General features: G+C 48.4%; 3 protein-coding genes across 5 annotated transcripts; 1 reads left to right on the forward strand and 2 right to left on the reverse strand.

Annotated features, from left to right (window-relative positions):
* The first annotated feature begins 11,819 nt into the window (after positions 1-11,819).
* On the forward strand, positions 11,820-21,047 carry AMZ1 (archaelysin family metallopeptidase 1). The gene is made up of 6 exons (XM_055340510.1): positions 11,820-12,267; positions 13,512-13,679; positions 15,885-16,013; positions 16,298-16,467; positions 16,897-17,073; positions 18,942-21,047. The coding sequence occupies exons 1-6, from the start codon at positions 11,964-11,966 to the stop codon at positions 19,500-19,502; spliced, it is 1,509 nt and encodes a 502-aa protein (XP_055196485.1). The 5' UTR covers positions 11,820-11,963; the 3' UTR covers positions 19,503-21,047.
* A 3,504-nt stretch (positions 21,048-24,551) lies between these two features.
* On the reverse strand, positions 24,552-134,163 carry GNA12 (G protein subunit alpha 12). Of its 3 annotated transcripts, XM_055340508.1 has the most exons (6): positions 133,744-134,163; positions 88,621-88,836; positions 33,061-33,111; positions 25,081-31,545; positions 24,755-24,941; positions 24,552-24,650 (listed from the first exon to the last, which is right to left on the reverse strand). In XM_055340508.1, the coding sequence occupies exons 1-4, from the start codon at positions 134,053-134,055 to the stop codon at positions 30,976-30,978; spliced, it is 1,149 nt and encodes a 382-aa protein (XP_055196483.1). In that variant the 5' UTR covers positions 134,056-134,163; the 3' UTR covers positions 24,552-24,650; positions 24,755-24,941; positions 25,081-30,975. The 3 variants fall into 3 exon arrangements, with proteins under 3 accessions (XP_055196483.1, XP_055196482.1, XP_055196484.1); XM_055340507.1 differs by having other exon boundaries at positions 24,552-24,941; XM_055340509.1 differs by lacking the exons at positions 24,552-24,650; positions 24,755-24,941 and having other exon boundaries at positions 25,918-25,934; positions 27,190-31,545.
* A 37,342-nt stretch (positions 134,164-171,505) lies between these two features.
* CARD11 (caspase recruitment domain family member 11) lies at positions 171,506-285,595 on the reverse strand. Its single transcript, XM_055340637.1, has 25 exons — positions 285,558-285,595; positions 215,112-215,245; positions 204,117-204,329; positions 202,371-202,508; positions 201,048-201,373; positions 198,222-198,401; positions 197,189-197,341; positions 196,630-196,755; positions 195,769-195,966; positions 193,803-193,979; positions 193,138-193,189; positions 191,388-191,470; positions 190,175-190,275; positions 189,261-189,313; positions 187,393-187,525; positions 186,623-186,824; positions 186,092-186,218; positions 183,746-183,986; positions 183,080-183,176; positions 182,649-182,744; positions 180,948-181,083; positions 179,699-179,878; positions 175,606-175,730; positions 173,928-174,043; positions 171,506-172,169 (listed from the first exon to the last, which is right to left on the reverse strand). Exons 2-25 carry the CDS (start codon positions 215,116-215,118, stop codon positions 171,965-171,967), a joined length of 3,465 nt encoding a protein of 1,154 aa, XP_055196612.1. The 5' UTR covers positions 215,119-215,245; positions 285,558-285,595; the 3' UTR covers positions 171,506-171,964.
* Positions 285,596-288,358: the final 2,763 nt, after the last annotated feature.

Below are 288,358 nucleotides of genomic sequence, written 5' to 3' on the forward strand. Positions count from 1 at the left end.
ACGTGTGCCACAGAGATGTGTGGAAATAAGATGAGTACATCAAATATCGAGGAAACTGGGAAAAAACAACATCCCAAACCAGGTGCACCAGCCATGAGACAACATACACAAGGTGGGGACGCCCATTCCCGGTTGTTGACGAGGATGGCGCTATGCAGGGCAGTCGCCCGCAGGACAGGATGTGGGGTGCAAACCCCTCCAAAGTATATTTAGACATGGAGCAAAAACATCATCTGGAGGATGTCTGGCAAAAAGTTGAGAGATGACCTCTCGATGGTCGCCTCACAGGGTTTCCTTTGTTTTCCTTTATTTTTCAGAAATTTCCAAACTTACTACAATGGACATTTGTTGTCACATCATTTCCTAGGGTTTAAGTGAGAAACTCCCTTGCATTGTTGGGGACCGTGATGACAAATCCCTCAGCCATCCCATCCGTGGGGGCACTTGTTTCTCCAGAGCGAGGCTGGGCAGACGGGTGGGCGGGTGGCCCGGGCGGGCCTGGGGGAGCTGGGCTCGGGAGCCCCCCTCCTAAAGGTTTCTGGACAGAGAAAGGACAGCTTGGGGAGAATTGGAGCCCGGAGCCGTAAGGCCGGCCTGCAGCTGAGGGCTCCTCCCTGGACTTGGCGCCCGCTCCCAGCTCGGGGCTGCGCACGGGACCAGGGAGCCACACCGGCCACTGGCTTGGGGGCCCCGGGGGAGCCGGGATGCCCTGGACGAGGGAGGAAGGGTGGCCTCGTGCCCAGAGTGTGCGTCTTAAGGACGGAGCCCGTCCCTCCCTCTGGCCAGCACCCCTGCCACCAGCCCCAGGCAGGAGCCTCGTGGAGACGGCAGGGGCCAGCCAGGCTGACCACCAGGGAGGAGCACCGCCTCCCAGAAGTGCGGGAGGGAGCTCCTGCCCCAACTACAGGGGCCAAGAGGAGGAGGCTCTTCCTGGCCACTCAAGCTACCTTTGGGAACCTGGGGGAGGCCCAGAGCCCAGTGCAGTCAGGACACAGAATAGGGGCCGCTGGAATTAATGGGTCTGTCGGGGTCCCACGGATGGGAGGACGGATTGCACTGGTCAGTTTGCCCTGCCTGGCCTGCTCTCCGTGCTCTCCTGCGTGGCGGCACGCCGATGGGCTCTTGCCCAGACTCAGGCCTGGGAGGTCAGTGCTGTCAGGAAGGAGGCCTGATAACCTGGCGCTGTGGGCTGGTGGAGGGCCGCCTGGGAGGAGCACCGAGGAGGGAGCACCGGGCTTCCTGGTCTCCTGGTTTGGAAAGCTCAGGGTACACCAGCCACATTCGCAGCCCAAAGAGGAGCAGGGTCCGGGTGCACTGGCCCTCTGGGGGCTCAGGGGTCCCCTGGAGCCAGAAGGGAACCTCCTGCGGGCCTCTGGCTCACCCTGTGGGAATGTCGTGCCAGGGCGATCCCTCCGGGTCCCTCCCCAGCTGTGCAGAGGACCCTGCCACACACCTTCCGTGTCCAGGCTGGGATGGGCTCTGAGGGCAAGTGCAGAGCTGCTTCCCTTGGGGCCCAGAAAGCTGTTTTCCCTCATCTTTAATGGGATGCCAGCGTTGCTGTGGGTTCTCTGTACAGTTAGGGGACCTTCACCAGGGGATGAGATCACCTCCACACCCCACAGCCCAGACTCTAGCTGTGGGCCCTCCCCCAACATCCTCCACAGTGCTCGTCCCTGGTCCTTCCTGGACACGTGGCTGCGTAGACAGAGGCCAGGAAGGGTGCAGGGTGAGGTTTCGGGGAGGTGCATGTCCACAGAATGCTGGCCTGGGGCCCAGACTCAGCGTCCCTCCCGCCGCCCCTCACTGTGGCAAAGGCATCCTGAACAAGTGTCAGACTTTGTACCCCTAGACCTCCAATTTACTTTCTCCCATTAGCAGTTCGGGCTGTGAGATCTGGCACATTTGCTGAGGAATAATGGGCCCCATCTCACTAATCTGCGTGCGGAGCGTGGCCCTGTGTGCAAGCACGGGGAAGCTCCCAGATTCCAGACCGGGCAGGGGTGCTGCTTCCTGCTTGCAGGAGCCCCGATGGGTGGGGCGCCAGGGGCCAGGCCGGAGCCCGGGAGGGGACAGGGTGATGCAGGGCCCAGTTCCCTTGCCTTGGAAGCTTCTGCTGCATACACCCAGCTATTCTGGGTCCCAGATATCCTAGGGCTCCCCAGCCCGACACTTCCAGGGCAGGTGGCCTAAGAGCCGCTGAGGGTCAGCCAGGTAACATGGCCTCAAAACATGGGCTGCATCTGTGTCATCAGCGTCCTAGGTTCCAGGGTCCCGACGGGTCTGGAGGCCTAGAGGCCTGGAGGCCTGAACTGGGTCTTCATCCCTCCCAGTCCTGGCTCAGTGGTGCCAACAGATGTTTGAGGGAATACATGACTGTAGTTTGGACACTAATGAGAGAGCTACAGTAGGTTACACTCTCATTTGGCAGCATGAAGTGTTTCCCCATCCGGCAAACACTTACTGAACACCTGCTATGTCCCAGGCCCTGATGCGGGTGCCAGGAACAGGCCGGTCTAGTCCCCGCGTGGATTTATGCCACAGAGGGAGGGACGGATGATGAGCACGGAAATGCAGGGAGACCGGGTTCAGCCTCACATAGCCGTATGAACTGTGACGCTGGACCAGGCTGAGCGGGGGAGATCGGGAGGGGGCCAAGGAGGCCTCTGCAGGGCAGCCTGAGCCACGGACCCGGTGCCAGGGCCACGCAGGGAGGAACGTTCCAGATGAGATAACACACCCAGGAGGAAGACTACAGTGACCACACTGGGTGGCGTCTGGAGCTGCGTGAGGTCAGGACAAGAATTGGAGTTTGGGACTAGACGATGCGATGTGTCTTTGGAGCCGCACAGACCTGGGTTTCGGTCTCAGGGACCATTTATAGGCTGTGCGACTGCAGCCCCCTGAACCTCCACTTCCCCATCTGTAAAATGGGATGCCAGTGCCTCCTTCCCTGCTGGGTTGGCACAAGCATTACCCGAGGTGACCGCAGCATCCAGCGCCTGGAGGACCTGCGCCCCTGAGCGGACACTCAGCGTGCCTCGTGCTGTGGCAGCGGTGCCCACACAGAGCACCATTTGACCGTCACAGAGGCCCCGTGTGGCCAGCGCTCTGCAGGCAACATTAGTGGAGTGAGGCCCCCACGCCCTGTTCTTCGGAGCCAGGACCGTTGGCGGCTCCGTCTTGCAGGTAAGGAAAGGGCTGAGGCGGGAAAGGACTTTCCCTGGCCTGGCAGCCCGAGTAGCAAGTCCAGACATTTGACCACTGGCGCCGTGCTCAGGACGTTCGTATGCCTCCCTGGGCTTGCTGGGAAGTCTTTACAAAATCCTCCAGATGGGACCTGTCCTCGGTCATAGCTCTTAGGGGGGGCAAATGGCAGAAGTGCCCTAGAGTGCACTCAGGGCCGCGGTGCCTCTCGCAGCTACCAGGGTGGCTCCGTGGAATCTAAACCATTCTCCGCTCTGTACGGGAGACCTGGGTCTGGGCCGCACAGGGGGAGCATGCAGGGGGTGCAGGAAAGGTGACGGGGCCTGTGGTGTGAGCTGCGTTCTCTCTCAGGAGTGGGGGCGACCCAGGTTGGGGTCCTGCGCCACTGTGGGTCCCCGTGCTGAGCTACAGATGAGAAGGAAGAGGGAACTGTTAGCAGTGGTCTGAGAAGCCTCCGTGGCCCCGGGAGCTTCCGTGCTGCATCTCATCGGCACCCCCCCCTCCCCTGGCAGCCCGGCGGGGTGGATGCTGCTCTAGAGACGAGCACTGAAGCTTAGGGCAAGGGACATCCAGCGACAGCTGAAGGGACCTCTCCCCCACCTGCATCAGGGCCTGCCCTGCCCCGTGGGAACGGCCGGGGCCATGGCCTCCAGGACGGGCATGCTGAAGCCCAGTAACCAAAGGGGAGCTGTGGTGAGCGACAGGGCTAGCAGACCCTGCGGCGTGGTGGCGGGACTGGTGGGATCCCAGTACTGAGGATGCCCTTCCCCTGGGGACCAGCCAGCACTGAGGCCAGGTCGCCCTCCAGCGTGAAGACCACCTGGGCTGCAGGCAGCAGGCTGGTATCCCGGGGTCATGGTGCTCACACTCCAGACATGAGTGCACAGTGCGTGCTGCTCCCCAGGCACCGCTCGGGCTGCACTGAGCTGGGCTCTGCCCTTGGGGGCTGTCACCGTCCCAGCCTCCTCTCAGTTTTTCATCTATAAAGTGGGGGTGCAAGGACTCAGGCTCATTAAGAGGTTGAAATGAGGGGATATGGGCAGAGCACTCCGTGTGCTGTGCCCAGCACAGAAAAGTCCTGAAAAATCATTACATTCGTATAGGCGGACTGCCAAACGATGGGGAAGTTCCAGGGGGCGTGATAACAGAACTGGACTGTGTGTCATATGCTGGTTGTACCCCCGCATTGCTGGCGTAACCCTGATGCCTGAGTGCTGGCTTACCTGTCCCACCTGGGGCCTTCCCCGGGGCGGTGCTGCTTACCTGCCCCACCACCCCACCTGGGGCCTTCCCTGGGCCATGTGGGGCTTACCTCTCTCACATGTTTAGTTTCAAGAGCTCAGGCTCCATCCTCCCCCCTCCCCTAGGTATTTCTGGGAGCTTCGGGGTGTCCCAGGTGTGCTCTGAAAGCACTCAGCAGAGGTCAGTAGCCATGTCTGGGGCCAGGGAGCCCCGGCCAGCTTTCTGCCCACTGGTGACCCCAGTGGCGGGTAAGACAGCTGCAAGAGGGGGTGTGGCGCCCTCGGTGGGAGCAGCCTCCAATCCCGCCTGGCAGCCCCATCACACTCCCCCCCCCCCCACCCCACCTCGGTGCCTGCCCCTGTGCTGACGTCATGCTGGGACCTCCTCGATTTTCAATTTTCGTGGCCCAGGACTAGTGCCCACGCTGCCCTAGGCTGCGCTGCTTGTGCTGATTCCCAAGGGCGCAGGGCTGCGAGGTAGGGATGGGGCTTGAAGGCCATGGGCAGCACATGGAGGGGGGTAGTGGGGGCATGAGGACCCAGAGGGAACCGGGAGGGGGGTCCCCCGCGGTGGGGAGGCCGGGGGCGGGACTGCCTTGCCGGGTGCCCTGCACCGCATCAGCACCGGAGCACAAGGCACAGTGTCGGGCTGGAATGTCCTGGCTGCGCTACAGCGCGGGTACAAGCACGCAAGCCCCGAGGACGCCCTGGCGGTGGTCTACCCTGCTTGGTCCGGGGGAGGAAAACCTGGGTCCCCCTGGGGTGGGAGGTGGGGAGTGTGGGGACTGCGCACCGGGAGGGTTTGGTGCAGGGCTGCGCTCTGTGGCCACCGCCAGGACGCCAGGACTGGACTTCCCGGCCCCTCAGGCCCCCCACAGAGGGGACACCCTGCCGCGCAGGGGATCTGGGGAGGGACGGGGCTCAGAGACCCCAGCAGGCCACCTGTGTCCCAGAACAGAGTGACCCTGCCATTGCTGCCCATCAGTGTTGGAAGCACACAGGCAGTAACGGAGCCCAGGGCGGGAGGCGGAAGCAGGGCACATAGCCTGCCCTGGGGTGGGAGGTACCCCGAGAACCTCTCCCCAGCCAGGGCTACTCCCTTACCTGCTCATCGGGAGGAACCTCGGGGACCACCCCTTACCACCAGGAGGCTCAGTTGGCTGTCCACCCCGCCCCCCGCCGCCCCCCAGGAAAACAGGGCAGCACGCTGGAGGCAAGAAGAGGGTGTAGGGTTACTTAGAGATGCTGAAGTTAACCGTCTGCTGGAATCTGGATGCGGGTCCTTCCCGGCCCTTGTCACAGGGAAGGGTGTCTGGAGTCCAGGTGTGGGCTTGCAGGTGCAGGTAGCGGCGGGAGGCCCGGGTCTGACACGGGGCCCCTGGACTAAGCCCCCGGTTCCCCTCTAGCAAGTGGAAGCCTTCAGAGAAGCCATCACATCTCGTTCCGCATGGGGCGGCTCTAGACACCTCGAAGGCTCGCCCCCAGCTCATGAATGGAGCGATGCAGCTGCTGGGATATTCTGCAGAGCGAATTCAGAATAACAAGAATCAGAGCCTGCTTTGTCACCCGGAGGCTGGGGCATCTGTCCAGTCAGACGGGGGGAGGTGGGGGCAAGAGCCCAGGGCTTTGGGGTTGGCAGCCTGCCCTCCATCACCTGGCCAAGGAGCCTGCTGTTGCTGCTGGCAGACGTCCCTGGGGGGGAAGTGGCTCGGACCAGGGTGCTGCCCCAGCAGAGGCTGGGAGAGGGGAACAGGGTGCGCCAGGGGCGGGGGAAGCGGCTGGAAAGGGTGGCCAAGGCCCCAGTGTTAACAGCTGCTGCGCAGAGTCATCACTGTCTTTGGGAGAGGGCAAGTCCGCCCCCCGCCTATGGTTGCCTCCCCTGCTTCTGAAACTCCTTCAGCACCTAAGGGTCCAGGCTCCGTCGTGAGACGTGGCTTTGAAACCGGGCTGCCTGCTGTCCAGCTGCGTGGCCCCGTGTGAGGCGCAGAGACCATCACAGCACCTGTGACATCCCGCCTTAGTGAGGCTCGGCTGGGAGGATGCAGGCGGAGTGCAGGTGCATCAGGCGCCCCTCGTGCTTAGCCGCCACCCTACCTGGTAAGCAGGAGCTGGTGGCAGAGGGTGGCAGAGCCAGATTCACAGCAGGGAGCCCAGTTGGGGAGGTTTCCCTTCTGGATCATTCATCACTGCCAGGAGCACGGGTTGGCAGTAGCAGAGGGCTGGGAAGCGCCTCCCCCCCGGCTGCAGCGCCCCCCCTCATGACATCCCTGCTGCCTAGGACCCCGGTGGGCCGGGGTCAGTGCAGCAATGAGCTGGCAGGACAGAAGTGTCAGGGGGCTTCTCTCAATGACCCAGGAAGATGAATGAGGGACTTAAAGATGCTTGTGCCTGAGCTGGAGGCTCGGGTCCCGAGGAACTGCCAGCCTGTGTTGGTCCACGTGGCCACCCCTCCCAGGCCCTTCGGGCCCCCGTGCCCGGTGGGCCAGGGGCCTGTGCAGGGCAGGGCTCATGGGGCTCCACCAACTGGCTCCAGGCCCATCTCCCCGTGGAGATGCTCGTGGGTGTGCAGGTGTCTCAGGGAAGAGGATTTGGGGAGAACCACCCAGCTGTTCTCAAAGTACATCCTGGGGACCGTACGCTGGACCTATGAGGTCAAAACTGTTTTCACAACAATGCTGAGCAGTAATTGGCTGTGTCCTCATGAGTGTAGGTGGCTTTCCCAGAGGTCACGTGATGCGACGCATGGGGGTGTGCTGGTGGCGGTGGCACGTTGTCCTGTTTCACACATTCCTCAGTTTTAAGCTCAGATGCAGTAAATGTTGACAGCTACAGCCCACGTGAGGCAAAGCTCCCGGGGTCCCTGTGGTCAGTCCGGGGTAGAGGCCCCAGGAGGGGGACACGGCTGCACGCCAGGCTGGCCAGCCTCCTTCCGAGCCGCCCACCGCATCTCCCGGAACTCTGGCGCATGGGCCTGTGCCCACGGCTCCCGTTCGCACGCCCTCTGGGCCCTTCCCGTGCCACGTGACTCAGTTCTGTGCGGGGTGGGGGGGGCGGCAGCTGAGATGAGCCTGAGATTCACAGTTTGGGTCAGAGTCACACCTGGGACAGCCATGGTGGCAAAGCCCTTGAACTTTTAGTACAAAGAAGGCATTCTTCATTTCCCGGGGCTGTGCCTGGGCTCGGGCGTGTGGGGGCAGAGGTGCCCAGAGTGGAGTGTGTGGGGGAGATGGGAGAGCGTGTTGCCAGAAAGGCCCCTTCAGGGTGGGAGGAGGTCCTGGGAGTGAGGCCCAGAGTCAGGGGCAGTGTAGTGGGGGGCAGGAGAACCTCATCTGAACCCTTGTAGCTGTGCGTCCCTGGGCTAGTGGCTTCCCCTCTCCGAGCCTCAATCTCCTTGGCTCCTCGGTGGGTGGATACTGGTGAATACTGGTAGCTATGTTTCAGGTAGTGGTGGGTTCAGATGAGATGTTGGGTGAAAAGGTGAGCTCGAGGTTTACAGGACGGAGGCCGTGGTTGGGGGGAGGGAATCCCGGGGGCTGGGACGGGGTACCATGAAAGCCATGACCCAGCCCCTCCCGAGTGCCTAGAAGAGCCCCGGGCTGCAGGCTCTTCCCCCAAAAAACTAGTTTATAGGCTGCTCTCAAGGACGGGACGATCCCAAGCAGCTGGGACAGCAAGAGAATGATTCAGGGGTACGTGCTGGAGGGAAGCCTCAGGTCTAGCTGGGTGCCCTGAAGGCGCTTGTGGATGGAAGGTCTGGGGAGAGGCAAGGGCGCTGGAGCAGGGTCATAGGACCCACATCCAGAAATAAGCCTGCGAGGTGCGCGTGGGGTCAGGTGCTCAAGGCAGCACTCAGCTTGGGGCGCCACCTCCCCCCGCCATGGGTCCAGCCTTGCGCCGGGCAAGGTGGATGGGTGTTGCCAAGCCTGCTGTCCACGGGGGCGCATTGAGGCACAATGGGGTTAAAGGTCAGAGGACCAGGTTCATTCCGGAGCGCCAGCTGACATTCAGGGCACTCCCTCATCCAGGGTCTCCTGAGTGCTCCCCTTGCCTGGCCCCCGGGGTCCGGGATGGCCAGTAGCTCACAGCCCACCTGGAAAGCTGCCCAGAGGGTCCGTGTCCACACAGCACGGTGCATGCTCCCCCTCTCGGAGGAGACTGAGAACACGCACATACAGCCTGCCCCCCTGCATCCCCCAGGGCCGGCCAGAGGTCTAGGCATAGCCTTATTTGAGCCCATCTCCTGGGCCCCCTCCCTCCACACCGGTCTCCCTGCTGCCCCTGAAGCCACCACAGGGCCTTTGCACCTCCTTCCCTTGGGACACTTGCCCCAGACCGTCTAGCGCCCCTTCTAGGCTGCCACTCGGACCTCACCTTCTCACCGGGCCCCCTGCCCTTCTGACCGCCCTGCCAGCTCTCTGCCCCTGACACCCCCTACGCAGTGTTCCCTCTTGCCTGGTACTGTCTGGCCCCCGAGGGGAGCTGGCCAAGCCCTACGGTGGGCAGGGGCTCACGGATTGTCCGTCCAGTGAACCAAGGAAGGAAGGAAGGAGACCAGGTGTGCCCAGTGCCGGGCCCTCCCTGCCGCCTCCGGGTCCTTCCGGCCGCGTGGACAGCCTGCCCGCTGGGGCCCTTCCCCAGCCCGTGCGATGGGGTCCGTGTGTTTGTGCATCTGATGTTTCTTCCTCGAGCCAGGTGTTCACCCCGGGGGGCAAATGGCTGTGCTGCGCTGGAGTCTGGCGGTGCGGACGGGGTGCTCCTGGGAAGGTGGGGCCCTGCCGCTCCGGGCCAGGGGACCGGTGCAGGTGCAGTCCTGCGCCTCTGATTCTTGCCACCTGTGGGCCTTTGGGGACAGTTAGTTTTAAACCTGCTGTGAGTCAGCTGCACCCTCTTGGAAATGCGGGTAGCAACTGTATCCACTGCCCTGAGGGCTCAGGTGGAGGAGCCCCGCCTGGAGCTTAGGGGTATTTGCTGTTGACCCCTTAGCACTTCAGGGCTGGAGGGCTTATGTGTTGGTGAGACCGTTTGAAAGCAGTTTGGCCACACAGATCAAGATCCCTTAAACACATGGCGTCTTCCTGTCTGGGAATTTCTCCTGAGGACATAGAAACTCAGACCTGGGTACCAACATGCTCATCACTGTGTTTTGGGGGCAGCCAGTTAAAAATAGCATTTATTATTATTATTTTTAAGTAGGCTCCATGCCCAGTGTGGTGCCCAACACGGAGCTCAAACTCATGACCCTGAGATGAAGAGTCGGACGCTTCACAACCTGAGCCAGTCAGGTGCCTCCTAAAATGGCATTAAAAAAATTTCTTTTGGATCCCTGGGTGGCGCAGCGGTTTAACGCCTGCCTTTGGCCCAGGGCGCGATCCTGGAGACCCAGGATCGAATCCCACGTCGGGCTCCTGGTACATGGGGCCTGCTTCTCCCTCTGCCTGTGTCTCTGCCTCTCTCTCTCATTCTGTGTGACTATCATAAATAAATAAAAATTTAAAAAAATTTTTTTCTTTTAAAAATTTTATTCATTCATGAGAGAGAGAGAGAGAGAGAGAGAGAGAATGGGGCAGAGACACAGGCAGAGGGAGAAGCAGGCTCCATGCAGGGAGCCGGATGTGGGACTCCATCCAGGGTCTCCAGGATCACGCCCTAGGCTGAAGGTGGCGCTAAACCGCTGAGCCACCCGGGCTGCCCTAAAATGGCATTTTCTTTCTTTCTTTCTTTTTTTTTTTTTTAAAGATTTATTTATTCAGAGAGAGCGCGAGAGAGGCAGAGACACAGGCAGATGGAGAAGCAGGCAGCATACAGAGAGCCTGATGTGGGACTCGATCCCGGGTCTCCAGGATCACACCCCGGGCTGTAGGCGGCGCTAAACCGCTGCGCCACCAGGGCTGCCCAAAATGGCATTTTCTAATAGAATGTCTGAGAACTTGGGAAAACACTCATCCTATATGAAGTCAAAAGGATGTGAAGCTGCACGTGCCTTGGGACCTTATGACTGTAAAACACACACACGGAAAGAAAACCGTGCTGCTGTCTGTGCTGGGCCCTCCGTGGGTGCTCCGTCCGGTGGGCTCCCACCTCGTGGGGACCCTGGAAGGTGGGTCGGTGTATATACAGCCATCCACTACGCAACATGTAATAACGGAAACTTACGGATGATACACATATCCGTATGTGACGTAGGTACACATACACGTGTGTATATGTGTGAGTGCGTAGCTAGAAATCTTTTCCAGGTGAACGTTTTAAGTTGGGGTGTTAGCCAAAGGGAGTCTGGGCTCATTTCTTCATTCTTCCCACAAAAACAAGGCCTGTTCCTGTCTTTGGGTTTTGCATCACCGGCTTGACTTTCTAACTGAAGGGTTGGCCAAGCGCCGTTCTTGCTGCGCTCGATCCCCCTCGTGCTCCGCCTATTACTTGTGTGTCTTTCTCTGGCTTCCTTCCTCGTCACCTCCCCCTGCCCTGCGGGGCTCCCCCTGCCAGTGGTGTGCGCCTCCGGACTGAGACAGGAGCCTGGCGTCCACTGGTAGCACGGTAGCTTTTCGGGGTGTACGTGGAGGGGAGGGGGTGTCGCCTCTGAGGAACACAGACAAGCCAGTCGGCGCCCTGACTCGGAAGGAAGACTCCAGACTGTGAACGCACTTTGTCCTGCTCTCCCGGCCCATCTGTCCCAGCATCTCCTCTCCCCGCCTGGCCTGTTCCAGCCCTTAAAGCGCTCTTTGTCGCTTGGCCACGTCTCCCTATTGACAGCTCTCCGTGGCTGGCACTCGTGCCTGTGCCCTGCATGTGCCGGGAGACCCCTGGGTCTGGGCGCTGCACAGCTGGGTCTCCCCCGCGTCCTCCTGGTGGCTTCTGGCTGGCCTGGCGACTCGGGGAGCAGGCTTCTGTCCCCAGGCATGCGGGACCTCACTGGGAAGGCCTGTCTGTAATTGGGACAAAGAGGTGGTGTGGGGCCCTGGGCGGTGGGGTGCACTTGGCCATCACAAAGGGGTAGGAATAGCTGGTTTCCTTCTTGGGGGGCGTCCTTGGGCTTTGCAGGGGCTGGTCATCCTTCCCAGGCTCCCCCTCCCATCTGAGGGGGAGTGGGCGCCAGGGCTCTGTGGACAGGCTCCCTGTTGTGGGGTGGCGGGTGCCCCTTCCCCAGGCTGGAGCCGGAGCCCAAGCACGGGGCCGGGCTGCTCCAGGAGGAGGACAGGCCGTCTTCCTGCCCCGGCTGGCTGCGAGGGCCACAACCCCTGCCCTGCAGGACGGAAGAGTCCCCGCGTGCTCATCACGGCCTGTCCCCCGTCCCCCGTCCCCAGGGTGCTGCTAGGCCTGGACACGTCCGTGCCCTGCTGCGGTGCTGCGGAGACCCGACGCCGGGCAGCGCCGGGAGTCACGGGCCCTCTGCCCAGCCTCTGTCGGAGGGAGCCTTCAGCCACTCCCATCGGCCTGCAGGAAGATTCTGGAAGAGCTCGTGGCCGTCCCCTGGGGGGTTCATGGGCAACAGCGGGGGCTCCCCGGAGCGGCCAGGGCGCCATGCTGCAGTGCAGGCCGGCCCAGGAGTTCAGCTTCGGCCCGCGGGCCCTGAGGGAGGCCCTGGTCTCGGCCGACCCGGCCCTGCGGCAGCTCTACACGTCCGCCTTCACCCCGGCGGAGCGGCTCTTCCTGGCCGAGGCCTACAACCCCCAGAGGACCCTCTTCTGCACGCTGCTCATCCGCACGGCCTTCGACTGGCTTCTCAGCCGCCCCGAGGCCCCTGAGGACTTCCAGGCCTTCCACGCCTCGCTGCTGCCCCGGAGGCAGAGCCCTGCCCGCAAGCACATCTACCTGCAGCCCATAGGTACCGGCCGCGGGCCCGGGGTGGGGTGGTAGGGGAGCCGGGCTCTGGATCTGAGCCCCAGGTCGGGTGTCTGTGCCCAGGCCCCAGGCGGGCCCTGACGTGAGGCGGGGTGGGACCCCGCCAGTGGGCTTGGTTTTGGGGGTGGCATGCAGGGCCCCCCTGGGTGCGGGCTCTCCATCCACCTTGACTCAGACACTGGTCAGACAGCCCAGGGCCGTGGGGCCTCTTGTGGCTCTATCACCAGCCGCCGCACACAGGGGTGGCCTCATCCAGGCACGGTGCTGGGGGCTTGTGTTAGGAGCAGCTCTGTCACAGGCAGGAAACAGGCCGGGAGAGGTCACTTGACCTGCCCAGGACGCAGAGCTGGCGATGGGTAGGGGTGGATGTGAGTGCTGGCCTGTGACCCCGGGGCCCTGCTGGGGAGGCCTGCTGGCCGGGTGCTGGGGAGGAGGCGGGGTGGCAGCCCCCGTGTGTCTGTGTGCTGAGGGTGGGGCCCCGGCCTGGCAGGGAGGGTACCTGGGGCAGGTGTGGTGCCTGGCTTTGCAGAGGAGGAGCAGGCCCGAGCTGGGGACCAGCGGTCTGCAGGCACCCCTCATGCTCCATGGCCCCGTGGCCCGTCTGCCGTCTGTGCTGGACGTGCTGCCTTCACACAGCTCCCAAACCATCCACTTTGTACCAGCGCTTCCCACGCCCTCATGAGCAGATGCACGGGCATCTCAGGTGGCCTGTGGCTCTGCATTTCCAACCAGCTGCCACCCAGGGACTCCCAGCCAGTCCCAGGCCATCCTGGCCTCTGCTCTCGGTCTGCTCCACTCTGTCCTCCTAAAATGCAGCCTGGTTGTAGCTCCCCCAGGGGTGCCTTGCCCGCCCGCTGAGCCTCATCTCACCTTCCCCAAATTCCACTCTGATCCTGCCAGGCTGGCTCTTTGCCCCATTAACCCCAAGGGGCCTCTGTGACCTGTCTCGGCTGCCCCTGGCCAGCCCCGGGGACTGTGGCCCCAGATGAGCCCCCACCCGCCCCCTGAGCTCTCCATCCTCCAGACTTGGGTCACCTGCATCTTTCTTCTGGGCATTGGCCTTTCCTTCCATCTCCCTCCTTTTATGTGTCCCTTTACAAATGTCTGTGTGCCCAACTCTGCGAAGGCAGGTCCAGTGGTCCGTGCTGGTGGGGGTTCTGGGGTGGGTGCTGGGGTGCTGGGTGCCGGCAGGGGGCCCAAGCGGCTGATGGGCTTCCCTGCCCCCAGATCTGAGCGAGGGGCCGGCGGGCGGTGCTCTGCTGGAGTACCTGAGGAACTGCACGGAGGCCTTCTTCTTGGGCTTGCAGGTCAGATGCCTGCCCTCGGTGGCCGCCGCGTCCATCCACTGCTCCTCACGTCCCAGCGGGGACTCGGACAGGCTCCAGCTGCACACAGGTGGGTGAGCGCAGTGGGGGCGGCTCTGGCCAGCATCGGCGCGAAGCTCTGCCACTTGGCACAGGGCCCTTTCTGGAACACAGAAGGTGGGAGGAAGATGCCCAGGAGAAAGAAGGAATCCCTTTCCCCCTTTTTTTATGTGGAAACCTCTATTTCCCAGCCTTGTGAAGGGGAGGGCTAAAACAAAGCTCACCTCCCCATCCGGCTGAGCGTCTGGAGACCTGACCACCAGCCTAGTGTCCATGGGAAGCCCCAGGGCGGGAAGAGCAGGTGAAGCAAGCCCTTTGGGGGCCACCTGCCACTTTACAAGATGTCACTCTAGCCTTTGGCCTTGTGTGTGCTCAGAAGACCCCTCCCTGCCCCGCCAGTCCCCGGGGTTACCGGCAGCTGGAGGGCAGCTGGGGGAGGGGCACAGATGGACTGGGGAGCTTTGGGATGTGTGGGACACCCAGACTCAAGTCTCAGGGGTCTCAGGACGGGGCTGGGACTCAGGCTGACACCGCATCTGGAGGCATCGGGTGGTTTATGGGCTGTAGGAAGCCCCCAGCCGGCTCCAAGCGGAGGTGTGTTAATCCTTCCGCCTCTCTCCTGTATCTTCCCTCTCCTTGTACCCCAGCCACGCTTCATTCCCTTGCAGCTAATCAATTCCGCAACTGCACCAAGTATCTGTGATGCCCGCACACCAGGTTCCTAACCTCAGTTATCCTACTTTGCATTTCTGTAGTTCCTAGGGGATTCTTTCTCAAATGAGTAGTGTCACTTTTTAAAAAATACCACTTGCCTGCTAAAATTTAAGCTCCGTATTCATACCCACGCACGTAGTTGCTGTGGTTTGTCTGATTCCACCGTCAGGAGCACGCTGGTCGTCTTGCTGCCTGCGTGTCATGTTATTTTTCATTGTTAGCTGGACATCTTAACTAGAAAGTTAACTTTTAGAAGAATTTGTGGCCTGGGATGATGTGATTTGCCCTAGGAAGGATTCTGGTTTTCCTCTGCCCAGCATGCGTGGCTGCTGCCTGAGATGAAGGTGTGCAGCTTTTCTGGAGGCCCGCAGCCCCGGGAGTCCAGCCCGCACCCCTCCCTCCTCCCAGGAGCAGCTCAGCCTTAGCTGCCTGCTGCAATCCTCTCCTGGATCTAATTTCCCATCAGGTCTCTGATTTTTTTTTTTTAAAGTCGTATTTGCTGAGGTACAATCCATGTATAATGAAACTCTCCCTCTTGTAACAGCTCTGTGACCTATGACCCAGTCGCCACGGTAATCAGATATAGAAAAACTTGCTTCGTGTCCCCCTACCCCATAATGTGCAGAGTGACCCCTGAGGCCGACTCTGCCCCCGCCTAGGATGCCTTCAGTTCTTATCTTGTATTTCACTCAGCTTGTCTGGTTATCTTCGGCAGGAGTGCAGGTCGCAATCCCTAGCACATGTTAGGGGAGAGGCTGGCATGGAGTTTTCAGGGGACTCTTGGTGGGGGCAGGTGCCATCCTAATGGTGGCAGGTTCTTTCCCGCATCCCAGGCTTTGGGGTTCGGCCACTAAGACCCTCTCCCGGTCCTAGACCCCTCTGTCTGGAGGACACAGCGCTGCTCCAGGGTTGGCTCCTGACTGCTGCATCTCTGTCCACACACCTCCAGTTCTGTCTGAGCCTCTGTCTCCCTTTCTAAGGACTCTAATGATTGCACTGGGCCCACCTGGATAATCCAGAATAACTTCTCATCTTAACGCCTTCAATTTAATCATGTCCATAAAGTCTCTCCCACCATGTGAGGCAGGACATTCACAGGCCCTGGGAACTAGGATGCAGGCGTCTCTGGGACCACTGCACTTTCCTGTGAACACTGGTCCCATTGGTCAAGAGGCCTTTCTGTCGTCCCCACTCGGATGACTCTGGGCCTCTCAACCACCATGACCAAACTACCTCTCCTGAGTTTTGGAGATGGAAACTCCGAGCTCTTACCCACATGACCCAGGCCTCCTGACCCTGAGGCTCAGGCCTGCAGCCCCTGCTCCACGTCGTGCGGTGTGGCTGCTTTGGCTTCTCTGCCTCAGCCTGCCTGCTTCTAGTGGAAGGTGGCTAGCCTGCCCCTGACTTTGGGAAGGCCTGGCTGCAGGCAGAGGAAGAGGGGATGATGGGATTTGCCTGCCCTGAGCCTTGGGCCGGGAGAGGGGGCCCCAGCCGCCTCCTTACCTTCCCTCTGCCCTCCTAGACGGCATCCTGTCTTTCCTGAAGAACAGCAAGCCAGGTGATGCGCTGTGTGTGCTGGGCCTCACGCTGTCCGACCTGTACCCCTGCGAGGCCTGGAGTTTCACCTTTGGCAAGTTCCTTCCAGGACATGGTGAGCTCAGCTTGCGCACCTGGGGCGCAGGTATGGGGCAGTGTGCATGTGTGAGCACCCCCCAATGCTGGGGAAGAGGGCACACTATCCTGAAACATGCATCCCCACAGCCTCCTCTTGGGCCAGGGCTATTCCTCAGGCTCCGGCTTCTGCCTCAGTGCGCCTTCGTGTGGGTGCGCCAGCAGGGCCAGGCCTTCAGGATCTGTGCGCATCCTGAGGACGGGGTGGCTTTGCTCCCAGGCTCCCCGGGTGAGGCTGCCCTGTGTCTCTCGCTTTCTCCCCAGAAGTGGGCGTCTGCAGCTTTGCCCGGTTCTCGGGGGAGCTCCTGCAGTCGGGGCCCAGCGCCTCTGATCCAGCCCTGGCGGAGGGGGCTGCAGATGGCCCTGAGACACACGTGCAGGATGGAGGCCAGACCCTGTGCTTCAGCGCCCTGGGGATGATCCAGTGCTGCAAGGTGGGCTGGCGGCCAGGGGGTGGGCTCGGGTGCTAAGAGATGGGACAGCAAGAGGATGGAAGGCCCGGGGCTCTGCTGATCCTGGGTATATGCTAAGGCCGCACCGTCAGCCGTGTCCAGTCCTCACGACTGGGCCAGGCTTTTGAGCATAGAAACCAGGGCCAGGCTCAGAGCTGCCAAGGCCTTTGCTGAGCTCCCTTGGCTTTTAAGTGGCAGGATTGGGATTTGAACCTGGGTTTGCTGCCCAAGCTCCCGGCAGGGTGGCCTCTGGGTGCCTCTGCACAGAGATACCAGTCTGTGCCCTGTGTAATCAGGAGCGGGGACCCAGTGCTCCCCGGCCATCGGGTGCCCCGGTGGGGCCGCCCGGGGACTTGGCCGGGGGTCGGGCTCATGGCTGTGAGGGCAGGGGTGCTGTGCCGTCTCCCTCAGGTCACGTGCCACGAGCTTTGCCACCTCCTGGGCCTGGGGAACTGCCGCTGGCTGCGCTGCCTCATGCAGGGGGCACTCAGCCTGGACGAGGCCCTGCGGCGGCCCCTGGACCTCTGTCCCATCTGCCTGCGGAAGCTGCAGCATGTCTTGGGCTTTAAGCTCGTCGAGAGGTACAAGGTGAGTGGCATCGGGGCAGCCAACCCCTGGACAGGGCAAGGGCAAGTCCCAGCTCCACCCCTCCCACCTGCTGCTCCCCTCCCATTGGGCCTGGCACATGGGCGTTGGAGGGCAGTGGGTGGCGTGCGGGGTCCTGTGCGAGAACCCGGGTAGAATGAACAGTCGCCTGGGCCAACTTCTTGGCATCCTGCTCAAGTTGGGTGGCACATCATGGCCCTAGCCGAGCGCCTGCCCCACGTCCACACCCAGCAATGGTGGCCGTTGCCATCAGGTTGTACCAGGACGGACAAGGGGCAGATGGCTTTTATCTCTCAGGCCACAAGAGTGAATACCAAGGAGCTCTGGGTGCTGGTCAGGTGCAGGGGGGCGGTGGGGGGCATCCTAGCGCTTCCTGTGACTGCTCAGGCCCCCTCTTGCATCACAAAGGGTCCCTCTGCTGCCCTGCACCTGCCCCGTCGCTTCTCCCTCCTCCACCCCCAGGGCTGGCCTCTCAGGAGGAGGAGGAGGAGGAGGAGGAGGAGGAGGAGGAGGAGGAGGAGGAGACCCAAGCTTTCTGGGAGGTCCCAGCCCAGCAGCCAGGCCAAACTGGCGGGGCGATGCTGCCCTCTGCTGTCGCCTCCAGGTGCTGCCCGGAGCAGGGTCCCCAGGCAGGCCCAGGGCCCAGGGCGATGGACCAGCGTCTGCCCCAGGGGAGGAACCCCATCCTAGGGGAAGAACCCCATCCTAGGGGAAGATGGCTTTGCAAAGGCAACCTTAATTCTGAGTTCAGAACCCAAAGGCAGGTGGTTGTTATTAAGGCCCATCAACCAAATTGCTTTGGCTTAATTTTAAAATCAAAACTTTTTGACCTGAAGTTGTGTTTGAAGTTCTGGGACACCCCCTCTTGGAGGCTGGCAGCCTGGGTAGCATGAGGTCGCTCTCTGGGGTCAGGTCACAGCACCAGGCTCCATAGGGGACAGGTTCTTGGGCACCGCTGGACGGGGAGGGCCTGCATTTCTCACGGGCTTCTGGGGTGCTGCTGGGCGGGAACCCCACTGTGAAGACAACCGAGCTAGGGGGCTGGGTGGTTCCAGGTCCCAGAGCTGCCTCCCCGTGTGGATCTTTTCTGAGTGACTCTGGGGAACGGCCAGCCCGACTGGAGAGGGGATCCCACCCTCAGCCCTGTGGAGGGCAGACGCCCAGGTGGCAGCGGGCTCAGGTGGGGCGGCTGAGGGCGGGCCCGAGGGTGCAGCTGGCATGGCTGCTATGCGTGTGAGGTGACAAAGCACTGGGACCCCACTTGTATCTTTCCTCGGGACTGTGTTCACCTGACATGGCTTTCATGGCTTTGTCCCTCTATCTTTCCACACACACCCCTGCCCAGGAAGAGCCTCACTCACGTGATCGTGGAGGTGACCTCATGGTGACAGAGGGCCTGGCCACGAGCAGTCCCTGCTGTCCCTCTGGACCAGTCAGCAGGGTGCTGGTCAACACCTGCTAGAGACCCAGCTGCGGTTTGTAGTGTAGGTGATGCTGGAGGCAGTGTTGGGAAGGGGCGTCCACCATGCAGACCCCAGGCAGGGAGATGAGCAGAGGTCGGAGCGAAGTCAAACCATGTAGAAAGGGAGGAATTTTGAGTACTTATTGCTCTTAATACAGTTTGAGTTAAATTATGTAGAGCTTACGACTAAATATTAAGGGTCAAGTTGAAGAACCAGTGTGCGCCGCTCCTGAGAGTTTGTGCATGGGCCCTGGCAGCAGAGGCCTGGGGGGACCCGGGCCAGCGGGGGGCCCTGGGGTCCCCCGGGAAGGGGTTGGACCTCCTGGCAGCGCTCTGGCTTGGCGGGTGACGGCACACAGAAACCCCAGCCTGCATCTCTCCCTCCCAGAGACTTTACGCCTGGACTCAGGCAGGAACTCGGCCGCGGCCCGGCCTGGATGCAGGGGTGCCATCGGTGGCGGAGGACACCCCGCCCTGCAGCGCTGACTCGGGCCTGAGCTGCGGAAGCGAGTCAGAGCCGGGCAGCAGCCTGTCGGAGCCTCTGACCCCCGACGCGTGGAGCCACAGCTTCTCGGTGGGGCCGGAGCTGGAATCTGAGGACGGGCTGGGCTCCCTGGCCATCCCGGAGAGCCCGCCGCAGCCCGGACCCCCGCGCGAGGCCATCGAGGAGCACGGGCGCTGGCTGGCGCTGTGCATCCAGGCCCTGGAGAGGGAGGTGACGGAGGAGGAACTGGCGCAGGTGGACGCAGCCGTGGACGCCCTGGCGGGGTGGGAGATGTTCACGGGGCACCTCCCAGCCCCCAGGCCGGACCTACCCTGTGGCCGAGACGGCACAGGCCTGCGCCGGGTCCTGGGGGGCACGTTCTCCTCCCTGAGGAGGAAGCTGAGCGCGCGCAAACTCTCCAAGACGGCATCATCCCCCTGTCGCTGGAGGGCGGAGGAGAATTAGTGCGAGAGTCTGTCTGTCCCTGGGGTGTCCTGCGCCATGCGCCCCCGGGGCCCAGGAGGGGAGCTCTCTAGGGAAGCGGAGGGAGATGAGCTGTAGCCCTTTGTCTGGGTCCCAGCAGAGGGTCATCAGGCCCAGCCTGGCCTGCACATCCCTCTGGTCCTCCAGAGCTGGAGCCCGTCTGTGCTCCCCAGGGGAACGAGGGGCCGTGGGGTAGGGCACTCAGGGCCCTCGGAGCCTCGGCTTCACACGGCATCCCCAGGACTGCCCTGGAGCCCTGGAGGCCGTGTCCGGGGAGGCCTGGCCTCTCCCCACAGCCGCTGCCAGGAAGGGTCTAGCTTATGGAGGTGTCCGAGACTGCCACCTGCTGCCACCTGCTGCCACCTGCAGTGGTGAAAACAGTGCGGTCTGCTGACAAAGGCGGCCTCCAGTGTCCGGTGCTTCAGAGTCTCTGGCTTCTTCACGGAATTTTCGGACTTTTTCCGACGAGGGCCGAGGCTGAGGCAGCCAGCCTGCCTGGGGGCTTCTGTGTCCCTTTGAGTCTGTAAAGCTGTGCTGCTTGTACTAGAAGCTCTGCGGTGCACGCACACTTGCTTGTCCTGTCCTCGTTCTCAAGTACCCCTGGTTGCTGCAGGGAGAGAAGCTTCCAGTTCCTAGGGCAGAGCTCCTGCAACATGAGGAGGGTGGGCACAGCTCCTTCTCCCTCCTGGAAAGAGGCAAGAATAGGGGTGGCTCATACACTTTGTGGGTAGCTTACAGTTTGGGGGCTTTTTAAGGAAAACAGTGCACAGTATGATACAGATTTAGGAGCCCCGCCCCCCCAAGCCCCCAGCAAGCAGGCCAGAAGCTTCCTTATAATCTGACGTCAGGCGGGAGTACAGGGTCCCACGCCTGCAGAGGGCTGGGTGCAGATGTGGTCTGCAGGTCTGGGTCTGGGCTGCTGAGAGCATCACAGTGACCAGGAGGTCACTGCTTGGAAGACGGGGGCCCATGTGGGGGGCAGGGGAGGTCCTGTCACTGCAAACACCTCACCCAACCTTAGTGCCTTAGAGTCCCAACCCTCTGCTTAGAGCTCAGGAGTTCGCCCTGTGGGCAGAGCCTGCAGGAAGGGAGGCCCCTGGCCTGATGGGAGCAGGACCGCAGAGCATTGCTTGCACCCCAGCGCCCCAGCACAGTCCTCAGCCAGGTTCACGGGGTGGTGCTCCGGGTCCCCCTTCAAGAGTGGTGATGGCGGCAAGTTCTGGTGGAGCAGGGGTGCTGCCTGGATTGGCCGTCATGTTTCCTCTATCATGTTAGCTAAGTCCCCGTTTGCTTCCATCTTCTGCAAAAGGTGAGTGAGTCTCCAGCCGGAAGTGGTGAAGCTAGGACACCCCGACTCAGAGGTTGGGAGGGGGCGCTCAGGGCCAAGCCTGCGCCCTGGGGGCACCTGCCTGGGAGGAAGGGCCCCAAAGCTGATGATTCCCATGTCACCAGCTGCAGACAGAGGGCAGTTTTAAGGACAGCTGCTGGGGGAGCATTTTGAGAATAAACTTTTAGGCACCGAGGTTCCTCTTGCATCAAACGGGTGGGGGGCGGGGGCGGGGTAGAGAGCAGTTTGGGACAGTCCCCAGGGGAGGCGGCTCTGGCGGCGGATGTAATGCAGGCCATCTGCTCCCGCACAGTCACGGTCACAGGCCTGGCGGCGGAGCACCTCACCCAAGCTGAACTGGAGTATCTACACCTCGTGGTTTCTGAGAACCCAGGGGCCCTGGCTTTTTTTTTTTTTTAAATAAACATACAAAGTGGACTGTATTGCCTTCAAGCTCCCCAACACATCCCCAAGACCGAAGGTGTGAATGGAACTAAAGATACTTGGGGGTCATGACATCATCTGTACGGCGGCTCCTGGGTGAGGCGGGGCCAGGAACCTACGCACCATCCAAAGTAGCTTCAACACACATCCCAACTGTTCTGATTAAGGTGGATGAGAAACACTGCCCGCCCTACGCCAAGGCAGCCCCCTCTCCATCCCTGCAGCGCCAGGACATGGGCCTGTTAATACAGTCTCATGGGACAGAGGATTCGGACCTTTCTGGGAGGAATGAAATCTCCAGAAGGGCTTAAAAATAACCCCCAAACATGCCATGTCTTAGCCAAGAAGCTAATGTTAAAGCTAAGAATCCAAATTTAGATCCCATCCAGTTCAAAAGAGCGGCCGCACCATTCCAAGGGTGTGCATGCGCACACAGGTCCAAGCGTGAGGCTTTGGACCCGACTGGCAGGGGCAGCAGCGAGACCCAAGTCCACCCGGGAGGGGACAGGCCAGTCTCCCTGCAAACAACCTGTCCCTTCCTACAAGTCCTTGTAGGCACCGGGGACTTCCCACGTCGGCGTCCTCAATCCTCCACTTCTCGCTCATCCCCGGGTCTGGGGAGTTGCCCGGGGCTGCAGGGCCGCAGGGCCGCAGGGCCTCCGTGCAGACGGGCCCCTCTGCCTTCAAGCTCTTTCCTAGGAAAGTGAGGAGGAAGTGACTTACATAGGTAAGTGAGGAGGAAGGGTCCTGAGGTTCCCGGAGGCTCTGGCAGCTGCAGGACGTTGTGTGCCCTCAGGTCCAGGGTGTGGCGTGGGTGGGGGGCTGGCACATTCTGGGGTGAAGGTGCCAGCTTACACACAGCCCGAGGCGCTGGGGCTTCGTGGATTGTTTGTCCAGAGAGGTCGAGTCCCCAGCTGAGCACGAGCACCCCCTGGGAAGGCCGGGGATCGGGTCAGGGCTTCACCGGGCAGCTGCTGGAGCAGAGGTGGGGCCGCCAGGCCGGGAGGACTCCAGGTCGGGGGGGGGGGGCAGTTATGCGCCGACAGGAACCTGGTTTCAAGGACGCCCAGGTAAATAGCCAACTTGTGGCCCTTGGAGAGACGGGAACGCCGCAGGGCAGCCTGGGAGCCAGGGCAGAGCGGCTGTCCAGAAGCCGGCTTGGGGAGCCACGGCCTCACGGCGCAGCCCTTCCCAGCACCGCCCGCAGCACCTGGATTCATGAGAACCCAGAGTAACCGCCGTTTATTTTTGAACTCGCTTCTTGGGCACAGGCACAAATGAAAACAAGCTAGTCCGGGATTTATTTAAAAAGGCAATTTCCAAGAAATGTCCTGGGGCACCGATGCGCTCAGTCCACCCCGCCCCGTGATGACCCGGACGACCAACGAGCGCCCTCACTGGAGACGCCTGAAGGCCGCAGCCTGCACCCAGCGCTGCCAGGGAAGTGCCGCAGTGGGGCCCTGCGACAGGCCTCCATCTCCTGCCTCAGAGATGACCCCAGGAGCTCAACAAGTTAACCAGGAACGCCATCCACCGGGTTCCCCGCGAGGCCACCCCAAGCGGTCGCTACCCGAGCATCTCACTCAACATTGTATTGAAACTGGGTGAGGCTTGGTGTCCCCTGTCCCCTCTCCTTCAGGGCTCCTGCACACAGGCCTGCTGCACGGCTGCTCTGGCGCCGTCCCTCCTTCCCGCAGCTCAATGTCAGCTCTCTCCGCGGCCAGCACGGCTTCCTTCTAGGTCCCATTGATGTGCCCAGCACCCTGTTGTGTTTGTCATGGCCTCGGCTTCCCTGTGCCTGTAAGTCTGTGTAGCGGATCTCTCACTGGCCTGGGATCCACTCACCAGCAGCCCCTGGCCTGCGTGGCACAGGTAGGCGCACACTCACCTGCCCCTGGAACAGAGGGCTTCCCAGCTGCAGGAGCCCGGCTGAGGCTGACATCACTTTATTTGCCCTCATTTGGACTTTTAGCAACAAAAGGTGATTCACTGTTTCCTGCCACACTGGCTAGCGGAAGAGCAGAGTGTCAGATGGAGTGTTCCTGACTGTTCTGCTTGGATGGGCCTTCCCCTGCAAGTCCTCAGGCTGGCGTGGGGCCTTCCTCCCTCTGTCCACCTGTGGGAACGCTCCTGGGGGCCACATGCGACAGGCAGGAGAGTCACAGAAGCCAGAGAGAGCTGGGTGCAGGGAGGGTCCCGGAAGCAGAGCAAGAGCGCCATGCAGAATCGGGCACCGGGGCCCCACTGGGCAGAAGGGGGCTTTTCTGAGAGAGGCCGCCTAGCATCATAGGACGGGCAGGAGCTCCGTCTGTTGCCCTAAGTGTGCAAGCAGGAGAGATACATGGAAGGATAAACATCCAAACGGCAGATCTTTCATCCAAATGGCATCAGGCCTCAGCCACATCCCACCACAACCCTTAAAAATGACCTGGGTGCTTCACCCGAACATGCCCCAGAGAGACGCTTCAGGGGAGGTGGGGACACTGGCGCCCTAACGGCACTACCTCGCCCTGCACCCCCTGCCTGGAGCCTGCCCTCCTCAGTTCTGGCTTCTCCCTACTGCTCCGTGGGGTGTGTAGCTCTGGTCAGCAGTATAACCAGCCCTCCCTGGCCCGAGCCCCGCAGCCCATGGCCCTGCCACCCCCCGGCCTTGCTCGGTGGCCCCTGCTTCATCCCGAGCACATGAGCTTCAGGCACAACTGGATCAAACTACTTGAGTGGCATTGTCCGTATTTTTAGAAGTCCTAAAGCTGAGGGGAAATTCACCCAAACCACAGGTATCTTAGTACCGAGATTTCTGAGGACCTCGATGTGCGGAGTAAATGCTGTGTGGTTCAGATTTCCCGGACGCTTATGTATTATATTTTTATTCTTAAAATTGATACATGCTATCAACTCGCATGAAGAAAAGCCTGGAGGGAAGAGGGTGAGCTGCTGGAAGTCCAGCTGCAAACAAGAGAATCCACCCTCTGAACTGAGTCGGCATCCATTCCCACTGGGAGGCAGGGTGCTGGGCTGGCAGGACCCGCTGGGCTGGCAGGTGCACACGGGGCCATGCAGCGTGGGGGGCTCTGGTCCGTGCACACAGCCATGTCTTCAGGACTGCTACGCTGATTCACTGCTGGGGAGGGGTTAGGAATCCTACTTATCACACCGCCTCATTTTTGTTTGTTTTTTGGTGGGGGTGGCTGTTATTTCCAGTTTTATATATACTACCTACGGCATCTTTCTGCCCCGAGGCTGGAGCTCCACATTCTCACCTGGCCGCTTGCTCATCTTCCTGTGAACGCTGCACATCTGCACTTGTCAGGATGTGTGGATAGCGTGCTGTGGAGCCACGCTGGCCATACAGGGTGCTCCTGCCAGGGGGACCCGCACGAGAGGATAACCGGCAAGCAGGTATGGGGTCATGGAGGCAGAGGACAGTGAGGGCCTAGATCCAAGGGTGCGAGCACCCACTCACCTCACTTTCACTGGTGGCCTTGACACATGTCAGGAGTGCCACATGCACAATGAAACCCACTGGGAGACCTTGGCTTCTGGAAAGGTACCTGCCCCGCGAAACACACACTCCAGGATCCATGCTCACATGTGGTCTTCCCTCCTAAAGATGTCATATGCTGCAGCTGCAGGGCAGCAGGACCTGGGGTCTGGTGGGATCCAACACGATGGGAAAACAAATGCATTTAAGGCAAATTTTAGTATGTTTATAAAAATCACATTCACAAAACATGGTACACCAAGCACCGTGGCTGTAGAGTTTTTACCCTTCGCGGTATGTATTCTCACCTGGTATGTGGTATTCATAAACGGAGGCCTACCCAGCAGCACCGGGGGCGGGCTTGGCTGTACACGAACTTCCAGGGTGGTGCCTGCAGCTGAGCAGGGGGCTGCTCCTCCTGGACTTCCCTTTAGTGGAGACCCCGGAAGGGCTCCGGGCTCTGTTTCCCTAGGGAACACTGAAGCCTCAATGTCAGCAGCCTGGCCCTTTGGCGGGGTCCTCCGTGCACACTCAGCACCAAGGCCATGCAGCGGGCAGGTAAGGTGAGCACAGGGCCAGCCAAGATGTGGCTGGGCATGGGACACCGCACCTGGGTCAGAGGATAACTTGCCAATTTTAGTGGTTTGAATGGAGTTAAGAAAAATGACCTTTGGAATGTTTTATATCAATCTGAAGATGTCCAAAGATGAATCTTTAAGATACTAGAGGTGGACAGCCTCCACAGAGATCTGTTTGAGATTCCTTCATAAGCAGGCTTGTTAAACAATCTAACAGGAGGCAGGAGGGCCTCCGTGTATGAGGCCAGTTCCTATGTGGGGTGTGGGCACGTGGGCATGTTGGGAGCACGTGTAGCCCCTAAATGCTCCTGGACCCTTGGCGGCAGGACAGACGGTCTCTGGCCTTGGCTGTGGGTCACAAAGTGGGGCCTCCTGGAAACCCTGCTCTCAATCTTCCTTCCTGGTGGTCACTGTGATGTCCCCTGGGAGAGGTGGCCAGAACCAGGGGAGGAGCGGTTCTGCTCTTCCCCAACATCAGGGCAGCCTTACCAGATGATGTGTGGTCCATGCTGGCCAGCCCTTGGGGAAGTGCTGTTCCCACAGGGAACTCCACCTTGGCTGTGGATAGCTTGGGAGCATGCTCACTGGGGAGAAATACATCAGCTTTTAAAAACACAAAACAAAGTGAATGCACGGTTAATAAAAAGGCTCTGAAGCGACAGGCCTGGAATAACAGCCCCGTTGTCATCACAGAACAGGACCTGCCGCATGGCCGGTCCTGTCCATCAGTGCGCCAGGTAGCCCGTCTCCTGGCCTGATAGGAAATTTGGGCTTGTTCAGCTGCTCCCCAGTAGCTGCTCTTGTGTTTCACTCTGGTTCTTGTTACGAAGACATAAAACAGAGAACCCTCTGAAAGGAAAAAGTGCCTAGAAGCAGCTGGAAAATCAAGAACCTAATTTTCCAGTTGAGCCACATGCACTGTCAGCCAGGTGCAGAGTCTCCAGGCCCCTCTTGCTAAGATGCCCACAATGACATTTTGATGCTCTGCTGCTGGATGGTAAGATCAGAGGGGGGTGAGCCGCCACAGGGCAGGGTCAGACCCCAGAGCACAGGCCCACCCCGTCCACCAGCCAGCTGGAAGAGCCTGCTGCCCTCTCCCGTGGGAGAAGCACACACCCAGCCCCTGCCACACAGGGAAACCAGTCCCTAGGTCCCTAGGAACCCGCGTGTACCCAACGGTGCCCTGCTTCTCCGTCCAATTAGGCAAAGCTCAGAGCTCACACAAGGCAGCTCTAACAACCCGGCAGCTCCAGGCCCAGCTCGGAGGCGTCACTACGATCAGGGTTGTCAGATCCACTGCAGGCACACACCCTCCTCCGAGGAGGGAAGCCAGGCAAGAGGAGGGGCCCGGGGAGCCACCTGTTAGGTTTTCACCTGAAGAGAACAGCAGCCGTGGGCAGATTAAATCCACCCACTTTAACACACCATCCGAACACCACAGGAGAAGCCGCTTCCAAGTCCAAGAGCCCTGAAGTCCTTCCCCAGCAGAGGGTGGGAGTCAGACCTCGCAGCGGGAGTGGGGAGGCAGCAGGGGCTTCTTTGCAGCCCAGGCCTCTCTCTACCCGCAGCCACCGCCCGAGGTTCAGCCGACACCTTTCCCTGAGTTTGGGCACCCACCAGCACACCGTGTGCCCCTAAGTGCTGACACGGCCCAGGGGCCAGCTGTTGAATCCTCTTTGTGAACCAAGGGAGCCTCCTTTCCTCGGGGGACCCACACCTTTCTTGTCAGGGCCCAGGAGTGCCTTGTGAATGGCACTCAAGCCCAGTGTCCCCACACCACCTCCCAACCAGGGCTGGCGGCCCTGGTGCCTCATCAGTGACACAAAGAACCACACATACCTGCTCCCTCCATTTCCGGGGACCGTTTCAGAACGAGGCTACCAAGGCCCATCCGACATGCCTTATGGAGAAGATGGGACCAAGAGACTGGAGATCCCCCCATGCTGGGGAAGGCTCGGCCAGAGCTCACCAGTGCGTTTCCTTGAGGCAGGCCACAGCGAGGGCCAGAGTTGGTGCCCGAGTGAGATCATGAAGCAGAATTCTCACCCAGCGAAGTGGAGGATCCAGCTTGGGAAAAATCCTCCAGGATCGTTGATCTGCTTCAGAGGCTCTCTGCCTGGCTGCACAAGATTACTGGGGGCTTGGGAATCCGCGTAGACCGTGCTCCTACTGCATAGGCCCTGCCTGGGTAGCTTAGCCCGCGGCCTCTGTGAAGTTCCTTGGGGGATCTGACCGTGGCGTCAGAGTGGAGAATCACTGTCTTGTCCCACGTTTATGAGTGTTGAAATTGGAACTCAAGGAGCTCAGCCCACAGCCTGGAGATAATGGAGAGCATGCAGCACGCTCCTCGCTGGCGTTTCTCTAGGAGTTTGTGCCTCCTCTCACGTAAACACCCATAGCAGCGTCCCACCAGGCCACGGCCGCTGGACATCACCTGCACGCCTCTTTCTGGAAAAGACCCCTGAAATGATGAACCATGCCCCCGGCTAGGAGGCCTTCATGCTACGGAGTGGCAGGTTTCTCCATCCTGTGGCTGGGAGAAGAGCCTCAGGGGCCAGGGCAGCAGAGTCCCCACCTGCCCCTCTCTCTGGCCACCTCCGGTAGTGGGGCTCATCTGCGTCAAGTGTCAATCACCAGCTCTCTCTCCTCGGGCTCCCGAACCTCAGAGCAGCGCTCGGGGCCTCGCTCACTCGCACTACGTGAGGGCAGCACACACGCACGCGCACACACACGTCTCTGTGTACAAGACGCTTTTATTGGCTTCTAAGCTGTGTTTCCTATGCTTTCACAGAAAGCAGTACTTGTGACAGTTCGGTGTGTGGGGCTCTGTTCAGCGCACTTTGAGAAATAAAAGCTGGTTACCAGAGAGAGAGACAGTGAACCTTCAGGGACAGTGGGGATTGGCGTTGTTGGGCTTTGAATTTTGGGGTTGGGTTTGAGAGCAGAGAGCAGATGTTAAGGAGCACCGGGAGAGCGGGGTGGTCGTCACCACAGCGGACCCTCCAGCCAGGGCGAGCAGGCAGTAAAATGTGAGCCGTGAGCCGTCCGTGCAGGCTGCGTGTCCCGGTGGGTGCCTTCATCCCAGAAGCCCTACCGAGTCCGTGTCTGCCTGGGACATCCCCAGAAAGCCCCAGTGAGGGAGTCCTCACTGATCATCTAGCGTTGAGGGTACTTTTGGATCTTGGAGTTAAAATAACCAGACTTATTTTTCTTTTATCCAAGAAGTAAAAAAAGCTACAAGAATATGAATACTGGAGATCTCGGCACATCACGACACTAAACACAAAGTCTTTTGAGACTACATCTCTACAAATGGTAAAGTATTTTGGGGAAAAGGGTTCACGCATCCTTCTACATAAACAGTATAACCATGAAGAAAGTTCTTATTTTGAGGAAGTTTATTGTTACATTTTGCAATAATAGATGAGGCACGACTAGCTCCTGCTTCTCCAACTCAATAAAAAAGACAAATAATCAAGGATAACAGTGAAATTAAAATTAAAAAATACAAAAGCCGAAAGTTTTGGAGACAAAAACAACTACAGTCTATGTGTGGGAAAGCTGTGAATGGTTTTAGTTGAGCCTTGCAAATAGTTTTCTTTCCCCATCCCAAAGAAGCCCAGGGCTCTGAGCTGGGGTCTTTACAGACCTTCCCCTCTGCCCGGTCCGGGAAGCCGGTTGTGGACCCAGGTGGTGCCTGCCCCGCTCTCTGGGCAGCTCAGTGCGCAGCCCCAGCCCTTCCCCTTGTGTACTCCCACTCCGTGGGTTAGAGAGGCTGGAGCAGTGTGGACGCAGCCAGCCGAGCAGCCAGCTAAGCCTGGCCCAAGATGCCCCGAGCAGCATGGCCAGCGGCCTGGGCCTGGGTGGTAGCGCTCCCGCTGGCAAGCAGCAGCTTGAGGCCCTGGCCATGACTCGCAGAAGGGCCACCACCCCATGCAGCAGGCTGTGGACCCCTGCAGCCGCGAGAAAGGACCCCAGACTGCCCCCAGGGAGCCCGCCAGGGGTGCTTTTTCTTTAAGCCATGGTCATCGGCACTGACCCTGGGTCACATCCTCTGGTTTATGAGAAGCCCCAGGAAGCAGTACAAAAACAGCAACGTTTTTTTCCCAGCCAAGAAAACCAAAACCCCAACAAACATGGACACAAAGCCTTGAGCACCAAGAGCGAAAGAGAATTTCATGTTGTCTCCTCATTAGGAACAATGATAACAAGATGACTCAGGGGCAGGCTGTGCTCCCTTCCCTTGTGGGTCAGCATCTGCCACAAGATGAATGTTTATCTTGCTCGCCGGAAAGGAGCCAGGAGGAAGACGTGGAAGGGACACAGGATCGGGACAGGGTGGCCTTGGGACACGCGTTACTCGGCCACAGTCACGCTCTGAGGCCGGCTGGAGGAAGCTTTTTTTTTGGTTCTCTTTTAAATGCTGGGGGAAATTCCACCACACGGGATAGACCTTCCTAGGAGACGAATGCACAGTGGGGCCAGCTTGGGATGCAGTGTATCTGACAGCCGGGGAAACCCCGCATGAAGGAAAGTGGGCAAGTGCACGGAAGGGAGACTCGTCTGCCCACGTCCACACCCACAGGCTTGGGCAGCTTCTCCCGGACAACAGATGTGCCGCGTAGTGTTTGCCTGTGATGCGTGTGCATTAGTGGAAGCAAGAGACCCTGGGAAGAATCAAGACTTGGAGCAGAGCCGAGAGCAGGGACTGGCTGTCCAAAGGCATCGGGGTGGTGGCAGTGTACAGAAGCTCTGAGAGTCTGGGCTTTCTGAAAAGTCAGCTGTGGCATTCACCAAGGCTCTACTAGGAATCCTGCCAGTTTTCAGAAGCCCCGAGAGGAAGAGGAAGCACTCTGCTACCTTCCAAAAGAAGGGAGTGCGGATGCAGCCAAGTGTAGGTGTCGGAAGAGGATGTACAGGACACAGCAGCCACCCGAAGGCTGGTGGGGAGGGAGGGCAGGTGCGTGTAACAGGCACCGAGTGCACCCACTGACAGTGTGCTGGCTGTAGGGCATTAAGGCAAACCCACTCCCATTCCCACCCTCTAAAGCTAGGGGCCCCTGGCCTCAGCCAGTGTGCCTGGACCAGGGTCTCTCAAGAAATTGGCACTAGGGTTTTACAAGGCAACGTGCTCGCTTTGGAGGTGGCGCGGAGACACCTGACCTCCTGCAAACCACCGTTAGGCTAAGCTCTCAGGTTCATCTGTCTCAACGGAAGACTCGCAAGTTAAGAGGAAAAAGCCATCTGCAAGGCCCGCTGGTTTGTGTTGTCATTACAGAGTGCGTGTGTGTGTGCACACACCTGCCACACGCACATGATCCTCGATTAAACTGTGTCAGAGAAGGAATACAGTTCTGTAAAGAGAGAGAAGGCTGTGCTACTAGGTATTACGAATTAATACCAAAGTGACCCCTTGGATTCTCAGTAGTTTGACTACGCCCCGGGTTCAGTAGCTCACATCCAGGTGTCCATGTCCCCGGGCCTGGGGCGTGGCGGTGTGGCCGGCGCGGTGGTACCCCTGAGCTGGGCGCTGGGGGCACGGATCCGAGAAGCCCACTCCAGGCCCAAGAGGTCTAAGCAGCAGCCACTGAGGCTGCTATGGGCAACAGTGAGGCACGCCCTCTCTCACTGCAGCATGATGTCCTTCAGATTCTCCTGCAGGATGGTGTCCTTCACAGCATGAAACACGAAGCGGATGTTCTCCGTGTCGATGGCGGTGGTGAAATGGTGGAACAGTGGCTTGCTGCGATTCCGTCTCTTGCGGTCGAAACATTGGACCAAGTAGCGCTGGACGTCCTCCAGCCTGTGGGGGTCACCTTTGAAGTCTGGGAAGTGCTTCTTGATGCTGACAGTCTTGACCTTTTCCACCAGGAGGTCCATCTTGTTGAGGAACAGGATGATGGACACGTTGAAGAACAGCTTGTTGTTGACGATCGTCTCAAAGATGTTCATGGACTCCACCAGCCGGTTGGTGCGCCTGTCCTCCATGAGCACCTGGTCGTACTCACTGGAGGACACCATGAACAGGATCGATGTGATTCCATCGAAGCACTGGAACCACTTCTGGCGCTGGGACCTCTGGCCACCCACGTCCACCATCTTAAAGGGGATTTTTTTAATAACGAAGTCATGTTCCACAATGCCCTTGGTGGCTTTCCGCGCCAGCAGGATGTCCTGCTTACTAGGAAAGTAATTCTGTAAAATATGGAAGAAGGGAAGAATTTTAGCAGGTGAAGAAGAACATGGGAAAATAAGGATCAAGAGTCTGATGGACTTGCGTGAGAAGTTAAACCAAACACCAAAAGCAAATTTCATTTGTAAAATCAGACGCTGGCTGCGGGATGGGAAGTGAAGGTACGAAGCAGCTTGTTTCAAATGAGCAGAGGCTTGCCAGGCAGAGGCCGGTTGTTGGAATCCCCACCATCAGCCCCAGCCAGAAACCTCACTCATGTTCGTATCCACAGGAGGCTGACCACTGGTTCTGTTTCTGCCCACAGCCCCCTTTTACTTTTCTGACTTCCAGGGTGTATGCGCTCCTGAACCCTACTGTGAACTAATTTAATCGAGGTTTTGTGATGCTGGTTAGATTAAGTCTGCAGTATACTTAATATGCCATCCTTGGGAGTCTTCAGCAACCGTGGTGCTGCCCGGTTAAAACCTCCATGACTGCTGGGCACAAGCACTCAGGCAGTGGCCCTGCCAGGAACCAAATAGGGACGACAAGGTCCCTTCAGAGGGGTGCAGGGGACAGAGAAGCAATAGCAATCTGCGTGAGAGGCCCCGATGCAAGAGGAATGACCCAGCTACTTCAACAAATAAATGGAAAAGAAGGCAAGACAGACGAGAGAGAGACCTACGGACTATCCCACATTTGAATAGTGTGGCCCAGTGGTGAAGGATGAATTCCAACCACACACTCAGGAAAACATGAGTGAGACCCCCAGGTAGACCCCCAACTGAGCTGGATGTGGGTTGATATCAGGGAATGTTGCCGATCCTTTTTTTTTTTTTTAAAAAGATTTTTATTTATTTATTCATGACAGAGAGAGAGAGAGAGAGAGAGGCAGAGACACAGGCAGAGGGAGAAGTCCCCGATGTGGGACTCGATGTGGAGACCTGGGATCACGCCCTGAGTCAAAGGCAGATGCTCAACCGCTGAGCCACCCAGGTGTCCCAATGTTGCCAATATCTTAGGAGCTATGACAGCATCATGGTCAGGACTCTGGAGCCCCATCTTTGGTGAAATCCCTCACCTGAGTTTGTTCTTTTTTTTTTTTTTTTTAAAGATTTTATTTATTTATTCATAGACACAGAGAGAGAGGGACAGAGACACAGACAGAGGGAGAAGCTGGCTCCATGCAGGGAGCCCGATGTGGGACTCGATCCCGGGTCTCCAGGATCACATCCCTGGCTGCAGGCGGCGCCAAACTGCTGCGCCACCGGGGCTGCCCCTGAGTTTGTTCTTGTGCTTGTCTGGGTTTCCCGAACAAGAAGTTCCAGGAAATCCTCTGTTCACTAAAGAGTCCCTGTGTCCTCTGTGGTAGTCAGGGCGGGAATGTGAGGAGGAGGACATGCCCATGCTGCACCCTGACACAGAGTCTGGAGTGGACAGGGACGTTGTGCACGCTCACGTCACAGGGGCTGCTCTAATCTCCACGCATGCGCTCCTTAACCCTGGCTCATGGTTCTCGGGGTGGCGTCTGTACTCACCAGCTGGCCAATCCGGTCCAAGTTATCCAGAAAGTACTTCACCGATTCACCCTGTCACAGAGGAAAAATATGCACAACTCAGTCTTGGTGGAGAACCCTGATCTGGCCACCAGCAGATCATAATAGAGTCGTATGAGTGGTATTTCACATCTGTATAAATGGGAAGGCAAAGGGACCACGAGCATCAGGAATTGTTAAAACTTAAAAACACAGTTGAGAGAATTTTTAAATGCAGTTTCTCTAGCTGTGGCCCCAAGATTCAAACTCAGACTGTTTTCAAAGCACCCCTGCATGACTCAGGTGACGGGCAGGGAGCTGGCCCCGCTGACCGGGCTGGCTGGCTCCAGAGCTGGAACGTTACATTGGGAGCCTCTGAGCAGTCCTGCTTGGACAGACGTGGCCCTGGGCTCCGCAGACGTGGTCTCTAAGGAGGGTGAATCTTCAAGAATAGGCATGTGACAAACACCTTCCAGTTTCTGGATGTGGGCCTAACATTCCACCATTACTGCCCACATTCCTAAGACCTGATTGGTAGGTAGCCTAGAATCAGGAGAAGCTTCAGTCGGGATTTTTTTTTTTTTTTAAGATTTTATTTATTCATGAGAGACACACACAGAGAGGCAGAGACACAGGCAGAGGGAGAAGCAGGCTCCATGCAGGGAGCCCGATGTGGGACTCGATCCCGGGACCCCGGGATCACACCCTGGGCCAAAGGCAGACGCTCGCTCAACTGCTGAGCCACCTGGGGATCCGGATTCAGTCGGGATTCTTGAGGCAGGAAAGCCAATTCTTCACCCCCCCGGACATTCTCTGCACCGAATGTTGATACAAGGCAGTTCTCCAGCACTTTGAGAAGCGTCTGGAGGGCGTTGAAACGCTCATGGGAGTGGGCTGAACAGAGGGTAAGCGTACGGGTGTGGCGGTCTTCCCTCCAGAAGCAGAACACAGACAATTTACCAGGACGCGCTGGGCCGCATGCGCTCCGTTACACAGCCCCAGGGACAGTCCCCTCGGACAAGCCCACATCTGGGGCAGGTGCCCGATGTGAGCCCTCCCCCAGGGGGTCTCCTACTCCAGGCCCAAAGGAAGAAACTAAGGAGTCAACTTCCTTCAGCGGAATCAGCCTTCCGTGTTACGATGATAGCTTCTGGAGGACTTAGAAGAGAGCATTTTTAAGGGTGACAGAGGCATTCCACACATTCTAGCACAGAGGAGAGTGAGGTTTCCTCTGGAACATCAGGGTGCGCTGGGTGTGCAGCCTGCCTTCTGCCCTGGGGACATCCGGGTGGGAGAGGTGGCACCCCAGTCTCTGCCACTCCGCCCCCTCTGACACCAGCCTGGGTGTGGGGATAGCCGTCTCTGCAGACAGTGAACCCACCTGACCCACCTGATTTGGGACTGCTCCTCCCCCATAACCCTGTCTCTCACCACCCCCCCCTCCCCCCGCTGCCTCCCACTCGGGGGCTCTGCAGGTGAAGGAGAGCCTATGAAGACTCCAGCAGGATCTGCCTACCTGCCACTGTGTCCATGCACCAGAGGCCAGTTGGTGGTGGCGAGGTGGCAGCCCGGGCCACCCTGGGCCACTCTGAGGCACATGGTGGTGGTACCAGGTAAAAAGAAACTGGAAAATGCTCCCCTACCAGGGGTCTCGGTTTGGCTGGGCATCAAGTCACGGCAAGGCAGATGCCCCAGCCAATGTTCTGTCCCCAAGGCATGACAACTGTCCTGGGGAGACACTGAGACATGAGTGCTTACCCCAATGGCACAGGTGTGAAAGGGAAAGTGCCCCTAGAGAATATAATAAGGATGAACGAAGTATAAGGTATGAAAAAGCAAGTCTGAATGGAAATACCCCCAGTGAGCCTGAAGTCAGGGTCACCCCAGCTGTGCTCTGAACACCACCATCCTTTCACTCCTTCAAAGCTACAAGGTTTATCTAAGACTCTCTGCCACTCCACACGACCGGTGGCCTGCGTGCTCTCTGAGCAGGGGGTGGTGGACGAGGAGGGTATGGTACCCAGTTTCATGCCAGGCCTGTCTCTTCTTCTGGGCGCTAACTCTCAGGTCCATGTGAGGGCTGCTTTGGAGCTGTCCATCCACAGAGCTCTCCATCATGGGGAGAAAGGGGAGGAGGGAAGAGAATCAGCGTGTTCAAACCAGCAAGGAGTCGCTGAGCTCCATGCTCCGTGGCCCCACCGGGCTGAGTGGGAACCATGGTCTGGACACTGGTTTAACCGCCAGGGACTGAAGTGTGCACCATCGGATTCCACACACAGCCTAGGGAACAATCATTTGCATGGGCTTCAAGGTTCCCAGGGCACCCACTCATTAAAACATCCATTCTGATAGATTTCCAACACTAGGGGGATGGAGTCATGTCTTCGGAGAGATGGCAAGGGGCAGGAGCTGATGTGCCACCGTGGAATTAACCACTTGGCACCTGCTACAGACAGACTGACTGTGCTTCCACCTTCCCATCATGTGCTGAAACCCAGCCCCCAGTGCCATGGCATTGGGCAGTGGGGCCCCATGAATGGGGTCAGTGCCCTTGTAAAAGAGACCCGGAGCACTGGCTCCTGCCGCTTGTCTCATGAGGACACAGTGAGAAGACACTGTTCGTGAACCAGGAGCCGGACTGAATCTGTGGGCACAGGGCTTTCCAACTTCCAGAACATTTCTCACAACCGCAGGCTAGGTATGTCGGTCAGCAGCCTAAATGGATCAAGACGGCACCTTTACAAAAAGAGTCTCATGTGTGACAGAACAGTCCCAGGGTCCTCTTGACGCCACTGCAGTCATGTGGTCTGATGAGAAAGAGTACACGAGGAATGGGCATTTTATAACACTCTTTGATCTGAAAATCTAAGTCACTTTTTTTTTTTAAAGATTTTATTGATCTATTCATGAGACACACACAGAGAGAGGCAGAGACATAGGCAGAGGGAGAAGCAGGCTCCACGCAGGGAGCCCGATGGGGGACTCAATCTTGGGTCTCTAGGATCAGGCCCTGGGCCAGAGGCAGATGCTCAACCATTGAGCCACCCAGATGTCCCTAAGTCACTTTGATAACACCAATGGATTCACGGAGTAGACAAGGCACAGATGTGCAAAGTTGTGCTCAGAGGCCACCAGGCACATCATTGACATCACACTGCCTCTCTGACCCAACTCCTAGCAAGATATGCATTTTTATTACCAGCAGCTGGATGTGTCTGGGGGGGTGCTGGTGATGGAGAAGGGGGGGTGGGCAGTTTCAAGCAGCAGCGGGTCTTTTTGGAGCACTTGCAGCTGTGTCACAGAGTGGCAAATGTGGCTGGAAGACATCACACCCACAGAGAATGAAGCTCATGGCAAGTGAACTCTATTCCTCACGACATCTTCCCTGGGAGCACCCATTACCCACCCCTGCCTCGGATGAATCACACGTAGTGGGCTTGCTGCTGCTTTGAAATTCCCGTCACCAAATCACCAGACATATCCCACCCCGTCTCTGCATCATGAACCAGCCCCGTCGGTGGACATGGGCTGACCATGTGCTCCTCATTCAGCTACTTCAAGACCGCCACAGAACAGACTGGGTTCTTTCAACAGTGCACAAAACCAAGCAGTCAAGATCAATGCTGCAGGGGGACTGGTCACACCTGCCTCCCTGCCAGCGGTGTGCCCCCATTCTCCTGCATCCTTGTTCAGTTGCTGGTATGTCCTGCCAGTGGCTCAGGTGGACGGGTGTTAGTGAGGTGAGTGCATGAGAAGCGCCTGCTGGGTAAGAACCACTGACAAAGCTGGCGTGCAGGTGGGGTCGGAGGCCATCAAGGGACGGTGGCTCCAAGGATCTCCACCTGGGGCCGTGCTTTTCAGTTTGAAATCCTGTGTGCACAGGAGCATTCTTATAGTTTCTGGACTTAGGGACACTGATTTTTATAATTTAAAATCTTAAAAAAGATTTTAAATTTATTTATTCATGAGAGACACACACATACACACACACACACACACACACACACAGAGAGAGAGAGAGAGAGAGAGAGAGAGAGAGAGAGAGAGAGAGACAGGCAGAAACACAGGCAGAGGGAGAAGCAGGCTCCATGCAGGGAGCCTGACATGGGACTCGATCCCAGGTCTCCAGGATTACACCCTGAGCTGAAAGCAGAAGCTTAACCACTGAGCCACCCAGGCGTCCCTGATTTTTATATTTTAAAATGCTGTCAGTTGTGCTGGGATGGAGACACAGGGCTGGTCAATGGTGAGCTACAGGACTTGGAAGTTTACTCGTTTAAACATAACAAATTACAAATACAAATTTTAAAACTGCTGTATATAAAAAACGACAACAAAGTATTCCAAAGGTCAAATTTTCATTTTCATTACTTACTATCAAATTTAGGACTTAACTTCGGCTTAATAGAGATGCTAACCAAACAACATGTTTGAATAGAGAACTACAAATACTTAAAAAAAAAAAAGATCTAATCCCCAAGAGGAGAAACCCTCATTGTGAATTCAGGCTTTGCCAATACCTAGGACATTTCACTGGGGTCTTGGGAGAATAAATGATATCAAAGCTCTGAGAGTGTTCTGGAAAAAGATAAAGCACCATATTAATACACATCATAGAAACAGAGATCCTCAAATTTTAATCTGGTGCCTATAAATCATCTGTTGCTAATTTATAACCCTAAAATATTAGGGACAAGGTTCAGTGTAGCACCTCTACCATATCAAAAGCCCCAGATGGGGACACCTGGGTGGCTCAGTGGTTTAAGCATCTGCCTTTGGCCCAGGGTATGATCCTGGGGTCCCGGGATCAAGTTCCACATTGAACTTCTGCAGGGAGCCCACTTCTCCCTCTGCCTGTGTCTGCCTTTCTCTCCCTGTGTCTTTCATGGATAAGTAAATAAAATCTTAAAAAAAAAAAAAAAAAGCCCCAGATGAACCCAACTGTCCACAGACAGAAGGAAGGCTGGATGGACCAAGCCCGTTATCTTCATGCTGGGAGTCACATGCAGCTGTGGAGAGTGGATGGCTGACACACAGCCATGTGAGAAAAGGCAGGTGCAAAATAGGAAGGCTCCTTGTGTGTAACTGGAATGGTGGGGAAATGAAGACAGTTACTATTTGCTTATATTTAAGAAAGGAGACAGAAAGATAAATCAGCAACAGATAGAAATGATGCAGGATAGGGGAAGGGAGAACAGGGCAGGAGGCACAAGAGCAGAAGCTAGACGTCTCTCAATGGATTTTGACTTTGGAACCATGTAGGTATCTTGCATAATTAAAAACAAAATTTATTTAAAATATCAACCCCTCAAAATGGAAACCAAACTACAACCAATGAACCTATCAGTGTGTCAAGGGTGGGTAGAGCTTTGGGACTTCTGCCCCAGAATATTCAAGTGCGGAGGAAGCTGGCCCAAGGCTTGCTCACAAGGACCACCTTGCTATACAGGTGTGCCCATGCTTGTGAAATCCCCATATCCCAGCTCTGAGTCCCTCACCCCAGTTCCCAGGGACAGCTGCCTCTTCCCATCCATGACTAAGACCTCAGGGAGGGCAGCCCCGGTGGCTCAGCGGTTCAGCGCCACCTTCAGCCCGGGTCATGATCCTGGAGACCTGGGATCGAGTCCTGCATTGGGCTCCCTGCAGGGAGCCTACTTCTCCCTCTGCCTGTGTCTCTGCCTCTCTCTCTCATGAATAAATAAATAAAATATTATAAAAAAAAGAAAAAAGACCTCAGGGAAAGGTCCAGAGTGGGCACTCTAGAGTGCCAAGTCCCCTCTCATCTAGGATTTTTCTTTTTCTTCAACGGAGGTAAAATTCACATAACAAAAAAATTAACCATTTTAAAGTATATATAGGGGTGTCTGGCTAGCTCAGTCAGCAGAGTATGAGACTCTTGATCTTGGGGTTGTGGTTCGAGCCCCTAATGGGTGTAGAGATTACTTAAATCAATAAAATATAGAAAAATAAAATCTTGAAGTATATAACACAGTGGCATGTAGTGTATTACAGGGATGTGCAACCACCAGCTTTACCTTGTTTGAAAACTGTTCACCCTGCTGTCACCCCCAAAGGCAATTATGCGCCCACCAGCTTTCAGTTTCCCTGGGTTTGCCTGTATCTTGCATGTTTCATATAAATGGTCTGGCTTAGTCCACTTGGCATCATGCTGTCAAGGTTCACCCATGTCGTGGCAGATGTGAGGGCTCTATTTCTTTCTATAGCTGAGTAATATCCCAATGCATGGATGCACCATACAGTGTTTATTCATTTGTCAGTGGATGGGCATCTGGACTGCCTCCAGCATTGGGCTACTGTTAGGAATATTCAAGCAAAAGTTTTCATTTGAACACCTGTTTTCAATCCTTTTGGGCATATAATACACCTAGTAGTGGAATTTCTGGGTCATATGGCAATTCTATATTTAATTTTCTGAGAAACCACCACATTGTGTTCCACAGTAACTACACCCATGTGCAACTACATCAGCAGAGATGAGAAGGTTTCCCGTCCCCACTGGCACTTGTAAACCCCTATGTGTTTAACTGTAGCCACACTAGTGGGTGTGAAGTGGCATCTCACTGGCATCTTGTCTGGGTTTTAAGGTGCTGCTGTCTGTACATCATGAACTTGTGGGTATAGGAATAGTTGTTAGGCTCATTCCTGAGACACTTCTGAAAGTTTAGTGGTAAAAATTCCAATTTCAGCCCTTATAATCACAGATTAAGATTCTTCAATTGTATCACAGAGACTACCACAGAAAAATGAGCTAGAAAGAAATTCCAGAGCATGATTTTAGACATTTTTCTCCTCCAGATAATCAAGGACCTACATCATAGGGGGAGGGGGGCATGGGTGGGGTGGGGAGGGAGAGGGCTCAGCCAGTTCCTAAAGGTATCCACCACAGAATCCCCCCTTCTTGGTCCCACACGTAAAGAACTTAATTAAAAGTTGTCACTCCAGTCCTCACAAGACAAAAGCTGAAGAAGTTGAAAACCAACAACCCTTCTTAGATCCATCTTTGATTTGATGTTACAGGGCCAACCACTGCCCCCACCTGAGAGAAGCAGGTGAATACAGAGACTTACAGTTTACTGGGGACAAAAGACGTGGCTGGAGCCAGCAATGGATGCATTATGCCGGACTTTCACCAGAAAATGACAATGCCCACTAAAAGGCAAAAATCATAGCCTGAAGAGATGAAGCAAGCATCAGAGCCAGACTCAGATATGGCAGAGGTTTTGGAATTAACAGATTGGTAATTTAAAATAATATGATTCATATGCTAAGGGTTCTAGTGCAGAAAGTGCACAACATGCAAGAACAGATGGGAAATGTAAGCAAGGAGAGGGAAACTCCATGTGTCACATGGAAATAATACTAGAAACCAAGAAAAAAAAATCACAAAGTACATTAGAAAATATTTGGGAGGCTCCTGGGTGGCTCAGTCAGTTAAGTGTCTACTTGGGATTCAGGTCATGATCTCAGAATCCTGGGACTGAGCCCCGAATCCAGCTCTGTGCTCAGTGGGGAGTCTGCTTGATTCTCTCTCCTTCTACCTCAGCCCCTCCCCCAGCTCCTGTCCACTCTCTCTCTCAAATAAATAAATAAAATCTTAAAAAATTTTTTTTCAGATGTGTTAATTAGGGAGAAATCTGTACTTCTAAATGTTTATATTGGTGATGTATGGAAGTGCTGAATCACAACATTGTACATCTGAAACTAAAATAACACTGTATGTTAACTATACTGCGATTAAAATTTAAAAATAAATGTTTATATTAGAAAAGAAAAATAATCCAAAATCATTGACTTAAGTTTCTTTCTCAAAGAGCTTAAAAAGAAAGAGCAAAGAAAACCCAAGGTGAGTAGAAGGAAGGAAGTAATAAAGACCACATATCACTGAAATAGGAAATGGACACATAATGAAAAAAATTAATGAGGCCAAACGTTAGTTCTCCAAAAAGGCCAACGAAATGTATGTCTTAGCCCCGTAAACCAGTAAGAACAAGGGGAATCATGAGCATCAGCAATGAAACAGGAGTTACACTATAGACCCTAAAGACATTACAGAGATATTAAGAGAACATTATGAACAACTTCATGCTAAGAAACTGGACTTCTTACATGAAATGGACAAAATGCCTTAAAATTTTTTATTTACTAACAGTGAAAATCTGACTAGAACTGTATTTACTTAAAAAAACCCTGAATTTGTTAAAAAACAAAGCTGAATTTGTTATAAAAAATGTTCCCCAAAAGAAAAACCTAAGCCCAATGGTTTCATTGGTGAATTCTTTCAAACACTCAAAAAAAGAAGTAACACTAATCTTATATAAACTTTTAAAGAAAACCAAAGAGGAAGAACACTTACTCATGCCTTTTATGAGGCCAGCAAAAACCTTTTTTTTTTTTTAAGACTTTATTTATTCATGAAACACACAGAGAGAGGCAGAGACAGAGGCAGAAGCAGGCTTCTCACAGGGAGCCCGATGAGGGACTTGATCTCAGGACCCTGGGATCACGCCCTGAGCCAAAGGCAGACACTCAACCACTGAGCCACCCAGGTGCCCCCCACCAGGCACAACCCTTGATACCAGAACTGACAAGCATTACCAAAAAAGCAAAACTACAGACCAAAGTCTTCTTGTATAGACACAGTATTCTTCACAAAACATCAGCAAGTTGTGGTATTGTGATTAATGATAAGAAATGTATATTTGGTCTTCATCTCCTGGCAGGCAGGGCTCCTAAAAGCCATGGGATTTTCCTAAGTGATAAAGAGATAAAAGTATCTTTTATAATTCATAACAAGCTTCTTTCAACCTCATCTGAGTTTATATTAATGAGGTGATTTTTGGAAAGCTCCTACAGTTAGGGGCTGGTCCCCAGAGGAACAAACCATGATTAGAACGTTGGAACTTTCAGCTTCACCCCTGACCACCAGGGAAATGGCAGAGGCTGGAGGTTGAATCAATTGCCAAATAGCCAATGATTAATCAATCATGCCTATGTAATGAAGCCTCCTATAAAAATCCCCAAACTACAGGGTTTAGAGAGCTTCTAGATTGTTCAACAAAAATGTATCCCTTTTTGGGAGGGCAGTGTACTCCAATTCCAAGGGACAAAAGCCTCTGTGCTTGGGACCCTTCAGGAATGGCACTACCCTATGCATCTCTTATTATTTTTTTGATTTTTAAAATTTATTTTTAAAAGATTTTATTTATCTATTGATGAGAGACACACAGAGAGAGGCAGAGATATAGGCAGAGGGAGAAACAGGCTCCCTGCAAGGAGCCTGATGTGAGATTTGATCCCGGATCCCGGGATCACACCCTGAGCCAAAGGCAGATGCTCAACTGCTGAACCACCCAGGGGTCCCGCCCTATGTATCTCTTTGGCTATTCGTTTGGATCTTTTTTTTTTAATATCTTATTTATTTATTTGACAGAGAGAGAGAGAGAGAGAGAGAGAGAGCGCGTGTGAGTGAATGCACAAAAACAGAGGGAGAAGAAGCAGGCTCCCTGGTGAGCAGGAAACCCAATGTGGGGCTCAATCCCAGGACCCTGAGACCACAATCTGAGCTGAAGGCAGAAGCTTAACCAACTGAGCCACCCAGGCACCCCCATTTGTATTCTTTAATAGCCTTTGTAATAAACCGGTAATCTAGTAAGTAAACTGTCTTCTTGAGTTCTGTGAACCACTCGAACAAATTAATCAAGCCCGAGGAGGGAGTTGTAGAAACTTCTGATTTATAGTTCATGTTAGGAGGCCTAGCCAGTACAAGAAAAGCAAAAAACCTAGTAAACAAATGAAGGCGTAAGATCAGAAAGCAAGAAATAAAACTGTGCAGATTGCATAGCTGGTTGCATATAAAATCCTAAGGAATCTATAAAAAAAGTAACAATAGAACCAATAAGTGAGTCTAGCAAATTTACAAGATACAAGGTCAATATACCAAAATCAAGTGTATTTTTAAATATTTGCAATAAACAACTGGAATATAAAATCTGAAGAAAGCAATTCTACTTAACACTAAGAAACATTACATATTTAGGAATAATTTGTTTTGCTACATATTTTGTATTTTGACATAATTTTGGATACACATAAAATTGCAAAAATAGTAGAGATCTGTGTACCTGTCACCCCATCTCCCTCAATGATTACATGCTATAGTACGATATCAAAACCAGGGAACTGACATTGGTACAGTGTGTGTGTTCAGTTCTATGCACTTTATCACATCCCTAAATTTGTGTCATTAGTGTCCCCTCCACAACAGGGGGAGAAGTGATCTGTGAACACAAAGATCTGCCCCCAGACATCCCTATAGTCACCTACCCTCTTTCCTGACATCGCTAATTCCCGGCAGCTGCTAACCTCCCTGCCACTCTATAGTCACAGACGCGTTTTCCATCACATAGTTTCATTTCAGAATGTACCCTGAATGGAATCATACACCAAGTGACCTTTTGAAGTTGTTTTTTTTCAGTCAGCAGAATGTCTTGAGGTCCAACCAGTTGTGTGTTATCAATAGTTTGTTCCTTTTTATTGCTGAGTAGTCTCCAATGAAAGAGATGCACCGTGGCTTCTTTGGCAACATTCACCCATCTGGAGACATCCTGGCTGTGGCCGTATTTTGGCTAGTACAGATAAAGCTCCCGTCAACATTTGTGTATGGGTTCTGGGCGGACAGTTTCCACTTCTCTGGGTAAGTGCACGGGAGTGGGCTGGCTGATCACATGGTTCAGTACATATTTAGGGTTTTGAAGAAACTCAGAGGCTATATAATCCAGGACGGTTGTGCCATTTTACATTCCTGCTAGTAATGTGGGAGAGACCGGATTTCTCTGCATCCTTCCCACCTTTGGTATGGCTCCCAGTTTTGCTTTTCTAACTTCTAATATGTATCTCCGCATGGTTTTGCATTTCCCCTAATTTGCATTGCCCCAGTGGCTAGTGATGTTGAGCATCATTCCACGTACTTATTACATGCCACATGCACATCCCTCTTGGGTGAGATCTCTTCATATCTTTTGCTTATTTTCTAGCTGGACTGTTTATTACTTTTGAGTCTCAGGAATTCTTTACGTATTCTAGAGAGGAGTCCTTGGTTAGATCTGGGGTTGGCAAATACTTCTGTCTGTAGCCTTTTAATGAGGTCTTTTTGCAGAGCAAAAGTTTTAATTTTGAGGAAATAAAAATTGACCTTTTTTTTTTTTTCAAAAATGATTTTTTTCTTTTATGGGTTTTGTATTTGGGGTCATATCTAAGAATACTTCATCCAGCCTTAGGTCCCAGAGTTGCTACAATGTTCTCAAAACTTCGTATCTTATGTTTAAATCTCTGCTCCAGTTTATGTTGTGCCTAAGGTCATGAGATTTAGTCACGGTTCTTTTCCTTTCTCTTTTGGTCTATGGATATCCAACTGCTCCAGCACCACACTTGAGAGGCTAGCCCTCTTTTATTGGACTGCTTTTGCAACTCTGCCAAAATTGGTTGGGCATACTTGTGTGGTGCTACCTTTGGTTGGTTCCCCTGACCCATGAGCCCCTCTCTCCGCCAAAACCACTGTGGTGATTGCTGCAGCCGCACACAAGGTCTCGACATGAGACACTGATTGTTTGTCGTTAGTCCTTTTTTTAAAAAAAATTTTTTTATTTAAGAGAAAGAGACAGAGATAGCGAGAGAGTAGGAGTGAGGAAGAGAGGGATAAACAGGAGCCCAACATGGGGCTTGATCCCAGGACCCCAGGATCATGACCTGAGCTGAAGGCACACAAGACATTTCACCCACTGAGCCACCCAGGAGCCCCTCATACTCTATTCTTCACTTTCAGAATGGTTTTGGTTATGTTCAAGCCTCTCCGTATAAATTTTGGAATAATAATATTTATATTTATAGAAGGTCTGGGTGAGGTTTTAGTAGGAACAGAAATCTGTATATAAATGTGGGTAGAATGGACACTGTTCCTCTGGTAAGTCCCCTAATCCAGGAGTGTGATTGGTCCTCTCCATCCATTCAGATCTTCTGACTTCTTTAAGGAATGTCCTGTCACTTTTATTCCTACAAGTCATGTATGTGTTTAGCTAAATTTACATAAAAGTATTTTCCCCTTTTGAGCATTTGTTGATAGTATTGGTTATTTTAAACTTCTGTTTCCATGTGCTCGTTGCTGGTACAAAGAAATAAAGTTCATTTTTTAAATATGTGGAGCTTGTCTCCTGTAACCTTGCTGAACTGACTTAGCTAGTTGACATTTTTTTTTTTTTTGGGGGGGGGGATTCCTTGGCACTTTCTGTCACTTGCCAATAGGAACTTTTTGGATTTGTGTGTTTCAGGCTTCCCGGTCTCCTTTCTTACATTTCCTGCCTTACTTTTGGTAAAAGCTACTTTTGGTAGCTAAAAACAGATTTTTTTAAAAAGGGTAAAAACCTCTTCTTTAGAAAGTGTAGAACAGGGATCCCTGGGTGGCGCAGCAGTTTGGCGCCTGCCTTTGGCCCAGGGCGCGATCCTGGAGACCCGGGATCGAATCCCACGTCGGGCTCCCGGCATGGAGCCTGCTTCTCCCTCTGCCTATGTCTCTGCCTCTCTCTCTTTCTCTCTATCATAAATAAATAAAAATTAAAAAAAAAAAAGAAAGTGTAGAACACAGGCATAAAAAATTTAAGACCTAAGTAACTGGAGAGAGGTGCTGTGTTCCTGGATTCCAGAAGCCTGAATATTGTTGAGATGCCAATTCTCCCCAAACTGATCTAAGATTTGGTACAATGCCAGGCAAAATCCCAGCAGGCTTTTTTTTTTTTTTTTTTTTTTTGGGCAGAAAATGACAAGCTCATTTTAAAAACATATTTTTAAAAAGTGATCTACAATAACTTAATTTTACCAAAGAAAAACGTCTTTACAATGTCTGATTTCGAGACATCCTATGAAATGGGAGTAAGAGTGGGATTGGTGAAAGAAAAGGCTTACAGACAACTGAGCAAAATGAGAGACTGGTAATAGGACGTCCCAGAAACGCAAGTGGGTTTTGCCAGTTGTCAAGTAACTCAAGTGGGGGAGAGGGACATTTTTCAAAAATATGGTGCTTCAAAAACTGGTGATCTGTATGGGGGTGGGGAGGAACACAGACCTTTATCCATATCATTCAGGAGAATTAGCTCAAAATGTGTCACAGACCTAAATGTAAAAACCAAAACTAAAACTGCAGACTTGAAAAAAACACATGACGATCTTTGTGCTCCTGGGTTAGGAAAAGATGTTTATGCTGGCAGACTTTTAAGATGAGCCTCAAGGACTGTGTCCGTGTACAGTCTCCTTCCCTTGAGCCAGGGCAGAGCTCCTTGACTCTTTGAGCAGTACTCTTTGAGTAGCTCCTTGGCTACTTTGAGTAGATCCAGGGAGGAGATCCGAGGTCGGCCTGATCTAATCAGATGAACCTTTCCCAAGAAGCACCAAGCTGTGATAGGAGGGGCCCCGTGACAGGGAACCCAGGGTAGCCCCTGGGACTCAGAGTGGTGGCTGGTTGACAGCCAGTAGGAAGATGAAATCTCTGCCACACAACTGCAAGGAGATGAGCTCTGCCGATGACAGGGGAGCTAGCTGCAAAGGCCATTAAGGTGAGGCCACAGCCAAACGGACCCCTTGATCTCAGCCTGGAGAGACCCTGAGAGTGGACCCAGTGAACTCCAGGCACCAGGACTCCTGACCTGCACACACTGGGGGACAGCTCACTGTGTGGTGGCTTCACCTGGCTACACTGCAACACGACCAGCAGAGGCACACGACCCAGAAAGGAAGGGTTAGCTTCACCTGCCAGCCCTCAGCTTCAACAGTGTCTTGGCACTTAGGTACTGAATGCTTGTCAGTGAGTGAAGACACCGCTTTTTTTTTTTTTTTTAAGATTTTATTTATTTATTCATGAGAGACAGAGAGAGAGAGAGAGAGGCAGAGACACAGGCAGAGGGAGAAGCAGGCTCCATGCAGGGAGCCGGACATGGGACTTGATCCTGGGTCTCCAGGATCAGGCCCTGGGCCAAACGCAGGCACTAAACCGCTGAGCCACCCAGGGATCCCGACACAGTTTTTTTCAAAGCAGACTCTCCTAGTGCTAGCTTAGACATTATTTTCTCAGATAACCTGGTGGATTCCTGACTTGTGTTTGCAGTCTAGGCCTTTTCTAGAGAAACTTGCCCCCACACTGGAATGGCAACAAGGAATGACTCCTCCTCCTCATGGATCTGCCTGATTTACATAAAACAGAAGCTCTCAGATCTAGTGTCTGAAAGATCTCTTACTTTGCATTAGTCATTAGTTAACTCAGAACAAAAGGGATTAGTCAGTCTTGTTTCTTCAGGTTCTTTATGGAAAGCCCCCCCGCACTTTTACTGACTTATTCAAGTTAAACAAAGGAAATCCTTCTCCCAAACTATCACTATTTACTGTATTAGAAATTAGAACCCTACAGAGTTTAAAAATACAGGAACAGACAAACATGAGTCCTGTTAGCCATCAGAGTGATGACATCATCACATGATGTCATGTGGCTTCTGGAAAAATCCACCATCTACTCTCAAATGTATGACAGTGAAAAAGACACATGATATCAGTATTATTCTGAAAGTCATGTTGATCTTGAGGGGCCCCTGATAGAGTCTCAGGACCCCCAGACCACACTCAGAACCACTGCACTCAGAACGCTCCCAGTGGCAGGATCATCAAAGTCAAAGCTGGAAAAACCCAAAGGGTACCCCAAGTCCAGTAGATAACTAACTGGCAGCATCCTCTAGAGGAGCCCATGAGAATGAGCAAGAGGGAACTATTAGCATATGCATCAACACGATGAATCTCAAAATATTATGGTGAATGAGAAAAACAAGTCACAGTGAAATACTGGCAGTATTCTTGATTCACATGATGCTTAAAAACTGGGAAAGCTAAACACAATAGTTATAGTAGCTAAATACACATATCATGTTTACTTTGTAAGTGCTTTACACTTATTAACTCAATTAATCCTCAAAACTATGCTTGTGGTACGAATTTCTGTTTCCATTTTACAGACGATAAAACTGAGGCACAGAGTGGTTAGAACCAAGCATGTTATAAAGGTTCCTTGTACTGCTTAGAGATACTTTGGTGGTAAAAATACAAATAAGAGGAAAGATGAACCCAGATCAGAAGAGCAGTTATGATGGGGCAGTGGCATACTGAACAGTCAGAGCATGCACGGTGGTGGGTGGTAAATTACCACAAGTTTCTTCTTCTGAGCAGCAGGTACAGATATGGGAATTGTTATATTTAAATTGTATATATGTTTTCAGATCCTCTTCTATACTCATGCAGGATATGAGAAATACATGTTTTACAATTTTAAAAAAGAAGAGAGGGATGCTTGGGTGGCTCAGCGGTTGAGTGTCTACCTTCAGCTCCGGGCGTGATCCCGGGATCCAGGATCGAGTCCCACATCAGGCTCCTTGCAAAGAACCTGTTTCTCCCTCTGCCTATGTCTCTGCCTCTCTCTCTGTGTCTTTCATGAATAGATATGTAAAATCTTAAAAAAAAAAAAAAAGAAGAAGAAGAAAGACAGACAGAAATGCAGTGAGGGCATCACAAAATCACCCCCTAGCCACCCCGCCCCAGCTGGCAACTCCCCTCTAGCCTTCTCTCAGGCAAGTGCACTGGTCTCACTGGAGACCCTTGGCCAGCACTTTCCCTAGATCCCTGGTGGAGGCTGCTTGCTTTCTATCCGCCCCCTCTCCTGCCACGAGGCTGCTTGGGCTGCGGCCACCAGTGGCTTTGTCACAGGACCATGAACACAGGAAAACAACATAATTTAAAAAGTACTACACAAAAAAGGCAGATGCCTGGCATCGCAGACTGAGGACCTTGAAGTTGAGCAGAAAGGCCTCTGGTGGCCATATGTGAAACAGGTGCTTGGGCAAGCAAGGAAACTAGTGCTGGGTGAGGCAGGGTGCATGCTCCTGACCAGCCATCCCCTCTGTCCTGTGCCTTGGGGACGAAGTAAAATGTTGACAGAGGACTAAAGAGGTAGTCATTAGGATTTACTCAGGATTTCCAAGTGGAGGAGAGATCACTTTTACCAAACCAATTACCCAGGCTTGCTTCTAGGCAGCCCTGCCTTTGAAAGAAACTGAGGCATGGACTCACAAACATTGTACCAGTCCTGGAACATGGAGTCGGCTCATCACTGGTCACAGGCCAATCCAAGTCCCAGACAGGGGGCAAGCAGACACCAGAGCCTGAAGTGCCCTTCTAGCCATCCAGACAACACTGAGGTTCTCCTCATCTCTGGGCATGGGGTGTGCTTCATCCCAAACCCCAGGACTCAGGCCCCCCCAGGATGCAGCCCACACCCCTTAGGACACAGGATCCACTGAGCTCCCAGGATGCCTCCCCAGAGCCTGTGCAGGTCTACCCAGGTACACTTCACACCCTGTGAGTCCCACCAGAACCACCTCTAAAAGCCTGTGGCTGTCCCTTTAAGCCTCTGCACCCCGCCCCCACATCCCCCTTCCCTTCCTTCTGCAGCAGCTCATCCAGGGAGCTAAGTTTAGCTCCTACCACTTCCAGTCTTCCCTCTAGGGACATCCTCTGCTGGTGGGGCCGCCCCAGCAGCACAGCTTTCCGAAGGCCCCAGACGCTTGCTTCACTGAAAGCACTGAGAGCCTGATGGAGAACAGCCCTCGGGTCCCGGGGAGGACAGAGGACCCCCCCGCCCCACAACAGTTCTGGGGGGCTGGAGTGGCATTCTTCTGCCTGGACTCTTCATCACTCCAAGGCCTCCTGTCCACCACAGTGGGGACAAGGGCAGCCGGGTCAATCCTCACAGTCTGTGACTCATTTGGGGCCAGCTTGTTTTGGGCCTGAAACAAGAAAATCTAAATGGAGCCACAATGTGACATGCACCTCTCAAACCCCAACCCGTTTCCTCTGCCACCTGGACCTCGGCTGTGGGAGTCCTTTCCTACTCAGGCTCATGGAAGAAAACCTGGTCTGTGCAGGAGTTCACGGGAGGTTCACGTCCCAGCCTGCTGCACCCTGTCCCCTCCACTCAGAACCAGAACCCTGATCCAGAGCTGTGTCCAGACCAGGATACAGGCACATGGGCTGGGGCTCCAATGGGAGCTGCCAGTTCTTAGATACCAGGCCTCTGACACACATATAGTTCCAAGGATGGCTGATTTGCAGACAGATTTTGAGAAACTATGGAGGGAAAATAAAAGTTAAGGAAAAGCCAGGAAACATATTTTTTTAAAGATTTTATTTTTAAGCAATCTCTACACCCTAACATAGGGCTTGAACTCACAACCCCAAGACCAAGGACTGCATGCTCCATGTCCTGAGTCTGCTGGGCGGCCCCCAAAAAAGAGGAGATTGAAAGAGCTCTTCTGTAGCCACTGGAATGGACTGTATCATCCTCCAGAACAACTGCTAGCTAATCTGTTTAATCTCTAAGGACAGAAAAAAAATCCCTACTTCACAGTGTACGTGTTTCCAAAACCAGCCTCTCAATCCTAAACTCAAACATATTTTCACTTGATGTACAATTTGGCAACTACTGGTCCTTCTTTCATATATGCTTGAATTTGCAAACAAAACAAAACAACCTCATGAATAGTTGCCAGAATAGGCTACTGAGAAACAAAAGACTTTGCCCGGCCGTGTTGCACTAAAAAAGATCGGCAACTACGAAGATTGTGTTGATACTTTCAGTTGTGGTTAGCGCCACACAGCTTTTTAGATCGCTACTTCGAATTCGGCTCCCAGCCACGCTGTCTCATCGGTCAGACCAACAAACATCAGAGCCTAACAACAACTCAGGCTGTCCAGCTGCCCAGCAGATGAACCATGACCAGAGCCTGCCCGTGACCCTTTCATACACATCACGAACACCACAGCTTCATCCTCATTCCTCCACAACTGCTGCCTCTCCTGTCAGTCTCCTAACACAAAATCTGACAGCAGAGAAATCTGTGAGACAAAATATGTCAAAAACCTTGACTCAAAACACCAAAAGCTCTGACTCTAGGGTTGAGGAGGGTGACACAGGTTTCATTGCTAGGAGGAGTTATAAGGGTCTAGCAGGTGCCCAGCTGGGAGATGCTGCACATACTCGATGTATGAAAGATTGCAGGTGGGGTATGTGGTTGGGTCACAACATCACTCACTTAGCTCTGCGGTGTCAGGCACGGTGCCATGTACTTGATGTGCATTATCCCATTTAATCCAGACACAGTCTAGTTATTCCCATTTTCCTACTTGAAGAAACCAAAGCTTAGAGGTTCACTGGCCCCATGGTTGAAACAGCTGCTCAGCCCCAAAGGCCAAGCTCTTAAGCAGCCCACATGCAGAGCTGGGTGTAACGTGCAAGCAGTGTAACTGACCACCAAGAACCACACGCTAAGCTCTCTATATAAGAGTTAAGTCCAAATGTGCTTCCGAAAAATTAAATTAAAAAATCGGAATGAGGACAGTAATCTTATTTGTCATATGACCTGTCAGGGAAACAGAACTCAGAGAGGCAAGACAATGAGAGGATAAATCATCTGGACTGGGCAGAGCTTTGAAGCCAACTGCTTCCCCCTCGACGGTGGAGGAGAGCCAAAGCCAAGGGGTCAGGGTGCTCTTCAGTGGGATGTTTACCCAGCCTTATCCTCCCCCCCACCTCGGGCTGAACAAAAGGGAAAGAGAAGTACTCAAAGCAGCCTTCTCTCTGCCAAAAACTGACTCATCCGCAATGCTTCAGCTTGGCTCTCTGGAGTAAAAGGCCAGCTCTGCTCGTGAAAGCAACCTGTGGCTGGCTGGGAGGAGAGGGCCAGGGGCAGGAAGCCAAAGGCAGGGATGCCCCAGACGCTGTGGCTGGTGAGCCAGGGCTCTGCTCCTCATAAAGAGCCCTTGTGCTTTATGCCCTCGCTACCAGGGCTTGTAGGCTAAGGGTTCCGGTGCTCTTGGACCACAGGACCACTGACTCAGCACCCACCCCTCCACAAATACTCTGAAGAGACTGACCACTGCCTCTGGAGTTCTCTCTCCTTCCAGAATCACTGAAAACTTCTCTGCTAACAACGTTTGCAGGATTTCATGAGACCCCACCCCCCACCACAAAAACCTAAGGAAGCACAGAATGGTACAAATGCCAAAGGTAACTCCCAGGAGAAAATGATGCCCCACAGCATGTGAGGTGAGTTCAGAGAGATCCAGACAGAATGACTTTATTGCAGTACGGATGTCAGCATGCACTTGGCACAGTTTATGTGCTTCATCTGGCAGAGAATGCTCAGAGCTCCAGCACAGGTAGCCTATAAAGGATTTCTTCCTTTGGCCTTGCCAGCTGTCTGAGTAAATACTTGGTCTGAAAAAGCTCCCTGAACTCCCTCACCCCGGCAACAGTGTAGTTCTGTTGAGTGGGATGAGGCTCTATACGTGTGCATGGACTCCTTTTTTGACTACATGGTCCTATGATCTAAAGCTAGCTGAAAACAAAAAAGAACTATCTCAAGGTCTAAAATAGCTGGAGAGAACCATGCAAAGATTTACACTTTCCAGATAAGCATCGCAAAGAAGAGTCTGGAAGTAGGCACCTACTGGTTACTGTGTTGTGTTTACTACTGGATTGTGCCACCATACTTAAACATATGGAACCTTCACTAACTGCTCTCAATTAGCCTAAAAAAAAAAAAATCACATTAGTGAACTTCTACCTTAAAAAAAGATTACCTTACAAAACAAAATGAGCAAATGATCTTTATTTAGGTTCTGCTTTGTCACCAAGACAAGCCTGTCCAAAACCACCTGTAAAAGTAACATTCAGGTTAGGGCAAAAGATGAAAGTTTATGTAATAACTTTTGTGAAACTGATTTGCTAAGCAATTTGGAGATCAGACCTCAGTGAATAGCTAAAAGTCCTGATCAATTCCCTGTCTTTTTTTCCTTCTCTGCAGTAGAAAATGAGATGTGAAATAAACACCCAGTCCCCTTTCTGCCGTCAAGAATCAGCGCCAGACAGAGCCAACTTAGAACTTGGACCTCAGGAGCAAAGTGCCACCTACAGGGGTGTGCTCTTCGTGGAACGCCCACGAATGTGCATAAACCCCAATTCAAGCTACTTTTGGGGTACCTCCTTAGAACAACATCAGGGATTTGTCCAGGAACAGAGCCAAAGGAAAGGTAAGCCACCCACAGCCTGAGCAGCAGCAACCTTCTGGACAAAGGGGACATTTGAAAGGTGTCAATAAATTGCTTCTCAAAGCAACATGTTTTCCACCTCAAACGGAGAATTTTGCTTGATATTTCCGAAAAATGTTTTTAAACTCAGTCAATAAAGGAGTGAATTGTAGGGTTATTTCACAAAATCTTGCTTCTTAATGCTCAGAGAAGACACATATTTTATCATATTCTGCACTGAAACTGGTAGATGAAATTCCTTTTAAGAACAGAACATTCATTGAGAAGACAAAGCACTAGATTTATTAACGGTGCCTCCCCCTGCCCCTCAGCCCAGCCAGAAACACGGTTCCTGGTGACCAGCTCGGCTGAGGCTGAAATGAGCACTAATGACGGGGTAAGGTCTGGTCCTGACCCCCACGCTCCACTGAGTTTACCTGGGAAGGCTAATTCACTCCTTTCTTTCACAAAAAGGATCAAACTTACCCTTCTTCAGAGATCCGGAATTCGTACTGTAAAAATCACCTCCAAAGAGCAAAGCTTCAGCTCTCTTGGGAGGCACCTTTAAATCAAGCCGTGTCCCTAGCCAGAGAATGGACAGCAGTTCACATGTCTATCGCACACAGCTGAATAGATCAAACGTGGCTTATCCACACAATGGAATACTAGTCAGGGATGAAAAGGAATAAAGCACTGACCCATGCTGCAGCAGGCACCAACCTCAGACACATCATGCGGAAGGAAGGCAGGCAGACACTAAAGGCCAAAAACTGCATGACTCCATTCACATAAACCATCTGGAAAACCAACAGAGCAGAGAAGGGATGAGGGGCTGCCTGGGGTTATGTGTACATGGGCATGAGGGGCCCACATTTATTGAGCCGTTTATGAGGACGGTTCAATTCGCTCAGAGTCACCAAATGGTACACTTAGAAAAAGCTGCTGAAAGAGAAAAAAAAGTTTCCATAAAACCAAGTTATTTATTCAAGAATGCTCCTGTTTTGCTCACACTGAGAATTAATCATCTCCATTTAATAACTTCTAAGTAGTTCGGGTTGGAGAACTATTTCAGAGGCTCAGAATTTTTGTGGCAGGTAAAGCTCCAATTATAAAGTTGGTTATGGGGCTGTTTTCATCTTTATTAAGTCACTGGTATTTAACAAAACAGCAGCAGGAAGTTACGCAGACCCTGAATATCAATGAAAAGGACCTCAAGTTGATAACTGTGCAGGGAGTGCCAGCCTCCTGCATGGTCCCCTCAAAGGGCCACGCCTGGCCCCGTATGTGGGGTGCAGAGACAGCAGGTGACAGGGGCTCTGCTACACTTTGCCAAGTCTCCCTACACTGATACAGAGCTTTGGCCTCTTAGAAGCCCCTAAAAAAGAAAGGCAGGAGCCAGTGCTTTCGTTTGGTCTAGCTGCCAGTCTGTGGAGTCACTCCCAGGGTGTATCTTCTCTGACAGCACTCACATTGGGGGTCTGGGTAGAAGCAACCACAGGTCCTCCACCCACAGGACAGGCGCTGACACATGCAGCCCAAGAAGCCTGTCAGGCTGCATTTTACATATTCTCCTCACATTTATTGACTGCCAAACTCCTTTTCCATGTGAGGCTAAAAAGTCTACTCTCTTTTAAATATCAGGGGGGAGGGGGAACCTTCTTTACAATGTATGTTTATGGGGGATCCCTGGGTGGCTCAGCTGTTTAGTGCCTGCCTTCGGTCCAGGGCGTGACCCTGGAGTCCTGGGATCGAGTCCCGCATCGGGCTCCCTGCATGGAGCCTGCTTCTCTCTCTGCCTGTGTCTCTGCCTCTCTGTGTCTCTCATGAATAAATAAATATAATCTTTAAAAAAAACCAACAATGTGTCTTTATGAAAAAAGGAAGGCAAAATCATTACCTTAATAATTTAACTAAAAAAATTTTGGTACCTGATTGGAACTATGTCAGGTAGAGACATAGCAAGGATTAAAAAAAAAGCATTCAGAAAAAAATTGTAAGATAAAGACTGAAACAGAAGGTGGGGGGAGAGAGGGGGTGAGGAGGGAGGAAGGGAGCTGTCCGCAACCCAATGAGCCACACAGGGGTTCTCAGAATGCCTCTTGTGACTTCTAGAAGTTCGACATGATCTCAAAAAAAAAAAAAAAAAAAAGAAAAAAAAAAAAGGAAAAAAAAAAGGCTAAAAAATTATAACCAGAGACTTTTTGTCTTTGTGAGAACAAGAGCAACAATGCTATTGGAGGAAGATGGTTAACAATACTTGAAAAAGCCAGCCAAGTAAATGCCTACTCAAAGTTTGTTTTAAGAAATTCTTTCACTGAGATAAAGGATGGGATGGTGCCCTGTCTGCAGAAGGGCTGCCTCCGGGACTCACAGGTGAAACAGATCGTCTGATATGAAGACACTGCAGGAAAAGGAGTCCAGAGCTCCCTTGCAAAGGTTGCTGTGCCTTTTCTAGAAGTCTTCCAAGGCTGTTGCCCTGGACTCTTCACCGGTTTATTATTCACTGAGATGTGCATCTTATGTTCCTGGGGTTTTGCTGACCAGATTACAGTTGAGATTCTGTATCAAGTTAATTTGTTCAATTATCTGAATTCTCCAAACCATGGTGGAGCTCGACTTTTAGACTTCAGGCTTCTCTCTGCTGCGCCTGGGTATCAGGTTTTACTTTGTTTCTACATATCAATTAGTTATTTTCTCTACCACAGTTTAGGGATCCAGAATCATGCTTTTACTTGACTTAATGCTAAAGAATTTTCTCTCATTCAAATATTTTGCTAAAATCATAACTTTAAAAAAAGATTCACAAATTCTGTAGGACTTTGGTTCTAATACTCTTAGTTGAGGGAAAGCAACCAAAAACATTTCTAACCCAGAACCTATCAGCTAATTTAATCAAAGCCAAGGTCTGTCCTCTGAGCTGTAGCTACAAACGAATGTGTCTGCATTTCTTGGCTTGTCTGCAAGCCTGAGGGGAGCTAAATACCACCCCTCCCCAGCAGTTTTCACCCCAGCTGGGTACTAGGCAGCATCTGAAGTACCTCTCATTTCTCACAGCACGTGCCAATGAATCCTGACCGGAATGCAGAGATTAATTACAGCTGGACTTGCTCTGCCCAATTCGTTTAGTGAATGGAGGCCCCAGAGATTTAAGGAAGCCTTAATTATTTAAAATGCTTCTGTTGAGGCTGAGTGCAGGACTGTTGAGGTAGGTCTATTTACTGCATTTTGTATGGTGACCAAGTAACAATCTGTACTGAAGAAAATGGGGATCCTTTCTAAAGGGAAAAGAAGCACAACCCCTGGAATCCCTATTAAGTTTTCCTAAAATTTTTGCCCTTGAGATTTATAATCATTTTTGTTTAAATTAAGGGTAAAGTAACAATCTTGCCAGGCTGATGGCAAAAGTCAAAGCAAGCAGATTTTGTCCAATGAATGAATGGGCAGGGAATAGTGGGGACTCTTTAAACTCCAGAACTCACTTCTGGATTTTGTGACTCATATATTCACCACTAACAAGCAGGGAGATCTGCATCTGGTGTTTATCACTAGCAGCATATCTTGTAGTATGTTGCCCATTATCACACAGACAACTACTTTTCTTAGAATTGTGGTGAAGACACATAAAATATACCATCTAAATCTTTTTAAATGTACAGTTCAGGAGTGTTAAGTATATTCACATAGTCATAAAACAGATCTCTAGAATTCCTTCATCTTGAAAAACCTGAAATTCTTTTAACTATTAAACAACATCTCCATCCCTTGCAGCTCCCCAGGCCTCTAGGGACCACTCTGCACTTTCTGGTTTTATGAATCTACCTTAGATACCTCATGTTAGTGTAATCATACAGTATTTATTTTTTGTGTGTCTAGCTGATTTATTTCACTTAACAAGATATTGTTAAGGTTCATCCATGCTGTAGCATGTGGCAGGACTTCCTTCTTTTTTAAGGCTGAATCATATTCTACTGTATGGATAGAGCACATTTTATTTATCCATCCATTTTATTTATCCATCCATTTGTGATGGACACTTGGGTTCCTTCCCCTTCTTGGCTGCTGTGAATCATGTTGCTACCAACATGAGGGTGCAAGCATCTGTTCTTTTTTTTTTTTTTAGATTTAATTTATTTATTCATGAGACAGAGAGAGAGAGAGAGAGAGAGAGAGAGAGAGAAAGAGAGAGAGAGGCAGAGACACAGGCAGAGGGAGAAGCAGGCTCCATGCAGGGACTCAATCCCAGGATCCCGGGATCATGCCCTGGGCCAAAGGCGGGCGCTAAACCGCTGGGCCACCCAAGCGTCCCGCACCTGTTCTTTTGTATGTTACGTGGGATTGCTGGATCATGTGGTAGTTCTACTTTAAATTTTTTGATGAACCTTGATGCTTTTTTTTTTGATGCTCTTTTTAAATAGCAGTCATACTGTTTTACAATCTCACCGACTGCATACAAGGGTTCTAATTTCTCCACATCCTCCCCAACACTGGTGTTGTCGGTATTTCCCAGTTTTTTTTGACAGTAGCCATTCTGATGGGTGTGAGGTGATATCTCAGTATAGTTTTGATTTATTATTTCTTTGTTGATTGCTGATGTTGAGCACCTTTTGTACAGTGTTGGCCATTTTTGTATATCATCTTTGGAGAAAGATCTATTCAAATCCTTTGTCCATTTTTTAAAAAGATTTTATTTATTCATGAGAAACACAGAGACAGAGGGGAGAAGCAGGCTTCTCACAGGGAGTCTGATGTAGGACTCGATCCCTGGATCTGGAATCATGCTCTGAGCTGAAGGCAGACACGCAACTGCTCAGCCACCCAGGTGTCCCTATTTTTTGTTGTTGAGTTGTAGTTTTTAAAAAATATATTCTGGTTATTAACTCCTCATGAGATATGTGACTCTCCCACTCCATAGGCTGCCTTTTCATTCTGTTGATTGTGTCCTCCAATGCACAAAGTTTTTAAAGTTTGAGGTCGCTCTCTTGGTCTATTCTTGTTTTGGCTGCATGTGCAGGTATACTATTCAAGAAATTACTGCCAGTGTCATAAGATTTCCCCCTAATTTTCTTCTAAGAGTTTTATAGTCCTAATCTTAGTGTTAGGTCTGTAATCCATTTGGAGTTAATTTTTGTATGTGGTTTAAGGGCCCATATTTTTTAAAATATAGCATTCAACTGAATAGATGTAATAAAAATTTGTTTGACCTTATCAATAGCCATTTGGCATATTTCCAGTGTTTTGCTATTGTGAACAGTGATGACACAAATATCTTTTACATAAGCCCCTCATATGAGAGCAAATATCTCCTCGTTTTTTAGGAATTAAAATTAACTTTTGGCCGGGTTGTTTCAAATTTCACGTTTTACTGATTCATGTGTATTGCAATCCCTTACCTTGAAACCCTCTAGACTAGGAAGGTATATTTTGGAATTCAGAAATTTTCAGATTTGGGGAAGTAATATGGTTCATATGCTATACATTACAAAATGTCCCTAGTTGGGACCTAGGGTAGTACCTTATAATCTATGCTAATACTTGTGTAGTAATATACATGTATATGTCACACACACACACACACACACACACACACACACACACAGAGTATTTACAATCAGTGGGGAGGTAGACTATAAATGCCCAAAGGTAAGTGAGGTTAGGCTTTGCCTACAAGCAAGTGCAGGTCAGGTCAGATTGAGTTTTGCTGCCAAATAAGCAAGTTTCCATCACCAAAATCCATACACAAAATTCACAGAAGTGTAAGGGCTGAGGAACTGCTAATTTGAATCTGTATCTTTCAGCTTCACCATCACCAAGTTTAACCTAATGAAGGTGAGGAACCTTCCGATCTAGGTCCTGCCCTACCACACCAACGCTTCCCCACTCTTTCTCTGGTGTAGGAAACTCAGTGAAACACTAGCTATGTTGAGGACTGCTCAGAATGGAAATATCCAAGAGTCCTCTGAGATCTGCCCTTAAAAAATCAAGGACAGAAGGCACAGGGAAAAAAAGATTAGAATGAAACCAAATGCTAATAGTGACCATTTCTCTTCCAAAATTGTTTTAATGCAACTATAGACATAAAAAAATCATTCATTTATAAAGCTAGGTAACCAATGAATACATACATGGGAAAAAATTTTAAAACCGAGATAAAAGCATTTGTACTCCCCCCACAACAGTTAGCCACTACTATCAATTTGGTACCCATTCTTCCAGACCTGTCTCTAAATTCCATGCACAGACATAGCTGTAGAAATTACTAGTTTTAGTATTTTTTTGGCCTTATATAAATGGGATCACATGCTGCATATCATTTTTCAACTTAGATTTTACCATGTCTTAGAGTTATGCGAATCTTCATTCCTTCTAACCACCATCCAGGATCCTGAAGGGTGACGCATGCGATGTACTTATGTAGGATTACTGGTGGGCATTTCTACAGTTACAATTTCTGCTACCACCATCGATGCCATAGTAACTGTCCTCATACATAATACCACTCCTGGGACATGCACGTCCGTAAGCTATGTTCCTACAAACAGAACTGCTGGCCCAAAGATTGTCCACATTTACATTTGTAATCACTCTGGCAAATTGCCTCGCCAAAAGGTTCTACCAATTATATCCCAAATAACAAAGGTTGAAGGATCTATTTTCCCATGGCCTCACCACAGGGCCGGATATTAGCAATCTAATCCTCTTCCCCCTGCCATTTGATAGGTGAAAAGTGGTCTTTCATTACTTTTTAAGTCTAGCCTCTTTCGGGGTAGCCCGGGTGGCTCAGCAGTTTAGCGCCACCTTCAGCCCAGGGTGTGGCCCTGGAGTCCTGGGATCGAGTCCTCTGTCGGGCTCCCTGCATGGAGCCTACTTCTCCCTCTGCCTGTGTCTCTGCCTCTCTCTCTCTCTGGATCTCTGATGAATAAATAAATAAAATCTTAAAAAAAAAAAGTCTAGGAGAAGAAGCGTTAAGGCAGCTTGCCTGTTAGACACATCTGGCAATATACATGTATATTACTACTACAAGAGCAGTTCCTCTTTCCTGACCACTGGAGGAGGGAGGATTAGGCACTTTTTTGTACTTATAAAAAGCAAAAACTTTATAATAATGATAAAAATAGATGACAGTAACATGTAAAGGTAAGATTCAGTTCCAACTATAGATGGGCTTAGCATTATGAGGAAAATAGACTCTGTGCTCAACATTGTTAGGATGCACAGATAGCCATGCATACATCTAAAATGCATGACTTTACTCAAGTTCACTGCCATTTATAAAGAGGATAACCATATGCCTCAGTTTGCTTTGGGCACCCTATTTCAAGCTTATGGTCCTGGTGAAATTATCAGCAGAGTTTTTTTCCCCCCACTAACAACATGCCCTGATTCGTGTTATCAAATTACATGCTCACACCGATTTTACATGTAGATACATGGTGGCTCAGTAGCCACTAGAACTCTAGCAGGTCAGAGAGTTCAGGGGTGACATCAGCAGCAAGGCTAGTGATATGGCAATGTGGCTCCCCTGGAATTGGCACCTCTTGTTAGTTTAAGACATCACGGTTTCTGAAAGCTAATAGGAAGTGTGCCTCTGACTTTGTTTCCCCATGCAGGATCGTTATAGATCAGAATTACAGCACCCACTTGTTCCTTGGCTGTTCCCTGCTTAAATGCCAAGCTGTTCTGTTGCATTCTGGCAGTGTTTTAAGATCGTATGAACATGGATCTTGTGAGCATTAGGCTCTGATGACTTCCTGGTGCAGCAATCACAGGAAGAATACAATTAGCAAATGAAATTATTACAATCAAAGAAAAGAGCCTAATGCATACGGAGTTCAGGAACCTCAACATGCACAGTGTTTCATTCAGCTTTCCAAAGAAAAAACAACATCCCATGTGTCTAGAGTTGCAAAACAATAACCAAACCTATTATGTATGGACAACGGATAAAATCAACTGCACAAGGTAGGGATACTGCTTTAAATCTACTGTTTCTGTCCCTCCCTTATCCTGTCATCTCTCCTAATAAAATATTTCTGCCTTCCATGTTTGGAAGACATAGTTTGTCTTTCTTTTCCATAAAAGGAGAAAAAAAAAAAGTCCAGATAATTAAATTTTTCTAATGGGTGCCAATAGTTTCAACTTCCACACCACACTTCCCACTGGAAGGACACAAGTCCTGTGGCAGTTATCACGATGCTACATCGGTCCAGGAGAAGAAGCGTTAAGGCAGCTTGCCTGGTAGACACATCTGGCAAACTCCGCTCATTGGCATGTTTCATATGACAGATGCAAACTCGGAAAGTACTAAGTAAATCCCGGTCTTCAGACAATTACACTTAAATATTTTATGTGAATCACAGTATAATGTAGCCACCTTCGGGGACCCACAGAGGAGAGCCCTCAGATGACTCTGACCCTGCAGTGAAGGGAAGGTAGCAACTTCTGGCCTGACAGCAGAGACCAAAGGAAGACTGCCTCGTCTTGGGAGCTCTGTAAGAAAGGCGGTCCTTTCCTTCCCCTCCCATCAAAGCAGAGAGATCCCAGGCCTTGCTGAGCTGACTATGTAAACAAAGACAGTGATGTTCAGAGAAGGCTCTCCTCAATGAGTTACTTTCGAAGGCACAGGAAAAGAATCCACTTAAAACCTGACCCAATGAACAAAGAGCATTATCTTTATTTTTTTAAAAAAAGATTTTATGTATTTATTCATGAGAGACACACACAGAGGCAGAGACACAGGCTGAGGGAGAAGCAGGCTCCATGTGGGGAGCCCGATGTGGGACTCTATCCCGGACACCGGGATCATGACCCGAGCCGAAGGTAGGCGCCCAACCGCTGAGCCACCCATGTGTCCCTGCTCATTTCTTTTTAGAGCTGCATAACATTCCACCATCTGGATGGACTAGAGTTTGTTTGTTTGTTTGTTTGTTTATTTATTTATTTATTTATTTATTTATTTTTAAAGATTTATTTTTTTATTTATTTATGATAGACAGAGGGGGGGCGGGAGGGAGGCAGAGACACAGGCAGAGGGAGAAGCAGGCTCCATGCTGGGAGCCCCATGCGGGACTAGATCCTGGGACTCCAGGATTGCGCCCTAGGCCAAAGGCAGGTGCCAAACCGCTGAGTCACCCAGGGATCCCCTGGACTAGAGTTTATGAATAAGTTCACCTACTGAAGGACATCTTGGTTGTTTGCAAGTTGTGGCACTTACCAAACAAAGCTGCCGCAAATAGTCACATGCAGGTTTTTGTGTTGATGTGCATTTTAAATTCCTTTGGGTAAATGCCTCAGAGCATGACTGCTGAATCACAGGTAAGAGTATGTTTAATTTTGTAAGAAACCACCAAGGTGTCTTCCAAAGTAGCTGTACCATTTTGCATTCCCAATAGCAAGGTTTAAGGATTTCTGCTGCTCCACATTTTTTTTTTTTTTTAAGGATTTTATTTATTTATTCTTGAGACAGATTGAGAGAGAGGCAGAGGCAGAGGGAGAAGCAAGTTCCATGCGGGGAGCCCGACATGAGACTCGATCCGAGTCTCCAGGATCACGCCCTGGACCGAAGGTGGCGCCAAACCGCTGAGCCATCAGGGCTGCCCTATTCCCTCTGCTTCTATTCTCTGAAAGGAATTGTGGAGAACTGGTAAATTTTTTCCTTGAATGTTTGGTAGAACTCACCAGTGAGCCATCTGGGCCTGGTGCTTTTTATTTGGAAAAGTTATTAATTACTGATTCAATTTCTTTAATAGATGTAAGCTGATGCAGATCACCCATTTCTTTATGTGTGAGTTTTGGCAGATTGTGTCTTTCAAGGAATTGGTTCATCTCATCTAGGTTATCAAACCTGTGGAAATAGATTGTAGAATTCCTTTATTATCCATTCAATTTCCATGGGATCTGTTGATCCTTGCTTCCATTTCTGGCATTAGTAACTGGTGTCCACTCTCTTTTTCTTAGATGGCCTGATTAAAGAATTATCAATTTTACTGATTTTTTCAAAGAGACAGTTTTTAGTTTTGTTGATTTTAATCTATCGATTTCCTATTTTGATTTCATTAATGTCTGCTGTAATTCTTCTCTTCTGATTACTCTGGACTTAGTTTTTCTAGTTTCTTTTTTTGTTTTTTAAAAAGATTTATTTATTTATTTATTCATGAGAATACACAGAGAGGAGAGCGAGAGAGAGAGAGAGGCAGAGACACAGGCAAGGGAGAAAGGCTCCATGCAGACTCCATCCGGGTCTCCAGGATCATGCCCTGGGCTGTAGGCAGCATTAAACCGCTGAGCCACCAGGGCTGCCCCTTTTCTAGTTTCTTAAGGTAGAAACTTAGACTACTGATTTTAGATCTTTTTTCTTTTCTAATATATGCATTCAATGCTATGAATTTCCCTATAAGCACTGCTTTTGCTACTGCATCTCACAAATTTTGGTAAGTTGTGTTTTCATTTAGTTCAAAATTTAAAAAACATTTCTCTTGAAATTTCTTCTTTGACTCGTGTTATTTAGAAATGTGTTAATCTCCAAATATTTTGGAATTTCTTTTTTTGTTTTAAGATTTTATTTATTCAGACACACACACACACACACAGAGAGAGAGAGAGGGAGAGAGAGAGAGAGAGACAGGCAGAGGGAGAAGTAGGCTCCTGCTGCGGAACTCAATCCCAGGACCCTGGGATCATGACCTGAGCTAAAGGCACTCAACCACTGAGCCACCCAGGCATCCTGAGCCACCCAGGCATCCCTATTTTGGGATTTCTTAACAATTTTTCTGTTATTGACTTCTAGTTTAATTTCATTGTGCTTTGAGAGCAGACATTGTATGATTTCTATTAAGTTTGCAATGGTGGCTTTATGGTCCAGAATGCAGTCTATCTTGGTTAATGTTCCGGGAGAGCTTGAGAAGAACGTGAATTCTGCTGGTGTTGGATAAGGTAGTCTTTGATGTCAATAATATCCAGCTGACAGTGTTAAGTTCAACTGTGTCCTTACTGATTTTATGCCAGCTGGATCTGTCCATTTTTGAGAGGGAGTATTGAAGTTTCCAACTATGATAATGGACTCATCTATTCTCCTTGCAGTTTTATCAGTTTTTTTTTTTAAAAGATTTTTATTTATTTATTCATGAGACAGAGAGAGAGAGGCAGAGACACAGGCAGAGGGAACAGGCTCCAACCTCATTCTTTTACATGCGGGTTTCCAGTTTTTCCAGCACCATTCATTGAAAAGACTGTCCTTTCCCCAATAAGTGTTACTGGTACCCTTGTCAAAAATCATTTGAACATAGCGCAAGGACTTACCTCTGAGTTTTCTACTGTATTCCAGTGATTGATAAGTCTGTCTTTATGCAAGTACTACACGATTTTGATTACTAGAACTTTGTAGCAAGTTTTTTTCTTTTGATAAGATTTTTAATTATTTATTTATGAGATACACAGAGAGAGAGGCAGAGACATAGGCAGATGGAGAAGCAGGCTCCCTGTGGGGAGCCCGATATGGGACTCGATCTCAGGACCCTGGGATCAGGCCCTGAGCTAAAGGCAGAGGCTCAACCACTGAGCCACCTAGGCATCCCTATTGCAAGTTTTGAAATCAGGATGTCTGAGTATTGTACTTTGTTCTTTTTTAAGATTATTTTAGCTATTTTGGGTCCCTTGAGATCTCATGTGAATTTCACAAGGAGTATTTATTATTATTATTATTTAAGTCCCTGGCTAACATGAGGTGGGCTTGAACTCATAACCCCAAGACTGAGTCCCATGCTCTACTAACTGATCCAGCTAGGTGTTCCCTGTCTTTTATTATTAATGGAAAAACATCATTAAGGTTTTGAAAGGGATTGTACTAAAACTGTAGATCACTGTGGATAATATTAACATCTTCATTTTTTAAAGGTTGTATTGGTTTGAGAGAGAGAGAGAGAAAGAGAAAGAAAAAGCATGGGGGGGGGGCAAAGGAAGAAAGAGAAGCAGACTCCTTCCTGAGCAGGGAGCTCACCGTGGGACTCCATCCCAGGACCTCCGGATCATGACCTAAGCCAAAGGCAGATGCTTAACTGACTGAGCCACCCAGGAACCCTGAATTGATATTTTAATATATTAAATTTTCCAATCCATGAACATGTTTTCATTTATTTATGTCTCCTTTAATTTCTTTCAGCATTATGTGTAATTTTCATTCACAAGTCTTTTACTTTCTTGGTTAATTCTAAGTATTCTTTTTAATGCTACTGTAAATAGAATTGTTTTCATAATTTCCTTTTCAGATTGTTCACTGTTAATGTATAAAAATGCAAATGATATTTGCATGTTCACTTTTTATCTTGGTACCTTGCTGAATTCATTAATTAGCTCCAACAGGATTTTTGTGGAATCTTTGGGCTTTCTACATTGTAATTATGTCATCTATGAACAGAACAGAGGTAATTTTACTACTTCTTTTCCAATTTGGATGCCTTTTCTTTTTCTTACCTACTGCTCTGGCTAGAACTTCTGGTACTTTGTTGAACAGAAGTGGTGAAAGTAGGCAGGCTTGTCTTGTTCCTGATCTTAGAGGAGCGGTTTTCAAGTCTCTCACCACTTAGTGTGATGTTAGCAGTGGGTTTTTCATACGGCTTTTATTGTGTGGAAGTAATTTCCATTCATTAATAATTTGTTGATTGTGTTTATCAAAGGGTATTGAATTTTGTCAAAAGTTTTTTTCTGCACTGAGAATACCATGTGTTCTTTCATCCTTCATTCTGTTAACATGGGGTATTAAAATGATTGATTTTCATATGTTGAACCACCCTTGCATTCCCAGAATAAACTGCACTTGGTCATTGTATACGATCCTCTTAATATGCCACAGAATTTAGTTTGCTAGTGATTTGTTGAGGATTTCTGCATTTATGGATATAAGGGATACAGTCTATAGTTTTCTCACAGTCTTTGGCTTTATTATCAGGATAATGATTGCTTCACAGAATCCCCTTCTCTCTCTCTCTCTTTTTTTTTTTTTGGGAAAAGTCTGAGAAAGATTGGTATTAGTTCTTTTTAAAATGTTTGTTAAAATTCCCCAGTGAAGGCATTGGTTCCAGGGCTTTTCTCTGTTGGGAGATTTCTGATTACTGATTCAATATCCTTACCACTCACAGGTCCATTCAGCTTTTCTATTTCTACCTAATTTAGTCTTAGGTTCTGTGTTTCTAGGAATTTGCCAACAAATTTGATAACCTAGATGAATTTGGACATACAGCTGTTCACAGTTCTGTCTTATAATCCTTTCTATTTCTATATAATCAGTTCTCATTTTCATTTCTGATTTTAGAACCTGAATCTTTTTCTCTTAGTTTATGTAGCTAAACATTTGTTGATTGTATTGCTCTTTTTGAAGAACCAACTTTTGCTTTTACTGATTTTCTTTATTGTTTTCTGTTCTCTATTTCATTTGTCTCTGCTCTCATCTTTTATTTCTCCCCTTCTGCTAGCTTCAGGTTTATTTGTTCTTTTTCTAGTTCCTTTCGTTGTAGAATTAGCTTGATTTGAGATCTTTCTTGTTTTTATAATATCAGCATGTATGGTCATAAATTCCCCTTTAGCCCTGCTTTTACTCCACCCTGTAAGTCTTGGTATGCTGTGATTTTGTTATTAATCCATTTCTAAGTATTTTCTAGTCTCCTATGTGATTTCTTCTTTGGGTTAAGAGGATGCTGTTTAATTTCCAGATTTGTGAATTTGTGAATTTTCCAGTTTCCAGAACCAACAGGAGAGTGCATATTAAATAGTGTTATGTTCATATAATAGTATCCTGCAAACCAATGAGAATGGAGGATTTACAACCCATGACACAATGTGGATGAATCTCAGGAAACATGATGCCAATGGAAAGAAACTAATAACAAAAGAGTAAAATATGTATGGTGCCATGTATATTAAGTACAAAAACAGGCAAGACTCCTCTATGCTGTTAAAGGTCAGGATTATTTCTGGAGAGTGGGAGAGAGTCATTCAAGAAAAGGGGTCTGGAGGTGCTGGTGATTTCATATCCTGATTTGGGTGCTGGTTAAATGGATGTGTTCAGTTTGTGAAAATAGAGTTAATATAGACATACTTCTTTTTATATGTAATGTATATACATAGATGTGTGTATATGCAAATGCATATATATACATGTGTACAAATTCTCCAACAAAAGTATTTTAAGAATGAAACAGGGAAAAGTAACAGGCAGCAGTGGGTGGGGTTGTGATGTCAATCAAGAAGGCCAGGGCAAACTTCACTAAGAAGGTAATATTTGAATCAACTTTTCTAAGATGTAGAAGAAGAGTATGCCAGGCAGAGAGAACAGCAAGTGCAAAGGCCCTGAGGCCAGAGACTGTGGTCAGAATGTTGAAAGGATCGCAAGAAGGCCTGTAAGGAGAGGAAGAGCAGATAGTGGGAGTGTCAGGAAACAGGACACATCATTAATTCATCAAACATCTTAATTATATAAGGTGCAGCTAAAGCACAAAGTTTAAGAACACCCGTTACTGAATACTCCTTTCAGACTTAGATTTATCTCCCTTTTTATACAAACCACTTTCAAAGATGAATAAAACCAAACAACTATAAGAACAAAAATATGAATAAAACCTTATCTATTAGTTGGTTCATTAACAACAATAAAAAGACAATGTTGCACGTATTTATGAAGCAAAATCTGTGTTTGAAGAGCCACTTTCTTACTTGGGGTTTGGTTTATGGTTCATGCATAGTGGCTGGCACAGTTAAGCACCCAATATATGCAAATCACTATTAATATCACAATCAATAATATTCTAAGAAGTGTGAACTGTATAATTCAGTTTACTGACATCTTTCTTTCAAGTTTTCTGGTAACAAACTTTCCTCATAGAACTTGAGCTTTTCACTACATTATGAATTACTTAACATTTTAAAATTAAAGCTTCTGAATAGATAATACACACATATAATACAAAATTCACAAAGTTTAAAAAAGACGGTGGCGGGGGGGGGGAGCCCTAGAGAAATAAGTCTCCCAGCTTCTAAGGTCTTAGGCTTAACCAAGTTATCCCTCTTCTGGAGTTGGTACACTACTTTTTCTTGATTTTACAACCTGTTTTGGGTTAAATACCATGATATAAGTTGGCTGGAATGAGCTATCAGCCTGCCAGAATGGTCTTGGGAGACTAGGATTTAAGTAAGAAGTTCTGGATGAAAAAGAGCAGGTCAAGAATAGCGAAAGAAGAAAAAATAACCAGGAAAGAGAGCCTGATTCCCACTCCCCTCGTCGTAGTCAGCAGAACTCAGGAGACTGCCATGCCCCATGTCTCAGAAAGAGCTGCAAGTTACAGCTCTCCACCAGTGCCATTAATAAATGCAGCAGAAAAGCAAAACAACCTTGAGTAATGAACACCTGTCTCTAATCAAACAGCCTCCTCTCAAGTGGTAGGGATCTTAGCAAAGGACTCCAACCATCAAATCCTGCCTGTGAATCACACAGAATGTACCAGGCTTTCAAATCACACCAGGAGGGGAAGGGGCCTCAGGTGAGGCGGCACTGACTGTGTGTCAAAATACGTAAGGAGCTTCCCACACAAAGAAGGCCTGGCCCCAGCTGTCCTGTTAATGAAGCCTGATGGCTGCTCACTTTTCTGGGCCAATACAACACCTGTAGGTCACTGATTCACACACCTTCCCTGCGATTCTTATTAGTGATAGCTCTCTTAAAGAAACTGAGTAAATATCATAACACCCCCATATCGCTTATGTGGCTTCAAAACTCCAAAACAGCAGAGGAAAAGCAGGCGCATGCACAAACACACACAGATTATAAAACTCACACATTCCTGCTCTATGCTTACATTATCTTGATTGTGGGCAGGGTCTTGTGGTGTATACATACTTACTTACCAAATCACACAATTTCCATATGTGTAGTTTATTATGTCAATTACACCTCAACAAAGCTGTTAAAATTCTTTTTAAAAATGAACATTCTACATTTAAAGGACAGGGAAGTAAGGGATAAATTTTGAAAAAGTTCCATCAAGAGGGGCATGAATAAGTGATTTTGGTGCTAAAATGCAGAAAATTCACTTAAGAAGAATCATGCCAATCGCTGGCAGTGCTGTTTAAATGCAGCAGCATCTTGGCAACAGCTCCATATGCCTTTCCTTTATGTGGGCCTTCTGCTTTCAGGGCGTGTCCACAGACATGGTCTCTTGACACAGCACACCTACAAGACAGGTAGTATAAATCCTCCTAGATGGATGAGGAACAAGGGCTCTGCGGGGCAGTCTGCAAGTGGCTAAAGTTAGTGGCAGAGAAGCCCAGGCCTCTGGCTTTGCTGCCCCCTCCCCACCTTCCCCCTGCCCCAGACAACACGTGTGGCAGTGCTGGCGACCTGTCAGCCTTTCTCTGGCTACAGAATCATTCTGCAATTCTGTAGTAACCATGACACCAGCAAAGGGAAGGGATAGGTCACCCATGGACTAAAGCGGGGCGTATAAGGCTATCCTGCAAGGGGAAATGCAGAAGGAGATACTTGAAATCTGAGAATCAGCATGAAAGGAGAGAGGAGAGAAAGGCTGCTGGCGATGAGCAAGTTGACAACAGAGCCTGGGTCAGACACCAGTACCCAACACTCACATCAGGAGCACAACCAGGTGGGAGAAGAGAGACCGTGGGGTTGTTGGCCCTTCAGGAACATAGGCTACTATGGAGTCACCGACCTCCTGCACTCAGGCAAAACCATGACTCCCACCAGAACTCCAAGGATGGTCACATCTGGTGTGAGACATGACGTGTCCCTTCATACTGCCTGGGAGATACAAACGCAGAAATGGGCTCTGGAGAATGTGCTAAAATGCTCCAGAATGATGCAAAACAGCTATGCAGTAGGTATTTTCCTTTCTCTCCCCGAATTCTGCTTTTCTCAAAATTCAGGGGGCTGCGGTCTCCTTTAAAATAAATATTTTAATGCAATTTAACACTGGGTTCAAAATTCTTGGAAAGGGAGGAGGACAATCCTATTTTAATTAGAAAGGCATCCTTTTTCCAGTGCGTAAAAATAACAACACAGATCTGGCTATGCAGCCAAACACATAAAACGTGTCTTCTTCAAGAAATGGAGAAACACAAAGGACTGAAGTGAGCCGAGTACGAGGTTGGTTAATTGCCTTTAGGAAAGGCAGGAGGGAAGAGAGAGTGAGGGCAGGGTCACTGCCGTGGGCTGAATGTCTGTGTGTCCCCCAGCCTGCCCCATTTCTTACGTTGAGGCCCCAGCCCAACGTGAGGGGCTGGGAGGTGGGGCTTTGGGGAGGTAAATGGATTTACAGGAGGCCTTGAAGGAGAAAGCCCCATGGTGGAATTAGTACTCTCCCTCCTAAGAGAAAAGAGTCCAGAGCTTGCTCTCTCCCACATGCCAAGATGAGGCCATGAGAGCCCAGAGAGAAGGCAGCTGCTGGCAAGCCAGGAAGGGGGCTGCCTCCAAGAGCCAAATCTGCAGGCACCCTAATTTTGGATCACCAGACTGCAGACCTGTGAGAAGAGATGCCTGCTACTTGTGCTGCCCCATCTATGTTCTGTTACAGCAGCTCGATCGAGCTCAGAGGGCTGTGGAACCTGCCTGCACAGTTCTGGAAGGCACACAGATAAAAGCCTTGCGTTTATTTCTAAGCTTTGAACTTACGAGGTGCTCCTGTGATCCCAGCAAAGGTGTTTTCCAGTATGAGAAGATGAGGGTCCCAACCAGTCTCCTGACCTATTTATTAGGTGGTCAGCTGTCCATACCCACAAGGAATCCCTGAGGAAATGCTTGCACACAAACTTTCCCAAGACTCGCTGGGATACACTTGCTCAGTTGTTAATACTGACCTGCTAGAAAGGCTTAGCGACTTAACAAAGCAAAGGCATGTTTTACCACAATTAAGAAAAAAGGCATAACAAGTTCATAAATCCACCATTTCATCTGGTTCTAATGCAAAATTCTCAGAAAAGTTCCCCTAAGGACAGCCTGAATAGGGCAATCCTTGCTTTTCTAGATGCCTCTTTCACTAGATATGACCCAGTTTTTCAGTTTGATGACCACTTATCAATCTTATCAACCTAGCAGTGGCCTCCATTCTCCTGTGTCCCATGTCCTTGAATGATGACTTTCATGAGAAGCCCATCTTGGTGAAGGGCTGTCTTCGTGACCGAGTCAGGCTTATGTGTTATGTGGACTTCTCCGCACACTGGCAGGTGCAGGTGCCTGCTGCCAGCACCTGAACCCTGGTGCACAGAGGAAGGAAGAAGAGAAGCCTGGGTCCACAGCCCATGGCCCAATGCTGAGTACAGGAGAAATTCTAACTCAGCAGACTGGTTTCCTGGGCAGACATGCCAGCATGATGCTGGGTGTTTTCACTGCTCTGAGTCGATCTGAAAGGAGGTGTGCTGCCCTTGGACACCTGAGGATAGAGGCTCCCATGACAAGCAGCAAAAGGGGCTCTGAGAGTCAAGGCTCTCTCAGCACTCACTGGAGTGGACTGCCTTCTTGAAATATGGTCAAAGGAGGGGAGGTGATACAGCCATCCTTTGAAACTTTCAGATTAACAGCACATTTAACTTAATTAGAATTACTCAGACTTTCAGCCTTCTTTCAGGAACAATGCAAAAGAGTCATTTATTTATTTATTTATTTATTGCAAAAGATTTATGAAATTGTTTTCTGCAGATGTTTTTACACATCATACTAAAATGTTTTCATGGCTTTTTCTGATTATAAAAATAATTTATTCTACCATGATTAAAAATAATTTTTAAAAAATATTTGAGAGAGAGAGAGAGAGCGCACACAAGCAGGGGGAGGAGCAGAGGATGAGGGAGAAGAAGACTCTCTGCTGAACAGGGAGCCTGACCTGGGGCTCGATCCCAGGACTGTGGGATCATGACCTGAGCTGAAGGCAGACACTTCACTGACTGACCCACCCAGGTGCCCCCAAAATAATTTTTAAAATACTCATTTTTTGCAATTTAGACATATATAAAATAAAAAGTAATTGGAGTAGTTCAGTGGACATATTCACTCCAGGTTTTAATTCTCTATGTTAGTATATATGCATATATAGTAATAAGTATGTATATATATGTGTGTGGTGTATTTTTCATATATACATACTGCTGCTTGATCAGTTTTCACTTGATATGTCAGGGACTTCTTTCTACGTCAGTGTACATGGCTCCCTTTTAGCTTCTCTAATAGCAATACAGCATCTGATCCATGGTCAGTAACCTAATTTGTGGTCTGCCAATCCCTACTGGAGAGTATTCGGGGTATCTCCTCTTTGTTTTAGCTTTTATGAGCAATACAATCGATATTCTTTACAAATAACCTTTGCATATTCATCTAAGTGTATTTTTCCTTTCAAATATCTATCATTATTACTGTAAGTTATAGCTTGACATAAGGCAAGCACATAAGAGATAAATATACAGCTGAACTGTAGAAACGGCAGCCACCAAGGTCAACAAGTGGACCACGCAGATCACTCGAGAAGTGCCTCATATACCGCCCACCCTGACTTGTAAAATTAACCACTGTCCCTGATGCTCGTGGTAACATTTCCTAACTCTTTTTTTTTTTTAAACAGATTTTATTAGGGATCCCTGGGTGGCGCAGCGGTTTGGCGCCTGCCTTTGGCCCAGGGCGCGATCCTGGAGACCCGGGATCGAATCCCACGTCGGGCTCCCGGTGCGGTGCATGGAGCCTGCTTCTCCCTCTGCCTCTCTCTCTCTCTGTATGACTATCGTAAATAAAATAAAAATAAATAAATAAAACAGATTTTATTTATTCATGAGAGATACACAAAGAAGAGAGAGAGAGAGAGAGAGAGAGACACGCGTGCAGAGACACAGGCAGAGGGAGAAGCAGGCTCCATGCAGGAAGCCCTATGTGGGACTCGATCCCAGGACTCCAGGATCACGCCTTGGGCTGAAGGCCTGTGCCAAACCACTGAGCCACCCAGGGATCCCCCATTTCCTAACTCTTCCCTGTAGTTTAATCACCTTTACAAGTACTCAGCAACATTGTTGCATTTTACTGTAATTGTGTGTACATCTGCTTTCATGACTGCCTTTGGTTCAACATCAGGATACTTGTTGACAGGAGCTGTCCTTTGTCCATTTTCCATGAAGGACTCAGGAATAAAAAACACTTTACTTATCCATTTGCTGAGAAACATGTTAGTTTTTCCAATTATAAATACTGCTGCCCTGCACATTTACACACACACTTTTCTATATACCCAGGACTGGAACCACTGAGCCACAGGGAATGCAGATCTTAAACTTGAGCAAAAAATACCAATTTGTTTTCTACACGGGGTGTACAATTTATACATTCACCAGCACCAGGGCTTCTGAGTTCCTATTACTCTTACTATCCCCTTGCCAATTCTCAGAATTGTTAAATGTTTTAATTTTGTAAAATCTGGTGAGCATATACTATCATTTCATTGTTTTAAAAATGTCTGCTAAGACTTTAACCCATTTTTCTATTGAATTGCCTATTTCTTGTGGATTTCTGGAAGTTCTTAAAACATTCTGGACACCTCTCCTTTGTCAGTCATAGATGATGAACATATTCTCCATTCCCACAGCTGGTGGGGTCTCTGGATAAACAGAAGTTCTTAATTTGATGGCAGTCAAATTAATCTTTTCTTTTGCATTTATTTGTATTTCTTTTCCTTCCTTCCTTCCCTCCCTTCCTCCCTTCCTCCCTCCCTCCCTCCCTCCCTTCCTTTGAAAGAGCATGCGTGTGAGCAGTGGGGGTGAAGGGACAGAGGGAGAGGGAGAGAGAGAATCTTAAGCAAGCTCCATGTTCAGCAGAGAGCCTGACGTGGGGCTCAATCTCATGACCCTGATATAACCTGAGCCGAAATCAAGTCAGACACTTGGGCAGCCCTGGTTGCGCAGCGGTTTGGGGCCACCTGCAGCCTGGGGTGTGATCCTGGAGACCTGGGATCGAGTCCCACATCAGGCTCCCTGCATGGAGCCTGCTTCTCCCTCTGCCTGTGTCTCTGTCTCTCTCTCTCTCTGTGTCTATGAATAAACAAATAAAATCTTAAAAAAAAAAAAAAGTCAGACACTTAACCAACTGAACCACCCAGACGCCCCTGCATTTGTACTTTTAGTCACTTAAATTCTTCCCTATATCAAGATCATACAGATTGCTCTATACTACCTCCTAAAAATGATGTAGTTTTGCTTTTCATATTTAGGCTGCTTATGCATTTGAAATTGAGTGTATATTATGGGGTGAATTTCATTGTTCTCCACATGGTTCCACCAATTACTTACCTTCTTCTGCTGCACCCATTCCCCAGTGTATTGGTTATTAAAGTTTTTTGGTTTTGTTTTTTTAAACAAATCTTAGTGTCAGATTTATTAGAGAAGGGGTTAGCAAACTTCTTTCCTGTAAAGGTCCAGATGGTAAATATTTGAGGCTTTGTGAACCACATATAGTCATCTTTTTTGCATATTCTTCTTTTCTGTGCTTTTAAAAATGTAAAAAACATTCTTAGCTGGGGGTCCAAACAAACACAAGCCACATGAAAGTTAGCCTGCAGGCCATAGTTTGCTGACCTTTATGAAGGCCAAGTCCCTCCTACTTTTGTTTTTCTTCAAAAGTAGCTTGACATAATTAGTCCTCAGGGGAATGCAAATCAAAACCACAATGAGAAAAATAAAAGAAAGCTGGAAGAAGTACACTTCCTAATTTCAAAACTTACTACAAAGCTATGGTAATCAAAATAGTGTGTTACAGGCATAGGATAAACATACAGACCAACAGAATAGTAAATAAACCCAACACGTATGACCAACTGACTTTCATCCAGGGAGCCAAGACCACTAAATGGGGAAAGGACAGATGTTCAACAAATGATGTCAGAACAACTAGATGTCCAGGCAAAAGAATGAAGTTGGACCCCTATCTCACTCCATATATAAAAATTAACTCAAAAATGGATCAACAATCAAAATGTAAGAGAACCACCTAAATATAAAAAGAAAACATAGGGGTAAATCTTCCTAATCTTGGATTTGGTAATGACTTCTTAGATTTGACACTAAAAGCATGTCCAACAAAAGAAAAAAAATAATAGATAAATTAATCTTTAATCTTTCTTGTTTCAAACCCTCCATCTGGAATCACTTGCATTTTTCCTTGAAGTGGAGTCTTTGGTATTGTAGATAATAAGCTCTTTCTGTGTCTCAAAGGTCTCTGTTCTGCCCTTCATTTTATAGAATTCTAGATTAGTGGTTATACTCTCTCATAGACACCACCACCTCAAAGCATCATTCACTCTTTATGGTTTCTGTTGTAGCTTTTGGGAAGAAAACTGCCAAACTGTCCCTCCTTGAAAGTTCATCTCTATCATATTCTGAAGCTGCTTTTAAGATTTTTCTGTCTTTGGCTTCTGTAGTTTTATTGGGATAGGTCTAGTTATAGATGTCTTTTTTTTTTTTTTTTTTTAATTAATCTTGCTTGGAACTCTTTGGGATTCTTGACCATGACCTAATGTTTTACCATTGACCACTATCTCTTCTGACAGTACCTCTGCTCCAGGCTTCGTTCTGTAACTCTTGCTTAAATGTACATTACACCTTCTCCCACCAAGCTCTGCACCTCTCAGCTTTCTTATTTTCAGTTTCTTTCTGTTCCACATTCTTGAAATTGAGTCTTGCATTTCTTCAACTTTACTAATATTCTCTTTTATTGGGCTCAAACTAACACATCCACTGAGTTTTAGTTTTGGTTTTTGTATTTTTTAATTCTAGAAGTTCTAGTTTATTCTTTGAAGATATGCTAAGTCATTTTAAATAGTTTCCACATTTTTCCCCTGAAGATATTTTCTAACTTTCATTTTCTTAAACATCTTAAGTATAGTTGTTTTACCTAATTTTTTTTTTTTTAAGTAGTCTTCACACCCTGCATGGAGACCAACATGGGGCTTGAATCACTGACCCTGAGATCAAGACCTGAGCTGAGATCAAAAGCCAGATGCTTCATGGACTGAACCAGTCAGGTGACCCAAACATAGTTATTTTCAAGTCTGAGTCTGGTAAGTCCAGTATCTAAACACCATGGGTCAGATTTTGCTGTCCTTTCTTCTGGTTCTAGACATTATGCCCTGTTTCCCTGTGATTCTGGCTATCTTTACAATGCTTCCCTGAAACTCATCTTTAAAAACATTTCTGGGGAATCTCCAAGGTTTAAATTGAAACGTCTTTCCCAGAGAGGTTTCCATTTGCTTCTACCAGGTACTTGGGCACACTACCTGTTTGGTGTCACTTTAAACTAAATGCACAGCACTGCGTTTTCTTTGACTGCTCTTATGAGGCCCAGCACTGAGTCTTCCAGGGAGCCTACCTCCACGTGGGTTTCCTTTTGCCTCTCCCCCCGCCCCCCCGCCGCCCTCGCTCTGCAGTCAGGCAATGCTCTCCACTCTCCCCACTTTGTGGGTTTACTTTTCGTTCATCCCCGCACCCCCATGAAGTCCCTGCTCTTCACAGGACTTTCCTATCAGAGTCCTCAACATTGGCATCTTATAGATCCTGAAAGGTCTATGAAACTCTGTAGTTCAGGATTGTGGTTTACATGACTGCACATCTCTGGGGAACAGCTGCCAGGGCTCTGTGTACCTCTGCAGGTCTCACGCTCTCAGGGGTTGCCCTGGTGAGTCTTTACCATCTTTTCTCGGCACTTAGATACTTTCATAAAGTTGTTTTCAACATTCTATCTAGCATTTTAGTTATCTTCAGCAAAAGTCTCTGGATTACTAGGCTGCTGTAATTAGAAGCCAGAAATCTTACAGTTACTCCTTCAGAGTAAATTCCTTGGAAGATGAATTACTGCCAGAGGATGTAACACTTTGTGTTTTGACACACACCGAGAAACTACATCACTTTACTCTCCTGCCGCCTATGGATGACAGTACCAGGTTCCCAGGACCTCAATCAACCCAAGCTGTTCTTTATAATCATGCCCAATCTAACCAACAAAAAGTTACTGCCTGAGTGGCTCCATCAGTTGAGCGTCCAGTGTTGGCTTTGGCTCAGGTCATGATCTCAGGGTCATGGGATCCAGCCCCCCTCTGGGCCCCATGCTCAGCAGGGAGTCTGCTTGAGGTTTTCTCTCCCTCTTCCTCTACCCCTCCCCCTGCACGCACTCTCTCTCTCTAAAATAAATAATCTGAAAAAAAGTCACTCATTTCTTTAATTTGCACTTCCACGGATAATAGTGAGGATGGTAATTTTACTTCTTTCACAGGGTCTTGTTCATAAGAGCTCTTCATGTTGCAGCTGTTTTATACATTCTCTCTCTCTCTATATATATATATAAAGCTTTGTTATATGTTGCAATTTTTTCCTAATTTGTCATTTCTCTTTTAACTTTCTTTATGCTGATGTTTGCCATACAAAAGTTAAAAATGTTTACTCAGTCAAATCTGTTATTCTTTCTCTTGAGGTGTCTGGTCTTGTTATCATGTAACATATTCCATCATTAATTCCACCACAGTCACAGGTCAAGAGACATTGCAGGTTGGGTTCCGGACCATTGTGATAAAGTGAACATTAGATAAAGCCAGTCAAATGAATTTTCTGGTTTCCCACTGCACATAGAAACTATGTTTAAACTATATTGTAGTCTATTGAGTGTGCAGTAGCATTATGTCTAGGAAAACAAGATACGTGCCTTAAGTATAAAAAAATGCTTTTGGCAAAGAAATGCTAACCATCCCCTGAGCTTTCGAGGAGTCGTACTCTATTTGCTGGTGGAGGGTCTTGCGCCTTGATGTTGATGGGTGCTGATCAATCAGGGTAGTGGTTGAAGGCTAGGGTGGCCATGCCAAGTTATTAAAATAAGAACATGAAGTTTGCTATACTGATGGACTCTTCCTTTCACGAAAGGTTCCTCTGTAGCATTTGATACTGCTTGATAGCATTTTACCAGAGAACTTTCAAAATTCAACTCTCCAACCCAGCTGCTGCTTTATCAACTAAGTTTATGCAATATTCTAAATCCTTTGTTGTCACTTCAACAATCCTCACAGCATCTTCACCAAGTATGGATCCCATCTCGAGAAACTACCATCTTTGCACATCCATAAGGAGCAACTCCTCATCCATTCAAGTTTGCTGCAGTTCAGTCCCACATTCAGGCTCCATTTCTGGGGCTCTCAATATTTCCACAATCCTTTAATGTGGGAAGAAGAATGATATCTGTGAAGTACAGAGAAATGAGGTATGCCTGCATATATAACATTTCTACCTGAATCATCATGTCACCAGCTTACAAGACCTCTGGAGGCAGAGCCTAAAATAACGTTATTCACAGGGATCTATGCTTAAATGCTTAACACTTCATATTTTTCCCCCTACAGGAGTAGATTTTAGAAGTCTGTAAGTATATAATCCTATTCATGATTAATGAAATGAAGGGGAAAGGGCAACATCATGAGCAGGAACACATAAGTTTCTCACCGGCCCCCGATCCAAGAATAGCACAGCTCTGCTTCCTGCTTCTGTGTCCTGAAGCAAGAGCCACCCAGCGGAGAGCTCAGCATGCCTCCCCAGCCAGAGGACAGCTCAGCATGCTCCCCACCCCCGACCCAGGCGAGCCTTCAAAGGCTTGGCCCACTCGGGGTTCCCTGAATCGTAATCCTGGCCAGACCGTTCATTAGCTGTGTCGTGGCAGGCAAATTTCTTCAACTTCTAGGCCAGGCCTCAAACCATCTTGGTATCAAACCGGAAGATTTAGTTAGAGAATTTCAAGTCCCTCTGATATGAACAGTTAGTTTTAAGAAGGCTGAGTTTTCCCCTACAAATCACATTGTGAAAGTTAACTTCGCTTGAAAGGTTAAACACACACACACACACACACACACACACACACACACGGTACCAAACTGAAACTAAAAAAAGTAATCTCTAGTCTTGTAGTCCTGAAATAGAACTCTATTTTCTTTAGAAATTATTCACTAATTCCTAACATTTCTGAGCTATTCTTTTAAGGTAAAAAAACTTGATGCCTTTTTTTGTATATATGTATATACATCTGTATCGTATCTGCATATTTAGCTACCTATGTAGTGAGACAGACAAACCATGGCACCTTCATACCAGGGAGTACTACTTAGACAGAAACAGGCATGCTATTGATACATGGAGACAAATGTCAGCCTCAGAAGGTCACACATTATATGATTCCATTCATGCAATCTGATAAATTTTAGGGATGGAGAACAAATCAGTGGTTGCCAGGAGCAAAGGGTGGGGGGAACGGTGGTGTGAGACTATGAAGGAGCAGCACTGGTAGGTATGGGGTGATGGAGTCCTGACTCCAGGGATGGTCACACGTGACCTGGAACCATACACACACATGCACACACTGATCCCAATTTCTCGGTTTTCTTATTATATTGGAGTCATGTGAGATTGACCTATGAGGGGAAATGGCTAAAGGATGCAGGGACCTCTCTGGGCTATCTTTGCAATTTCCTGTGAATTTATGATTATTTCAAAATACAAAGTTAAAAAAAAAAGTGTTAGGAACAATGAGCACCTGGTAATAGATTAGCATGTCAACAGAAATAAAGGGTATCACTGGCAACTCACAAAAGAAGAACTATAAATGGCTAATAAACTTAAGGAAAGAGCTAATAATCATGGAACTTTTCCACTTATCAGGTGGTAAAACATAAGGAAGAATAAAGTCAGTGTGGTTGGAGAATAAAAACAGGACAGCCGAGGGGATGGGAGGCCTGAGAAGGTGCACATGGTTGAGTATGAGGAGGAACTGCCTGTTGACCTCAGGGCTCACTGATTAAAGCCCAGGTCACTAACCCAACATCTGGGAACCCCCTCTGCAACCTGGCAGCACGGGGGGGGGGGGGGGGGGGGCTGACGCTTTACCTGGGTGTGTGTGGGTGTCTGAGCTGCTCAACACCCTCCTGGCACGGATTGTCTTGAAACCTGAAGCAAATGAAGGGTGACTGTCCTTCACAGAGAGGGGACATGAGGTCTGACATGGTGACCCTGGCAGAGCACGGATGGCGGGACGCGTTGGGACACCGACACCATGACCACAGGGTTTACTTCCATTGGTTCCAGGGGCTGCTCCAGGGGTAGGAGGCCCGGGAGTCACTTGCAAAGAGAAACGGACTCTGCAACAGTGTTCTCAATTTAGAATATAAAATAAAATACTGGGCTCAGTATCAGCCACAGGGCTGACGTGGAGGGGTCCCTAAGCTGGGTGGGCAGTGAGACCAGAGGACCTCCAAATTCCTCTCCAGTTCTAAGACACACAGACCTAACCACTTCTCATCATCTCCACCATGATCGTGCTGATCTGAGCCACCATCCTGTCACCTAGATTATTGCAAAAGTCTTCAAACAGGCCTCCCTGCTTCTATTATCAAAACAGCTGCCAAAACAACCCTGTTAAAATGTAAATCAAACCACACCACATCTCTGCCCAAAGCCCATGCCCTTCCAGTAACCCCTCAAAGCCCCCCAGAAGTCCCTCTGCTCTGGGAACTCATCCCCTCTTACCCTACCCTGGGCTCTGAACGCCAAGCTTGACCCCAACCCATAGCCTTTGCACTGGTCACTCTACCAGCTAGGACACTTCCCTCTTCCCCTTGACTCCTATGAGGCCTGCTCTCCCACCCTCAGGGCTTTCTCAAATGTCACTCAGGGAAGCTACAGGAGTTTGGGCTCCCAGAGAGCCCCAGGACAGATACAGAGGCTGCAACAATATGGCCCAGGTGCCTGTGCTATGCTCTGTATGTCACTTCCACTTGTGGGTTTGTGCTGACCGCCCAGGTTCTCAACACAGGTCAGGATTAGCCTATGTGGAGCAGGATGGGCTGGGCAGATATGTCCAGTAATTTTAAGAGCAAGACTCAGAACAGAGTCCCAAGGCTACACTCTAGATTACCATAGCAGAAGGAGACACAAACGTCAGGAGAACTGAAGCTATGCTAAAGAACCCCCACCCTGTGGTGCCCTATTTAACCAAGTAGGCCCCTCTCTCCACACACGACTACAGTTCCCTCGGGTTTTCCTCTAATAGACACCATACGTGCACTTGGGCACACACACACATGCCTACAAATTTATTGACTGTCTCCTCTTATCAGACAGTCAGCTCCATATGCTGTTTGTTTGCTGCTATTTCCCCAGGATGCAGGGAGGCTGTGCCACAAATATCTGCTGAAGGAATGAACTCCATAGAATGTAAAGGACACAGAAGACAGAAAGCAACTCACAAAAGTCACAGTCTCGAGGCATCCCTACTGGCCCAGAGATGGTACTTCAGGGTATTACATTATGTGCTATTATGACTGTCTTGGTCCTCAACACAGGAGAGTTAATATCACTCGGAGACCTCACACTAAGCACTAGCCCTGCCCCCAATCACCTTAGAGGCAAAAAGAACTCTGGCAGAGGCTGTTGGCTGCCACCCTGGGCCACACTGGGCCTCTGCCTCAGCAACACCAGTCGGCAGGGCCCACAGGCAGCGGCCTCCTCCATAGGCGTGGTGACGAGACTCAGGCTCCAAGGATGTGGGACTTGCAGGAAGTGGCCCTGAAAGGAAGAGGGTGGGACACTCCTCTGCACCCTCCTCCTGCTGTCTGGTGAGGGCACGAGTATAGGAAAGGGGTCCACAGAAGGACACTGGGAAGGACCTGGACGGAGGCCCACCTTCCCTCACTGGACTGGCTGTCCCAGAAAAATATGGTCCCTCCCATTTCGGTTTTTCTGCCACGTGCAACCAAATATTGCAGCAGTAGCAGACACGTAGAACACTTCCCAGCTGCTACAAACAGCAGGAGACCAGTACCGTTGGAAAGCAGAAAGATTCTCTGAAATGCCCCAAACTGCACTACAAGAAACTGCACTCACTGTACCTGCTGGGGTTTCCTGTCTTCCTCTAGCTTAAAACCTCTGATTACAGCATTTAAACAAGTCATGACAGTAGGGTATCTTGATAGCAGAGAGAAGGGGAGAGAGTTAAGAAATCCAGTGAATGGAAGGTGCCTGGGTAGAACTCAGGCAGGCAGAAACTTGGTGAGACCAGCCACAGGGCCTTCAAGACACAGTGGAAATGCCTATGTTCTCTCCACACAGCACGTGGACATAACCTGCCACCTGTCAGGCATGCTGCTACCTCCCGTCTCATTTCTAATCCACCAGCTACCAGGGGACTGTTTCTATGTGGCTGAAAGCAACAGCCAAGCCATCATGCAATACACTTGTTCCTAGAAGGATGGGGCTGGGTGTGTCAGTCCCTTTGTTTCACATACCCTCAGAGAAAGCTACAAAAAGTTACTGTAGGGATCCCTGGGTGGTGCAGTGGTTTGGCGCCTGTCTTTGGCCCGGGGCGCGATCCTGGAGACCCGGGATCGAATCCCACGTCAGGCTCCCGGTGCATGGAGCCTGCTTCTCCCTCTGCCTGTGTCTCTGCCTCTTTCTCTCTCTCTCTCTGTGACTGTCATAAATAAATAAAAAATTAAAAAAAAAATCTAAAAACTTCAAAAAGTTACTGTAGCTACAAATTGCCTCATCTTCAGCTTAGCATCGCTCTCTAACATCTCAGAGGTTTACTAAGTGAGCCCAGGTCCACGAACCTGTAGCATCCAGCTTTTTTGAAAAGGGACTGGTTCATTCTATACTAAAATGATGGAACCATCACCCGGCCCAACCGATGTCTGTTTCAGGAATGCTAAAGGGAATTTGGGGCACTACTTTATCCTGGAGCTTTATAAAGAGGCATTCCAAGGGGATCCCTGGGTGGCTCAGCGGTTTGGCGCCTGCCTTCAACCCAGGGCATGATCCTGGAGACCCAGGATCAAGTCCCACGTCGGGCTCCTTGCTTGGAGCCTGCTTCACCCTCTGCCTGTGTCCCTGCCCCTCTCTCTCTCATGAATAAATGAATAAAATCTTAAAAAGAGAGAGAGAGAGAGAGAGAGGGGGGGGGGCATTCCAAGCCTGAGAACTTGTAAACCATGATCCTATAGCCCTTAAAAAGCACATCTACTGGCATGGGGGGGCAGGAGGAGTAGGCGACCAAGCAAAGCCAACACAGACCCTGCCTAGCAGAGCTATGCAATCAACCCAGAGTAACTCTGAAGCCCCAGGCGCCACAAAATCTGAGTCTGACACATGTGGATTTTATGTCAGGCGCTAGGCTGGCAATTCCAGCGACTCTTTTTATAGTCAGCACGCTACTCCCTAAGCCACAGGGTAATTTCCCTCTGAAAACGTCACACTCAGTGAATTCTAAGGAGGAAGCATCCACATACATAATCGTGATGAATGACCTTCCTCTGCATCTAGAATTCAGCCTGAACACTCAGCCTCTTTCCCAGCAACCTCTGGTAATGTTACAGGGACTTGATTCCTTCAAATGGGACAGAAAACAAAAATCATTCTGTGTAATGAGCAGAATCGTTTGATTTCCAGAAATCAAGAAATCCTGTGCAGTCAACATAAATGTGCTCCTCTGAACTGAGCCTTTGGTCCCATCTTCCACAGCAAGAGAAGACATCCTCAAGAAAGCACAATGCCCTGCCACTTGGAAATAAGAACAGAAAGGATGTAAAAAGTAATTCACAATCCAGGATAACTGTCCTGTGTGTGCAGCGCCATCTGCACAAATGCTGGGCCACAGTCAGACAGTGGGAAGTCATGTGAGGAGTCCAACAGGAGGCACCAAACGCCCAGGATTGCTGTCCAGTCCTCCCAGCAGGAAAAAGGTTCACCTGGCCTAGAACAGCACCAAGTCATCAATGTAGCTGACCAGCCACAATGTCAAAAGCATGTGGTGAAAAGCAAAAACAGTCTAATTTATCCAGAGAGTTCAGCATCCAGTGATTTTCCTCACGGTTCACCCTGCGTCTTGGGGCTGGGGGAGTCCAACGATGAAGATGAAAATTAACGATATAACAAGCAAAGAGTTGTGCAAAAGGACACCCTCCCCCTCCCCCGCGTAGTGCTAAATTGGAAGCGGTGAGGCTGTGTATCACCCACTCTGTGCTGGTTCAAGTTCTCACTCTCTCACCATGCAAACAGATCGGTCATCTGCTTTGAACACCTCAATGGCTCTGCTGCCTACAGGTGACTCTGCGCTGCTCCACGTGGCCTGTGTGGCCACAGTGAACGTGCTGTAGCTGTGATCTTCACTGCTGTGAGGCCTGCCCCTTGTCCACAATGAGGAACAGGGTCGAGTGAACTCAGGCTGAACCAATCCCTGTGTGGTTCTTCCCTGGCCACCATGCCCAGTCTCCTCCTGGCTCCTGTAGTGGCCACGCTGGTGAGACCTCATTCTGCTGCCACCACCTCACAAGCCCAGGGGAAGCCAGAGCCGCACAGGCTGAGCACAGAGATGGGGGCAGAGCCAGGGAAGGCACAGGGCAGTCCCTGGAGCCCCCGAGGCCCCGCACCACTTCTGCTATGTTCCTTCTGCTGCCTCGCTCCCGACTGTCCCCAACGGTTCATTTTACCTAATCTTTACAAAACTCCTCCAAAACATCTCCTCTGGCCCCTACCTGCCTAGGCGGAATGGCCTACTTTCTCCCTTTATGCCTTATGTAGCCTGTCTATTCCCCAGTTATATTTCTTGGCACATTTTCCTGCTATTACTTGTTTGCAAAAGTGTCTGTCTTACCAGTTTTCAGAATAAATGGGACTTGACTTCTGCATAGTGCCTGGCATGCAGAAGGCACTGAAAGTCCACCTGCCCACACCCAGCGAGGAGGGCTCTGATGTGCAAACCCACAGTCCCTTTCAGGGTAGGAGTACCCTTCTGATGAACAAGACCGTAAATTCAAAAGTATAACAGAAAGCAAATTGTGGAAATATTATCCATATTCTGTATTACAAACACATTAACTAGTTCATAATTTGCCAGGAACATTTAAAACTCCAAAATTCTCTTTTATTAGAAAAAGGCTATAAAAGTAGATAATATTTGTGTTTGTTACACCTAAGAGAAAAACCTCTAGGCTTAGTGTCTTGCTAGGTCTTACATAAATGCATTTTGAAAGATAAGGCCTAAAATACTCAGTTATCTTTCTTTTTCCTGAGCTGCAGAGGTTGTATCAAACTCTGTGTATGAAATGGCAGTCGACATCGGCGTGCACATAAGGGCAAGACCCCCTCTGGAGCAGGAGAATCCCCTCCCCACACACCCATTCAACTCTCCACCAAGGAAAAAGGGCCCTCACAAGGCAGTCACCAGACTCGGCCTTTCTTCTTCTCCTTTTTGTTTCTGCCTCTGCCTGGAATGGCAAGTAAAACCCAGAGGGCAGAGGGAACAGGAAAAAATCCAACACCTGGCCGACAGCAATTCTCAGAGCTGCTGGATTTCTCAGCTTGTCAGCCAGGGAGGAGAGAAAAAGCTAAAAACAAGTTGGTGAAGCATCACCCTGAAAAGGTTTTGACATGAAGAAAAAGATCCACAGAGAAGAGAGACCAGGGTTGAGCTGCAGACGGGGGAGGGGAGGGCTGATCATACTGCATGATGATGCTCACACTCCTCACGGGCCGGACCGTACACCTCAGCAGTGAAGACTGTGAAGGCCTATTGTCTGCCTATTTTACGAAAATGCTCTAATTTTTAAAAATAAAAGCAAACACATAGAAAAGTACAAAGTATGGCAATAAGCACCCATATACCTACTACTCGATGAACCAAACCCACTGTCAATGCTGCCCATTAGGATAGTCCTGAAAAACACTTAGCTTCCTGGAACGGTATACCCCCCACCCCCAGGCACCGTGTCCTCAGAGATCCCAGCTGGTGGAGGGCACAAGACGCAAACAGGCCAATACTCATATTATGGCAGCCTCTTAGCTGAACCCCATGCGAAGTGAGGTCTAGATTAAAGGCTCTTGAGGACAGGCACATGGCTGGTCTCATCACTGCTGTATCCTCAGCATATTACACAGTATCCAGCATACAGGAGGTGCTCCATTAAATGCTGTGTGAGTGAATGAATGGAGAAACAAGCAGAATGACTTCTGAGGCCCAAGTACCTCATGGTGATCACTCACAAGACATAGCCTTGACTTACTCAGCAGGGAGGCCCCTTCTGCTTGAGGATGCTGCACACAACATAACACGGCAGACAGAAGTCTGGCAAAACCGCCCTACCACACGCCCCCCAGACGGAGCGCTTATTCAACAGGAGTTGTAAATAATCCGCTCTGGATGTTTATACTTGCTCCTTCGGTAAACTCTCAAATGGTTGTAGCGATTTCTGCCTTCTTTCCCAAAACATATCAGTTTATAGGGAAAAAGACCTGAATCCCAAATTCACACTTAGAGGTTGTTTTCCCTGGTTGTTTCTGATATTCCTGTCCCTTAGAAGATTAAGATTTCCTTCCCATGACAACAACACCCTCCAGTTCTTTTGACTCTTCTACCTGCATTTTTAAAGTTAACTTGAAAAAGAAAGTGAAAATGAGAAAGGGTTATGAAATGTCACCTGTAAGATCCACCAATGGACATTAATAGGAGTGGGCCAAAGCTTGTGGGGAAACAGGGTAACTGCATTGTCTCAAAGTATCCCCCCAAATATTTAATAGTAACAAGGAGAGTAACTTTACAGCAGAGAAACCTGGCAAGCACGGCCTTCCCTGAGTGCTGCAGGCTCATGTCACCAGGAACTGAACCTCTGAAATGAAGCACACCATCACTTCTGTGTTTTTCTTGCCAAAAAAAAATATGCATCATCTTATTCTAATGATGAGGAAATACCAGACAAACCCAAATAGTGACACTCCACAAAATATGTGACTAGTGCTCTTTAAGTGTTGAGGTCACAAAAACCAGGAAAAGACGTGGGACTGTCAGTGACCAGAGAATAAGGAGCATGACCACTAAGGCAGCGTGGGGACCGGAGCCAGAGCCTGGCACATAGCTAAGTCCCCTGTGGGAGGATGGCGGAATTAGAGTAAGGTCTGTAGCTCCATTCACAGTACAGCACAGCACCTATCTCCCAGCACTGACAGCCTCAGGGGAGACAGGGTCAAGAGCATATGGAAACTGTATGGAAAAAATGACCACGCAGACTGCCTGCACGACCTCTCCAGAAAGTGAGAGAAATACAAATCACTCGTTAGAAAAAACTGGCAAAAGCATGAATAGGCATGGCCCAGAAAACACATGTAGCCAAAAAACATTATCAGGGAAATTTCAATTAAACCGAAGGAGATACTATTACAATTTCTAAAGTTGGATAAATAATACTCAATATCAGCAAGGATGAGAGAGCAACAGAGAATCTCTTCTGCTGCTGGGAGAGGCAAGACTGCTATGGCCGCTCTGGAAAATGATCGGACATAACTTGTCTATTTGGAGGTCAACGTGCCCAATGACCGGGCAATCCTGCTCATATGGGACATGTCCCAAAGAAACCCCTGCACACGCGTCTCAGGACATACACACAACAAAGGCCACCACACACCTAGGAGAGAATGGATGGATCCTGATTTATTCCCACAGTAGAAAGGAGGGCTGCAGTGGAAATGAATCAACCATAGCCATGCCAGCAACACAGAACTGCGGGTTGCAGAAGCATATATACAGTATGAAACCATTTATATAACATTTGAGAATAGAGAAAACTTTTAAAGTACATATTATGGCAAAACTCTCAAGAAAGGAGGGGGCTGATGGCTCCAAACTCGGGGTCACAGCTCCCAGGGGCAGAGGGTGTGAGAGTCCCAGGTACTTGGAGCCCTGGGGTGTGGGCAGGGATGGTGTGGGGGTGTGGATGGGCAGGGACAGGCACAGCTGTGCCAGTGATAGGGCAAACAGATACTTACTTGGTCTACAGAGAATGAAGGATAGTTAGGAAAAAAACAAAATGCAAACAGGCATATCTTCTATGAATCTAAATGAGAGACAACCAGGCATTTCAAAACTGTCAGACTTTAAAATGGAAGGAAAGAATCCGAAAAGAACAACTAGGAAGGTTGAGATTAGCTCCCAAGGAGCCACACAGTACAAGCTCGAAAGTGGTTCTAAGGAGACAGTAATTTCCTGCTATGAACAAGCCCTAAACACTTTGAGCTTCGTAAGCTACACCACATTTTAGTATTTTAAGAGTCTTTTGTACTCCTTGAACAAAACATTGACTCAGCCAGCCTGAATTCATGCTGCCCCTCTTGAACCATTTAAAGATAGCTTGATTTGCCTCCCTTACATGTTTTTTGTTGAACATTAGGATTTACAGCAATCTGCAGCTTGCCTGTGCTCGGACAGTCTTCAAGGAACTTCTACTAAAGGTTAACATCAGCCACATCGAACACACTTGTGCCGCCCAGGCATGGCTCACTCACCAGCTGGAACTCACTCCTCCGGCTGAAAGCCTCCCTGATGCCGGAGTCCCTCCAGAGAGCGCTCAGAGCGGGGACGTAGAGCTGGAAGGTGGCGGGTTCCACCGGCAGCCCCGCTTTGTTCTCAAAGGCCAGGAGGAACATGCCGTGCTTCTCATTTTCTGAATACTGCCATGGAATGCCAAGCTTGTCTCTGGCATCGACAAGAACCCTTGAACCCTATGAGATAAAAGAGACAGAAAGGGCTTAATTGTGCTTCCAAGACGACCTCACAACAGAGAATCTCAGCACGGGCATCGACTGTCATCAAGCAGGAAACTCCCAGCTTGGGAACCAGAACCTGTCTTTTGGTTTCATCAAGGTGCCCAGGTCTTCACTCGCTGACGCCTGGCAGCTCCTTGACATCAGGAGGACACAACTGCCTGTTCCAGCTAAAAGCAAGTGGAGAGACACAGAAAGGTGACCAGCAATATGGAGATGGGACAAAACCAAAATGAACCACCAGCTGAGCAGCCTCCCCTCACATCCCCAAAACAGGGCTTTGGGGTTGCGGGGGGGGGTACATCCTAGATTTAATACCACCACTGCTAGTGATGATGCGAAACCGTTTTCAATATTTTGCTTACTTGCTCACTGTTAATGTATTTCTGGCCCCTCCCTTATCTCACAGATGGGCCAAAGGGATGGAGAAACTGCCTCAAATATAGGAGCCGAGGTGTCCAGGCCACAGGAGACATGGTCTTGGGGACAACAGCCCCATCGGGAAGCAGGTCCAGTTCATCATTCTTAGGGTAGTGTTTCCCAATTAGCAATACTGTACCCAAGCAAGTTTCTGAGTTCTGAGAGGACCCAGTGAACACTGCACACAGCAAAGAACGGCAGGGGGCCTGGCCTGTGCATTAAAGCCTTCTTGGACCCAGGGTGGTGTGGCAGGCCCAGCACAATTGGAGCAGTAACTCAGACCGTGGTGCAGAGAACACAGGACCTAACTGCCCACCTAGCACTTGCTTTGAAAAAACAAAAATAACTGCTTTATTGGATATAAGTCACATAACACACAATTCCCCCATTTAAAGTGTACACCTCAGTGGTTTGTAGTTGGCAGTTACCCTAAAAAGTTTCACTTCCAACACTCGAGTCAGGGCAGATTCATCAGTTCTGCCTTCCTTGTATCTCTGCTGTAGCGGTGGTTTGGTGCCTACACCTCCCATTTCTGCCTTGAACCACTGTGCTGAATGGTAATGGGGACCAGGGAGAGTAGCTGCCATCTTTCCTTTTCCATCTTTCCCAGCAGACCAGGACTGCTGGTGAGAGGCATTCCTGTGAGTTCCCTCCTTATAGCCCACACTCGTGTGCCATCAGGATCCAGACCCATTTCTACTGACCCACATGTTTGAGGCTTACTCAGGGTAAAGCACCTAGCTAGGCATGGCGGATAACACGTTTATGAAGCAGAGTCTGATCTCCAGAAACCTGGAATCTAGCTGGAGAGAAAGACCTATGAATTAAGAAAATTAACACCTATTCATGATAAGAAGGCTCAAGAACTAAGAATGCAGGAGAAACTTCCTTAATTTCACGAACACTGACAAAACCTACAGCTACTGCTGTAACTGATGGTGAAGGTGTGATTCCCTTCCTCTAAAATTGGAACAAGACAAGGATGCCCACGTTTAGCAGTGCCAATCAATATGTATTGGTAGTGCTAGCTAGTATGGTAAGGAAAAGAAATAGAAGGTATAAAGATGAGAGAGAAAGAGAAAAAAAAACTGAGCCTATTTTCATTTTTTTTAAAAGATTTTATTTGAGAGAGAGAAGACAGAGCAGGAGCAGGGGGAGAGGGAGAAGTAGGCTTGGACATGGGGCTGGATCCCAGGACCCTGGGATCATGACCTGAGCCCAAGGCAGATGCTTCACCAACCGAACCACCCATGCAACCCCCACACCCCTGTTACACACTATAAAACAGCTAACACAAACAAAATGAATGATGACACCAGATGGTGGTGAGGACACAGAGATTGCTGGTGGGGGTGTGAGATGGCACTGCCACTCTGGAAAAGCATTTTCCAGTTTTTCTTTTTCTTTTTAAAGATTTTATTTATTTATTCACGAGAGACACAGAGAGAGAAGCAGAGGCACAGGCAGAGGGAGAAGCAAGCTCGCTGCAAGGAGCCTGATGCGGGACTTGATCCTGGACCCCAGGATCACGCTCTGAGCTGAAGGCAGGTGCTCAACTGCTGAGCCACCCAGGCATCCCCATTTTCCAGTTTCTTAAAAAATTAAACATATACTTACCATACTCCAGCCATCTCACTCCTGGGAAATGAACCCAGAGAAATGGAAATGTATGCCCTCACAAAAACCTGTGCAAGAATGTCCAGAGTAGCTTTATTCCTAACAGCCGAGAACCAGAAACAACCCTAAAGTCCTTTTTTTTAAATTTATTTTTTATTTTTTTATTGGAGAACACTAAAGTCCTTAAAAAGAGAAATGGTCACATACCGTGAGAGCCTCTGCACCATGGAATGGGACTTGGCAGTAAGAGGAAACGAACACTTGATTCATGCAACAACCTGGATGGATCACAAGAAAATTATGCAGAGCCCTTTCACGAAGATAGCGCCGAAGGCGAAGAAGGAAGCCCCTGCTCCTCCCAAAGCCGAAGCCAAAGCAAAGGCTTCGAAAGCTAAGAAAGCGGTGTGGAAAGGCATGCACAGTCAGAAAAAAAAGAAGATCCACACGTCACCTACATTCCGACGACCCAAAACCCTGCGTCTCCGAAGGCAGCCCAAATATCCTCGAAAGAGCGCCCCCAGGAGAAACAAGCTTGATCACTATGCCATCATCAAGTTCCCCTTAACTACTGAGTCAGCCATGAAGAAAATAGAAGACAACACACACTTGTGTTCATTGTGGATGTCAAAGCCAATAAGCACCAGATCAAAGAGACTGTGAAGAAGCTCTATGACACTGATGTGGCCAAGGTCAACACCTTGATCAGGCCTGATGGAGAGAAGAAAGCATACATTCGACTGGCTCCTGACTATGATGCTTTGGATGTTGCCAACAAAATTAGGATCATCTAAACTGAGTCCAGCCGGCTATAAATCTAAATATAAATTTTTTCACCATTAAAAAAAAAAAGAAAATTATGCAAAGTAAGAAAAGGCAATCTCAAAAGGTCACTTATTATGTGATTCCGTTTATAGAGTATTCTTGAAGTGACAAAGTTATAAAGACAGAACACAAATGAGCAGCTGCTAGGGACTGGGGATGGCAGAGGAAGCAGGAGGGCGGGTGACTTGTGCCAGGGTAGCTGGAGGATCCTGGAGGTGAGGGAACTGAGATGGGCTGGTTACACAGACCCTCACAGGAGAAAGCATGTCACAGAATCTCTCTCTCTCTCTCTCTCTCTCTCTCTCTCTCTCTCTCTCACACACACACACACACACACACCAGCAGTGTCAATTTTCTGGTGGTACACTTGCACTGCAGTTCTATAAGATGTAACCACTGTGGGAAACTGTGTGATACCCCTCCCTGTTATCTTTGCAAGTTCCTGAGAACCTATAATCATTTCAAAATAAAAAGTTAAAAAAAAAAAAGTTAACCAGCAGCCATGACAATAAATGTTCCGATTTCATGGGTCTCAAAGTGAGCTTTTGAAGAGCAGGTTCACGTCAACAAGTGGCAACAGTGGATTAGAACCCACCCAGTGGGGAAAGAGGACTTGAATAAATCCTCAGCTCTCCTCCCTCTGGGTCCCAACCACCCCATTCCTGTCTCTGGGTCCTTCCCATCTCCTTACTGTTTCTGACAACGTCACACCAAACTCCCATCTGCCCAAAAGGACAATACTGAAAAGCTTCAAGAACCCAAGAAAACAAAGATGTTTCATATTCTCCACATTCTGTACAACAGAAAAATGTCTGCATACAGAGAAGGTAGAAGAGATCTCTCCGGTAAGATTCTTGTCTTAACAGGTCACAGCACCTTCATGTAAATCAGACAAAGCTCCCCACCATCCTGGCACATGAGGCCCCTCGACTGGCAAAAGTGCTGGGTCAGAACCTCGGCCCACCCCCACCCCCAGCCCCAAGTCTGGTAACCAACCCACCTACATTCCTGATGGTCCAACGCGCACAAATCACACACAGCAAATTCGGTCTGACACACCAGGTATCACTTCAGTGCTCTTTTTACAGATTAAAACAGTTCAGCTTCACAAGTAGCACATCTTCACTCAGAAGGGAAACGGAACCTCTGCTCCCTGGGGAGTTTCATTTTTATATGCCTGAGATGAAGGCCGGGAATCAAAATGGACTTAGAAGCCTGAGTGATCGTTTCCAAGACTGCTTTCAAAACGGCACAAACCAGGCCTTCCCTAATTATTGGGGTGAACACAGGTTTGGCTTAGAAAACCCTGGTCCATCCAAAAGCAGCCTGTGTTCCCACTGTACACTGCCACCCAGGCAAGCCTGGAACTGGTCCAAATTAACTTCACACAAACACCAAGAAAAGGCTCCTTATTTCTCTTTTTAAAAACCCAGGGAAATGACAAAACTGCTGATGAACTTTATGCCAGTTAGCTACGGTCTGTTTTCTATATCTTAGTCTCTTCAATTAGAGGGGGAAAAAGCAACAAGAAAAAAGAGGTCCCTCTTGCCTTTTAAAATTTATCCTAGTGAAAAACTACTCTCTGCCAACTTTGTTCTGAATACCAAAACTGAGATAAAGGAGAGGTTTCTACTTTGGGACATCTGCCTAAAATTGGAGCCTTCTTTTTCTTCCTTTTTCGAGAGAGCATAAAATCTTTGGAGAATTTCTATTTATTGTACTTTAGCAGAACTGATGGTTCTCATTATCATTATATAGAGCTGCTTATGTCACCATCATTATATAGAGCTGCTAATGTCTTGAAAGAAAGATACTACTGTACAGCGGATGTACTACAATAATAAAACACCTTGCCTCATTCTTTTGTAAGAAAAGACCTATTTCCTGAAATGTAAAGCCCAGAAAATCCATATACACTCAGAAGAAAAAGAAGAAAAGAATTAAGGCAGAAGACAACTTGCTTGTCTCATTGATAGCTTTAAGGAGAGCTATTCTTTCAGTAACAATGTTATGGAAGTATTAATTTTTTGAGAACCATACATTTTATTCAGTTATCCAAAGGTGAACAGATAAGTCTTAAGCAGTTTGGTGACCTCATCTTGATCCTATGTAACACTTGAAACTGTTCAAAGAGTACATTTTTAAGACAACTTATAAATCCAGCATTTTAAACTTTTTGTCAAAGAATAGATTCCCTGTCTGCTGGGGATGTAGATTTGGGGGGTTTTCAGTTTCACTGGACGGAGACCAAAACTTGCAAATCCTGTTATCTCATTTCAAAATAAATGTTGTTAGTTTAGCGCCTAATCAAACCAAATCTTCTCAGTCATTCCTTACTAAAATCTTCCCACAGTAAACACTAACGCCAAGATAGATCTAAAATGCTAGTGGATCAAATTAGCTTTTTCTACAGAATGAAACAGTGACATGAAGAACATGTGAAGGTCTAGAATGTTCACCCAATCAGATAATAGCATATCTACTTGGAAAGTTCTTTTAAAAAATATATTATTATTATTTTCTTAAACCCACTAGGGCCAAGTTGTTTGCCTTTGGCCACCGTCCAAATAAAAGAAATGCTGCCAGAAATGTAAACAGGATACATTTCTTTAAGTTAATGAGTCCAGCAAGCAAAGGCAGATGGCTCCTCTTCGTTGGTCTCTGAAGCTCAAGTGGATGAGAGCTTCTAATTGAGAGGGCAGAGAAAAAGTGAGAAAAGGAAACAGCAAGCAGACCGTCTGATCCTCAGAGTGCCACTACAGGACAGAGGCAACAGCCCTCTGGCCGGGTCCCCTGCCCTCTCCTGTCCCCCCTCCCCCCGCCCCCAGCTTCTGGGAACAAAGACACTGACAGGACAGGCTACTGCTCTGCTCTGGAATTGTACATGGAGACGTCCCTCATGCAAGGACAAGTACCAGGGAAGATGGGGGTCGGGGGCAAAAAGATGGTAAACACGTCGCCTGCCCTGAGAGCTTCCAGGACACAGCAGCAGCACAGAGCACTGGATGTGCAGCCAGAGAGGCATGCCACAATTAGAGGCAGGACAAAGGTGGTGGGATGGTTGGGAACAGCACCATCAGTGGGAGGGGGGTGGTTCTCAAAAAGCCAGGGGGCAGAGAAGTGGGGAGTTTACTCTGCAGGAGCAGCGAATAATCAATGATCGATCACAGGGTCTGGGAAGGAACAGCTGCCTGCACAATCAGCAGTGGGAGGGAGCCATGCAGGTGTGGCAGGGAACAGGCAGCAGGCCTCCCCACAGGAGATGAGAGCTGACAGCAAGAGAAAGAAGTCATCAGGGGTGGGAGGTGAGGGGGCAGCGGAGAGAGTGCATGACCAGACCATCAGCCAGCTCTCCCGAAATGAGTGAGGTGGGTCCAGAGGACGGTCTGGCTCCGGAGGGGTGAGATTTGGATAAGTTTAAGACAAATTAAATTTCATGGGACAGCAGGACATCTAAGGCCACACTTCCAGGAAACAGAACTGTAAGGAAAACTCTGGGTTTAGGAAGTGTGCGGGAGAAGCAAACTTTTGTCATGAGCTTTTTCTGGGGACCCTGGAAAGACTGGTGCTCCTAAAAGCTAAAAAATAAATAAATAAACAAGGAATTCCACATGAGTTCAGAATTCCTCAGATCTCCCCAAATGGAATGTGAAAATCCATGCTGAATGTCAGAACTCAAGAGCCAGCAGACTGCAGACTTCTAGAGTCACCTCCCGGAGCCTCGCAGAGAGCAACTTTTCCTATTCCCTTTCAAGTGGCAGGCTCTAAGCCCCGGAATCTCCTTGAACTAAACATCCATTAAAGGTTATAAAGACAAATACTGGTACAAGGCAGAATGAAGCCTTTCTGCCAAAGTACAGTAAATAATAAAGAGATTTGAGAATAAATACTATCATTCCCAGGGGGAAAATCCCATAAACACTACAAATAGGTAACACAGCTTTAATACACTCATTCAGTGTTTTCAAGATTCAAGTCAGGATCCACACAGTGAAATAATGTTTTGAGTTTTTAAAAAATGAAACAGAACGTAATGGTAAATATTTGAATGACTTGTAAATAGTTACCACAAGTGTTTCATAGAAATTCTGTTTTGGGGCACTTGGGTGGCTCAGTGGGTTGAGCACCCGACTCTCAGCTCAAGTCTCGATCTCATGGTCATAAGTTCAGGCATGGGGCTCCATGTTAGGTGTGGAGCCTACTTAAAAAAAAAATCTGTTTTAAAGCAAGATCTGTATACACAGGGAGAGATATATACACAGACGGATGTGTCTGTATATGTCCAGGCATCCACACCCACACCCACACTGGGTAAAGTGCATTTTCTACGGAGCACTGTACTCAGAGAGCCACCGGACAGACTCTCTCAGGGTCTGCTCTGGGGTGGGCCCTCTCTTGTGCCTCTAGCACTTCAAATCTAGGGAACTGAGCTGATCTCAGAACTCCCAACAGTAATGAGCTGGGTTTGGGGAAGGATGGATAACAGAGTGGAAAGAGGTTGAGGGAGGTGGTGTGAGAAAATCGTGACATCCCTGTCCTTTGGGAATAGTGCCACCAGACTGCATTTGAGGGAACACAATCCTGGCCAATCTGTCAGGGACATCTTGGACAGCAAGGTAAGGTCTGGCAATGCATCTCATGATATTTTCTACCCTGTAGACACTAATCAGGACAAGCAGTTAACATGCACTTTGGAAAGACCACTTTTTGACTTGTCCAAAGGTCAGATGTGTGACATGCACATCAGAAGCCAGTCCCTGAATAACTGTCACTGCTTCCAGCCTGATCCAGCTTGGGGCCTTGGCTTATTGTGGGAAACAACAGCACAGAGGTCACAAAAATGCTATCTTTGCACAAACCCTTCAAATTCTGATCAGGGTGTCCAATGAGCAGATGCAGACCTGCAATGTACATGCAGACATGTACAAAATTCATGCTCTTTCAGCAATCCAAAGGCTGTGTCAGGGATGCTACAGTAACACATTACCATTGCTCACACAACAGTACTTGCCACGTGAACAGTACTGTGGTAAGTGCTTAACATCCATTAGCTCATTTCTGCTTTATAATACTGCAAGGTGAGCAGCACTGTGCCCATTTTACAGATGAGAAAAACTGAAGCTCAATCACATAGCCAGTTAAGTGCAATTCTGTGATTCTAAAGCTGGTGTTTTTATTTATATTCTCCACCTCTGTGGATTTATCAGGCAAGTGAAGGTACAAAGAAAGGGGAGAAGTGGTCTGTCTGCCATCTGTCTTTCAACTGCTGACAGCAGGCCTGAGACTACAGCCAGATCTGAGTTAACCTTTGAGGACCTCACATTTCTGGTATTCTCTAGAAGATTTTTTTTTTAGAAGATTTTTTAAAAAATAGCGATTAAAATCTACAAGTATGGGATATGCTTATGCCTGGCTAAATTAGAGAAAATTTAGTGAGTTCAGATCATACTTTAATCTCCAAACAGAAAGAGTAAAAAGGATCCTGACTTTTGAAAACACTGAATTAGCACATTAAGCTTTGTTACCTGTTTGTAGCGTTTATGGGATTTTTTTCCCCTTTGGAATGATATTTAGTATTTATCCTCAAACTTCTTTATTATTTACTCATGTAAACTACCTTAGCTGCACAGAATTAGAACATTTGATGGCTGCTCTGTCCAACTGAGAGGTCCTTAGCCACGCATGGCTACTGGGCAATGGAAGAGTGGCCAGTCTGAATTGAGATGTGTTATAAATACATACTAGATCTCAAAAACTTAGTATGAAAAATAAAAACAATTATCCTTTAGTTTTTAATACTGATCACAGGTTGAAATGATAATGCTTTGATATTTTGGGTTATCAAAATATATTAATTTTCTTTGTTACCTTTCTTAGTGTGGCTAATTTAAAGTATGTGTGTGGCTTACATTACATTTTCTGTTGGACTGAATCACTCTATGGGAACATTTCTTAAGATGGAATTTGTTTCCTGATTGCAAAAATATTTTGAGCGTAGAAAACAGAGGAAACAGAAATGAATTGAGAAGAAAATTAAGTCCTCATGAATATTACTATTTAGAAATGACTTGTTAATGCAGAATGTTATTGGTCTTGTTCTTTACAGAATTCTTTGTGTATGCATAAACATCTTCTAAATCTTCAAAAACATTTCTAGCAATAGATCATAAACATTTCCCCATGTCGTTAACTATTTCAAAACTTCAGGATTTGTAACTGCTGCATAGTAATCCCACATATGGGGCGGGCTATAATTAAACTGATCCCCTGCTGCTGAATGTCTGAGTTGTTTCCAAAGCATGGAAAGTATGGACAACAAGGCCAGGAGCTCTCTGGATGGGCTTATCTGCACATATCTGACTACTGTCCCTGTGAGAGATTCCTTAAAGTTGCATGATGGAATTGTTGGGTCAAAAAGTATGCGCACATTTTTGAGGCTTTTTGATAAGTGTTACTGAAATGCTCTCCAGACACACTGTACCCATGTACACATTTATAGCTGGTAACTTTTCATTTTCCTAAAATTGTTTTTTTATTTGGTTTGGCTTTGCTAAAATTGTCCTACAATAATATTTAACCAGTCACATCCTCAAACCATAGCTCCAACAGAAATCCCAATCATTACCAACTGAAGATGAAGCAAATTGATGGGGTGCCTGAGTGGCTCAGTCGGTTAAGGATCTGGCTCTTGATTTTGGCTCAGGTTGTGATCTCAGGGTAGTGAGATCAAGCCCCATGTTGGGCTCTGTGCTGGGCACAGAGTCTGCTTGGGATTCTCTCTCTCCTTTTCCCTCTCCCTCTCCCCCCGCTCATGTCCTCTAACATAAATCTTAAAGAAAAAGGAAAAATGAAGCAAATTTAGAGTGTGTACACATACACACACACATATATTGACAACCCAAAGTCAGGAAAAAATAGAAAATCAATAGGCATTTGGCTTCTCTACTTCAAATAAGCTTTTATAGAAGCATTTTTCCCCCTCTAAGTCCTATTAATAATAAACCAAATAAATGAATAAAAGTGAGTTAATTAAAAATAGATAAAATCATGAAGTAACTTAATAAAAATGCTTGAATATCTAAAGTCTCTCGCTTCCAATTAGAGAATGAAGCTCAGCCACCAGTACTTCCAGTGAAGCATCTCACTTGAAGGCAGAGAGAAGATGTAAAATCTTTAGCCTGAGTTCTTAGATGTTTCCCAATCAGGAGAGCCTTGAATTTGATGGGAGAATTAATGCCAATTCTTATCTATACAGACAGAAATCCTTGAAATAGTGAGGCATTAAGATAAAGTGTAAGAGGCAGAAAAATTGCCCGGACAACACACCAGCCTGACGGTTCTCATTCCTCTCTCCGAAGCTATCCTTTAGGAAGTCTGAGGCTGACTACAGGACTAACTGGAGAAAAGTGAAAAGACAGTAAAGTTACTATGGCAGAACATAAATAGCACCAAAGATGCACGTGGCCATGTCAATACATCCACCATCAGTGTGAGGCAGACTCCACTCAACTGCTAAGACTCTTTTGGATTAAGTCTTGGGGTACTCACACCTGGGCAGAGGAGCAACAGGAGAGGCAGCTACTCATGCATCCAAGGGAGCTCCTGGAACATTGCAGACTGGCTTCCTGGCTCCATTGAGGAGCTGCATAGGTCAAAGCACCTACCAGCCCCAGTATTAGCTGGGCCCTTTTCTGCATTCTGGAGCTCCAAACTGCTACAAGGAGGCCCTGCTCTTGGGGTAGCTGGCTTTGCAGACCTGACCAGTAACAGTTTCAATGTTTGAGAATGAAAATCTCCATCTATGCTTAATTAGCACTTATAAAAGAGCAGAGAGCCTCCAGGATTTTCACTATGTGTTTCATGAATCTGTGCATGTGTTTCCTTGTGACTCATACACCATCACTTCCTTCTTTAAATACAGAAGCAGACCTAATATGCAGTGATTTCTAATACCGCACACAGAGCGGCACAGCTTAGCTGCAGGTTTGGCAGCTTTCTGCCACTGTTATGCCTACAGGAATGTTCCTCTCCAGGTCATGTCTGCATGCGTCCCCTCCAGTCCATCTTCAAAATTCAGTTCACGGCACTCCTTGCTCAATCTCTTTAAGAGTCCCTGTCTCATCAGAGTAAGAGCCCAGGTCCTTGAAAAGGCCCAGAAGGTCCCACATGACCTGACCTTGTTGTTTCTCTGACTTCATTTCCCCCTCATGTCTCCTGTAGGCTGCTCCACTATAGTCACATGGCCTCCCTGCTACTGCCTCAGGGCCTTTGTACTTCCAGTTCCTGAGGCTTGAGACCCTTTGGCTCCAGATATCCCTAGGTTGCTTTAGATAACACATTACCTCAGCTCCTTTGATTCTTTATTCAAAGATCAGCAAGGCCTTCCTTGGCCACCTTATCCATGACTGAGACCTTCTGCCACTCCAAGCCCACTTGTCCTACCTCTTCTCCACTTTATATCTCTCTTTAGCACTTACCACAAGCTGGCTAATGGATCTATGGTTTACTCATGCATCTTGTGTATTATCTTTCTCCTTCTACCGGACTGGTTGGCCCCTGGTGGAGTTTGGGGGGGGGGGGTCCTTGGTCTGTTTTGTTCACTCCCATATTCCTGGGGCCTGGCACACAGTAGGTGGTCTACTCACTGAGAGGATAAATGCCTGGATTTCAGGTTCCTTATCTGCTAATCAAGGATAACCACCCTTTCTACTGCTGAAGCTATAGTGAGGAACACTGCAAGTAACATATTTATATACTAACTACTAAATCTTATACCCAAACTGATCAAACAGCATACAAACAAATGTCATCAATCATTTCAATTTGCTTCTCACTGGAAACCTTATCTCACATGAGGAATCATTATTGAGATTAATAAATTAATATTGGCTCATATATCATTTGAGAGTAATTTAGTTGTATAATGGGTCTGGAAACTCCTCTAAAAACTATCTCCTTCCTATACGTCCAAGATAAAAAGCCAGTTTACAGGAAAAGTTCAACCAAAGAGATAGCTTAATATACTGTACCAAGTAAATTAAAACTGTAGCATGACAAAGTTTAAATCAAAGAAATGCCCCACATCTGTGTATTGCTTCTTTCCAAAATATACAAATGCTTTTATGATTAATAAGATACAAATAATTATTTAAAAGCATACTATGCTTGGAGCAGTCTTCTAATGTTAGACCTACTCCCAACCTGCAGACCCGGCCCAGCAGGTCCTGGGAAGGTGAAAAGAGCAAACAGGGAAGTAGGGCTGCAGGGAAGATACTGAGACCAGAGCTCGGCCCTTTCAGACAAGACACACAGAGGACCAGAAGCAATGAAGACTTTCCCATAATTAGGTGAGGAGACTTCCTCTTCCAACAGCAAGAAGAGTTCAGAATGTGGGCAAGAACACAGAGCTAGTGGAAGCCCCAGCCTGACATTCCCAAGCAGGGCATGTGGCAGGCTGGGGGCCAGGCAGTGATATCAGACATAGAAAGGAAGTCTCCATTCCTATTCCTATTTGTCACAGCTGCTGACCTGTCTCTGCACCCAGCAGAGCAGTGCTTTCCATCACAGCAGCCCCATGGCACCGTGACTATGCTCGGAGGCGCAGCTGCAGGTGTCAGGCCTGCTCACGTGTTAGACAAACATCAACAAAGCCACCAGAACTCTGGTCAATCCACAGTGGCCCAGGGAGCCCCAAGACAGAAGAAAACATCAGCATCTTTGAAAGGGACTGGAGAATACACATGCTGCTTATTACTCAGATCGATTTTATTAATGACCAGTAGAGTAATTCAGAGAAGAAACCTCAAAGTGAAATCAATGTACGTGGAAGTACACTGCCTATACTCACAAGATGGAAAGCAGTAAAGAAGGGCTGTAAAACGAGAATTATTTCTACTGAACAGTGAGTCCCCATGAGCAACACTTGATGCGATTCCATCAGGAAGCCCTAATGGAGGGCCTGCTGGGCCAACACCAACGTTGTGCTGGTTTCAGATGTCCCTGCAGGACACACGGGAAGGAGCAGCTACCTCCAAACAGGTTCTGCAGATGATGTCAACACAGCAAGCATCCATGTCTACTCCTTAAGAAGCACCTTCCAGGGGTGCCTGGGGGGCTCAGTTGGTTGAGTGTCTGACTCAGTCGTGATCTCAGGGTCATGGGATTGAGCCCCATCCCTGCATCAGGTTCTGTACTCAGAGGGTCTGTTTCCCTTTCCCTCTGCTCCCACTCCCTGGTTGCACTCTTTCTCTTTCTCTCAAATAAATAAATAAATAAATCTTAAAAAACAAAACAAAACACTCCAGAAAGAATCGGGTAAAAAGTCACATATTTCTTCCATATAAAACCAAAGGAAATCTGACATTTAGCCCAGAAAGTGTTAGTTACCTAGAGGTTGTAGGGAACCCCCCAAAAAGTCTCCCTAGTAATGCCACACTACCACTACAGAAGAGGTAGTCCAAAGGCTTTCAAGCGTTAAACACAATCAACATTTCAGACTGTTCTTCACCAGAAACCTGCAGACTAAGTTAATCCTCATGTTTCTAATTCCATGAAAAAAACCTATTTTTAGTTTTCAAGTAAGTAAGAATATCTCCTTAAGGACACACATCTGCTTTTCCTCAAAATTATGATAAATCATTTGGGCAGTGTTTTCCTTAGCTTTCTTTTTCTTTTAAAGCTGCTAAGACACGAGCACAGTCTTTAGACCTCTGTAACTTACTAAAACCGGGTGAGTTCAGGCTCCTGCTCAGATTCACTGAATTTCCTTGACTGCACTGCCAAAGCTGCTGAACGCACAGACACTCCTGGTGAACTTCCAAGTCCATGTGGGTACCATGCGGGGGGTTGGGTGGGGTGGGTAAGTACAGGAAAAGACATGCACCTACCACAAAACCTGTACTTTTAACTAAAGATAAAGCTGGTGAACAGTGACAGTTACTCAGCATTTGTAGGTAGATTGCAGGATGCACACAGTTGGCTCCCATACAAAGCAAGGGTTAGGGGTGCCGCCTCCATCCCTCTGCACAGTTGAGAATTCACGTTATCAACTTTTGACTCCCCCAAAACTTGACTACTAACAACCTACTGTCTGACCAAAAGCCTTCGGGAGAACACCAATAGTCAGTTAACAAATACTTGGCATGGTCTACGTACTCCATACTGTTTCTTACAACACTGCGAGCTGTAAAAGAGAAAATATTAAGAAAATCATAAAGAAGGGAAAATCATGTACGGTGCTGTATTTATAAAGAAAAAACCCACAAAACCATGTGTAAGTGGACCAGTGTAGTCTAAAGTTATGTTTTTCAAGGGCCAACTGCACATACACAAAATCAGACGAACTGACATTTAAAATGTAATTACTACATCTCCAATCAGAAGAGGTTACAGTTTATGTTTTTTTAGCTCAAAGATGAAACAGTTTCAAAACTGTAAATATTTATCAGCTTTGATGAAACTGAAGGCTCCTTCTCAGCAGGACGATGTTTTTGACTTTAAATTATTTAACAAGTAGATGAGGACAGACACAGTACAAAGTCCATCAAGGTAGCCCCTACCCTCTCTGCCCCCCAGAGGGGACAGAGTGGCCGGTGGATGACACTAGCTGCAGGGGTTACAGACACTAAGGACACTTGCTATCCCTGCAGGGAAAGCTCACCTCGTGCCAAGAGAGGGAGATGCCAGGGACAAAATGACAGTCCTCCAGGGAGAACACTCAGATGGGAAAAATTAACCAGGCCTAAAAGGTGGGGCAGAGGAGTGTGTGAGGGGAAAAAACAGACGGAAACGCAAGTAATTGACCAGTGCGAAGTGTAAGAACAGAACTGGAAAATCGGGAGGCCCTGGGATTAGTCACAAGGCTGGGATCTGAGGCTGTGGCTGTGTCTGCCGGCCTGCAGGCTCATGGGCAAGATGGGGGCTGCTCAGGAGGCAGTGCGGTGCCCCAGATTGCAGCCCTGGGCTGCAGTGGCACTCAGCGGGCAGGCTGGGCCCAGGGCGGATGGCGGCTTTCCCTCTGCTGACCTGCTCCATGCAGGTCAGTGTCTGGCTCTGCGAATCCCATAACCTGAACGAAGGACAAGGAAAGATGACAGAATAAAGACCCTCTCAACTCTGGCTCACAAAGCAAGTCAGAGTCCCAAACTGAGACTCTCGGGAAGTTCTTCTGCCAACAGAATCTTTAGTTGAGAGTCACCTCATAGAGGCCCTACCTTGCTGTCCCATTTAAAACTATAACCCCCACCACAAACTCCTGATTTCCTTTTCCTGCTTTTTTCATGGCACAGAATTTTACAGAATTTTAAAGTTAGAAGAATCTCAAATCAAATCACCCTCTAGATAGGAATTCAGGAATTCCTTATATCATCTTTCTATCCATTAATGGTCGTCAAGCCTATGTTTGACAGAAAAAGGGTTCCCAAGTTATACTGCCAACCCCATAAGCACCTTCCTGTACTGTGCCCCTTGTCCACCCCCCTCCACGGAGCCCTCAGCTCACCCTTCCCTTACCACAGTGCCCTGAAATGATTTGTGTGTCCCCATGAGGCCACATGCTCGTGCAGCTCAGTGCCTGTGATGCAGCCACCATTCTCTCTACTGCCGAACACACAGTAGGCACCCGATAGACCATGCAGAGGATAAGGATTATGTTTCTAGCCCATGGTGGGCAGCCCCTTCTGTCCAGTCCAGGTCATCGTCAAACCCAGCAGGTGCCAACATTGCACAGCAGAGACAAGACAGATGGGCCACTGCCCTCCTGAAGCTTATGCAGACTGAAGGGAAGAGGGATATCACGAGTCACAGACAGAAGAAATCACCGCAGCCCAGCCCCTGGACAGGACCTGTGCTCTGGAGGCAGTAATGGATCTGCAGGTCACTGTCAGCAGGGTTGTCAGGGAAGGTCGCTAAGGTGATAAGCTGACCTTGAGGAGGAGAAGGAGCCTGCCATGTGGTAAGCAGCAGGCTGAGCTTTCCCAGTGGAAGGGAAGCAAGGCACTGAGCTTAGCAGTTTTGAAAAACTGAAACCAAACACCTGAAGGGCTGGAGTGTGGCCAGTGAGAAGTGGGTGGGAGATGATAGTGGAGCCTGCTAGGTGCAGGCTCTGCAGGCAGCCGAGGTACAGGGCCTCAGGAGCTTTCCTGGACTATGGTTTGAAAATATTACATGGGATGCCTGGGTGGCTCAGTGGTTGAGCATCTGCCTTTGGCTCAGGGCATGATCCCCGGGTCTGGGATTGAGTCCCACATGGGGCTCCCTGTAGGGAGCCTGCTTCTCCCAATGCCTGTGTCTGCCTCTCTCTGTGTGTCTCTCATGAATAAATAAATAAAATCTTAAAAAAATATATTACAAACTAACTTAAGGCTAGGAGAAACGTAATGTTAGTGTCATTTCACCAAACAATCTTAAAAGTTTGCCAATATGGATTTGGAAATAACCCATTTGGGAGCCTGGCTCTTTGGGTTACCAGTTTATCTACATGCACAGAGGTGCTTTAATATTTCCCCACAATCTGTCAAGACAACATAACAGAGGGTTCTACTTATAAATGCCCTCATCACATGGCAGTGGATCAGGGTAGAGCAGAGACTTTTCACATATGTGTTGGCAAACAGAAAGCACCAGCACCACGTTTACTCTGAGGACCCATATTGTCTAGAGCTGAGCTTTGATAAGCAGCCTGTAGTTCAGTCTGAATCTGAGGGAGAAAAATACAAACCTCTAGATTTTATAGATGTAGACACCACGAATGGTCTATATTGTACTACCATGATACCAAAGAATGTTCTTCCCTATGCCACCCTGGCCTGAGCACCACCCAGAGCAGAGGGAACGCTGTCCTGCCTGCAAAGCAGAAATAGGGAGTGGCAGGGACTCCCAGTCCTAATTCAGAATGACACTCTCAGCCCACTCATGTCGGGTGGGGCGGGTCTGCAGACCAAGGCTTACAGGCCAAATCCAGTCTGTCTTCTGATTTTGTCTGGCCTGTGAGCTAACAATGGTTCATTGGAATAAATATTTGCATTTGATTTGGTGGTAGTAACACTAACTTTGAACCCCAATTAAATGCAATGTCATTCCCCCCAGAAAAGAATTCTATTCTCAAGAGTATACCTGTATTACATAAAATTGTACTCTACATAACAATTCTCATTGTTACATTTTGAATTTCATCATAAGTGTGTGGAAATTAATTTTCTTTCTTTTTTTTTTTTTTTTTTTTAGGTTTATTTTTTATTTATTTATGATAGTCACACAGAGAGGCAGAGACACAGGCAGAAGCAGGCTCCATGCACCAGGAGCCCGACGTGGGATTCGATCCCGGGTCTCCAGGATCGCGCCCTGGGCCAAAGGCAGGTGCCAAACCGCTGCGCCACCCAGGGATCCCAATTTTCTTTCTTATTATATGGATATCTACATAATAGACTTGATATGGACTCCTGGCCTGTGAAGCCTAAAATATTTATTCTCTCTACTAAGAACATTTGCTGACTCCTATGATTTTTCCTTCTTGCCTGCAAGTCAAGTGTATCTGACATTACGAACCCCACGAAAGGGTTATCAGGGTCCTCTCTCTGCAGACCACTACTTCTCAAGCCCTGGCTGCTGCGAGTCACTGGGGAGTTTTAAACATCCTGATGCCCAGGCTGTACTCCAGACCCATGGAATCACAGTTCCCTGAGGGTGGAGCCTGAGCTGGGCACTTCCAGAAGGGCCTCAAGTAACCCTACCACTGTGATCACTGCAGACTGGAGGGAAACAGGCTTGCAGGAGGGGGGGGGGTGTTAAAAAAAAAAAAGAGTGATTTCATGTCTCTGGGCATCCTAATCTAGGTTACAACTATCTTTGAATTATTTCTCCTTGTATTCATGTTCTCTATTTTCTGTGTTTATGATGCTCTAACATCTCTGCAGCCTTGTAATCCTGGAGGGACTGCCCCTTCCCCGGCTAGCTAACTCCCTTTCACTGGCAAACCACCCAATGCAGAGCCCAGGAAGCAGGACCCCTCTGCCCTAATTATCCAGGGCCAGCTGGGACATCCCCATAGACAGGAGCCCACCCAACAATCCACGCCACCACCACCTGTCAGCTGCTCACTCCGCTCAGCCCACTCTTTCCCATGAAAGTGCCACAAAGGCCCCTGGCCATGCTTTTACTTTTCCCTCTGTCTCCTGACTGGCCCTGGTGCTTCCCGAGTGGCCCTGGGTAGTGGGCCACACCCCTTTGCTGAAAATCTGTCGGTATAAACTTCTTCATGACTGCCATCTCCATGTCTGTATGCCTAACTACTCCTGATTAGAACAAATCCTGGGTGGGGACACCTGGGTGGCTCAGTGGTTGAGCATCTGCCTTTGGCTCAGGGCATGATCCCGGTTCTGGGATCAAGTCCCACATCAGGCTCCCTGCATGGAGCCTGCTTCTTCCTCTGCCTAGGCTTCTGCCTCTCTCTGTCTCTCATGAATAAATATATAAACTCTTAAAAAAAGAGCAAATCCTGGGTGTATTTTCTGTGGCTCCTCTAGCTCATGTACTTGACACGTCCCAACACTCTGTGTACTCAAACACATACACAGGAAATTTTTCACTTATCTGATATAAGGAATACGATTTTCCAGTTCATTTAACAGCTTCACTAAGATTTTCCATGAGAAGCGGTATTTGACAACACTCCGTGCAAAGCTGGAGGGCACAGAACTTACCTTGCAAGTCCATGTCTAAGTACCTGCTCTGAAGAGACCAGCCATAGTGCACTGCAAACGTGAAAAGGATACAGTGCCGCCTTGTTGGTTGCAGGGAAAACAGAAAACCACCTTGCTATGTGTTAGTAGGGAACAGATTACAAATTATGTAATTATGCTAATTATATAATACATACATACATATTGATCTTTATGTACCAATGCAGACACACTGCAGACATATTGTTGAGCAAACCAGTTTTTAAAATAATATATTCAAAATACAATTTATGTAAATTCTTTTAATATTTATTTTAAGTATGGTGTGCAAATACCCATGTGTGCACGTGGTAGGGGAAGGGCAGAGGCCAAGAGAGAGGATTCAAGTGGACTCTCTGCTGAGCACAGAGCCCAACATTGGGCTTGATCCCAGGACCCTGAGATTGTAACCTGAGCCAAAATCAAGAATCCCTTAATTGAATGATCCACCTAGGTGTCCCTTAAATTCTTAAAAACACATGAAATATGTATACTGATTATGGATATACACACAGGTACTAAAAGTATCAAAACACAGACTGAATACAATCAAATTCATGCTTGTGGCTGCCCCTGAGTAGAAGGTAGTAAGAGCAGGCAATCGCAATGCTAAGAATGAAGCCAGCATTCGCTAACCCTATGTCCAGGGAGCCAGGCTGGCAGGCATTAACTCACTTGACTCTTAGGGCAACCAGGAGACAGCTACAATTATCATCCCCATTTCATAGGTGGGGAGTCAAAGCTTGCAAGATAACAAAAAACCCACATCCCCTGCTCCCCACCTAACTGAACTACTACCAGTGTAATGCGCAGGGACTCCTCAGGTTCTCCAAGTGATGTCCCTGCCTGTACTCTGGCCCGCACTCCCATTTCCCACTTGGTACACATAGTGATCCTTTTATATATAAACACCAAGTCGGATCGTTTCAGTTCTCCACTGAAAACTTTCCAGTGGCTTCCCACCACACTTGGTTTTAAATGCGCGGCCTACAAGCCGGTGTGTGATCTTCCCCATCCCTGCCATTGCTGACCACACTGCACCCACACTGACCTTTCTCTGTCTCTCCAATCCTCGGGCACACCCAGCCTCTGGGCTTCTGCAGGCACTGTTCCCCCTCCCTGCAGCACTCTCCCTGGCGCTGTCAGTGGGGCTGGCTTCCCCTGTGAGTCTTTGCCAGCTGTCTGACTCCCAGACCTGCTCCCACAAATCAGTTATACTCGCCTGGCTACCTGACTACCATGTAAAGTTTTAACCTTACAACTTTATAAAGATGCAACTGCAGCCGCATCTTAATTAACAAAGACAAAACTCCACGGAAATCACACATTCTACAAAGATTTAAGTGAAAGATACAAATCAATGATTTTCTGATTAATGTTCTGCTTATTGTAGGCTTAAAAGTTATTCTGAAGATTTTTAGATTATTGACGTTCTACAAAGACAGGCTGAGAAATAAAAGCAGTCCAGTCACTCTGGTTTTATTTCGGGAGACTCTCTTCAACAGTGAGAAACCTGCTGCTTCCAGGGGTCAGGTGCCCAAAGGCTTTCCCCTCCCCCTACACCGCCCTCCTGCAGAAAGATCAAGTGAATGAACTAACCCACCAGCATTCCTTTCAATAGTAAATACAACTGTGAGAAAATGGATGTCAGACCCCAACAGAGGGCAGAGAGACACTAGACCCAAGTGTTTCCAGTTTTATAGAAAAATGAATAATCACCTTTACTGGCTACTCATGAAACTCCCAATCAGTATGCATGACTCTATATAAGGAAACAAGGCTGTAACTCCCTGCTAACTCACTGGGTGGACAAAGCAACTCAGGCTGAACATTCCCCAGTGGGTAATGGTGGCTCCTCTGGCCATCCTACTCTCTGCACCCTGTGTTCCACTTCCACCTGGCCTTAGAAAGAAACCTCCCTACACAAGACCAGGAGGCGATGTTTCTTCCCTTGGCAAATCTACCAGCACAGGGCTGGTTGCCAGGAAATACATGGATGGTCCTGACCTTCATGTTATTACAACATGAAAAATATTTTATGAGATCATCAAAATTAAAATTTGATTTTCAAGTTCTTTCAGACTTCTTTCCTCTAAAAATATTTATTTGCACATCCAACAAGTACATAAATGCCTACACACCCATACCGTGCCAGGCCTTAGGGATATGAGGTGTGTTAGGTCAGGTCCCTGCACGGCCCCCCAGGACTGGCATTCTAGGATGCACGGACTGAGAACCATGCAAAAATGTAATAATAAGCACACAAACTGCCAAGATTCAGATTGACACGACAATTTCTTAAATCTAGCTTTAAAACGTTAGAATGTTATCTACTCGGCTTTCCTATGTTCTGTTTTTATAACTTTTTACCTAAATTTGCAAATCCTGAAGCTGCTGCTGGACTTACTTTTTTCTTTGAGATGTTCTACTTTGCAGGTTTATTTCTTTCTTCACCTCCCACATGCCACTGGGACAATATCCTCATAATTCAAAGACAATCTTCCCATCTGAACCAACATCTGTGATATGTCCAATAACTAGGAATGGTTAATTGTGAATAATAGAGACCTCAGATCTGGGGATTCTTAACTTCCCAAACCTAAGATCTATCTTAAGGGAGTCCCTTAGCTGAGCTCTAAAGACAGTGACTTGCAAAGAAGCTGAACAAAATTAACATCCTCAACACCCCTCTAAACCCCCACCAAGATGCTCTGCTAAAACCACTCCTAAAAGCACTGGATTTATCATCAGAGTTCCTCATGTCCGTTCCCTGACCTCATACTTACCAGAATTCAACATGGTTTAAGAGATTAGCAACAATAAGCCTTTCAGAAACACTACAGTTACTAACCACTACTACGCCTCCAAATAAGTAATTTTAATTCTTCGTGACTACTCTTACATTATTTGGAACAATAAAAAAGTCAGGTCTCAGGCATCTGTGGCGGGCTTTGCTGGATGGTCTCTTCCACACTTGCTGGACTATATACAATCCAGAGCCAGTCCCCGAGCACGGATAGGTCCTCCTCCCTACCACATACACCACGCCCACTGTGAAACCCAAGGGGCCTGTATTTCCGTGCAGGGACAAGGCTATTTATAGAACAGGCTACTGATGTAACTGAAGAATTGATAGCAGGAAGGGCAAACTGTATCCCCAGGAAGGTAACAGGAATGGAGAATGTGATGAGGAGATGAGAGCCAGAAAGAATTAGACATTCTTGGTCTTTCAACCACACTGATAACAAACTTCTGCAGATTTAGAAAACGAAAATCATTTTGGAAAGGGCCCAGTCCTTCCTCAAAAGAACTGGAACAGTTCATCCAATAAGCACTTTGAAGAATCTGCTACAAGGTGGAGTACAGAGAAAACCAAAACGACATCCTGAACCTCAAATGATCTTGAATTCTAGTTGGACAGACATACAAAGTTAACAACAACAACAAAAAGTTAAAAATCATGTTGGCACAATAAAGTGCAAAATACAGTTAATATCTAGAAAGTGCAATGTAAATGAACGATCTTGATAGAATAAAGGGCTTGCAGTAAAACTATACAGAAAGACAGTTATTTAGAGTTTTTGTTTTTGATAAAAGTAATACCTGTGCTTACATAAGTAAGCAAAATAAGAATAAATCCCCTTTAATTAGAGATAACTACTCATAACATTTTGGTGAATATAATCATGCCCCCCCCGGGGGGGAATTTATTTATTTACACTCAAACTTTGGACCTTAAAGAATAATAGCTCACTCCCTTTCTAGTTAAACATATCACAACCACATTTCCACATCTCAAATATATTACTTTCAATATCAGTGCCTTCAAAACATTCCCAGAACCTGGTCATCTCTCACCATCTCTACTCCTTGCACCCAGGCCTCTCCCTCTGGAATGACAGCAACTAACCCATGAACGTCCAACTACCATCAGTGGGGTCACTGCTCTGGGGAAAACCATCACATGGAGCCTGTGTCCCTGAGACATAAAGCCAGAGTACATGGCCCCACTGGACCTGCACCCGTTCTTGGCTCCCTTCCCCTTTCGCAGGGGGGAGGGGGTTCCTCCTGGTTCCAAGCCACTACCCAGTCTCCAGGCTCCAGCCTCTTGGCATCTTCTCTGTGAGAAGCACTTTCCCCATGTCCCCCCTTAGCTTCCAGCCTCCTCCCCCTGTTCAAAGGTCACCTCTGACAGCAGGCTCTCATCTACTCCCCTCCTCCTCCCTCCCTCTGCTCTTCTTTTTCCCATGGCACCTCATGCCTTCCATCACCCTAGAAAAGTTAACTTTGATTATGCTGGCCACTTATTTCCCTGCACTAGAGTATAAGCTCTAGAGGACAGGGACTTTTTCCTCCCACTGATTCATCCTAAGCACCTAACACATAGGGGCATTCAATAAATCTTAGTTACATGACTTCTCAATGGCTGTGTGGTACCCATTATACACTATAATCTAACCAAGTACCCCATACTGCTGGCAGTCAGGTGTTGTGGGTTGTTAGCATTATGAATTACACTGCAGTGCAGACCCTTGCTATTCAAAGTGGTAAGGACCAGCAGCAGCTCAGACCTCACCTGGGAGCTTACCAGAAATGTCAAGTCCCAGGTCCACTCTCTCCCAGGCCTGCTGAATGGGACTCTGCATTCTCACAAGACTGCCAGGTGGTTGTATATACATGGAAAGACCCAGAGTATACCCCTGAGGGAGCCTCCTCTCAGGTCACAGAGAGTGACAGCCTCCCTGGGTGGCACACAAGCCCTGGTGACCATCTTAATCATGGGCTTGCCCTCAAGAGAGGTGATACCAGTGTAACGCCCTAAATCAATCCGGGTTTACCCATGGGAAACAAACAGCACACTCATACTAGGGATGAATTACAAGGTGAGAGCTGAGCTGAAAGGGTAGACTCCCCGACCTGCAGTTCAGGAGGAAGACTTTCCCTCCTCCCAGAATGGCTGTGTCCTCATTCTAGATGGTAATACACAGAAGCCACATAGTAAGGAAAGTGTCAAGTAAAAAAGAAGGCCCTGGAAGGGAGGGAGCCATCCTAGCAAGGACAGGGAGCACACCTGTGCCCACATACAGCTACCGCAGTCAGTTATGGTTCAGAAGTTATGGGATCTATGTGCAGATTAAGGACTACCATAATTTCTGAAGCAGAAACACAGCCTTCTGCAAACTGCATGAGAAGGCTCATGCTAACAGTCGAGTGAAGGACACAAAGCAGACAAACCAGCAAAACGGCTGTTGGAGAAATGCAGGCACACAGCAATCAAGACAGTGGAGAAGAACATGCCTTTGACATACTTTCCTTTGACGTATTTTCTTTCATCCCAGTTTTACATTCTCAACATTCTCTTTAAAATAATTTTTAAAAAACTCTTTAAAATCTCTTCGTATTTCTAATTCTTTGGCATCTGGTTGGTAAAAATGGTCAGTAGTTCTCAAATATATATATGATGATCATTATAAAAATATGATGAGTCCTTACACAGGTTTGGTTAAATAGGAAGTGAAAGTCAAGAAGTTAAAGAGTCTTAAAAGCAGAGCAAAACAAATAGACTCGTGAAAAGATCCTCAGTGCCACTGAGAAATGCAAATCAATATCACACATGCTATGATAAAAAAGGCAGCCAACAGCAAGTGTTAGCGAGGAGGTGGAGAAACGAACCCTCTGTGCACTGCTGGAGGGAATGTAAAATGGTGCAGCCAATTGGAAAACACTCTGGCAGTTCCTCAAACAACTAAACGTAGGTGTTCCAGCAATTCCACTCCTAGGTATACAACTCAAGAGAAATAAAAATTTGTCCACACAAGGCATAGGCCCACACAAGAATGTTCACATAGCATTATTCACAAGAGTCAAAAGGAGGAAATGATCCAAATGTCCACCCACGGAGGACTGGATAAGCAGATTATAGTCCATTCACATAGTAGAATGCTACCAGCCATAAAAAGGAAGGCAGTGCCAGGGCATGCTACGGTGTAGATGGGCCCTGCAACATTATGCTGACAGGAATGAGAAAATGAGTCACAGACTGGGAGAAAATCATCACAACGCACATCTGATAATGGACTGGTATTCAAAATATACAACAAACTCTTAAAATTCCAGAATAAGGACAACCCAAAAAATGGGCAAAGGGTCTGAGCTTCACCAAATAGATTGTAAATAAGCACATAACAAATATTCCCCATCCTATGTCATTAGGGAATTGTAAATTAAAACAACAAGATGCCACTTGGCACCTACTAGAATGGCTAAAATCCAGAACACTGACAACACCAAATGCTGGTAAGGGCATGGAGCAAGAGGAACTTTCAATCAAAGCTGCTGGGAATATATAATGGTGCAGTCCCTGTAGAAGACAGTTGGGTGGGTTTTTACAAAATTAAACTTAGACCAGCAATTACATACCTTGGCATTTATGCAAATGAACTGAAAGTTTTTACCTAAACACAAGTGTTTTTATAGCAGCTTTCTTCAGGATTTCCAAACTTGGGAGCAGCTAAGATATCCTTCAAACAGGTAAATGGGTAAATAAACTGTGGTCTACCCAGACAGTGGAGTATTATTCAGCACTAAGAAGAAATGAACTATTAAGCCATGAAAAGACATGGAGGAAGGTTAAATGTATATTGCTAAATGGTAGAAGCCAACCTGAAAAGACTTCATATGGGACGCCTTGATGGCTCGTGGTTGAGTATCTGCCTTTGGCTCAGGGCATGATTCCGGAGCTCTAAGATCGAGTCCCGTATCAGGCTCCCTGCATGGAGCCTGCCCCTCCCTCTGCCTGTGTCTCTGCCTCTCTCTCTGTCTCTCATGAATGAATGAATGAATGAATGAATGAATGAATGAATAAATAAATATTTTTAAAATGAAAAGGCTTCATACTATATGACATTCTAGAAAAGGCAAAACTATGGTGAAAGATCAGTGGTCACCAGGGATTAGGGGGAAAGGAGGGCAGCATGAATAGGTAGAAGGCAGGGAGGTTTTAGGGTAGCCAAACTATCCTGTGTGATGCTGCAATGATGGATACACTTGTCAAAATACAAAACTGTAGCCACCAGGAGTGAGCCGAATATAACTATGGACTTTAGTTAATAATAATGTATCAGTGGTGGTTCATCAATAACAACAATGTACCATATTGATGTAAGATGTTAACAGTAGGGATACTCTGAGGAGGGAAGGGGTGGGGTGGGTGGGAAGTCTGTACCTTCCACTCATTTTTTTGTAAACCTGAAACTATTCTTAAAAAATAAGGCTCATTAACTTAAAAAAAAAGCTAGACACAAAAGGCTACATATTTATATGAAATACCCAGAACAGGTAAATGTATAGATCAGCACAGATCAGCAGGTGCTGGGGTAGGGGGTAACTGGGAGCCACTGCTTAAGGAGTCCAGGCTTCCCTTTGGGGTGGTGAAAGTGTCTGGAACTAGACAGAGGGGATGGTTGCACAGCACAGTGAATGTACTAAATGTCACTGTTCACTTGAAAATGGCTAATTTTGTTATGTGACCTCGATTATGAACAAAGCAGAGCAAAAATAAGAAGGTCATATCAAAGCAACTTTGCTGGTCAAGTTTTTGATGTCTAATCAAAATTCAAACACTGTTGTCCTGATTTTAAACACCTAAACTGAGAGAAGAGCCAGCAGACAGACTCCATCAGAGGCCACCTGGGGGGAGACTGCAGGACCAGAGAGAGGACAGCAGGACGCAAGGTCAGGAGTTAGGTTCTGCACATCACGTTTGAGACGCCCGTGGGACCCTCAGGTGGAAGTGGCAAGGAGACAGTGGTATAAGAGTCCCAAAGGGACAGGGCTAGATGTGTAAATCTGGTGGGACGCCCGGGTGGCTCAGTGATTGAGCATCTGCCTTGGGCTCAGGGCATGATCCCAGGATTCAGGATCGAGTCCCACATCGGGCCTCCTGCATGGAGCCTACTTCTCCCTCTGCCTGTGTCTCTGCCTCTCTCTGTGTCTCTCATGAATAAGTAAATCTTTAAAAAAAAAATAAATGGGTAAATTTGGAAATTACCAGTAGATGGAAGAATATCAGAGGACTGAGGACATAAGTTTTTATCATATCTTGTAAATACTACTTCCCAGTTTGCTCAACTCTATGCTGTCTTTCGCCAAGCAGAATTTCAGAAACTGTTATGGAGTCAAAAAGATCCATCCCATATCCCTTTTATCCTGTCTTTGGTGTCACAATCTGAAAAGGCCTGAGATCTCAGAAGTATCCATCCACATTTTATTCTAGTATTTTAATTTTAATATTTTTGCCCTTAATCCTATAGAATTAGAGTCTTAGAAGGGGATCTTTGTTTTCCTAAATGATTAGCCATTTTCACAGCACCATTTATTCAACCATCACTTGCTCCCCACTGTTCTGAAATATGATATTCATGATATTCTAAAGGCCCTGGTACAGGTGGGTCAGTCTGGGATTCGCATCTACTTCACAGTCCATGCCTATTCCTGAGTACAACTCTGCTTTAATCATGGTGGCTTACCACACTTCAACATTTCTCATGATGACTGCCCCAAACACACTGCATTTCCCCCCAGAATTTTATTAGTTAAGACCACACATTTATCCATCATGCAAACCTCAGAATCATTCTGTCAAATTCTAAGTAAAATAAACTGGGATTTGACTGGTATTGGGTTCCGTTCATAAACTGGCATTATTACAGTATCAAGAATTTCCATTCACAAAAAATAATCTTTCCTAGACCTTTTATGTTCTTCAGTGAAGTTTTATGGCTCTAATCTTATAGGTTTTACTCACTTCTTGCTTATCCCTATAATTTTATCCTAGGTTGCTATTATGAACAGAATATATTTTTAAATTTTTATTTAAATTCAATTAATATATATGTATTATTAGTTTCAGAGGTAGAGTTCAGTGATTCATCAGTTGCATACAATACCCAGTGCTCATTACATAACATGCCCTCTTTCATGCCCATCACCCAGTTACCTCATCCCCCACTCTCTTTCCCTCCCGTGACCCTCAGTTTGTTTCCTATAGTTAAGATTCTTTTTTTTTTTAATTTTTATTTATTTATGATAGTCACAGAGAGAGAGAGAGAGAGGAGAGAGAGAGAGAGAGGCAGAGACATAGGCAGAGGGAGAAGCAGGCTCCATGCACCGGGAGCCAGATGTGGGATTCGATCCCGGGTCTCCAGGATCGCGCCCTGGGCCAAAGGCAGGCGTCAAACCGCTGCGCCACCCAGGGATCCCTATAGTTAAGATTCTTATGGTTTGTCTCCCTCTCTGATTTCATCTTATTTTATTTTTCCCTCCCTACCCCAGGATACTTTTCTATTATAGGAAAGTACATGCACTCACATGTTCAAACACAAACAATTATTTTGTATCCAGAAACTTCTGGAGCCCTGTTTAATCCCAACAATATTCGGGGTGATATTTACCACTTACAATGCTAATTTTGTTTCTTCCTTTCTAGTAGATACGCGTAATTTCTTTTTTTCTTTTATTTAACTGACCAGAAACTCAACAACATCACTGAATTAGATGAGCACCTGGCATCCCTGACTTGTTCCAGCCTGAAATAAGAATGTTTTATGCAGGGAGAACCTTTCCTCCAGACAACACCCCTACAGACTAATTGTAACTTATCTGTGATTCTATCTACTGAGTATTTCATGGTCTCCTCTTGGATCATGTTGTTTACATAAAATAGGTTAGATGAGGAGATCAATGTCAAAACTATTTGGGGAAAAAGTCATAATTGACGAAACAATCATTTGAGTATTAATTAATTATAAAAACAATACAAAAGAAACTATTCACAGATATCACCAATTACCTATAAAACTGGTGGACATAAGAAGGCTTAAGACTTGTCTTTTAATCTACTTCAAAAACACCTACATTTAACACTCATACTCAATCCTTTAAGAATGTTAGTAATTTTAAAAATTAACAAGAGACCAGAAAAAGGCATTTACATTGTCAGAAGAGTTTTATTTTATACCAGATATAGGAAAGAGAGCTCAGGCAATGTGGTGGCCCTTTTGCTGAAGTTACTGAGAATTAGGAAACAAGACAAGTTTCCAATTAGAAAAAAAATGTTGAAAAAAATGCTAAAGATGCTGTGGTCTCCTTGGTAAATATTTACACATTCTGAAAATATTCAAGATTACAAAAATTCTAAAGGAAGATTCAAACCACAAATTAAGTTAAACACCTACGATTAAAAATGAAAATATCCTTGTAGCTGTAGAGAGTTAACATAGGGGGGGAAAGGCTTTAGGTAATCACTACTGGACTGGACTGTTTTACTCTATCAGTTATATTTATTATAGTTATATTAACTATGTGAATAATATAGAACATATTCCTGAAGATTCACACTATAAAATTACTATCAAGACACTCTTTAAAATAATGCTTACTGTAGAAAACACATTTTAAAAAATAAATTCATAATTGCTTCACAGAAATAAACATGTGGTATTTTGTTACTCTTCTGGTATTTTTTCCTAGCATGGTTACATATATTTTTACAACAGATCATAGAGCATGAACTGCTGTGGCAGGTGTGTGTTTCAGAGTTTTGTGCAGTGCCCTAGGTGAGACTGGGTGGTGCTTGGGCTCACCTGAGACAGCTGTCACACTGTGCTAGAGTTTCCAGACCTATTGCTGCTGTTGTAGCACAGGAAACCATACACCACTGCTGGGAAGGTTAGCACTACTCAAGCAATACATCCTTTTTTTAAAAAGAGGAGCCTAAGTAAGTCAACATCATCCCTCTTGCTAATGCCTCTGTGTGTTACAGAGCACTGATCGTCAGTCTCTCACCTGAAATGGAGCTCCCAACCTGCTCTTCACCTGATTAGGAAGCTGCCACAGTTAACAAACAGGATAATTACATGAGAGATCTGAAAACCGTAGAGCCACACACATGCAGAAGTAGTCAGCACTGTTACATGGCACCAGGGAAGGCAGCAGGAAGGCCAGAGCTGTTACATGTTGTAGGTGCCTGCCCCTGGGTCCTCCTGCCCCCACCCCCAGACCCTCCTGCCTCGGAGCCCACTTGCTTTCGTTAAACGTGCACAGTGGGTTAAATGCCAGGAAAGCAAAACCCACGTGGCTGTTCCTGCTCTTGAGGCCCTCAGCTCAGCAGGTGCCCAAAGAAGTAAGTTTCCCTCTGCTCAGACAGATCCTTCTTTAGTGACCAGTGCCACAGCGGGACACAGAGATGGGTAAGACCACAAGAGTTGGCTTGCAGGCCTCACGCAGGGAAGAGAAAAGGAAGGCTTCCCTGGCCCAGGGAAGGGGGGTTGGTCTAGGTGCGCATCTCGCATCTCGGCGCAGACGCCTGCAGCCTGCAGCACTGGGCCCAGCGCCCCACTTCCCCAACTGGGGGAGATGGGTGGCAGGCAGAACCAGACCCATCCCCACACCCTGACAAAGTTTCCATGCACCGCCCCCCCGCCGCCCCGCCACCACTGTGTCTGACTTTCAAGACACATAACCGTGTGTGTGGCCTCTCGGTGTCTCACTAACCCTACATGTGTCCTTTCTTCTTGTTACTGCTGTATCGGACCCCCCGACTCTGGTCTTATATAACACATGCTTTCACAGCCAACCGTCTTTTCCAGACTCGGGTTTTCATCTCCCTCTCGCGTGCCACCCCCACGCTCCTCTGGATCCAGGGCAGAGGGTAGGCAGGCTGCCTCTCTCCACCAACCTGTTGTTGGCAGGAGGGCTCTGGGGCAGCTTCCCTGATGGCATCTCTAGCAGTCTTTCCAGGCCAGAGCTGAAGTCTGACAGATGGATGTTGCTTTCAATCGGCGTCTGAAGGTGGGGCAGGGGAAGGAAAGTGGACCCTGTCTGGGGCACAGTGGGCTTTCTTCTGAAATCCTACAAAATGTCCAGCACTTCAAACTCACTTCCTGTCTCATGAGCTTTGGCTCAGTGCAGATTCTGCTTTTGCCAAGGTCCCTTTGCTTTTGAGCGCTTTCCCTAACTTTTCCCAGGGCTCCATTCCAGACGCGGGTCTGCTTCTGGAGAAGCAGAAGACTAGTGAGAGCATTCAGGGTGCATGCACCTGCCTTCGTTCTTCAACGTTACTGTTGGGGGTGGGGCAGAGACCAAGAGATGTGCCTCACGGCCCCAGAATCGCCTTTCTGCTTTGGGTTGCAGTGGTTTCGAAATGTTACGTTGGACCATATGAAACTGCCATCACAGGTTCTGTGAACCTGCCCCATGCTAACACACTGCCCTGGATGGAGCATTTAAAAAGTGAATCAAGGCAATCCTCCACTCAAAATTCTGCATTCGCTACCCACTGTCACCAGTTACCTTGGCCAAGGTGGCCCTGCCAGGTCCTGACCAAGTTCTCTCTATCACCTTGCCATCCAGCATTTCCACAGAACGTTCTTTCAGTTCCTTAAAAGCCTGCTTCTTTCCTGCCTACTGCTTCAGGGCATCTGCTCCTGTGCTCTTTCTTAATTCCTCTGCCTGAATTCTTTTCTTCCAGCTCACCCCAGACCTGGTGCCCCCCCAGGATTCCTGTGCTTTCAGCCTCAAGTCACAGAATACCCAACTCAAAGTCTGTGGATTATGAGGACACAGTGTGGGGCTAATGGCAGCTCTACCCATAGAGGGAAGGAAAACTTGGTTTTGTTCCTTGTTATAGCTGCAGTATGTAGGGAATCTGTTGAATAAATAAAAGAAGTCGAAAGCTATCACACAGAAGGAGGGTTTGTATCTTGTGCTGCTCCACAGAACATGATGTCAAATAGATTCGAGTGTTTCAGGGCCACCTGAAACAACTCAGTGTCAAGAAGCAGGTCCAGACAGGTGAGTGATGGCCCCGGTGAGGAACGCTGTGGGGAGGGCAGAAACTCAGGGACTCTGAGGTTCAGTCAAGCCCCTAATGTTTCTGCAAACCAGCAAGCAGTAAGCATTCTCTGGCATGGCTGGACAGACACAGGTGGGACCGCCCTACAGTGAAGCCCCCAAAACAGGAACACTGGCTCCCGGTGGGCAGGGCGGGGTGGCTCCAGAGGAGGGAGCCTTGAAGGTGACAGACCAGAGTGTACATCCTTCTCCAAAACTCACTGGTCTGGCAGCTCACTCCTCCTCCCATTAGCACAGGGGGAAGGGGAGGAAGGCAAGAAAGTACTGGGGCTGTAATCTCCCCTTCATCAGAGTAAAGCCCCCAATCTGACTTTACGGGGTTACTGAGGACCAAAGGAGGTAACAGAGAAGAGGCCTCAAACACAAAAACCAAAGCTCCTGATACAAGAAAAGGTATTCTTCCTTCTGGGCAGGCACGTCTTCCTGGCTTCTGCAGCATCTCGCACACAAACACACATCAGTATATGTTGGTGTGGCTTCCCAAGATGATTACTTTTAATGAGACATCTGCTTTAAGCAGGATGTTCTAGGAGTGCTGGCATGTTTGTTTAAAAACCCAATCGCAAAAAAACAAAACAAAACAAAAAACACACACAAAAGAACCCCAATCGCATCAATATGTACTGATAAGAAGGTGAAGGCCAGTCTTCCATCTCTCAATCCTGACCAGCTAACCTCTCAGGGAGGGTCTCCTTTTCCACATTGCTCCACACTTGGACTTTTCAACCTACAGGTTTCTGATCAAGTCATCAGAGTCCAGGGGAAAATCTTTCCCTTCCCAGCCTAAAACAAGACTTACAGAGCTTCATTTTCTTGAGAAAACATGTACGTGGCCACAAATACACAGGTTGGGGTCATCCTAGGTGTGCCAACAATGTCAGATATAGAACTGGTATCAGGGGAAGACACAGATTAAACATCCCAGGTTGTAAAAATTACAAAATCAAACTTCTGAAGCAGCTACTCCCTTTCACCTATATTGGAAACCAGCAGCAAAGGAAGAATTTAAATAATCAATCCCTTTCCCAACTTGCTAAATGTCAAGTCTTTCACCCAGCATGCTGTATAACTTGTCCTCAAAGAGGAGCACCATTTTACCCTGAAAAAGCCAGCACCCTGCCACCCATGGTGCTCAGTCAGAAGCTGTGGTGCACTGAACCCCCTGCTACAGCTTATCTCAGCAGTTGGGTCACTGACTTGTCCCAGACATGAATCTCATCATACAGCCTGCAGACAGACAATTGTGATAGCCTCCTTCAGCAAGGCTGGGGCTCCCACCCAGCCAGTGACTTGACCAGTGATGTCTCCTCTCCTGCACGCCCTGCTATGTGTTTCCTGTCCCCACACAAGCCAGCTAGGTAGGTATGCAGTGCCAAAGGACTCGCTGCCGTACACACAGCACAGCAAAAGACCTGGCTCTGAAGGTAGGGAGCAGGTCTAGCTGTGGCCCCAACATCGATCCTGGCCTTTTCTGGGGCCAGCAGTGAACCTCCCTTTGTCCCAGACAGGCACTCAAGGGCTGGATGGAACCAACACCATGCACAGTCATCAGAACATTCAAGGCAATGACAATTTTAACCCTGCACGGGACATGGGTTCTGAATCTGAGTGTTCCGGTGGCTTAGTTTCTGCTCAACTCAGTTTCAGAATCTGACTCCCTCAGGCCTGGGTTCACTGGCTAACACCAGTCAATATTCATTAAGATCAGTCTTCACTCCTGAGTCTTGATGTATGTAACAGAGCCATCAAAGTTGGTGCCATGGTTTTAGGCAGTAAAACAGGTGCCCAAGTTGAGAGAGTCTACTTGGCTTCTGCTTAAGAAAGCAGGGACGGGGAACATTTTCTTGTTATCCAGGACAATGGCAGGGCTGCTCTCCAGCTCCTTTCTATCCACTTGCAAATACTCCTGAGCTTTACAACTGTTCCTTTTCTGTTCTACAGATGTGGCACTTCCAGAGCTCACATTCCAGATGGACGCAGACCACTGAACCAATGATGTGTCAGCTTCCTGACCCACTACTGCAGAATGCAGTTTTCCTTTCCATACACCAATGTGCCTGGGCCTACCTGAACATGCACCCTAACAGGACCCAGACAAACTTCTTAATGCACAAAAGAATCATTCAAAATATCTAACCATGTGGCCAGCAGCTATTCTTCATATTCTGCTCACTCAAAGGGCAATCAGGTGAAACCGAGCAGCTGCTTTGTCCAGCCCACTGGACAGAAGAGGCACAGAGGACCATGGCTTTTGCTGAAATACAAACTACAGCAGTTAGAACAGGAAATAAAGCAGTGTGTCTGGAGGGAGGACACTGTTTGCTGTGACGCAAGTGAAGCGCCAGGTCCAGCACACATTAGCTTCTTTGGTTTGACGATCACCCTGTAATTACATCTCTAGATAAGCCTTAAGTATAGATCTTCAGTTCCATTTACCACCGATAGGATCCATGGCCTCACTCTTAACTCTGTAATAACAGAAAATAATCATGAGCTATCAACGGAACACTATCTAACATCAAGCACAGCTATGTTCCAAATCTCATGTGACAGATGACTGGAAGGTCAAAACTGCTCCCTTAAAATTGGTTTGGTTAAAATAACCAACATGTCAGCCTGAAAGCTGGAGGGGAAGACCAGTTGTCCATGTGCTAAGAATCCCCAACAAGGACCAGACAGGCCTCTGGATTTTTTTGACCGATAGAAAAAGACATTTTTGTTTCTTGGCATTATCAAAGGACCAACCATGTGTGTCCAGGTGTAAAAGTAAATTTGCTTACTTAAAGGCAATTAGCCAACAAGGTAGTAAAACCCCAGCTGTTTTTCCAGACCCTGGAAGTGCATTTACGCTTCTGCTCTCACACAAACCCACCGTAGCAGCAGGTGCAAAGTGATTCTGAACCCAAGAAACAAAGACTCTGCAGGCCAGGAGTTTCAAAGTGCTTAAAAATACAGAACAGCGGTAGAAGCTTCTTCGAAGTCCTATTCACCTTCGCAAAAAGTAATGACATAGGAAATAATCCTGCAAAAGATCTCAATTTACAGAAATTTAACATAATCTCAGATATTTTACCACAAAATTGCTTAACCTGCACTCCACACAACATAAGTAGGCCCACTTTGAGGCTTAGGATGGCAAGGGACCCCTTTAAACTATGTGCATGTGTTGAACAGGACACATGCAGGACACTTTCTAGTGCCACAACTTTCAGATAGAGAGCATCCTGACCAAGGTCTCTAGCCAGCCACTGCATTATGACTAGTCCTCTGCACCAGAAAGTTCTCTCTAGCTCCTGCACTCCTTAATGATCCATACTATTAGAATTCTCTGTCCTAACTGGTAGAAACGCATGGCATGGAGATGGTCTCTCTCTCTCTCTCTCTCTCTCTCTTTTTTTTAAAGATTCCACTTACTTATTCATGAAAGATGGAGAGATAGAAAGATAGAGAGAGAGAGGCAGAGACACAGGCAGAGGGAGAAGCAGGCTCCATGCAGGGAGCCCAACATGGGACTCGATCCCATGACTCCAGGACCACGCCCTGAGCCGAAGGCAGGCGCCAAACCGCTGAACCACCCAGGGATCCCAGATGGTTTCATTTGGATGTTTCTCTCCACCTGCTAAAACTCCATGGAGCCTTCAAAGGCCAGCTTAAATCATACTTCCTTCACAGGCTTTTCCAGGTAGCTCAGCCAGAATTAATCTTCCCCATTCTCACTGAACCACCAGTCTCCTTTTACAATGACATTAACATGCCATACATTCAGACTCTATGTTAAAGAGTGCAACCATCTCCCCAGCTAGTCACAGCACTTGAAGGGTCGATGCTGGGCAGGATGCACCGTTAACTAACCCCTACCCCACAGTGGCGAGCACATCACCTTGGGTATATGATCAGAAAGTATTTGTTGGTTTTTGTTTCAGTGTCAACAAGAGACCACTAACTCTAATAATCTCATTCTTCACAAGGTTTCTATATCACCCACATAAGCATACACTAGGAGGTCCCATCTCTGGGTGGTTAAATGATACACTCACACAACTCTGTGTAAGGTAGTGAGATTTTCTGTCCATGAAACAAATGCTAACCTTTCAAATGGCTTATCTTGTGTATAATTCCAGCTGGATGTGGGATTTGTTCCTCACAAATGGCTCCTGAAAGTACAGGTGAGGAAGGTGGAGGCCCTGGGAAATAAAGCCAAGCCGGTCTGAAGACTGCCCACAAATGCCGAGGTACCTGCCATCACCAGAGTATTACCAAGCAAGTTCATACACACAAACTTTAGGGATAGCCCACACAGGGAGGGAAAAACCAGCATCTTCAAGATTATAAAAAGGAAAAGAATGAATAAGAAGTCTTACTGGGAGTATTTGTGGGTGGTCAAAGCAATGAGTAGAGTCAAATAATCCCTGCAGAGGGTAGTGTGAGGTGATAAAGTTAAAAATGATAGCCTGAAGGAGTCCTGGACCTGGAATAAGAAGACCAGGATGATGGAAACTTCTGGTTCTGCCAAGATGGAGTAGTCCCATGACTCCTGAGTCCTTTCCCTTACCACTAGAGATGCTCTGGACAGAACACAGCAAGCAAGCATAGGAAAGATGGTGGAGACAAGAAGGCAGGCTGCTGGGACTTCAGGACCTGAGGAACCATGTGGTGGGGAGTTCCCAGGTAGCCTTACTGCCTACCTGTCCAGGACAAGGCGCTGCACAGTCTCCGAGCTAGAAAAGCCCAAAGGCACAGAGGGAAAGAGCTAGAGAAAAGCTTGTTCTCCCTAGCAGAAGGACTGGGGAAAAGGTGGTCTTACAACAGAAAACCACTTTGGCAACATCTATCCTATTCTAGCCAAATATTAACAGAAAAGCTGCATACATCAGCCACCGAGGTTTTGGCAGGGTGGAAAGAAAAGCTGATCTTCCACTTCCCCTTCCTGCCCTGAAGAACCAGGAAGCATCCTCTAAGTGGCGCAGGTAATGTTGGCAGAGCCAAGCCAGGATCTCCTCTCTTAACTCAAGTCTGGAAGTGCAGGAGGTGCTCCAATTCCCCAACCAGGTTGGTGTTAGTGGGAAGCAGGGCCTCCACCCTGATCCAGTCCCAGAGGGCAGGAGAACGGGGTGGGAGGCTGGGCTGGTTGCCATTCTGCTGTTCCTAATACTCCCTGGGATCAACCAGGCTGGGAAGAGTTGATGTCACATCCCACTCAACAGGACTCAAGGACTCAAGGACTGGGAGGTCCGTAAGAAGAGCCACTGACCCTCCTATCACCAGAGTCTCAGAGGGAGGGGACAAAGAGTGGGGCTGAAAAAAATATTTGAAGAAATAATGGCCTGAAACTTCCCAAGTTTGACAAAAGGCACAAATGTACATTTTCGAGAAGCTGAACAAACCCTAAACATAATAAACTGAAAGAAACCTATGTCCAGACAAATCATAGTTAGACTCTGGGAATTAAAGGACCAATGCGTAATCTTAAAAGCAACTAGAGAGATAGGACACATTTACTTACATAGAAAGAGCAATTCAAATGACAGTGAATTTCTCATCTGAAATGAAGGCAAGAATAAGGCACATTTTACAAGTACTAAAAGGATGTGTCAACTGTGAATTCTATAACTGGCAAAGAGATCTCAAGGATGAAGGGGCTACATCCTTGGATATAGAAAAGCTGAATTTGTTGTGGCAAGGCCACCCTTAAGAATGGTTAAATGAAGTTCTCCAAACAGAAAAGAAAAGGTAACGGAAGACTCAGAGCCTCAGGAGGAAAGACCATCAGAGCAGGTAAAAACACGGGCAGATATAACTATCTTCTCACAGATTTTTTTTTAAGATTTTTAAATTTATTCATTTATGATAGAGAGAGAGAGAGAGAGAGAGAGGCAGAGACACAGGAGGAGGGAGAAGCAGGCTCCATGCCGGGAGCCCGACACGGGACTCGATCCCGGGACTCCAGCATCGCGCCCTGGGCCAAAGGCTGGCGCGGAACCGCTGAGCCACCCAGGGATCCCCTCTCACAGATTTCTTAAATCATATTTGATGACTGACATAAAACCATCTGATGTGGTACTCAATGTATAATAACAAATACTTAAAAACATATATATATTTAAGAAGTGGGGAGGGTAAAGGGATCTAAATGGAAGTTCCTACGTTTCACTCATAGTTGTAAAACACTAATGCCAGTGCACTGGGATAAGCTATGCATGTATACTGTAAACCTAGAGCAACCAAGAAAAGTAAACAAAGCTTTAATTGACATACTAAAAAAATCAATCACCAATTGATGAAGATGGAATCCTAAAATATGTTTAACTCACAGGAGAGTAAAAACAAAACAAAACAAAAAAACAAACAGAAAAATAACAAAATGGGAAACTTATGCCCAACATATTAATTACCTTACCTTAAATGTAAATGGCCTAAATACACACAGTCATTAACAAAGACTGACAGAACTTAAAAAAATATGACATAGGGATCCCCGGGTGGCGCAGCGGTTTGGCGCCAGGGCGCGATCCTGGAGACCCGGGATCGAATCCCACGTCGGGCTCCCGGTGCATGGAGCCTGCTTCTCCCTCTGCCTGTGTCTCTGCCTCTCTCTCTCTCTCTCTCTCTCTCTCTCTCTCTCTCTCTCTGTGTGTGTGTGTGTGACTGTCATAAATAAAAAAATAAAAATAAAAAAAATACGACATAACAACGTGCTATCTGTAAGAAGCTCATCTCAAAGCAACAATGTGGATAGGTTTAAGGGATGGGGAAATACACAACATGAAAACGTCATTTTTAAAAAGTGGCTATATTAAAATATCTGGGGCAGCCCCAGGGGCGCAGCGGTTTAGCACCGCCGGCAGCCCAGGGCGTGATCCTGGAGACCCTGGATCGAGTCCCACGTCAGGCTCTCTGTATGGTGCCTGCTTCTCCCTCTGCCTGTGTCTCTGCCTCTCTCTCTCTCTGTCTCCATGAATAAATAAATAAAATCTTAAATAAAATAAAATATCTGATAAAGTAGGCTTCAGAGCAAAGAAATTACTAGAGGCAAAAAAGGATATTATACAATGACAAAAGGATCAATCCACCTGAAAGTCATAATAATCCTAAATGTTTATATACCACACAACAGAATCTCAAAATGCACAAAGCAAAAAGAGAAATAGACAAATCCACAATTACAGCTGGGAGACTTCTACATCTTATTCTTAGCTAATGACTAAACAAAAAAAAATCAGCAAGGATACAAAACTCAACACCACCAACAGTAATACCTGACATGTGTAGAAAACCCCATCAAACAAATACATGTTTTGCTCAAGTGCCCATGAATATTCACCAACAAAGGCCCACAGAATATATACCACGATGGACCATATTCTGGACCAAAAGACAAACCTAAAGTATTTAAAAGAACTGAAATCATCCAAAGTATGTTCTCTGACCTTAATTAAGTCATAGACATCAATAACAGAAGGATAAGAGGAAAGTCTCTAAATTCTTGGAAACTATAACACATCTCAAAATAATCCATGGGTCAGGGATCCCTGGGTGGCTCAGTGGTTTAGCGCCTGCCTTTGACCCAGGGCGTGATCCTGGAGTCCCGAGATCGAGTCCTGCGTCAGGCTCCCGGCATGGAGCCTGCTTCTCCCTCCTCCTGTGTCTCTGCGTCTCTCTCTCTCTATGTCTATCATAAATAATAAATAAATAAATCTTAAAAAAATAATCCATGGGTCAAAGGAAATATCTGAAAAGAAATAAGAATACACATGACACTGAATAAAAGCTAAAGTACAACATATCAGAATATGTTGGACACAGCTAAAACAGTGCCATGTGGGAAATTTATAGCACTTAAAATGCTTAAATTAGAAAAGAAGAAAGGTCTCAAATAAATAATCCAAATCTTTACCTCAAGAAACTAGGGGGAAAAGGGCAAAATAAACCCAAAGGAAGTGGAAGGAAATAAGAACAGAAATACATGATATTGAAAAGAAGAAAGCCATAAAGTTATTGAAACAAAAGCTGGTTCTTCATGGGCAAAAAATAAATAAATAAAAGTGATAAACCTCTAAGACTGTAAAAATAAAAGATACAAATCATCAGCTCCAGGAAAGAAACAGAAAATATGCCTCTCACCATTCTCATACAACATAATACCAGAAGTTCTAGCCATTGCATTAAGGAAAGAAAAAGAAATAAAAACCATGGGTATTGGGAAAGAAGAAATAAAACTGTCCCTATTTGCAGAGAACATGATAATCTGTGTAGAAAACCCCAAGGAATCTATAGGAAAGCCCTTAGAACAATTAAGTTTATTCGGCAAGTTTACAGGACACAAAATCAAGACCAAAATATCAATTGCATCAGTGTATATGAACAAGGTGCATGTGGAAACTGAGAATAAAAGCATAGTATCATTTACAACTGCTCTAAGGAAAGTAAGATACTTAGTATACACTTGAAACACATACCGAGTCTGAGAATTGCAAAATGCTGATAAAGAAATCAAAGAAGACAGAAATAAAGACATACCATGTTCATGGACTGGAAGACTCGACAAAGTAGAGAGGTCATTTCTCCCCCAAAATGATCTATAGGTTTAATGCAATTGCTATCAAAATTCCAGGAAGATTTTTTAAAGATTTTATTTATTTATGAGAGACACACAGAGAGAGGCAGAGACATAGGCAGAGGAAGAAGCAGGCTGCCTGCAAGGAGCCCGAAGCAGGACTCTATCCTGGACCCTGGGATCACGCCCTGAGCTGAAGGCAGATGCTCAACAACTAAGTCACCCAGGCGACCCAGATTTTTTTATAGACACAGACAAGCTTATTCTAAGATATACAAGGAAAGACACAGGTCCTAGAATAGCTAAGCCCATCTTGAAAAAGGAAAATGAAGTGGGAAAAAGCACTCTATCTAATATTAAGGCCTACTGAATAGCTACAATCAATGGAATGTGATAATGGCAGGAGAGATATACAGATCAGTGGAACCCAGAAATAGGCACATACAAATATGCCAAGTGATTTTTGACAAAGGTGCAAAAGCAATTCAATGGAAGCAGCACAGGCTTTTCACCACATGGTGTTGGAACAACTGAAAATTCAAGGCAAAAACAAAACAAAAGCAAAAGCTATAAACTTCCAAGTAAACCTCACACATTTTCATGGGATAATTAATTCAAAATGGATTAGGAACTTAAACGTATAATGTAAAACTAAGCTTTTATTTTTATTTTTTAAAAAGATTTTATTTATTTATTCATGAGAAACACAGAGAAAGGCAGAGACACAGGCAGAGGGGGAAGCGGGCTCCCTGAGGGACCCCAGGATCACAACCTGAGCCAAAGGCAGACACTCAACCCTGAGCCACCCAGGTGCCCCAAACTACCAAACTTTTAGGAGAAAAAAATAAATATTGGGACCTAGGGATAGGCAAAGAGTTCCTAGTCTTGATATCGAAAGCATTGTCTATAAAGGAAAAAAGCGGATAAACTGTCTTCATCAAAAAAAGTTTTGCTCTGGATGAAAAGGAAAGCTACAAACTGGGAGAAAATACTTGTAAAACATAATACGTGACAAAAGACCAGAATCTAAAATGTATAAATAAAACCCTCTCAAAACACTCACCAACAATAAAACACAATGAACAACAAGCAATAAAAAAACAAGGAACCTAGGTAGAAAATAGATAAAAAACATGAAGAGTCATTGCACCAAAGAGGATATATGGATGGCAAATCAGCACAAGAAAAGATACTTTCCATCATTAGCTGTTAGGGAAATGAAAATTAAAACAGTGATGAGCTAACTCTTGCACACCTATTAGAATGGCTGAAATAAAAAAGGGACATCAAAATGCTGGCGAGGATGTGGGGGAACTGGATCACTCAGACGTTGCTGGTGGGAATGTAAAACTGCACAGGCACTCTAAAAAGTTTGGCAGTTTCTTGTAACATTAACCATGTAAGTGTCATACAGCTGAGCAACTGCACTCCTGGGCACTTATTCCAGATAGAGGAAAATGTGTGTATGTACAAATACATGTAGGTGAAAGCTCATAGCAAATTTATTCATAACAGGCAGAGAACTGGGACAACCCAGAAGCCTTTTAATGGGTGAATGGTTACATGGTGGGCTGTGGTAAATCCTTACCATGGATGCCACTCAGCAAACACAAGGCACAAATTACTGATTTTCAATACACACACAATAATGTGTGATTCTCCAGGGAATTTTGCAGAATGATAAAAGAGGTCACATTCTGCATGGCTTCATTTACATAATAATCTGGAATGAATAAAAATTATAGAATTGGAGAACTGATCAGTTATCACCAGAGTCAGGGAAGGGCAGAAAGGAGTGGCTATAAAAGGCAACATAAGGGATCCTTAAAGGTGATGGGAATATTCTGTATCTTGATTCTGCATTGTCAATATTGTGGTTGTGATACTGTATCACCGTTTTGCAAGGTATTACCATGGAAGGTAACTGGGTAAAGGGTACATGGGCTCTGTGTTATTTCTTACAACTGGATGGAACTCCACAATTATCCCACAATTAAAGTAAAAAAAAAAAATTTTTTTTTAAGACTAGGTTTTGTTCCCCGCTCTGCCACCTACTAAATTAGGTAGCTGACCTTGAGTAGATTTTAAACTACCTTCAATTCTCTCATTGGCTAAATGGGACAATACCATCTAAAGCATGATAAAAACTAAATGTCACTCACGAAGGACAGGGCAATGTGCATGACACATAGTACTTCAAAAACAGCCTGTTAACACCAAATCTATGTGAAGACATAGATATCACGCTAAACAGTATCATTCAAATGTCCATTACTAAAGCCATTACAAAGCAATTAATTTAAAAGGTCTATTCCCAAATCGATTGGTCTAAAAATGGTGTGGCAAAAAGAAGAATTTTTGGTTTTAAAAATTGGAACATAAAAAAAAATTGGAAGATGAATTTCCAACTAGTTATTGAAATAGTCACAACAGGTAAAGTGAATTTAAAATAGAACTACAGTTAGTAAAAGGTTGGGAAGGAAAATAGGATGCTAACAAATTTTATTTCTTTTGATTGGGAAGGCAGTACAAGTTACTGTTTCTGCGCAACGGGAAAAGGTTAAGACTGAGTTTTCTAAAATGCACTCAACACAACGACTTAGATTTGAGAGTCTATGTTTCTAAACATTTTCTCCACCTCCAGAGTTAAAAGAAAGTGGGAAGGAGTCAGCCAAATCCTCATATTTTTATACCTGCTTGGTTTGGAGGTTCAGAAAAGCAGCAAAAATACAATCTGGCTCTGTGATAGAGAAAGACAATGACATGCACTTTACCCCAGAAGATGAGGGGAATTTTAAGCACACAGTGGATCCCTTGAATCACACTGGGCTCCTAGCCTTAAAGTTGATGAAGTACTGGCCAGAGCTGACTCACAGAGAGGCTTTTGAAAGAGGTGAAAAGGAAAGGAGGGTTTTATCATTCAAATGATTCTCTTCCTTTCATTCCCGGCAAGATTCTAAAAGAGCTATTTCTATTAAAATAAATTATTTTAATAACAAATACAGAAAGTGGGAATGCCAGTGCAAGCCTGGAAGGAGGAAGGCCTGGGAGTTCAGACCCAGAGTTCCAGTGCTCAGATCCCAACGAGGAGCCACTTTCCTGCGAGGCCTGGAGCGTCTTTCTCATGGGTGAAGTGAAAGAAATGTCCTAGATGGGTTTCTACAGCCCTCTGCTAAATTTAAAGTCCCTTGGGGCACCATAAAATGTACTCTCCAGACAGCTGTCTGGTATGACAAACTCTCCTCTACCTCTGCTTTGAGACATACCTGTAATTTGCTTTCCCGAAAATGGGCCTGGGAAAAGAGTAGGTGAGAGGGCAGGGCGAGTAGGGAGTAGGGAGAAACTAAAAAACACAACCAGAAAACCCCCGAAATGACCTTAGGTGTAGGAGAGAATTTACTTTCTGCTGCTCGTGATCAATTTTCTCCAGATTCCCTTTCTTTGGGGCCCCTTGGCACAGACTCACAGTAGAAAGAGACTAGAACCCAGACTTTGTCAACTCTACAGGTTTTGTGCCCCTCCCCACTTTCCCCCTCCAAGAATAAGAGGAACAAGGAATAAGAGAGCCAGACGATCGATTACACACCACTTACGAGACACACTGAAAGTTGCAAAGCAAGGAGTTAATTTGTATCCTGATGCAGAGCAACAAAACAATTACAGGGCCGCGGAGGAAATGGGAACACTGGCTGGGTATCCGAGGATATTTAAGCAAGGAGTAACTAATTCTTAGGTCTGATAAGGGTACCGTGGTTGTTTTTAAAATGAGGCCTTATCTGCTGGCGGCATACGCTTAAAATACTTTCTAACGAAGTTATACGAGGTCTGCGATTTGCTTCAAGCCACGGGGCAGGGGTCTAGGTGAAAGCAGCGTTCAGGAGCAGACCAGCGCCGGCGTTGGGGGAGGGGGCGTGGGTACGCAGGGCTTGTTCTAGTCGCTACTTTGTGTCGGTCTGAAATTCTCCTAACAGGCAGTTCCACACAGGAGAGACTTGCGGCGGGCCTGCCCTCCTGTCCACACCGCTCGTGGGAGGGCAAGGAAAAGAAAGGCTCCCGGACCCCAGGGGGCGGGCAGTGTGGGAAGCGCGCAGAAGCCATCCTGCAAGGGCGCGTCCCCGACGGTGTCCAGGACCGGGCCCTCCCAATCCGCCCAGGCCGGCCGGCTTTTCCGCCTCTGCGTGCCCCCAGCCCTCGAGAAGGGACAGGCGGATGCCAGGGTCCGCCTGCCGCGGAGACCGGGTGAGCACCCACCCCCACCCCCCGCCCCCAGGCCAGGGCCTCCCCAGGCCAGCACCCCCCCAGGGCAGTGCTTCCCCAGGCCAACCCCCACCAAGCCAAGCCAGGTCCCCCACAAGACAGCGCCCCCAGGTCAGCGCCGCCCCCAGGCCAGCGCGCTCCCTCCAGGTCAGGGCCTCCCCAGGCCAGCACCAAGTCCCCAGGGCAATGCGTCCCCAGACCAGTGTCCCCGCAGGTCAGGGCCCCCCCCAGGCCAGCACCAAGCCCCCAGGCCAGCACCCACCCAGGTCAGCTCCCCCACCCCAGGGCAGTGCGTCTCCAGGCCAGTGCTCCCCCAGGTCAGCGCCCCCCCCCAGGGCAGTGCTCCCCCAGGTCAGAGCTTCCCCAGGCCAACCCCCACCAAGCCAAGCCAGGTCCCCCCCAGGTCAGCGCGCCCCCCCCAGGCCCCCCCTCACCCCCACCCCAAAGCCGGGGGCACTCGGCCGCCGGGAGCTGCGGCCAGACCCGGGCCCGCACCTGCGCGCACCTGGGCACACCTGGGCACACCTGGCCGCAGGTGCGCGGGCGGGGCCGCGGAGGCGCGCGCACCTTGAGGATGTTGTCGAAGATGGTGTCGCGGAACTCGAGCAGCGCCTTCTGGTCGAACTCGCGGCCGTGGATGATGCGCATCTGCTTGAGGAAGGTGGACTTGCCGCTCTCGCCCGCGCCCAGCAGCAGGATCTTGACCAGGCGCCGCACGGCACGCCGCTCCCGGGCCAGCCCCGCGTCGATGTCCCGGCTGCGCCGCCGCGCCTCGCGCTCCGCGTCGCGGGCCCCGCCGCCGCCCGCCCTGCGCTCGCGGGCCCCGCCGGCCTCGGCCGGCAGCAGGCAGCGGCTGAGGGTCCGCACCACGCCGGACATGGCCGCTCAGGCCATGGACCCCGCCGCGGGCGAGGCGAGCCCCGCGCGGCAGCCGGCCGCTCCCTCAGGCCGCGTCCGTCCGCCCGTCCGCCGCCGCCGCCGCCCCGAGGCCCGCTCTCGCCCGCCGCTCGGCCCCGGCGGAGGGGCGGGGCGCGCGCCGCCGGAGCCCGCCGATTGGGCCGGCTGCCGTCCATCCGGGGGAACGCGCCCTCCGATTGGGCCGCGCCGCGCCGGGAGGCGGGCGTCCCCCCGCCCTCGGGGCGGGATCGGCGCCGAAAGAGGCGGGACCTGTGGGGTGGGGGCGCTTCTCATTGGGCGCCGGGGATGAGGTTCTTTCTTTCAGAATGAAAGGGAGGCGGGGCCGCTGGGGAGGCGGAGCGGCCGTCCGCCATGACCGGTTATAATTGCTCCGGGCTCACGTCAATCACGGCGAACGGGTTTGGGATTGGGGGCTTGGCGAAACGGGGAGGGACCAGAAGTGCCAGGTGTACAGAAAGATGCTCCCTGGGCTCCCAGATTGGGTCAACCTGCGAGAGCAGGAGGCTAGCCCAGTGAACTTTGTGTAGCCCGAAAATGCCAATAGGAGGTGCAGCTGCTCGCCTTAGGTTTACAGAGAATGCTGTTCCTAAACCATTTTCCTTCCAGAAACGCGGGGGAAGGGGACACACATTTTCAGACACATACACCCTTTGAGAGTGGCATGGCCTTTGGGCTTCTGTCTTCTCTAAAAGCTGGCTAACCATCCAAATCACCAGAAACTAACTACCCCCCGCCCCCCCACTCCCCTCCCGCCAAAAAAAAAAAAAGTCTTTTATGTAGCACAGTGATAGGGGTCTGCAGTTGCTGGGTCTGAGCTGAAATCTCAGCTCTGGTTGCAATCCCTTACTGGTTGCAGTTTATAAGCAACTCCCACCCATCCTCCTAACATCCCCTGTTTTTAGCTTTAATTTCTGCAAAATGAGGGCGATGATAGCATCTGCCTCCTATGGTTATGAAGGCATAAACCGAAAACATGAACTCATAAAACACCTGGCACACTGCTGAGACCCAAGAAAGTTCTTGCTAGGAGTTAGCTGACCTTATTACAGATTCATACCTGTCCCAGATGAAGTGTGAGTCAGAACTTCCTGGAAGGAGCTCAGGTTATCTCTTCACCAGGTGACTAGCCAGATTTGGGAACCATGGTCCATTAAAAGGTAAACTGAGGCATATTAAAAATTGTAAGAGTTTGCAGTATTTGAGCAAAAATGGATTCAAATTGGGACGTGTCAAACCAGAAGTGGTTAAGAATGCTCCTTGGAGTGGACCAAGGAAAAGACCTATATAGAGAAAGTGCCCCAAGCAAAGAAAAGAAATTGATTGGCTATAGCTTATATAGGCTAGCTGGCTGTCTGTGATTGGCTGTCTTTTTAGCATTTTGATTTTGTAACCTTGAAGCATTTACAGGCTTCTATTTTGGTTTGCTTTCCTAAGTCACTTCAGTCTTAATGGCCTCCTTGTTGGATTATTTTAGCAAGTCTTAAAGATGATCCTGTCCCCAAACTGTCCTCACCAGGTGGAAAAAGTAAAAATCAGCTTGCAAACGACTGACTCAAGTAGCGAGGTTCCACACAGGGCCGACTGGAGCCCTGCTCTCTCTTTCGCTGGATCTCTGTCTCTGATTAGAGAGGGGTGAGTGATAGAAACAGTGATTTGTTTGGCTATTGTGGACATTATAGCTATAAACATTGGGGTGTAGGTGTCTCAGCTTTTCCCTGCATCTGTATCTTTGGGGTAAATCCCCACCAGTGCAAATGCTGGGTTGTAGGGTAGCTCCATTTTTAACTCTTTGAGGAACCTCCACACAGTTTTCCAGAGTGGCTGCACCAGTTCACATTCCCACCAACTGTGCAAGAGGGTTCCCCCTTCTCTACATCCTCTCCAGCATTTGTTGTTTCCTATCTTGTTAATTTTCACCGTTTTCACTGGTGTGCAGTGGTATCTAATTGTGTTTTTGATTTGTATTTCCCTGATGGCAAGCGATGCAGAGTATTTTCTCATGTGCTTGTTGGCCATGTGTAGGTCTTCTTTGGTGAAGTTTCTGTTCATGTCTTTTGCCCATTTCATGATTGGATTGTTTGTTTCTTTGCTGTTGAGTTTAATAAGTTCTTTATAGATCTTGGATACTAGCCCTTTATCTGAATGTTTATAGCAGTAATGTCCACAATAGCGAAACTGTGGAAGGAGCCCCGGTGTCCATCAAAAGATGAATGGATAAAGAAGATGTGGTGTATATATACAATGGAATATTCCTCAGCCATTAGAAATGATGAACACCCACCATGTGCCTCAACATGGATGGAACTGGAGGGTATTATGCTGAGTGAAGTAAGTCAATCAGAGAAGGACAAACATTATATGGTTTCATTCATATGGGGAATTTAAAAAATAGTGAAGGGGATTAAAGGGAAGAGGAGATAAAATGAGTGGGAAATATCAGAGAGGGTGACAGGACATGAGAGACTCCTAACTCTGGGAAACGAACAAGGGTTAGTGGAAGGGGAGGTGGGCGGGGGGACCGGGTGACTGGGTGACGGGCACTGAGTGGGGCACTTGACGGGATGAGCACTGGGTGTTATGCTATATGTTGGCAAATCGAACTCCAATTAAAAAAGTATACAAAAAAAAAAAAAAGAAATAGTGATCTGTGATGTTATGTCTTCCCGTTCTGCAAATAACCTCTGCATACTCATGAAAATGCCAGATACCTGGGACTTTGGAAGAGGAAGCCAAAGGTGGAAAAGATGCATTCTTTGTGTCAAGAAACTTCCACATTAGGGAAGTTAGGGAGCCAAGATGCTCAAGTCACCAAGCACAGTGGAGACTTTCAGAATCCCTAGTTTCTGCCCCAGAACCAGGGTATGCAAGGACCTCAACTCCCTGAGGTCCCTGAGTGCTAATGATATGCAGCATGTCATTTACAGAGGCATGAATCTTATCACCTGTGAGTCAACATATTACTTAGTACTCCGTCATCCTGCAATAGTTGATGAAAAAGAACGTCTTCTTTATGAAAATGTCTTTTTCTGCAAGAAGACAAAACACAAATTTTATGACAGAAGTGAAAAGGATTTGCAGAGGCTTCAGAAAGCTGTGTTTCTTAAACAGGAAATAGAAATTTTTCTGTTTAAGGAACAAATAAAGAGGAAAATGTAGAATTCAGCAGTGGACCAGAATTAGCTCTTCATTCAGTCAAAAGAAATTATGAAAAGGTGATTCACAAAATCCTCCGAACAAGTAAGTGCTCTGGACGACATTTACAAATAGCTTTGTATCTTTATAAATAACTTTGTGTCTGTGTTTATGCAATTATTATGCTGAGTCCAATTTGGGGATTTGATAAGGTCTCTGGACATACTTTATATTTGTCAAAGGGCTCAGGTGCTTGAGGTAAACAAGTTTATCTGTGTACTTAATAATCTCTTAATTATCCCTTACATTTGTATGACACCTTATAGTTTTTGAAGTGCTTCCACATACATGAACTCATTTGTCCTCTGAAACCTCCTGGGAGGGAGGCACGGCAGAGATTATTGTAATAGAAGATTCTGGGTCCCAGGAAGTTAATGTCACATGTCAGGGGAAGTACAGCAAGTAAATTGCAGAAGATGGATTGGAAACCCGACCCAGTGTATTCCACATGTACAGTATGAAACGGATGAAAGCATGAGAACTCTGAAACTTGGCTCTATCTCCTACTAGCTATGTGACCTTGAACAACTCAACCCCTCTGAGACTTAGTTTCCTTATATGTAAAATCAGGGGGGTGCCTGGGTGGCTCAGTCAGTTAAGCATCTGCCTTCAGCTCAGGTCATGATCCCAGGGTTCTGGGATCAAGCCCCAGGTCAGGCTCCCTGCTCAGCCAGGAGTCTGCTTCTCCCTCTGCCCCTCTCCTGCCCCCACCTGTGCTCTGTCTCTTGTTTTCTCTCTCTCAAATAAATAAATCTTAAAAAATAAAATAAAATAAAATCATGAAAAAAATAGGGCTGTGATAAATGTTGAATAAGCTAACACATATAAGGAAGGCCCTAACATATCATAGACATTCAATAATTTCTAACATTATTATCATTATCATGGAGCTTTGGGGACCCATTGCTAGAAGTTTAGAATAATAACACTGGCATGATGATGAAGAATTCATAAGGACAATACACTGTATAACAATCTAAAACCTGGGAAAAGGTCAGGTTAAATAAATTAAGGTACAGCCATATAGATGAAATAACATATAGTTCCTAAAAATAAGCAAGATCAAAATTTGTAAACAGATGGCCACCATGTGTTTAAAAATTGGTAGAGGGGTGGGAGGGGTGGCCTGAATGCTCCTCCCAACTTGTGTTCAATTCCACCTCCTGAGCTAAGGGGCAGCCAGGAGGGAGGGTCCAATGGCAGGCCCTGGAATGCATATGTGGAATAGTGAGCTTCTCTGGAATCTCTAGAAAAGAGAACAGCCACAGGACTCTCACTCTCCAGCTGGGTTGGAGTGAGGGGGTCAGCAGCTCCAAGGCCTGGGATAAGGCCCAGGACTCTGGAGTTCCCAAAAAGAATAAATCCCCTTGCATCCTATGAATGTAGGTCCATGTGAGGTCTTCTTTGGCCTGGGGAGAATGTGGGAGAGCTGCATGGGCAAAGGTACTGAAAGATTTCTCGTTTCTGAGAACGAGAGCTTGGCAACAGCTACAACTGCTAAAACATGGAGCTTCCTTTATGTGCTCATCAGAGGAGCAACATCTTGCCTGTTGCATCATATTTTCTCACTAAAAAGAGACCCTAAGAGTTTTCCCTGAAAGCCAAAGAGCTCTGAGTAGGAAAAAGAAAGTCTGAATAGGCTTAGGGGGACCCAGGTGCCAGAGAGAAGAAACAGAACATCTCAACTAATGGTAAATAGATGAATGCTTTACATCATTATCTTCATCACCATCATCACCACCACCACCATCATCACCATCATTATTATCATCATCCCATCACCATTATTGTCATTCCACCTCTGAAGAGTTGCTCATGGTATAAAATGGCATTGTACAGGCAAGTGGGTGGCACAGTTAGTTGGTTGAGCATCTGACTCTTGGTTTCAGCTCAGGTCATGATCCTAGTGTCATGAGATCAAGCCTTGCATCAGGCTCTGTGCTCAATGCAGAGTCTCTCTCTCTCTCTCTCTCTTTCTCTCTCTCTCTACCCCCTCCCCTTTCCAAATAAATAAATCTTTTTTTTTAAAATAAAATAAATAAAATGGCATTGTGCAACAACAATAAATGATGATGGTAACTATTGAGAAATATCGAAACAAGATGAGAGAATGGAAAGATAAGATGGAAGAAGTATCTCAAAACCTAAAGGACAACTATAAAGAGATGGAAATCATGAGAGGAAGGGTGGGAGAGTTACATGGGAATGCTAAGAGTTCTAGAAGGATGGGGGGAAAGAGATGGAAAAGAGAAGTAATAAAGAGACTTCTTTTTCTGACAGGATTGTAGACCAAATACTCAGACCAACCCTTCTGCAACAATTAAAAATGCCTTGTAAACTATTCAAAACTTTTTTAAAGAGTCACTGAGCTGAGTAAGAAAGGCTCAAGGGCCAAAGTCAAAGCGGAAACAAAAATTTAGAGTTAAGTGGATTAGTGGTAAAGCCACCAGCTGCCCTGACAACATCTGCTGAACCCCTGAAGATCAGACTTTCTATTTTCCTGGCTGCGGGAGATGAAGCCTAAAAATCATTAAAGGTAGAGAGTCTGATAGAAGATACCTGTGTAAATCCAGGCCCAAAAAGGACTACAAGCTCAGTGAAAGAGCTGGTAAAATCAACATACGGATGTCAATCATTTATCAACAGATTAAGTTCCAAGGGAAGTGAGCGTACATTTCTCTAACAACCAGTGAACACAGAATAAAATAAGGCATCATGAATGAAAGCCAGTCCAAACTACAGACAACAAAATCATACTCAAAAATGTGGGATACTAGACTTGTCAAATACAGATTGATAGAATCAATATGCTTAATATCTCTAAAGAAATAAGAGAAGGAGAGGTGCCTGGGTGGCTGAGCTTTGGATTCTTGGTTTCAGTTCAGGTCATGAGCTCAGTGTCTTGGGATCAAGCCCCATGTCGGATTCCATGCTCAGCCAAGAGTCTGCTTAGGATTCGTTTGTCTCTCCCTCTTTCTCTGCCCCTCTCCGTCACTCCTGCATGCACGTGTGTGTATGCATGCTCTCTCTAAAATAAATAAATAAATCTTAAAAAAGAGAAATAAATGAGGGTATTTAAAGTATGAATGAGGGATAAGAGAATATTAAAAAAAAAAGTCTGGGAAGATGTGAACAAGAACCAAATAATACATCTAAAAATGAAAACTGGGCAGCCCAATCGGCTCTCACTTTCTGTTGTTGCTTCTGGGGTTACAAAAGCTAATCCATGCAAAGGCTTAGAACAGTTCCTGGCCCCTAGTGACTATCATATAAACACTAGCTATATTTGCTTTCTCTCGGGCTGCTTTTAAGGCCTTCTCTTTGTCTTTAATGTCCTTCAAAGTCACAATAGTATATCTCCATCTAGATTTCATTTATCAAGCTGAGCATTCATCAACTTAAAAGTCTAAGCTATGATTTCTTCAGATATTGCCTCTTCTTCTCTCTAGCCCCTCTGGAACCCTGGTTAGCTAATATGTTCAGTAGATCTTTCCTGTCTCTTATTCTCCGTATTTTTGTGTTGGATTCAAGGTAATATTTTCAGGTCTGTATTCCTGTCTACTCTCTTCATCTGTGTCTTAGTCTGCAACTTAACATACCATTATGTTTCTATTTCAATTATAATTTTCATTTGTATTTTTTGACATATATATATATATATTTAATTTATTCATGAGAGGCAGAGAGAGAGAGACAGAGACAGAGATACAGGCAGAGGGAGAAGCAGGCTCCATGCAGGGAGCCCGACGTGGGACTTGATCCTGCGTCTCCAGGATCACACTCTGGCCTGGCTGAAGGCAGTGCTAAACCACTGAGCCACCTGGGCTGCCTAAGATGGCCAGTTATAAGCCAAGGAGAGGAGCCATAGAAGAAACCAAACCTGCCAACACCTTGATTTTGGACTTCTAGCCTCCACAAATGTGAGAAATTCAATTTCTGTTGCAAATCCACCTAGTCTATAGTATTTTTGCTATGGCAGCTTTGGCAATCTACTATGATGTGTGTTAAGAAGATGAAAAATAATCTCAGAAGGAAGCTCTGTCCTACAGAAAGAAAGAGAGGACAGTTTGTGAATATATAGGTAATTATTATCACTGACTATATATTAAATAATAAATTTAACTTGTGGAGTTAAGGAAAAATAGAACTTGAACACTGGACACCAAAGGTATATATATATATATATATATATATATATATATATATATATATGGAGGGGATGATCATAAAGTACCCTAAGATTTTTGAATTATTTGAGTGGAGAATAAACATGTTGATTAATGTTAAACTTTGTCGAGTTAAATATTCATGCTGAAATGTTTAGGGTAAACACAAAATGAAGAGAAATAGAGTGTGCAAATTCCACATCAGCAGACGGGAAAAATGGAATGAGGAAGCAAAAGTCAACCAAGACAGAAGAATGTGAGGAACGAAGGAGCTAGAAACAGGAATAAAAAGCAGGATGAATGGGGCAGAATGAGGTGTAAATACATCCAAATATATGGCTCATCAAAATAAGTGTGAACAGACTAAAATAGCTCAAAGACAACAAGAGTCAGACTGGATAAAATAAAAATAAGGTCCAGCCAGCTACCTGCTCATACCTGATGACCCAGAAAAGATCAAAGTAAAAGAATGAAGGAAGATTTGCCAGGCAAATACTCAACGAAAGAAGTCGGCATATCTATATTAATAGGAGACAAAGTAGATGTTAAGTCTGAAAGCATTGCTAGTGGTGAAGAGTCATTTTATACAATAAAAAAGTTTATGGCACTGGTAATATATAACAATTTTAAACTTGTACGCACTTAAAAACAGCCTCAAACATTGAAAGGAAAGAATGGACACAATCTCAAGGAGAATCAGAGGAATCCACCATCACTGCTGGGGTGTGAGTGTGGATTAAACACACCTCTTTTTTTGTTTGTTTGTTTTTTATTTTTTATTTATTTTTATTATTTTTAAACACACCTCTGCTAATAATTAATAGTTCAAGAAATCAAAAAATATGAATGTGGGACTCTTTTACCTTGGTGGCCCCCCAAAGAACCACTTCTCCTGGCATGAATCTGGATTGGATGTGTCGATCTGGATTGACAAATAGAGTGTGGCCGAGGTGATACCCTGCCAGTTTAAGTTTTGAGCCTTAAGGAAGCCTGATAACTTCTGTTTTCCGTGCTGTCAGAGCCCTGTGCTGCCTTGACAGGTTCAGCTGCTGCGCTGGAGAGACTGTGGGAAAAGGTGATGATCCTGGAACTACCTGCAAAGGGAGATTGCTCCAGCTGCCCCGCAGGGTCCCAGCTGAGCCACGCCCTCAAGCAACCCATAGCCAAACCGCACCAAGGGAAGGACCGCAACCCCTGCCTGGCTGAGTCCAGGTTGCAGAATCACGACCACATGACATGTGCTAAGTCACTAAGATTTTGGACTGACTTGCTATGCACCAGTAGGTAACTCAAGCAACAATGAACAAGTTTGACCTACTACAAATAGGTTTAACAGTGAGGCCAATGATTACAGAACACAGATTCTGTTCAAATACAAGGAACAGGGCAGCCTGGGTGGCTCAGTGGTTTAGCGACGCCTTCGGCCCGGGGCGTGATCCTGGAGACCCGGGCTCGAGTCCCATGTTGGGCTCCCTGCATGGAGCCTGCTTCTCCCTCTGCCTGTGTCTCTGTCTCTCTCTCTGTATCTCTCTCTGTGTCTCTATGAATAAATAAATAAATAAATAAAACTTAAAAAAACAAAACCAAAAACAAATACAAGGAACATTTCCAAAATTGACCACAAAGGATGTTAGAAGACAAGTTTCAACACATTTTCAAGGATTGGTATCATCCAGATCTCATTCTCTGACCATGTTGCAATTAAATTTGATATTGTTATCATAATTATTTTAAAAATGCATCAAGTTAAATTTGATGCTATTAACATTAATATGTCTTCTGAAAACTCTAGTTTTAGAAATTAGAAATAGACCATCCAAGCAAACAGCCCAGCTGTTTTTTTTTTTTTTTTTTAAGATTTTTATTCATTTATCCATGAGAGACACAAAGAGAGAGGCAGAGACAGAAGCAGGCTCCATGCAGGGAGCCAGACATGGGACCCAATCCCAGGGCTCCAGGATCCCAGGTCTCCAGGATCACGCCCTGGGCCGAAGGCAGGCGCTAAACCACTGAGCCACCCAGGGATCCCCGAGCCCAGCTTGTTAAACTTGTTTGTTATGGTATCAAAGGAAAAAAATCATTGGGATTGTTATTGCCTGCTAACCTGGCGTATCCTTACTGCTGCAACCGCCATGTGGCGATGTGGTCTAATAAATAGTCCATTCTGATCCTGGTTCCATCCTCTACTCGTTGTATGGCATTGAGCAAATTGCTTAATCTCACTGTGCCCCGCTTCTCATCTGCAAAGTGCAAACAATAATGCTATGATAGTACCACAGCAGAACTGAAATTATTGAAGGTTAAATGAGATCTGTAAAGTCCTAAGAAGAAACATGTGCAAAAAGTAGGATCTCTGTAAATGTTAATTATTACTATTACTACCTTCATATTCTATACAATGACACTAACACTTGGCAATGTAAAGTCTCTTGCCCAAAATCGCATACCAAGGAAGCGGCAAAGCCAAAATTTCACCCCTGTGTTTCTGCCTCCATTGGCACCCTATTCTCCCTTTATGGCATTATGTGTCTCCCCCTCTGTGGGACCAGGAATAGAGTCGCTATTCCTTCCTCCCCTTGCCCCCCACAAGCTAAATTCTGGAGAATTTAGCATCTCTCGTTCATATTCTGGAGAAAGATTGTTCCTGCCTCAGGACATAGGTACTCCCTCAGCTCCCATAACTGTCCTGCTCTCAATTGTCTCCCAGCCCTTTTGGGCTAAGCTCAAACCATACTTTTTTGGGAAGCCTTTTCTGATCCCTAACTTCCCCCTACACCCTACCAAAGTAGGCCCAGTTCTCATTATCTATTCTCCTAATACCCCACGCTTTCCATTTCCAACATTTATCACACTTAAAACTATTTGTGTCGTTATATGTTGAATATCTCCCCAACTGCATCAATGAGGCAGTCTATCTATGTATGGCTGGAGCCCTGCAGCTGCACATAGTAGGAACTCAGTCACTGCTTGATGAGTAGATAGGTGGAAGGAAAGAAGGAGGGAACAAAGGATGGATGGCTGGATGGCTGGATGGGTAGAGGGATGGATGGATGGGTAGAGGAAAGAGTGGATGGGTATTTGGATGGTTGAATGGCAGGCATAGTCTCCAAGAGCCTTGAGGGCATCACGGAGGACCCTCTTTTTAGGACAGGCCTTGTCATTTCTCTTGGAAGTGGACAAGGGAATTCTTCAGGAGGCTGCCTGCCATGGTTTGTAAGAGAGTTGTCTTGCTAGCTGATTATTTCACCCACAGTCAGCATGTTTTTAAGGAAGAATTAGTCGTGGGACCCAGGACTCAAGGCTGAGGCACTTCCCTATTTGAACCTAGGTTCTACTTAATTTGACCCCAAGTGCCAGAAGAACATTTATGGGAGCTAAGAGTCAGCAATTTTAAGAGCCAAGTCAACAGTCTGAACAGTAGGGTGACTTTTTGTCTCAGGTGCTTGTCAAGGTTCAAACATTACAGGTTGGTATGGGTTATCATTTCATCCTTGGTAGCAACACACATGGAGACTTTCACATCACCTCTGAGGAGCAGGCTAGGATCTGGCTAAGATTTGGAGATGTTTTGGGAAAATGCTCAAGAAACAGCGAGCCAGCTCACAAGGGCTGCACAAATGCAAGGTCAAGCAGAAGGACACATGTTCTTTAGACTTAGGGTAGCCTCATGAAATTCCCCTAAATCTAAGACTTATCATTTCTGGCTGCCACTTCAAGTCCATTAAAGGTTGGGTGGGGGGCTCCCTTTGAGATTTTATTTGTTTATTTTATTTGAAAGCTAGAGAGAGAGATGGGGCAGAGGGGGAGAGAGAATCCCAAGCAGACTCTGCACTGAGTGTGGAGCCCAAAGCAGGGCTCGATTTCAGTACCCTGAGATCATGACCAGAGCTGAAATCAAGAGTTGGATGCTCAACCAACTGAGCATCCCAGGTGCCCCTGAGATCTCCTTTATGTCAATTCATTCCAGGACCCAGGCTGGCCTGGCAGCTACCATCTCGAAGACTGCTTGTCACCCAGCAGAGGGAAAGAAAGAACTCTGGAGGGTTTTGCACCAACAATGAAATGCACAACCCAAAAGTGACAATGTTGCTTCTGCACACAGCAGATTGGCCAGAACTTGGGATGGTGAGTTTTAGGTATCAGTTTGGGGAGGTCATTGTGCCCAGTGATTTAATCAAACACTGCTCCCGGACATTGCTGTGACAGTGTTCTGTAGGCGTGGTTGACATCTACAATCAATTGGCTTTAAGTAAGGAGATTACCCCCAATAATGTGAGTGGGCCTCATTCAATAAGTTGAAAGCATTAAGAATAAAAACAGGTTTCCCAAAGCTGAGGAATTCTGCTTCAAGACTGAAGTAACAAATCCTGGGTTACTTACAGAGTCTGCCGACCTACCCTACAGAGTTCAGATCTGTCAACCTTATATCCTGTGAGCCAATTTTTAAAAGCAAATCTCTTGATGTATATAAATATAAGCCTCTTGATACAGGTATATGCTACATTATACACACATCTATTAGATCTAATATATGTAACATATTATATATATCATTGTGAGTGTGCATATATTATATATATTATATATATAACATTATGTGTATATAGTACCCTGTTGGTTCTAGTTCTCTGGGGAAACCCCAAACTTATCCACAGCTACTTGTGTCTTCCTCAACGGAGGGACCAGGAAGTACCATCTTAACCACATACCAAAATCTTCGGATAGTAGTAGTAATAGCTCCTATGGAATTATTGCAAAGGTTAGAGATAATATATGGAAAAACTCTTAGGGCGCAAAATATATCCTGCGTATACTAGGCTATGGCATTTGCTAGCTGTGCTGACTCTTGGACCAGTTACTCACCTCCCTGTGTCTCAGTTTACTATTCTGAAAAATAGACAGGAACTAGTTGAACCTGAATGGTTGGAAAGATGAAGTGGATCAACAGCCAGGAGGAATTTAGTCTGGCACGTGGGAAGTTACTTTATTCCTGTTATTGCCCCGCCTCCTTCCTTGCACTTGGCCTTCTCATCCCATTGCAGCTGTCTGGAAATGCTGCCTAACTTCCTGAAGGCTTCTGCACCCTATAGGCCTGGGAGCACTGTCCTCTCCATCCACCATCCTGCCCTGCAAATACTAGGCAAGAGCAGAGTCCCATGGTGGCCTTCACTGGCTCCCTGGGCCCCCCTTCTGGTAGTCTGCACAGACCAAGGCTCCCAGAGCACAGAGGTGTAATGGGTGGTGGGCTCAGAGCCTGCTTCCCGGGGAAGGAGAAGAACAGGGGGGCTGCCCAGGCTCAGAGACCCCTCAGAAGGTACCTATGGGGAGCAGTATGCACAGGAGCCCTGGAGCCTGAGGAGCTTCCTTGGGAAGCAAGGAGCTGTCCTACGACGGACTATATAGTTTACAGGGCCTGATACAAAATGAACATGTGGGGTTCCCTGTTCAAAAGGTGTTGGCCATTTCATGGCAGAAGAGCATCGAACCAGGTGTGTGGCTCTGAGTCCACTGAGAGCATGGGCCCAGGGGTGGGGGAGTGGGGGCAGGGGTGTAGGAGGGGGAGGCATCTAGGGTGAAGGTCCTCACAGGGAGCACATCTGTGGCACGGAACTCCTGGGTGGGGAGCATAAACCGTCCTCCTGCGATGTCGGGTTGGACAGCAGCTCTCACCGGGCTCTGGGGCGGAGCGGAGCTGTTTATGGCCTATGTCGGGAATGCACAGGAAATGGTTTGGTTTTCCCCACTAGTGATTCACTCCCTCAGCCTTGCTCTCTCGTTCTCTGCTTCCTGTCCCTTTGCGAGGGCTTGGACAGATGCTGTCATTTCCCAGGCACTTTTGGGTAATAAAAAGGCCTGTTTGGTTGAATCTAAAACTTCCATCTCAAATCCAATTTCATGCTCATCTTGTCCCCTCCTGCAGAGCAGCCAGGCCTTGACCTGAGAGCCCCAGGAGGGAGGCAGGGAGGGGGAACCGACTGCCTCTCCTTCCTCTTCCTCCCTCTCTGCTTAGCCTGAGCTGTGGCGGGGAGGGAGAGGAGGGAAAACAAATCTAGGGTCTCTTTCTTAACTTGACAGTGACACGCCCCCCCCAGGACCCCCGATTTCTCCCCCAGCCTCCTCAGCTGCTGTCTGCTTGTGTGGCTGGCATGAAGGGATGGGGAGATGGGGAGCTAGCATTTGGGCCACTTCAGCCCTGAGAAGACATCTTACCTGTGTCACTGCTGCCTGGGGGCACCTGATAGTTCTCTCCCTCCAACTTGGAGGCCAGATCACAGCTCTGGGACAACGGGAAAGGGCCCTCTTCATAAGGCAAGACACAGAGACACTCAGAGCTCTTCAGGGAAAGCCAGACAACAAACAGCTGCTTGTCTGGCCTTGGCACAATAATAATATCATACGATTGCAGCTTGTATTTACCTAACATGTTTTCTATGCGCCAGGAGATGTGCTGAGCACTTTCCCGACATTAAAGCATTAAATTTTCTCAACTAGGTGGTATGTGCTATTTTAAATCCCATTTTCCGTTGATGAGAAAATTCAGGCTGGGAAAGGTTAGGAACCGTGCCCATGGCCTCAGAACCCTGCAGTGGCCAAGTCAGGGCTGGATGCAAGCTCTCCCTAGCTCCATACCCTGTGCTCAGAGTGACTCTACTCTCTGACCTTGTGGAAGGCACCATATAAGGTGCATGAATACTATGGTGGTGATGGTGGTGGGGGCTGATTCTGCCTGTGGAGAATCAGGGAAGACTTCATGGAAGAGGTGACCTTTGGGTTTAGTTGTAAAGGGCAAGTGACATTTACCAGGGGTGGGGTGGGAAGGGCACAGCAGCTGGAGGGAATGACATGTGCAAGGGCTCTGAGGCCTGCACCGCACAGCAGATAAGGACTTGCAGGGAGCTCTGGGAGGATGGGGCCCAGGGCCTGTGTCAAGGTAAGTGCTGGGGGATGAGGCTGAGGTGAGCCCCACGGAACCCTAAGAAGCATTTTGGACTCTATTCCTGGACTTTGAGAATTCTTACAACACTGAACCAATTATAAAATTACTGGGGATCCCTGGGTGGCTCAGCGGTTTAGTGCTTGCCTTTGGTCCAGGGCGTGATCCTGGAGTCCTGGGATCGAGTCCTGCATTGGGCTCCCTGCGTGGAGCCTGCTTCTCCCTCTGTCTGTGTCTCTACCCGCCCCCAAGTCTATCATGAATAAGTAAATAAAATCTTAAAAAAAGATTTAAGATTACCTCATTACTTATACACTCATTCTCCACCTCCTCCATTAGGGTGGACACTCCGTGATCTGTAGATCCCCAACAGCGGGCATGAAGTGGGCTCTCAATACATGTTTGGGGGAATGAATGCATGAAGTCCAGGTGGGCTGGGAGGTGTGGTCCCCACAGCTATACCTTGCTGCCACTGTCTTGAGGTCCTCAGGTTCCTGCTGAGCCGCAGCTAGACTCTGTGGTAGTTCCACCCTGGCCCCAGAGACCGTCTGGCTGGGGGTGTCCCTAGCGTCCTGAAGAACCTGACTTGAAATTCCCACCTGACACCACCAGGTGGTGCTCATGCCACACAAGGAAACGCAGAGTGGGTTCTGAGGGATTGCGGGAGCAGGGGGAGGGCAGGTGCGTGGGGGGAAGCTCATCTGGGAGCCACAAATGAGTTTTCCAGGCTGCCATTTGTTTTCATTAGTGCCTGGATTTCCTTCCCCGGGACCAGACTGGGGTGACCAGCGTCTTGGGCCAAGGGCCTGTGTCCCCCTTCCCAGCTACAGGCTGCTGTAGGTGAGAAAGCAGGATGGCATGGGGAGAGGGTCGCTGGTGTCCAGACCTGGGATGCCTGTGACTGTCACTCTCGTACAGCCAGTAGCCCTACCACTGCCTGCTATGCCTGCCCACCAGCCTTGGGCTTGGCCGCTGGGATGAGTGAGGCCATTCTCAGCCCACAGCTCCCCTTCCCAGGCTGCTGGCCCCTATCCGGATGCTCAGCAGACCCAGGGTAGCAAGGTCAGCCTCCTGACACGGCTCCAAGGGAATATGCCCTGGTCCCTTGGCCAGGGTCTTAGCTCGAGGTGAGTGCTTCCAGCCCTGGGGGTCTGGCCACACCTGTCTTCAGCCACACAGCTGAGTTCTGGAAGCTTCTGGGACTACCCTGGGAAGGGAGTGGTGCTGAGGATGCATTTCTCACTCCAGGCACTCAGGTGAAGCAAAAACCAGGACTGTGTTTTCCTGTCTTGAGCCCCTATTTTGACCCATGGCAGAAAAAGCCATCTTGGCCAGTACTGAGTAAACTTGGTCATTTAAACTCAGGCCTCAGAGAGTTTTCTCCTTGGTAGCCTGCTCGCTGCCCCTACTGACTTCCATGCTGCTTGTGCTCCCTGCCCCTGCCCTGAGTGCCCTCCACTTACCAGATTTCCCTGGGTTCTGTGTGTCCCCAGATGTCCAAGCTCTGGGGGCTTCCCATTCCTCTCCCCACAGCGGGAGGCTGCAGGACCCCCTTTCGGATCCCCTGTAACGTCTGACCCCCGTGCTCCCCCTCTATCTCTCCTCTTTCCTCCCCCGGCTGGAAGGGGCTCCATCTAGTTTAGGAATGGGGACAATCTATTCTCCAGATCTTATTTTCTTCCCAGAGAAAATAAGCCACATTTCGTGTTCTAATGGTCAAGATTTGGCATTCTAAGTGCTCTCCCCCGAGGGGACGGCTGCCCGCCCACCAGGGAGGGACGTGGGGTTGAAAGGAGTGTGTATATGTGCACCCCCTGCGTGTTTCTTTCTCTTTTATTTTTTTATTTTTATTTTTTCTAAATTTCCTCAATTCTTTTTTTTTATTTATTTATGATAGTCACAGAGAGAGAGAGAGAGAGAGAGAGAGAGAGAGAGAGAGAGAGAGAGGCAGAAGCAGGTTCCATGCACCGGGAGCCCGACGTGGGATTCAATCCCGGGTCTCCAGGATCGTGCCCTGGGCCAAAGGGAGGCGCCAAACCACTGCGCCACCCAGGGATCCCCCCCCCCCCCCCCCGCGTGTTTCAGGGAAGGTAATGCCCCCAGGACTACCACTGGTCTCTCTAAAACAAACACACCTGTTCCACGTGGCAGGGGCGTGCCATCGTTCCTAGGATCCACGGAGAATGCTCTGGCCTGCGGAGGCTGCTTGCCATGGGGCAGGTGTGTGCAGGTGTGTGCCGGGCGGTGAGCAGGTGCTAACGGCGTCCTGGGCTTCTCCTCCCACAGTCAGAGCAGAGCCGCTGACCAAATAGCATACAGGCTGCAAACACAAGCCGGGTAGGTACCTGGAATTATCTAGTAGTCTCATTATAAAAGGAAGAAGAAACAACTAGAATACATTTGAAGAACATGTTTTACCGGGCACCTTGGTAGCTCAGCGGGGGAAGCATCTGCCTTTGGCTCAGGTCATGATCCCAGGGTCCTGCTCTGCGGGCAGCCTGCTTCTCCCCCTCCTCCCTGCTCGTGCTCTCTCATTATTTCTGTCTCTCTCTCAACTAGATAATTTAAAAAAAAAAACCCACACTTTACTTAATATGTGCAAAATAACAACGGTAATCAATATAAAAGTTATTGATGATGTAGATTCAGTGTCCAAAGTCCGGTATGTGTTTTACACATGGAACACATCTCAACAGCCCTCATTTTAATGAGAAATACTTGACCTGCATTTAGATTTCACAAAACCTACAACTGGAAAAGAGATTCGCCTACCCCAGGTGTACCAAACATACTTAAAAGTTTCCCAATGATTGAATTCAGTTTCAGTTTTCAAATTAAAATAAAAAATTTGATTCCTCAGTCTCACGAGCCACATTTAAAATGTTCTGTAGCCGCATGTGGCCAGTGGCTACTCTACTGGACAGAGCAGTCTAGAATGTTCTCTCCTCTTCCTCTCAACACACATTCTCTGCCTTTATTTGGCTAGCCCCTCTTGGCCCGTCAGCTCCTGCTCTCCCCCAGCCTTCCAGGATGGCCTGGCACCTGGTCCCTGAGTGGGTCCTGCTACAGATTTGTCTTACAAATAAATGCCTGACCTTGAGATGCACAGAGATCCACCCTTGGGGTTGGGCCTTGGTGTTAAAATGAGGCTGCAATAAAGCCCATATCTGACAAAGGACCCATATCCAGAATATATAAAGAGCTCGCAAGACTCAAGAGCAAAAAGGGGCACCTGGGGGGCTCAGTGGTTGAGCATCTGCCTTTGTCTGAGGTCATGATCCCGGAGTCCTGGAATCAAGTCTTGTATCAAGCTCCCCACAGGGACCCTGCTTCTCCCTCTGCCTGTGTCTCTGCCTCTCTCTCTGTGTCTCTCATGAGTAAAGAAAGAAAATCTTAAAAAAAAAAAAAAAAGGAAAAGAAAAGAAAAGAAACAACCTAACAAAAAATGCACAAAAGGTTTGAATGGACACTTTACCAAAGTAGTATTTCGTTGGCAGACCAGCACGTGAGAAGACTCAGCTTGAGACTATGATGCAGGTCTGATGCCCAGAAGGAAGGAGGGTGTGTAGGGAGAGCCTAGAATAGCAGGGCAGCTCCCAACAATCTCAGCCAGGCCAGCGGGGGCTCACTGGAAGTAGTCGGTAGGGCAGGAACGGGCTGCCTCCACCTGGGCCGGGCAGCTCAGTGGGCTCCCTTGGCTGCCCCGGGGCTGTAGCATTACTGCCATGAGGCTGCCAGCCAGGCTGATGTGTCAGGGTCCTGACCCAGGGGGTATATCAACCAGGGGCCAGTGGTGTCAGAGAACAAGGGACCAGAACATCGCCAAGGGATGGACTACAAACAGCATTGTGGGAGCACATAGGGGTAGGAATTGTATCCGACATGAGGCTGTGAAGGTGGCAAGGGCCAGTCTTGCAGGGCCTGTGGGCGACATGTAGGATTTCAGTCCTGGCTACCAACTCCCTTTGATTCTAATGGCCAGTCCAGCTCAGACCAAATCTCCCTGATGGCCTGGCCTGGGGCCCACCAACTGGTGTCAGATTGCTGCCAAGTCCCTCTGGCATTCTGGGCACTCCGGCCTGATATGTGGCCTGATGCTCTCAGGCAAATTTGAGAACCAGCTTTTTGGCCTGGGGGTGGGGATGGGTGGTAGAGTTGGGCTCCAGAAAGGCTCAAAGTGGGCCATGTGGTCCAGCAGCAGTAGCATCGCCTGAGAGCTCATGAGGAATGCTGATTCTCAGACCCCCAGCCCGGAGATGGCATCCGGGAATCGGCCTTCCATAAGCTTAGCCGACGATCTTGTGCGCATTCCGGCTGGGGGATGCCCGGGGCTAGGGCCAGCTCCACGCTATACACGTGGGGGGACTACACCCCGAGCTTTGCTCTAGGTGCTGCAGCTAGGCCGAGGCCACGTGGGGCCAGACAGCACACCAGCCCCGTAGGCTGTGAAGAACATAGTTGATGCTGTCAGTAAAAAATGTCTCAGGGACCCAACTTGTGATTTGGGGAGAAATGCCTGGGTGGTTGGCATGAAATAGAATTCACAGGCTCATCCTTCTGGAAAAGAAATCCGTTCGTCAGCATTCAGAGGATGGGGTTGGTGCCATGCCGGGCACAGTTTTGGGAGCCATGGGACGGCTCTGGCCAAGACCCACCTGCTCTGCAGACAGTTTCTGAAACAGCCAAACAAACAAGGTGCCAGGAAAGTTGCCCAGGCTTCAGGCTGTGTTCCTTGCTCCGCCCACTTGTCCTTGGGCACCTGCCCTGGAGTCCCCTCCTTCCTGCTTATGCTTACGCTTGGCCCTGCGCCCCTGAGGGTGAGGGGCTGGGGTTTGAGTCCACCCCTTCCCACCCAGGGTGTGCAGAGGCAGCTGGGACCAGTGGGGAAGACCCAGGGTACCTGTCTTTCCCTAACTTTGCTTCCAGCGGCGGTGGCAGCAGCAGCAGCATGTGGCTGGTTGATGTGAGCCGTGGATGACACAGAACCGGTGAACGTTACCCATCGGGGCTTGCTTTCCCTTCCAGTCACCAGCTCACCATATACTGCTCCTGCCCCTCTGTGGTTGGGGTGGCTCCTGGCATGCTAAGTCCTGACAGCCTGGTCTGCCTTGCAAGTGGGCAGAGCATGCTTCCCTGGCCAAAGTCCCCCCCGGGGAGGAGGCATGCGTGAGAACTGCCCAAAGGGGACCTCTGGGCTTGATGGAGTGCGCAGAGCACTGGCCACAGGAGGCCGGGCTGGGGGACACCTGGGTCCGGCTTCTGGCTTGCCAGGTTTGCCAACGGGAGTGAACAACTAACTGCCGCTTGGCACAGTCCGAGCCATGCTGACAGGTGAGGCCAAAGGGCAGAGGGTGTTATTATAGAGGAGAGACTGTGATTTACAGCAGCAGCAGTCCGGGACAGCCGGGCTCGCGGACAGCAGGGAGATGGAAGAGGGCTGGCAGGATACTAACAGGATGAGGGATGTGCATTTCATTGAGACGGTGTGCTGGAGTCCACGCAGCAAAGATTAAATAGCCCGTCCCCTGCATGCAGAAAGGCAGAGATAAATCAGGCTTTACTGCAAGCAGGGTGGCAGGGAGTTAATTAGGAACAGGAAAAAAAAAATACATTTCAACTCACAAAGAAGCCGAGTGAGCAGCAAAGACCAGCTCGGCCCCACAAGGGGTTGTTGCTCTTGGGGATACGTTGCTGTCCACCCTTCCCACTGAAGGACACATGGGGCTCCGGGAAGTGCTAGCACCCAGGTGGGAGAGGGTGGGACTGCTGGCAGCCCTAGCTGCTGCGCTCACCCTATGCAGCTGGTATGGCTGGTGCCCTGCCTGTGGGATTCATGGGGTCTTGACTTCTAGGCTGAGGACCAGGTTTCTGGGCTGGGGCCCCATCTTCCTGGTGAAGGATGCTCAGTAATGCTTATGGAGGCAGTTTGCCCTGAATCCCCCGCACTGCCGTTGCTGCTGCCCCACCAGCCAGTGCCTGCTCCCCCCCCCCTTCTTCCAGCATCCCCTCCGTTGGGCTGTTTCTGTTTCTATGCCACGACTTATGCAGTACTCCCCCACCTGGGACGTGCCCCATTCAAAGCCCAGCTGATTTCCAATTGGGCATTAGCTCATCAATCATGTACTGGACCCCTCCTCTGTGCTGGGCATCCTGAAGTAGGATCTAGGATCCTTGGAGCCGTGTCGCTGCAGCATACAGAGCCTTGGGCAGGCAGTGCCAATATAGTGTTTGGAGGTGTACATGGGGGCAGCTCAGGGACTGTGGGCACCAGAAGAAGGGCAGCTAGCCTCACCTTGTGGTGGGAGAGGAGGAATTGGTGATCAGGGAATTCTAGAGGGAAGCTTGGCTTGATGTATGTGACAGTCAGTTTGGGCTGTAGATACAGCGCTGTAACAAATATCCCCAACCTTGTCACTTAGAATGATAAGGCTTCCTGTATTGGTCATATGCTGTTGGCTGTGAGTCCATGCATCTCGTGCACAGGCAGCTGTCCTTCTGGTAGTGACCAGGCAGCTTTGACCTTTGGCATCCCCCTTCCCTGAGCCTCCAACATGTGCTGGTCTGCGAAGGGAAAGGATCAGGAGAGTGTCCCATGGTTAATTCAGTGCTCTAAGGAACAACACATCTCACTGGCCATGACTGGTCATGTGGTGTGGCCTGATCTGAGGGGGTGGGAAGTGGAAATTAGCCATAGATCCTGAAGGTGGGGGAACACAGTGATAGTGTAGGTGCACCGGAGCCTCTCCACCCCCTGCTGAGTCCTAAGAGTAGGAAGTAGCCAGAAAGGGGAGGGACAGCAACGGAAGAGAAGGGGGAGAGCACAGGGTTCTCCACGGCTGGAGTGTGAGTTGTGTGCATGGGTGGGTGTGAGGGTGTATGCACGAGCGTCTGTCTGTGAATACGTACACACATGTTCACCTCACCTGTAAGTATATGTGTGCATGCATGTGTGACTGTGTGCATGCGTGGTTGAGGGTGCACATGTGTGGGTGTATATGCACACATGCACATAAATGGCTTCTCTGTGTGTACACATATGTGCAAGTGTGTGCATGTGTGCACATGTTGTTAGTGGGGGTGTGTATGTATGTGTACCTGTATACATGACTATATGTACCTATGTGCATGAGTGTATGTTGTGTGTGTCTTTGTGTGCATGTGTGGGTGTGAGTGTGTATGCACGTATGTGTGTGTGTAAGGGGTAAGGTGATAGAGTCGGGACAGGAAGCAGAGACCAGATCGTGCAGACTTTGGAAACTAGACAGGAGGGCAGATTCTGTCCCGAGGGCAATGGGGAGCCCTGGAGGGCCTTGAGCTGTAGGGACCAGGCTGTCTTTGCATCTAGAAAGATTCCTCTGGAAGCAGAGGGTCAAACAGGCAGAGGGAGCGTGAGTGGTTGTGGGAGACCATTGCTGTGTCCAGTGGGAGGTGAGGGTAGCTTGCACTTGGGTTAGGGCTGATGATGGAGCGAGGGACTGGGCATGGCACCTCCCCCTGAGCATGCCTGTCCTGCAGGCTCTCGTGCTGGACCACTGTCCAGGCTGACTTCATGCACGTTGCTTCGAAGCCTGTGAGTCCATGGAGGGCACAGATCGTGTCTGGAAATTGTAGCCCTTGGGGATGTAAAAGAGGATTTAATAAATATTGGTTCTCAAAAAAGAAAAATATGAAATGGGGAGGGGCCCACTTTTCTGGTCCCCCACATTGGGGCAACATTGCTCCATGATCCTGGGAATTCCCTAACACAGCAGGAATTATCAGAGCAGAAAACTGACTCAGACCCACAGCATCTTTGAAAGAGGTCAGGAGACATCACCTTAGGGCTGCACTCTGGGCAAGGCCCCTGCTTTTCTGGGCCTTATCCTCTTTCTTCCCTACCTTCTGCTTCCAGCTCTGGCCAACCCCCATGTCCTGCAGCTCTGCAGCCCCTGAGTCATCATCCCCCTTTCCAGGGCCACCCCAAAAGGTCAGAGATGCCCCAGTCCTTGCAGGAGGTGCCCAGAGTTCCAGCAAGGTGGGTGCAGGAAACAGCAGGGGTGGGGAGCGGGGGGCACACAGATGGCTGAACTCTGGGCACGGGTGTGAACATCTGACGTCCAGATGGGGATATGGAAACTTCTAGATGCAGCCAGATGCTCTGCGGGGGAGCATATGGGTCTTGAAAAATCTTTATGGTTTTTATCATTACAGAAGTATTATGTGCTCATTGCAACATTCAGATCTTTACAAGGTGGGAAGCAGACCCTCCCCTCCTCCCTCCAATTCTGCAGCCCAGAGGTGAGCTGTGCTGACATTTCACATTCACAAGCCTGCATATGTATACACATTTTTATGTATACATGTGCTTCATGCACGTATTGCATATAAGGTTTAGTTTTCTTCTTCCACGGGCCGGTACATCTTGGACTTCTTTGGATGTCAGGACACCCAGAACAGCCTCGCTCTTCCTAGAATTCCATGGGTCCATGATTTAGGTGCTCTGTGAACTACCAAATACTTTCTTTTGCTCTGATTTGGGTCTATTACAAGCAATGCTGCAGTGGGCACCCATGGACACAATCGGTGGGCGCTTGGAGGAATATTTCAGCAGTGAACTCCGCTCTTAGTTGGCCTGGGGCTGAGGCCTGGCTCGCCCGAGCAGACTCTGTGCCTCAGTTTGCCAATCTGTGAAATGGGATTCCAGCACGCCCTCCTCCTGGGTGGATGTTCAGCCCCGCATTAGTGCCACAGGGGGTCGAGCTCTTTGATTGTGGGTCTCCGCCTGGGATTGGATGGCTTGGGGCCCAGGGCCCAGGATCCCAGGCTCCAGGGGAGCCTGGCTGGCAGTAGAACAATGCCCAGCTCTGGGAGAACAACAGGCCCTTCCCCGCCTGTCAGGGCGTGAGGATTACATACAGAATAATGCAGTCCCCGATCAAACCTGCAGCTGTAACTCAGGCCCCAGACGCTGCCAGCGCCATAAATTTGGGCGGGAAGTGCTGCTCTAGCAGTTTGTGAACAAGAGCAGGGGAGGCCTGTGAATTACAGCCACGGAGGAAGCGGCCCCCTGCCCGGCATTGTTAGCCGGAGCCAGGGATTGATTGCTCACTGGCTTAATGAAATTGAATTTTAATTTATATCTCAGCCCACAATGGGGTGGGGGGGTGCATGTCTCCACAGAGGTGGGCTCAGCCTCAGGGGGCTTCTTCTGCGGGGGCGGGGGCCACAGCGCTGCAGCCAAATCCTACAGGAGAGAGCAACGGGCTCCCCAGGGTGGCACATGCTCCCCAAAGCTCCAAGCTTCTGCCGGTCAGGGGGGCTTTGGGAAAGTCATGTCATCTGCTGGAGCCTCATCCCTCATCTGAGCAAACCTGCCTGGCTCAGGTATAAACCCACTACCAGCTGGATGAAGGGAGGGTCCCTGTCCCCTCCCTGCATGGGGGCTGGGAGCCCTGCCAGGTGCTAGGACCAGGAGTGGAGATGTCCCAGGGAGGTTAATGATTCTTGGGGCTCTGTGGGAGTTCCCCACTCACCCCTCCCGGCTGTCCAAAAATGACACGTTAAAGCCTGCTGCTGCTCAGTGCCAAGTTAAAGTAATTTCGAGGGCCTGCTAGTTGTGGGGCGCTATCCCTGTGGGCACGTTCGTCCACGTCACCACATGCTCTGGGTGGGTGAGGAGGGCTCATCACAGAGTCAACATTTCAGGGTGACTGACACTGGCCTGAATTCCAGCTACATGTTTCCTGGCCTCAATACACCACTTGCCCTCTCTGGGCCTGTTTCCCCTCCTAAGCTGGAGATGGTGGGAGCACCTACCTCCTGGGTGTTTTGAGGCCTCAAGAGGTGGTGTGTCTGGCCCACGGCGGAGGGGAGATTGGCAGGAGCCACAATTCCCAATGAGCTTCCCCAGGCGTGGCCCAGATGTCATGGGCAGTGTGGGTGGGGACTGCAGGGGCAAACATCACCAGGACTCAGCCCTGTGGCCAAGGGAGAATGAGGGTCTTCTTTAGGCCCAGGGGGGAGGGGGCTTCACAGAGGGCTGGGGATGTGCAGGTGTCCCGGGAGCAGGGGTCCCACCGTGAGAGTCAGACCTGCCTGGGGGGAGCCCAAAGGGCTGGAAGCAGGGGCAGGAGAGGCTAAGCCTGACCTGCCTGAAAGGCTGGGAGCAGCACCAGACTTCCCTGCCTTTCCCATGCAGTGGTCCCCATCAGGGCACCTGGACATCCATCTGGGCCCTGCTCGGGGCTTCCTGTGTGACGCTGGGCAGGATACCTCAGGTGCAACCTTCCCGCTAGTGAGGCAGGGGGAAGGCCTAGCTCCTGGGTGTCTGGACCACTCCTCAGCTAAGGCCCTGCCCGTCTCCCACTAAGGTACCTGTAAGGCCTCTGGGCCAGTCCTGGTTCCAGTCTACAAATACCAGCAGGCTGGTGAGGGACCCAGCAGGCAGTGCTGCCTCCATCAGTAAGCTAGGACCTGCCAATGAGGCAGCAGCTGATGAGTGAAGCCACCAGTCTGGATACAGGCTGTGTGTGTGACAGAGGAGTCAGGTGGAGAGGGAACCCCAGACTGTCTGTGCTGAGGGCGCCTTGATTCTACAGATGGAGACACTCAGGCCCAGAGAGGGACAGACACTTGCCTGAGGCAGCCCAGCAGGTGAGCAGGTGAGCACCTTGGGTCACCCTGGCATGGGCCCAGGTGAGATGTCATTAGGCCCACACCCCCGCCCCCTCGAATGAGCGGGTGCAAAGGTGTGGGTTGTTCCTGGGTCCTCAGATAGAAAGTAAGCCAAGTGTGGTACCATCCCATTGTCTTTCAGACTAACAAGTTAATCCTTATAATTTTTTGGTGAGTGGATGGTCCCTTTGTATAATAAAAATAAAGCTGCCCATCCTATGGCAAGCAGGAGGAGGCAGGACTTGTGCCCCACTCAGACCCCCACCTCACTGCAGACATGCCCACCTCAGCGTCTGTAGATGAAGTCACTTGTTCTTCAGCATAAACTGAACTTTCTTCTATAAAGAATGTTTATGAGAAGCCAGCATTGCTCTCTGAAACCACAACACAAAAATAAATGTCTCCAATGTGTCCTGTATGCTCATATTATACTGTATATTATATGATATATGTATTTTAATATATTACATATACATTATTTATGTATATCACATACACATCATTATATATTATTTTTTAAAAGTCTGTATAGTTCCCAATGTCACTTGCATATTGCATACTGGGACAAGCTCCCTAACCCTGAGCCTGTCACTCTGTTCTTTCAGGTTGAGGTCTGTTGCTAAACTGCGTACCCCGCAAGCCAAAGGAGGTTGCTCCCAAGGAGGACCTGATCGGCTGGCTCTCCCAGGGCTGGGAAGGGACAGAGGACCACTGAGGGGGACAGTCTGGCCCCAGGTCAGGACTGGTGGGTGCTGGGCAGCAGGTGGCAGGCGCGATGCACACGGGGTGAGCACATGGCTCTGGCCTCCTAGCAGTCCCCTGAGGGAATGTTGATCTTCCTCCTTCATCTTACTATCTTCTCACGACATAATTCAAACAGAGAGAAAACTAGAGAGTAGCAGAATGGACCTGCCCTGTACCTGCCTTCCAGCTCCCCTGAATTCTATTACTTGCCCTGCAGGTGCTTTTTTGGATTTCGTGCAAGAAATAGACCATGACAGCTGTGACTGAGGTCCCTCTCCCCCTCCCTGCCCCAAAGCCTTTTCCTTTCTCTCCCATCTGGGAAAGAGCCACGTTTGCAGGCGACTATTCATCATTCCATTAAAGGAATTTATGCTATGATTGGGCATGGATGTCCGTGTAAACAGTCCGCGCGGCACTGTCTTCCAATTTTATACAAGGTGTCACGCCCATTTTACAGCTGGAAACACTTGTGCAAGTTCATATAGGTGTGAGTGGCATGGCCAGGCTCACACCCCCCTCACTGAGGCCTCAGGAATCACTGAGAGAAGTTTCTCCTTGGCATAGGTCTCCCAGGGCCCGCGTGAGGATGCTGGATTTATTGATATGACTTTTGGGGTCAGGGGACCTCTGGGGGAGCGCCTGGTGTCACAGGGTCCAGGTTCCTGAGGGAAATGGCAGAAGCCAAGAAGAGCCTGCCCTTTTGGCACCATATTATTTTACAGAGGAGAAGTCAATAGCTCTTTGCTCCGGCAGGCTGGTGTGGGAAAAGCCTGTGGCCCTGGAGGTGACACAGGAAGCCAAGTCTTTGCAGAACCAGGGAAGGCTTAATCCTGGGAGATTTATGTCACCAAGGATTGCAGAACTGTGGGTCAGGGGAATGGGAGTCCCAGTGGCCTGTCCCTGTCTCTCTGACTGAAAAGTGGGTCAGTGGGCCCAAAGATGAGGATCTATGGGGGACAGGGTTTGATATGCTGGCCATAGCCTGCCTGGGGGAATTTGAAGAGGAGGGGGGTACACTGGAGGGCAGACGGCAGCCGCCAGGTTCCCTGGTTCCCTCCAGGCTGCCAGTGGGGCTGGCGGTGATGGAGGGAAGTGGTGGCAGGGGTGCTCCATGAATGTGTGTGTGCCCCCCCCATGGACCTAACACCCCACAGTGCAGTAGACACAGGTTTGCACACCCTGCTCAAACACAGATGCATGCATGTGCACACCCAAACACACACACAGGCACAGCACAGTGAAGCCTTTCCTGCCACTAGAGGGTACTCGAAGTCTTCCCAGCCTATAAATGCACTTGCTGAAACAGGTGTGCATGCTCATGTGCTTTTGTGGACACACACACACACACACACACACACACACAAACACACATACATACAAGGTGTGTCAAAAAGAAGAAGAAAAAGAAAGAAAAAAAGAAAGGAAAGAAAAATCCCTAAAAAAAACAAAAAAAACCCCACAACAGCTGATGGTAATCCAAGCAGACGAGGTCTTAGATCCTTGAGGCTGCTAACTATAATCGAGCATGAAAGGAACAGTGCCAGATTAACAGAGATATTTAATGCTTTCCCTCCCAGATCAATAGGCTGCACAGAGATTTTTCCCAGACGTGTACACCCTGCCGAGTTAGCCCCTGCTCCAGGTTTTGGGCATCTGGTACTTCTCCTTCCCAACATCCGCTTCTAACCAGTAAGAGCCGAGTAGGGGGTGCGGGGGCAAGAAATCGCATTTCCCATGGCAACATGCCTGAGTCTTAGCAGCCCTCCTGCCCCCTCACCTCGACCTGGAACGCAGCAGGAACCTGGTCTTGCAAGTGTCGCTGAGTGCCCGGCCCCCACCCTTCCTGCTGGGCCCAGAGCCCTGTCGGAGGGCAGCCCGTTGCCCCCCCCAGGGCTTCCTACCTTCCTACGCAGCCCCAGGAGGGGCCCTTCACCCTTGGGCACAGAGAAGCAGGACTAGCCCTGGCTGTTCCCCTGTGTCCTCATCGGGACGTTCCTCCCTTTTATCTGGTGCAAAGTCTGGCTGTGAGTGTGCAGGGTAGTGGTTCCTCGGTGAAGGCCCTAGGTGAGTTCTGGGCCAGGCCTCCCCAGCTCCAGCTTTAGTTGAAGATCTGCCTCCTTATGCTGAGGGGTCCCTGACCGCACGCCCCCAGCCATGCTCAAGGTCAGACACATGCTCGGCTGTCACCAGGCCCCCGAGCCCAATGCAAGCACGTGGCGGGCACCGGTTCCGTCCTCAGGACTTGGGACCCCAGGCCCCCTGGTCTGTCTGTCCTGTACCGCGGAGGCCGGGCTGGGCTCCCTGGCCCTGTCTCAGTGCCGCTTCCTGCCGGCTCCAGGCTTTGCTAGGTTTGGGAATAGAAGGGTGAACAAGAACCAACTTGTGCTCCGGACAGGTCCCTCTGTCAGGGCTTCTTCATTTGGGGCTGTGAGCAGACTCCAGGGGGTCTGTGTGCGAGTTCCGACCGGACAAAATCACAGCCTCATTTTGTCTAACTCTGGATTGATGTTTGTGTTTCCTTCCAGTACAGATGGGGCAATGAACCACAGGGGGTGGACATGTCCCTGGGGCTTGCTCGCCCACAGAGACACCGTGTCTGGGCATGTCGCTGATGCTCCCGCAGGCGACTGGACACAGTCTCCCGCTCATCAGGACAGAAACAGTGACGCTGGCATCCTCAGCCCTAGATTTTGCTGTCGAATCTCGTTATCGTAATGCATTCGCGAGAAAGCGCATCAGTGACCAGTCTAAGAGTTTACTCTTAAATACTTTGATAACCGTATTTCAACAAAGATGTTTTCTTTTACAATCCTATGAGCTTTATGTTATGCATGAGAAAATGCTACCTTGAGAGGCGGGGGTCTCTGAGGGGTTTCAGATACCTGAGGGATTCCTGGTGCACAAAGCAGTGAGAACCGCTGCTGGCCGGGGGGATGCCAGGGGAGTGGGGGCCGGATGACCGGTGGTGGGGAGGTCTGGCAGTCGGGGGAGAGGATGTGAAGGGCACAGCCCGTTAGTCTGGGAACTCAGGTTGAATGTTGGGCTTCTTGTTGGACGGCTGGTGGGCGTGCCACGTATGGAGGGGATGAGGAATCCGTTTTGGGGGCAAATGGCACACTTGTTTGGTCTTGAACATTTGGGCAAATATGACCTTAGAAGCCCAGGGGCCCTGACCTTACTAGAGTGGCCCATTTGGGGCTCCACTGTGTGGGCCTCACAGCTACACTATGTGGCGCATCACCCAGGTTTTATGGCCTCACTCTACAGCGGGTGACTTTCAAGGAGTTACAGAAAGCTATCTTAGAAATTCCAATGTCCCCTTTCCATGTCCCCTGGGATCATGCATCTGCCAGCCCACAGATGCCTGAGGACCCCTCATGGTGCAGGCATGCTGTCACCGAGGCACCTGCTGTCCACCCTTGGGCTGGGGACAGGAAGGGTAAGGAGCAGTCTGTACTGGAGGAACTAATGGCCTTTGAACCTTGGTCTGGGTCTCTCTCTCTGTCTCTGTCTCTATCTCTCTCTCTCTCTCACACACACACACACACACACACACACACAGCCTCAGACCGACTTTCGTGTCCAGTCAGACAAGCTGGGGGAGACTCGCTGCATCGGTCAAAACAAGGTCAGAGCCGAACATGACATGTGATAGGAAAGAAGGAGATTCCTGTATTAGACACTCATTTCCAGTCAGCCATACCGGCTCGGAAACTTTCGATACAATTTTTAGACGAGCACCTGGGGTTTCGAAGCAGCCAGCGCTAAGAGAAGAGTGTGAGCCCGTGGCCCCTCACTCACAGGCAGCTAATTTTAGCATCCAAACAAACCAGTGAGCCAAACATCATCTCCTGGTGCACGTCCCCTCCTCACCCGCCCCCTTCCTGTGAACCCCACACTTCCTGTCGCTGGCGAGCCATGCTGCTGTGGCCCTGCCAAGGACCCAGGGACTTGGGGACCCAGGGATGCAGGGACCCAGGCCTGCACTCCTGTGGGCAGAGGGCTTTGTTGGCACCACGGATAGTGCAGACAGGGAGGGACGGAGGCAAGCCCCATCTGCCCCTCAGCACCCTCCACGGGGGGGGCCTGTCCCTGTCCCTCCCGAAGACCTGGGCACTCCAGTGTGACTTCCACCTCCGCCTGTATAGTGGAGCCTGATGAGCGGTCCAGGTGAGCTGTGCCAAGGATGCCCCAGCCAGCTGTGAGGAGCACCCCCAGGTCCCCCCCTCAAATCTCTGTCCATTCTCAGCAACTGAAACTCAGTTCTCCCATCTGTTAAATGGGATGATGTTTGCCATGGGGACAGATGGGTGCCAGGCTTGGAAATGACATGCAGAGTGCCTGGCACACAGCAGTGGCATCATCTGCTGGAGGGGGGCTCACTCGTCAGCTGGTGTGAGGGTCTTCTTCAAAGTCAGAGGTCTAGGAGCCTCGAAGCAAAGGGTGCAGACCATCCCTCCCCAGCTCATCCGAGGTGATGCTCGGAGGCCCAGGTGGTGAGCAGATGAGCAACACAAATGGTAGAAAAGCCATGTGGGTGAGGAAGGGCTGCCCACATCGGGGAGGCCCTCAGCCCCATGGATGCGGCTCAGTTCATCCACAGAGGTCTGATGACAAGAGGCCAGGGTGCCAGGCGGGAAGGGTAGCCGCCCAGTGGAGGGCTGGCCGCATGGAGGGGCCACGGTGTCCCTGACCCAGGCTGGCGTGGAGGGGCGCTTGGACCCTGCAGGAGGAGCACGGCTGGCCCAGCCCCAGAGACCCCAGAGACCCCTGTAAGCAAAGGTGACCTATACCTTCAGTTGATGACTTTTTCTCAAATGAATAAAAATTCAATGAAACAACTGGATCGGGAGAAATTAGGTGTGAGCCAGGGAAAGGTCACGGAGGGAGGAGTGACTGTGTGCTGCTCTCGGGGACTGCCAACATGCAAAACCACCTCTGATGTCCCTCTTGGCCTTTCTCTTCTCTGACATCGCGAGCCAGAATCAAACGGCCTTTGAGGCTTGTGGGAGTGCGTGTACCTGGGTTGCCTCTCCTGTGCCCACAGCTGCTCACGCCAGGAGAGACACCTGACACGGGCCTGTCCAAACACATCCCTCGGCAGGAACGTGCGGTGGCTGGCTCAGGGGACATCTGTAGGACACCAGCCCTGCAGATGTGGGGCTAAGTGTAAGACGAGTGACTCAGAGAAAGCAGGCAGGGGTGAGGCGAGCCACCTGCCTCCTGTCAGGAGCGAGGGTAGGCAGAGGAGTGCTGTTAGATGGCACGACCTCTCCCCAGACAGAGAGGGGCTGCTGACTCGGAGCTTCCCCCAATCCCTTGGTGTCAACACTGCCACCACGCTGAGGCTCTCCCTGTTTCTGTCTGGCTCCGCCACCCCCAGTGCCACCGTGGTTGCTGGCCACTTCCTACCCTCGAGGGGCCTGGCTGTTCTGGAACTTTCTGGTTGCAGATATTCTCAGCTGCTCTGGTGATGTGACCCAAGGGTGGCCTCTCAAACATGGCCGAAGCCAAGAAACACAATCCAGCAACCAAAAAAGGAATCCTGAGACTTGAGTTCCTTAAATGTCGCGGATCAAACATGGTCATGCTAACCCTGTAGAATGTGCTCTCTCTCCTCCTGTTGACTTCTCTTCCTGCAGCCACCTCCTCCTCTCTTGGAGGATTTCCCCCAAGTTTTTGCCCAAATGCCTCTCTCTCCCCACTCCTGACATCAAAGCTCCAAGTGTGGGAGTTGTAGAGCCCTTCAGGGGGGAGGGAGGGAAAGACGCTGAACTGGCAGAGTCAGAACTCTAGCGGTGGAGAGGACAGTGTATCCCATCACACAAGAACCCATCTTTCTTTTTCACTTGAGTTAGCCTGGGCAGGCTTCGGTGTCTGCTCCAGGACCTTTGCACCTGCTGTGCTCACTGCTTGAATGCTCTTGCCCCATGTTTTTGTTTTCACGGCTTGTTGCCATTCCCTTCAGGCTCCTGCTCAAATGTCACCTCCTCAAGGAGGCCATACCATCTAAACAAGCTCTCCTGTGACAAATGCTATTGTTTCTTTCCATAAAGACCAGTCTTGTTTTCTGTGTTTGAGTGTCAATGTGCGCAGCCCCAAAATGGGAATACAATTCAATACTGGCTAAATGAGGCATCAGGGAAGGGCTACTGGCGGTTTCTGAGAAAGATGTTCCTTCACAACAAAGGAGAGATCCTCCCTTCATGTTTTGGGCACCAGAGGTGAGGATGTGATGTCTGGAACTGTGGCAGCCATCTCGTAATGATGAGGTGATTAGCCTGAAGAGGAAAGCCAAGTGTTCTCTTGAATAATGAGAAGGTCTGGTAAGACAGGGTTTGCTTCCTACATGACACCAAGAGATTCAGCTGAGTCCCAGCTACTTCGTTCAGATGGATTATATGCTGGCCAATTTCCCATGGTCCCCACAGGTCCCTATGGCCTTACTATGGCCCACATTACTCACTCACATCCTTGCTGGACCCTGGACAGACCCTAAGGCAATGCGATGACTTGCACTTAATTGTATGTCCATCCCAGCAGCTGCTAGCACCCAGTTACTGGATCCAAGGGGCCAGACAGACCTGCTGTCCACCCTGTGAAGCTCACAGTCAAGAGAGTCACTCCAGGGTAGCTCAGTGGTTTAGTGCCACCGTCAGCCCAGGGTGTGATCCTGGAGACCCTGGATTGAGCCCTGTGTCAGGCTCCCTGCATGGAGCCTGCTTCTCCCTCTGCCTGTGTCTCTGCCTCTCTCTCTCTGTCTCTCAAGAATAAATAAATAAAATCTTAAAAAAAAAAAAGAGAGAGTCACTCCAACATGGGCTGATGAGAATTGTGATGGGTGTGCACCTCAGGTCAGGTCATGTCAGGCTGTCCTCCCCCAGAGTTGACAATGCAGCTGACGCCTGATGCATGAGTAGCAGTTAGGCAGAGGGAAGGGAACAGCATATCAGAGAAGAGGAACAGCCTATGTGGAGCCCTAGAAGCCAGAGGAAAATCAAGAGGGCTGATGTGGTTGGGTGTGATATGTGTGGTTTGGGGGTGTCCCAGCTGTCAGTGAGAGGCAAGGTCAGCCTGGACCAGTGTGGCAGGTGTGGGATGGGGAGACGGTGTGTGTGTGTGAGAGAGACAGAGACACAGAGAAAGATACAAAAGGAGACTCAGTGAGAGAAAGCTGGTGTCACCCAGCTTTTTGGCTGATGATGGAGTCAGGGGTGGGTGGCGTGGGGCAGGTTTGGGATATAAGGGGGTGAGTTTGGCTTTAGGCCCTGGATGGACTAGTATCCCTTACCAGATGGGAAAGGGGGAGTGGGGTCCCAGCACAAGCTTCTCTCCTTTCAAAAACCATGCACACGGCTTTGCAGCAGAGAGCAGCCCCAGGGGCTGGGGTCTCAGAACTTCAAAGTTTAACCGAGGCCAGAGGGTGTGGCGATTGGCTGTCCATACACTGACTGACGGCCCCTATGGGTCAGATAGGCCCATGAGAAAAGTCCCAGACCAGAATGCCAGGCCCGCTGTGGTCATCCACCACGGAAGCCCCGGCCATGAATGGGTGCCACCCTGTCGGGGGGCGCTGGGGTCTGTGCCATGCATGGGGTTACCCATGCAGGACTCCTGTTAGGGGCGTGCATCCTGCAGAGAGGCATCTCCCAATGACTGGGGAAGTGGTCGCGTCCTGGGCAGTGGCCGGGGAAGTGACGCAGGGCCACAGCTAATCCCTGCCAATAAGCTACACGTCTGTGGAGGAAATGATGGGGTGGCTGGCCGGGGACACTGGACAGCTGTGGAAAGGCACAGGGAGGAGCTCCCAGGTATAAAGTACAGGACGGCGTGCGACACAGTGGGGAGTAAGAATACACACCGCCCGTCTGTGCGTGAAGCCCTGGATGGCACAGGAGACTCTGGGGGACGGGATGGGGAGGGGATTTATGTGCATGGTCTCTGATCACGTGTGCTTCCAAAGGCTGTGAATGTTCTCTCAGGAACGGGTACAGAGCTCCAGATTCAAAACCAAGGTGAACCGTTGCATTTTCTCGTGGAGCCTCTGCTCCCCACCCCCCCACCCCCACCTGAGGTTTTGGGTCCTTACAGGTGCCCTCCAGGCAGTGATGGGGACGCACCTGGCAGGTGTTCACACTCACAGCTTCCCTCAACTCAGCACTAGCCCCATGAGGTCTGAACTGTTCTCAGGGTCTCTTTCTCTCCAGAGCCCCCACAGCCTGGTGACCTCATCTGGCCCAGGGGTTGGGGGATGGGAGGCAGGGCCAGGACAGTGAGGGCAGGACACTTTCTGCTTTTAGTGTGGGTTCCTGAGTTTGAACAAAAAGCCAAGTTTCAGCCTCACTTGGAAACTGCTCCTATCCCTCATCCCCCAACCTCCGTCCCTGGAGACGTCTCTGGTCCCAGGCCCTCAGAGCACAGGGCAAGACTTCGTGGATGTTGTTAGAAGCCGTGCAGAACATTCTGGGTAATATAGGGGCTGGAACAGGTGCTTGGAACCATGTTTCCCCATCAGACAGCCATAATATCCTGGTTGACCTTGGCAGGACGGCCAAAGACAAATCCAGGAGAGGCAGGGTAGTGGGGCTGGAAGTGGGGCGTCAACCTAGATAGCAGTGGGTTTTGAGGGCAGCATGATGCCAGGGCTCAAAGACATACCCTCCTGCACTCCCCTCCCCACCCCCAAAGTGAGGCCTGGTTAGGTAGAAACCCAAGCAGGCTGCCTCGGTCAAAGAGAGGAAATCCACATCCTCCCCCATCTGATCATCCTGAGACCTGCCCCCAAGCCAGCCGCTGCCCCAGTCACTGGGAGAGCAGAGAGCCACGGCAGCTGCCACCAGGGCTCTGCCTCTGAATTGCAAGCTCCAGCGGAGAGGCTGCAGTTGGCAAGTCAGCTTACCAGCTGTGTGACCTTGGTCTAGCTACCTAGCCTCTCTGGGCCTGTTTATTCCTGTAGAAAATGGAGAAAAGTTTGGGATCAATAAGTAAAAGAACACTTACAAAGTGCTTGTTGGCACAGAGTAGGAACTCAAAAGACAGTTGCTAATGTTTTCCCAACCTGAGAGCATCAGCCATTAATCTTCTAGGGATTGTAGGGTCCCTGGGGAATCTGAGAAAGCCTGCAGTGTCTCCCCAGAAAAGTGTAGATCTACACATACAACTCGATTTCCGGGGCTCCGAGCTGTGTGGCTGGTGTCCTTGGAGGTAGCCCAAGCATTCATCACTAGTGTTATCAGCCTGGCACTGGCCCTTCCAGAGCCTGGGCCCCGGGCTCCAGGTGCGGGCGGCCAGCCCCAGTGTGCATCTCGGGCACCTCCCCGAGCCCTGGGCCGGCTCCACAGGGAAAGCACTGGCTTGCAGACTCTGGTGCGATCGCTCGAGCTGCAGCCGGGCTTTGCAGACAGCTCTGGCACTCTCTGCGGTCGCCCAGCCCCAGGCAGGCCCCGCTTTCCTTCCCAGGCAGCCTCGGAGCTGCCCACCGCCTGGCTGCTGGCGGCTGACAAATCAGAGCCCGGAGCTCCGGCAGATGATGTCAGGGGGCTTCTTTGAAATCCTCACGTGGACTGATTCCCCGGGGTGCCAAACCCCAGCCTCCTGCTGACTTCACGGTTCCATCCATCCGGGGACTGACCCAGAACACAGAAACAGAAACTCAGTCCTGACCTTCTCTCCTCCTGCCCCATCTTATTAGCATACGCACAGCCCCACAGCCCTGCATTCTGGAGCCTGGTGAGAATGACTTGGGGTGGGCGGAGGGCAGGACTGGGGGTGGGGGAAAGAACCCCCAGCAAATTTTTTTCAGGTCTCTCTCCCCCCGTGTGATTTCTTGTCTCCTCCCATCCCTCAAGTTACATGCAATTCACGAGTTTGGTTATTCTGCACAAGCCTGAGAATCTGAAGTTAGATAAATATAAATAAATCAGCAGATCTTTCACTCTGGAGCCCTCTTGCAATCACATCTGCCCCCTTGGCTCTAAGTACTTTACGAGGAAGCACACGGGGTCTGAGTGGTGAGCCTCGATTGCCTCGGCTTGGGGAAGATTTACTGTTCAATGTAAAGCTCAACCAAGATGGAAGCAGAGGGCCTTCCAGCTCCCACAGCGCCTCTCAAGGTGGGTGGCTTATCCGGCCCTAAATAACCATAGCTGGGCTTCCCGAAGCATGGCCCCTCCAGACCTAGCACATTCAGCTTGATTCTGGGGGCTGTTTCAGAAAATAAAAAGCATCACTAACTGGCTCTTGGGAGAATGCCTTTTGTTTTTAAGGCACCGCTCTCCCTGGCAAACTGGGATCTCAGTGTTGTAGGGACGATTTGTCATCACAGAGGGATGAAGGGACCAGGACCCCCACTGCGGACCCCCCCGCCCCCGACCTCCCTGAGCTTTGTGGTGCTCATTTGACTTCTCAGGGTCAAAATGCTGCAGGATCCACAGGGTTTGTTTTTTAGACTGAGATATTTATCAAAAGCTTGTGTACTCGTTATTCGTATCTTGAATATGCAGCAAAAACCTGGCAGATCAACTCATGCCCACGGTATTTAAGACCAAGGGCTGTTCCTGCATCTGTTAGGAATTGCTTCAAGCTATAACCAAAGACTGAAATAACAGCCATTGAACACAAGATAAAAATTTATTTCTGTCTTATGCAAACAAAACCCGAGCGTAGTCCTGGGCTCCAACGCGCCATCTGTAACTCGGACTCCTTTTCTCTTTCTGCTCCACCATCTTCTGTGCAGTTTCCATTCTCAAGGTCACCTCAAGATCCAGTATGACTGCTACAGCTCCAGCCATCACATCTGTATTCCAGGCAGGACACTAGAGGAAGGGCTGTTTGTCTGCTTTGTCTTTCCTCCAAACCTTGTCACCTTACATTTTCTTGATTACCCTAGGTGCAAGGGAGGCTGGGATATGTGGTCTTTTAGCTGTACATAGTTTCCCAGAATAAAACAGGATTCTGTTGGTAAGTAAGGGAGTGTGGGTATTGGGTTGTCAACAAGCAATTGCTCTTATAGTTCCCAAGAACCCATAGACCTGGAATTGAAGCCCAGCCTGCCACCTACCTGGTTATGAATATTCAGTATGGTGGCCTGCTTTGGCCACACCCTGTTGGGTCCATACTTGGAAAATCTGCATTAAGGGGGTTGAGGAGGAGAGTAGCTCTAGAACCCATAGGGCCTTTGCTACCTGTTGGGGAGGGAAGCACAGCTCTCCTGCACATACCCACACCCCTCCAGCTCCTGGGCAGTGGAAGCACACCCCACAAAGACCCCTACCCCTTCCCTTCCCCTGAAACGGAAGATGAAGTAAGGCTGCGTGTATGAACGTAATGTGCAGGGATGCAGAGAGCCTGTGCGGGGGGAGCTGACTAAGGGGCCCTGGCCTCAGGGCTGGAGTTGGAGAGGTAGGCGCTCCCAAGTAGCCTGTGGAAGGACAGGCCCTTCCCAGAGTGGCTTGATAGCTTGTCACCCAAATCAGGACATATCTTAGCCAAAGAGGGGGCTGCCAGGAATTGCACCCAAAACCCCGGTACAAATTAGGTCTGTCCTGGGTAAGCGGGGATGTACGGCCTCCCTGCCTGCACCCCTATGCACAACTCAGGGCCTGACTTAAGCTTTCCAGAAGTGGTTTGCAGGTTACAGTGGCGGCAAGAGTGGAACACCTCTGCAAATGATGAAATAATATGATTTTTTTTAAAAAGGCTGAAAACAAGGAAATGTCTCCATTTTAATGCAAGAAAAATAATAGCATGGCACGTTTCCCCTTCCGCCCCAACTGTCCTGCCTGGGGAACGTGTATTTGGAGCGTCCCAAGGGCTGGTGGGTGCCCTGGCATTCAGGGTCCCTGCCCCACGGGTAGCACCCCTGTTCCATGCGTTACATTCATCCGCTGCTCAGGCTTCCGCGGGGCCGCTGGCCTCGGGCCTGGCGTCGTGTCTGTCGTGGGGCCCGGCCTCCCTGCTGACTCCATAGGGCAGGACCACTCGGCCAGGTCAGCCCTGGGGTGGGGGGGCCCTAAACCCGTCCCGCTCCCACCTGAGTGTCCACCCGCTCAGCTGCGTCTGCCCCGGGGTTCCCTGGCGGGGGAGCCCCCTGACCGGGTGGATGGAGGCCCCTCGCCCCCATGGCACTGGCCCCTGGGGTCCGGACACTCCCCGGGGCTGCGCTCAGACTCAGAGGCCCGCCTCACAGCTGGTCCTCGTCCACCCAGACGGTCTTGCGCTGTTCCTCACTGATCTTGTCTTTGAGGACCCGGAGCAGCTCCTCCACGCTGCCCCACATGTCGGCCTCCACCGTGGCGTACAGGCAGGGCAGGGCCTCCAGCTCCTTCTCCTTCAGCCGGCACAGCCGTAGGAATTCCTCCTCCGTCTCCGGCCGGGGCAGCATCTTCCTGTGGACAGGGGTGGGGGGACATGGGGGCTGTGGGAGCTGCGTGGGAACCCAGGCGTGGGGAGACTTGGCGTGGGGGCTGGGAGGGCGCTGTGCCACCTGACCCCTGCCCGCCCCACGGCTGTCACCTGCCACACCGGGTCTCCATGGTGCCCACTGCCTTCCAGCACAGGGCTGTGCAGCAGGCGGGGCGGGGGGGGGACACCTTGCTACTCTGGAAATCCAAAGAGGTGGGACTTAAAAAATCTTTTATTTGGTTTACTTTTTTTTTTTTTAATTCTTCCATTTTCAGGGCTAGCTGATGGGGCAGGGGAGCTGTTACCCTCCTTGGTCTTAACTGTGGTACAATGCATGTAAAAGTCCCCATCCTGACGGTCTTTAAGAGTACAGTTCAGTCATGGTAAGTTTATTCACCTCGTTGGGCCACTAACCTCTGGTACCTCTTCATCCTGTAAAACTGAAACCCATACCGACAAACACGCTCATTCCCCGACCGCCATCCCCGGTCCCTAGCGCCACCATCTACTCTCTGTGAATCCATCTCCTCCAGGGGCCTCACGGATGCTGAATCATACGGTATTTGTCCTTCTGTGTCTGGCTGATTTCGCCGAGCCTCATCTCTTCAAGCTTCGTCCAGGTGGCAGCAGGTGCCAGCATGTTCTTCCTTTCCAAGGCTCAGTCATAGTCCAGTGCATGGATGGACCACCTTCTGTTTGTCCATCCACTGATGGACACTTGGGCGGCTTCCACTTTTGGACATTTGGGAATAAGGCTGCCTTGACTGTGGGTGAGCAGTTATCTTTTTGAGATGATGCTTTGGATTCTTCTGGGCAGATGTCCTGGGGTGGAACTGCTGGATCACACGGCCATTCTGTGTGGACCCTCTGTCTTCCACAGCGGCTGCGTGGTTTCACATTCCCGCCTGCGGTGCGCTAGGCTTCTCCCCATCCTCACCACCACATGGGTGTTTATGGGTTTTGGACAGCAGCCATCAGAATGGGTGTGCAGTGGTGGGGTGGGGAGTTTTGTCGTTTGCTCATTCATGGGTTCCCTGGTGCCAAGCACTTAAACAGGTGCCCAGTAAAGATCTGGTGAAAGAGGTGAGTGGCCTAACCTCTCTTCCTCTCCTTTGTAGCTGTCTATAGGAGAGGTGAGGTCAGGGATAGTGCCACGTAGTGGCCAGGCCCCAAACCCCACAGCTAACCTTGCAACAAACACCACAGGCTTGACCTTGAACACAGATTCAGACCTTTCCTTGCCACCTGCCAGATAGGATCTGGGTCTTGGCTCTTGCTCAGGGGTGGTCCCAGCCACACAGCAGCTCGAGGGAGCCTTCTACGTCCTGTTGGATCATGTCCCTTGGCGTGCTCTGGACCCCTCAGCTGCAAGGTCACTGACCTCACACTGCCCACCACACCGCCTCCTGCAGCTGTCCCCGCCCCAAAGTCTGGGTCCTTCTCTGCCAGCACCTGCTCGGCCTGCCCTCACTGTTCTGGGGCTGCTCCCACATCAGCTTCCCTCCCCAGCCACCTGGGTCCTGCAGCCATCCCTCCCAGCACTTGTCCCCCCCCCCCCCCGACACGTTCTGTGTGTGTTACTGTCTCCGCTGCTAGAGGTTGGAGGTCGTGGCTGCCTTGGACTGCAGTCAGGCCCTCAATGAGGACCCCCTAATGGGGTGAGCAGGGGGACTCCACAGCCAGTGGTTCTCAGTGGGGACCCCAGAGGTGTGGCAGGGAGAGGAGGGGTCTCAGAGCCCTACCTAAACCTCTTGATGTTCTTCTCTGACACCCGAATGAAGAGCACGATGGGGTAAATCCTGGACTTGATCAAGTCTCTGGTGCAGCTGATCCCGGCCTCCAGAAGACAGTGTTTGTCCTGCAAGCACAGCAGTCGGTGGTCAGTAGCTCCTCCAGCCCCTCTGGGGAGGCTGGGCAGGGCCCGAGATGCAGGGCCAGGCTCTGCAGGTCAGGGACAGGGACGAGAGCCCCGAGTGCCCCCAGCTGCACTGGGGAGAGACCCAAGGGGAAGCTCGACCTCTGTAGGACAAGCCCCTGCTAGCGTGGACACCTGGTTCCACAGTGCTGCACACAGCGGTGGGCAGCGGCAGAGCCGAGGCACCTAGCCTGAGGGGAGGCGGGCGGCATGAAGGGGTTTTAATCAAAATCAAAATCGGCTTTCAGAACACCTGCTGCTCCCCTCAGCTTACCAAGGTGTTCTTGGTACTGTCAAGGGTGGAAAACCCTCAAAAGGTGAGGTGGGGCTGGACAGTCCTGGGAGCATCTGCAAGGGTTCTCGGGCACCCATGAGCTCATCCCTTCTGAAGCAGGACAATCTCTGTTTTGCTGGAAGTGTCACTTCAGAAACAAACCCCCCAAAGCCCAAATGCTCTGCATTGAAAGAGAAGGTCAATACAGGGAAGTGTGTGTGTTCCTAAGTGTGCAGCTCAGTGAATTTCCAAGGGGGGGAAAAGGGGGGGGTTTGGGGGGTTTTGGGGGGGGGGGGTTTTTTTTTGTTTTTTTTTTAAAAAAAATGTGTTTTTTGGGGGGGGGGGGGGTGGTTTTGTTTTTTTTTGTTTTTTTTGGTTTTTTTTTGTTGGGGTGTTGGGGGGGGGGGGGGTGGGTGTGTTGTTTGTGGGGGGGGGGGGGGGGGGGGGTTGGGGGGTGTTGTAATAGTGGGTATAAATTATGAAAGAAGAGGGGAAAAAGGAGGATAAAAGAAAGAGAGAAAAGGTGGAATAGAAATTTAGAAGATAATATTGAATATAAGGAAAGAGAATTATTAATGAAAGATAAAAAAAATGAAAGGAATAATTGTGATTTGGAAAGTGTAGAGGGAATTAGGGTTTTAATTTAATAAAGAATAGATTATAGAGAATTGGGGATGAGTGGTATGGGTATGGGGGGGGGGATTGGTTGAGAATGGATAAGAGAGAAGTAAATAAAATTGATAAATTTAGGTGGAAAAAAAAAATAGGAAGTGTGAGGGGGGGGGTTTGAAATTATGTTTGTTAGATGTAGGAGAGATATTTAAAGAAGGAGAATGTTTAGAGAAGAAGGAAATGTTAACTTAAAGAGAAATGGAAAAAATGTAATAAGAGAAAAGGAGAGCGAAAGGAGAGATAAATGAGAGTGAAAAACGGAAAGGGGAAATGGGAGGGCAGCTAGGCACATGTACAGTCCTGAACGATGTGAATCAGAACACTAGTGCCAGGGAACCATCAGAAACAGAAGGTGGTTTCAAAATATAAATGTGCATGTTGGAGCCCAGAGAATGAAGGTATGTGGAGAGGTAACGTGGAGCAGAAGGCAAAAGGAAAAGGAGGCTTGCCCACAGGGAGGTGAGAGCAACTCTGCACCCCACCCTTGTCTATGGCTGAGGTGGCCCCACAAAGACAACCAGTGGTGTCACCTGATCCAGCCCCCTGCCTCCCACCTCACCTTGGCGGCCACAGCTTCGATGTTGGCGGGAACAATACATTCGAAAGTGTTGGGGTTCTTCTCTCGGGAGTAGATGATGGTCTCTGTCTTTTGCTTTCTGAGGAACTCGTCTCTGGTGACAACATCTGAGGACAGAAGGTCAGTCCTGAGGGCAGCACAAAACTCCCCTTTCTGGGCTCAACAAAACTCTATGTTGATCCCCTCCTGGCCATGTTTAAACAAACCGTAGCTCCTCTACTAGACTGTGAGGCTTCTCAAGGGTAGGGTCAAGGTCGCAGTTCTTTACACTTTCCACAGCAGCCCACAGAAGAGCTGGTTGGTAAATTCTCAGCATTAAGTTTCACTGGACAAAGTAGCTCAGGCACTTAGGTGCAGTACTGGTGATGAAGGGTTTCCTGCTTTACTCATCAATCCATCTATCTACCTCGTCACCCATTCATCCATCCATCCATCCATCCATCCATCCATTCATGCAACCATCCATCCATCCACCCATCTATCCTTCCCCATCCACACACACACCCATGCATCCAACCATTCATCTAGCCATCCATCCATGCAACCATTTACCCATCCATCTACCCATTCACCCCAACCATACATCCATCCCTCCATCCATCCATCTACTCATCTATCCATCCACCATTCATCTGCCTATCTACCCATCCACCTACCCATCCATTCATCCATCCCCCCACTCCATCCCTCCATCCATCAAGCTAATTTTTATTGAAATTTAACATTTATTGAAAATCTACTAAGGGTCAGCCAGAATAAAAACACAGCTGTTCTTGTACTTGAGAACCTATGACCTAGCTGGGGAGAAAAATGTGGGATACAGAAGACAATGGAACAATTTAGTAGGTGCAGTGATGGGCTATTTATTGTGGCAGGAGTGAGGAAATGTGGAGGGAATAGGGGACAGGCAGGCTTCCTGGAGGAGGTATGTACTGGAGGCCCCACTCACTTGCTGGGTGACCCTGAACACATCTTTAATCTCTCTTTTTTTAAGATTTTATTTATTCATGAGACACACACACACACACACAGAGAGAGAGAGAGAGAGAGGCAGAGACACAGACAGAGGGAGAGGCAGGCTCCATGCAGGGAGCCTGATGTGGGACTCGATTCCGAGTCTCCAGGGTCACACCCTGGGCCAAAGGCAGGCACTAAACTGCTGAGCCACCCAGGGATCCCAACACATCTTTAATCTCTTGACCTCAGGTTCTCCATTTATGAAAGGAGGAGGGTGGAGTCAGCCTAGGCTAGCCGGGGAAGCCCACACTAGTCCTCAGTGTGCACTGGAAGTGAGTGGGAAGGGATCCAGGGAAGAGCCAGGAGGAAAGGAGCTGCAGTTGATTTCAGGGGAGGGAGGGAACCTAGAGCGCCCACCCCACAAGGCCTACAGGCCCCCAAGGGGAAGACAGATCATGTTTGCAGAGTTTAGAGTGGCTGAGTGTGATTTCCTTTTTTTCTTTTAAAGATTTTATTTATTTATTCATGAGACAGAAGAGAGAGAGAGGCAGAGACACAGGCAGAGTGAGAAGCAGGCATGTCCATGCAGGGAGCCTGACACGGAACTCGATCCCAGGTCTCCAGGATCACACCCTGGTCCGAAGGTGGCACTAAACCGCTGAGCCACCTGGGCTGCCCTGAGTGAGATTTCCTAATCAGGCTTTCTACCTAACCTCATATTGTCAGGGAGCCAGCTCAAAAATCCTTGGAACCCTAGGCAGGAGTAAAATCCTTTGCCCAGAGCCTCCCTGCAGGATGTGTGAGGCTCCCAGGGAGCCAAGCAGAGGAAGGGCATGAGGGTGCACATGCCTGAAAGGTTCCTGCACCTGAAGCTGGGCTATGGAGGGCTTTGGAAGTACTTGGACCCCGTGGAGAAGGGAGGTGGTTGCTGCGGTGGCTGCAGGAGCTGGCATTCAGCAAGCTGTGGGACTCATATCTGTGCCCTGCCCACTCCACATGGGGGCTGAGAACCTGGAACCCACGGTACACTTGGTCCCAGGGTGGCCTCTGCCCATCTGTGAGCTTCAAACTTGTACAAGAAGGGGCCACCATTATCCTGGTTTTATAGGCAAGGAAACAGGTTGATAACTTACCCCAAATAAACAGCTAGGGGGTGGGCAGGGGTAGAACCAGAGCTGGAAGCCACTTGTCTCAAAGTACATGATCTTTCCCACCAACCATACTATTTGCTGAGGGCCTCCTAGGGGCCAGGGGCTGTAGAGGAGTGACACAGGGGGTGTGGCCTCTCACTACCCACGGAGCCGGGCATTCCGGGAGACCTCAGGTGCGTCGGTGCCAACACGCAGCAGAAGGCTGTGTGGGGAGCCATCTCTCAGGACTCAGCAGGTGAGTCTGCTCCTGCTCAGGTGTCATCCCACCCTGATGTTAGAGCTTACTGATAAACACAGGAGTGAACACATACAAAATGTGCATCCTGGCCAGGGGCTATTCGGAAAGCTCCATACTATGGGTTCCCAGCCCTGGCCCCTCACGAGAACCTCCGGGGAGCTCTGCATAAAGGACTCCCAATGGATATGGCCCCCCTGCTCACAGGGATGTTAGCAGCAGCAGGAGCAATCACACAGATGAATCTCAGAAATATTATGTGGGGTGAAGGGAGCCAGGTATACGTGATTTCAAGCTACATGGCTTCATTTGTAGAAAAGTCTAGAAAATGCAAACTGATGTGTGATGAGAAGCTGTTCAACAGTTCCTGGGGCAGGGGGACGGAGGGGAGCCCAAGGGGGCACAATGTTCTGTCTCCTGGTTATGGCTGGGGTCATGGGGTGTAGACACCTGCCTGAATGCATTCAACCCCACATCCAAAATGGGAGTGGGTTGCTGAATGTGAATGGTACCTTAGAGGGCAAACTTAAAACCCTGACACCTCCACCTCATGTCCACTAGGATAACTACCATTAGGGCAAATGACAGGTGTTGGTGAGAGTGGGGACAAACTGGGCCCCTGTGTGTGCTTGTGGGAATGTGGAATGGTAGAGCCTTGTTGCAGATGATGGTGGCAGTTTAAAATAAAAACAAAACACAACTTCTAGAATCACCATGTGAGCCAGCAATCCTGCTGCTAGGTCTATCCCCAAAAGAACTGTAAGTGGGCACTTGAAGAGATCCTTGCTCACCCAGTTCATGGCAGCATTATTCACAACAGCCCAGAGGTGGAAGCACCCAACGTGTCCACAGACAGATGATGGATAAACACCGTGTGGCACACCCACACTGTGGAATATCCTCTTGGCCTTAACAAGGAAGGAAGTGCTGACACCTGCTACCATGGGGATGGACCTTGAGGACACTTTGTTGAGTGATAGAAGCCAGAGGCAAAGGGATAGACACCGTAGCCTGCACCACCCCCTGTGAGGTCCCCAGGGGAGCCCAATTTACAGGGGCAGACACTAGGTGGTGAGAGCCAGGGGCTGGGGTGAGGGATGAGTGTTTCACGGGAATAGAGTTTCAGTTGGGAAGACAAAAAAGTTCTGGAGATGAATGTGCTTGATACCCATGAACTCGATGCTTAGAAGTGGTTAAAGTGGTGAATTTTATGTTTTGTATATTTTACTATAACAACAACAAAACTACCCTCCTCTGGACACCTGACATTTGGTTGGTATGGGCGGCCCTGCACGTCCACTATTTCAATACAGATGATGCTGAGGATGATTCTAGTTTGCAGCTGAGACTGGGACTCAGCCTCCTGTGTGTAGGGTGCACGACCATGGTTCCCCCTAACCACATCAAGGGCATGGAAGCCCCAGTGATGGATGGCTTGGCTCTGACCTGAGGGCCCAGAGTGGGGACCCCAGGTCATGTCTCCTAACTGACTATGTCCCCTTTGTCTTGAACCTTCGGTGTGAAAGGCAAAGGGAAGGCCAGTGTTCCCTGCTCTGGGGCCACAGTGAACTCAGCGAGGGCTGGCATGGCAACAGGGACTGAGACTCTCCCTCCCCATGTACACCAGGCCAGGAGGGAGTGTGGCCCTTCCTGCTCTCCTGCCCGGCCACCTGATCAGTGGAGGAGGAGGAGGAGGGCAGGCATGGGCTTCTGGCCGGCGGGGCACACTCACCTGGCTTACACATGGTGAACTCCATTGCACCCCCAGAGTTGAGCAGCTTCTGGACCAGTGCCTTGGCCAGCATGGTGGGTGTGAAGAGGACCGGCCGGCGGCGCTCGCAGTAGAAGGCACGCACCAGGCTGTAGGGGATCAGGCTGAGGTTCTTGCTGAGCTCACTCTCTGGGTCCAGCTCTGCAAGAGGACAGGAAAGGGCTGGCTGTGAGACCCTGGCCTGCCCGTCAGGGTGCAGGGCATGGATGTCCTGGGAGCCTGGCTGGTCCCAAGGAGCCTGCAGGAACCAGGACACCCTTTGGCCACCCAGGAATATTCACGCAGTAACCCATGGGCCGGGCCCTGTTCTGGGAGCTGGGGCCAGGGAGGTGGTGGCGGCAGGTGGCAGGTAAGCAGTATGTAGCAAGCCCCACTGCTCACTCTGGGCAGTAGGGCTGAGCTCTCAAGGAGGGGGCTGGAGCGGGATGGACAAGGATGGGTTTTCTGAGGACAGTCAGGGCCTGGGGCTGGTGTTTAGACACGGAGCCAGGTGTGGAGAGCTGGAGTGAGAGCAGTTTGGGCAGAGGGGTGGGCGGGCAGGGAGTGAGGGGGGGGGTGGCAGGAACTGATGGGGTGGCAGTAGGGGCCTGGGGCTTACTTTGGAAGCTCTGGGAAGCCACCAGGGCCAGAGGCAGGGAGTAATGTGGACTCCTTGCTGCCTTTTCAAGGGGAGTAGAGCAGAGCCAGCCCCAGGCAGCTCCAGGAACTGCCTCCCCCAGGGACCAGCAGCCCCCTGACCCGGCTGTCGAAGGGCCAGTCTGGAGAGGAGCCCAGCACCTCTGACCACTGGTGCCCGGGCCAGCCTGGCCCCATGAGGACAGCTGGGAGGGCTGGCTTGCCACCAGCAGGGGACTATATACCCAGTGACCCCTGGCGGGCTTGATAAATGGCAAGAAGCACGCTGTGGGGAGAAAAATCAATAAGTGAACACTTCACAGCAAACAGCTCCAATTAACACGGGCATCTGGGCTCAAACCAACTGCAGCGAGTGTTTGTTAGGGGTGAGCCTGGCGGGACGCCACCCCGCAAGGCTGTGTCTCCCAGCCGAGGCCAGGCAGGTCCCCTGGCAGCTCCTCCCAGGCCGGGACCCCTCTTTGGAGGGAGTGGGTGTTCCAGCTGCTCCAGTGGGGACCCATGTGACCTGCACAGCTCCCCCTGCAGCCTCCCAGCCAGGAGGAGGTGGGGAGGGGCCAGGCCATCAGCACCATACCTTCCTGCTTCTCGGTCAAGAGCTTGGTGGTGTCCAGTGACGACCGGGCCAGGCTCCCCAGCGGGCTCCCCGAGACTATACGGACTCGCTCGTTGCTGTTCATCCTCTTATATTTGTTCTCAGACCTGCTGACGAACTAGAGGACAGAGCGAAAGCCTTTGCTTCTAACCACACAGAGCTGCCTCTCAACCCAGACACAGACAGACCTCTGCTTAGACCCCAGCTCTGCCCCTGGGGGGCCGACTCAGTCCCCTCCCCTGGCCCCCTGCAAACACAGGAGGCACCTAGCAGGCTGAGAGGGTCCTCTGGCTGTTTGGGGAATCATTAGTAGGTAAGCAAGCAAACAAATGGCGACTCTCCTCCCTAACCATGCTTGAAGCCTGTTGAGGGGTGGGCTGTGGGTGGGGTGCATGGGGTGGCCTGGTCCGGATAGGCCCTCAACAAGTCCCTCTGGTAATCCCATGTGCATTCCTGGGGGGGGGTGGGGCACGGGTGGAAGGTCCCTGGCAGGGAGCCCCCACTGGTAGGACGGCTCACAGACTACCCACAGAACCCCCTGCCTCAGTATGCTCTGGGGGGGGGGGCGGGTCCCTGCTCCCTTGGACAATTCAGAGCTGAGCCCTAGAGGGTGGAGAGGGATGCCCCAGTGATGCACACAGAATCCAAATTCCCACCTACTCCCTGGGCTATTTTGATCTTTCCTCTACACCCTCCTGCAGGAAAGAAAATCCAGGAGCTGAGATCATAGTCTGGCTCTGTGGTTAAGTGGCCCCCAGAGTGAGCCATCCAGAGATGCCCAAGGCTTCTGACTCTTGCATAACATGTGGCCAGTGACGTGGGCAGTAGGAACAGCTCAGACTCATTAGGATTCCTCCTAACTCTGAGTTTCTTTCTGGCACCTGTCTGTATCTACCTAGTTTCAGGGTCACATCATTAGCCATTTCTCTGGGTTTCCTATGTTCTCTGGGAGGGGCGGAGTGACACACAAGCTTCCCTGGGGCCTGATTAGCACAGTACCAACACAGGAACGTCCTTGCAGGACCACACCTTAACATTACTCCCTTAGCTCTTGTCAGCAGGTAACAGAAGAAAGGGCCACACAGAATGCTTCTGCATTTCTGTGAAATCCCTTCTGAAGCTATCACCTACTATGCTATTCAATGTCCTTGTAAAATGATTCATGCAAAAAGAAAAATCCATTTTAGAATTAAATATAAGGGAAAATTTTTTCTGGTCCTAAAGAACTAAAATGTTTCTGTGGTCAGAGAAGATTTAAAGAATCTATAGCATTTCCCTTTTTTCCTTGGCTGCCAGGATGCTCAGAGATAAATTTCATGCTCGATCGGAGGGATGCAACTGACCCGGACACCTACGGTGTTTGTTTTCTTCTCCTGATATACAGTTTCTGATCTTTCTACTAATACTTGAATAGCTAAGTTGTTTCAGTTCTTTTAGCCATAAATTCCTCAAATCTTTTTCTGAGAGCGATGTAGCTTCCAACAGGTGCAGAGACCGTCTACCGACCAGTCGCGGTGAGGGTAAAATGGGATGGCAATTGTGAAGCACCGTGAAAAGCTAGAAGTGGTGTACAAACACAAAGCAGTTATTTTGGCCAAGTCCTCTCTGCTTGGCAGCGAGAGGGCGGAGCCACAGCCCACCGTGATGGTGATCGCAGTGGGCAGGCGCTCCGGAGCGCTTTACCTGAAGGAGCTGGCCGAAAAGGAAACTTGCTCGCGAGAGGCGCGGACTGACCCGGGGGTCGCTGGAGGACAGTGGCTCCTCAGGCTGCAGGGTGTTCTGAAACCAGTTAGCAGTAGGTCAGGCGCGCTGGGTGGGCCAGGACGCTCCTGCGTCCTCCGGCCCCCTCTGTGCTAAGGGGAAGGGCGCCCGTCATGGAATCAAAGCGTCCCAGATGGGGAGCAAGGATGGGGGGTAAGAGGAGCCCCGAGATTTGTTCTAGCAGAGACCAGAGGTGCAAAGAGGGGAGGTCCCCGAGGGGCAGGCTCCTCCGTTCCCGAGGAACCAAGTCCCATAATCCATCACCCTTGAGATTAGTGGCTCCCATGGGACCCCTCCCCAGACCTGCCCGGGGGGGGGGTGCGATGGAGCCGGCAGGCCGCTGGGTGACCTACCCGGAGCGCCCTCAGGGTGTGGTGGGTTGTGTCCGCCTCTTCTCGGTTACCTCTGTGCATGAGGCGCTGCAGCTTGACCAGGAGGAGTTGCTGGGCTCTGGGGGGATGGGACGGGAGGGCAGAGCCTTAGGGCCGGGCCTGCCCCAGTGCACGGAGCACTCTGGGGTGCTGGGAGCACCCCAGGGAGGACACGGCGCCCGGCAGCTCAGCTTGAGTCCCGCAGCCAGTGCTGACTGCGGCAAAGTCACCCCTCTGGGCCCTGGTAGATGGGGGCTGCTGAGGCTGACCTCACGGGGCTGGCCTGGGCGGCAGCTGGACACCAAGTGCTTTACAGACGCCTGCCTGCCTAACCCGGGGAAGCCTGATGCGCTACTGCTATGCTGTCACATAAGATGTCAGGGAGGGGGCCTACGGCAAGGCAAGGACTAGCACAGAGCTTAAAATCAAGAGCCCAGGATGCTCTGGCGATGCCCGAAAGAGGGTTTCCTCGGCACTAGTGACGCAACAGGACCCAAGGGAGCTATATCCCCGGGCAGGCAGGGGAGGCTTCAGGAGGAGGAGGGAATGGGCGGCTCGCTGGTCAGCAGGTGAAGGCTGCCCTATGAGCCCCTCTACGGGGCAGCGGCCCCCCACCGTTCCCCGGCCTGGTGCCGGCTCTGGCCTCACCGGCTGTAGCTGGGTATGGTGCCCACATCCAGGTCATGGTCTGTGAAAGGGTCGACCCGTGCACACAGCCACTCGTGCCTATCCTGGTACATGGTGTCACGGACGTGCACGATGTCATCGCACTTTAGAGACAGGGAGCAGGCGTCCAGCTGGCTGGAGATGTTCAGGTTGAGCCGGATGTAGAAGGAGTCCCCTGATGTGATCAGGCCCTCCTCCATGTCCTTCAGCAGCTTCCGGTACCCTGTGCACGGAGAGAGGGTAAAGGAAGCTTGGGACGTCCATCAGTGGAGGGCCTCCTGCTGCCAAGAACCTCCAGGCGCAAATTCCCTCCTTGCCAACCCCCAGAGACATGCCTGTGTGGCATTTTCCTCTTGGGGCCCATGGGGACACCCCCAACAAGCCAGTAGCTGTGTCATGTGTGGGTTTTCCTCTTTGCCTTGGCTGCCCAGGAGCTCAGAGCTAAGTTTTGCACCAAGTTGCCTCAAGTCTAGGACCTCGGCTACGATCTCTACACCTAGCTCACCACTGGGGGGTTTTCTTCCCTTTCATTGTTCCACGACTCATACACATGCATCGTTCTTACAAATGCATGCACCTGGGCAAGTGCGCTTGGAGCCTCCCTCATGCCTCCTGGGTCAATACTGTTCCCCCCTTTGATTCCCCATGCTGGCACCACAGCAGAGCTGTGCCACATGGCATGGAAATGGACGTGCCCTTCCATGTCTGGCTTCTGCTGGTCATGTTACATCTGTGACACTCGCCGCAACGCTGCCACATGGCATATGTGTCCTCTTTCATCACTGCGAGTGTGCCACGGGCACTCATTTACCGCTCCTCCTGTGTGCACACCTGTGCTCTTTCCAGGCTCTGGCTGCAATGGCTCGCTCTGCTGTGAACTTCCTCATAAGTGTCTTTGGTGGACATGCATGCTCATTTTTTGGACTCTACTCACAGAAGTGGAATCACTAGGTCCCTGATTAGCTAGACATGTAGCTCTGTAGACAGTGCCCAGAGGTTTTCCAAAGTGGTAGGACCACGGCACGTGCTGTTTCAACCTTATTTAATACCATTGTCCTTTATAGCGTGAGTTTTTACAAATCCCCTTGGAAGGAAGCTGGGCATAAACCACAAATACAATAAATCCAGCAAACTGAATGTCTGTAGCATAAATCCTTAACATAAATCCCCAAATCGGCCCCACGTGCACAGAGCTGCATAAGATAGTGGAAGCTACAACTGTCCTAGAGCTGGACCCAGCATGTCCACGCCACACCCACCAGGCAGGCTGGGATCAGCAGGATTGTGTGATTAGTGTTCCTGGAGAAGTGTCGGACTCCTGGTTGGGTCCTTCCCACTCCCCTGCTCAGGGTTAACTCCCATCACTATCCAAGCTCTCTGCCCCTCAGAGAAAGGCCCACAGATGGGACCTGCTGGATAGGACCTTTCCTGAACTGGAGTCCAGATCACAGGGCTACAACTCTCGGGACGCTGCTGGCCAGTGGGCAGGGTGCTGCCCAGAGACTGTCTGCTGAGCTGGAAAGCCAGGCTGGGAAGATGGGAGGAGCCTGCCTGCAATGAGGACGAAGTGGAGGGGGAGGAGGAGAAGGCTGGGCCTTGTGTGTAGGGACAGAGCATGATGATCGTCTTCCACACCAAATGACAGGGCACTGCCAGGAAGGAGGGCAGGCTAGCAGGCGGCAGTGGGGAGTGGCTAGAGAGAAAGTGGCTATTTATGCTCTGTTGAAACATTCATGAGCCCTAGTGGTTAAAAATAAGATCCAGCTGCAGAGATAATCATGCAGGAAAAAAACCCAGAGGTGAGAATGGGGCCTTAGACTTTGGGAAATGGAAGACAGAGCCTGCTGCTCAATGCCTGGGAGCTGCGGCTGAGAAAGAGAAGGGGCCAGATGGGAAGGGAGTGAGGCCTTCTGGGGATTGTTCTGGAGCCCAGCCACGGAGCAAAAGGCCTGGTCCAAGCTTTGGCTCAGCAGACCTGCTGGTGCGGGAGCGGCCAGCCCGAGTCCCTGCCTGAGTCAGGACCAGGAAGTAAGCTTCAACCTGGCAGCGGGAGGGGTGAGCCAGGCCAGGCAGGGAAGGGGCCGGCCGCACGTGGCCAGGCATGCCATCTACACCGAGGTGTGCCAGGGCAGGTGTGTGCTCACCTGTGCTCGCATTCATCTGCCCTTCCCTGCCTGTTGTCCTGCCAGTCCCTCCTGACGGGGATGGGCCTGGCTTGTTCCTCCCACTGAAAAGGTGAGCCAGCAGAGGATGCTTGTCCCTGGTCCCACCCACATCTGGTGTCCTGCTGGCCGTGGCCGAGCGCATGTTTGAGTCTGGTGGCTTTACCTTCCTGGTTGACTTTGTAGTACAGTGTGACGGAGCCGCTGCACCTCTGGATGGTCCAGTGCACCTCCTCCTTTGTGCACGTATCCAAGGGGACTTTTTGTCTCTCGCCTTTGATGCAGCCTTCCAGCTAGATATCAAAGACACACTGCTCTTCCCGGCTCCATGGGTGGGCAGAGCTGCAGGGGTGAGGCCACCCCACAGGGAAACCAAAGCCTTTCTCCCCAAACAGTAACTAGCTCAATGTCCCTGAGAACAAAGGAAGCATCCCATTTAAACTCATTTGCCTCCCCATGCACTGGTGTGTGTACATGTGTGTGCATGTGCATGCACAGGCTCTAGACACAGGAGTGAGGGCCTTCAGATGGAAGGAGAGAGACTTAGGGCCAGGGGGCTGCTCCCTGCCTCCCTCCAGCTCCCTCCTCTGGGTGGGGGTGGGGGTGTGCCCTCTGCCAGGACATGTGCAGAGGAAGTAGGGGAAGACCCCGGGCACCCTGGTTGTGCCACCACCTCCCCCAGCCCCCGGCCCCTCACCAGTAGCAGCTGGTGGCCCTCATGGAGGCCAGCCTTCTCGGCCAGGGAGCCTGGCTTGACCGAGTGGACGAAACTCCCTCGTGCATTGCCCCCGAGCAGGGTGAGCTGTGAGATGAGACTGTCGCCATTCAGTGTGGTGTACTGCATCGAGGGCCCGGGACCCCGCACGTGCCCCACAGATGTGACAGATGGCCGGAAGGGTCTGTGTCAGGGAAGGAAACAGTGGTTAGGTGGCTGTGATTAGGACACTGTTACCTGGCCATGCCATGGAGATCCCATCCCTGGGAGCTGCAAGAGCAGCCACCTGAGGTGACAGCTTGCAACCTGCTCCTGCCGGGAAAGCACACAAGATGCTGAGCTGTCCTCCAACCAGTGGCCATGGCCACACTGTGCTTGCACCCTGGCTGACCATCCCCGTGGGCTGGGCCAACAAGGGCACACTGGCTGCTCTGTTCCTCCTCACACACCAGGTGGGCCACTATGGGCACAGACCACAGGGCTTCCCCCATCTCATGGGGGGGTGCTGGGGCCAGTCGGACATCCATTGCCACCCCCTTGCCTCTACCACACTGTGTGGTCCTGGGCAACCCCCATCCTCTCTGGGCCTGATGCGGGGGGGCAGTGGTTTCTGGTTCTGAGACACTGTGGTTCCTGATTCTAGAACATAGGGGAGGTGGATGGTCCCTTTTTGGCAGTTCTAGGGGGTGAGTGGCCTTTACCCCACCATCCCTTCTCCCAACTCTGGCTCCCCTTTCCCACGACCACAGTACCTTTCTAGAGAGAACTTCCTAAACATGAGGTTGACTTGCTCCAGGTCATAGGCATCCAAGCCCTCGGACTGGTGGGAGGAGGAGGAGGAGTGAACAGATGGGGGTCCAAAGGAGGAGCGCTCATGACTGTCATCTGCAAAGGAGCCAGTGCACATGAGGACCAATCCCTGCCCCTCCCCACCTCCCTCCCAGGAGGTTCTCCTGCTGGGCCTGGGCCAGGAAGCTTCTAGAAGATGCTTTACACTGCATCTTCTTCCGCAGAGTCATCCCCTTGCCTCGGAGTCCCTTCTTAAGGGAAGTCTCACCAGCTATCTGCTTTTCAAGCCTCCTGTTTCTATACCTGGGAAAGGAGTCTGTACCAGCAGGCACCGGTTCTGCTTCTGAATTGGGGTCCATGTTTTCATCTTGGGACCACCTGAGGTCTTACCATCTGCCACTTTTGGGGATGTGGACTGGGGCAGGACCCAAAGAGCAGAGTCTGGACTGAGTATAGGAGCCCCCTCTTCCCAACTCAGCGGGAAGGACTCCGAGGACTTGGTGCAAAGACACCCACTCCACACGGCCCAGGTGCAGGGATGGAGGATGTGCAGACCTGGCTCTGGGCTGATAACAAAGGCTTCTCTGCAAAGGGAATTTGTCCTGACGCTGCAGAATGCTTTGGATGGCTGCCCAGAATTCTCTTTTGAGCTCTCCCCTTTCCAAAACTCCTTCAATTCTTCTCATTACCCAGCCTCTATTAGATGCTAACCTCTCTTTAACACTTGATAGCTTCTGATGGTCCCCAATTAGGGAGAGCTGCTAATCCTTCATTTTATCTGCTGGCAGCCTGAGCTGCTGAGGGTGGAGGCAGAGTTGGGGGAACCCCGGGAATGAGAGGGCTGGCAGGCCACACCCGGGGAGTCTGGGCCAGCCCCGTGCTTCTAGCTCAGGAGGAACAGGGGCCACCCAAGGCACGGAGGCATCTCCAGGAGGCCTCTGAACCCTTCCTGTCCCTTCGTCTTTTGCACACAGTCGAGTGCTCTGGATAGTACATTCACTGGTTCACAGCTATACTACCTGGGTGTTGGCCAAGTCAAGGACTCAGGGACGTGAGTTTTCGTGTCCTGTGCCCCAGGCAAGGTGAGGTGTGGGGGCTCAGTGTCTGCTGGGCTAAACCAAATCTACGCCCCCCCTCCCCATTGGAAGAGTCCGTGGCTCCCAGGAGACTGAGCCCCCATTCCTGGCTCTCTGTACAGATGTTCAAGGCCCAGGGAATATCCTGACAATCACACAGTTCAAACAGCCCGTGGGGCTGTTTTAGGATTGCTACATACCCTTGGGTCTCCCCAGGGCTTGCCCACCTCATTTCCTATCCCCCTCCCTGCTGCTACTACTCGTTATTTTCAGGTTGGTTGACAGCTTCGTACAAAGATTCTTAGGCTGTCTCCCTGCCTTACACCCACCCCATCCCACTGTTCCCTGAGCTTTCTGTGGCTCCATGCCTGCATTTGCAAAAGGAGGGTCCCAACAGCCTTTCTGCAAACAGTTGTTGTTGATTAAACTCTCTCTTAAAAATCTAGACCTACCTGACTCTGTGCTCAGCAGCTACATGGCCCCTGCTGCCTCCAGAGGAGCCAGGCTCCTCAGGCTGTACCCCCACTCTCAAACCCCCACCCGGCAGCTCTTCAGGGATGAGGCCTTGCTCTCGAGTGCAGACAGCAAGCACTACCCTCCCCAAATCCACGCCACATATGTTTTCTGAGGACCTAGGTGGCACAGGGCTCTGTCCTGAGCTAGAGGGTCAGGGCCATGGTGGGCGTGGCCCTGCCCCCACTGGAAGGCAGGTGGCCCCCACACCGGTATGTCTCTGAGATCTGCCAGGCACCTACCATCAAAGTCCAAGACATCAAACCCACCGCTGTCGTTGTCTTCCTCGACTGTGCTGTAAGACACAAGGGAAGGACGGGGTGATGGGGGGGGGGAGTGCATGTGTGCGTGGGAGCTCTCCAGGCCATATGGTGGTTGGTTGAAGGTGGGGGAAGATTCTGGGAAGTTCCAGCTCTCCGAGAGGCCTTGGTTTTGAGAGGGCAGCATGGGCAGGAGGGCTGGATAAGGCTGGATGCTCTGCTGGAGGACAGGGTGTCCCAGGGAACCGGAGTGAGGAGGCTTGTGAAGGGCAGGTCACAGAGTCCCCAACAGCCCCACCTGGGCCCTTCACCCAGGACGGGATGGGGGCGAGGTGGCAGTGTGCTCCTCACATGTGGTTCTTGCCATAGAGCAATGAGGCCCAGACCAGGCTGTCGGCAGAACCAGAGATGCAGATCCCACCCTGCAGGCCACTCCATGCTGCCAGCTGTTCTGGAAACCACCCAGTGATCTCTGACTTTGAGTGTGAGACACCAAATGTCCAGCTGACAGGAAGCATCTGAATGTCTGGGGAAGAGCTCCACTGTGGTTTTCCCAGCTGGGGACACTGATGGTTTCCAAGAGGCGAGGAAGTGAGACAGGACGCAGGAATTGGGAGGCGATTTCTGGGGTCTACCACTTTTTGGCAAAAAAGCCACCCCCTGGGGCCTGGGCACTGGGGAACCTGATTTCTGGGCAGCTCGGGGCAAATGGACATAGGCTTAGTCAGCTGGTAGCTAGCTGGGTGACCCTGGGAAGGCCACCTGCCTTCTCTGAGCCTCAGCCTCATCTCTAAAGTGGGCAGCATCCTGCCTACCTTTCAAGGTTGGCTCACGGACTGAGTGAGTGGATGTGGAAAGGCACCCGCAGGCACCCTGCTCCCTCCCCTGTCACCCACCTGCGGTGAGGCGCGTCTTCTTTATAGCGCCTGAGGATGGAGTCATTTCCTGGGGGCTCGGCAGTGATGGACATGATGCTAGAGCGGCTCCGGTGGGGCTGCTTCAAAACACACACAGATGTGTGATGGGGAGCCGGGTGTTTACCCCCACCCCCGTGCCTCCGCAGACATAAATATTATATACGCAAGGACTAAACTGAACACGGATGCATCCCCACCCCCGACTTGCTTGAGCTGGTTCTCAGCAGCGACCTTGGCCAGAGAAAGCTTGAGCTCAGCCTGGGGCAGCCGCAGCCGTTGAGCCTGGCTCACATCTGCTCACACATCTGCTCACCTCGGGAGGGGGCGGGGAGGATGCGGACGGGAGTCCGCCAAGGCTGGGGCAGTGGGGGGGCAGGGCAGTGCCTTGTGCCCTGCACAGGCTGAGCTCCGTGGCCCCCTGGGCTGTGGCGTCAGCCAGTGCTGACCAGCGTACTCTGCACAACAAGAGGACCTGTGGGCCTGGTGGTGGTGGCAGCAACAGATGCTGACCAGGCGGTATGGCTGCTGGAGGACGACCCTTTGAGAGGAGGCCTGCCAGCTCTTGGCAAGAGCTGCTTTAAATAAAAGCCTCAGATTTTGCCCCCCAGAGCTGCAACCAGACAGGAGCCATTCCTTATCAAACCTCTGTGTCCCCCAGGGCCTGATTTTGGAAGCTGAGCTGACAAGCTTCCCAGGGCTTCGCCTCTGGGGTTAGAATTTCTAATCCCATGCCTTCTGCTGCCTGGCTGTGGGGAGTGACACTGGATGCAGGGGCTGGGACCCCACGGGCGTGGGGAGGTGGAGGTGGGGGGTTGGGGCTGGGGTCCGTGGTCTCGGGCTCAGCAGCGCCAGCCGGGCTGCCCGAGGTGCCCAGGGCCCCCAAGTTGCAGCAGAATTTTCAGCCGCCGCCTGTGCAGTTCACTTCCGCTCCTCAGAGGCCCATCCGTTCCTCCCACCAAGTGTTAAATTGGGAAAGGAGGCGGCGAGAAGGTGTAAATACATCGTGAGCTGGTGGAAACATCTTTAAATAAACATAAGGAGGGTCTGGGCTGCAGCCCCAGAGTGATGCTGCTCGCGGCCCGGCGCAGAGAGTAAAGCAGGGGGCCCAGCCTGCTGGGCGGAGGACGGTGAGCGAGCGTGGGGGTGGGCACAGGTCGGAGCTGGAAGGGGACATGCTGGGGCCCTGGCTTACCATCTTGGAGAACGAGTTGGTGATGGGCAGGGATCTGGAGGAACTGGGGCTGGCGTCTATGCCTTCTTCTTCGTGGCCTCGCCCTGTCCTCATGGAGGCAGGAGGCAAAGGGAAAGGCAGGGAAGAGGGGATGAAGAGCTCCTGTGGGCACCGAGCACCTGGGTGCTGTCCTGTCTGGGTGGCCTGTCCTCCTGGGGGGAGCGTGGGGACACCCTCCTCCCTCCTCTGGGTTCCCCAGCTGTAGGCTCCCAGAAGGGAGCCCGGTCTTGTACACGGGTGCATCCTGCCATAGCCGGGCCTGGGGCAGCCTCTGCAGAGGCTGGGCCATGTCCTTTGTCTCCGAGGACTCAGGCGGGCCCCCCCCCCCCCCGACACTCTGTGGAACAACAGGAACTGGGAGCATGTGTCTCTCATAGAGTAGAAACGTCCCTGCCCAGCAACCCCATCCTCAATACGGATCCCACCCTTTCTATGAAACAGGCCGACTGGAGACTGGGCCAATCGTGGCAGAGTCTGTGGCCTCCTCAGTAAAGCTCCCGGTGACCCTCCTGCTCTTTCAGGGGCCATCTGGGGTTCTGCGCACACTTCTCTCAGCTCTTGCCTTGCTGCACAGGAGAGCCAGCTTTCCCACCCGGCCCCCTGTGCCTTGTGCATGGACCGTCAGACACACACACACATCATAATCTGTGGGCATCTCAAGCTGGACAATGGCAAAGGCTTGGGGAGAGTCCAGAAGCTCCATTACCCTGCTGCCTCCTTTCCCTCTTCTTGGGGCAAACACTTCTCTACTTCCCACAGGCCGCAGGGCCTTTACACATCCCTTCTGATAAAGAAGGTGCTATAGATACTTGATCTGGCAATAAGAGGGATGGGTGGACCCCCAACCCTGGGCTCCATTGTCCCCATATGCTCTTCCTCTGGCCTCCAGCAGGTCCAAGGACTCCTCCTTCCCCTGCCCCATTGTGGACCCAGGAGGGATGCACACTGTCAGGGTGTAGCTCCTTCCCTGTGACCTTCTGTAGCCTCATTCCTGGCACTCCCTGCTCCGACCTCTAGAATAGCAGCATGCCATGCTCCTCAAACCTGCCCCCGTACCCCATTCTATCCTGAGTGCCCTTCCAGAGACTATGTCCCTTCCTGATGGATCTTTCTCCAGCCCTCTTCCCTCTGCTCTTTCTTGGGTGTCCAGAGCCACTTGCTACCTCTTCACTGATGGCCCTGTCTCAGGAGTCGCTCTGGGCATCCACATGGACCTATTGGCACCTGGTACACAGTAGGTGCTTGATTTACCCAGGCAAACCATCCCTAGCCAACTGTCACCCAAGAGTCACAGTGAGGATGAGTGACAAGGATTCTGAAGATGCTGTGTCTTGGAGAACCAGGGGCTCACAGATGGACCCAGACTGCCTGGCCAAAAGCCTGGAAGGAAGGTCAGGCCAGCCTTCTGCTAAGCCAGAGCAGAAGCACTGAGTCCAGCTGAGGTATCAGGGGCTCAGGGCTGATCTCAGTGTGTGTGTGTGTGTGTGTGTGTGTGTGTGTGTGTGTGTGTGTGTAGCACAGCTGGGACCTTTCTACATTGCAGCTCCTGCCCTGTCCTGTGACAATGACTGTTAACTTCTATTGGACACCCTTCCACCTGGGGCCCCCAGGCCTGTCCCAGGTTGACTGCACAGGATTGACTGCCCCATTGGAAATAAAGGATGGGGAGAGGCAGACGGAAAGACAGGAGAGGGTCTGGGAGTGCACCAACCTTGGAAATCTGAGGTTCGCTTCAGGCTGATGGGGGATTTGGCTCTCTGTAGCTGTGAGAGGGAAGAGAGGACCAAGGACAGAGGGGACAAATCAGACAAGGCCGGAAACACAGTCCATGGAGGAAGGACCACGTGTGGGCATGAGGCCCAGCAGAACTGCATACACAATGCAGACGCAGGGGTATTTTCTGGAAAGCATGAGGCTTTTGGGCAGCTGCCCTGGCCACCCTTCCCTGGCATGAGGCGGCCCTTGCCAGGGTGGGGTGGGGACCCTCCCTGAGCTGCCCGGCCCCTCTCATGTGAGATTATCTCGTGCATTCATTCCTCGTGGAGACTGAGTGCTGGGCAGCCCCGGACGCTGAGCGGAGCGGACAGGATTGCTGCTGTAAGTCCAGCTCCCCAGCGGGCCTCTCACAAGCCATCAGCGTCAATAAACACAGGAGAGACACTCAATACCTATTTGCTGAATAAATGAACGGATTTCGAAATAACGCTTACTTCATTCTCTCTCTAACTTCTGCTACGCTTATGAGCGATGGGGGCAGAATTTGTTAACGCAAACGAGGGAAAAGCTGGGGCTGGCGGGACCTCCCCAGATGGGGCCGGAGCTGTCGGAGTCCCATCGGGCCCGCGCCCGCCAGCCGCCCACGGCCGCCCTCCGCACCTGGATGCCCTTCAGGTTCATCCTGCGCTTGGGCGGGTGGTAGGGCAGGAAGTATCTGCTGTCTTCCGGCGACTCCTCTGAGGTAGATGAGTCGTCAGCTTCCTGCCCGTTGGTCCTGGGGCTGGCATCCCCAAAGTTCTGGGAGATGATGGCCACCGGCAGGTTCCTGGGCAGACTCTGGGAGAGAGGCAGACACCAGTGAGGCAGCGTGGCCAGCAGCTACGGGGGGCGGGCTAGCCTTCCCGGGGGCCTCCAGCTGCAAACTCAGGACACCCACTCTTCTTCTTGACCCCCGTGTCCCTTGCCACCCCTGAAGCCCAGGTACATGGTTCTAGCACCACCTCCCACTGGATGCCCAGTTCACGCTTCTAGCACCACCTGCTCTTCGTCACCAACCTCCCTGTCCCTGTCTCCTCCCTCTTTGTCATGCTCACAGCAGCAGGGTGATGGCCCCTGGGGGGTTCTTGGGCCCCGGGGTCGGACATGCTGCCTTCATATTCCCAGATGTAGTTCTGGGCCTGAGCTCCAAAAGCAGAACCTGTCGCTGAATGATGGTGTGACCATCTCTGTCCTCACATGGGAGCCTACCGTCCTGGTGCTCTCTACCAGTGGCCTCAGGGCAAGCTGCCCCCCAAATCACACAACCTTTGTGCTGCTGCCTCCAAACCCAAAGCTCTTTGCCTTACTTCCCTGCACAAAATGCACCAAGGTCCCAGAAGAACAACTAAGGGTCTTAGCCCACAAGCCGACTCTGCTACCTGCTGTCACCCCTCGGGGTGCATCACCTGCCCCGCCCTGCCTTCTACTCCATTGACAGCAGAACCACCCACTGTGGCCTGCCGCCAGCATGCTGTGTGTCACGCCCACAGGACCTTGCTCAGGCTGTCCTGGGCCCAGAACTTGGCCCCATCTTCCCTTACCCAGGACAGATGCCCCCATAGCTTTCATCTCTCCTTGGAGCAAATGCTCCCTGAGGGTCTACCCAAAGCCTGGCCCCCTGCTAGGGCTCGGCCTTCTTGGAGCTTCTGCATAATTGCAAACAATAAATGTTCAAAGGGTTGACAGCATAATGCAGAAGCTTCCAGTTTCCTTTACAGGGGCTGAGCAGAGCCAGGGACAGCACTGCAAGCAGAGGTTCCCACACAGTCCTGAGCCTCTCTGGAGGGAGTCTTTCCTAAAACCCTGCCAGAGCCAAGGCCCTGGCCCCCGGGGACCCCATGACCCAAACCCAGCTTTCACGCACAACACTGTGCTGAAATGTCACATTCCTGGATTAATCTCCAGCGGTAAATTTGAGTCTCTGAGGGCCTGACCTCTGCAGGCCTTGATCAGCCATGCCCTCAGCTGCTAGGGTCAGGGTTCCTTGGTAATTGAGGACAGTAATCGTACCTTCCTGGTGGGACAGTTCTGTGGGCAGGAGCTCATGCACAGAAGGCACTGAGCATATACCCATGTGTGACAGCACTCAAATGCACAGCTACGCTGACGGTAACCTCATCTGCTCTGATGTCAGCATCCACTCATGAGCCCTTGGGGCTTACACAGTGACATGTATTAAGTATCGTGCAGTCCGTAAAGGACAGTGTCCTCATAGGTGCTAGGGCTTCAGTGGGCATCAGATACCAGTAACCATCCACATGGTGGTGGCAGCCACTGGTCAGCAGGGTGGGACGTTAACAGGTGGCCATGGTCAACTAAGAAGGAGCTGAGGCTACCTGGTGAAGTGACTTGTCTAAAGTTGGCTAGCAAGTGGCCAGGATGGGGTTTTGCATTTTCCAAATTCAAAATTCATCGTGCAAAATTTATGGACGAGCAGGAGGGTCAAGGATATGGGTTGTTCTGGGTGTGTTAGGGCAAGGCCGCCGCACAGGCATGGGGACACTTCAGCAGTGTGGGGAGGCACCCAGCTGCAGGTGTGGGGGCCTTGTTCAGCCCCGCTGCCCCCTCATCCCCACCCCGGGCCCACCTGGTCCAGGCCACTGCTGTCTTTGGAGAGACGCCGGAGCTTGCTCTCTAGGTTGACGATGCAGGCTTCCCGCCGGACCATCTCAATCCTCATCTCATCGTTCTTCTCCTCCAGCTCTCGGATCTGCTTCCTGTACTTGTCCTTCTCGATTAAGCACTGTGAGTATTGGGTCTGTGCTTCATCCCGGGAATGGAAGGCCTGCCAGGGAGGGGAGGATGAGGCCACTTTGCTTCTTCACCCCGACCCAACCAAATCAGACCCAGGATGTGGTCTCTGTCTGGATGCCCAGGGTTGGCCACATTGGCTCCTGCTCTTTTCTTGACCCCTACTCCTGGGCATTTAAATCGCTACCTGCAGGGCACCTGGGTGGCTCAGTGGTTGAGTGTCTGCCTTTGTCTCAGGGCGTGATCCCTGAGTCCTGGGATTGAGTCCTGCAATGGGCTCCCTGCATGCAGCCTGCTTTTCCCTCTGCCTCTGCCTCTCTCTCTGTGTCTCTCATGGGAAAATAAATAAAAATCTTAAAAAAAAAAAAAAATCACTACCTTTCCTGAGAGTACATACCACAGCTGCTGTGTGTCCTGCCTTTGCCAGGGGCTGGGCCCTATACTGAGAGTCCTAGGGTGGAATCTCTTGGAGCCTGCCCCTTGCCCCTAGCAGGTGATGCTGTCTTATCACTTCCATCTTACAGAAGAGGGCTGTGAGGCGTCCACGGGGTAGAGCTAGCCTGCAGCCACACCTCTGATGAGTGACCCAGCCTGCATGTAGCTGTGACCCTAGAGAGGTATCGAAGGATGATGCTCTGTCGTAGGAGCCAGTGGGGCCCGGTTCAGGCCCCCACGACCTTCAGATGCCTGCTCGTACCTGGTCCCGCTCACGCTCCACCTCCTCTAGCTGTAGCATGACGGTGTTCATGCGGTGCTTGTACATCTCACAGTCCTTGCCCAGCGTTGAGCACTTTAGCTCCAGGTCCTCCTTCTCCTCCAGGTACTGTAAGCAATGGGGAGAGATGGATCGGGGCCAGCAGCTTTCCAGCCCAGCCTCCCTGTGGGCCTGTCCCTTCCTTCCTTCGCATGTCCTTCTGAGAATCAGCTCTCTGAAGAGCAGGGCCACAGTTGTAGGTCAGTCAATTGGCTGAGATTTGCTTTACACCTACTGTGTGCAACGGGGGATGGGGAGCGGGTCAGGGCAGACACTGTGTCCCCTCATGTGGCCTGCAGTTAGGAGGGGAAGCAGATGCTAGGGGGCACAATAATGCACAGCCAGGTGCTCCTGCCGGCACGCATGGGGCATCTGTGCCATGCTGAAACCTAGTCCCCTGAAGAGAGTGGGGGCCGGGGAGATCTTGCTAATGCACATCCGTGCACAGAAACCCAAGGGCACTGGTTGGGGGAATGCTGCTCCTCCATCCGGGGGCTCCCACCTTGTCCCGCAGCTCCTCTGCCTGGCGGACCTCCTCCTGCAGGTTGTAGATCTTGTTGACCAGCTCCTGCCGATCCTCCAGAGCCTCCTTGCGGTCATGCTCCAGGATGTCCAGGATGGCTTTGTCCGAGTCGGGCAGGCTGCGCTTCCCGGCCTGGGTGGGTGGACAGGAAGGGTTGACCATGCTGGGGGTGTGGTGGGGCAGGGAGCCAGGTGGCCCCGGAAGGCAGGGGACAACAGAGCCAGTGACAAATGCTCTGTGAGAGCAGAAGGTTTTGTGCTAGGGAAGCAGAGAAAGAGTCGCTGCCTCTCGGGGTCCTTAAGCAGCTTATTATTTAAGAATTTTATCACCTGGAAAGAAGCATAAAACCCACTTCTGCTCAGGAACATCCCGACGCCTATTGTTCTGCCCCTGCTCTTATCAGAGCCGAGAGAAGCAGTTGCTGCTCCTGCAAACACTTTGTAGGTGACAACAAAGAGAGGGCTGATCTGCCGTCCAGATGCATCCCCTGAAATATCAATTAATCTGCTTCGATTAACCCGGGATTCATTCTCTGCTCCAAATCCGCACCTCAAATGCCAGGCAGCCAATCCTGGGGGAATTGTTCTGGAGGAAGGGGAGGGAAGCCTTTTTTCTTTCCCCGTAGATGTGTTCGGGGCTGTTATTTCTCAGCTACTTCCTCCTTCATACCCGAAAATGAGTCTGTGATGGGAAATATAGGGAGGCACTTGTGGTTTTAACAAATCACGCGGAGCTGAGAGGTGAATTTCTTGGGATCTTTAAGGACAAACAGGTGTCCCGGCTGTCTCTGTCTCACAGAGCCTGGGGCAGTGATTCTGTGGCATCGCAAGTGTTAGCTCACATGTCATGTCTCTGACGAGGGGGTGCAGTGGTGACCCTACTTTACAGAGGGGGCAGGAATGACGTGAATTGCCGTGGGCCACACAGTCAGCAAGTGGGACACAGGCCGAGGCAGGGTCTGCCCCCAGACCCTCACCGCCCCTTCCATCTACTGCCCTGCCCTGGCCCTCACCTGGATGATGGACTGTAGCTCCTGGATTTTGGTCTTCAGCATCTCATTCTCCCGCTCCAGTTCCAGAACTTGCTCCCTCTTGGGCCGGTTCTCAATGTCATTCTTTAGTTTTAGAGACTGGTTCCTCTCCAGCTTGCACTCCTCCTCCATCTTATTCAACCGATGCTTTAGTTGGTCAATCTGAAATGCCCAAGGGTGCCACGGGGACAATACAGTTGGCAGGCAACATTCAGGAAAGGCAATGCTCCCCTGGATCCCCAGCAGACTCCCCACAAAACCTGTGATGCCCACACCTATTCTTCCAGTTAGCTGCAGTGAAGAGCTCAAAGAAACCTTTTGCAGTAAAACAAAGTGCCATCATCTTTGATTCGTTAATTGAGGATAATTCTGAAAGGTGCTATAGAGAATTCCCTCGGGGACTCCCCTTAAGAACTCATGTTATCACAGGGAGTGAGGTGGCTGAGAGCTTGGAGTTCTGGGCCCCATGACCTGGCTTTACCCCAGAGCCTCTGGCACAGTGTTGTCCTTGTGGGTTTCCCACAGAATTCTATCCGGACAAACCGTACTGCTGTGTAAAGGACAGTGTGAGGCCCTCTGGGTTCACAGTATCTCTGGCCTAAAGGACCCACACTCAGGGCTGGAAGAGTGGCTTCCCGGAGGAGGCAGTTACTACGTTGGGAAATGTGACAAGTGGAGATGTGCTGAGGTCCGTCCTGGAGAGGTGAATGTCAGGAAGTGGGCCTAGGAGAAGACTTCTTAGACCTTTGTGCCTAAATGTGTCTGCTTCCCCAAACTGACCTCACAGAACACCCACCTCAAAACTGTCTTCAAGGGCTGCAAGAAAGGGAGGCACCCAAGAGGTGAGCGCCTTTGTACAATTCTAGGCTCATGGGGAGAACAAGTGCAAGGTACCCGGCAGCCAGAGGGTGGTGGCTTTAGCACAGAACGTATTGCCACTGGGCCCCTGTGGAAGGAAAGGAAGGAAGAGGCAGGCACGGAGGCAGCCTGGGGACTCAGCTGGCCAGATATTCTTTCAAGTTCTAGACATGCTTCTCACTATATCATCAGGGAATATAGGACACAGTCCTAGGAGAGAAACATGTAAGTGACTGCCACAGGCTAACTTCTCCAAATCCTAGCTACAACAGCACAGAAACCTCTCCTCCTGGTCATGCCAAAAAAAAAAAAAATCCTCCTTGGCATCTTGGAAGGTCAGCCCGTGTTCCGTACTGGGTCCAGATCCTCTGTCGCATCTAAGTGGGCATGGACTGCCAGCGCTATGGAGTGCTTACCGGGTCAGCCTTGACTTTGCCCAAATCATGATGCTGTGTCTCAGCAGCCCTGGGGCACGGGAATTATTTTCCATGTTTGCCATTTACAAATGAGTAAACAGGCCAAAAGCCAACTAAGCGGAAAAGCCAGAAGCCGGAAGTCAAATTTGAACTCAGATGCGTAGGATTTAAAAACTCGTGCTCTTGACAAAAATGCTCTACTGCCCACTACGCCACTGACTCAATTCACCTGAATTCGAGTGGATTGTTTACTGATCTGTCTGCTTCAACTAAATTGTAAGTGACCTGAGCAGAAATCGGGTTATTTATCCCTGTGTCCCCCACAGTGCTTAGCACTATGCCTTATATCTGGCAGGTGCTTAATAAATATTCTATTTTCCACCCAGCAGCCAGAGTAATCCTTCTAGATATAAATCAGCTGTCACTCTCTAGCTCTCAATCCTTCAGTGCCTTCCCATCACAACTGGAATAAATTCCGAAGTTCTTACCATGCCCTTATGATCTGGACCTTGGCCATTTCTCTGTGCCACTTGCTCATTTGGCTCCAGCCCCACTGGCTCTCTTGATGGTTCCCCAAAACACCAAGCATACCCTTGACTTGGGGGCTTTCCTTTGCTCTTCCCCTGAGCCTTGCACTTTGGCTCCCTCCCTAACCTCGGACCTCTTCTCACATGTCCCCTTCTTAGAGACCCTTCCTGACCATCCTCTTAAAGTAGGATCCCTCACCTGCTAATCCCATCCTTCTTCCTTCCCTCTTCTTAATAGCACTTATTACTACCAGGTGCTTACATATTTGTTTTCTGATTAGCATGTGAGCTCTATGACAGCAGGGCCTTGATCCTGAGTTATATATCCCTGGAAAAGAGCCTGGTGTACGGTGGCACTCGATAAATAAAAGGGATGAATGAGTTAAGCAAATTCCCCTCTCGTTCTCCATTTTGGAGATAAACTCATTAATGACATCAATCATTTGGCTGGTGGATTGTTCATTGATAAGTACATCGACAGTCCCACAGTGCCATGCTGAGCCTTGTGGATACAGTTGAGAAGGTCTCCACAGAACAAGTGTGTTCATCTCCTCGCTGATTTTCCTGAGGGTCACTCGCGGTCTGGGCCCCTGGGTTCTCCATCTTCCCCCTCACCTGGCTTTGCAGAGGGGCTATGAGTACATGTCTGCACACTCACATGGTGGCTCTTGGTCCTGAGCAGGTGGTGGGAATAACCACTGGGTCCATGTGTGCACATCTGCACAATGTACATGGTGGCTCTGGGTCCTGAGCAAGTGGCCCCCCCCAAGGTTCCATGTACACATGTCCACACACACACATGGTGGCCCTGGGCCCTCAGCAGTCATGCTAAGCCTCTGTGTTGGCATGCACACATGCACAGTGGGTCTAGGTGCCCCCCAAGATCTGTGTCCCCCACTCTCCTCACCCAGCTGAGTGAGCAGCTCTGGTGGCCTGTGTGTGCCTGCATGCACCTGCTCACAGGATGGTCCCGAGTCCCAGCAGCACCCCCGGTGCAGGCCGCTCACCTCGAGCTGGAGGTCTCGGCTCCGCATCACGGCCATATTCTTCTCCTCGCTGAGCTGGGCGTAGCGCATGGCCAAGTTGTAGTTATCATCCTTCACCTTGACCAGCTCATCATTGTAGCTGTCGCGCTCCTCCTTCATCTTGTAGTACCGCTCCTGGAAGGTCAGCAGCTCCACCCGTGTCAGCGTCAGCTGCTTCTTCTCGTCCTCCAGCTGTCGTGACTTGGCCAGCAGTTCGCACCGCTGCAGGTCCTTGGCCTTCATCTGCTGCTGTAGCTTGATGACCTCGTTCATGAGGAAATGTGTGAGGCCCTCATGGCCCTCCTCCACTGTGGAGAGGGGGTGCCCCGTCAAGCCCGTGGAGGGGGAAAGCAAAGAGGGCCCCAGGTGTGGGGCGGGAGTCATTCATTCACTCACTCACACATCAACATGGCACTGAGCTCTCCAGGCCCTGGGCACATGATCACACACAAACAGAACTACAGATGGTGAGTATTTTGCCAAGTAAAGGCGCAGGAGCTAAGGATGTGGGCAGCAGGGGGCCAGATCCAGCCTGCTGGGCAGACAGGTTCCAAGGCTCCTGATGGTTGAGCTCAAATGTTGAGGAGGGAAAACACGTTCTAGGAAGGTGGAAAGATATGGTCAAAGCCCTAGAGGGAGCAAGTAGGAACTTGGCACCTTTTAGAAGCTGAAGGAAGACCAGAGTGGCTGGGGTCCAGAGAGATGGAGAGGCAGAAGGGGGAAGCTGGGAGGGTCAGCAGGGGCTGGACCATGGTAGGGTTCCTGTGGGCTCCATTGAAGACATGGGTGTTTAGTTGGATGAGGTGGAAAACCACCAAAGGTTTTTAGCAGGGAGGGTAACATGGAGGGTGGAGCGAGCATTGGAGCAGAGCAGGAACGGATATAGGGCAGATGGGGTTGGAGGAGTCTGGACCAGGACAGTGGTGGAGATGGGAGAGAAGGCCGATTCAGGAATATTTAGGAAGTTAAGTCGAGATGAGGCTATCAACGGTCTGGCTCAGGGGTACTGGCAAGACGGCGGGCAAGGCCAGGACAGGATCCAGAGGGTAGCACGAATTTCTGTTCCACCCCACCAACATTCGTGGGGGATGTTATGCATACACCCACTTTTCCTGGCTCCTACTTTGGCTCGCCTCTGTCACCTACCTTTGATCATCAGGCAGAAATGAGTGGTTGACAGCCCAAAAGTGCCACAGGGACACTGTCCTAACATCATAGATTCATAGCTTGAAAACTGTCTCACCACTGGACAGGCACACACCCTCCTGCCAGTGTTCAAATGCCTCGGATGGCAAAGCCACTTACCCACAATGGTAGAGAATCTCCGGGTGGGCTCCTTTCCAGTCACCAGTTTGTACAGTTCCGGATAGTAAAATTCCAGGCTCTCCAAGAAGACCACATAGCCCCTTTGGCCCTTTGTATGTAGAATGTCCAATAATCGGCCTAGGGGAATGGAAATCACCCGGTGAGAAGAAGAGTACACTGTTGATTGGATGCAAGTCTCCATGTCTGGTCTTATCCTGGACTGTTATCCCCCAATAAACTCTAAGAAGACAAGTCTCACCACATTCTGTCGATCGAGAGTGGTATCTGGGAGTCCAGATAATATAAACCAAAGTGCCAGGCCCTCAACAGGGATTCAGTAGCTGTTAGTTTTCCTTTCTCTAAGAAATTGGTAGAACCAAGATAAATGAAGTAGCAGTTATAGGAAACCAACAGTTTCAAAGAGCTTCCCGACTGGCCAGGGCTGAAATTAACCATACGGGCACCAGCTCTTCTGCGGTCGAAGGAGGCTGGACGTTTAATAGCAATTACAGAATAATGTACGGTTCTCTGAGACTCAGAGCAGGAAGACAAATCTTGGGGTGGAGAGCTAGGAAAAGTCATGGGAAGCAGGCACAGCTCCATGATCTTGGGGATTATCTCAGAGTCCAGAAACATCTTTAACCTAAATATAATTTGCCTGGTGTTTTTGGTTTCTGTTACGCTAGTTCCACTAACCCTTTACATTTCTTGGCCCTCCCTCAAAAACTTTATTTTCATATATTTTTTTCCCCTGGAGGTCCCAGGGTAGATCTAATAAATAAGTTTCATCTTGTGTTAACGGGCTGTTTGGCGAGGCTGCCTGGAGCACTGTGTGGAGGATTCTGAAGTTATATCCGAGCTCAGTAGGAAAGCAAGCTGTGATTAGTGATGTCTGTTATGTATGCAAAAGAGAGTCACAGCATATGAGCTACTTATCACCAGTCAGACTGTAGGGAAGTGATTTTCAAACCTTTTCAACTGTGAGCCACAGTATGAAATAGAGGTTTACATTGTGACCTCGTGCCTATACACAGAGATGCAAATACAGATGCGCGTGTATACACACATATGTATATGAAACCAAAACAAGTTTTACAAACCACACTTACTACCTTTGAAGATTGGGATAAAGTGTCATGGATCCCTAGACAGTCTGGAAAAGCCTGTGGACCCCTTCTCAGAATAATATTTTTAAACAGATAAAAAGAAATTGGATTATAAAGGGAATCAATTCTAAAAAGATGCCGTTATCAAATATTACATTTGAGATTCAGTAATAAAAGTGCTTCTTTACTAATGCATTAATAACACAATCTCTTGGCAGGTCTAATAACTACTAAAATTTTGAGGGTGAGATGAGTGTAAATGATATTTTGGAAGATGTGTAACAGCTGTAATGTGGTATGGAGATATCTGTGATTTCGTTATTGACAAAGTCACAGGAATTGCTAATCCCTACTGTGATCCGTCGCCTACCTACATTCATAATTGATGGAAACGCTAAATCTCGGTTTAGGTTAGTAGATAAAGATATAATTTCTCCCCATCCAAATGCATGGACCCTCTCAGTTCCATACGCAGAGAGCTTGGTGGGGGGAACAGGGGTGGGTAGAAGTTGGTGGACCCCCATTTGAAAATTTCCGTCGTGGAGAAACTTCATTTGGGTTGAGCCAACTACAAGGTATTTTGTGAAGCTGCCACAAGAGGTCGCCCACTCTTTCCTCCTGGGCGGCTCCTAAGGTTTACCTGCCCGGTTGATCTTGGAGGGCAGCATTGGCGCATTGAGTACTTCGTCTTCATCCTGCTCATCAATGACCTTACACTGGCGCAGGTAGGGGGTGAGCTTGGCTGGGTTGATGTAGCGGCTCAGCATGTGCCGGTTGCACTCCACATTCTCCCACAGGGCATCCTCCTCATCCTTCAATGTCTCCATATAGTCATCCATCTCTGGCCCTCCTCCTTTTGGACAGAAGCCCCAACAAGGTTAATAAAGGAGCCTCCCTGGAATAGCTCCATAAACTCTTTTAGAGTGATCTCTAGAATATATTGTTGAGTTAAAAAGAAAGTAGAGCAAAGTACATACGGTCTTTTACCTCTTATTTAAGAAAGGAAAGGATACAAACATAGATATATATTTCTTTATACACTACACATAAACAGTGGACAAATAAACCATAAAATTTAAAAAAAATTATTTATAGAGAGGAGAAATTTTGCAGTTGGAGTATATCCTTTCCATCCAAGTTTTTATATCTTACTAAGAATTTATCTTTCCCCAAACAATATATACTATTGCGTTTGTTTTACAATTTCACATAAAAGACATCATATTGTATGCTTCCTTGTTTCCTTTTTCAACATGTTTTTTTCTCTCTCTACATTTCTTGAGATTTATCTATGTTGATACATATAGATCTAATCATTCATTTTTTTGAAAACAACTTTATTGAGATATAATTCATGAACATACAACTCACCTTTTAAAATTCAATGTGTACAATTCAGTAGTTTTTAGTATATTCACAGTCATGCAACCATCACAATTAATTTTAGAATATTTTCATCATCCCTAACCCAAATCATCTCATCTTGTTTATCCATCTATTGGTGAACATTTGGGTGGGTGGCTTCTATAAAATATGTTGCTATGAAGATTCATGTATGGGTTTTTGTGTAGATGTAAGTTTTTTTTTAAAAGATTTTCTTAATTAATTAATTTATTTGAGAGAGAGAGCATGAGACAGAGCGGGAAGGTGGGAGGGACAGAGGCAGAGGGGACAGTAGACTCCCACTGAATAGGGCTTGATCCCAGGACCCCAAGATCATGACCTGAGCAGAAGGCAGTTGTTTAACTGACTGAGACACCCAGGTACCCCTATATCTATGTTCTTACATCCCTTGGGCAGACAGATATAGAGAAGTGGAATTGCTGAACTACCTGGAAAGCCCATCTTTAACATCTTGAGGAATTGCCAAACTGCAACAATCTACATTCCTGCTAGCAATGTATGAGGGTCCTAATTTATCCATATCCTTGTCAATGCTTGTGGTTTTCTGTCTGTTTCATTATAGCCATCTGAGTGGGTGGGAAGTGTGGTTTTGATTTGTATTTCGCTAGTGACTAATGATGTTAACATCATTTCATGTGCATATTGGCCATTTGTGTATTGAAAAATGTTTATTCAAAACCTCTGCCCATGCCCACCATTTGCTTCGATGTGGATGGAACTGGAGGGTATTATGCTGAGTGAAATAAGTCAATCGGAGAAGGACAAACATTATATGGTCTCATTCATTTGGGGAATATAAAAAATAGTGAAAGGGAATAAAGGGGAAAGGAGAAAAAATGAGTGGGAAATATCAGAAGAGGAGACAGAACATGAGAGACTCCTAACTCTGGGAAACGAACTAGGGGTGGTTCTACTAGGGAACTAGGGAGATGGGCAGGGAGTGGGGGTGACTGGGTGATGGGCACTGAGGGGGGCACTTGATGGGATGAGTAGTGGGTGTTATTCTATATATTGGCAAATTGAACACCAATAAAAATAAATTTATTAAAAAAAAAAAACCTCTGCCCAGTTTTAAATTGGGTTGCTTGTCTTTATTATTGAGTGGTAGGAATTCCTTATGCACTCTGCATATAAATCTCTGATCAGATATACAATTTGTAAGTATTTCCTCCCATTCTCTTGTTACATTTTTATTTGAGAAAAAGTTATATTTTCACGTTCTTAAAGATATTTTTTGTAGCACAAAAGTTTTTAGATTTGATGTAGTCCATTTTTTTTTTCACTTGCACTTTTGGTGTGTGTCTAAAAACCACTGCCTAACTCAGGCTGTGAAGATTTGCTTCTATTTTTTCTAAGAGTTTTATCCTTTAGCTCTTACATTTAGGCCCATGATCCATTTTTAATTAATATTTCTGTATGGTGTGAGGTAAAATTTCAACTGTGTTCTTTCACAAGTGGCTATTTAGTTGTCCCAGCATAATTTGTTGAAAAGATGATCCTTTTCCCTTTGATTGGCCTCAGCATCTTCATCAAAAATCAACCCACTGTGTTTACTTCTGGACACTTGATGACATTGTAAATGTGAACTGTTTTCTTAATTTCACTTGTGGAATGTTAACTGCTAGAGTATAGATATACAATTGATTTCTCTATGTTGATCTCTCATTCTGCAATCTTACCAAAAATAATTTCGTAGTGGTAATAATTAGTGGATTTCTTGTGATTTTTCTATATGCAAGATCCTGTCACCTGAAATTAGAGATAGTTTTACTTCTGTCTTTTCAACCTGGATATCTTTTATTACTTTTTCTTGTCTAATTGCCCTAGCTAGAGCCTCCAGCACAATGTTAAATAGAAGTGGCAAGAATAGACATTTTTGTCTGGTTCTTGATCTTAGGAGAAAAGCATCCATTTTTTTTTTCATCAAGAAGTATGATGCCAGTTAGTTGTGTGTGTGTGTGTTTTAGATTTCTTTTATCAAGTTGGAGAAGATCCCTTACATTCCTTGTTTGTTGAGTACTTTTGCCATGAAAGGGTCTTTGATTTTCCCAATGCTTTTCTGCATCTGTTGAGATTACCATGTGATTTTTTGGTTTTGATTCTGTTAATGTGGTGTATTACATTAATTGATTTTCAGGTATTAGAAACACCATGCATTCTTGATATAAATCCCACTTAGTCATGGTGTGTAATTATTTTTATATACTGTTGGATTCAATTTGGTAGTGTATTTTTGAGGGCTTTTGCATCTATGTTCATAAGAGATATTGGTCATTTTCTTTTTCTGATGATGTCTTTTTTTTTTTTTTAAAGATTTTGTTTATTTATTCATGAGAGATACAGAGACAGAGGGAGAAGCAGGCTCCATGCAGGGAGCCCGACGTGGGACTTGATCCCGGGACTCCAGGATCATACCCTGGGCTGAAGGCGGTGCCAAACTGTTGAGCCACCTGGGCTGCTCTCTGATGATGTCTTTGACCGGTTTTGATATTGAGGTAGTATTGGCCTTACAGAATTAGTTGGGAAATGTTCCCTCCTTTCCTATCTTTGAAAGAGTCTCTGAAGAAATTTTTCTTTTGTTTTGTAGAATTCACCAAATAGGCCTGGGCTTTTCTTTGTGGGTAGGTATTTGGTTACTAATTCTCTACTTGTTATAGGTTTGCTCAGATTTCCTGTTTTTCTTGAGTCAGTTTCAGTAGTTGTGTCTTTCTAGGAATTTGTCCATTTCACCTAAGTTGTATAACTTATTGGAAACAATTGTTCATATTATTCTTTTATAATGCTTTTACCTATGTAAGGTTGGTAGTAATGTCCTCTCTTTTATATTTCTGCTTCTACTAATCAGAATCATGTTCCCCTGGATCTAGGTGCCCTTGAAACTCTAACCAGGGCATTGAGGGATATGTTGCTTCAAGCAGGGAGAACAAAATAAATACCTATTTTAACTTGCTACTGCCCCAGCCATCATACTTTCAATCCGTGGTTTCTCTTTTCTCAGTTCCCTGTCATTCTCATTAACCTGAGGGGGTGGGGGAGGAAGAGGGAGGGGAAGAAGAGGTGAAGGGGAGGAGGAGGTGGAGGGAAAGGAGAAGAAAGGGAGAGAGGAAGAGAAGTGGAAGGGGAGAAGGAAAGAGCGAGAGTAGTGGGGAGACATCTCTTTTCCTTGGTCAATCTAGCTAAATATTTGTCAATTTTGTTATTTCAAAGAACCAACTTTTCATCTGAAACCAATATAATGTTGTGTGTCAAATATTGTCAAATTAAAAAAATTTAAAAAACAGGGATCTCTGGGTAGCGCAGCGGTTTGGCGCCTGCCTTTGGCCCAGGGCGCGATCCTGGAGACCCGGGATCGAATCCCACGTCGGGCTCCCGGTGCATGGAGCCTGCTTCTTCCTCTGCTTGTGTCTCTGCCTCTCTCTCTCTATCTCTCTCTGTGACTATCATAAATAAATAAAAATTAAAAAAAAAATTTAAAAAACAAAGAACCGACTTCTGGTTTCACTGATTTCTATTGTTTTTCTATTTCCTCACTCACTTATTTCTTTTAAGAAAAGATTTTATTTATTTATTTATTTGAGAGAGAGAATGAGGGGAGGGGCAGAGAGAGAGAGAGAGAGGCAGACTCCCCATGGAACAGAGACCCTGATGCAGGAAACAATCCCTGGACTCTGGGATCACCACCTGAGATGAAGGCAGATGTTCAACTGACTGAGCCACCCAGGTGCCCTCTAACTCACTTATTTCTGTACTAATCTTTATTATGTCCTCTGTCTGCTTCCTTTGGGTTTAGTTTGCTTCTTTTTCTAATTTCATAAGGTGAAATGAAGCTAGGTTATTGAGATCTTTTTAAATAAAAACATTAGAGCTATACATTTCCCTCCCAGCGCTGCTTCAGCTGCATCCTTTATGTTGTGGTAGGTAATATTTTTATCTTCAATCATCTCAAAGTAAGTTCTCTAATTTCTTTCCTGATGCCTTCTTGGACCTACTAGTCACCTAGAAGTGTGATGTTTAATTTCCCCCATATTTGTGAATTCCCCACATTTCTTTGTTATTTATTTCTAATTTAATACCACTGTGGCTGGAAAACATACTCTGTATCATTTCAATCCTTGTAAGCTTCTTGAAGCTAGCTTATGGGCCAGTGAATGACCTATCTTAGAGAATGTTCCAGGTGTGTGTTTAAGAAGGATGTGTCCTGCTATTGGGTGGAGTGTGCTATAGATGTCTGTTAGATTTAGTTAATTTATGGGGCTGTTCACGTCCTCTGTTTCCTTGTTGATCTCCTGGCTAGTGGTTCTATCCATTATTAAAAGCAGGGAATTAAAACCTGCAACTATTCAGTTAATTGTTCAATTTGACTGTTTTATGTATTATTCCATTGCAAGAATATACCATAATTTATTTACCCGTTTCTCTACTGATGAATATTTAATTTTCCCCAGTGTTTTGCATGGACACTTAGTGCTATTTGCAGTAGGAAACAACAGAAGCAAGCTAGATGCTCATCAGTCAGTACTCCATAATCCTTTTGTGCTATGGATAAACTCTGAAAGGGATGTGGTGACATAAAAACATCCCAAGACATATTGTTTTTTAAAAAGGCAAATTTCAGAATACATACATGAGGTATAATACAAAAAAAAGAAAAAATTTGGTCTTGGTCCTGGTTTCTGAACCGAGCTCCTAAGACTCCTGAAATCTTCTGAGTGATGAGTGTCTTTTGTATGGTAATGAGATGACTCTTGGCTAAGGGGCCCCTGAGGTAGCTTCCAGGGGGAGCCGGATGCCAGAAAGACCAAGTGGTTAGAGGGTTCTGACTTTCAGCCCCACACCCCTACCTCTGGGGAGGGGAGGGAGGCTGGAAATGGAGTTCAGTCATCAAGAGTGAATGATTTAATCAATCATGGCTCTGTAATGAAACCTTGATAAAAATCCTTCAAGTGGAGTTCAAGGAGCTTCTGAGCTGGTGAATAAATCCATGGGGGAGGGATGGGGGGGGGAAAGGCTTCCACACCTGGGACACTTCTAGACCCAGTCCCCTGTGCCTCGTCATCTAGCTGCTCATTTGCATCCCTTAAACTATAATAAGTATAGTGTCTTTCTGGGGTGTATGACTCATTTTAGCAAATTACTGAACCTGACAAAGGGTTGTGGGAACCTCGGATTTGTAGTTGCTCAGTGAGAGTATGGGTGGCCCTGGGGACTCGAAACTGTCATCTGAAGCTGGAGCAGGCTCTGTGCAGGGGTAGTGTCTTCGCTGACTCTGGAGAATTAGTGTTGGGATTGAATCGAGTTGTTAGACACCAAGTCGGTGTCAGAGAATTGGTTGGTGTGTGGAAAATGATACATATTTGGTGTCAGGAAGAAGACATCACAACACGTATAAAACCACTTATGTAATGCACTACCAAGCAAGACTATAATTACACAGGTGTATGTGTGCACGTGCATGCGTGCAAAAGAGAAGGGAGAGAAGTGCAGGGAAAGGGTCCAGAGAACCGGAAGCAGTGGTTACATCTGGGAAGAGGAGTAAGTTCAGAGGTTAATGATCAAGGAGGACTTGGACATTATACCATATTAGTATTTACAGCAAGCCCGTACCAGGGCATTACTTAAACAGTTTGGAAGGGGAAAAAAAAGACAAATTAACAAAGATGAAAGCCAAATATGGCGCAACAGGTAGGCCAACAAATATCCAATGTTTGTTCCCCACTCATGTCTTCTGGGAAGATCACAGCCCTGACAGCTTGTTTGCGCCAAGCAAACCCCCTGGCTAGTCAACTGACCTGTCTCACTGAGGACTGGGTCCACAGGCGGAGGTGTCCATATAGGGCCGAAGGGACAGAAGGGCGGTGAGTGTGATTGGGGAACTGAGCCAGAAGGTGGCATGGGGTGAGCAGAGCTGAGTCACAGTGAAGCCAAGGCACAGGCAGCGGGGAGGCTGCGAAGGCAGAGAAGGTGGAGGCAGGCAGTGGAAGCTGGTCTACTGAGGGAAGCCTCAGTGAGAAACCCCGAGGTCCAGAAGAAGCAGCAGAAGAGGTCTATCTCCAGGGCTGGCCCCATAATCCTTGGCCACCTGCACTGCCTGGTCCTTGCTGTGGACCTCTGATAGTCTCCGCATTAATCTGAGCTACTTGAAGTGGGTGTTGGCTTCATGCAGCCTGGAGGACATGAGTGACCATACATATTTGCTGTGATGAGCAGCTGATTTGGAGTAAAAACAGAAACCCCAGTCCCCATTCCATCCAGAGAATTTTACACAGACAGCCACTGTGGAGGCCGAGAAAATTAAGGCCATTCCACTTTAAGTTCAGTGTTATCACAAGTACAGCCATCCCAGGCCCCTGTGAATAAGACCTGAACTTTACCTTACTTCAGTTACAGGAAGAAAACAGCTTACAAAAAAAAAAGAAAACAGCTTACAGCTTAATATCCTAGAAAGCCCCATATTAGAATAAAAACAGAGCCCAAGCCAGTGGCAGGAAGCCCCTATTAGAATAAGAACAGAGCTCAATGCCCTTGAAGGCCCCATATCAAAATGTAAACAGAACTTGAGGAATTGCTCCACGCCTTCTGGAGGTCCCCTAGACCAGTCCTTAACTAAGCTGAAACCCACCTCGGGGTCCAGGTCCCTTGCTCCGCTGTGTCAGGTGCACTTGGACCCAAGCTCGAGCTTGTAAATAAACCCTCGTGTGTTTGCATCGGTGTCGACCCCTCGGTGGTTTCTTGGATTCGCGATCTTGGGCACAACACCACAACCCTGCCTCACAGACAAAAGTCCTGACCTCTGCCAGCCCTTTCCCTGATACAGAGTATGGTACCCGGATCATGTGGCGAGCCTGTGGTTTGCTGTGACATGATCATGCCCACTGCAGCCACTCCCCCAACACAGAGTCAGTAGGACCACTGCTACTCATAAAGCAAAATGTACTTACCTATTTTTAAAAGACTAAGTATCCTAAGCACTGGATTCAACAAATTCATTGAGCATGTGGCAGCCACTGCTGTGTCTATCCATGTCACTCCCCTCGCCCCCCACTTCCTCCCACTTACAGAATTCTCAGATTTTTCAGGAATCGAGCTGCCTCATACTCCAGGGAGGCCTGGCATCTTCTGAGCTGTGAGGAGCAGATCTTGTTTGGTGTCTACCAGTGGTTTAAGAAGACGCACGTGAAGTGCTTTGTGACACACACAACCTGTGGCAAGTCTGCAGAGGGGAGTCAGTTCTGGTGCTTTTCCTAGATCTTCAGTAGGGACACAGGAAGGAACACTGTCATCCAGCTTTTGGATACCAGCAGGTGAAGGTGTGTGCACCATGCTGGGAGTTGTGCAGCCATCCTGTGACCTGAGGACTCACAGGAGAATAAAAGCTAATACCCTAAGAGCAGAAAGATGGAAAAAACTTGGGTCCTTGATGTCCTCTCCTGGGTCTTGACTTCATCAACATCAGACCCCTCCCACCACTGAACTGCTTCATATGCAAGATAATAAATGCCCTTTGCCCTGAGCCATTTTAAATTGGATCAACTATTACATGCACCCCAAAGCCTCCTGACTAATGAATGTATCTACTTCACACAAAGAGTAGCTAAGCACAGTGAACTGAGAACCAGGGGCTTGCAGGCTTATGCTTGTTACCGGGTCAAAGGCATGTACCTAGAAATTAGTTAAATGGCAGCTCAAGGAGGGAGGCAAGCAGGTGTGGATGGAGCAGAGAAGCATTTCTGGCCGCCCTTCACAGACACAGAAGGCTGTGCCAGGCACTTGTGAGACTTGTTATGTGCATGCCCAGTGCAACAGAAACACCTCCTCCAGGGACCGGACTGGCCTGTCAGTGGCCTCTGCTGGGAAGAAGGAAAATGAAAACAAAGCAGGAAATGAGTAGAGCCAAGCTTTTACTCCACTAAGTGGAAATGAAGGGGACCCTCCTACTTTATATGCAAGGAAACGACAGAGCCTCCATCTAGTGTCCGTCTGCTCCATCACTCATACCCCAGTTGCTTTGCAAACACTGGTCAAGTCAAACTCGTGAGAACTGCCTACTTTGGTGGTGAGCATCCTGAGCCGCGGGGCCATTCACTGGATGCCATCGCCTCCACCACCAGCTGAGGGAGGGTGAGCACCTGCCAGCGCCGAGCACTGTCCCACGAGCAGGGACTCGGAGGCGTTTCTCACACAGTCCCTGTCCTTGGGAGGCACCTGCAGTTGGCTGATGAGAGCTGGCCATCAGCACAGACAGCTGCGGAAGGTCATGAGGAGGGCCGCAGAAGAGAAAGTACAGAGTACCCCCCGGGATGAGATGCTACCGTGTGCCGCGTGATGCACCTGTCACCTACTGTCATTGTCACAGCAACCCAGAGAGGGGGTGGGATTGTCCCTGTTTTATAGACATTTCGTCTGGGCTGAATGGTGTCCTCCCAGATTAGGAACCATGACCCAGCCGGCCTGTTCCCACTCAAGGGCCAAAGACCGAGGTGAGCAGTGACTCACCTCCCGGCATCCGGGAGGGGCTGAATTGAACTTTGGGATCAGAAAAGAGGTTGACTTGACCTGGTAGGCAGGGCACACACCCAGGCTCCCCTCCTCGGTGTGATCTCTAGAGAAACCACCTGATAGGTCAGGAGGCTTGTGTAAGGACGGTCCGTGGGGGCAGTGGCAGCGGCAGCGTGCATCCGAGCCCGAGGAAGCACACCAATGTCCTGAGGGAAGAGGGAGGATAAGCAACGTGTGCCTCCAGGGCCGCCACTTGCTACAGCAGTGCAGCGAGGAGGAGAAGCCTGCCCCCATCCTCATGGATAAACCTGGGAATGTGGCGCCGAGCACAGCAGCCCGTCACGGAGCACACACGATAGGACACTGTATGCGTCTCTAAAACACACGACTAACCTATGCTCTTAAGGATATACAGCAAAATATACGCTGAGGGGTGAGTAACTGATAAAAACCAGAATGGTGGCTCCCCTGGTGAGGGCGGCACAGTGGCTGTGATGCCAGGGACACCCTGGAAACTCTGGTGACACAGTGTCCACTGTATTACTGTCTCACAGACACACACAGATGTAAACACACTAAGTATTTCATGGGCAAAAACTATGGATAGTGTAGCTAGCCTCGAAGAGAAAACCATTTTAGACACAGTTTCAGATGTATTTCCTCCCCCACACACTTGGCTGTGACTCAGCCTAACTCAGCCTGGTCTTCTGGGATCAATCTGGCAACTGGTGTCCAGCTCGGGGCAGTTTTCTTGGAAACAGTTTGCCCAGGTTCGCGCCCACAGACACCGAGGTGCTGACAGTCTACCGCGCTGGATGGTCGTCCCCCCCCCCACCTTGTCACCGTCAGCTCTGCCCCAACCCCCAGCAGGGACCTGCGTCCACTCTTGAGTCACACCCTAGGTCACGTGAGCCTTCTTACAAACAATGGGAAAAGCAAGGTCAAGGCTCCTGAGCCAGGTTCTACAGGAAGGGCCATTTTGCCCAGCTTTTTTTTTTTTTTTTTAATATTTTATTTATTTATTTATGATAGACATAGAGAGAGAGAGAGAGGCAGAGACATAGGCAGAGGGAGAAGCAGGCTCCATGCAGGGAGCCCGACGTGAGATTCGATCCCGGGACGCTAGAACCACACCCTGGGCCAAAGGCAGGCGCCAAACCGCTGAGCCACCCAGGGATCCCCATTGCCCAACTTTTTACATGACAGTGAGATGACCTGCCTGTGGACAAACCCCTTAGCAGCTCCTGGTCTCACTCGCCTCCCTCACTGAGAAACATTTACCGTAGTAATGTTCATTTACCAATGAAATCTATCATCTTTGTCTTTTTTTTTAATTTCAATTATTTATTTGAGACAGAGAGAGAATGAGTGGGACATGGGAGAGGGAGAAGCAGACTCCCCGCTGAGCAGGGAGCCCAATGGCAGGGCTCGATCCCAGGATTATGACCTGAGCCAACGGCAGACACTTCACTGACTGAGCCACCCAGGAACCCTCAACGCCTTTATCTTGACCCCCAGGCCCTGTAGGGTTTGCCTCCTGCTGACTCATGGAGTCTCATCTTGACTGAATCCTTTGCTCTTCACCAGATCCGCACACTTCACTGATCTCCACACCTCCCTCTGCCTTGAACCTCCCCACACCACTCCCCTGTCAAGTCTTAGGTAAGCCTCACTTACTGTTGTTTTTGTTTTTGTTTTTGTTTTTAATACACCTGAGATAACATAAGCAAAGTACCTGGCATGTGGTTGGTGCTCAGCAGACAGCGGCTGCTGTCCCGTTATGGAGGTCTGACTCTTGCTCCTCCGGGCTGGTGCCTATCCTTCCCTGAGCCAGTCTTCCTCTGGATCTAGAGCTGCGAAGGCCGGAATCTATAAAAGGAAAGATAATCTGACTAGGCACAAGGGTAGAGGTTGGAGAGAGAACCATTCTACTATCAGAGTGATGCCCTGCTTTGGAAGAAAAGGTCGAAAAATCCCAAGACACCCTTCTCTCCAGGTGACAGTGACACAGTGGACCATGGCCAGGAGCTGCTGGGGAGAAGGGTTCTGTTGCAGCCCATGGCCAGCCTGGAAGGCCACTGGCTACAGGACCTGAGACCTCTGGGCCCAGAGAGTAGGGCAGATGGTAGCCTTGGGGTTAGTCCTGGCCAGGGTGGAGGTCTTCACAAAGTCTTCGTTAGGACTGTTTACAGAGTGGAGATGTTCTTTAAATTTATTTTTTTGTACGTTTTTTTATTTATTTATCAGCTACTAATTCATTAGGTCAAAAGCGGCAAACCACATTCCTGAACCCAGAAGAGTTCCCTTCACTGTGAATTATGTTTTCAGCCCCCGGCATGCCATGGGTTTGGGCAGGAACACACCATGGCATGCACTGTAATTTCCCCAAGGTGGTGTTCCTTATAGTGACTGACAAGGCCGTCGTGAATGCCCAGGGTGGCCACTCCAGGAGCCGGGGGGAGGAAGGCCAAGGATGTGGAAAGATGAGGCGCAACCCCTGAGAAGGTGAGGGGGTGCCCGACACTGGGCCTGACACCTGTCCCGACAGCTGCTGGGATCCTTGTGGTGGGGGCTTCAGGCAGCTGCTCCATGACCAGCCACTCTTACCCGGCAGTGACAGGGACCCTGGGACACCACTGTTTAATCAGGAACTTGCTTGGTTTCAGCTTTGAGAATTAATCACAGGTGACACCAGATCTCCCAGGGCTGATAGAAGCTGCTCTTGTCGGGTGTCAGCTTGGATCGGAGTGAGCTGTCACAGGCCCTCTGCCCCGGGGAGGTGGCAGTGACATGCTTCTCTGGAGGACACCATCTCCTTTGTCTCCTCATGGCCTCCCTGCTTCGTGGTCAGGACAGGAACAGCTGTACTGCTGCCCTGCACTGCGAGTGAGGGCTGGAGAAGCAGGTGATCTGCAGGGCCAAGTGCCCCAGCAAAGACCAGCAGGCAGTCCAGAGGCCAACTAGCAAAGGCAAAGGAAAATTATACTTTTCTGCATTTCAAGAGAACACGCATTTCTTTCATCATCAGAAGAAAAGGCTTTTACAAAAATAATTGTAAGAAAGATTCTAATGATGAGAAAGGAAAAACAGATTTGCACAGGGTTGTACAACTACCCAACATGTCAACATAGGTTGGAAAAACTGAGACACAAGACAACCAATAATGAGGCTGAACTTTCTATTTCTGCTATTAGAATTTTGATTACACCCTCAAGGACTTGGTCATAAGGTTGGGAAAACTTATAGGATATGTCTCTAGAGAGATTAGCTTATTGGTATAACATTCAACTGGCTAAAACATCATCCCTGGTCCTTACAGATTATTTACTATGTACCAGGCACTTGCTAAGCGTAAATGATAAACCTCAAAACTCTCTGAGATAGGTGTTATTATTATTATTATTGATATCATCATCACCATTTTATAGTCAAGAAAACCAAACCTGGGAGAGGTTCAAAGTCATGTAATTAGTACAGAAGTCAGGATTTAGACCCAAGTTTCTCTGACTTAACTCTTATTTCCATACAGCCCCTAGAATCGCTTTCTTTCTTTTTTTTTTTAATTTTTTATTTACTTATGATAGTCACAGAGAGAGAGAGAGGCAGAGACACAGGCAGAGGGAGAAGCAGGCTGCATGCACCGGGAGCCCGATGTGGGACTCGATCCCGGGTCTCCAGGATCGCGCCCTGGGCCAAAGGCAGGCGCCAAACCACTGCGCCACCCAGGGATCCCTAGAATCGCTTTCTAAAAAATAAGAATTTACTTTTAGAAGGATTATAACCAGAAAGTGCAGGTACATACACACCTTAAAATAGCATTTTTACACACAAACTTAAGACAGAATGAAAACTGAGTTCTAAGATGGCAGCTATGGGTTCAGGGTTAGAAAGAATAACTATTGCTTCTCAAAAGAGGAATCAACTGCTTAGTGAGTTATTAGTATTTATTCAAACACAGTTGGTGCCCATTCGCCCTACAGTGAAGCTGTTTAATCAACAAGCAGAACTTGTACACACTGCTTTTGTCGCCTCTACTTAGGAATAAACAGAGAGCCAAGGATCACTGGATGGTTCAGGAAAGTCTTTATGTGAAAGAAAGAGATCAAAAGAGACAAGTTGATACAAAGAACTTGCAGGAAGCAGACAATGCAGAATAAAAGAAAACTTAAGAAAAAAACCCCACAACCTGGTAATTAAAATCCACTGAAATGAAATAAGATATTGCATCTATAAAACAATAGTAGGATGCTATGAAAAAGGAAGAAAGAACAAGAAAGAGTTCTTGGCAATTAAAATAAAGTATCAGAAATGTATCAATAGAAAGTTTGGAAGACAAAGTTGAGGAACTCTTCCAAAAAGTTAATAGAAAGTTAAGGAGAAGAAAGATAAGAAATAGTGGGGAAAATGAGGTTAATTTAGCTCTAATATCCAAAAAACCAGAAATCCTGTAAAGAGAGTGCAGAGGTTGTTTCCTTTCTTGTCTAGCGTTTGGGCTAGAAATTATCAGAGAAATAATATTAGAGGATTCTCTAGATGTAAGCACATGTGTCTTCAGATTTAAATGGACTTTCAGGTGCTCAGTACAATCAGTGGAAAAAGAATCTTCTCAGAACATCCTTGTGAAATTTTAGGTGATCATGAAATAAGAGAAGACCCCAATAGCTTCCAGAGAGGAAACATCAGGTCATATGCAAAGGACAGAAGTAACTTTGGCATTCGACCTTTCAATAGCAATACTGGAAGCTGGGAGACAATGAAGCAATGCCTTCAATTTTTTTATGGAAAATACTTTTTAACCTAGAATTCTGTTACATCCCCCACCCCGAAACCATTAGGCATGAAAATAGAATGATAATATTTTCAGAAAGCCAAAGACTCTAAACATTTATTTCCCATGTACACTTTCTTAGGAAGCTACTAGAGGATATGCTCCAGTTAAAGTGAAGGAATAAAACAATAAAGAGGAAGGTATGGAGCTCAGGAGACAGAAAATTTAATTGGACAAAGCAGCAAGGAAAGTTCCAGAATGAAAGAGATGTGACAAAAAGGAGCTGGCCAAGATTATGGCAGGATCACAGAAGGTCCACTAGAGGGAGGTAGCCAGGGGAAAAGTGAGATAATCTGATATAGTTCATAATTTAGGAAATAAATTATGTCACAGGCAGGTGACAGGACTGTGAATTGGATGGAAATATAATGAAGGATAGACACATAAAAAAAAACTCAACAAATTAAAAAAAAGGCAATATTAACTCTAGGAAAAAAACAAAAGGTAAGAAAGGAAATAATCACAGCATACTCAACATAAACAATATTTCCCTAGTGAAAATAATGTAACACATGAAACTGCTCTAAATATATTGAGAGAATGGAGGAAGGAGAGATGCATGGAGTGGGGTGCTCAGAAAAGAGGGCTAATGGGTCCTCTGCCTAAGAAGATCTCAATAAATAATTCCTTAAAATGGATATATCACCAATAACTTAGAAATATGGAGGTAAATAACAGAAAAAAGCAAAGATGAAGAAGAGTTAGAAGTGGTTGCCTCTAGGGATCAGGCCTGGGGTGATGGCTAGACTAGGAACTGATGTTTTTATTACAAGCCTACTTTGCATTTCAACTCTGCATGACATAGATTATCTTGGTAAAAAAAATGAACAAAAATTAACATATGTCAATAGTTGGAAATAGGGACAATGCATTCAAGTATGAAGAATCAAACAGTTACCTCCATTCTGTGCACTTAACATATTCTACCTTTTGTAGTGCTTGTCAGACAGCTCACCTCTTCATAAACCATAAAAGTGCTGCCTGTGTGCTGGGCACTTCACAGATGTCACCTTGCTTCACAGGAGCTCAATTACGTAGGTTTTACTATTCTAGGTTTTATTATTCCTACTTTATGAGAAGGAGGTGGATCAGAGAGTTAAATAATGGGGGTGAGATCCCACAGCCACTAAGTGGCAGAGTGGAGATTCCAACTCAGCCCTCACTGACTCCAACTGATTTGATCTTAATTAAACTAGCAATCCACAACTAACATTTATTAAGCATAGTATTCAATCTAATCAATTAGATTCCTTGCTTCCTAGGCTCTATATCTTTCTCTTTATGGGTTTGTTCCTTCATTTTGCAGGAGCATATCCTCTAATTGCTGTCCATGAAAATGTACACGGTAGTAGCTACAGGTAGACACTGTGCTAAATGCTCCATGTGGATTATCTCATTTCAAACAACAGCCCTATAAGGTATATGCCAATATCCTCATTTTAGAGAAGAGATGCTCAGGGAGGTTCAGCTGCCTACCGCAGCTGTCTCATGTCCCATAGAACTTATCATGGGGACTTACTCTTAGCTTCTCAATATATATTTGTTGGGTGAATAAATAAAAATCAAATCCTAAATAAAATAAACAATAAGGCTGTTATTATTTCAAATAATAGTGTCCAGCCTTTTGGGAAAGAGCTGTTTGTGGGACAGAGACCTCTTCTCTCCAAGAGCTGCCCTGGGGGCAAAAGCTCTGGAACCAGAAAGGGGTCAGCAGTCAGTCAGATAAAAGCATCTCTGGTTAATTGATTTGCTGGATGATTGGAGTGAGAGGCTTGAGATGGAAGGTTTAATTATTCCAAAGAAACCTCCATTTAACTGAAAAGACTTCTGGCAAAAAAAAAAAAAAGGGGGGGGGTAGATTAAAAGGATGATCTATTGCCTGTGAAGAAGGACCGGAGACACTGGTGCAGCCATCTATGTGTTCATGGCCCTGGAAATGAAGCTTTACGGAACAGGACCAGAACCTCCCTTCCTGTGGGCCCCATTCCCCCAATCCTCATTCCTATAAAAAGGACACGTAGAGAAACAGCTAGAAAATCCCCCCTGCAGGATTTTTCCCTGGGATCTCAGTTAACTTCTTAACCTATCTCCTTTAGCACATTCAACCGAAACACAGAGATGATAGTATTTCCCATCAATTAACATGTGTGCAGCAATCAGCACAGTTTCCCTGATACATATTTTGAAAGCAGCAATTAACGTTTTAAATTCACAGGGGAGTGGCAGACACTGCTGGCTGCCGACCTAACATCCATTCTCTCTCGGCAATTAATAGAGTCCCAATTTTGTGTGGAGCATTACTATGCCCATCGGAAACCGTGCTTGCAGCCTCTCTTGCAGCTACAGATGACTATGTGACACAATTCTGACCACTGAGATGGAAGTGGAAGTTTCTGGAGACATTTAGAAGGGCTCTGTAGAGAGGTGGGGGCAGAATCAGGGGAGAGGAGCCTTTTATTTGTCTCTGTCTTCCTACCTGGAATGTGCACGTGATGCCCTGCCACAGAGCAGCTATCTTGTGACCATGAAGACAAAGGTCTAAGTGTGGCCGAGTAGGATGCCACAAGCACTTTGGGCCCCAGCTTAACCTTCGAATTCTTGGTTCATGAGAAGAATAAAATCCCTAACGTGTAAAGTTCTGATTTTGTTTCAAACAGATAAGATCCAAGCCTTCTAAGAAAATCATATTGGTCTCAGCTCCAGACTTCTGAGTCTCACAATCTGAGAAACTGCTTTTTCTATTTGTGCAGTTTCTTTTTTTCTGGATCCAAAACCAGAATGAGCAAGAGATCAGTAAGGACTGAGTACTGCCCATGTATAGAGTGTCCCCCAAGGGGTCGGCAGATGGACAGGAGCTAAGGCACAACCCAGGAAATGGAACAAACAGATGACATTCCTGGCTTGCAGCGCAAGAGCAGGGCAGTTTATCTCACCTGCCTGCCGTGGTCCTGCCTCAGATCCCGAACTGTGCCCCTCATTTTCACGTTTCCAGCCTCTGCCACGTCCATGGGAATCTCTCTCCTCTCTCATTCAGCCCTCATTCTTCTACAGGAGCCCACCTTCCCCCCACCAGCTCCCCCGACAGCCAAGCATCCTAGGCACCACCTATTTGTCAACCCAGAGCACCCCCAACCCCTCCCCAACCATCTCCTCAAGGACCAGGCCACCTGTAACCATACCTGGAGCTCCTCAAGGCACTCCACTCACTGATTTTCAGGTGACCTGGGCAAAAGGCCAATGGTTTCTGTGGGATAAAAATATCTCAACCTGGTATCTTTTAGGAAGGGTGGAGGCATCAGTAGAGGTCAGCGTTGAGGGGCAGTGGGGAGCAAGGCACATCAACTGAAGTGAGACCAGGGGCGTGGCAAGCGTTAAGCCCTCCGCTAGCCCCAGGCCTGTCACACATCCTGGCTTCTATGGCAGCTTCCCACGGGCACGGCAGCAAAGAACTTTGGAAGGGCACACACCTCTTGCATTACCAAAGGATACTTCTCCCTTCCAGCTCTTGCTTTTCTACCATGACTGCAGAGAAGCTTTAGAAAAAAGCACAATTAGGAATGACAGATTTAAATTGTCCTGAAATGCATATCAATTTATCACATTGGCTCTTTATGAGCATTCGCTCCATCTGGATTCCAGAGCCGTGCACACGGCAAACTGACAGCTCCCATGGTCTCTGGGAGCCACGGCTGGACCACTTGGCCAAATCCGTGAAGTGTTGTCTTGCTACGGGGGCTGGCCAGCGGGGGAGCTTTGGCCTTGTGATAATGGCATACAGCTCTGTCCTGCGCTGGCCTTAGAAGCCTGGTCAGCACACCGTCATTGCCACGGGGTCTGTTATGTCACAGGGACCACCAGTTGATTCCAGTTCAGGAGCCCTTTGTACTTTCAAAGATGGACCCTTTGCTTCATCTGGGTGTGCAATTCTTTTCCATTAGCATACTATTGATTGTTTGGCTCCTCTTTTATTATTTGGGTTGGGAGAAACTTGGGAGAGTCCACGGTCCCCCTCTGAAGGCTTCATGCCAAGATCAGGTTTGCAGTTGTGCTAACGTGTGGTGGATTTTCAATAAAGATTTGCTGAAGCAACAGTTCTAATGACCCAAGGTATTATGATAAGAACATTCCATTGTTGCAGCACTGTATTCTGTGGTCGGCTAGCCAAGAAGGACTTGGTGACAGCTGGCAGTATGTGGTGGCCACCCTGCTGGACCTCTCCCCATGGAACCCAGGTCCCTGCTGTGGAAAGGATCCGAGTTCCTGTGCTTTTCATCCGGTTTTGCCATTGCTCATTTGCACGCCTGCTGTGATTCCTTGAGAGGGCTTGTATTGTGCTCATTTGTGAGTCTGCAGCACACTGCCAGCACGCAGGGTGCTCTCCCTCCATAGGGCTGCCCAGCAAGTGATCAAACAGGTCTCCTCCCAGAGTCTGACCTTGATGCTTGGGGTTTCTACTGCCCAAAAGTGGGACACAGAATGTGCATTCTGGTGCAGGAATCTTAGGGAGATGTAATTCTAGCAGAATTACAAGAGAAGTGTAAGGAAACCATGAGTTACTTTTTGATTTGGGGAACAAGGAGGTGGTTTGGAAGAAATTGGCCATAGGAAAGGCACAGCCCCAAAGTGGACCCTTAACAAGCAGAATCCTGCACCTGGGGCTGGTGTGTGAGTGTGTGGGGTGAGGATCTTCTGAGTGAAAAGGCTCGGCCCTTGCATTTCATGGAAAAGGTCACTAGTGTCATCAGGTAAGAGCCTTACTCGAACAGCAGCCAGGAACAAGCCTGGAAGGTTCTGTGGGAGCCACATCCAGGCCTTAAATCTTTCCCCTTTACCTCCTCCTGGTGTCCTGTGGCTGGCACTGCAACCCCGGGGAGGGGGGAGCACAAGCCCAGGTTAGGATGGCAGAGGGGGTGGGGCCGGAGGTAAGAATGCCTCTGGGTTCATGGGAACAAGAGGTAGGGAGGGAGCTGGGTTGGGGACAAAGAGGAAGGAGGAAGGCCAGGGAGGCTGCAGGAGGCTGTACTGGCAGGTGAGCCTGGGCCCAGAGAATGCAGCTCAGAGGCACAGCGCGGGGATCTAATGTAGAAGGGGCTGCTGGGCCACTCTGCCGCTCAGATGGACTTATCTCCAGGGCCCAGGGCTGGCCCGCAGCCTCAGAGCATCCTTTGAGGCCCCAGCAGCAAGGAGCACTGGGCTCTCTCTTCTGCATTTATGAGGCCCACCGAAAACATACTCCGAACCCATGTGGTAAACAACTGAAAATGCATTTGTGGCCGTGGGGCTGTCTGTTTTGTGAAATATCATGAGAGCTGGCAAATCAGTGACACTTCTGAACATGTTCCCACATGTTTGAAAATAACTCTGCCGATGACTTCAATCAGGGAGCAGACTGGTATCTAGAAGAATGCAGATTTCGGGTTTCCTACTGTGGGAGCAGAGAGGTAGTGCTGGGGGTGGGCTGTCTCTGCCTCCAGCTCTTATTGATGCTTCCACCACGGTCTGAGCATACACCAAGTGAAATCAGGGAGTCCCCACTGATGGAGGAGGGCAGCCCCTAAGAGATGTGAGGCTCTGACTTTCGTGGGGCTGCAGGGACTCCCAGAGACTTCTTCTCTAAAGGCCTCTGGGTCTGGTGGAAACACTGGGGCAGGAAGCAGCAGACTGGTGTGTTACGTGGACCTCAGACTTTCTTATTTTTACCCTGAGGTGTTAGAGGCTTGAGGTCAGAGCTCTACTTTCTCCTATATCAGCTCCCCGGGCAGTTTTGCAGGCAGCAGAAGAAAGGACAGAGGGAGGGGCTTTAAGGGCCAAGAGAGAATAGCTTTGCTAGATGCTCGTCTCTGCAGACTTCTTCGCTGTAGACCCACAGAGCTGGGTGGCTGGGGTCCCACTTGCAGGGCACCCACACGCAAGGAAGGTGTGGAGCCTGTCCGGGAGAGGTTAAAGTATGCTTGCTTGTTAGTGTGAAGTGACATCGCCCCTCAGAGAAGACAGGGGCCGTGGGCAAAGAATCACAGGAATTCCACTCAAATTAAAAAGAGTCGAGCCAAAAAAAACTCTTTGCATAAGGAGGTATCACTGTGTGTGCTACTGCAAAGCACACGGTCCTGAGGGGAGCATCCTGGGTCTGAATTCCAGTTCTGCCATTTGCTGCTGTGTGGATTTAGGCATGTGGCTTACCCTCTCTGAGCCCCCATTTCTTGGTCTGTAGAATTGGACAAGCAGCTCTAACATCTTAGGGTTGCTGCTGTGCACGCGGTAGACACATAATCAATATCACTTAATCCAGCGCATCAGAAGCCAATGGCAAACTGGAGTCGGAAACAAGGTCTCTGCCGGACGTCCTGTGTAATCACCTCCACGCCAAACAGAACTTAGACGAAAACATAAAAGATTTGTCTTCAACTCTTTCGTCTGGGTGTCGGGTTGGCATCTCACCCACCCGGTGTTGTCAGCAGCTCTTTATGTCCACCATGCTGCTTACAGCTTCTGCAAAGGGACCCCAGTACACCCCGTGGCCCAGCCAGGATCTTACACAAATGGGCGTTTAATATTTATAAAGTGATTGATTTCCAATGCATAAGCGCTGGCTCTCGTTTCCTTGGTGTAGTTTGCTCCCTTCGGCGGGGAAGACCACTACGTCCGCAGGCTTGGTGAGGGTTTTCGCCCTGACAGCCTGCTGATGGGATCACATGTCCTTCATTTGCACCCCGCCTGTTTTGCTGTGCCTGCAATTCGGATCTAAGCACCAATCTATCTCAGCCTCTCAATCAGTCATGGATTAGAAGTCTAGGATCCCCGTCTCTCCAATTTCTGACCAGGGACAGAGCTATCTTGTCACAAACCAAGCTGACCAGGTGAGCTGCAGAAAAGCCCGCTGGTCCTACATTCTGTTGGGAGGGACTCTTTCGTCTGCTGGCGTTCCCAAACACGGCATCAATATTGGGGCAGCGATCTCTCTTTGCAGAGTGCCCCTTCCGGGTGCACTGCCCCACCCCGAGTCTGAGGGGCCTTCTGCGTCATCAAGAATAGCTTGTTCTAGCCACTGGTGTGTGGGAGATCAGCTCGGTTTGCAATCCTCATTCTTTGCACATTGATAACCCAGAAGCAGCCAGCACTTTCAGGAGTCCACTGAGGGCTTTAGTCCCTCATCGTGGAGGTCACCAGCTGACCTTCAGAGGACACGTTCCTGGACCAAGCGGGGCGCAACGCCCCTTGTACTTTGGGTGTCTGACATGCCCTGGGTCCTCATTCCATGTCAGAGGACAGGCCAGAATGGCTGAGTGACAAAAGCCATGACAGCGGGGGTGAAGGTGGGCAGAGTCTAAGGAAAGGCGGCTATAGTGCAGAAGAGCTGGAAAATCCACTCTCTGCAAAGGAGGTAACTGAGTGTGCCATGCTGAGGGCGTCAGTCACCTAATCTAGGATTACTAAACCCGGCTCACGCTTCCCGGGAAGAAAGGGACAATCAAGACTCTGGTGATGGAAAGCTGTAGGACGCGTCAGTGCTTGTTAGCTTCAACTGGGCAGCAAAATAAGAGTGGTGTCTCACTACTCAGCACACTCGCTCAGAAAGGACTCCAGGGCAAACCTCTGCCTCCCGATCCTTCTGGGACCAATGACCCAGTTTGTGGGGGTTCCAGATGCCTGATTCGTCCTGTTCTCCTCCTTCTGCGGTCTCTTATTGTCAACACGTATTGAAGACATTTTGGGCAGAATCAAGCACAGCGCCTACATCCGGCACCCTTGTTACTTACTGTAACAAGGAGCGTTTCCAGGTGAGACTGGGCAGGTGCGGAAGTGAAATTCAAACCAGTTAGATTTTCTGTCCTGGGGCATTTTGCCGAGAGACGGCAAGGCGTGGGGGTAAGTTAGTTAAAATGCATTAATTGAGCATCCACTATGTTGGGAGCAAGATAGGTTTGTGCGTCCAGTTAAACGTCAGGTTTCTGGGAGGCAGAGAGAGAGGGAGGAAAGCACCCAGGAAGGGTCTCTTCACTCATAATTAACTGCAAAATAAACAGCTCCCCCACGGAATGGGGCCCCTCCTTTCCACTGCCCCTGCAGCCCCACATTTCAATTAGCTCTGTGTTATTCTGGTCCCCTATTACCTCCGAGAATCAAGGGCTGGCTGTAATTAATTGTGATAATGTACTCAGGAGCAGAGCCAACGGCCGCTCGGGAAGCCTGGCCGGAGAGGCTCCCCTCCAGCATGCCCTCCGTGGGCCTCCTTGGGGTTCAGTCCATACAGACTGTGGTGGGGGGTGAGGGCAGTGGGCAGCGACCCTCACGGCTCGCTCCAGGCCTTTGTAGCATTGTGGCGCCAAGCAAGGTTCCCCTCCGCCACCTCCCTGTGCCCCGCTTCTCTTCCCAGTCCCGGCAGCAGCCTCGAACCCTCAAAGCCAATGACTCCAGAAATGAAGATGTTTGTACAGTGGAATATGATTCAGCCACAAAATGGGACCGAGGGCTGATCCTCGCTACAACACGGGCAAACCTTGAAAACTTGATACAAACGAAAGAGATCACACACTCGAAAGGACCATGTGTTGTGTGATTCCATTTATGGGCAATGTCCAGAAGAGGGACACAGAGAGCAGGTGCGTGGCTGCCAAGGGCTGGGGGCTGGCAGGGACAGAGGGCTGGCTGCTTACGTAGATGAGGTTTTATTTTGGGGGGTGTTGGAAATGCTTCGAGCTAGGTAGAGGCAGTGGTTGTGCAACATGAGGTGTGTGCTGAATGCCACAGAATGGTTCACTTTAAAAGGGGGGGGTGGGTGGAGGGCAGCCTGGGTGGCTCAGCAGTTTAACGCCACCTTCAGCCCAGGGCCTGATCCTGGAGGCCCGGGATCGAGTCCCACATCGGGCTCCTGGCATGGAGCCTGCTTCTCCCTCTGCCTGTGTCTCTGCCTCTCTCTCTCTCTCTCTCTCTCTCTCTCTCTCTCTCTCTCTCTCTGTGTGTGTCTCATGAATAAATAAAATCTTATAAATAAATAAATAAATAAATAAATAAATAAAAGGGGGGATGGGTAGGGACGCTCAGGTCATGATCCTGATCCTGGGGTCCTGGGATCGAGTCCCGCATCAGCAGGGAGACTGCTTCTCCCTCTGCCTGTGTCTCTGCCTCTCTCTCTCTGTCTCTCATGAACAAATAAATAAAATCTTTAAAAAAATAATAATAAAAGGGGGGGTACGTGCTACATGAATTTCACCTCCATTAATCAGATCAGATCAAATAAATAAAAACAGCTAGAATTTCTTGAGCACACACGACGTGCTGGGGCCCTGTTGGGAAGGCACCATCCACTCCGATGAAGAAATGAGATAACTGGAGGTGGGGGAGGGGACCGGCAGGCACAGGCCGGTCCACCAGTGAGGCCAGCACGTGTGCTCCTCCCTGCAGCGCCCTGGCGGCGGCTGGTCAGGCCCCGGTCCATGCAGCCGTGGGAATCAGGAGTGAGTCTGCAGGGGCTGCTGAGTGCAGGAAAGACCCCAGGGAGGCAGAGGCAGCCAAGGCCCGCGGGGTGCGGGTTTGAAGGCAGGACCAGGGCAGACAAAAGGGAACAGGAACTCACAGTTTTATTTAGCACCCACAGGTGCACAGCATAGGGAGGGAGGGAGGCGGGTGCCAGTGGGCACTGGCCGGGGGTCTGGCCAGGAAGGGACAGTCATGTCCTTCCTCCTCCTGGAACCTCCAAGACCACTGGCGAGCAGCCCCTGAACTTGAGTGATTTCCCATAGGCCGGTTCACCTGTTGAAGCCCCTAGGCAGCTGGAAACATGAAAACACAGAGACTCACATTTTCCACCCATCTGTGCATGATAAGGGGTGGGAGGACGGGACGAGAACGTCGCAGAACATCTCAAAACACTTCGATTTTCCTTGTTAAGGAGAGAGTTCTGTCATAAATCTCTCCTTTTTAATGATCTATTAGGTAAGAGTGTCTTTAAATGAATCTGTCGGGGCTGGAGCTGGTGGGTGTTTCTTTTCACTTTCTACCCCCCACCCCACCCCACCCCGCAGGCGCCAGCCACTGTAGGCCGTGTTTTTCTGCTGCTCTAGGTTCCTACACAGTGGGATGCAAACGCTCTCCCCAGACTCAGAGAGCAACAGGAGCAGGAATGTGGGGATCTCTACGCTCAGAGATAATCTCCAGCTTCTCTCGTGAAAACGAAAGCTCATAAATCAGATGCAAACCGGAAAGTCGGTTTTTTTTTTTTTTTTTGGCTTGTGTCAAATGACTCGATCACCTATAATTAAATAAGACTCCCGTCAAATCTGCACCCCGACACCGCAGATCTGTTCGGTCTGGAGGCTGTTGGGAGCAAGTGTCGTTGGCAGGGGATGGGGTAACCCACTGCTGTTGTGACCCTTTCTTTGCCCGTGTTTGGGGAGCTGGAAAGGAGTCTGCGTGCAAAGCCAGGCTTGAAGGCCACCGCCTGGTGCTCCCTGGGTGCGTTGCCAGCCCGGGGGACCTTCCTCTGCAGGCCCGGAGGCTCCTTCACCGACCGACCCTATGCTCTACGTGACTCTGAGACACCCCCGGAATTCCACGTTCTGGCATTTTCAAGGATGCCTCAGACCCTGCTGGCTTCTTCCCATGACGTCATTCAACACTGTCTCTAATAAGCATTAAGAGCCCAGGGGCTGTAAAAGTTTTGGCCCTACAGGACTTAATGGATTCCTGAAGCATTTCAGTAGGAAATGCAGTTACTTCCCCTCCAGCCCTGGCCCTTCAGCTTCCTAGAAAAGTCATTCACAGCCCGCTGTGCCTTTTCTGCCTGTGTTAGGATCCAAGGTCTCCCACCTGGCTCTGGCTCCAGCGTGTATCTCTCCCTCCCTGTTGCCTCTGGGCAGGGGCTGGGCCTTGGGTTCTCTGAAGGATCTTTAGAAACAGGCTACTTTCTTTGCATATGCTATCTTACTTAAGCTCCAAGAGGCTGCAGGGTGCTCCCAGGGAGGGCGGGGATCCCCAGAGGGCAAGGGCCTGGCACCTCTCTGCCCCACCAGAGCACATTCTGGGCACTCACACCCACTCCTCCGCCCTCTGTTCCATCCCCTATCGGAAGAAAGTTAAAAAAAAAAAAACAAAACCCAAAATCCACCAGCACATAAAAATGACAGCATTCTGGTCCAAATCGATCAGGCATTTATCGAGGGCCTTCTCTGGGCTGCATTCCATGCTCTGTGCAATCAAAGTGACAGCATAAAATAGTTGCCCCAGCACCAGCTGCTGAGAGTCTACTGTGTTGTTTAAGAAATTAAGAAACAAAAAGGAACGTGCATGAAGTCATTAAACACACGGTGTGGAAGAGAGCAAGAGGGATGAGGTGGAGGGAGCGGGGGTTATGCAGGAGCCCCAGCCGGCTGCAGAACACCCCCCCCCCCCCCGCCCCCAAGGAGAGATGGCTTCACTAGCTCAGTGCCCACGTGCCTCCGAGCAAAAGGATGGGCAGTAGGAAAAATATACTCACATCTTTGCAAACTAGCTCCGTCCTGGGTTTGCCTGGGGGGGGTGTGTGTCTCTGTGTGGTCCCCTCAAACTCCCTCTCCTCCAGTGCATTGCCTACCAGGCCCCCAGAAAATGCTGATGCTGCAGGGAGCAGCGGCCTCCCCGGAAGCCCACACAACAGCCCCCTCTGAGGCCGCCTCTATTTTTAGCAGGGGCAGAGGTGGAGGCTGGGGGAGGGGGCTGCCATACTTCCCTTTTTATTTTTGTTCTGAGCAGAGTCTGTGGGTGACTTTCCACAGAGGGGGTAGGCTGGAGAAGCGAAGGGGACGATGCTCTCTCTGGCAGGTGGGGCCACATCTGTCACCAGGGTGCAGAGAGGATGGGGTGCAGGAGTGGAGGGAGGGGCGGGCAGGAGACTGGCATCATTCGCACTCTGTCCTCCTGCTGGCGCCTGCCCCTGTGCCAGACCTTGCCCAGGAACCACAGTCTCCTGACCGTGAACTGTACTGAGGAGGAAGTGTGGATGGAGCCTGGAACATTCCAGGAAAGATGCTTCCACAAGCCTCACACAGAGCTGCCCAGAGCCAAACACACCATCCTACTCTTTTGTCCTCTATACATCCTGGCATCCACAGCCGGCCACTGACTCAGCTCCTCTCTGACTACCTGTGTCTTCTTTGCCTTCCTATCCTGTGGGCTGCCCGCAGGCCTCTGATCACCCCATTCTCCTGGGGGAGCAGAGGTCTGTGTCCTCTGGGGGAAATGAGGGCAGCGGAAGCTGTGGGCGGATGGATCCAGGTGATGCGCATGCACACATGCACACACACACACACACACACACACACACACACACCCCGCCAGTGATTCATAAAGGTTGGCCCTGCCCCCTTCCTAGAAGCTCCCCTCCCCTCCTCCCTCCACCTGGCTTCCCAGGGACTAACACTTCCCTACAGGGGTGGCGGAGCCAGATCCACTTCAGCCTCACTCCTATGTCCCAGCCTGTATGGATCGACAGAGAAAGGACGTTCCTTTTCCCCTTTGCTAAAATATTGCACTAAAGTCAGTGAGCTGCACGCATCTTAAGTATACAGTTCAATGAGTTTTGAGAAGAAGACACCCTTATGGCCAATTAACAAGTGGAGCATGGCCAGCACCCTAGAAAGTTCCTTCATGGCCCTTTCCGTGCTGGGTCCCCACCCCCAGCCACAACCAGTACTGGGATTTCTGCCATAAAAAAGTGGAAAAGCACAGTAAGCAGTGTGTAGGGCCTGGCTTGTTCCGCTCAGCAACTCAGGGTGTGTGCATCTGTGGTGTGTGCCATGGGCTCGGTCCTCAATACCGAGCTTGTGTCCCACAGTTTATCTGTTTGCCTGTTGGTGGACGTATGAGTTGTGTCCCAAGTTCACTTGTTGGGGACATTCTCGGACACATTGTTACTCGGACATGTGTTGTCATTTGCTTGGGATAAATACCTAGGATTAGAATTGTTGGGTCATGTGGCGGGTGTCTGCTCAACTCTGTAAGAAACTGCCACCCTGTTTTACAAAGTGGCCTTGGCATCCTATCCTCCTGGCGGAGCAGGTGAGAGTCCTGGCTCTGCCACATGTCCATGAGCGCTCCGGGAGTGGGGTTCCTCGGGGCAGGCCTTCAGATTGCAGAGTGGTGACATTGTCCCACCGCCGCTGCCGGCCCACGCTTGTGACTCCTGCCTGTTTCTCTACCTGGTCCTCTCAGTTTGATGCCCCCCTGCCATGTGTCCTGGGTTGGACAGTGTGCCCCTCTTGAGAGCATGACCGTACGTGGTAAGAGAATCTTTGCAGACGCACCTAAATCGAGGTCTCCCTGGAATAGGGTGTCCCTGAATCCAGTGACACACACAGACACAGAGGAAAGACGGCCATGTGGCTGTGGAAGCAGGGGTGGGGGGTGGCTGCAGGCCGAGGAACAGCAGAGTCACCCGCGCCTGCAAGAGGCAGGCGAGCATCCTTCCCTGGAGTCTCCGAGGAAGCGCGGCCTTGCCCTGCTCTCACCTTGATTTCCGACTTCTGGCCTCTAGACTTTGCTTTGTTTAACTGATTCCTGGTAATCTGTTACGGCAGCTTCAGGGAGGGAAGAACCCTGCAACACCTCAGGAGCTCTTGCTTGACTTGGGGGCTGAAGGGGAGAGACCAGAGGACTGGAGGGAGAGACCCGGGTGCTGGAGAGAGAGACCGGGGAGCTGGACGGAGACACCGGCAGGGCTGCCTGGTGGAGCCCGGCCCTCAGGACAGGGGCATGGCCACCCCTCAGAACTCACTGCCTGACCTCGTGTCCTCCCTTTGCGTTGCATCCGTCACAGCCAAGCAGAAGCCAAAGGTCAGGGGGCCTGGGGACACGCTCATTCAGGGCAACCTCTGGGCATGGCGGGTGCGGCCGGGCTGCAGGGCATCCTCTGAGCCCTCGGGTTCTCCGCTGTCGCATGGGGACCATGACAGTGCCAGCCTCACTGGGGGGGGGTGAGGATGAAGACGTGACGTCTGGAGAATGTGAGCCCAGCACCTGCAGGTGACCAGCGCTCGGGGCCTGGGCGCTGCCTGTTCTCCCATCAGGGTGCCCCTGCCTGGCTCTGCTCAGAAGGCCAGTGTTGGTCCTGAGGTCAGGAAGGGGTTTGGTCCTAACTGTTGTGTGAGTGGAAACGAGCAGGAAGGGGGTCAGCACGTCCCCCTCCCTGGGCAGGGAGGAGCTCCAGGAGAACCTCCTAGGGAAAGCTGATCTTTATTCTTCTGGGTTCCTGTGCTCTGATTCTGAAAGCTGGGCCCTACCCGAACACCGTGGAAGGGAAGTGCTGCTCCACTGCAAACCCTTTAGTTGGCCAGCAGTCCCATGTGGCAGCGGCCGCTACCCAGAAAGCCGAGGCTTGGAGAAGTTGTGGGATTTGCCTGAGGTTGCACAGAGTCTTGGTCTGCTCCTGTTGCTACAACAAAATCCCTCAGACCCAGGGCCTTAAACAACTCATTTCTCATGGTTCTGCAGACTGGAAGGTGCTGGCAGGTTCGGTGTCTGGTTCCCGGGTGGCCGCCCTCCCATGGTGTCCTCACCTGGCCTCTCGTTGATGTGTGCTCATAAAGACAGCTGTGCCATCTCTTCCTTTCCCTATAAGACCCCTAACCCCATCACCAGGGCCCCACCCTCATGACCGCATCTAACCCTAACTACCTCACCTCCAAACTACTCGATCGGGGCTTGGGGCCTCCACACATGAATTTTGGGGGCCACAACACACGGGCAGCTGCGGGAGGGTTTATGGTCTGGTTCTGTGTGGGATCAAAGGCGTGCTCCCATGTCTCCCACAGGGCCTCCCTCTACCTGGTCGGCTGTGGGCAGCATTGGGGCACTGTCCACGGAGTGACGACTCCCTGACTCCCCAGCAAATCCATGGAAAGGAAGCACCATGGTGAAGCCTCCATCGTTGATGGTCAGAGCACAATGGGTTTCAGAGCCAGGAGGGGTCTCTGGCATCATTTCAGTCGCCCACACAGTGAATTCCCAGGTAGCCAATCCAAGTACCGACAGGTGGCATGGAGTCCTCGCTGAAGGAAAACTATCCATGAGTGGCCTGGTGCCTGCTACATGCAGACTCAGCTGGCCCTTCGTGGGCATTCCCGCAGGTCGCCTTCCCCATGGCTGCCCTGTGGCGGAGGGCGCTCTACCCTCCATGTTGCAGAAGAGGGTCTGGACACCAGGGCCCACCCCTGGTCTTCTCTACCTTTGCACACTGGTCTTTCCATCATTTCACATTTTTCTTCTTCCCATGGAGAAAACAAATCCTTCTAAGTGGAGATAAACCTACCAGCACCAGGCTGAGTGAAGCTGCTCAGTCCCAAAGGGACTTCAGCGGAAAGAATGTCCAACCAAGTGGCAGGGCGGGGCCAGATGCCCTTCAAGTCTTTACGTCCCCACCAGGGAGACAAGAACGTACTTAATTAAGAATTCTTCTCTGGACTGGATGAAGCGATGCCCACCAGGCTTCCAAAGGATGCAGATGAAGGGTGCCAGGCAGGCAAGGGCAGAAGCAGCTGAATTCTCACCAGCAGCCGCCGAGGAGTTAGTGAAGGTGCCCTGACCCCTCCGGGGGAGGCAGCAGGCGCTAAGTGACACGTGAAAGGAAGTGGCATCCAAGAGCTTCCTGCACACACACCCAGTGAAGTTTAAGCCTGAGTAGTAGGTGAAGAAAGATTTCTCTAATATGGCAAGAAGAAGGAAAAAAAAAAAAACCAACACAAAACATCCGGCCCTGTAATAAAAACAGCAGCCTCATGGGGGCTGGGGGACCCTGGACACAAAACACGCCCCAGGTGGACTGGCGCTCTGGTGTACCAGCCGCACCCCCGAGGCCCTGGCCTGTCCTGCCAAGGCCCAAAATGCGTTCAGGCCCGCCCAAGGACGATGGATTCAAACTCTTCCTCTGTGTTATTTGTTTTATTTATCTCCGCCTTGAAACCGTAGTTCTAAATAGTGTAGGCCCTTGACTGCTGACTCAGCTGCCAGAGCCAAAACTCATAAAATCCTATTTCAAAAAGGTCCAATGATTTTATTTTCTGACCATAAATATGAAATTTAATTAGCAGCTTGCTGCTAATGAAGTCGCCATGGAAGCCAGCCTGGAGACGAAGAGCAGGAAGAGACATCCCGCATTAAACAGAATCTGCTGCCCTGTTAACCCTTGCCTCTCCCCCTGCCCTTCGCCCAGACCCCCGAAACCTGGAGAGCAGAGAGCAGCCTCGGATCTGGAAGGTCACTTAGAGACTGGGATGCGGGTCAGATGTCCCCTCCCAGTTGGTGGTAAGCCCCTGGGCACTCTGGCCTGGCTCTGTCTCCACAGCAGGGCAGGGGTGCTGGAAAGAGGCTGAAGGAAAAAGCACTAGCGCTTAGAAAGAGCTGCCGATACTCTGCTTCACTGGACATCAACTTGGGGTAATTCACACTTGACTGAACACGCAAAACCCTGTGCCCACCCTGTGCCTGGCCTCGGTTTCTCTTTTATAAAATGAAAATCTATAAATAATCTATAAATAGTTCATCTATAAAATAGGCATAATACCCACAGCTGGTGGAATTTTAGTGATGATGGAACGTATTTCTAAAGCCTGTGCCTGGAATATATATAGCAGGTGCTTGATAAATGGGAGACTTCATTATTATTATCCTTGTATGAGTTCATTCGTTAAATTCAAAGTCCAGAACTCGCTAAGATTCTGAAGTCTTATTGAGAAGAAATGGACTATTTCAAGCATCATTCAAGAAGCTGAAGGTGAAACATGAAAAACCCAATCCATACGATCGGTGCTAAAATAATGCAAACATCAACCAAAGTGGGTCCGGTGTCACAGTGTCTAAGACCCAGGTGTGTGTGGATGGGGTGAGGGTGCATCAGTCACACATGCAGAGGTCATGGCTGCGCACATGCACAGACTCTGCAAACACAAACTCCTGTTAGACCTGAGAGCCTCCTTCCCTCCTGATAGAATCTGCAGCAGTAAACTTCAGACTTAGTTTGCAGTCAGGGCGCACAATATTACATTCTAGAACAAAGTTTATGGCAGAAGGTAATAGAGTTTTGAGATTTGTTTTCTTTCTTGCCTTTTTTTTTTTTTAAATTGAAGCATATTGCAATTCTGCTGGCATTTGAGTTCTTGAACAAGTAGGAAGAGTATGTTCCAGCTCCTCGTGGCTCTGCAGGGAATTCTTCTAGGGTCATGACTGAGATTTCTGGGATGCTAGAGCCTGAACCCCCTCAGGTATAACTGTCAGCCCCAACAGGTGCAGCTGGCTTTGAGGGTTAAATGTCATAGATAAACTATGCTATGTAAATCCAACCCTCTTGTCTCCATTTACTAGGATTAGCAGAATGATCTCCTCTACACCACAGGCATCAGATGATTCCCCATATGAGGAACTGCTCTGGCTCATAGGCTGAAATCTCTCATTGATCAGTGTGCCCACGGCATCAGCACCATCTGGAGCATATTGGACCTGCAGATCTTCAAGTCTCACCTCAGATCTTCTGAGTCAGAGCTTGCATTTTAACAAACTCCCTGGGAGACTCATGCACACAGAAGTGCAGTTCTAACTCAGTCCCCACTGTTTGCAGAGATGCAGGTTGCTGACTGCCTGTTCACTCCCCTTCCAAGTCTTCTGGAATGTTTGTTTGACACCTGTGCTCGTCTCTCCTGGCCCACACATTGCCTGGCCTTTGATGGAGCTTCTGACTTTCCATTTTGGCTCAACATATTCAAGATCTTAGGGGTGACTGAGCCCTGAATGGGACCAGGTCTTCCTACTTCATGCCTCAGTGGCCCTCATTTTGCCATGGCCTTGTATGCAAGGCAACAGCTCAGGTACACTTGGTTCACTCCTGATCAACAACATCACTTGGAAACAATTTCTAAAACTTGAGGACCAAAAAATAAAATAAAATAAAATAAAGTAAAGTAAAGTAAAATAAAATAAAATAAAATAAAATAAAATAAAATAAAAAAACCTTGAGGACCCGGGATCTGCTGCCCATTACAAATCTCTGCTTCCAACAATCGTCTTCCAATGAGTCATGGAAGAACACACTATTTACTTATGGCTAGTCCTTCTGTAAAAGGAAGTAAGGATTCTTTTGCAAAGTAAGGATTAAGCCCCACAATTATTTCCTATAAAATTCCTGTATTTTATACAACACGATTTTTGGGTGTGCTTGAAGTGTTATTTGTGGACAGGGTTCCCCATGATTTCTACTTAGAATAAATCCTAAATGACTGCATATCTTTTATAAAACCTTCTTATCTGGCTTGGTAAATTCAGATCAATCATGAGGTATACAGAAAGTAATACATTGTGAATAACAGCAAAAATATATTTTTTAATTTTTTTAAATTTTTATTTATTTATGATAGTCACATGAGAGAGAGAGAGAGAGAGAGGCAGAGACACAGGCAGAGGGAGAAGCAGGCTCCATGCACCGGGAGCCCGACATGGGATTCGATCCCGGGTCTCCAGGATCGCGCCCTGGGCCAAAGGCAGGCGCCAAACCACTGCGCCACCCAGGGATCCCTTTTTTTTTCTTTTTTAATTTTTTTTAACAGCAAAAATATTAAACAATTATAAAGTGTGACAAGATATTTGAAACAACTGTTTGTCAACACTGGAATAGGTCGCTTAGGATGACCATAACAGAAGATAAAGTTCAGGAGGTAAACCTCATGACTGCTCTGGCTTTTTGCCTGGTTGCACTTTACATAGTATAGGCAAAAAGGTGGAGCCCAGAGCATGGCAGCTTCACCAAATTGAGGAGACAGAGATTAGAGTTCAGGACTATTGGAGTCTGCAATTTGAGAGGAAGGACACCAAGACGAAATATACAGCACAGAGTGGCTAAATATTGAACTACATTTTTAAAAAAATATTTTATTTATTTATTCATGAGAGATAGATAGATAGATAGATAGAGAGAAAGGCAGAGACATAGGCAGAGAGAGAAGCAGGCTCCATGAAGGGAGCTCGACGTGGGGCTCAATCCTGAGATTCCAGAATCACACTCTGAGCCAAAGGCAGGCACTGAACCACTGGGCCACCCAGGTGTTCCTTGAACTACAGCTAAACAAGTAAGATTCCATGAGCTTGGCAGAGAAAAACTGCTTATGACCCGAGAAGTTTCAGATGACACAGGACTCAGAGATGTTGGGGCTCCAACTAGCCAGACTGGAGAGACTTCAGAGTTCAGAGACCCAGAAAGTCTATACCTTCGGAGTAGGGCTACTCTAACTCCAAAATAAAGACAGCTCTAGATATACCTACCAAAGCTTAAAAATAAGGTTCAAATGGATCAGGCTTATTCATACATAAATTTACTCTTTGTTAGGTCAAAACTTACCACAAATTACAATCAAATCCAGAAACCTGGTATCCACAGTACCCAGAATTCAAGAAAAATTTTCACTAGACATGTGTATAAGCTGACAAATTTGACTCATAACTAGAAGGAAAAAAACAGTCAATAGAAACAGATCCAGAAGTTACAGAAATGTTGGAATGTGCACACCAAGACTTTAAAACAGTTATTATAAATATGTCAAAGATTTAAAGAAAATGAACATAATAAAAAAACAGGTATGAAACAAGAAACAACTAAATGGAAATTCCAGAGGTCAAAATTAGAATATATATAAGTTATACATTCAAATAGATGGGTTTAACAACCACTTGGACACTGCAGAATAATCGGAGAACTTGAAAACAGGGCAACAGAACCAATAACCTCAGGCACAGAGGGGAAGAAAGGCTGAAAAATCCGAACAGAAAATTAGTGAATTGTGGGATAATATCATGTGGTCTAACATTCATGTAATTGGAGTCTCAGAAGGAGAAGAGAAAGAGAAATTGTGGGAGAGAAATTACTTTTAGAATGTTTCCATATTTGATGAAAGATATCAACCCACAGATTCAAGAACCTCAATGAACTTGAAGCAAAATAAACACAAAACTGTACAAAGGCATATCTCAAATTCCTGAAAATTGAATATAAAGAGAAAAAATTTCAATCAAACAGAAAAAAGATACACTTTATACAATGGAATAGTGATAAGAATTATTGTTTATCTCTCATGGGAAACAATATGAGAGAGAAGAAAATAGAACTACATCTTTAAAGTGCTGACACAAAAAAGTCAACCTGGAGTTATCTGGTGAGATATCTTACAAAAACAGAAGAAAAAAAGCTCTTTCTTTGATAAAAAGCTGAAAAAATTCATCACAGCAGAACTGTGGTATGAAGAATGTAAAGAATAGTCTTCAGAAGGAAAAAAAGAATGATACCAGATGGAAACTTTGATCTGCATGAAGAATGGAAGAGTGCCAAAAATAGTAAACATGTAAGTATGTATTTCATTTTTAATTTCTTTAAAAGATAAGTGATGACTTAAAGCAAAAATACAACAATCTACTGTGCATTTTATAACATATGTAGAAAATACATGTCAATGGAACACAAGGATGAGAGAGGGTTAAATGAAAGTATGTTATTGTAAGTCTTTATACTAGATGTAAAGTGATATAAGTACAAGGTAGGTGTGGTAAGTTAAAGATGCATTTTATAAACCATAGAGCAACTGTGCATACACACAAGTAGCACAAAGAGGTAGGCTAAGAAGTCAACAGAGGAGATAAAATGGAATACTAAAAAATACATTGATTAATCCAAAGAAAGGCAGGAAGGGAGGAAAAATGAAACAAAGAATGGGTGCATCATAAAGAAAACACTCAGATGGTAAATGTAAATGGCCTAAACACTTCAATTAAAAGGCAGAGACACATTTAAAAAATACTCAACTATATGTTGTGTTTAAGAGACACATATTAAATATAAAGACAGAAGTAAGATAAAAGTATAAACAAAGAAACACTATTCATAAAACCTGGAATGGCTATACTAGTATCACAAAAGTAGGCTTTGGAAAAGGAGTATTACTAGAGATAAAGAGGGACATTTTGTAATGATAATAGAGTCCATTCATCCAGAAATTATAACAGTCCTAAATGTGTATGCATCTAATTGTAGAGCTTCAAAACACATGAAGCAAAAAATGGATAAAACTGAAAGGAGGATTATACAAATCAACAATTATAGTTGTAGATTTCAACACTCCTCTCAGTTATCAGGACAAGTAGATAAAAATCAAGGACACAGAAGATTTGAACAGCATTATCAACCAACTTGACCTAAATGGCATTTATAAAACATGACAGCTAACAATCGTGGACCACCTGGAGAATACATGTCCTTTTCAAGTGTGTATGAAACACTCACCAAGACCTTAATTTGGGCCATAAGACAAGTGTCAATAACATTAAAAGAATGAAAATGATATAAAATATGTTTTCTTGCAAAAAAGGAATTAAGTTGGAAATTGATCATTAAAAATCTCTAGATATTTGAAATGAAATAACACAGTCCTAAATAGCCCATTGCTCAAAGAAGAAGCAAGAGAAATTTCAAAAATATTTTGAACTGAATAGAAATAAAAACACAATATAAAAAATATGTGGCATATAGCTAGCTAAGCAATGCTTAGAGGGAAATTTATAATTTTAAAGGCTTATATTAGAAAAGAAGAATGATTTAAAATTAATGATCTAAATATCTACATTAAGAAGCCAGAAAAATCAAAGTAAGTAGAGGAAAGGAGACAATAAGGGTAAGAGTGGAAAACAATAAAATAGAAAATATAATAGCAGTATGAAAAAATACACAAAATAAATTCTTTGAAAAGATTAACAAAATTGATAAGCCTCTAGCTAGACTGACTAAGGAAAAAAAGAGAGAAAACAAAATAATCAATACTAAGTATCAGAGATGACATGTAACTATGGATCTACCAGGCACTGATAGGATAGTATGGGAATATTATGAAAAACTTTATGTCCACAAATCCTATGCATAGATGAAAAGGACAAAAATTATTCAAAAGACACAAATTCCCAAAATTGACCTAAGAAGAAAGAGACAATTTGAGTTAGCTTATCAATTAAAGAATTTGAAATCATCATCAGAAACTCTCCCACCAAAAAAAAAAAAAAAAAGAAAGAAAAACTCTCCCACAAAGAAAGCTCTAGACTCATCTGGTTTCACTTGAGAATTCTATCAAATACTTAAGATAGAAATTACACCAATTTTACATAAACTCTTTTAAAATAGAAGTAATACTCCCCATCTCATTTTATGTGCCCACCATTATGCTGATTCCAAAACCAAATGAAGACAGTACAGAAAAAAACAAAACAAAACAAAACCAGTGCCCTTCACAAAAATAGATGCAAAAATCCTTAATGTAATTTTGGCACAAAATTTCAGAAATACATAGAAAGGATAATACATCATGACCAAGTGCGGGTTGATTCCAGGAATACAAGGTTAGTTCAACATTCAAAAATCAACCAATGTAATTCATTAAGAGACTAGAGGGAAAAAAAACATATGATTATCTCAATAGGTACAGAAATGACTCAGCAAAATTCAACACTCATTCACATTAATAGCCCTCAGCAAACTAGAATAGGAGGAATTGCTCTCAAGCTGATAACAGCTAGCACCATACTTCAGGATAAGAGCCCAAGTGCTGGGGCACCTGGGTGGCTCAGCGGTTGAGCGTCTGCCTTCAACTTAGGGTGTAATCCTGGGATCCAAGGATCAAGTCCCGCACTGGGCTCCCTGAGAGGAGCCTGCTTCTCCATCTGCCTATGTCTCCTCCTTTCTCTCTGTGTCTCTCATGAATAAATAAAATCTTAAAAAAAAAAAAAAAAGAGGCTAAGTGCTTTCTCTCTAACATTGGGAACAAAGCAAAGATATTTACTCAAACCATTTCTCTTCAACATTGTACTGGAGTTTCTGGATGTGCAGTAAGACAAGAAAAAGATATAAAGGAAATGAAGATTAGAAAGGAAGAGGTAAAAATGTCATTATTTGCAGACATCATGATTGTGTACAGAAAAAAATACAAAGGAATCTATAAAAAACATGCTAGAATATCAATAATAACGACTCATTATTAATCACAAATTTAGCAACGACACAGAATGCAAGGTCAGTATTCAAAAATTAAAAAAAAAAACTAAGAAACATTAAAATACTTCAGAGTTAAATACAATGAAAGATATATGAAATGTCCACACTGGAAACTACAAAGCATTGCTAAAAAAAATAAATAAAATAAAGAAGCCCTAAACCAAATGGTGAGGTATATCATATTCATGGATTGGAAGGCTCTTCAATATCATTAAGATATTAAGGTGTCTGTTAGGTCTAAATTTACCTACAACCTCAATACATTTCAATCAAATATCAAAAAGCTTTTTTGGTATAGCATTAGCAAACTAGTTCTAAATTTATATAGGAAGGCAAGGAATAATCCTGGGGAAAAATACAAATTTGGAAGAATATGATATAAATTAATGTATATTAATTATATATGCATATGTTATATACCCATTTATATGTTATATATTACATTATTATATAATATATAATTATAGCTTATATATTTATATAGAGATATGATTTCTTTTTTTCTTATTCTTTTTTAAGATTTTATTTATTTATTCATGAGAGACACAGACAGAGAGGCAAAGACATAGGCAGAGGGAGAAGCAGGCTTTCTGTGGGAAGCTTGATGCAGGACTCAATCCCAGGACCCGGGGATCACAAGCTGAGCCAAAGGGAGACTCTCAACCACTGAGCCACCCAGGTGCCCCAATAGATAGGATTTCAAGGCTTACTCTAAAACTATAATCAACAAGACTCTTGTTGAGTAAACTTAGGCAACAAATCAATGAAATGGAGTAGTGAGTCCCAAAATAGATCTATAGCTACATAGTTAATTTTTGCCAAAGACACCAAAGCAATTCAAAGGTGGCAGAAAAGTGTTTATAAAGACTGGTGCTGGGAACAACTGGATATCCACGTGGAAAAATATAAGCCTCAATTCCTACCTCACCCTAGATGCTAAAATTAACTCAAGATAGAGCACAGATTTAAACCTAAAAACAAAAACAAACAAAAACAAAAACACCCCACCTAAAATCCAAAACTATAATGTTTGGAGAAGAAAAAGAAAGACTATCTTTACAACCTCAAGGTGGGCAAAGATTTCCTAGATCCAGAAAGCACTAGCCACAAGACTGAAGAAAGGAAAGAAAATCAATTAACTTCATCAAAATAAAAAACTTGAAAAACCACCCATTAAAAACACTAGTAGGAAAATGAATAGGCAGGGTGCTTGGGGGGCCCAGTTGGTGAAGCATCTACCTTTGGCTCAGGTCATGCATGATCTCAGGATTCTGGGATCCAGCCCTGCCATCAGGCTCTCCGCTCAGCAGGGAGTCTGCTTCTTCCTCCTAGCTCTCCCTCTGTGCTCTCTCTCTTTCTTAAATAAATAAACAAAACATTAAAAAAAAAAAAGAAAAATTAATAGGGAGGCTCCAGACTTGGTAGAAATTGTTGCAGTACACATACCCCCGATAAAGGACTGGTACCTAGAATATATAAAGAACCCCTAACATAAAAACCAAACAGTAATGAATCCAAAAGTGGATGGAAGACTTGAACAAGTATTTCAGAAAGAAAGAAATACAAATGGCCTATAAGACATGAAAAAGAACTCAAGATCACTAGTCACCAGGGGTCTGCAAATTAAAAGAACAAGAATAACATCACGCAGCCACTAGAACATATAATAAAGAACTGAGAACACCAAATGTGGGGAGGACCGGGCAAACGAGAACTCCAACACCCAGCTGGTAGGGTTGTGGAATAATATAGCCACCTTGAAAAACGGTCTGGCAGCACTTGCAAAATTAAACATGCATTTGTCCCATGATCCAGCAAAGACCTGGGGTCCTAGCACGCAGGACCCTTGGTACCTACTCCAGTGAGTGAAAACACATCCACACAAAGATTGGCACATGAATATTTAGTACAGCTATACTCATGATAGCCAAAGACTGGAAACTAATGTCTATCAACAGGAGGATGGATAAACAATCTGTAGTAACAGGAAGAAATAGAAAGGAATGAACATACATATGATGAACCTCAAAAATACGTAGAATGAAAGATGCCAGGCGTGGGATCCTTGCTGTGTGAAGTTCTCAAACGCGAGGCATCCAACACCAAAGAAGCAGGAACATTGGCTGTTTCTGGTGGGACAGGGTGTTGCCTGGGAGACACACCAGGGAACTTGCTGCCTGGCGTTGGGAAGTGGTTTATATTTGGATGGGATATGGGTCACAGTTTTCAAAAAGGATGAAATCGTATACTCTACCCTTCAGATCTGTGTTTTACAGGGTACAATGAGGTCTCCATTAGAAAAAGAAATTAGAATTAGTGGATTCAAGGTGACCGCTGTGATGCAAAGTTGTACTTTCACTCACTACCATCTGAAATGGTCTCATGGTGAGTGGGGGAGGGAGGAAGAACTGTGGCAGACAGCCCACCCCAGGGATGAGCTCAACCCCACTGGAGTCCTTGGCATTGTGTGAGCACCAATCTCCAAGTGTGTGGAAGTAGGAAACGGTTGAGCACTGCCACGTTAGTCTATCTGGCTTGAAAACAACAGAAATTTATTCAGGCCTCAATTTCGGAGGCAGGAAACCTGAAGTCAAGGTGTGGGCTAGATTAGTTCCTTCTGGAGGCTCGAAGAGAGTGTATCTATTATTCTAGGCCTCTCTCTCTCAGCTTCTGGCAGTTTCTGGCAATCCTTGGCATCCTTGACTTGTAGCCACAGCTCTCCAATCTTTGCTTCCCTGGCTGTGGCTTTCTTCTCTGCAAATCTGTAGATCCTCTTTTCTTTTTTACAAGGGCACCAGTCATGGGATTTAGGAGCTACTCTTAACCAGTATAAACTCATCTGAACTATGAAAAGTTCATAGTCAGAAAAGACTCATTTCTTTCTTTCTTTTTTTTTTTTTTAAGATTTTATTCTTATTTATTTGAGAAAGAGCATGAGAGCATAATGGAGGGAGGGGAAGAGGAAGAAACAGACTTCCCACTGAGCAGGGGAGCCCGATGTGGCGCTTGATCCCAGGACCCTGAGACTAAGACCTGAGCCAAAATCAGCAGCCAAGTCAGCTGCTTAACCAAGTAAGTCGCCCAGGAGCCCCTACAAAGACCCTATTTCTTTTTTCTTTTTAACTTCAATTAGCCCACATACAGTATATCATGAGTTTCAGAAGTAGTGTTCAATAAATAATCAATTGCATAGAACATCCAGTGCTCATCACATCACATGCACTCCTGAATGCCCATCACCCAGCTACCCCATCCCCCTACTTGCCTCCCCTCCAGCGCCCCTCAGTTTGTTTCCCAGAAACAAACTCAAAATCTCAGGATTTGTCTCCCTCTCTGATGACCTCTCATTCAGTTTTCCCTCCTTCTCCTATGATCCTCTGCACTGTTTCTTTTTTTTTTTTTTTTTTTTTTTTTAAATTTTTATTTATTTATGATAGTCACAGAGAGAGAGAGAGAGGCAGAGACGCAGGCAGAGGGAGAAGCAGGCTCCATGCACCGGAAGCCCGATGTGGGATTCGATCCCGGGTCTCCAGGATCGCGCCCTGGGCCAAAGGCAGGCGCCAAACCGCTGCGCCACCCAGGGATCCCTCTGCACTGTTTCTTAAATTCCACATATGAGTGAAACCATATGATAATTGTCTTCCTCCAATTGACTTATTTCACTCAGCACAATACCCTCCAGTTCTGTCCACGTCTATGTAAATGGTAAATATTCCATTGTATATATAGACCACATCTCCTTTAGCCATTCATCTGTCAAAGGACATCTGGATTCTTTCCACAGTTTGGCTATTGTGGATATTGCTGCTATAAACATTGGGGTGCAAGTGCCCCTTTGGATCCCTACATCTGTATCTTTGGGGTAAATAGAAGTGCAATTGTTAGGTTGTAACAAAGACTCTATTTCTAAATAAGGTTTCATTCTGAGATTCCAGGGGGACATGAATTCTGGAGGACAGTCTGAACCCATATGGTGTGCCCTCTGGTCCCCCAAGTTCACATCCATTCCACCTGCAAAATACGTTCACCCCCTAAGTCTGTAACTGTCTCCAGAAGGCCCCTGTTAACATACACAAGTCACCTGGGAGGAGAGGCTGCACTGGCATATCTCTTCCAGGTATGTCCCATCGGAAAGCTGTAATTTGCCTTAAAAGGCTCAGGGATCCTGGTCCCCGGCAGAAGAGACAAAGTCAGGTAAGTTTCAACCCAGGTGAGACGGGCAGAGCTTCTTCAGGGAACAGCACAGGGCCTGGGTCTCTAAGGGGGCTTTGAACAGCCCACATCTAGGTTTGGGATATGCAGGCCCAGGCAACATAGGTGCAGCAATTGCATATTTTTCTGCATTAAAATTCAAAAGAGCAACATGGGCACTCATTCAGGCCACTCTCCCATCCAACACAGGGTTGCAGAAGGCACTTCCTACGGTTACTGGGAGAAAGTGTCTGGTGGCCATCCTAGATTGGCACACTGATCCACTTGGAGGCACGACTAAAATCTCTAGGGCCCTGAGAAACTTGGAACACATGGGGAAAAAACACGTTTGGGGGATCCCTGGGTGACTCAGTGGTTTAGCGCCTGCCTTTGGCCCAGGGTGTGATCCTGGAGTCCTGGGATCCAGTCCCGTGTCGGGCTCCCTGCATGGAGCCTGCTTCTCCCTCTGCCTGTGTCTCTGCCTCTCTCTCTCTCTCTGTGTCTTTCATGAATAAATAAGTAAAATCTTTAAAAGAGAAAAAACACGTTTAGAGGGTTGAACACGTGGGTTCTATACATGAATGCTTTTGCCGGACAGAAGCTCAGAAGTCTGCACAAATGTCTGAAGCTCAGTCAAAAGTGCTCAGGTCTCTGCTGGTAACTCCACTGGCTCCAGCTGCAGTAACAGAGCCCCCCAGATTGGGGCCTTAACCAATAGATATTTATTTCTTGTAGTTCTGGGGGATCCAAGTCCAAAGATCAAGGTGCTAGCGGGGTTGGCTTCTGGCAAGAACTTCCTGGCTTGCAAACGGGAGCCTCCCTGTGTGCCCGCGTCCTCCTCTTATGACAGTGACAGTAATTAAGCATGCCATTTCTTCTCCATCCTGACAAGACGTGTGAACCACATGGACGTCTTTAAACAAAGGGGACTTTGTTGATAGCAGCCAGATGAACAGCATTCTTCAGACTCTTTCTTGCAATGCTGCTATTGCTCAGCATATCTCACAGAACTGCCTCCAAATTGCTCCCAGTGACACTTTATAAGTTATGGTCCCAAAGCTTGAGAATCCCAAAGGGGAAGGATTCCAGTCCCTTTGTGTGGGGCAACGCTATCCCTGGAGAAGATGGGGCCTAGCACAGCAGCCCCGCCCAAGAGCTTTGGTTCCTCATGCCCCTGCACCTGCCCACCCACGCTGTTCCCTGGGCCTGGGATGCAGATTCCTGATGCTGGAGGTCGGAGGTGCAGCCTCGAATCTGCATGTTTAATGCGATGCTGGCCAGGGGGTACCATTTTGAGTGGCAAAGCCTTCAGCCCCTTTGTCAGTCACCAACAGCTGCCATCAGCCATGGGACTAAACCCATAACGGCAATTTCTCATGGAATCCTTATGACAGCCGCAAGAGGACGGCTTTGAATCACGTGCACTTGACAGGGACCCAGCATCTGGAGACAGCAGGTGACTGGTCCAAGGTCCCTGGAGTGGGTGGTATGGTCAAGATTTGAATCCAGATCAGGTAACAGATGCTCATTTCCCTGCCACCTTCTTTTAAATGCCAGGTGACGTGAGATTGACCATGTTTTTGGTTGAATCTCTCCTCTTCCTGCCTTCTGCTAGCCAGCTGGGATGAAAATCTATCACGGAAGGACAGAAATGGGGACTCGGGAACACATCAAGAATAACAAAACAGAGGTAACAAAGACAGAGGTGACTTTTTCAGGTCTCCTATCACCGGCCGTGATTAATTTACAGCTTTTTACATGCTAATGTTTTCCTGCCTTCTGCCAGTAATAAATAACCAATATGCTTTAATACCTAGTTATTATTCATCCCTTTCAGAAATTTGGATTTTGATTCTTCACTGCAGTTCAATCACATTGAATTTCTTTAACCAGGACAGCTCCATTAAGATTCGCCTCCAAGGACATCCTGGCAGGGCGGTGACAGTAATGGATAATGGGTGACAAGAGAGTGGGGAGCTGCGGCACAAAATATTAGCAGCCATGGAGAAAGAGGGGAAAACCGTAATAAAAAACCACCAACACACCATACTTAAGTAACACTAAGGTTACGACACACACCAATAAAACCAGGAATCCTATAGTCGCGGCTGACACGCCATTCATAATGTGTCTTCCTTTGCCTGTTTCTACAACAGAGACGTGGATCCACTGCACCATCAGGAAGGTGGCCCTTGCCGACGTGGAGGGCTCCCCTCGTGTTTTGCTGAGTTGAGATGGCTCGCCACCCCTAGCTGTGTATTTCAGAAAGCTGTTTGGAGCTTTCTTCATCTTAACTCCGTTTTCACGCAACAAAGGCCAATCCTACAAGCCAAAGCTGGTTGGAAGGCTCATTTCCTTCTGAAGAAGTTGTCCTTTCTCCTAGGACCTCAGAACCCTCTGTTTTGTCCTCCTATCAACACATGGGAACTCCCATTCTCTTGGGCCAGTTCCTCAACTGGACACCGCAAGCTTCAATTTGCACTGTGGTCACTCCAAGGGCATGAGAAGCATTCCCGAATCTCTGGTGGGCCACCATCCTTCACGGTCACCTGGGCTGTCAACCTTCTCAGGCCCGCCCACTCCAGGGATCTCTGGGACGTGCCCAGGACAAGGAACTCTTCCCCACGGACAGCGCTCTTATCTTTCTCAAATTCATTTGGTATCTGGGACCACTTCCAGAATGATGTTTTTAAGTACATGACGTAGGGATGCCTGGGTGACTCAGTGGTTGAGCATCTGCCTTTGGCTCAGGTCGTGATCCGGTGTCTTGGGATCAAGTCCCACGTCAGGCTCCCCTCAAGGACCCTGCTTCTCCTTCTCTCTCTCTGGGTCTCTGCCTCTCTCTGTGTGTCTCTTATGAATAAATAAAGAGGGAAAAGCAGCCTTCCTGCAAGGAGCCCGATGTGGGACTCAATCCCGGATCCTGGGATCATGCCCTGAGCCAAAGGCAGATGCTCAACTGCTGAGCTACCCAGACGTCCCTAAATAAAATCTTATTAATAAATAAATAAATAAATACACGATGTAACATACAGAGGATTACACAGGGAAACCGTTACTTTGAAATACCAAACATTTAAAAGTTATGATCCTCTAATATGTGTGCTTCCTTATTAACACAGCCAATAATGTCTGCCGATGGGGCCCAACAACTCCACCAATTTTGAAATAGGGACTTGCAAATAATACTTTGAGGTATCTGCAATAACCATAATGGGATATGAAAATATTTGTGATTTCTGTTGTGACAAAGTTAAAAGTGCCACTGATGCTGTTGTGGTTTGTCACCTGAATTCATAATTGAAGGAAATGCTGAACTTTCATTAGAACTGATGAAAAAAAAAAAAAAAAAGAGATGTGATTTCTTCCAGCCAAGTTCCTGGGCTCCTGAGTTTTCTCCAAGGATCCCAGGGTGGGGGGTGCCCGCGCTCCAGGCTAAGCAGCCTGCCCCGGGGCACACCCTCCCTACATCTGTCAGCAGGTGCAGGAACCCCCAGGTAAGGGACCCCATCTGTCTTGTTTGTAGCAGCAACATGCTGGCAAAGGGCCTGGCATATCTGCAGATGCAGAGAAATACCTGAGGAGTGAATGGCATGGGTACAACCTCACTTTGCATCTGTGTATAGCATTTCTGGATGGCTCCCTGAGAAGAGTGGGGAGCCCTGGTCTTTTCATGTTTGCCTCTGTGTGGACTCGTGCAATCAACACAATGCACAGTTACTTATGTTAACTGAGCTCTAATTTATATATCATGAAATCTACCATTCCAAGTGTATGATTCAGTGCATTTTATATATTTGCAAGGTTGTATATACCAATATCAGCTAATTCCAGAACACTGTCATCACCTCTAAAAGAAGCTTGTACTGGTTAGCAGTCACTCCTCACCCTCCCCTCTCCGCATCCCCTGGCAACAGCCAATCTGGCTTGTCTCTATGGAGTCCCTCTTCAGACATTTCATATAAACAGAATCCTACAATCTGTGGCCTTTCGTGTCTGGCTTCTTTCATTTAGCATAGTGTTTTCATCCACACTGTAGCATGTACCGGCGCTTCATTCCTTTTATGGCTGAATACTATGCCATTGTATGGACAGACCACATTTTGCTTATCCAAACATCTGTGATAGACGTTTGGATTGTTAACAAATACTTATTTGGCACCAACATGTGCCAAATGGGAATTCAAGGTGAGCAGCAACCCTGCCCTCATGGAGTCAGAACGGCAGGCACTGAGCCCAGACCTTGGGGTTGGGATCCCTCAGTTTCCCCATCTGTAAAACGGGGAAAATCTATTCTGAGGGTCTCAGGGAGGCTTTAGAGAGTGAATACACGTGAAAGACTTAGAATGTGCTTGGCACATGGTGAGTGTTGGAGAACAGTCAATAAATTATGCAAATCACACCATGTGATTAATGCCAGGAAAGAAGCAAGCAGGTGCTGACGGTATGGTAGGCCCTTGGATGAGGCAACCAGGGAAAGCCTGCGTCAGTCTTAATCCAAGGCCCAAATGATGAAAAGGAAGCAAGTAAATGAAGCATCAGGGAGCCAGGAATCCCGGCAAAGAGAAAAGCAAGTACATACATATGTAAGAAAAGGCCTGCAGTGGTCCAGAACTATACTATCCACTGGGAAGATCACATTGGCTGGGAATATGGGTATAATCTTAAATTTTCTAGCTGTGACGTTAAAGAACATCAAAAGAAAACAGGTAAAAGTAATTTCAGTAATATATGCATTTTGCCTAATACATCCAAAATACGAACATTTTGACATGTGATTAATAAAAAAAAATTTTTTTGAAAAAAAAAATAAAAAAAAATTGTTGATGAGATAGTCTGCATTTTTTACATTCTAAGACCTGGAGATTCAAAGTGTATTTACACATATGGTGCATCCCAGTTGAGACGCTGTGTTCAAGTGCCCGATGGTCACGCTGGGGAGTGGCTGCCATCCTGAGCAGCACAGAGAGGGCCTGCCGGAGGGCTAAAGGGGTGAGAGTGTTGGATCCATGGGGACAGGAGGCATGACATGACATGGTCTGCATCTTAAACAGATTGAGGAGACTGCTCTGTGAAAACAGACTCTGGGGAGACAAGAGTGGAGGCAGGGACAACTCAGGGCGCCAGGGTGAGCCTTGGACACTGGATGCTGACAGTGGACAGAAAGGCTGACTGTTTCATCTCACCACCTAACTCCTGGAGTATAAAAGACCCTTATTAAGGTACCAGATAGTGTGTGCATGCAAGATATTACTGTTGACGCCACCCCAAACACTTCTTGATATTAGAGCCCATGTCTGTTTCACTCACCCTGCTGTCCCCAGTGCAGAGCCTGGAGCTCAGAAGTTAGATCGCTAGTGGAACCTTCGCTGGTCCTGGGCCCCACAGACACTTGGAAGCCATGCATACTGGAGCAGATTGCACAAGCTCCCCTGTGCAGTCTATTTTCCTGCCCAACTACTCATCACAGCCTGGCCTATGAATAATGGATCTTTGCTGGGAGGGCCTCTTATAACCTTAACCTACTGTCACATCAGCTCAATGATGTGTTTTGGCAAGAACTCAAAGTCAAGAAGGGCATGGGAGGGGATCCCTGGGTGGCGCAGCGGTTTAGCACCTGCCTTTGGCCCAGGGCGCAATCCTGGAGACCCGGGATCGAGTCCCACGTCGGGCTCCCGGTGCATGGAGCCTGCTTCTCCCTCTGCCTATGTCTCTCCCTCTCTCTCTCCATAAATACAAATAAAAAAAAAAATTAAAGAACGGCATGGGAACTGACCCTCCACCTACAATTGGTCCAGAAAGTGCTGGGACCATCTCTTTCCCCTCCCCTGACTCACTTCTTCCCCACCTGGGGTCACTGTGGCAGGAGGCCACATCCAAAGACTGCAACACATTCCACTCCAGGCCAGAGCTTTGCAAGCCTCCAGTAGGTTACCATGGAGATGGGATGTCAGGTCCCCACCAGACAGGATATTTGCAGAGCTCCCAGGTGAATAAGTGTCATGGGCTGAGGGACCATGGGCTGAGGGACCATGAGACCAGGCAGAGTGGGGACTTCAGGACTCCAAAGGAGCGGAAAGAGTGGCCAAAAGAGGAGAAGCAGCTGCTGGGAGTGCATATGAGTGTGGGCAGCATCCTGGGGCATTTTGCAGTAAGCCACAGCCAAACTCCAGTGAGTTTACAGAGAACAGACCCTGACTGTAAAGCACAACTCTGGGCTGGGAGAGAGGTCAGCAGCAACCCTGAAGCTCACAGCCTACATAAAGACCCAGCCTACCGTCCCAGGGAAGCACTCTCGCCAGCGAATCTCAATTACTTCTGCTGCTAAGGCATGCCTTAATGTGCCTGGCGCCATGCTAGGTCTCTTTTGGCAGGAAAGTTTGACCACGGAGAGGTAAGTGAAATCTCTAGAAAGAGACCAAGACCCTAGCTACGCCATACTTGGGGTCACCTGGGTCACCCCCCACTTGGGATATGGGACTTAGTTTTATAAACTTGGGGAATTGATTATTTTCCCCTTCGTTCTGGGTCATCTGGGTCACCGGACTCTTCTGAGGCTGACTCATAAAGCAGGATGCTAATTCGTTTTTGTTCTAGTATAACCGGTCACTTTCCTTCAGAAAAGGATAGCAATGTAGACTTTGGAGTGAGGCAGGCCTAAGATCGAACCTGGCTCTGCTGCTTGTTGGTTGAGTGAGCTGGGAAAGTGACTCAATGCTTCATCTGTAGAAGGGGAATGATGACTCTAGAAACTTTACAGGGTTGCTGCAGGGAGTAAATGAAGTAATGTGTAGAAAGAGCTTAGCCCAGGGTCTGACACATGGAAACTCAATTAGTATGTCCTATTAACTGCACATAATTCTGCCCCAAGAGACCAAAATAATGACCGGAGACACACTTACTCTATTGGTACTCACTTTTGAGTAGCTACTACGTGCCTGTACTTCACTTGGCACTGTTTGCAGTGGTGAATAAACCAGGTATGATCTCTGCCTTTGTGGAACTTACAGTCCAGTGGGTGACATCAGCATGAAATAAATAAGCATAATAACAAACCCATATTAAGACATTGTGATATGAGATCTGAAGCAGTGAATTGAGGTTGTAAGAGGTATCTGCCCAATGAGCAAGTTCAAAATGACAGCAAGGAATGATAGTTCTCTTGGGTCAAAATTTCCCTCAAAGTATGTTTAACAACAACAACAACAAAAAGTGAGCAGTGGGGGATCCCTGGGTGGCGCAGCGGTTTGGCGCCTGCCTTTGGCCCAGGGCGCGATCCTGGAGACCCGGGATCGAGTCCCACGTCGGGCTCCCGGTCCATAGATCCTGCTTCTCCCTCTGCCTATGTCTCTGCCTCTCTCTCTCTCTCTGTGTGTGACTATCATAAATAAATAAAAATTTAAAAAAATTTAAAAAAAAAGTGAGCAGGGATCCCTGGGTGGCGCAGAGGTTTGTCGCCTGCCTTTGGCCCGGGGCGCGATCCTGGAGACCCGGGGTCGAGTCCCACGTCGGGCTCCCGGTGCATGGAGCCTGCTTCTCCCTCTGCCTGTGTCTCTGCCTCTCTGTCTCTCTCTGTGTGACTATCATGAGTAAATGAATAAAATCTTTAAAAAAAAATAAAATAAAATAAAATAAAAAAAAGTGAGCAGTGGGAGTGTGTGATATGGTTGAAATGATTGGAAGCCTGGATACTGCATGACTTCTCAGTACCTTAGCTTGTACATTTCCCTAAGGCAACAGCAGCAGACAGCCTTTCCCAACTTGTTTGACCACAGAATCCTTCCTTTATGGAGCAAACTCATAGGGCTGGTGTTCTTTCTTAAACACTTTGAGAAGTATCATCTCAGCTGCATGTTCATCAACATGGAAAAGTATGATGAACTCATGTTCACTCCAGAGATGTGTCTGTTCTAAAAACAGGGACTTATCAGTAGCACCAGGCTATGCCTTCCCCAGGATAGTGCAGGTAAAAAACACATGGCCAGTTCTTGCTCTGGTATTCACAGTGGACAAGCCCAACGAATGAGATGGGTTACCTTTGGCTTGGTGTCTACTGATGAGGTGTGGGAAGGACATAGGTATTCTAGCAGCCCAGTTCAATTCATTTTTTTAGGTTGGGTGACCTCCTGCTAGGGATCATCTCATTCATTTTGCCTCAATTCCTGTCAGGTGGAATTTCAGACGGTAGTGTTTTTTGAGCCTATCCCCAAATTGTGGAATGAGTGGTGCCACACTTGGGGAGGGAGCATGTACACTATAGAGGGTCTGGGCTTGGAGTCAGACAGTCAAATAAATGCCATCATAACCAGCCGGATAACTTACGCAAAACATTTTCTCATCTATAGAGTCAAAATTGCAACATCTCTTCAACTGTGATATGGTGAATTAGTATTGGTAGTGTTGAACACAATGGCTTCCATGTCAGAATGAGCATGTGCATGACTATATAGCCCCCCAGGAACCGACACCAATACCCTCCCCTAAGCAGATCATACTCCAACTAGGGAGACAAACCAGTATATCAGAGCAATCAGGAAACAATGAGACAATTACATGCTAATCTGCTAGGATTAACAAACGGTACATCCTGATTTTAGTTTCTGACTAATTTTTTATGATAACCTTGAGAATAAGATAATAGAATTTGGGTTGACTATTTTTCCCGACAGGTGAGCTCATGAGTTGTTGAACAGCATCACCTAAAGAGTACCAACAACAGCTCTATCTTTATAAATGTTTGCTGAATACATAAATAAACCTTGGACAAGGTCTCAAGTGGTAAAACCAAAGAGCTCCTTTCTGGGCCCTGTTGTGTTAAGCATTTTTGGCAATGACAGTGAAGAAAGGTGTAAAGGAGAATCTTATCAGATCTGCAGGTCACACAAAGTTGGGAGAGATAGTTAATATGATAAATGCACTCATCAATATTCAGAGAGATTTGACAGGCAAGAATATAGGGCCCAAACCACAGGATGGAATTCAATAGAAATAAATGTAAAATGCTGAATTTTGCTTTTAAAAAAGTGTAAAAGGACAGGATAGGGGAAACTCAGCATGGCAGAAGCCTATGTAAAACACAGAAACAAAAATGCATATGCACCGTGGGCTTTCAATGAACTAAATGTTGAAAATGACCCAATAAAAAAAAAAAAAGAAAAAAAGAAAATGACCCAATAATGTAACACAGTTACTTAAGACATAATATAGGGTTGTATGAAGAAGGGAAATTCTGTAAAACATGTAATTTCTGCCTTCTCTCCCACCCCTAGCCAGTGCAGGAGAAATTGTGAGGACTATTTTGAGTAGAAGTAGAAGATTGAAAGAGAAACCCAAGTCCAGATGGCTGCAGAAGGGTCAAATTCCAAGCTTGGAAGTGTCTGACACAGGAGTTGCCCTAGGGTGACAGGTTAGAGCTCCACCGGGACAGGAGCAGCTCAGCAGACTCCTACACCCTCAGCCATGACCAGGCAGTAAATCATACAGGTGTCTTCCTGCAGGTGGAAGCCTGGTGGCCAGAGAGGCAGGGCAGCTCCTGCATGAGGGAATAAAGATGAGGGATGGGATGCTCAGGCAAGATCCAGGAGCACAGGAAGATTCAAAGCCAAGAAAAGGAAGTCTTGAAGTATCTTTCCCCACAACACACTTGGGATCATCTCTCTCACAGAAAGGCTGAAGTGAACAGATGCAGCCATAACAGACAGGTGATAGTGAATATTCAATGTATATATAGTCCCCTCACTAGAAATTGTGGACATTTGCAGAACACCAGCACCACAAAAGAAAACCAAGTAAAACAAACAACCTTCTCCAGAGAAATTGTTCACAGATCCAGCAGAACAAGTCACAAACAAGAACATGTATATTTAATGTCCTCAGAAAGATGCAAGAGAATATTGGCTCAATCAGTAGAGATTTGAAACATCACTGAGCCAAAAATCATCAAGTGCATCGAAGTTGTAGAATGGACACAGCTCATGACTGAATTAGTGAGCTGGACGATTGAACTGAGGAATTTTTCCAGAATCCAGGGGAAAAAAACAAAAGGCTGGACAGAATAAAAGAAAAGTAAAGAGAAATGGAAGCCATAGCCAGGTGGTCCAGCCTTTCTCTTACAGGTGATCCAGAGGAGAAAATGAAAAGAATGGAGAGGAAGACAAATTCTAAGATATTCTAGGGGTAAAAAACCCTCCAGCATTGAAAAGATATAGGAGGCCTCTGCTAACAGGACATACACATTGCTAGGAAGATGAAGGAAAAAAAAAGACTTTATCTATTTACCTTGTGATGAGGTTCAGAACACTAGGCTCATATAGAAAAGTCCTAAAAGCTGACAGAGATATACTGCCTACAAAGAAATAGAATCAGAAGGACCAACTGCAGTACCAGATTCAAGAAGACAAGAAAAAAGCTCCATGAAAAAATAATTTTAAAACTAGAATTCTATGTTCAGCTAACAATGACTCATGTAAAAAAAAAAAAGAAAGAAAAGAAACATTTTTCACACATGCAAGGACCCAAAATATTTGCCATCCATGGACCTACAATGAAAAAAATCACCAAGCAATGGACCTCAGTAAGGAGGAAAGAATTTCAAGGGGAAGAAACAATGGTACCTGTTTGCTATGATCTGAATTTTGTCTGTAAAATTCACATTGTTGTTGTTGTTGTTTTAAGTGGGCTCCATGCCAGTGTGGAGCCCAACATGTAGTGTGAACCCACAACCCTGAGATCAAGACTTGAGCCAAGATCAAGAGCCAGATGCTTTACTGACTGAGCCACCCAGGGGCCCTGCAAAATTCATATTAACATTCTCCAACCCCTGTACCTCAGAATGTATGTGTATGTGAAGATACAGGCTTTAATGAGGTGATTAAATTAAAATGAAGTCAATAGGATGGAATTCTAACAAGAATGGAAAAAGATAGTCTAAGCAAATAATAACCAAAGAGAGCTGGGGGTGGGCAGCTGTCCCAATATCAGACAAGATAGATAAAATAATTGTTGCAAGAGACAAATAAAGATATTATATAATGATAAAAGAGTTAATCAGCCAATTAGATATAACAATTATACACATATGTGCACTTAATAACAAAGCCCCAAATAACATAAAGCAAAAGTTGACAGAATTAGAGGGAGAAATAGCTCTACAATAATAGTTGGAGGCTTTAATAACCCACTTCCAACAATGAATAGAAAAACCAGACCAATGAGAAACAATGATGAGGGGTGCTTTGGTGGCTCACTTGGTTAAGTGTCTGACTCTTGATTTCAGCTCTGGTTATGATCTCAGGGTCATGAGATCGAGCCCTGGATTGGGCTCTGTGCTGGATGTGAAGTCTGCTTAAGATTCTTCTTTCCCTCTGTCCCTCTCCCACCTCTAATAAGAAAAAAAAAAAAAGAAAAGAAAAGAAAACAAAACAAAACAATGGTGAGCAAATCATTACAGGAAAAAAAATAGAAAAGGAATACCTGATCACTCCTATAAAAGGCAGAAGTCTAAAAAATCATGAGAAATGGGAATCACAAGATGAGGTACTAAGTCCAATGTGTCATAAATTATAGCAAATATAAAAGGGTTTACGAGAAAATAGAATTCAAGGGGAAAAACATTAAAAAAGACAAAGAAAATTTTTATGTGATTAAGAGGAACTATCAACCACTATGAATGTTTATGTGCCTCATAACACAGCTTTGAAGCACATAAAGCAAACTAAGAGAAATACAAGAAGCTGGCAAAGACACTGCCCCAGTAAGAGACTTCATAAAGCCCTTGACCAATGAGCACAGTTGCAAAAGATCAAAAATAATTAACATGTTTTCTCTAATGGATCTACAGACCTCTGTACCCAACAAATAGGGAAAACAAATTCTTTTCAAATACACATAGAAATTTTACAAGCATTTACCATGTATTAGCCACAAAGAAATTTCAAGCAAACAAAAAGCAAAAATAACATATGGCATGTTTGCTGATAAAAATATAAAAATAAAATAAAACTGCAAAAGAATACCATTTCTAATCTGTACACCCAAAAATATAAAAACATAAATTAAAAGCTATTTAAAAAGGAATAATAAAGAGAACACTAACTGCTAGAACACATAGGAGAGCTGAGCAAGGTGGTTAAATACAAGATCAACTCATATCTTTACAGATATTAAAACATATTATAAAATAATAGGCCATAGAAGCGCACAGAGGCAAATAATTAGATCAATGAAAAAAGTTTAGCAAACAGCTCACTGTGTGCAGAAATTCAGTGCATGATTAAGGTGGCATTCCAAATCAGGAAGAAAATAAAATGAGTACTCAACGACTGTTGGGATAATTTGCTAACAATTTGGAGGAAATTCTATGCCTCCCTTGCTCTGTTGCAAAAATAATTTGCAGGTAGATTAATGACTTAAAAATTAAATAATGAATTCTAAAAGTATTAGAAGAAACAAAATATGCTTACGACCTTGGGATCAGGAAGGCCTCCCTAAACAAGGCATAATATGCTAATGTCATTTGGGAAAAGATTGATGTGTCTGAGTACATCATAATTTAAACTTCTGTATGATGGAAAACAGTGCAACAAAGTTAAAAATGTAAGCTATGGTCTAGGAAAACACCTGTAATGTACAAAATAAAGATTAATGCACAGAGCATCAATAAGAAAAAGACAAGGAATGTGGTGGAAGGAAAATGAACCTGCAAGTCACAACGGTTTCTGTGATCAATAAACAGAAGCAATAATTAAGCACTGAAAACAGTTGAAACAATGAGATTTCATTCTGCACCTGAATTTCTTCAGCTGTAAAACAAGAACAATAAAGAACCCCACCTCACAGGGTTGCTGTGGGATTCACTGAGCCTATATAAATATATAAGTAGAGCTTTTAGAGCAGTGCCTAGAACATGGTCAACTGTCTATAAGCATTAGTTACTATTATTGTCTTTAGCATGTTTTAGCAATTTGAGTGGCAAGAATTTTCAATCTTGGTAATACAAAATTTTGGCAAAGGTACAGGGAAAAAAGTATTCTCACATTGTCTTGGTAGATTATAAATTGGTCCAGCAAATTTTGGTGGACAATTTGGTGATAATCATTAACACATATGGTGTTTAACTTACATGCAATGATTCCACATTGGTACCTAACCTGGAGAGACATTTACCTCTCTTTACAGGAGACACGTGCAGGTGAGGAAGAGCAAAGACTGGAAAGAATCCTAAATGCCCAACAATAGGGGACCAATTACATGAAACATGCTGCTTTCATACCATGGAAAACATTGCTGGCATTGATAAGAACAAGGTAACAAGGTAGAGCTTATATTAACATGGAAAGATCTCCAAGGCATATTTTAATTTTTATTATTTTTAAAGATTTATTTATTTGAGAGAGAGAGAGAGAGAGAAAGAGAGACAGAGAGAGAGAATGAATGGGGGGAGGGGCAGAGGCAGAGGGAGAGAGACAGAATCCCCAAGCAGATTCCCTGCTGAGCAGGGAAGCCCAACTTGGGGCTCAGTCCCAGGACCCCAAGATCACAACCTGAACCACAATCAAGAGCCAGCCATTCAGGGATCCCTGGGTGGCGCAGTGGTTTGGTGCCTGCCTTTGGCCCAGGGCGCGATCCTGGAGACCCAGGATTGAATCCCACATCAGGCTCCATGGAGCCTGCTTCTCCCTCTGCCTGTGTCTCTGCCTCTCTCTCTCTCTCTCTCTCTCTCTCTCTCTCTCTCTGACTATCATAAATAAATAAATAAATAAATAAATAAATAAATAGATTTAAAAAAAAAAAGCCAGCCATTCAACTGACTGAGCCACCTAGACACCTAAGACATATTTTTAAATTTAGAAAAAAATTTGCATGGTGATAAGTATTGTATGATGCCTAAAACACGCAAACTAAAACACGCATTTCCCTAGCTACGTACGTGTGCTCAGGAAGAGGTCTGAAAGGTGATGCACTAAACTGACAACAATGCTTTCACTGGGGGAGCACACCAAGATTGATGATATGCTTGTAAACAGAGACTTAATAGCTTTGTCTACAATACTTGCCAAATTTAGAAGAATGTTTTCATGTGTGAATTTTTAGAAATACAAATAAATAAAATATAAAACAAAACCAGACACCAATGCAATCTTTAGTGACTTCATCATGGGGCAAGTAGGATATCCAGACTATAAGAAGCAACAGTCCCCTTGTGTGGTGGTGGGCCAGACAATATTTGTGGTTCCGTGATCAATCAGAGCATCATGCTCAAAGAGAGACATTCACGACCAGAGGGCACCATTCATAGGATACTTCCCCATTTGCCCAGCACAACTCTAGTTCATGCCGATTGCTCTACAGTAATTATTAACAATGTCCCTTCTTTCTGTCAAGAGTTTCCTGGTTTGATGCGAAGAAGCTCCCCAGAAAACAAAACAAAACCTCAGGCACAGTTCTCCCCAGATGGGTGCAGGATCTGTATGCTGAACAAATGTTGATGAAAGGAATCAAAGAAGATCCAAACGAGGAGACATCTGGTGTTCAAGGATTAAAAAACTCAACGTGATAAAGATATGAGTTCTTGCCAAATTGATCTATATATTTAATGTGATTCCAGTAAAAATCACAGCAGGATTTTTTGTAGATATAGACAAGCTAGTTCTAAGATTTATATGGAAAGGTAGAGAAACTAGAATAGTCAAAACAATGTGAAAACCCGATTTTGAAACTAGTATAAAGCTAGGGTAGTCATCAGAGTATGGTATTGGTGAAGGACAGACATAGATCAAAGGAACAGAATAGAGCCCAGAAATAAACCCATAGAAATATGGCCAATTGATTTTTGACAAAAGGTTCAAATCTATTCAATAGAAGAACAGTCTTTTCAATAAATGCTGAGGAAATAATTGGACATCCCTATGCAAAAAAAAAGGACTTCCATATATACCTTGTACCTTGTATAAATGTTAATTCAAAATTGATCTTCTATTTAAGAATAAAACATACAATTATATAACTTTTAGGAGAAAACAGAAAATATTTGTGACCATGGGTTAGACAGAGTTCTTAGACAAGATGCCAAAAGTACAGTCCATGAAAGGATAAATGGACAAATGGAAACTTTCAAAAAACTAAAAACTTTGCAAAAGACCGTATTAAAAGAATGAAAGACAAGCTACAAATTGGAAGGACACAATTGCACATCACCTGCCTCACAAAGGACCTGTATTCAGAATATAAAAAGAATGCTTAAAAGTTAATGCTAAGAAAACAACCCAGTTAAAAAATGGACAAAAGATGTGAATAGGTACTTTGCCAAAAAAGAAATATGGATGCTAAGTGAACACACGGAAAGATGTTCAGCATTGTTGCCATCAGGGACATGCATTCTACACTGTGATGACACACCAGGACACCATAGCAATTCTACTGGGAAAATGATAACTTACATTCCCACAAGAGCCTGTATGTACACTAACCTTCATGACAGCCTGGTGCAGAATCACTAAAACCTGGACACAACCCAAATGTCCTCCAAAGGGTGAAGAGACAGACATAGTCCATCCATACCATGAAACACAACTTAGCAAGAAAAGGAACACATTGTTGATATTCACAATAAGGTGGATGGATGTCAAAGGCATTATGCTGGTGGGGCATCTGGGTGGCTCAGGTGGTGAAACATCTGCCTTTGGCTCAGGTCATGCATGATCTCAGGGTCCTGGGATCCAGCCCTGAGTCAGGCTCCCTGCTCAGTGGGGAGTCTGCTTCTCCCTTGCCCTCTGGCCCTCCCCCTGCTGGTGCTCTCTCCCATATGTTCTCTCTCTCTCTCTCTCTCTCAAATAAATAAAAATCTTTTAAAAAAATAAGCACTAGGCTGGATGGATGAAGCTAGTCTCCAGAGCTTCAAGTATGTAGTATTCTTGAAAAGAAAAAGTATAGCGTCAGAAGACATCAGTAGTTGCCAAAGCTAGAGTGAGGGAAGTGTGTTACTAATTCGAGGGAGGTGTTTTGGGGTGACAGAGCTGTTCTGCATCTGGATTACGGCAATGGTCACCCGAATCCACATATGTACCCAAACTCAGAACTACGCAGCAAAGGGAGTAAATTTTTTGTATGTTAATTGAAACAAAAAGTGTCCTGAATTGGACAATAAGGAAGGCAGCTATGCTCACCACTATACCACCAACGCTGAATTGGACAATAAGGTATATGGTCGCCCTAACCATCCAGGGAGAGGACGAGTTGGTGATCAATGCAAAAACCCAAACAAAAACAGTGGAGGGGACTAATGACTAACTTTGTTGACAGCGCACTGGGTGCCAGGTGTGGCCCTGAGCACCTCCCTGTCAGTACCTCCCTTAAACATATCTGGTAGGTGCCAATGCCGTCTCACAGAAGAGGAATTGCTGCTTAAGAGAGGCTGGGAATTTGACCACCATCACAGAGTGCCTGCCAGTGGAGGCCAAGCCTACTGCTCCAAAGCCCAGAAACGGAAGCACTGAGTTATGCTGTTTCTCTAAACTGCCATGGTTGGAAAATGAAAAGCTAAAATGAAAAATGATAAGGCTCTACCTGACTATATAACAAGGGGAGTGGGGAAAGGAGGCAGGGAGGCAGGGACAGCTAGGACAGTTGTCCACCTGCCTGTCCTCCCCAGCCAGGACACTTGTCCACCTGCCTCCACCCCTTCTCCTCATCATGTGGTGCCCCTCACACACCAGGGGCTGTTCGACCTCCAGGCACCCCACACAGAGGCCTGCCTTACTGACAGGGTGGACTGGATTCAAGTTCCCTCTGGCTCTAAGAGTCCACAATTTCTTCCTTTTTATGGGGATGAGAATCACATAACATAAAATCAACCACCTGGAGCGTACTGTTTGATGGCGTTTTATACATTCACCATGTTGTGCAAGCACCTTTATCTGGTTCTAAGCATATTCAGCAGTCAGGTCCTCCCACCCCAGCCTTGGGCAACCACTGGTTTGCTCTATGTCCCAGAATTGCCTATCCTGGACATTTCATGTAGTGCAACAAGCTGTGGTCTCCTGTGTCTGGCTTTTCGCTCAGCATGACGGTTTCAAGGCTGCCCTCCCAGTAGCAGGTGTCAGTATTCCTTCCTGTGGCTAATTACCCGTCCATTATATGAATTTACCATATTTTGTTTATCCATTCCTCTGTTAATATATACTCGGGTTATTTCCACCATTTGGCTCTTGTGAGTAGGGTGACCGCGAACATCCACGTACAAGCATTTGTTTGAACACCTGTTTCCAATTCTTTCGGGGCCACACCTAGGAGTGGAATTGCTGGGTCATACGGTCAAACTCTATGTTTAACCTTTTTGAGGAAGCGCCAAAGTGCTTTCCACAGCACCTGCACCATTTTGCAGGCCCACCATGATTTCGTTTTTAATCACAAAATGCAATAGAAATTCAGAGGGGGTCAGCAGTGTGGAGGAAAACACTCAGCAGAGGTTTCATGGGCCCGAGTGAGACCACAGGGTGGGTTGTCAGCACAGGCAGAGAGGACAGGCAGGCAGCGCAGGGAGGGAGCCCAGGCTGAGCCCCAGAGCTGGGGGCAGGGCGGGCCTCTGCCGGGTAACTAGTAATAGGAAGTTTACTTGATGAGTGGGTTGAGGGCCCTTTAGCAGAGACGGGGCTCTGGCATGGGACCCCATCCCTGTCACCTATGTCCCCTGACCTCTAAGCAGATAACGGGAACTCTACAATAAAAGGCTGACAAGACCGGACAGAGTACAATGGGCCTTGTAATGAGGTCATTGTTTTGTCCTGACCCCTCAGGTGCAGAGGCAGGACACCCAGAGCTGTCATTCATCTGCTTCCAACCATCGTCAAAGAGATGTGCCAAGTGGGGAAAATATCAAACTAGATTTAGCATGCAATTAAACCAGGGAATTAGCCGGCGCCTGCTTCTTCTCTCTCTGACTTTAAAATGAACTCCCAGAAGCTCCCACAGTGGGTCAGGAATTCCAATTAAAAAAAAAAAAAAATGAGCTCAGCACCGCGTCCACCGAAGTGCTCCATGGTAGTAGGGGCAATGCTGGGGAATAGTAGGGAAGGCACAAACCCAAACTGCAGCCCCCTCCCCTCTGCTCTTGGGATCTAAGGGCTGTACGTGTTTGAAAGTCCTCCAAGGAGCCTCCAGGAGCTGGTGCTGTAGCCCACTGTAATATTTACTACATTATAGCTTCTGGTGCACAGAGGGGAGTGTCTGGCTCCCTGCCTCGGGCTCTTGCAGCTGTGGGGGCAGGGAGTCACACCAGAGAAGGCAAAGGTCAGTCCACAGGCTGCTGTGACAAAGTACCACAGACCAGGTGGCCTAGACAGCAGGTTTATTCTCTCTCAGTTCTGGAGGCTGGAAGTCCAAGATCGAGGTGTTGGCAGGGTTGGTTCCTTGCAAGGCTTCTCTCCTTGCTGTGCAGACCATTGTCTTCTCCCTGTGTCCTGTGGTTGTCCATCTGGGTGTGACTGTCCTGATCTCCTTTTCTCATGAAGGCCTCAGTCAGAGTGGATTAGGGTCCACTCTGTTGACCTCATTGCGCTTTAACTACCTTTTTCAAGGGCCTGTCTCCAAACACAGTCCATTCTGAGATCCTGAAGATCCAGATTTCAACATGTGAATTTTGGTGGGGGAGCATAATTCGGCCTGTAATAACTTGGAGAGGCCTTCAGCACTGGAGTGGCTTCCAAGCCAGCCCCCTCCTCATCTGGCCAAGTTAGGTCACTCTGTCTGGCTGTGAGACAGACACCCACTCAAGGAAGAGCCAGTTCCAGAACCCACTCAAGGAAGTCATTAAGTGTGCTGAGAAGCTGTTACTTCACACAGCAACATCAGGCACCAGCTCACCGCAAGCTGCATGTGGTGCATGCACAACACGATTGATTAAAGCTCAGGGTACCTGGTCCAGCTGGCAGATGAGACAGTAGGTCCTGGAGAACCCAGCTCTTAGAGGGCCCATCCTCCACTTACTAGCCTTAGGATGCATTAGGGCATGGCTCTTTGAAAATGCAGAACATAGGATGAAGAGAGAAGAATATGGAACATCAGGCAGCAGAGGCCTGCTTTACCTCTGTGGTGCCAGGGCCACCAGGCTCACTACTTGAAATGGACAGGCCCCTCAACCTGTCAGAAGTGCAGGACAGGGGTGTCTGGGGAGAGACATCAGGAGGATGGTGTTGGTGGATGGTCCCTTTCCCTTGGGTTTCTTCCCCCATCAGTCCCGGGTCCTGCTGGGGCTCCTGGACTGAGTGATTGGGTTCAGTTTGGCCACATTGTCACCAGGGCTTGAGCATGGCCAGGACAATACTAAGAGCTTGGACTGAATTCATGATCCCAGGAAACAAAGCTCTAAGACTTCTACCAAGAGTCCAGGCATCTGACTCTGAAATAATGCTATGCTCATTCACTGCAGGTAATTTACATTAAATGCCTGGAAATCTACTCTTAGCCCTCAGGCATGCTTCTGATTCTCTAGAATGTTCCCTCAGCTCCAGGCTGAGAACCTCCTAAGGCCATGGCTGTTTCTTACTATCTTTGCATCTCTTGGGTACACCTGGCTCACCTGTGGAGATTTTAGAATACGATGCTCAATGCTCAGGGCCCTGTCCCAAATAAGGATGGGATTAGCTGTGGTGTGGTCCAGGAAGGGTGAGTTTTGTAAGTTGCTTGTAATGTGCAGGCTGAGAACCACTGCAGCAGAACTCCTGGCTTGAACAGGGATCCAAGTGGAGAAGAAAGAGGGAGCCAGGATGAGAGGAAGCAGAGCCAGGAGAAGGGGCCCGTGTGGAGCCTGATGCACTGAGTGGTGCCCCTCAAAGTCTGCTGTGTGTAGGCATCCCCAGGGGCTCTTGGGGAAACAGCTTGGAGGGTCTGGGTGGGGCCCAGGGCTTCAATTTCCAAAAAAGCCCAAGAGATATCAGTGCTGCTGGTCTGAGGACCACATTTTGAGAAGCAAGAGAAAGGGGCATCAGGAGAGAAGTCATCAGCAAATACAGAAAGAAAAAAAAACTACTTAAAAAATGCTTCAAGCTGGATTTCTAGTTAAATGTCTACACATTTCTCTCTGTTCCCTCCTGAAACTGTACCAACGTGACAGTAAAGGAACGAAACACACACACACACGGGTTGTGTGTTCACATGGACACAGAAAATGGAAAGCAGACAGAAACTACTACCTCTGGGAAGACTACGTAGTCTAAAACATTTGCTAGAGAAGGCTAGACTCTTGATTTTGGCTCAGGTCATGATCTCAGGGTTGTGAGATTGAGCCCTGTGTTGGGCTCCGTGTTCAGAGGGGAGTCTGCTTGAGATTCTCTCTTTCCTTCTGCTCCTCCCCTGGCTCGTACTCTCACTCTCTCTTTTCCTCTCTCTCTCTCTGAATAAATAAATAAAATTAAAAAAAAATTTTTTTAAAACCGGAGACAGCACAAGAATTCACTTGACTCAGCCTCAGCTGAGAGGAGGAGAACGTCTTTCTGTGAATCTGTAGCCACCAATTTCATGCAGATTGAGGATCTTAATTTACCTGATTTCATGGACCAAAATGCATCACGCTGAGGATTTAGTTTAAATCGTCTTGTACTCTTGTGCTGCTGGTGGAAATATGTGAGTAGGACCACCACAGAAAACTGTTAGTGTGAAAGCAGAAACACAAGTATCCTGTGCCTCTGATTCCTCTGTTACTAGGTTGGAGACCTGACAGAGAAGCATAGTGTGTTCACATGGGTCACACACCAGAAGTTCATGGCAGCACTGTTCATCATACCCCCCAAAGGGAAGCCACTCATATGCTCATCAACCATGAGAGAGAAAAAGAAAGTAGAATACTATACAGTAATGTAAATGAACACTGCAACTACTCGCATCCACACAGACGAGTCTCACAGACGTGTGCTGAGTAAAAGAGGCCAGATATGAAAAAAGAACATAGAGTAGGTGGTTCCATTCAAAAGAAAACACGTAGAACTGCTCTGTGCTCAGGATAGTAGTGACCTCTGAGGGAGGACATGCATCCAGGAGGAGAAGATGCAGCAGGGGAATTCTGTAGTTCTGTATCATTTTCTGTCACCTGGACACAAAACTGCTCAGTCATGATTTGCATATTGTTTGTATGTACATTGTTCTTCACTAAAATGTTTACATTAACCAAACAAACAAAGTGATCCTGCACATAAGGTGCCCAGGCATCGGGCAGAAGCAAACCCACATCATCTTTGGAGAAGCACACACTCAATTCAGGCCTCAAAATTTTTCTGTAGATAAAGTATCAAAGAACATGGTCTCATATAAATACAGAGGAAAAACTGGTGATTGTCAAAAAGAGGGGGTGGGGGGAGAGGCAAAATGGGTGAAGAGGATGAAGAGGTGCAAACTTCCAGTCATAAAATAAATACGTCACAGGGACAAAAAAATGCAACATAGGGAATATAGTCAACAAAACTGTGATATGCTTAATGTGGTGAGCATTTTGCAATGTTATAATTGTTGAATCACTATGCTGTACACCTGAAACTAATTTAATACGATATACCAGCCATACATCAATTAAACATTTAAAATTAAAAAAAATTAAGTTCAATAAAATTGTCTGTAAAACTGCCAACTCAAATTTTTTTATTTTGGAATTCACAACTGATACAAATCATTTATGAAATTAAGTGAAACATTTGATGGTTCCCAAAGAAACCAACACAGAAAACAATTTAAAAAATGATAAAACAAAGCCCAGTCACCAATCATAGAACAGCAGCTGCAACATCAGATCCACAAGGAATCCAGATATTAGAAATTGAACAATGCAGAATGCAGACATATTATCTTTAATATGCTTAAATAACCAAATATTCAATATGTCTAAAGACCTAAAATATAAAAAGTAATTAACTCAGAACAAATAGGTAGATTTCTAAGAGAACCAATCGTAACTGATGTTAAAAACTTCATGGAAGCACATAGCTCTAGATGAAATTAGGCAGAGTCTGGGATATGCTCTGAAGCACACCAGATAGTGCAAAGGGACATGTGCAGATAATGACATGGAAAGTGTTCATGATCAGAGTCTCTAATTTTGTGTATGTTTGAAAATGTCTTTAATACTATGGTTTTTAAAGCCTTTAAAGGATGGTTGAACAGTAGAATAGGTACACCACAGGTGAAGATTAGTCAACTGAAAACAGATAGAAGAAATCACTAAGGTGGCTCAGTCAGTTGGGCATCTGACTCTTGGTTTAGGCTCAGGTCATGATCTTGGGGTCCTGCAGTTGAGCCAAGCATCACGCTCCATGCTTGTTCTTCTCTCTCCTGACCGAGGAAAAACAGAAAGAATATCACGTGTGTTGGGATGTCCAGGAGAAGAGGCCGTACTCGAAGGGGGCATGGTTGAGCATTTCCCAGAACTGGTAAAAATGTGAATCTCCATATACAGGATGTACAACGAATTCCGAGATGGAGAACAAAAGTGTCAGTCCACACCCATATATTTTGTGGCACGACTGCAGAACAAACACTATGAGACAGGAAGCAATTGTAAAAGAAGCAAGGGAGAAAAAGACTATGTTCAAAGGAACAGTAGTCACTCAGGGATGAGAAAAATGTCAGCAACCAGGGAAACCTCAGGCAGTGGATGATGATGCATTCAACGTACTGAGAGAATGTATTGGCTGACTCAGAACTGTATACTCTGTGCAATTTTATTTCAAGAACAATAGCAAAATCAAGGCATTTTCAGACAAACAAAAATAGAGAATTTATTGCCAATAGACTCTCATTAAAGGAACTTCTAAGGGATTTATTTCTGGAAGGAAGAAAAATACTAGGTCTAGATGCAAAGAGGAATAGTGACTAAAGAAAATGGTAAATATAAACATAAATCTAGACAAACATTATAGAAAACAAAACTAATAATGCTTATTTTGTGGGTTTAAAAGTAATAGAATTTAGGGATTCCTGGGTAGCACAGTGGTTGAGCATCTGCCTTTGGCTCAGGTTGTGATCCCTGGGTCCTGGGATCAAGTCCCACATCAGGCTCCCCATAGAAAGCCTGCTTTTCCCTCTGCTCTGTCTCTGCCTCTCTCTGTGTGTCTCTAGTGAATAAATAAATAAAATCTTAAAAAAAATAAAATAAAAATAATAGAATTTAAATATTGGACAGCAGTGCATGAATTGACATTGGCATGCTCAGTATTTGGAGATGAATGCAAAAGTCCTTGTGTTTGGGGGAGGAGGGCAAAGATATTAGTTAACTTTACATTTTTTTAAATATGAATGTTGAAATGTCTTGAGTCTCCATTAAGTGAATAAAAAATGGAGTGTATAACTTTCAGACCAGAAGCCAGTGGGAGAGGGATAGAATTGGAAGGAAACACGATAAATATCTCAATCTTAAAGAAAAGAAAAAGATTTTATACATATATATATATATATACACACACACACACACATATATGTTGGGGAATAGAAAAAGCACAAATGAATGGTTTAACTCAAAAAGATTGTCCAAGTAGAAAAAAAAATCTAGCTACAATAAACAAAATCATGATCAAGTTACATTTATTCCAGAAATACAAAATTGGTTTAAGTTTAGAAAATAATATAAAGAGATTTGATTAATTAAGAGTAAGGCAAAGAGTTGTACACACTTCAGTAACTGTAGAAACAGCACTTGTTAAAATCTGACATGCATTTGAGATAAAATATATTTGAAAACTAGGAATGAAAAGGAAATAAATGTTCAGAAATGAATTAAATAAATGCACAAAAATCCTCCAGGAAACATAATAGTTAAAAGTGAAACTCTGAAAGCTTTTCCTTCAAGATTGGAGCCAAAACATAGATGTTCACTATTACTGCTACTATTCAATGCTTTGTTAGAGATGCTAGCCAATGTAGTAAAAAAACGAGAGAAGGAAAGAAAGAAAAGATCTAAGACATGAAAAAGAAGGGGAAAGACCAGTATTATCACTCACAAATGATATTATTATCTGCATAGAAAAACCAAAAAACCTGGAGACTAATCATCAGAACTTAAAAGAGTTCAGTATAGTTATGAATCCAAGATTAAATATGTAAAAAAGCCTGTGCTTCTCTACACTAGTAAAAGCATAAATGCTAGGTTTTAAAAGACACTATAAGAGCAGCAAAAACCAAAAGATAAGAGGAATAGAAGCTAAGCAAGACCTTTAAAGAGATTTTTAAAGTTTACTGAAAGACATTATAGAAGACCTAAAGAAATAGAAAGATGAAGAATGCCTCTGACAAGCTAATTGGTATGCTGGACATGGCCAAGGAAAAAAGTTTGAAAATAGGTCAATACAACTCCCTAAACTGAAGTATAGAAAGATAAAGGAGTAAAACAAAAACAAAAACAAAACAGAGTAAAATAAGCAAGAATTACCAGATAATATCAGAGGTGGAGTATATGTGTAGTTAGATAAGCAACGGAAGAAGAAAACAAGAAGCAAGAGGAATATTTGAATTAATAATAACCAAGAACTTTCCAAAGCTAATGACACCACTGCACAAATCCAGGAAGTTCAGAGGATACCAAAGAGGATAAGCAACAAGAAAAATACACCTATATACATCAGATCCAAACTACAGAAATCCAAAGATGAACAGAAAATCTAGAAAGCACCCATAGCAGGGAGGAAACACCTATAAAGCAATAAGAATCACAGTGTACTTCTCGTCAGACACTGCACAGCGAGAATGGAGGGCAGTATTCCAAGTATCAAGAAAGAAAAAATTACCAACCTAGAATTCTATATCCAATGAAATCATCCTCAAAAGGGAAGGAGAAATACAGACTCTCCCAGATAAGCTAAAATGCAGAGAATTTATGGCCAGCAGACTTGCTCTGCAAGATGTGTTAAAAGTTGATCCTCAGGCAGAAAAAAGATAGTATAAAGAAAAGAAGAACACTGGAGAAGGAACAAATAAATATAAAATAAGATCTTTTCATTTTTTTCATTTTCATTTTTCTCTTCCTTAATTGACCTAAAATAGGACTGTTTTCTCAAGTATGGATCTTCCTCAAGTTATGATGGGGTTACCTCTAGTAACCCATTGTAAATTAAAAATACTGTTAAGTTGAAAATGCGCTTAATACACTTTAACCTATTGAACATCATGGCTCAGCCTAGCCTACCTTAGACATGCTCAGAACACTGACATTGGCCCACAGTTGAGAAAAATCATTGAACACAAAGCCAATTTTATAATAAAGTGCTGAATATTCCATGTAATTCAATGGATTGTACTGAAATTGAAAAATGGTTGTGTGGGTACAGGGTGGTTGTTAAGTGTATAGGGTATGCTCCCATACCTGGGAGCTGTGGCTCATTGCTGCTCGGCATCTCGAGAGAAAATCATACTGTAATTGCTAGCCTGGGAGCGAGATCAAAATTCAAAACTCAAAGTATAGTTGCTATTGAATGCACACTGCTTTTGCACTATTGTAAAGTCGAAAAATGAAAATTCCTAAGTGGAACCATTATAAGTCAGGGTCAGTCTATGATAGTAAAAATGTTTGTGGCTGGTCCCCAATAGTAACCACGTATGAGGTAATTCTAGCACGGTAATGGTGAGGTGACTGACATCTCTCTCACAGGTTTGGGGAAAGAACTGGGAGTAAATACTCAGTGATCAAATGCCTATACTACATGTGAAGCAGTATAGTGTCATTTGAAGGGCAACTTGGATTAGTTAAAAATGTATTTTCTAAACTCTTTAAAAAGGTTTTAAAGAAGTCTAATTGGTAACCTAAGAGAGGAGATAAAATGGAATCAGGAAATATTTAATTAAAACCTGAGAAGGCAGAGAACAAAAGGGGAAGAAGACAGTCCAGTATTTGTTTGGCTAAAGACAAGCATATTTAAGGAATACGACAATAAACTCAGATTTAGAGCCAGGGTAGAGGAAAATGTGATTCCTGAGAAATTTGGCACTGCAGATCAGAGGGGAAAGGATATGCTGGGACAGCCCCTGGAAATACATTCAAAGATATTTCAAACCATTCACAAAAATAAATTCCATAGACTGAAATGTGAAATCTTTTTGTTAGTATTATTATATATTAGGATATACATTAGTATTCTCTATTATATATGTGTATAATTTGTTTGAATTTTTAAAAGAAATTTAATTTATATTTTAGAAATGTTTAGAGACTTAGAGAAGGATGAAATCTAGTGCCTAATCGTCGAAGAGCTGTCCAGAAGAGCCCAGCAAGTTTCAGGAAATAGAGGCAGAAAGTGGATATTTGGGGGACGGCTCAAACCAGGAGGCATGGCTAAAGATGTGGCTGAGGGGCTGCTATTTTTTATTATAAGCTACATGGAAATATTGGACATTTAAAACCAACACATGTATTTCTTAGATAAAGATAAAAATTAAACTTGAAACAAAGTCCAAAAGGTAACAATAAGAATACCCAAATTAAATCTCTTTTGAGCTTGGTCCTTAGGATGGCTTTCTCCATTCTGGTTCAGGGCACAGAGCAGGACACAGCTGCCCCATTAGCCTCCCCAGTGGCAAATCCTGATCCTCCAGTGAGTCTGGCCCCAACATGGGTGGGGCCAGGACTCTAGGAGGATAAGTTTTTTTGTGTAGGGAATAGAGGGTGCTCCGGTAATGACTTCAAAACTTCTTCCCAACTTAGTCCTTCTTCTCACTTTCATTTTTCTCCCAAACTGGATGATCTATCATTTACTCTGCCTTGCTTCAGGCTATGCTATTCATAACAATAGAAACAGTATTTTTGGCTTGTCATCTTTCTCCAAAGGAACTAAGATTGCCTCTAAACCTTTAATGTACATACAAAGTACCTTCAAATATTGTTGAAATGCAGATTCTAATTCAGCAGGTCTGGGACTGGGCCTGAGAGTCTGCATTCCTAACCAGCTTCTAGGTGAGGCTGTTGCTGTTGGTCCATGGACCACACCTGAGTGGCAAAGGGACTTGGGGCAACTTTATGGGGTCATGGAAACAGTCTATACCTTGATTGTGATTGTCATTACATGGCTATATATATTTGTCAAAACACACTGGACTGTATACTTAAAATGGGTGCATTTTATTGTATGTAAATTATCCTTCAGTAAAATGAATTTTAAAGGAAAAAATTCACTTTAGAGGGACTATAGATCTAAATGTGAAAGATGAAACAATAAAGATTTAGAAGAAGCCATAAACTCTGGGGTAAATAAATCTTTCTTGAAAAGGATCCAAAAAAATAATTGACTATAAGAAAAAAATCCACATAAATTGGACTATATTAAAATTAAAAACTTTTATTCATCAGCAGACTCTATTAAGAAGGTGAAAAAAAGTAAGCCATAAACTGAAGAAAGATACCAGTAATACTTACATCTGACAAAGGGCTCCTACATATCACATATAAAGAACTACTATAATTCAATAAGAAGCTACCAACCTAAAAGAGTAACAGGCAAAACACTTGAGGGGGTGCTTCACCAAGGATGAAATTCAAAATGGCCAATAAGCACACAAAAAGAGACTTGACTTAATTAGTCATAAGTGAAATGCAAATTAAAACCACAAAGCTATTTGTTTTGGCTGCACACCCACCGGAATGGCTAAAATTAAGAAACAGACAATAGCACGTGTGAGCAAAGATGTGGAGCAGCTGGAACTCGCATGTGGCACTGATGGAGTGTAAGTCTGGAACATTCTTGGAGAATGACTTTGACAGTATTTACTAGAGCTATCAGCATACTCTATGATTCAGTGGACCCACCCTTGAGTGGAAATACAGGCATGAACCTCCCAAAGATGAGCATAAGAATGTTCACAACAGCCTTCCTCACAAAGGCAAAATAATCAGAAACAACCCAGATAGCCTTCAACAGTAGTACAGATAAAATGTGGAATATTCATAAAACAGACTGTCACTGGCAAAGCACTACGTGCAAAGTGTGGCTATGTGCAAAATGTGGGTGCCGCTCCGGTAGCCAACTGGGAAGGGGTATCACCGCAAAGCTTTAAACACGGCATTCAGCTCTGTCCAGCACTCAATTAGGTTTGTACTTGGAATAAACTACCAATATTTTAATTAATTAATTAATTAATTAATTAATTAAAATTTTTATTTTATTTATTCATGAGAGACACAGAGAGAGAGAGGCAGAGACACGGGCAGAGGGAGAAGCAGGCTCCATGCAGGGAGCCCGACGTGGGACTCGATCCCAGGTCTCCAGTATCATGCCCTGGGCTGAAGGTGGCGCTAAACCGCTGAGCCACCTGGGCTGCCCATTTATTTATTTTTTAAAGACTTATTTATTTATTTATGAGAGACACACAGAGAGAGAGGCAGACACATAGGCAGAGGGAAAAGCAGGCTCCATGCAGGGAGCCTGACGTGGGACTCGGTCCCAGGAACCTGGGATCATGCCCTGAGCCAAAGGCAGATGCTCAACCACTGAGCCACCCAGGCATCCTGACTACCAATATTTTTTAGTATCTCAATGTCCCATGCCATATTTGGGAGATATCTATACTAGTAATTATAACTATATTGAAAGTCATTATTATCATTCATTACACTATTTTTTAGCCAGTTGGTTTCTGTTTCCTGATCGGGGTGCTAGTGACGCAGGCATGTGTGTTTTGCGTAACCTCCCTGGACTGAGTGCTTAGGGTTTGTGCACGTCTCTTGTATGAATGTTACACTTCAATGTGAAGTTTATTTGAAATAACAATAAAATGAATCCTGGCCTGTGTCCCGTCAGAGGGGGCCCTGCCTCTTGCCTGGAGTCTCCCATCTGTTCTTGCTGCCGCTCGTGATCTTTCGAACCTGCACATCCATCCCGGCTTGTGGGTCCTGCTCAGCCCCGCGGCTGGCCCTCGCCCGCAGGACAGCATCTGCCTCCTTGGCAAGGCAGCCTAGGGCTCTCAGTGGCCTCTCCTTCCTCTGCCCCGACCCCTTCCCATCTTTCTGTCTGACCCTGACACTAACTGCACCTCCCTGGCTTGGTGGAGGCTGCTTCTCTGCTTAGAAGGCCCTCTCCACTTCTCCCCTGGTAAAAGCCTTTTCTCCCAGACTTTTTGTTCAGCTTTGACCGGCTCTGGGAAGTCTTTCCGACTTTCTAGGGCAGACGCGGCTGCTCCCCTTTACTGGGTGCATCCACACCTGTCTCCTCACCACACTACAGGCTGGTTGTCACAGGGACTCCAGCTTTTCATCCTTTTATCCTTAGCACCTAGCAGGGGGCCCGTGGATGGTGCATGCGGGGCAGAACACACGTGAGGGATGAATAACTGGATAAGAGTAGTAATGGGGGTTCACGTATGGGAGGTCTGATAAAGGAGTAAATTGTTCTTGATAAATTTTAGATTTGGCAGGGGCCCTTCAGAGCTTGATCTAGGGCCCCGCTAACGAGCAGTGTATACCTGTATCGTGAGTGTGCACCCTCACTGTGTGTCTCCCTGAGAGATGTGCTTGCTGCAGATGTTGGGCACTCGGTAGATGGTATCTTGTCTACTAATGCTGTTATCCCTATTTTAGATGAGGAGAGGTGTAGAGATGTTCAGTGAACTCGATCAAGGTTTTGTGGCTGCCGGGAGGCACAGCCCACACTTACTATACTTTTTCTTCTGTGAATAACAACCAGGTGTTGAATCATGAAAATGTCCCTTGGGACAGGAAAGGCAAGGGAGGAAGTGTCACTGCCCACTCTGCCCCGGGCAGTGCTTTGACTCAGGCAATACTGTTGGTCCCGCTCAAATCAGTCCCTGTGGGTAGCCACCCCCTCCCCTGCGGAATGGCCCACTGAGAAGGGGTATCACCCCAATGCTTTAAACACGGTGTTCAGCTCTGTCCAGAGACTTTCAACTCCTGCCTGAGATTTTCAGGTTTTAAACAAAACAAAAATCTGATTCACTGTTTCCAGGCCTACAGGAAACACGAGTCCTTTATTTTTCTGCCCCTAACCAAAAAGAAAGAAAGAAAGAAAGAAAGAAAGAAAGAAAGAAAGAAAGAAGTAAAAGAAATCAAACCAGAAAAAAAAGACCCTTTATGTCTTAGAAAAGTTCTGAATGCTTCTCATTTCACACCACACCAAACATTGTACATGACAAACTTGACAAAGGCTGGAGGATGAAGCCAGAGGAAATGAATCGCATTACAATAAAACACCCTCGCTAATAAATAAGAGCCCGGCCAATGAATCCGACTCAGAATATACCACTGGCAAGAAGAAATGCCCCCAAAGCTTCGCTTAAGCCAAATAATATAAGAACAGATGGCTCCCCTGGGTCTGAGGGAAAAGTTAATGCATACAGGAGGCTGCAAATGGGGACTCTTGTTTGGGATTTTCGCAGAAAACACAGAGCATTAACAATATTCAAGGTGAAAGAAGAGAGACAGGTAGATTTGGGGACAGGGATGTTTTTATCAGGTGACAAAACAGATCGATGTGGGTCTCTCCATTGGATTCCCACAGCCTGCAGGGCAGTGCCCACTCCAGAGCAAGACCAACCACTCCCAGCTGCCCAACCGGAGAATTAATTTAACTCCAGAATTTGGGGAGTAAGGATGAACTCTGAAGGGGGACAAAATTTTATTTGGGGAAGATTTTTGTTCCCTACAAGCATCATGAAGTGCTGGGGACCAAAGCACGGCTGGTAGTACAAGAGGTACACCCCTGGCTGCCTGCAAGTCCTCAGAGGAAGCCACCCTCCCTGGTGTTAAAGATGTTGAGATCTTCTAAGCATAGAAGATTATGCCCCACACCCAACATCATGGTCATCCCCTTCCTCATCATCACTAGGGAAATCCAAATGGCATTGTCCTGCCAGAGTGGGAGAAAATGAAAGCAAAGCCCAGAGAGATGGTTCCAAGGAAGGCATGACTAACATGAATTCATGACCAGAGAGGTCAATTAATAACAATAAAACCTCACATTTTGTTATTTTCAAAGCAATTTCTCACCCACCATCTCATGTGTTGCTCAGAGCAATTTGGAGTGGTAGGGAGGCAGGGATGATTTATCTCCATCTTGCTCATGAAGAAGCAAAATCTTGTGGCAATGAAGTGATTTGCTCAAGGTCATGGAACAATCATGGATTTTTAAGGCTCTAAGGGTTCTTGGTCATGACAAGCAAGTGCACAGATGACTAATCCAGGGCACCCAGACTTCAATTTTCAGTTTTACACCCACAGCAGACATGGGTAATTGATCACAGAGCACAGTCCTTCTCACACAAGCCATTACTAGCTGCCTGGAACTGGCCCTCAAGATGGAACCCATGTGCCATCCCAAGTCCTGTGTAATTGCTTAACATCAGAGGAAACTGAGCCCAGAGGGGAGAGGGACTTGACCAAGACTTCCCAATGGGTTAGTGGCTCAGACCCCACGTACCCTCTTTCTGAGCCCAGGGGTGTCTCCAGCACACCATGCGATACTCCACTTGCTGGTGACCAAGTCTCCACCCAAAGATGCCCCAACAAAGCTTAAGAATAGCATTCTCCGTGACCTAGCCAGAGCTGGTGCGATTTCTGCACTGAGCAAGTGGAAACACTCCTGTTTCTGAGAGAGGAATCAGGAGCCTCTCAGAGATGTTTAAGCCTGAGCACCTGGCAGGGTTGGTGAGTCAGAAATTGGATTCCAAATCTCCTCCACGTCCAGGGAGACAAGTTTGAGACTGTTGGCTGTTAGCATCTAGAGCTCAAGAGGGGGCCTGAGCAGGTGACAGAGACCTAGCAGTGATGAAATAGGGAGCACTCCTAAACTGTGAGAGCAGATGAGACCACCCGGGAAGGTGAGCACAGGGAGAGGAGGCCCAAGGCACTTAGACCCTGAGGTCAAGGGTTATGGAGGAATCAGAAGAGAAGTAGAAAGGAGTGGTCAGCAAGGCAGGACGAAAATCAAGAGGGCGAACCAATGCTGTGTTCTGAGGAGGAGGGGGTGGACTGTCACGTGAGGCTGGGGTCAGGTCTGGGAAGGATGAAGAATGGACCTCTAGACTAAGCTGCTAGGGGGCCATCGGTGGCCTTGATAAGAACTATTTAAATAGAGTGCTGGGTCCCAGACAGAGGGCAGTGGAGGGGTATGGGGTACAGACAGTGTAGACAACATATCCAAAGACACCTGCTTTAAAGGTGATGGGCTGAACCGCATCTCCTGAATTCACACACTGAAGCCCTAACCTCAGTACCCGTAGTTGGAGATAAAGCCGCTAAAGAGGTGGTTAAGTTAAAATGAAGCTGTGAGGGTGAGCCCCAATCCAACATAACAAATGCACAGAGGGAAAGGCCACAGAGGATAAGCAAGTAGGCGACCATCTACTCGCCCGGGGGAGAGGCCTCAGGAGACCCCAGCCCTGCCTGCACCTTATCTGGGATTTCCAGCCTCCAGGGCTGAGAGACAGTTAAGTCCGCACTGTGGAATCCTGCTACGGTGGCAGCAGCAGGCTGGTAGAGAGCAGTGCAGAGCCATGTCTGCAGGGAGCGGCTAGGGGACAGGAAACCCAGGGGGACCTGGTCTTTTCTTTAAAGGCACACGGAGCTGCAGCATATCTGTACTGGGATGGCAACGGTCCTTGGAGAGAAGGGAAGTGTGGATGATGTGGGAAAGCAAGGGTACCGGCACTCGAGGACTCTGCACAGACAGGATGGGCTCTGGCACCTGTGTGGGACAGCGGGCCTGGTAGGTGGAGGAGAGTGGGAAGGGTGCCATGCGCCCAGACACACAAGGGAGGATGGCCGCTGGCTTAGGGCGGGAGGGCCTCTTGGGCCCTGTAAATCAGACTACCACAAAACAGAGAAGTTTGGGCTTAAAAATATTTTTTATTTTATTATTTAAAAATGTTTTAAAAATATTTTATTTATTTATTCATGAGAGACACACAGAAGCAGAGACATAGGTAGAGGGAAAGCAGGCTCCCTGCTGGAAGCCTGATGCGGGACTCAATCCTGAGACCCCGGGATCACGCCCTGAGCCAAAGGCAGACGCTTAACCACTGAGCCACCCAGGTGCCCCTTAAAAAGTGTATTTTAAAATTAGTTAAGAAAGATGCAACACTACATAAAAGTGCTATCTGACACTAAGGGTGAAAGGGATGGGTCCGTTCCTTGTGAACACCCCGTGCTCTGCTGTAGTAGTAGAAAGGGGGCTCCCCTACCTGGAACCACTTTCCTCTGAGACCTAAAACCTCCCTGAATGTAGAAGCCATGCTGCAGAACCTCCCATAGGGGCCCCAGAAGACAGGACTTGCAGAAATGGGGAACACTCCCAGGAACAGGGGATCTCCCCATACCCCTCTCTTGGTCCACAAACAGGGATGGCTCAGGGCCATGGTGCCCCCAAGGAATGATGGAGCTTAACACGCCTGTTTTTGAAAAGCCCCTGAGAATTGGAGCCTGGAGCCTGGGAGGCAAGTGTGAGGTATCACTACTATTCAACTTACGTGTCCCTCCAAACCAACCGCACTCCAATCCCTTTTTTTTTAAGAAAAAAAAAAAAAAAAGACCATTTTCTTCATTAGGAAATGTCAATGAATCACATAATCCTTTACTCAGAGGCCAGGAAGGAAGCACTCATGTCATTAAGACACAGTTGTGCTTAATTCCAACATTCATCCACGAAAATAACAATTTACTGAAGCTCAATAATGTTGGCACAGGGTTTCTGTTCGTCTTTAGACTAAAAAAAAAAAAAGGGTCATTGCCACTAAGACTTCCATAAGAATGTTCAGGGTTGCTTTATCATAATAGCCCCGAAGTGCAAACCCACAGATGCTAACCGGTGCCAGAACGGTAAATAAACTGCAGTGCATTTACACGGTGCCACCCAGCTACGCGGCTACAGGGACCCCAGTTTCACTGCACACTGCACCAACCAACGAGTCTCAAGCTGGAGGTAAAAGGGAACATGCCCTATGGTTCCATTTAGGTGACACGCAAGGACAGGCAAAGCAGGGGCTCGAGACACTCCCCGACCTCAGGCACCTGAAGGGACCTGTGTCTCCACTTGGGTGTGTGGCTATGTGGGTGGATGGACAAACTCTTCAGCTGTTCAGATTTGGGAGGTGTCTTGCCTTTCGATAGGGGTGCTGAGGCCCTGGGATTTCTCTTATTGAGATGCAGCTGAAATCAGAAGTCAGGGTCTCTTGAGAGGGTTAGGACCCAGAGAAGCTAGGACACCAGCAGTGGAGTCTCCTACTAAGCTAATTTTATATTGTTTATATTGTTGTTGTTTGTTTTTTTAAAATTTATTTATTTTATGACAGAGAGAGAGCAGCAGAGACACAGGAGGAGGGAGAAGCAGGCTCCATGCTGGGAGCCCGATGTGGGACTCGATCCCGGGACTCCAGGATCGCACCCCGGGCCAAAGGCAGGCGCCAAACCGCTGAGCCACCCAGGGATCCCCTGTGGTTTGTATTTTATTTATTTATTTGACAGAGAGAGAGAGAGAGAGAGAGAGAGAGAGAGAGAGAGAAAGAGAGAGTCAGCACAAGCAGGGGGCGGGGCAAAGGGAGAAGCAGGCTCCCCGCTGAGCAGGAAGTCTGACAGGGCCTGGATCCCAGGACCCTGAGACCATGACATGAGCTGAAGGCAGGTGCTTAACTAACTGAGCCATCTAGAGGCCCTACATAGCTGGGTTTTTTTTTTTTTTTTTTAAGATTTTATTTATTTATTCATGAGAGACACAGAGAGAGAGAGGGAGAGACACAGGCAGAGGGAGAGGCAGGCTCCATGCAGGGAGCACGACGTGGGACTCCATCCCGGGACTCCAGGATCAGGCCCTGGGCTGAAGGCGGCCCTAAACCACTGAGACACCCAGGCTGCACCCATAACTGGTTTTTTTTTTAAATCAAAAAGATAACAGATGCTAAGAAACAAACAAACAAAAAAAAAAAAAAAGAGGGACAAGAACACACAATAAACAGTACAAAATACAAAATAAATACCAAGACCCTCTCCCCAAGGTCCCTATAGAGCAGTTTCTTATATGTGTTAATGTTTTTTGTTCCAGAAACTCCTCTGACGTCGTCTTAAGTCCTGCCAGGTCCATTATTAATGGCTTCATAGAATTCCATGGTATTGGATGGACCTCACTCCTGGGGCACATTTGTGGCTTCAAACTTTTTCTTGTGATAAACAATGCTACAATGAATATCGGTGTGCAGAAACAGTCTTACCTGTGAGATAATTTCTTAGAAGCAGGATTCCTAGTCTAAAGCATTTATTCACATATCCTGTTGGTAAATATTATCAAAGTCATGGTGTGTGAGTGCCTGCTGCCCCTCAACCTTTTCACCTTTGCCAGTGTGACAGGTGTAAAATGGCACGCCCCTGTTGTATTACTTTGCATGCAATTCATAAATGAAGTGTGTTGGCTGGTGTGTTCATATTCTGTTTGCCTATGTCCTTTAAGAATTTTCCTCTTACAGAGCCTGAGTGGTTCAGCTGGTGAAGCGGCTGCTTCGGCTCAGGTCATGACCCCAGGGTCCTAGGATGGAGCCCTGAGTCTGGCTCCCTGCTAAGAGGGAGTCTGCTTCTCCCTCTGCCCCTCCCCCTGCTTGTGCACTCGCGCTCTCTCTCTTTCTCACTCTCAAATAAATAAATAAAATCTTAAAAAGAAAAAAGAATTTTCTCCTTGGGTCAAGTTGCCCAATTCTGGAGTTGGCGAGCTATGGTCAAGGACCAATCCGGCACTGCCCATTTTGTGCCACTGTCCAATCTGGCCACACTCATTTATGCCTGCAGCTGCTCTCATGCTGCAAAGACAGAGCTGAGCGGTTTCCACAGTGACCATTTGGCTTGAAAAGCCTAAAATATTTACTATCTGGACCTTTACAGGGAGAGTTTGCCAATTCCTGCGTCTCATTGATTTTTTTGTAAATTAGGAGATAGCACTGCGGTCTCTGTTGTATTGAACTCACCTCTCTGTTCTACCTCCTGCCCCCATCTCCATCAAAAGTAAGCAAGTCAGAAGTACAGCTTGAAAGCAGAAGTCATCTGGGCACCTTCATTTGGAAACACTTTGGTCTATGTTAATTCAGGGGTGGCCTTTTTATACCCATTTTACACATGTTCAAATTGAGGCTCAGAGCCACGATGACTTCCCTGAGGTCACACAGCTGGTGTGTCACAGAGCCAGGGCGGATGCCCTGTGTGCCTGGTTCCAAGACCACAGATCTTCCCACTAAAGGATCTCACCTCCTTGCAGATGGGGCCAACACCAGGCAGTGGCAGTGGCTGTAGAAAACAGAGTCTGACAGATGTTGCCTTACGGCACCACCAGGATCTGTGGGCAGGGCACGGGAGGCCCCACCTTGTCGCTGCTACATGTGTGTATGAGGAGTGCTCATTCCTGAGTGGGAGTGGGGCAGGAAGGAAGCCTACACCCTTGAAACAGAAACCACAGGGGGAGGAGGGAGCCCTCTTTTGGGGTATGGAGTTGCACGCCCCTCCCTCTGGCTCAGCCACTAGTGAGGAGCATCATCCACTGAGGAATGACCCCCCTGCCAGCTTTGTGACACAACAGATGTGCCTGAGGGAGCCTGACCACGGTCCTGGCACAAGAAGAGAGCACACAAGCCCCAGGAGGGTGGAAACAGATCTCCTATGACTCCTTGGCGCTGGGCCATGGGCACCCTAACACAAACATGACATCATAATCTCAAAGCCCCAAACAGATCATGACCAGAGAGGTTACCCTCCTGACAACAGTCACCCCATTAAAACCACTGACCCACAGAGCAAGAGGAGCTCACAAAGAGTTCAGGGGACGATGCCCAGGGCATGTTCCTCCCACAAGGTGTGTCCAGGTCGAGGCTGGCATCTGGGCACCTGCAGCTTTCAACTGTCCTTAGAAGAGAAGTGTTTTTAGGGGGATACCTTGAAAGTTCTCCTTTCATTTATTTCTGTCCCTATGTTCAAATCCACTCAAATAGGCTGATCGCATAATGCAGCATATTGACACAATTGCCTAGAAGGTGGGGTTTGCAGACAAGGAAACCAGGCAGGGGAGTCCACCCAGCTGGGCTGTGTGGGAAAGCTGGAATTCCAGCCCCCAATCTGGATGGACCTCGGTGTCCGATCTCTCCTCCTCCCCGGATCTCGGTAATTCTAGCAAAGGTTGTCATTTGTCACATTTCGTGTTTTCTCATTTTATGCTTGGTGTAACCGACGATCCTGAAAATAATCAGTATTAATATCTGTATTTCACTGGGGAGAAATGACTCTCAGAGGGCTGACGTGACAGGGCTGTCCAAGGTCACAGGCTGAGCACAGATGAACTGTCGTGACTGGCACCCACGTCTGGGGCCGCAGCCTGATGCATCTACCCACTGTCCCAGCCAGCCTCAGACCCAAAAGGTGGAGCATGGACCTCCTATTGCCTTCTTCCCTTGATTAGATTATTTGAATAGTTTCACAGATCAGATTGTGCACACAACAGCAGTCACACTCGTGTTGGGTGGTCATTTGGGAATCCTGGTCCACACGAAGTTATAAACCCTGTCCCCATCATAGGGAGCACTGCCTCCAAGGCTGAGCACGGGCACAAGGGAGCAGAAAGGGACTTTAAAATGGACTTGAGGAGCTCCACTGAACCTCCGAAGCTCCTCTTCATTTCTATCATCTGAACATCAGGACCCAAGTTGGCCTTCCATGCGTGACGTGCTGCAAGGAGCTGCCTCCATCCTCCACTGTCTGCTGCCATCGTCATACCTGACACACAGCCCTGCTGCCATCGTCATACCAGACACACAGCCCTTTGGTCCTGGGAAACAAGTTTCCTCTTGGGAGGGTAGAGAAACACTATGTAGCAAAGTGAAGACTAGGCCAAGACATTGCCCTGCCTGCACTGGTCTCATTCTAGAACCTTCTATCATGTCCCAGCCTCACCTCCCACCGTCCTCCTCCCTTCAATTCTGTTCCAACTGGTTTGAGACTCAGTATGCTCTGGCAATGGTGTGCACAGATGGCATGGCATGATCTACTTAGGGCAAGGACATCTGGGTCTCACATCCCTTCCGTGTGTCCCCCATAGTGCCCAGTGCAGTGTCACCTAGACAGTACCCACTGGCTAACTCAAACAAGGATCTTCATCTTTAGACCAACAGTTAGGTTCACAAGTCAAGTCATTTTAGAAGATCACATAAAGGATAAACGGATAGGGCAGCCCTGGTGGCGCAGGGTTTAGCGCCACCTGCAGCCTGGGGTGTGATCCTGGAGACCCTGGATCGAGTCCCAGGTCGGGCTTCCTGCATGGGGCCTGCTTCTCCCTCTGCCTGTGTCTCTGCCCCCCCCAACCCCCGTGTCTCTATGAATAAATAAAATCTTAAAAAAAAAAAAGAGGATGAACGGATAAAACAAAAACCAGGTCCATCTAAACAACGGAATATTACTCAGCCTTAAAAAGGCAGGAAATTCAGATGCCCACTACAGTATGGATGAGCCTTGAGGACTCATCGTTGCAATCAGCCAGTGAGAAAAAGACAAATGCTGTATGAACCCCCTTGTAGGAGGTCCCTGGAAGAGTCACAGAGACAGAACGCAGAGGGGAGGATGCCAGAATCCAGGGGAGGTGAGTGGGGGTCAGCGATTAATGGGGGACAGAGTCTCAGAGTGGAAAGATGACAAAGTTTGGGATGTAAGGACACAACAGTGTGAATGTGCTTGATACCACTGAACTGCAGACCCAACTAAATTTTATGTTATGCACTTTACCACCACTAAGAAAAAAATCACATAAAGAATCATTCATGCGCTGACTCAAGACTGGACTGGCAAGGCTAGCAGCCTTCCCTCTCAATACCGGTACTAATATAATCCATACACATCCAAATCTTTTTGCTGGAGGGCAGTGAGGCTCCCTCTGCCCTCAGATCACCCCCGGCCCACTGCAGGACCATCATTTCGTTATGACTTCCTTGGGGGAATGGACAGAAGTGGACATTCAGGGAAAGGACAGAGGTGGAGAGTTTTGGCTAAATTCTGAAATTGTCAAGCGACTCATCAACGCGTTTTCCCTCTCTGGAAGGTTGATAACCTTATCCCTTCAAGAGAGTTGTAAATGTCAGGACACATTTTTTGAACTATAAATCAAAGGCTCTTAGGGCAGTCTGGGCACAGAGGTCAGTTTGGTCCAAGACCAGGTTTAAGAAAACGGCCCTCTGCGGACGCGCTCTGAGCTGGTGCCTGAGCTGGTGCCGGGAAGCTCCCAGCTCAGAGAAAGCTCTGGGTCCAGGCAGGGCAGGTGCAGCCGGGAAGGCTGCGGTTCCCCACAGCCTGTGCGTCTCCCTGTGGCCCCTCCAACTGTGCTCTGAGCTCTGAAGCCACGGTCCCTGTGGCCCAGAGCCTAGGAGAGCTGGGGGAGGGGGAGGCTCTCAGCCTAACCCTGTGCTGGGGTGGTCCCACCTGGCTTTGCTGGAAAGGAGAGGCCCCTCCTGCCCCGGTTCATACACTCCCCACGGGAGAGGCTGTCCTTCCCCCCTCAGCACCCAGGGGCCCCACCTTCTCGGGAGCGTCTGAGTCAGGCCTCCTCGCTGTGGTCTGGAAACTTCCTGTCCTTTCAGGTGTTAGAGAAGGTTCTTTTCCTCTCTGTGGGGCAGGTGCACAGAGGGGTACCCTGCCAGGCCACTGCCGCAGACCCCCTCAGGGTCCATCCCTCCGATCGGGGACGGCTGTGGGAGCTGTGCCAGGTGGACACACCGGGACGCAGACTGTCCCAGGGGGGCATGGAGGGGACACGGTGGGGCGGAAAGTGGAAGCAATCAGGATGGCAGGGGAAGGCCTGGGGAGGGGGGCGGCCGGGAGAGTGGGTGAGGGATGGGGTCCAGCCGCCCGGACCTCTCAGGTCGCCCCCGCCCCGCGCGTGCTCTGCCCCCGGCCGCGCCCCCATCGCGACCGCGCCCCCCCCCGGCGGCGCTATCTCCCACGACCCCCCCATTTCTCCCCACCCCACCCCCGGGGCCCCGCGGCGTCATGGCTCCCCCCACCCCCGCGCCGTCCCACCCCCGCGCGTCCTTCCCCCGCCGCCCGCCGCCCGCACCCCGCCCGGACGGCGCCCCCCAGGCAGCGGCGTCCCCACGCTGCACCCCCAGCCGCGCCCCGCGCCCCCCTCCCCCGCGGCCGCCCTGCCTACCTGGGGCGCTCATGCTCCGCCAGCCGCGCCGGCCGCCTCCTCCGCGCAGGCCTCCGGCTTCCCCCTGGGCCCCGGCCCCCCGCGCCACCGCCAGGCCCGCCGCTGTCCAGGCGCCGCCCGCCCGGGGCTGCAGGGCCAGCAGGGGGCTTCGCGCCGCCCAGGCCGGAGTCCCGAGGCCGGAGGAGGTGAGAGAGAAAAAAGGAGAGAAAGTGTGTCATAGGCTGGCAGGGGGAGGGAAATGCAAAACCCGACAGGAAATGAGACTAAAAAATGCAAAAGGTTAGAAAGAGATAAGGAAGAGGGGGCGGGGCGGGTTTGGGTCCCGTCTGGGTAGAGGAGGAGGAGAGGGGAGGGGAGGGGAGGGGAGGAGAGGCAGGAGGGGGGGGAGCGGGCGGGCCCCCGGGGTGCGGGAGCTTGGGTCCCAGCTCTAACCCCAGTCCCCCCGCCCCGGCCCGGGGAACCCATGGGGCCCAGGTGGTGCCCTGGGCAGGGACGCCCCCTTCTCCAGCTCTGGGTGGGGGTGAGGCGGCTGTCCTTTACAGGAATTGGTTGCGTTTTGAAGAACTTCCAGACCTCCTCCCTGTGATTTGGCGGGAGGCTTTTCCCACAAATGAGCTGGATGCAAGGAATCCTGTAGCCTTGGGCTCCCTCCTCCCTCACCCCAGGCCTCTCTCCCTTTTCAGCCTCAGTTCTGGAAACTTCCTTGGCCTTTCCTAGCGGTCATCTCTCCACCAAGGACCCCTGCCCTTCTCTTGGACACTTGGTGGTGACAGAGCCAACTGGGCCTTTCTTCCCCCCACTCCCTGTCCTGGGCCCAGAGTACTCACCGCCCCCCCCCCCCCCCCCAGTGCTCTCAAAGTTCTGCTGAATGACCCTGGTAAGAGAAATTGTGGTTTCTAGATGTCCCCGCTTTAGTAATTTACTCTGGGCGCCTTGCTCTTGCAGGACAAGCACTGTATGGACCAGAAGGTCCTGAGGGGGCGGGGGGGGGGGGATATCTGAAAGGTGAACCTAAAACTTGGGATGAATCAGACACACCCTGAGCATCTTGGACTCTACTCTCCCTGCTGATTTGCTAGTTTCCCTGACCCCCACAAATCTTCTATTCTGCCTCAGTTTGTCCCTCTTCTCTCCTCTCTGCCGCTCTTATCATTCACCCTGTAGGAGCTATAGAACGTGCCCCGCTGTTTTATGCTTTAAGTTCTCTGAGCATAGTTCCTGGAGCTACCAAAGAGAAGGCATTTGATCCGTGAAGCCATTAAGAGGCAAGTCAATGTTTGCGAGTGGTGGGAGCATAGGACTACCTGAAATCTTGGCAGTCATGAGGGTGGGACTGAGGAACACGGGTTTGCTGTCTGTAGAACATGTTCCAGAATGCAATCAAGACCCACACAGAGAGAAAGTTCCCCAAATACATAGCGTCAAGGCCCGGCGCATCCTTAGTCCCGGTGACCCGCCTAGGATCAGGGCGGGATCTCCCCACGCTCCATGAGATCTTCCCATCAAGGCAGTGTGGTTTCAAGAGGTCTGGTTTCCTTTATGTGCAGTGTGAACAACAGAATTGATGATGGAGCTATATATACAGTCAAGTGCAAATTTCTGCGAAAAGCTTGGTGAATTGTCACAAAACAAACACACACACCTGTAACCCACACACATAATCAAAAATAGAACTTCATCTACACCTGAGAACTCATTTGTGCCCCCTTTTAGGCATCCTCCCCATCACAGATAACCACATTCTGACCTTTGACAGCATAGATCAATTGTGTCTGACCTCTTACCTATAAAGTCCAAAAACTTGTGTAAATGGAGCCATGCCTAGATTCTCTTCGGGGTCTGGCTTCTTTCACTCAACATTGTAATTTTGAGATTTGGCAGTGGGATTATATGCAGGTGCAGCTCGTTGCAGACATGTCTCTTTTTCTCCCCAACACCTTATTAGAATTTTTAAGCATTCAGACAAGTTAGAAAAATTGTATACCGAATGCCCATATATCCCAGCCACCTGATTCTACGATGAACATTCTGCTATATTTGATTTATTGCATACGTATCCATCTACTTACCCCTGTAGCCATCAATCTTTATTTCTTATGATGCATTTCAGAGTAAGTTGGAAGCATCAGCGACTTTACTTTTAAATACTTCGTCATGCATATCATTAACTAGAGGTGTTTTGGGGGTAAAATTTACATACATGCATATCATTAGATGGAGGTTTGTTTGTTTAAGGTAAAATTTAAAGATTTTAACTATGTCAAGAAATAAATTTTGACAAATACACATACTGTGGAACCTGAACCCCTATGAAGACAGAACTGTGTGGTCCCGTGTGGCGGCCACCAGACACTTGGCTGTTTGGCACTTGATATGCAGCTGATGTGAATAAGAAATGGAAATTAAAATTCCATTTGATTTTAGCTAACTTCAAATAAAATCTAAAAACTGGTACTTGATTTCAACTGGAAAACTTGTAAGTATATTGGGAGCAATCTGAGTATATTAATCTGCTTTCTCAACGGTAAATTTTGTAAAATCTAAATAGAGGTCAAATATTTTCAAGGAAAATTTAGTGTCTGAATTTGGGTACTATACCTGTAAAAGACACACCAGATTTGGAAGACTTAGTTTGCAAAAAAGGGACTACAAAATATCTCATTCGTAATTTTGATATTGCTTGTTGAAATAAGTCTTCTTGATATGTTCAATTAAATAACAGATGTTACCAAAATGAATTTCACCTGCTTTTTTAACAGTGCTACTAGAAAATTAAAAAAAAATTTTTTAAGATTATTTAT

This window comes from Nyctereutes procyonoides, unplaced genomic scaffold (genome assembly GCF_905146905.1).
Source record: "Nyctereutes procyonoides isolate TBG_1078 unplaced genomic scaffold, NYPRO_anot_genome, whole genome shotgun sequence".
In the NCBI taxonomy this organism is placed as follows: domain Eukaryota; kingdom Metazoa; phylum Chordata; class Mammalia; order Carnivora; family Canidae; genus Nyctereutes; species Nyctereutes procyonoides.

Excerpts from the sequence above, each read along its gene's own strand:
- AMZ1 (XM_055340510.1), top strand. The coding sequence starts at position 11,964 with ATGCTGCAGTGCAGGCCGGCCCAGGAGTTCAGCTTCGGCCCGCGGGCC. Across the intron at positions 16,468-16,896 it reads GGATGATCCAGTGCTGCAAG|GTCACGTGCCACGAGCTTTG; the intron begins GTGGGCTGGCGG and ends CGTCTCCCTCAG. Across the intron at positions 17,074-18,941 it reads AGCTCGTCGAGAGGTACAAG|AGACTTTACGCCTGGACTCA; the intron begins GTGAGTGGCATC and ends TCTCCCTCCCAG.
- GNA12 (XM_055340508.1), bottom strand. The coding sequence starts at position 134,055 with ATGTCCGGCGTGGTGCGGACCCTCAGCCGCTGCCTGCTGCCGGCCGAG. Across the intron at positions 88,837-133,743 it reads TCTTCGACAACATCCTCAAG|GGTTCAAGGGTTCTTGTCGA; the intron begins GTGCGCGCGCCT and ends TTTATCTCATAG. Across the intron at positions 33,112-88,620 it reads GGAGGAGTGAGTTCCAGCTG|GGTGAATCGGTGAAGTACTT; the intron begins GTGAGTGAGCCA and ends CCTCTGTGACAG.
- CARD11 (XM_055340637.1), bottom strand. Across the intron at positions 195,967-196,629 it reads TGGAGCGTGAGCGGGACCAG|GCCTTCCATTCCCGGGATGA; the intron begins GTACGAGCAGGC and ends CCTCCCTGGCAG. Across the intron at positions 182,745-183,079 it reads ACACCCTGAGGGCGCTCCGG|AACACCCTGCAGCCTGAGGA; the intron begins GTAGGTCACCCA and ends AACTGGTTTCAG.